Genomic DNA, 248060 nt, shown 5'->3' with positions numbered 1-248060 from the left:
CAACCGCGCTTGCTTGCCCCAAGGTCCACCATCTGGCACGCCAAGCCCGAGCTTGCTGGGCTGTTGCTGTTGAGAAGGGCCGTGGCAAAAGGGATGGGAGCTGGGGGAGGTGTTTGTCTTCAAAATAAGTCTCAAGCCATACTGGTCGTGAGTCTTGGGTTGCTGTGTGTGACCCTCCATCTCTGCCACTGCAACAGCGGAGGGTCACAGGGTGTCTGCTCCTATTCAGCACCCTAGTTTGCATTAAAGTCTGTAGGGTCTGGATTTTTTTGGGACCTTGCTGTGATTCGTGGTGTCCTTGTGCAAGGTGCTGTGGAAATAGGTAGTCCCTGTGAAAAGCTGTCCCTGTGGGAAAGAAGGGAGCAGGAGCTAACCCCCCTTTGGCAACTAAAGGGAAGAAAACATTGTCTCATAGTTCTTCCTATGAAAATCCCCCATATGCCCTGATATTGCAGAGTTCTGCCTTCTCCAAGCAGCTGGGCCATCCTGTGGAGCAGGATGAGGCTGACAGCTTTGCAGCAATCAAGAAACCAGAGAGAGAGAGGAGAAGACGGACAGTGTACATGGGGGAAAAAAAAAAAGTCGTGTCAAGTCACATTAAAGCAAGAAAATCAGTTGCTGCAGACCTGAAAGGAAAGCACTGTCTGAGGAGAGGTCTTGTGGGGTTTGAAACATGTCCAGCTGTGCTGGCAGAAGGGATTTATATTCTTCATGTGGCCTCGGGTGTGCTGGATGGTGTCACGCTCTGTGCATTTTGAGAGCCTGTGTGTTGAGGTGGGAAAGGAGCATCCCCCGCTGTGGGGTTCCTTATGGGGGAAGTGCAGGTTGGGGTACAGCAGAGAGCAGGAGGAGTTGGAGCACATAGTGGGGACTGGGGACATCCCTGGGGTGTCTGGTCCGTGGAGCAGGAGGTGTTGGAGCACGTGGAGGGGAACTGGAGACATCCCTGGGGTGCCTGGTCCATCAGCAGAGTTAATAACTTAATTCTCACCAGCAGCAGTGCTGCACTGGGAGGACTGGGCATTACTGGGGTTCCCCATTGAGGTTTACCTTCATCTACCATAAATTTTCCCCTAGGCTCCATTTTTAATTGATTTCTGGATTTTAGTGTTTACCATCACCTGTCCTCCCAGCCTCTCCCTGCTGTGATCCAAATACCAGCACCTCTGCTCTTTGTCGTGTTTTTTTAATGCTTGGTTGTTTTCTGAATCCAAACATGGTGCCACAAAACTGCGTTTACCAGAGATTATCTGAGCTAATCCCATAAATGTGGTTTTACTTGGTTATCAGAGGTAGGTCAGTGTTTAGGGCTTTCTCCTTTGCTGTACTGGGTCTGCCAAGGGTTTGTGGGACCCCCCCAAATGAAAGGATGGGCTGCTGGGGAGACAAGTGTTTTCTTGTTTTTAGGATTATTTTTATGAGGATAAGGAAAACAGTGGAGGTCCCTGCCTGGGCTTCCAGGTTCAATATCCCTTTTTCTTACTTTCCTGTCTCCACAACCCCAAATCACTGCATATTTAGTAGAAGAACTATTATTAAAAATAAACACAACCATGCTTACCAGAACAGGGTTAACCGCCACTGGGCTGAAGTCCCTGTTGACAGGATTTTTAAGTTTCCTGAAACAACATGTGCTGCTGCTCTAACACTGTGGGTTTATTGTCCGCTTAGTTTTGCTTCTGCGTTAATAAACCTCCCAAATGCCAGAAGACAAATAACTCCTGGCCAGGAGGGAGCTCAGCACAATGTGTCTTCTCATGGCAGGGCTGGTGGGGCACAAACCTCCCCTCTCTGAGTTCAGCTGCGTGTCCAGGTGGGGAAGTTGGTGGGGTGGGTAGAAAGAAAAACAGAGCTGCTGGAAATCGGGACGGGAGCAGCGAACTCAGAGCTGGGCACCGAGTTCTGCGAGCGGGTTTGGGTGGTGGTCTCCAGGTGGCCAAGTAGAAGTGGTTGAAGATCTAGGTGATGTCGTCCGTGCTTGTTGCAGGGGGCTTGGAGTAGATGAGCTTTACAAGTCCCTTCCAGCCCAAACTATTCTATGATTTTAAGATGCTGTCATCGGGCACCAGTGACACCAAGGGGTGATGGAGGTTTGTATGCTACTGGGAATTTGGTTCTCTCACCCCTGAGAAATCATGATGGGATGGGACAGTTGCTTTCTCCATAGCCTGGTGATGACTCAGGTTGAAAGTGTGAGCGTTGTTCCCGTTGCACAGCGGAACGTGTGACTGCACTGTGGTGGGGTGGCTGTCTCCACCTTCTCCCTGATGCTGCGTTCACACCGCTGCAGATTTGGAAAAAGCAAAACACCTCTCCAGCCGTCACACAGCAGCACCTTAAAATAGAGGCGTGCTGGTGCGTCACACACAGTTGGTGAGGTGATGCTGGCCAGGCGCTTGGGGTGGGAATAGATCCTGCTGCAGTGTGAGCACTGGAAACGGGGAGAATTCAGCCGTTTTTGTGCAAATGCAACCGAAAGGAGCTGCTGTTCCGCTCCCCCAGCAGCTGTGTGTGCCTTGCTGGGCAAAGAGGTGCACGTGGTTTGGTGGCCCGGACGCTGAGGTCAGATGCGAGATATCTGCTTGTGGTTCCTGATGTGAGGCTGCTGGAGGAAACCTTGTGCCTCAGTTTCCTCTCTCAAGCAAGTTTAACGTTTTCAACTGCAGCTTTTAGGAACGAAAGTGGTCTTTCAGTAGTTGTGTAGGGTTTGGGTGGAAGTTCTGCCACAGCCAGGCTGCCCAATACTGTGTGACTGTCATAGACATCCCATCGATGTGGGGGCCAAATCTAAGGTTTGGCCCCAGGTTTCTGTGTTGGGGCAATTCAGCTGCATTGCAGAACTTTGCAGAAAGGGTTTTTCTCAAAGATCTCTCAGGCTTTTGGGAGTGTCGGTTTGAGGCAAGCAGGGCTGGCAACGGTGCTTCGGTTTGTCTCGACTTGCTTAATGGAATTTATAATCAATTTTCTTAACAGCCTTGAGTCTGAATGGCCTCCTAAGGGCTTGAATTCTGGAAGTGCCAATTCTCCGAGCACCCTAGGAAGAACAAAGGCTTGTCATTCTCCTAGCAGCTTCCTTTGCAAAACAGAAAAAACAAACCTCCTTCTCCCAGCTGTGCCTATAAAATGAGCAAAAACCCAAGGTGCAAAACATTTTGTCCCAAATCTTCTCGTTAACGATGTTGGTAGAAATGACAGGCTTTGAAAAGATCTCAAAGTGGGCTGTTAGGGCCTGGAAGGATGCAGCTGGTGCCTTATACAATGGAAAATGAGCCGGCTGGCAGCAGGCGAGCCGTGGGGTTACTGATGAGAAATGAAAGATGGTATCGGCTTCCTTCAGTGTTTCCCTATCAGCTGCTGCAGATGGACATATGGAGTTTCACCACCTCCAGATAACGATGAGGTTAAATAGACATTTCTCTTAGAGGAGAGCATTCTTCAAATTGCAATTATGCCTGGGAGGGAACAAAGGCTTGTATCCATTAGATATTTCTGCAGTGGGGAGATTTGCATCTGATTTTAATGCACGCGGCTCTGTAAGGGTCTGATTGGGAGCTGAAGGTGTCTGGAGGAAGACTCAGGGAAATCGGTGAGGTTTTCTGCTTTCTGGAAAACATCTCCGCGCTCGTCACACACACACACATGCTCGCAGGCACACGAGCAGAATTTGAGAAGCATTGGGGCTCTGCATGTGTGTAGGGAGGTGTCTAAATGTGCAGGTGAAGGGACCAGGTGGGATGTCTGTGTGTCTTCACAGCCTCCCCAAGGACAGACATCCTGGCTAATGAAGCAGAGAGCTGTGTCCTGTGGCATCTGTATTAAAGCAGTGCTGATAACCAGGGGCAGCAGGTTTTCTGGATGAACTCGTTACGCTCGGATGAGCTCCAGTCCCTGGGCCTGCAATGGTTGGTCTTTGAGCCTCAGAAGTGAACCTTCCCATCCACCTAGTGATGGTTAAAAATAGCCTTTTTTTTCCTCTTACATATTTATGGTTGGGTCAGTGTGAGATGAGGCATGAAAAGGCCACCCAGGGGATCCCCAGCTCTTTGTCCTTGGCATTGCTCCTGGGTGACAAGCGTTGCAGATGGGGCTGGGAGCTGCTGGGGCGGTTTTGTCCCCCAAACCCCACACCATTTCCAGTCTCCAGAAACAGGAGAGGGAAAAAAAAAAAATCAAAGGGAACAGATGAGATTGTGAATGTGAAGCCAGGATTTTTAACATATCACCTGGGTATATGCCTGCATGACTGAAAAATTCACTAGCCTAATCCCTGGCTTTCCTAGACGGGGAGCCTGTGTAGCTGGAGGTCAGCAGAGCAGTCTAAATAGAGCAACACAGAGATTATTAGGTAAAATGGAAAGAGTGGGGATTAATGCAAGAACCAGAAAGGATTTGGTCACTGCTGAGCTTGCTCTGGTTGGATAATGCACAGAAGCGCTTCCCAAGAAGAGCAGGGCAGCATCTTCGTGGGATGTATTGAAAGTAATAGCTTCAGCATCAAAAAAAAATTGAAGGAGACAAATTAAATCAGCAGCTTTGACTGGCTGCACTTGTTCTGTCTTTCCACCACCTGGACCCAGTTGGTGTTAAAATAGGATAAGAAACAAGCTCCTTGACCTCGGATGGCTGTGATTGCTGTGTTTGCTGCGGGATAGTGCTGAGGGCTGTGGCACATAAAGTGGACATAAAGCTTTCTTCCAAAGCAAAATTGCTTTTTTCATTCAAAAATCTGCATCTCAAAAAAAAAAAAAATTAATGAGAAGGTGGGCTAAGCTGTGTGTCTGGATCCAGTAGGATCGAGTGCTAAAATACTGGGCAGGTAGACGCTCCTTCTCTTCTCTCCTTTTAAATGGTGGCTCCATTTCCATCATGTTTTGAGTGAAACTCTATGATTTGAGTTCAATGACCATCTTCGGCAGCAGCGGAGGGGCTCTGTGTGGGAGTGTCTGCAGGATGTAGCTAAACAAAGAGGGAATGGAAAAAGTAGGGGAAATTTTGCCCTGAGATGAGGTGTGATGTTAAAGATCTCCAGTTCTCCTGCAAACTAGTGGAATTGCTGTGGAATTACAGGGCAAAAAGTTGTTTTATGTTAAACACAACAGAAAACCTTCCTGCCAGCCTTTAGAGCTGTGTTTTGTACTAACATTGGACTAGATGTGGAGAAGCCCAGATCATTTTCTTAAACTTGGTCAAACAAGAATGAATTTAGGCTGTGCTTTGGGGACACTCTGGGGGACATTTCCCAAGAAATGGCTAAGCTTGGGCTTTTGGTATTTCAGAGCAGTCTTTTACCAGGGGCAAGAATTCTTAGTAGCGTGAAGCTCCTTTTGGGTGCTTTAATAGTAAGTCAGCTTTTAGAAGAGCTCATTGCCGAAAATTTCACCCTTCCTAGTTTAGAGCATCTTGCAGGATGCTCTAATGAAGTGCAAGGCACCGGCTCGTCTGCTGCAAGGCACAGCTGGATCTCCAGACTCTGTCACCTTCCCGTGTTGCGCGGGAGGGGACAGCTGGAAATAAGGTCATCTACTCTCCACAGCAAGGGGCCATCGATTTGTGAGGGGGTGGAAGGGGCAGCTTCTCCTTAGGAAAGGGTTTATAATCATTTGTGCTTCTAGGCTGAGCACATGCAGCTGGGACTTGGCTCCTCTCAAGGTCTGGGATTTGGGGAGGATTCAGGATAAATGCTCAGTACAACAAGCAGGAGCTGAAATCTATCTTGACCCATCCTTTAACTTAAAAAAACCCACCCACATGCTGGGGAACTGATGAATGTCCCCCCTTCATCCTTTTCCTTCTGCCTGGGGTGGGGACATGCTCCTTGTCACGTTGAGAGGGATATCCCCACCATCCCTGTGCTGTGTGCGGGGACAGCTTGCTGAGGACACATGGGACATTGTGCCAGTAGCTGCACACAGACCCCAGGGTCACACCGCCCGTGTCACTTGGCAGAATCAGAACACTCAATGAAGTCATAGAGAGATGTGTTGGGTATCCCCGAGTGCGGGATTTGGCCGAGATAATCCATCTGCCGACGAACATGTTGCAGCATAAACCGCAGCGATCAAGATGCTGTATCAGCGTTGGAGCCTCCCAGGGGGCTGCGTGTCCTACATAAGCCACCGAATGGCAGGAGGAGGTTATGTGACAACCTACAAACCTGCTCTTGTTCAGGGTGACATTTGGGGACTTGCTGGAACCACGGAGGATGCCCCGATCATGTGCTGTCCGGGCATTGTGACTTCGAAACCAGCTGTGCACATCGACAGAGGACCTGGCTCCTTGGACCTGGATACAGCTTGCAAAGTACTAACGAACCACCACCACTGGAGCACATTAATTTCTATGAAACACACCATCCATACTTCCTGGTGTCCCACTTATCCTCTGTGAACCCATGTGTCTGTGCACACAGGTGCTCCCTCGCTGGCTGATGCAACCAAGTTCACCATTTTCCATCCAAAGACCTCTCTAATATCACTCAAGATGCTCTAAATCCCTTGTTTTCACTGGAGAAGGACTCTCTGTTTGCAGCACATCCCTTAGAGCTGGATGTGAACCAAGTTTTCCGTTTCTTGTTATTTCCCCTTTTTTTTTTTTCCCTGATCTTTTCTGAGGATTTCTAAATAAATTGATAAGGACGGACAAACTTGGATGAAATCAGAATATTTCATTCTGGTTTTCATTCCTAGGAAGTATTTTATGTAGCATTAGAGTTCACAGCCCTCCCAGCTCTGCCCACGTCCATCTGGGTGAATTTTCAGGACCCTTTCAGAGGAACAGGAGGAACCAGGTGCTCCCAGCCCAGCAAACTCATCTTTTACCCGTGATACTAGAGCAAAGCAGCCTGTTTGGAGTGTCAGAAGGAAGAGAGGCTGTAAAGTGGGAGCAGCGGTACCCCCGAAACCTCAGCTGCCCTGCGTTCTGGGTGCAGCAGGATTTATCAGCCAGAGTCTGCGTCCTGGCAAGAGTCTTTTCTGCGCTTTCCCTCAGTACATCCTATTAGTCATCCTTAATTATTCAGCTCTAGTTGAGCAAAGCCTTGTCTCTGTCTTTTTTTTTTTTTTTTTTTTGTTAGCCTGAAAACCTATATTTAAATATGAAGGAGTGGGAGGTATTTTTAATCCCAGCTGGATAATTCCTAAAATGCACAGAGGTAAAGCCTTAGCAGGCAGCTGCTATGAGAATGTGCTGTTATGTTTCTCTGCTACATTGGGTGCGTAAAGCCGGACTTGAGCGCAGCTTAGGCCAGGCTTTGCCCTGCTCCGTGCCTCCTGGACAGCAGCTAGGTCCTTTCTGCGAAGTTTTGCCACTGTGTGCTGGATTTGTTGCATGTGTAGGGATGTTGGCGAAGCCTTTCTGGATTTATATGCTTCATTTCCACGTCGCTGCTGCTCTGGGTGCCCGGTCTTGCCCACACGACTCATCTGATGCCTCTTCCCCATCTCACCACTTTAAGCTCGTTAAACTGTGCGATGTTTGGGAGGCCGGGAAGTGTTGTGGCTCAGCAAAGAGGGATGACAGAGCTGCAGTCACTTCCTATGTCGTGGTGGCAAAGGGGCTTTTGTGGGGTAAATTCAGGAGAAGAAACGTGTTCGTTTTGAAGCTGTTTCTTGAATAGCAAGAGAGAAGATGTGACACAGCTGGGGACACCCAGCAGTGACCGCAGACCAGCCCTTGCCTCTCTCCTTTGTGAAAGGAGCCAGACATGAAATACTCTCTGAGACTGAAGTACCACATGTGCCACTTTGATACAAGGGTCCCGAGCTCCGGGAGGGTTAAATGACTGAACCAAGGCCAGGCGGGAGGCGGTGGCAGAGGCTCGAGCCTTCCTCAGCCTCCTCCCCGCCCTCATCTTCATCACCGGCTGCCTCCCCATCCCATCCCTTTGAGCTGGGGAGGCTTAGTCTTGCCTTGTAATCTTGATTTGGAGTTTCATTATGAATTACTTGAGTCTCATGTGCCGTTTTAAATTGATTCGTTATGCTAAGTACTTGCCAAATGCATAATGAGGGTCTAAATCGGGCCGTATGTAACAAGGCAGCGATTCAATTATTCCAACACTCACGCTCTGACAAAAGCCTCAATTATTGCTGTCACTTGCATTTTGGGACCTTCTCGCACACGTACATACAAACACACACACAAAATCCGTTGGAGGCACTTCATGGTTTCTGGCACCCGCCTCATTATTTATTATTATTATCATAAATGTTGCTATTTTCGGCTTCCTTGCACACGAGCGCGGGGCTGGGAGTTCGCCCTGCGGGGATTTGTATTAATGAGAATTGGAGCAGCTTTCGGGGGGGATTGCTGCTCTGTCTCTTCCAATCCATTCACAAAGTCTGTGTGGCAGCTCTTAAAGACCGATGGCAGAAATGAAAATTAATCAAATGAAAGGGCTATTAGCCACAGCACATCAAAGAGAGCCTGAAAGCCTTCAGACCATCCAGCGAAAAAAGCTTTTATCTCTTTCTAACAAATGTTAGAAATCCAGCCACAACCGTGATGGGCTCTAAGACGCCATTAGGGTGGTGTAAGTAATTATAATTGCCATGCTAATCGTGTCTTCCCCAGATTTCAGGGCACTCCATGAAGGAAGGTCAATACCTGCAACCTATTTTACAGATGGGGAGACTGAGGCACCATCACCTGAGGACATTTCAGAGCCTCAGCAACAGGGATGAGACCCTTTTTCCCCAAAATTTTGAGCATCACCTTGGGAAATAGTCCCCAAATCATCTGTTTAATGAAATAATGAATGATGGGCTGAACCAGACCCAGATGTGGGCGCTGAGTTGAGCCTCCCGGCTTTTCCATGACCCTGATTTGCAGGGCCGAACATGGGGGCGCGTGCTGCAGAAATGGGAGGATTTAGCAGGATTTCCCTGCTGAATTCTGGCAGGTGGTAACTGCTGCACAAGGAGGCGTCTTTGGGGTTGATTTTTCTCTAACAGGCTCGTGTGTTTCCCAGCCGTGTGTCAGATCTTATCCTCTGCTCTTCCCCTTCCCCAAAATCATCAGGCACCTCAGGAGGTTTTTGAAAGATAATAATAATAATACCTTGTATGGGGTTTTTGCAATTAAAAAAATTGCCAGAATCCCTGTTTCTTAGGAGAGGTGTCCCATAGCTTTGTTCCCAAGCGGGAGCTGCAGAATTGTGTCCCCAGGCTCCGTCCCCAGGACGCTGGAACCTGCCCCTGGGTCCCGTTCCCACCAGCATCTCCTGGTGTTCCCGTCGCTCCCCGGCCAAAATGACCTTACCAGGAGGAAAAGCTGCGAGAAAAAGGCAAAGTCAACTGATTTCCTCTCTCTCTCGGCTGTTCTGGATCTCATTTTGTGCTTCCCCAAGAGAAGAAGGGGAACAAAGTGGAGAAAGCACAAGATTTGCTTTAAAGAAAAAAAAAAGCAAATGGCAGACAAAGAAACAAGGTCAAAGGAGACAAGGGACTTTCAGTCATTTTTAGGGAGAATTCTTCTTTTAAGGAGGTCTTTTCAAGTTTTCTCCCCTTTCTTGCTATCTCCAGGCTATTAATAATTCAGTGATTTATATTTGCAGCACAACCTTCCATCTCGGGAGTCATTTCTGTTTGTAATGATTTCAGTGAATTAATGCTGGGCGCTGCCTTTTGAACCGAAATTAATTCCTTCGTGGAATTAAACTTTTCCTTGATATTCGCTGATATATTTTTTTTTTAATTGTGCTCATTTATAATTGAGGTTTCTTAATTTGTTTTATTTTTTTTTTAGGGGAGGGTCAGAGGAAAGGAATAGCGAGACTCTTGCAGCGCTGCTTTTTCTGCAGGGCGAGCTGTGGAAGCGAAGCAGCCGTGAGTCAGCATCCTCCTGCTCTGCCACAGCCGAGCTGTTGCTGGGGTTACTGTCACAGGTGACAGCGCGGATCAGCCTTCCTCGTGTCCCCAGCCTGAGCTAAGACCTGTTCTTCCTGATATATAAAAGAAACAAACCCGCCAGGCTTCAGGAAGCCTCCCCCTCTCCAAATAAAATATCCCCAAGTGGGTTATATTATCATTTTAGGCTCAGAGAAATGGAAAAGAGGAACGTGGCAGCTTTTACTTTTGAGGTTGCGTAAGGAGAGGCGTTTGAGAGAATCTTGCGTTAATTGGTAGCAGATCTCGTTGGTTATTAGTAGCTCTTGCCAAAATTATGTCAGTCAGCAGAACGAACGTGTTCGCTGTGGCACCCAGGGGTGATGTCCTGGCAGGACCGTGTCACCCATCGCCCAGCATTGCACCCCTTGCTCCCCATGGAAGGGCTTAAAAAGACACAAAAGTGACTCATCCGCCACCCCTCACCCCGTTTTCACTGTGTTCCTCTTGCAAACACCCTGTGACAGGCGGGGATTTCTGAGCGGGTGTCCAGGGTTTCTCAGAAACGCGCTGTGCAAGGAGGGAGATCCCAGAGAAGAGATGCTGTAGCTGAAAAAAGCAGGAAATCTGCGTAAAAATATATCAGAGGGTTGAGCTGCTGAGCTGGGGGCCTTGGCCTCTCCTGCAGACTCCCTGTGGTGCTGCACAAATTCCTTGGCTGCAAATTGGGGCTGGTTTGGGTTTCCCAGCTGGAAATTCTTCCCTTTGCCCAATGGCGGGGAAGCACCAAGATGCTCCTGTGCAAATGCATCTCCCTGCAGAAAATGACCCTCCTGTAATAACGTTACGGGTGAGGGAGGACTTGTCATAACAAACCAGTTCCCAGCACCGGTGATTGAGAATTAAACTCATGGTGAAGATGGGGAGGACAGACAGACGAATTCCCCCTGGATTGCTAGCAAGAAGTGAATGATGACAATATTAGCACTTAATGCACTTTTTTTTCCTGTCAAAGCATTATACAAACATTAACTTAATTAACTTAAGCCCGGAAGCCAGGGCTGCTGTGATGTGTTTTGCCTGGTGACCTGTGCAAGTTTTAATTTTCTATTGAACCATTTCCTTTCAGACCGAAAGCCTGAGGCCCGTGTTAAGGAGCATCCTTGTCTTTGTACCGTGGCTCCCTCCTTTTCTTTCCATGACTTTAGCCAACTCTAATGGAAATTTGATTGTTTCAGAATAATTATACCACAGAGAGTTTGCTTCTGTTTGATAGAAGGCATAAAGTGATGTCTGCATCATCAGTTTTCTGCAGAGGCAGCTTGAAAATAGTTATTTAAAAAAGAGAATTTATGGTAAGAAGAAATTCTGGATTGCCAGCTAGATGAGAATGTCATTCTTTATGAAGTAAAGTTTCTGATCATCACCATGCAGGTACCATGGGAGTTAGGAAAAAAAATCCCAGTTAAGCTTCTTATAGAATCACGGAAACCTTTAGGTTGGAAAAGACCTTTAAGATCATCAAGTCCAACTGTTACTGCCAAGTGCAACACCAAACCATGTTCCTAAGAACATGTTTTTTAAAAACAGAAAATAACATATTTTTTAAAAACAAAAACCTACAAAAGGCTTTTTTTGTCCCTTCTCGGCTGTCCCCTACCCATCATCTTCCCCATTTTAACCACCAGCAGTTTCACCTCTGGCAAAACCTTTCGTGTGATTTTGGTGAAAACCAGAGCGCTTCTTCACTTTGGTTTTTTGGGGTTCACGTAGTCGCACGGGGGCTGTGGGTCCCCAGAGCTGAGTCAGGCTCCCCCAGCCCCGCTGTCCCTTTGGGGACTGGGATGCTCTGGGGGACAGGCCTGGCTTTCCAAGACCTGGCTTTCTGAGACCTGGCTTGTCCCCCCCAGCTGAATGTACCACTGTTTGTGTTCCTTGTGCTAACTCCTTCCTGACACCAAATCTGCCAAATGATGGCTCTTCCCCAACGATGCCGAACACGGGTGGGTGATGGAAGTCGTGTCCCACTCGAATACAACATGACGGCAACATGTCATCCCTCGTTATTTGCTCGTGGGCTGTGTCAATCAGGCTCCTGCAAGCTCAGATTTCACCTCTCTCCTCTCTAACGCGATGTTCACTGAACTAGCAAATGAAAAGTCACGGAAAAATTGGAAGGATTGGGGAAAGGCAGAGAAATCCAAGAGACAAAACAGGGTTTGAAGGTCCTTGCCTGCTTTCCAGGCGGCACGGCGGCTGTCACGGGGCTCCCGTGCTCGGCTCAGACAGCTCCGTGCCCTCGGGAAACCTCCTCCTTGCCCATTTCCCACCGATCTCATTGCTGGAGGCCGCGGGGCTGGTGCCAGGGCAGAGGAGGGTCCTGGCCCAGCTCCCCAACACAGGAAAAATATTTCGGTGGTGCCATTTGTTTTTCTGAATTTAACTGGCTAAAGAGTGGGGGAAAAGGTGAAAAGCACATGCTCTAAAAATAAAGGTTTTAGCCTGTACAAGGGATCTTTGTGGCACAGCGGCGACTTAGAGGTTCTCCGGTGTTTCTATGCAAAGCAAAATCCTGTTAGTTAAGGACAGAATTGTGCAGCCAAGTGGAGTTAGGCACCGATTCACCTTGAATGTCTTGAACATCCTCTGAAAATTCAACTTAGAATGCTATTGTGAAGAGACCAATCCTGTGTTTTAAGGCAAGCCGCCCCAACCACGTTCATTGAGACAGAAAGTGGTTGCTGGGTTTGGTGCAGGGGCGGATATCAAGAGTTTTCTGTGCCGCGGGCTGACGTTGCGGCTCGCTGGGCTGCAGGAGGCTGCGCCTGGCCTCGTGCCGCCTCACTGGTGACTGTCACCAGCCCCAAACTGAAGTGACATCCGTGGCGTAAATTACTCGGGGGGTGAGCAGGCACCCCTCACCTGCGCGATGCTTTTTGCTGCCAGAAATTGGGGCTTTCACATCTTCACACCGAGGCCGCGTCTGACTCAGCTCCCCCGGCATCCCCTCGAGTCCCCTGGCTTTCCTGCTCCCCGGCACTGAAACATGGGGCGTCTCCGCTCCTGCGGACATTTTTACCTTCGTAATGAAAACATAGTAACGTTGCCCCCTTGTCTCCCTGGATTTGAGGTTAAATTGCTTTGTCAATGTAATCTTATATCTTAATGAGCAAATAATGGGGTGCAACAGGAGCTGCGTCAGAGGTCCCGGCGTATCATTTCGCTGTCATTATGAAGGCCTTGGAACATGATCCCCATTACAGTGGAATCTACATTAACGTTGTTTGGCCACCATAATCCCACCTGGTTAATCACATTTTTAGGACATTAAAATAGGTCTAACTCTGTCCTGAGTTGTAACCCCTACATTCCCAAAGGTCTGGATGGGATTTAGCCCAGGCAGCTCCGTTAAAGACGACAAGAAGTCACCGAGTCAAGTGACCGAGTGATGCAGAATAATTTGGCTGATCTTTTTCAGCCACAACTCTTGTTCTTTTTTGGCCAAGCAATACTCTTGCTAAATCCACAGCATCGTGGAAAAAAAAATATGAAAAATAGCTCCTGTCCATGCTCAGTTATTTTGGGTTCGCGGTTCAATTTTCACTTCCCCTCATCTGTTAACAGTAATGACTGTTCTCTAAAAAGTTGTTCTGCCTTCGGTAGCTGGAGTGCAGTGGTTGGGGGGATCCCGGGGTGTTTGGGGTCCTGTTGTGCTTGGTGCTAAATACCCTGTTAAAGGGAAATATCGTGAGTTCTGTGGAGCTCACAGCGATGCTCTTCACTTGAGCTGAGCGCTGAGCAGCCGCAGTATTCCGACAGCATTGAATTTTCCTCCCTCTTCCATATTTCAGCCTCTTTCTCATTTTTTGCAGCCGTGAGCACAGCAAAAGGCTTCTGGTGTAGGATTTAAATAGACTTGAGGTGGGAGGCGAGAAATATTCTCTTAATGTACAGATGAGAAACTGAGGCACAGAGAGATGGGAGGATTCACCACACGACTGAGTTACACCCAGAGGCTGGCGAAGGCGAGGACGGGAATAGGAACCGTGTGCTCCAGACTTAGAGCACTAAATTCATCCTGGGAAATCCAGATTCAGTTCCCATCCCTCTTTCTGCCTCCCTGGGTGGCATTGGTTGAGAATTTGTCTTACTGCAGCTGTTACCCAGAGATGTCGCCTTCAGCTGGTGCTTCTGTGGCTTGATGAGATGAGATGGGATGCCCGATTTCTGGGTGTATGTTAGGATAGCAGATCTGCTCTCCTGGACCGGTGTGAGCCTCGGGGACTGCGGGGATGCTTCTGCAAGGGAGAGGGTGAGGATGGCGGGACTGCTCAGTCTGGAGCCACAGGTCACATTGTTCAACTTAGTCCCCAACTGCCAAGCAAATAATCATAATTAAATCGGGGATTATCTGGAGGGGAAGACCAGTAGAAGGCTATAGGGAGGGCAAGCAGCCGAACCTGGCTGGAGGAAGAAAAGCAGAGTGGGGTTAGAGCATCTGTTCATCTGTTTTAGCTGTATAATATATATTTTAGCTGTATAATGTATGGATTGCTTCAACCTAATCTTGAAAAGTTGGGTTGATGCTGCACTGTTGGATGCCAACAATCCTCTGCAGTCCTGTCTGCAAAGGTTTCAGGCCATGATTAGTGACCCAAGTGACAACCTTGAGCCTTCATCTGTGATTTTGTCCCCATTATTTGCAGCAGCAGTAGAGCTCCCATTTCCGAGATGACACGAGAAACCTCGCCAGGGAGTTAACGCTGCCTCGACGGAGCGGTTGGGGCTTCGTGTGTTCCCCACCGCGGGAGCAGAGACAATACATTCCCAGTGCGTTAAGGTATTATTGGAACAGCCTTGGAGCTGGAAGGTTTCTGATCCTCCGAGCTAAAGAAGAGCGGATTTGTCCCAGATTTATCAATGGAGGCAGGGTTGCCATTCACCCGCCAGGGTGGGCACCGTACCGCTCTACCCGGCTGCCTGGTGCCAATGGGGGACAAAGAGGGGGATTGGTAGGAGAAGGACAACCCCAAAAAGCTGCTTGAGAGGCAATGGGGTTCAGCAAGAAGGAGGCAAGATTTGCAGGGTGCTAAGGCTGCCCCATGCCTGGGGATAGCTGAGGGTTGGGGGAAAGGTCCTGAGCTGGTTTTTGCAGCCCTTGTCCCCTGGGGAGGGATGCTGGGGGGTTCCCCTCGTGATTCGGGTCTGGTTGTGAGAGGAGAGAAGCTGTGTGTCCCCTCTGCTTGGAAATCTGCCCTGAGAAGGCCATTAAAGGAGGAAAAGAGGGATGCTCACTTTGCTTCTTCATAGGAACTGCATCTGACGTTATAGATCAGCCCGTAGATCATTGCACAGGGGGATTTCTTAAATGACCGTTAAGAAGAAAATTAAATTTGTTGAGAGCAGATGCATCAGAAGAGCTGGATGAAAAAGCAGAGGAAAACTTGCGGAGGGAGGACTGGAACATCTTGCATTAGACAGAAAAGCTGCAGCCTGGAGGAGGAGGTTTGATGCTGCACCTCACCCAGAGATGTCCCTTCCCCTGGGCTTTTACTCGCTTGAGCTCAGACCTCCTGGTCTGGGGACAGGACCCAGGCCACCTCTGTTGCCGCTTGGCAAATCTGAGGCTCGGAGCGGTGTCTGTCTGCAAACCCCTCCGGGAAACACGTGTGGGGCCAGCGGTGGCTGGTGCCGAGCAGGTGATGCTGTTGCTGTATCCGTGATGCTGAGCCAAACCTCGGCTCTGGGGACCTCAGCAGAAGGACAGAGCTGAGGGGACATGGCCGGGGAGGAGGTGACCAGCCCCTCCGGCTGCTCGCTCTCTGCCTGCAGCGACGCTGCTCGTCTGGCACAGCTTAATTGTCTTTGATGGGATTACGGGGAAGCAGTGCAGGAGCAAACGGGGCCAGGAGGCCACACGGTGCCTGGGGCCACCGGGCTGTAGCCGGAGAAATCCTTGGAGCCAGCGCGATGTGGGACCAAAGCTGCCCGGAGCCCAAGGGTTAATATCTGCTGCTGGGCTGGCTGCAGCTGATGGGGGGTAAGAGCTTAATCCTTCTCCTGGTTTTAAGGGAAAGGCTTTTCCTAGCAGCATCCCAAAGGGCTGTGACTCTCTCGATAATTTCCAAAGAGTTTGCCCCTGACTGAGATCTGGATTAAACTGTTGCAATTATAGAAGTTCTGCCTTGTTGCCTCAAGCCTTTTGTCATCAATAAATGTTGATGGTTTAAAGCAGCCTTGTTTGTTTGCCTTAGACCAGATGACAGTGATTTATTGGCAGAAATCCTAGCAGAGAAAAGAGATGAGCCAGACAAGTCTTTAAGTGCTACACACATGTGTGTAGTGAGCAGATGATGGTTATTTCATGATCATGAAACCTGTGGAAAACAGATCCTCAAACTTGGATGTGAACTGTTGTTTCCAGGGTTTTTTCTCAACCTACAAGCAACATGTGCAGCTCAAGGGTTAATGATGCTCCAGGGCTTTGCTTCCTGCTTGATGTGGGACTTGGGGTGGCTGGAGATGCTGCATGGTGGGAAGGAGCAGGGGATGCTCTCCTGGGACCACGCTGCTGATTAGCGCTGTTAATTGCTGTAGGATGATGGGGGAGCAAAACTGGGGACCCATTGCACCAACTCCCTCCTCCCAGGAGATCGCAAACAAAACTGGACTTGAAAGTGAGGCTGAAAGCCAAGGGTGGAGGTGGCAGCAGGAGACATGTGTCCGAGTCTGGGGGAAGGTGACACGGCCCAGAGATGAGCGTCCCTGTGTGTGATCGTGAACGTCTTTTAACGGCCACGCTGAGCTGCTGCCTATTGCTGGTGTGGTCGTGCCAGGAAGGTGGGTTTGGCTCGCTCAGACCTCGTCTGTGCTGTTAATTTGCCGTTTACAGTCCAGAGTCAGCTCTTATGCCGATATTTATTATTGTTTAGCCCCCTAGGTTTTTATATTTTGTACAGTTTGTTTCTAATTTAAAGTATAAATAAGTTTGATCTTTTCATCTGTTTTTCTCCCTACCTTCTGGAGGCTGATGCTGGTTAAAAATAACCATGGGGATGAGCTAAAGCGGGGCTGGGGAGGGGTTTAAACCTGCGTGGTGCTGGGACCACCCGGCCACTATGGGAATGGCAGCACCGTCACCCTTCTCACTCCCCCCAACCCTCACGGTCGGGATCTTTCCCGAGCCAGGAACTCCCTGAAATGCCCAAAACCCACTTGGCACATGGCTGGGGAGTAAAGTGCTTCTGCTGTCAGGGGGGTGGGAAAATGGAGACCCATTGCGGGGGCACAGATGGGTGCAGAGATCAGAGGTTGTCCCCGGTGCATATCTCCTGGGGACGGAGCGTTTTCCAGCACCGGGTGCCTGCAGGGGAGACTTTCGCCTTAAAAAAAATCCCTTTTGACCAAAATGGAACTATTTGCATAAGAAGATCAATTGAAGGCAGAAAGAAAAAAAAAATTGGAAGCCTTTTGGCTTTCTTGCAGGAAAGTCTGAAATGCAGATTTGGGTTCAGACAGAAACTGCCTTGATCGAGGGCTGGCTCAGCTTCGCTTCTCCAGTTATTTTGCTGTGGGGATGCACATACACACATGTGTGCAAACACACACACGCGCGTGTGCACACAGACACACACACACGCTTTCTCTTCTATACAGACAGAAAAAACATTCCCCAGCACTTTAGCCGAAACGCTGATTCAAAACAACTGTTGGCGGCTCCGTCGCCGCCGTCTGCTTTCCATTACCCACAGCCCCGCCGCGCCTCGGAACGGTGACTCGAAACAAACAGGCAAACCCCCAAATTAATAATAAAAATTATATTTTGCTTTCCCGGGGGAAGGGCAGAAAAACTCTTTCTAAGGCAGCGGTTCTGCCGGGGAAAAAAAAAACCTCCCTGCGTGTGACCGTCAGAGGATGCTCCCGGGAGAGCAGCGAAGCTCCTCGGTGGGTGGGGGGACAGATCGGGGTCCCCCCCGGGCTGGGGTTGTGGGGGGATGGCCGGTGGGTGCTGGGGGCTGTGGGGCAGGGCTGGGGGTGCTGGTGGGTGTCTCCGGGAGCGGTGACTGAGCGAGGCGGTGCCAGGGCTGGGGGCGGATTTTTTGAGAAAAAGCCTCAGCTCTTCAGAGCAGCGGCAGCCGCTGGAGGAGTTGGGCGGCTGTTTCTCCCTCTCCGCCCGGAGGAGGAGGAAGAAGAGGGAGAAGAGGAGGAAGAAGAGGGAGAAGAGGAAGAAGAGACTTCAGCTGCCGCCTCTCCGATCCTCCCCCCCCCTTCCCCTTCCGCCCCACACCTTTATGGACGAGCGCCGGAGCTTGCTCTACTCTCCGGCCGCCTCCTCCGCCAGCCGGCATCCGCGGGGCGACTCCACCAGCAGCCACCACAACCTGGGCTACAGCGAGCAGCTGCCCCCCGCCGCCCCCCAGCCCGTCCCCGAGCAAGAGGAGGAAGAGGGGGAAGAAGGGGAGGAAGGCAGCATGACCGTGGTGGGGGGCGGAGGCGGTGGAGACCCTTTGCTGGAAGAACCGCAGCATCCTCATCCCCTGCTCGGGGGGGACCGCTACGATCACCCCCCGACCCCGGCCGCCGTCCCCGCCGGGCAGCCTGCGGGCGCCGGGGAGCACGAGTGCTGCGAGCGGGTGGTGATCAACATCTCGGGGCTGCGATTCGAGACCCAGCTGAAGACGCTGGCGCAGTTCCCCGAAACGCTGCTGGGGGACCCACGGAAGAGGATGCGCTACTTCGACCCCCTCCGCAACGAGTATTTTTTCGACCGTAACCGCCCCAGCTTTGACGCCATCCTCTACTACTACCAGTCTGGTGGGCGCATCCGGCGACCTGTCAACGTCCCCATCGATATCTTCTCCGAGGAGATCCGCTTCTACCAGCTGGGCGAGGAGGCCATGGAGAAGTTTCGGGAGGACGAGGGTTTCATTCGGGAGGAGCAGCGGCCGCTTCCCGACAAGGAGTTTCAACGCCAGGTGTGGCTCCTCTTTGAGTACCCCGAGAGCTCTGGGCCGGCCCGAGGCATTGCCATCGTCTCTGTCCTGGTCATCCTCATCTCCATCGTCATCTTCTGTCTGGAGACCCTGCCTGAATTCAGGGATGACCACGACTATGAGGGAACTGGTGGGACCTTCGGGACGGGTGGTGCTCCTCTCCCACCTGACGTCTTCACCAATTCCTCATCCTCGGCCACTTCCATGGTGTCGTCCTTCACCGATCCTTTCTTTGTAGTGGAGACTTTGTGCATCATCTGGTTCTCCTTCGAGCTGCTGGTCCGTTTCTTCGCCTGCCCCAGCAAGGCCACCTTCTCCAAGAACATCATGAACATCATTGACATTGTGGCCATCATCCCCTACTTCATCACGCTGGGCACCGAGCTGGCGGAGCGGCAGGGCAACGGCCAGCAAGCCATGTCCTTGGCCATCCTCAGAGTCATCCGCCTGGTCAGGGTCTTCCGGATCTTCAAGCTCTCCCGGCACTCCAAGGGGCTGCAGATCCTGGGGCAGACCCTCAAGGCCAGCATGCGGGAGCTGGGATTGCTCATCTTCTTCCTCTTCATCGGTGTCATCCTCTTCTCCAGCGCCGTCTACTTCGCCGAAGCCGATGACCCCAGTTCAGGTTTCAGTAGCATCCCCGATGCCTTCTGGTGGGCGGTGGTGACCATGACCACCGTGGGCTACGGGGACATGCACCCCATCACCATCGGGGGCAAGATCGTGGGGTCCCTCTGTGCCATCGCGGGGGTGCTGACCATCGCTCTCCCCGTGCCCGTCATAGTCTCCAATTTCAACTATTTCTACCACCGGGAGACAGAAGGTGAGGAGCAAGCCCAGTACATGCACGTCGGGAGCTGCCAGCACCTCTCGTCCAGCGAGGAGATGAGGAAGGCTCGCAGCAATTCCACCCTCAGCAAGTCTGAGTACATGGTGATCGAAGAAGGGGGAATCAACCACAGTGCATTCAAACAGGCTGCCTTTAAAACAGGCAACTGCACAACCACAAACAATCCCAACTGTGTGAACATCAAAAAAATCTTTACGGATGTTTAAAAAAAGCCCCCAAACAACAACAAACCAAAACCAACCAAACAGCAACAAAACCTGAGGATGCGGTAAAAATAATAATAATAATAATAACAATAATAATGCAAAGTGACTGTGTACTCGGTGTTGTGTGGAACATGCACCATCGTCGGTCTGTGTGTGCCCTCGTTTTTATACGTTTATTTTTTTAGATCCTTCCTTTCTAAAGATCCAAAAAAAAAAAAAAAAAAAAAGGATTTAAAATTCTCCTAAGAAGAGGACGGCTAAAGGGTAAAGAGAAGGAAGATGAAGACAAAACACACTCACCGTCGAAACAGGTGTTTGTTCTGCAACGTGTTGCGGGGCTGCTTTTGTTTTCTTGTTTTTTGGGGACATGTCGCTTTGCTCCTGAATTCCCCCCCATCCCCAAAGGCAGCGCGGAGCCGATTTCTCTGCCATCACATAAGCTCACTTGTTGGATTAACAACCCCGGATTGGGTGGGGAGACGAGGAAAACATGTTGCAGAGCGTACTGGAAGGGGGCCGGGAGGAAATAACCGTTTAATTTTGCAGAGAGTCTCTGTTACCACATTGTTAAATGATGCTTAATATCGAAACCTGTGGTGTGCCATTACGGGCACATCACAGATTCCCTTTTCTGCCCTGTTAGATCGTTTCTGAAATTCTAATCTGGTCAGAGACGGAGTGCAATCAATGCTGATTTTAACAGAAAGAAAACCCAAAAGCAACTTGTTTTCTGTTCTTAATTCCCTCCCGCTGCAACCCTGTGGCATTATTTCATCCAACGGCAAATTTGTGGCCGTGCAGCGGGTCTGTGTGCGGGAGGAGGGAGGCGAAAGGCAAAAAATGGATGTCAGGAGGCGCCGGTGTGCGGGGAGCGATGCTGGCGGGGATGCAGGATCTGTGACGGGCTCCTCGCCGTGGCCGCGCAGCTCGAACCCACCCAGCTGGAGACAAAAGGGATATCTCCTCCTTTTTTGGGGTTTTTTTTTGGTTTTTTTTTGCAATGCATTTGGGAGCGATGCAGCCGCTTATCGCCAGAAGATTAAAGTGGCGAACACGCCTTCCAGCGGAAGTCACTAATTCGGAGCGGAGTGATGCAGTTGCCATGGCGACCCTGGTTTCCTGGGAAACCCCCAAAGGTTGTCATGGCATCCCTGCTCCCATCCCCCCCGCTCCTCGCTCTTCCCGCAAAAAACCTTTCCAGATGGTTCCATCCCGACGGACACCGTGGATCTGCCCCGCTGCATCACCCCACCCCGGCACGCCCTTCCCGCGCCACGTGCCCCCCGTGCCGAGTAAAGCGCCCGTAGGCAATAAGCACCCCCCGAATCCGCCTGTCCCTGGCAGAGGAGCTCACACCTTGGCAGGGAAATTTGGGGATGGAGCCTCATCCTGCAAACGCCAGCGCCCGAGAACCACCCCGCGCTCCCCCTGCGCCGCACCAAACCCGGCGGTTTTTGCCCCAAAACCCGGTGTGAAATGGCACCGAGCGGCTCGGCTGAGAAACCTCGGCGGCTTTTTTGAAACGAGGGGGGCACGTCTCTAAAGAGTGCGATCGAAAAGTAACCAAAACCCCGCCGGGGAAAATCCACCGGCTTCGTCTTTACATGTGCACCAGGGGCCACAGGACATCTGATGGGATCAGGTGAGCTCTGCACGGGGTCGAGTTTAATAGCATCATAAAGTAATGTTGCTTTTTTAGGGACAAACCTCATGTTTTCACTGCTTAGTTTTATTTTTCAGCTTATCCTGTTGTTCTCGGGTATTTTTGTGCACATTAGGTAAAGTGGGATAACATCCTGTCGCTCCACTGCTTCTGTTTGCTTTTCACTTTGATTTTCAGTTCTATGCGAGGAGGAAGACCTTGCTGCTTTTTTTTTTTTTTTTGCAGCTGGATTTCTCCAGTTCTGTGCTAAAAGGGTTATTTGCAGTGGTTTAACGCTTCAGCCTGAGCTTTGCCATTGAAGCAGGGCCTGGCCGCTCGGCCTCGAGTGCCCCGGCTCCCGCTCTGCTCCGCTTTGCTGGGGTTTGGGTTAAATCAAACCAGATTCCTTCGAGACAGTGAACCGTCCGGGAATGCTGTTAAAAACCTCTTGTGACAAAGAGAGATTTGACCCCGGCCTGTGCGCATCTCACCTTTCCCAAGCGCGTGGAAAAGGGGGATTTGTCCCAAGAGATGCCGGCCATGCTGAAATCGGAGTTTAGCTGGGATTTTACCCAGACTTAAAAGGATTGGGACAGTTTGTGACGCTCTCCCTCAGCCTTGCCTTAGCCCCAGGTACTAAAAACCTTAGAAGCAGGAAAACATCAGAGCAGCGTCTTAGCTCACGGTACATGGCAGCTTTATTGGAGCTACTGCAGTTTGCAGCAGCTGACGGTCTAACACGTGATCTTTTTTAGGAAGATGCTCTGGAGCATCGCGGGGGTAACAAACCCTGGATCCGTTCTCTGGGAGAACTGGGATCCCTTGTCTGGGAGAACTGGAACACCGCAGCGTGCCTTTCCCCCAGGCTGCCAGCGGGCTGAAATGTCATTTCTGACCAAGAGCTCTTAACTTTTTTATTGTTATTAAAGCTTTTTTTCCGCACGCCTATTACTAAAGGAGGATTTGGGTTTAAAAACAGTGGAAACAGTCCCACGCGGGAGAGTTTGCAGATGAGTTTTGTGTCTGTGTTCTCCCCGTGGCAGCTGCACAGGGTACGGAAACCACATGTTCTCCTGGAAATGGCACAGCGCAATTTTCAGTTTCTGTGTCATCTAAAATAAGCAGAAACCTTGCAGGTTGCTAGTTTGCTTTCCTGGCAACTCCCTGCCTTATTTCATAGGGGTAGAATAATTTCAAATTGATTTTATTGTCAGTAAAAGATGCTGCGTGGGAGAGGTGGCAAGAAAACCACTTCATCCACTGGAGTAAAAGGAAGTTTTGCCCCAGTATCAAGTGGTATCTCTGAAAAATACGAAAGCACTGCTGCTCTGTCTTTAAGATACACCCAACATTTGGAAGAGGAAAAACGGGGATATCCTTTTGATGCTCTGCCCCATTCCTGTCGCCTCTTCCCTCTGCGCTGTCTCGTTAGAGACCATTGAGCGAGATAAATACTTTCTGTTGTTGCACGGTCTGGCGGCTTCTCGTGCACTGAGCGCTGCGTGTGTTGTGCCAGGAATCGGAGCAATCGCTGCGAGATTGCTCTCTTTGCAGCCAGCTGCTTATTTAACTTACTTTTCTCTCTTGCAATGTGGCTCCTATTAGGACTTCAGCCTGTTCTAACAGTCGCTGGGGAGTTAAAGCTGAGCCTCAGCCTTTGCAGCGTGTTGGACCCAACTGGTTCTAATGTGCTTAGAGAGGGCAGCAGCAGGAGATGAGAATTAGCGGAGCTGCTGCAGAGCCTTCCCCAGGCGGGGTGAAGGGCTTGCCTAGACTCAGCTTATTACATTAACCAGAGGAAAGTGCATTACTGAAAGCTGCTGGCTGACATTTAAGATCACACGGAAAGCAAGCAGGGGAAAGGCTACGTCCCGAGGTCGTCCCTGGCCTGGATTCCCCAGCTGGTTGTCTGGGTGTGCGGCGTGGCAGGGATGCTCTCTGAAATGTCCTTGTCCTCCTCCCCTGTCCTTCGTGCCTGTCACCTGAGGGACAAAGCGACACTGCTGGCACCAAAGGAGGGGAGCAGGCAGCTCCTGCCCCAGGGATGCAGCCCTGGGAGGCTGTAGCTGCCTCCCTGATGCTTTACATATTTGGTTTCTATAGGGGCACTGATGATATAGAACCTTGTACAGGCTCCTGCCTCCTTTCCCAGGCTCCTTTCCCCTCCCTCTGTGTGTTTTCCAGGACCTGTTCCCTTCCCCGTTTTCAGCCCTGGATGCCATCTCGAAGCGCATCCTTGGTACAGAGGGATGCAGGGGACACGCAGCAGCCCTGACCCCGGCCCCCCGCTTGGTACTTTGACACTGTCACCTTTTCCTCCTGCTTGTTTGCTCTTTTTGTGTGTGTTTCCAGGCCTGAACTCTTCTCAAAAGGTTCTGTTGTTCTCCCGCACAATAGATGCCCTTCAGGTGCTCGGGGTGGCCGGAGGAGCAGAGCAGCGTCCATCCCACCCCGCATGTGGCCACAAACAAGGGCTGCAGATATCTCTTTCCTCCCGGAGGGTTAAATTTCTTTCCAGGCAATTGTTCCTGCTCCGTCGCTTGACAAAGGAAATCGGGTTTTGTTTTTAATCCTGAGTCTATGGACGGTTAAGTGAAGGCAAAGGGCGGGCAAGCGGCTTCCCCAGGAGAAGGGAAGGAGCCACCCGGAGCTCAGGGGATGCGAAGAGCTCTGTCCTGGCAGGGCTGCCGCTTGCAGCGGTTGGTGTGTACCCAGAGCGTTTTGCGTCAAATCTCTTTAATTGTGTAGTTTGGAGCCCTCTTCCTGCCAAGCTTTTAAAATATGCATATCTTGATGAGAGCACATGGAGGCTTCCATCGCAGCCTGCTGGAAGGCAGGGCCTTTTTTTTCCCCTGTTTTTAAATGCTTTAACAAGTGATCTCTGGGTGGGCTGCAAACCTGCAAGTGCAGACAGACAAACAGGATTTAAACACGCCTCGTTTTGCCCCTCGGTCTCAACTGCTGCAGGTTCTGGGAAGGAGAGCTCAGGTGCAAAGGCAATCGTATGGGTGACGGGTGCAGGGAAATAGAGACTTTCTGGACATCATAGGGTGCTGTGGGCAGGATAATATCCTATACATTGTTTCCTATACATTGTTTTCCTGCAGAGCAGCCGCAGCCTCATCCCCGCAGCATCTGGCTCTTGCCCCAGCTGAAGCTCTGCCGGCCCCATCGCGGCCGAGCCTGGGACACAACTGAGACCTTTTACTCCCGAGCTTGGCTTCCCAAACAGGAAAAGGAGTAACGGTGTCTCCGTCAAAGCGGTATTCATCCCACCTGATGGGACGCGTGTTTGCTGCTTTACGCTGGGAAGACGTCAGGGCTCCTGCTTTTTGTCACCTGGCAAATCCCATGTTTTGCTCATGAGAACCATCCTCTGCGTGGCAGGGATGCGTGCAGGGTCCCACGCTGCCCTTGTTGCTGAAGCCCTTTTGTCCCCTCTGCTGGCAAAACTCAGCCACAAATGCTCTGAGAAAATCCCCCGTGTGCTTTTCCTTCCACGAACAAGGCTCTGCTTTATGAGACCCCCAAGTTTCAGGCTCCGTCTGTGTCTCGTCACCTGAATTTCCAGTGCTGAGGATGCTCTGCAGCCAGGCAGGGAAACCTTCCCGCATCAGCCTCCCCGCAGGGCACCGTCACTTCTCTCCCTCTTATGAACCAGGACATGCTCAAGTAAATTAAAACCCGTCTCCTATCTCATTCATCTTGTCACTCGAGTTAGGAGTAGCTAAAATACTCCCTGATGCCTGGTCTTCCCTTACTCATAACGGGAATAGTTTTTACCTAAATACACTGCACGCTCATATTGAGACCCCGGCTCAGCGCTGCTGCGTTTGTGTAGGAATGATTCATTTCTTTCAGCCTCGTAATTCAGATGCTTTTCTGAGCGTGTTTAGGCTCTGTCATGTCTGTGGCTTTTCTACAGTTGTTGCACTCCATTTTTAGCATCTTTCACACATTCTAGGTGGGAAGACTCGGTTTGGACGGGCGGCTCGCGCGACTGGATTAGCCAGCGGCTGTCTCTGCGCTCGCTGGCACGGCTGCAGGGTGCAGGCCCATTGATTTTGATGCTGACCAGCACCAGCTGCTTTGCTTTGCTTCCTCCCAACATACAGAAGATCCTTTGGGGTTGCGTCATGGTTCAATCAGCGTCGGAAACGCCGAAGGTTCAGCCTTGGTGGGGGGAGCGGAGCTGCTGGCAGCGGGGTCCGTGCTCGGGGTGCACATCTCCTTTCTTTCTCCAAGCAATTTGTAACCAGGATGGGAGAGATCTCGCTGCAAGGTGTCCAGCCCTAGGAGAGAACAGCCCAGGCTTGTTTCAGAAGAAGCAGGAGATGAACGTGACTCAGGTTCAACTGGTTTTCTGGCTTCTGATACCTCTTGGGAATTGGCTTTATTGCTCTTTTTTCTTAACCAAGCTGTCATGAGCATCACACAAGCATTTACCTTTATCAGCCGAACGTGGAACTCAGTAAGAAGAGATATCAAGTTAATATGATCTGTTTTCCTTAACCCTGTGTTGATTGGCATCAATTATATCTTCCTTTTTAATTCTGTATTAAGACTCTCAGCCGTTCCAGCGTATTGTTTGGGATCAGCGACAGATGGCCAGACCCATCATTTTTGCAGGTCGCTTTGTTTATCCCTTAAAATAATTGGCCCAACAGGAGCTATTTTCCAGTCCTCTGGATTTTCACCAGGTCCAGCCCCAAGAGATGCTCAGTCCTTGCAGTCTCACGAGCTGCTTCGCCAGCTCTGAGTGCTTGGATGCAAGTTATTTGGCTCAGCTGACTTAAAAAACATCTAATTTGGGGGGCTGCTGTTTAATATCCTCTGTTTCTCACGGAGTGGAGAGGATTTCATCACCCCCGGATGATGGGAATGCATCTGGATCCCTTCAGGGAGCAGCAATATCTCCTAAACGCTCCCGGCTCCTCACTCCCACTGCTGTTCCTGCTGAATTTAGTGCAATAACGTCATCGTTAGGCTGAGGATTTGGGGTTTCGTTCTCCAAGGGCGAGGATACAGCCTAAAAAGGCACCAGGTTGCCCCAAACCACTGGATTGTTTGCCCAGCTTGAGAAAATTGTTATTTACCACTTAACCTGCAGAGCCTCAGCTCTGCCGTCCCCGTCTCAGCCAAACCAACTGTATTTCCCACACTGCGCGAGGCTGAAGGTGCTATTTGGGTTTTATTTGTGTAATACCCCAGCAATGCTTGAGGATCCCAGCAGTTTGACCATTGCTTTGCAAAAAGGAGCAGGAGCCCTTCCCTGCTGGCAGGTGGGAGGGGGGTGTAATCCCCCCAGCAAGGCCAGTCCAATAAAGCATAAACCCCAGTTGGCTTTAAGCCCGTGAATAGTCCTGCTGGCACCTCAAGATAAGCTGGTACTTGAATAACCAGCTCCTTGCAAGGAACACTAAGCCCTTCTGGTAGCTTATTTGTCCAAGCACCGCACTGCCTTGCGAGGGGATCTTTGCTTCTTGTGGGAAATTCTTTCTCTGCCTGTTTTTAGCATCCCTGCAACATCATCCCCCCAACATCATCCCTCCAACATCATCCCTCCAACATCATCCCCCCAACATCATCCCTCCAACATCATCCCTCCAACATCATCCCCCCAACATCATCCCTCCAACATCATCCCCGCAACATCATCCCCGCAACATCATCCCCCCAGCATCATCCCCCCAACATCATCCCCCCAACATCATCCCCCCAACATCATCCCCCCAACATCACCCCCCCAACATCATCCCCCCAACATCATCCCTCCAACATCATCCCCCCAACATCATCCCCCCAGCATCATCCCTCCAACATCATCCCCCCAACATCATCCCTCCAACATCATCCCTCCAACATCATCCCCGCAACATCATCCCCCCAACATCATCCCCCCAACATCATCCCCCCAACATCATCCCCCCAACATCATCCCTGCAACATCATCCCCGCAACATCATCCCCACAACATCATCCCTCCAACATCATCCCTGCAACATCATCCCCGCAACATCATCCCCACAACATCTCTGCAACATCCAGAGTTGCGCCTCCCCCTCCTCAGTGTAAGAATCCTATCCCCTCCATCCTGACTCTCTTTTTGGGGAAAATAGGCTCATTTTGGGGGATGAGCCAGGATCAGGCAGGTCCTGCCGCCTTAGGCTGGGCTCTGAACTGCGGCTGCAGATCCTTCCTACCCTCGGCTCATCACCGGCTGCTAATGAAGCATCCGGCTCACATAATCTGATTTGGCGGTAGCGCCCATCTTATTAGCGTGCACCACACACTGGTTTTAATATAGTTAATGAACCTCGCTATAGGAAGCTTTACTAATTCCCTCTTGAAAAATCACCGCGAAAGGGCTAGAATTGGGGTGTGTGACTCCTGCTGACTTGTCCAGGGCTTAAACCCGCAGGAAATTTGGCCGGGAGGTGGGATGCTCCGGTTGCCGTGCTGTGCATTAAAGGCAGAGCACATGTTTTTCGGAAAAATGAGAACGATATGAGCAGTTGCCTGAAATTTCTCGGAATTTCGGTGCCTTAAAGACAGAGCTCTGTGGTCCGAGCGCTGGCTGTGGGATCAGCCCCAGCTCCTCCCGTCCCCCGGATCAGATCTGTAAGATCAAGCAATTGCTTAATATTATGTGAATCATATTGAATCGGAACAAACCCAGCTTGATTAAGATAGAAACATGATGAGGAAAACCCACTTTCCACTAATTATTCTGGATTTGGAACTTGCTATTAATGTGAGATAATAGTTAATAACCAGAATATATTTAATGATTCTTTTTTCTATCTTTAGCTTGCTTTAGACTGTGTTGCGTTTAGTCTGTTAAACAATTTTAATTAGCAAATTTTCCCTTTTTTATTTGTGGGGAATGGGGATGTGAAGTTGTCAAAGGGGACCAATGTGCAACATTTATTCTACTTTGCCTTGAAAAAAAATAACAACTTGTTGCTTGTTTTCCAAACCAGGCTGCGCATAAAAGTGGTTCTTTGCTCTGCCCCACAGATAACAGAAGTCTCAAAACTAAGACCTTCAGGACTGTGTTGAGAAATAAAATGTCTCCAAGGAAATGGCAAAACATCACGGACACCATGACCGATGCTGCTGTGGACCCGACCGATGGAGGGTCTGTCTTCCCCAGTTAAACCCATTTCGTATTTCATATATATATGAAATATTTGCCATGTTATCTGTGTTTTCTACCAAGTGCATTATGTAGTAGGGAATATCTTTGCAGCCGGAAGTTTATTTTCATATCACGTGCAATATAACGAGACTGAACAAAGCCAGGAGAAAGGAGGAGGGGAGGTGGAAATCATTTGGACATAATTTCAGTCTTTTTTTTTTTTTAAATTAGAAAAATCTCTTGAAAGATGAAGCAACCAGAAAGGAAACGTTAACCAGAGCTACTAATAACCATCCAAGTGTTTCGTTACGGGTGGGAGGGAGATGGGAAAAATTCGCTTGCTCTCGCTGTTCCCTGTCCAAAGCCATGGGCTGTTTTCAGCACTGGGTGGTGAATAATTTCTGTTCCATTTTTCTGACTTTCCTGTAAATGCTTTTTATAAGCAGATGTGTGCTGTACCAAAGGCTGTGATTTATTTTAAGACGTTATTAAGAAAGTAACATCTCCACTGACGCTGAGGAAAACGGTGTCCAACAGTCCACGAGTTGTGCCTTGCTTTCAGGATCGCTTCAGGATAAACTGAGGAAAAATCGAATTTCCAGGTGTGGAAAAGGTATAAAACCCAATCCTGGCTGGTCGTGCCCCTGCTGCATTTCACGAGAGCCCGGGCGCCTTTCTCCGCTGTTCCACAGCGCTTCAGTCCCGAGGGAATATTGAGTATTGTGTTGCTAGCACTACAATAAACGGGACGTCCATCGCTCCTTTGCCCACTGCTGTTTCATTTTGCAGGCTGAGGGGTTTTTTTGTGGCAGGTTAAGAGCTGGGGGTTGCCCATGCTGTTGTAAAGCTGTGAAAATGGGGTTTCTATAACCTCACTGCACTTCCTAGGAAGGTATAGGTAAATAATTTTAGCCTCGTGCAATGGGATCGATGGTCTGCAACGGCATAAATGCAAATGGCAAAGGAGTTGGTGGTCTCTTCTGCTGCTGGTTCCCTCTCTCACCTCGGCTCATCCAACTCCACACACTGTCTCCATCCCAGCTTGGAGGCTAAACCCACCCGGCACACACTCCATCCCGTGACAGCGTTGAATTTCTGGCTGAAAATAATGTCGTCGGGACTCTGGCGAGCGCGGGAACCTGTGTCTGCATCGCAGTAATTCCCCGGGGGTGGTCTGGGGAACGTTCCTTTGGGCTGGAGCAAGCGAAGTGAGCCGGGCTTCGCTGAGGATGCTCAAGGGGACATCACAGAGGACAAAATCATTCAGCACATGAAGCAGACTCTGAATTCATGTCGCTCGTCGCTTTAGGTCCGTGTCCAAGGACGAGCCTTGAAGTCCACACTGGGTACCTGGAAAAGGAAGCGAGGAGCAGCACCAAAACCTGGATCCATCACCGAGCGGAGCTAATTACCCACATTTCAAACCAGATCCCGGGCAGGAGATGGGAAACATCCGCAGGAGACACACATGAGATGCTTTGGGGCGCAACCCAAGTGAGGATGCACTTAAAAATAAACATCCTACCCGGAAGAAAGGCTCTGAAATGGGAAAACTTGGGGGAATATTCGTGGCAAAGCAACCGGCTGCCTGCACCAGCCCTCTCTCCTTGCAGAAGAGCTTTGAAGGGAAATGAAACCCAAGTGGGTTTCTGAGCCGTCGTTTGGGGCTGGGATGGCTCCGGATCTGTCTGTGGGTGAACTCATCTTCCTTCCTGGCTGCCCGAGCCCCGCGTGCAAACTTCAGCTGAAATTAGGGCTGAGAAATTCCCTGAATGGCGGGGATGTGATGTGGTTTTTAAAGGAATGCGTCGACTTCGGTGAGGGCGCGTTGATTTTGTTTGGTTTTTAAACAGGGGTCATTCCTTGGCTTGAAATCCTCCTCCTGTCTTGGCTTACACATTGTTGGTGGTGAGACCATGGTCATGGGGTCCCAATGACAGAAATCTCTGGGGCTGGGGAGAACAGGCTGAAATAACAGTGGAAAAAACAGCAGTTTCAGTTGAAGCTGCGTTGCTCACCTCGGGGAACAAAGAGCACACGTGGATCTGGCCCTTAGTGGGGTGTTACTCCTTGGGCTCGTTTGCATTTATTCCCGGCGTGGCAGAAACCCCGTGGATAAATGAATTAGGAAGGGTTGTTGCTGGTACGGTGCTGCTGGCACCTGGTGTTATTGCAGGTTTTGCAGCACAAGGTGCAGGGGGAGGTGGGTTGGGGAAGAGCTCAAGGAGCGGGTCCCCGAGCCCCCGCGGCGTGAAATCCACCCGTGTGAAAGCTGTCCGCGCCAATTAAAGCTAATTAGAGTGGTGGCTCATTAACTTCGCATTTGGCTGTGCCCCAAATAACCGAGCAGTAGTCCCTCCCCTGGGGGCGATGGGGCTGGGCTTTTTTTTGGGGGGGAGATCTCACCTCCAAAAGCACTAAGAAGCTGCAAAATCGCTTTGTTTTCAGCTTTCCCCACAGCGTGGTGGGTTTGTAGCGTTCTCTCGAGGCTGCAAAGGAGAGTGAACAACAGCTTTAGCAACCGAAATCTCGAGGGACTGACCCAGAAAATACTTTTCTAGCGCGCTGCGGGGGTTTGAGGATGCAAACAGCCAAACAAGCCGCGGAAGGCCGGACCCAGCACCCCCTGCAGACACCCCCGCGTCGCCCACGGGGGTAACGGGACATTAACAGGAGGAGAATTAATTTTCTGGATGGCAACACAGACCTGGATCTTGGGAAGCTCTGGTCCCAAAGGTGTTAAATTTAGTTTCTTTTGGAACATGATCTAGTAGCCCTTAAAATGGGGGATAGAATGTATCAGTACTAAAGTTATTTTTATTTTTCACCAGTGTTACAGAGAGCTTTTTTATGGCATGTGTGTATGTAACGTAATTATACCTTGTCTGTTTCCAATAGCCTCTTTGTTAAAGCATCTCTGTGTTACAGTTCAAAAGGTGTATTTTGATGAGCAAAGGGATGGGAAAAACCCAGATTCTTTCACCCATTTGGGTTTGGGGGAAGAAATGCAGCCGAAATGCCCCGTTCCCGGAGCTCCCCCCACCCCACCAACATCTCCCACCCCGACAATCCTGCCAAATTTCCACCTCTTCTCGATGTTGTACATACTGACGCCGTTGCTCTGTTGCTCCATGCTGTTGGGTTTCTTTTGCTTGGTCGCCAAGCCAGCTAATTGTTAATGTGCTTTTTCGAAATAATCGAGAGTTTGATAGTCTTTAACTGTCAGTCCGGTATATTAATCTGTGTTGCCATGTCTGACTCGAGCCTTGTGCATTTTAAAGGTTGGTAACTGTCGTATCAGGACGGCCGTGCTGAAATGTCATTGAGAGCGGAGGGCCGGGTTTGGCAAGGGAAGGCAAATTCAAAATGTATCCAGTCAATTAAAAAAAAACACAACCAAAAGGGAGCGATTTAATGATGGCTGACATCAAGAGAAGATGCAAACCGCAGCGTGCGTTGATTCCCGTAATCATCCGAACGCAGGCTGCTCATCTTTATTCATAGCCCTTCGAAGCCCGGCTCTGATGCTGAGCATCTCGGGGATGTTGTGCGTTCGTCGTGCTCTTCAGCCGCTGCAAACGTGGTTGTTTCTCCTCTGCCGCCGTCCCCGGCAAACGCCGTACGCCATCCCGCCCCCCTTTTAATTTCAGGGCGCAATTAAAGTGATGAGAGCTCTGTCCTTGGGTCCGGCCTGGTGAGCGGGCAGGAAGATCAGCTGTGGGGAGCCAGGCTGGGGTAGGGGCAGGTAAACCACTTGTTTTAAGAACAGATTTTAAGGCATTTTAAGGAGGTGGCAAAATCAGACGGCGAAATATCTGCTGGAGGATCTAGAGGTGCCGAGGAAGGCTCAGTGGGCACCGCGGCCGGGACGAGGTGTCGCAGGCGGCTGCAGAAGAGACAGCGGCCGGCAGGCTGCTCTGCTGGCCCTGCTGGGTTTGGGGAGAAGCCGGGATTCCTGCTCTCCGGCCTCTTCCCGCAAGTGCTGGCAAAGCCCTGAATATTTTCGCCTCCAAAACCAGGCTCTGAGCACCCCAGAGGCTTGAATTACTCACACACTTGGATGTTTTCTGAGACAGATGTTTTCTGAGACGGATGTTTGTGTGCTGTTATTGCTACTGAATCCTTTTAAAATTAAGGAATTTGTGGGATAACACTTTTCTCCCTGAAAACCTTTGGGAGCCGGCGTGTTCCCCAGTCTTTTCTTTCCATTACACAGAGTCAGCTCCAAGTTGTCCCTTGAGCTGAGACTAAACCCGAGGAGCAGCCTTGGCTGAATTAAATTACCCAGCTCTATAATCCCCGTATTTTCATCCGCCAGCCTCTGATACAGGTAAATTCTGTTTCTTTTTTACATTTTTTCTGCCTTCTCCAAGATGACATCACTCTGAGGTGCTGCTGTCACCACCCGCTGTTTTTGTGACACTGATGCTGTGTTTTAAATGCATCGCTCCTGTTCCCGAGGATGATTTTGGGGCAGGACAATTTATCTGGCAATGCACAAGTCACTGATAGAGCTGGACTTGCACATTGAATGGTATTAAGGGGAGACGTAGCGGGGAAATTGTAAACCAGTGCCTGAAATTGGGCAGTTTTAACACAAAACAATGTATTTGCTGACACGTCCCATGTGTTGCCGTTAGTATATTGGACGTGGGAGTTGGTTATTCAAATTGCTCAGGTCTTGTAGGAAAATCACCTTCATTGCTGAAGGTCAGATATCCCCACGGCTGAATTTAGTGTTTTTCAAGGAGAACAGGATCTTAATTTGTCACCTGAGGTCCCAAAACATTGCAGATGGGGAATGTCGTGTTGACCATCGACCTCCAGCACAGGAGCAGCTGCTGGTTCTTAATTTCCCATCATTTACTATGCAACTTATTTTCTCCCTATCTCCCTGGGGCTGGGACAGCTGGACATCACTTTGACTTTGCTTTCCCTCCTTCGTGTGCACGGCCAGGTGATGTTCCCATGGCCTGGAACACGCGGCGGGTCGGTCTGAACGGTGAAATTTTGCCTTGTGAAATTCAGCGTATCTGGCTGAAGAAGTAAAGCCTTCTCTACAAGAAGGAAAAATCCTGAATAATGAGGTGCCACAGGAATGATGCAGTTTTGAACTGGGGATGTGAAGTGCAGTCTTGTTACTCTGAGTTCGTTTTAAACTCTGGTTTTGCCATTGAGCTGTGTTGCAATTGTTAAAACTTGTTCTTTTGACACTAGTCTGATGCTAAAACACGCGGCTGCATCCCGTCGTCCTGGTGCCCTCCACCGCCCTGTGGGCCTTGTGTCCTGTTACCGGTTAAAAAAAGTGATTTTGTTTGGTTTGGGTTTTTTTTTTCGGTTGCGTGATTTTTTTACCTGATGTTGAATTTATTTTTTTAATGGTTTTTTTTCATTAGAACTTGAAACTGTTATTTCATACGCGAAGTTCAATAAAATGGCTGAAACGCGTCGTGGTTCGAAACTGAAACGGGGCAGAGGGGAGATGGGGATGCACAGGGTGGTGCAAGGAGGAGGTTTGAGATGCATCCCCTGGATGGGAGCTTGAGGTTGGATCTGGGGAACAATTTCTTCCCCAAAGGGCTGTGGGGCATTGGAACAGGCTGCCCAGGGCAGTGCTGGAGTCACCGTCCCTGGAGGGGCTGGACAGACCAGAGATGAAGGATTTTGGGTGCTCCCAGCACCTTCCTGCAGAACAGCAGCAATTCCTTTATACACCAACATTTCCGCAGCCCCGGGGGAATTAAGCAGAAATTACGGGAACCTCCGGGATCTGGACTGTGGACCTGAGCAGGGACTGAGGCCCCGTGGGTGACGCTGTGGCTCCCAGGGGCGCTCGACGGTGACACCCCGGTGGGTGCTGCTCGTCTGGGAAAGCGTGAGCTGAGAGCCAGGGGTGAGGAGGGGGAGAAGGGAAAGCCGGAGCTAAAAATAGCTATTTTTGAAAGAAACGTCTGAAAACCTCTTTGAAGAAGTGAGGGGAGAGGGGGAGGGTTTCCATGGAAACGGGGAAGTCTGTCTCTTCCCAAAAGAGGGGGTGGGAGATGAAGAAATAGTAAATACGGCAGAGGGATGACAGGGATGAGGATGCTGCGGGTCGGGGATGTCCCCGTGGATGGAGGGGGGCGGAGTGGGCTCTGACACTGCCTGCCCGGGTGGCCTGGGGCATGTCACCTCCTGTCCTCCCTGTGTCACCTCTCAGGGTCACCTGCCCGAGTCGCCAGTGAGAACAGCGAGCCCAGAACCGCTGGGGACACACTTGCAGTGCCAGGTTGGTGTCACCACCACGGGGCATCTCCGGCCCCTCTCGGCACCCGGGCAGCAGCAATAAAATAATTGATTTCCACCCAAATGTTTGAGAAAGTGCACAGAATCTTATTTGGGTTTTTTTTGTTTGTTTTCTTCTAGGAATTTTTCAATGTGTTTCCAGGAGAGACCCCGCAGGGAAGGGAGACACAGGGATCTGGGACCAAACCCACCGCCAGCAGGATACAGGGGGCAGAACAAGGGGAAAAAAGCACATTTTTGCTTTTGGTTTATACGGTTGGCTGCAAGGCCACGAGCAGAGGGTCTGAACAGCCTTAGGGGGTTCCCTGGGAATAAAGGCAATAAAGCAAAGGGATCTGGTCACCGGATCGGCTGGTCCCCGGGACATCCTCACGCCAAGTGACATTCCCAGGGCCACACACAGCTGGGGTAAGATTTCCAGTTTGGGCGACTATGAAGTCCATTTAGATAAAATAAATAATCCAGAAGGGAGTGTTTTTTAAATTTTAATATTGATGCAAAGATGTTGGCTGGTTAAATCCGTGTAAAACAGACAAGCGGGTGCAATTCCTCAGCTCCTGTAGCTCTGAGCAAGGCTGGGTTACGCCTGGAGATGTCGGCGCGGCTGGGGGGGCGGGTGCCGACACACACGCCGCAATAATAGCTCCGCAATTAGGATAGTAAATCAGGAGAGCGTCACTCAATTCAGAGAAATTCCCCTGATTTGCTAGAGACGTTTTTTTGCCTCTGTGTAAGGAGCCGGTGCTGTGTATGTGGAAAAAAAAAAAAAGAAAAAAACAAACCTGTTTTTTCAAAACCTTCGCAAGGCGGCAGCAGGAATAACAAGTTAGAAATTCAGCTTCACTCGAGTTGTTCTCTCCCCGGCCTCAGTTTCTGCATATTGCATAAGGATGAGCCTTGGGCAAATTGTTTTCTGGATTCAACCTGCCCTGTTATGGCAGATCTGCCTTCAGAAAAAGCCAAAATGATGCAGATGGCATTAAACCCTGAGCAGAGGAGCCTCCTGTCCGGTCAGATGTGCCCACTAAGGAACCCCGGACACGCAGGGGCTGTTTGCGGCAGGAGCGAAGGATTCCCAGTTTTGCCGTAGGTTTAGAAATTCCTTTTCAATATTGGGAAAAGGGGCCCGGGGCTTGGGGAAATAGATTTTTGTGGTGCCGGGAGGAGCAGTGGGTGAAAGCATCCCCCTCAAGCCCCAGTGCTGCACCTGCTCGGTGCCACCCGCTGCTCCTGGCAGCTTGGGGAGCTAAAATGACATTATTTAGCCCTCCCATGTCCCCACATCCCCCGTCTGATGGGCAATTACACTTAGCACTGAGTTTCTTGGGTATCGAGGGTGGGCCATGCCCTCCCAGCCCACCTTGTTGACCCTGGGTGGACAAGGAGTTACTGGAGAGTCCAGCAGAGGGACACAGAGATGCTGAGCGGTCCAGAGCATCTCTCTGCTGAGGAAAGGCTGGGAGAGCTGGGGCTGCTCAGCTGGAGAAGAGAAGCCAAGAGGGATCTGATCAATGGGAGTCTCCTTCTCTGGAGACATTCAAACCCGCCTGGACCGACCTGTGTGATCTGCTCTGGTGACCCTGCGTGAGCAGGGCTGGGGGATCTACCCAGGTCCCTGCAACCCCAACCGTTCCATGATTCTGGGATTCTGTGGGCGATCACTGTTGGCACCAGCAGCTCCTTGCAAGTTTGCCAGCTGTGTATGGGAATAGAAATATTTCCCATTGCTTTCCACGGTTCGCTGGGTGGCAGGTGCTTTGCAGGACTTGTTGCTGCGGGACGACACAGAGCGGTCCAGGTGGAGGCATCTCCCCCCTGCCCCAGGGCAGGGCTGCGTCCATGGGGTTTATACACCAAGCCTGTAGGAGCTTGGCCATCTGCATCCTTCAGGGCTAGGAGATGCCTCCTTGGGAAGGGAGCTCTGGAAATGCCAAGTGAGAGAAAATCGCTGCTTTTTCCATTCTCACCCCATCGCTGCGAGTCCAATCCTGCCCCATCTCCTTGTCCAAAGCTGCAGGGGGCTGGTGGTTCTCCAGCCCCAGCCAGGTCCCCCCCAGCAGATCCAGGCTGTTCTCAAGAACACACTGTGGACCGGAGCCTCCCGGGAAATCCGCATCCCGTATCCAGGGATATGATTATTTCCCAGCAGTTGAAATCTAGGTCTCTTGCTTGGGAGGAGGGAGGCAGCGGGGCGGGGGGGAGGAAAGATGCTCATATTAATCTTATGAATATTCATGGCAAAGCTCTGCTGCCTTTGGAGGCTGATTCCCGGGGTCGAGGCTGGGGGGGCCGGAGGTGAGAGGTGCCGGTGGCGGCGGAGCCGAGCGGCTGCTTGTGCATTCGCCGCATGCCCGACTGCAGAGCCGAGTGTGAGTTGGTGCTTTTTTCTCTTCCCCCCCCGCACCTTTTGCATCCTTCTCCCCCCCCACCCCTCCCTGCCCTTGCCCTGCTTAAATCCAGCAACTCCGCAAATGGAGGGATTTGTGTTTTAGCCGCAAACACGACTTTGTCCTCTCACCCCTTGGAAACGCAGGCATGGCTCCTGCCTGCAGCAGAGAGAAAAGTGAGGGGGTTTGGGCAAATCTTCGCCTCCTCCATCCTCCCCCCCACCTCCTCCAACCCCCAAATTTGCATGAATTAACCCCAAAGATGCTCGGGGAGGGGGGGTGTTTGCCAGCAAAGCGTGCGATGGGGAGAAAGTCGGAGATGCGGAGTGTTGGGATGTGTGATGTCAACTCAGATGATGCCGGAACCGTCTCCGTTAAGCGCCGAGCGTCACTGCTTGGTGTGGACGCGGAGGAAGGAGCCAGGACCTCACGCCGAATGAAAATCAACATGTCAAAAACCAAAACAAACCAAAACAAGTAAATCTCTGTGCTGTTAAACAAACCTGGGGTGTTTTGAGAAGGGAGAAAGGGGAGGAGAGAGTTTTCAAGCAGGAGAAAAACTGTATTTAGAAAAAAAATAATCAAGATTGGTTGATTTTTGGTGAAATGGGGGTTTGTGGCTGCCAGATTTTGGTTTTTAGCAGCAGAAAGAGGGTGTTTGCGGTGTTTGAGCGCGATGCTCGGAGGAGCCGGGGAAGGTCAGAGCCGGCCGAACTCCTGAGCGAGTCGCTGGGGAGAAAATGCAGGAAAAGGAGAAAAACTGGGACAAATTCAAGCTCCTCTCCTCCGAGCCTGGCAGAAAAGGGTTAAGCAAAGCGGTTGAATGCTGCAAGCCTGCTCAGGGTTGTACTATTTTTTCTAGTGCATAAGGAGAAGGGAGAGGAAGGTTGCACAGAAAGGGGAAATTTCCAAGAAAAGAGGGATCTGCGGCAATCTCTGCACCTGGGGTGATGGGGAGAGGAACCAACAGGCACCCGTGGCCTGGGGCCGCCTGAAATCTTTGCCCATGAGATCGGAACCACGGGGTTATTTTGCACCTGCCTCCCCTCCCCGGTTCTGTAATCCTGGCTCAAAGTAGACAAGTCGAGTTGGAGCTGAAGAAGGGAGGTTAGAGGGTTTGGGGTTTTTTTTCATATGTATTGGGAGGGGAAAAAAAATAAAGGAAAAATGAGGGGTTGGTTGGACCCCTCTGGGTTGAGCATCTCCGCAGTGCGAGGTGGTGCGGGATGATCTAAGTGAGGGCTCGTTAGGAGCAGGAATTGCTAATGACCCGGCACCCAACGGGGACCAAATCCTCAACACCCCCATGCGAAATTTTCCCCACCGGAGTCGAATCCCCACGGGGGGTGTGTTGGACGGGGGGGGCGGGGTTGGCTTTTTGGAGGACGGGGATGGTGGATACAGGTCGTGTGGCTCAGGACCGCGATGCTGGCGGCTCCTTGGAACCATTTACGGGGGCAAGTGGCCTTGTGGGGGGGGTGCACAGAGAGGGACCGGTGGGGGGTTCCATCTCACGGGTGAAGCCGGAGCCTCCAGAGAACGCGCCGCGATGGCCGCAGCACCCCGTGGGTACCCCCAGCTCTGCGGGGCTGGGAACCCACCGCGGCTTTGCGGAGCATCACCCGCCGGGGGGGCTGCGTCGGTCCAACCCCCCCTCGCCTGGCAGCGGCTCCCCGGGCAGCCCGGCCCTGGCGCTGAGCGGGAGCGGAGGGAGATGATGGGGAGACGGATTTTTCCGCCTGGCCGCTAGCGCGCTCTCGCCCCGCGCTCGCGGTGCAGTGCAGGTTGGCCGGGCAGCGGGCGAGCAGCTCGCGGGGAGGAAAACAAAAAAAGGGGGTGTCCGGAGGAGCCGGGGCTTTGCAGACGCTCCTTTTAAACCCCCAGCAGCTTGTTACCTCCTGGGTGTTTTTTGCAGGCGATGCCGCACCTCCCGAGGACACTGGGGACATCGGGTTTTGCTGAGCTTAGCAGCTTCTCGCCGTCGGACCGAAGGCATCAGCCAGACGCTCATCGGCCCTGAAGTGCAGATCTGCAACCGCCGCCGAGAAGACTCTGTCTTTCTGTCTCTGTCTCTCTCTCTCTCTCCAGCCCAAACCATTACAAGACCCGACTTCCACCATCTGGGAATCTCACCCCTTTTATGTCCCTTCTCCTTTTTCTACGATGACTCACCATTATTTTTAACTTTGAAGCGAGAGGAAATTATGGGGATCTTGGAAGCCTGTGTTTCTCTCTAGGATTTTCCCCAGGGGTCAGATAATCGGTGTTACTAAGAGACACTAAGATTTGGCTTCTCCAGGTAACGTGCTTTTGTTTTCTGTGTGCCATGGCGGTTTGCAGAGAATGGCAGGAGCCGGGACCCCAGCGCTCGAGGAGGGGACTGCGGTGATTTGGGGGCCGGCGAGCCGGGGCAGCCGCAGAGCTGCGGGCAGGGAGGGCAGCGTGCGCGCTGTGGCCAGGGCGAGAGCGGCGTGGAAATTAGGAGGGTAGATCGCCCGGGATTTGCACGGTTAAATATTAACCCCTTGCTGCATGCCTGGAAATGAGCCGAGCCTGGTTTGCCACCCCCCAGCACCCCGTGAGGTCCCCTCCCCACTTCAGGGCTGGATGGGGTTATTTTTCTTCCCTCCTTTCTCTTCCCTTCCCCCCCACAAACTTTTTTTTTTTTTTTTAATTTGAATTTTTATTTTTAACAACAACAACAAAAAGTTCTGCTTTGCTAGTGCCAGTTTTTCCCAGGCTGGTTCTGAATAGGTGACAGTTCCTCAGGTGTTTTCTCTCTTCCCTCTAATGGGTTTAGACGGGAGTTTTTGAACTCTGTCCCAAAGTCGGCAAATTAACCCCCCCAAGGAAGGGGATAGACGAGCTAGTGAAGGGAGCTGCTCTCCTCCCCCCAACTTTATGTCATCTCTCTCTTTCTCAGCAGGGGCGATTTTCTTTCCTTTTTTATTTTTTTCCTTTCTTTATTTTTTTAAAATTTATTTTCTCTCTCTCTCTTTTTTTTTTTTTTAAATCATCCCTTCGCCTTTTCATGAGACTCTTCCAAACCTCCGTACCTGTCCTTCTGCAGGATCGTAGCCCTGCCCTGAATCCGCTCCCACCACCGGGAAGAGTTTAGCATAAGGATTTCTTTTTTCAACCCCAATATGACAGTTGCTACCGGAGATCCTGCAGATGAAGCTGCAGCTCTTCCCGGTCACCCGCAGGACACGTACAACCCCGAGACCGACCACGAATGCTGCGAGAGGGTGGTCATTAATATTTCGGGTCTGCGTTTTGAGACACAGCTCAAGACATTAGCCCAGTTTCCAGAGACCTTACTGGGGGATCCTAAAAAGAGAATGAGATATTTCGACCCGCTCCGGAATGAGTATTTCTTTGACCGGAACAGACCCAGTTTCGATGCGATTTTGTACTATTACCAGTCCGGTGGGAGGTTGCGGAGGCCGGTTAACGTGCCCTTAGATATCTTCTCGGAAGAGATTCGTTTCTATGAACTGGGGGAAGAGGCGATGGAGATGTTTCGGGAGGATGAAGGCTACATCAAAGAAGAGGAAAGACCGTTGCCTGAGAACGAGTTCCAGAGACAAGTCTGGTTGCTCTTTGAGTACCCCGAGAGCTCGGGCCCTGCCAGGATTATAGCTATTGTCTCCGTCATGGTGATTTTAATCTCCATCGTCAGTTTTTGCCTGGAAACGTTGCCCATTTTTCGGGATGAGAACGAAGACATGCACGGCAGTGGGCTGAGCCACCCCCCCTACTCCAACAGCAGCATGGGGTACCAGCAATCCACCTCCTTCACAGACCCCTTCTTCATCGTGGAGACCCTTTGCATCATCTGGTTCTCCTTCGAGTTCTTGGTGAGGTTTTTCGCCTGCCCCAGCAAGGCTGGGTTTTTTACCAACATCATGAACATCATAGACATCGTAGCCATCATTCCCTATTTCATCACCTTAGGGACGGAGCTGGCCGAGAAGCCGGAGGACGGTCAGCAGGGCCAGCAAGCCATGTCCTTGGCCATCCTCCGAGTCATCCGCTTGGTGCGGGTCTTCAGGATCTTCAAGCTCTCCCGGCACTCCAAGGGGCTGCAGATCCTGGGGCAGACTCTCAAGGCCAGCATGCGGGAGCTTGGCCTCTTGATATTTTTCCTCTTCATCGGCGTCATCCTCTTCTCCAGCGCCGTCTACTTCGCCGAGGCCGACGAGAGCGAGTCCCAGTTCCCGAGCATCCCCGATGCCTTCTGGTGGGCCGTGGTTTCCATGACGACTGTTGGCTACGGAGACATGGTCCCCACCACCATCGGGGGGAAAATCGTGGGTTCCTTGTGTGCCATCGCTGGCGTATTAACGATTGCCTTACCGGTGCCCGTCATAGTGTCTAACTTCAATTACTTCTACCACCGGGAGACGGAGGGAGAGGAGCAGGCTCAATATTTGCAAGTAACCAGCTGCCCAAAGATCCCCTCTTCCCCTGACCTAAAGAAAAGCAGAAGTGCCTCTACTATTAGTAAGTCTGATTATATGGAGATTCAGGAAGGCGTAAACAATAGCAATGAGGATTTTAGGGAGGAGAACTTGAAGACAGCCAATTGCACGCTAGCTAACACAAACTATGTGAATATCACCAAAATGCTAACCGATGTCTAGTCGCTAAAATCTAGTACCGTATTTAAAGCTGAAGTGGAACAACTGCAGGTATTGAGTGCTGCTCTGCATTGTAGTTAATACAGTATTTTCTACGGTGTATATTTGGTTCTGCATGGGAAGCAATAGCCGTGTAAGTGACTTTTAACCTTTGATTTCCACACTGAATAAGCGTTTGTGCAAAAAAAAAAAAAAAAAGGAAAAAAAAAAAAGCAAACACAACCAACAAAAAGCAACAACCATTTTGTTTCCCTTCTCCCATCCCAGGCTTGTGGGTTTCCAAAGATACGGAGAAATTGGGCATTTCCAGCAACGGGATGGGGATGCAGGGGGGGCAGCTCCGGGGCCGCCCCAGGGTACCACAGACACTGGTCCCTGTCCCCTGGGGTGACAAACCAGCTCCCAGGCGTGGGGACCGGCTGGGCAAGGTCAGGCAGGGCTTTAGGGAAGGGAAGATGCGGCCGCGTGTCCGAATGGCTGGAAGGCTCAGGTTTGCGCCCCGGGAACGCCGAGCACATCGCCCAGGCTCGTGTTTCGTAACCGCGAGTGCTGCATGCTGCAATAGTTTCAGCCACTGCAGTGTGCCAGCGTGAGGCCCAGGGGAGGGATAATTAGCGTGACGGCACATTATTTGTTAAGTCTTAAATTTTCTATGCTAGGCATCGGGAGGGACAAGTAAATAAATCAAGCACTTAGATGTTATTTATTTATTTAGATGACACTTCCATCACCGGTGTTTCCAGGATCACCAAAGACACCTCCACTGACACATTGAAAATGAGTTGGGAAAAGCATCTTTTTTTACATCTGTATATGAAACTGGAGCAACTATGCTGTGGCCTATAATATATTTATACTGCAGTGAAATGTAACCAGTAATACAGTACAGCTGCATGGATATTTGTTGCATGAATCTGAATATTTAATACACACACAAATATATATTTTCTTAGTAGACTATACAGTATTCATGTTTATAGTGTTTATAGATTCTCCGGTGGCTCGAAGGAGATTCAGGCAAGTTAAAAAACTCTCCGTTGTGTTTAAAACCTGGGTTGGGAAGGCATGTGCTGACACCGGTTTGATAGATAACAAGGCAAAGCCCAAGTGTCTGAGCATCCAGACGCAAGAGCCGACTGACACAAGTGAGGGAAGGTGAGCTGAAAGTTAAACACCTGCACTCATTATGGGCCGAGTAATTAGTCATTAATCTGGGTGTCAGGAGCAGAAACCACGGTGGATCGCAGAGGGCAGGAGGAATAGCAGGTACTGGCTCTCCTGATGTGTCTGTTCAGCGGTTTTCAGCCGTTTCCCATACAATTATAGTGTGTGTGTGTATATAGATATTTAGAGAGCGACTACAGGGCCGAAACCTCAGCAAATGTGAACGCTCCGGGGTGTCAGGATGGTGGGATACAGGTTGGAGCAGGACGACCGGCCCCATGGCACCCATGGGCTCACCAGGGCAGGGTGCGTTTGGGGCTGGAAAACTCCTTTTCAACCACGTAGAGCCTGAGAGCTGGTGGTTCATCCCTTTCTGGTGGAGAGGGAATGCGCTGAGGCTGGGCTGGGCGCCTCTGCGCCTTTGCTGAGCCTTTTTCCGGGGTTTTTCGGAGGGCTGAGTCGAGGTGCAGAGACCCTGAGGTTGTCCCTGCTGCTTCCGCATCCCGGGTGTTGTTTGGGGACCAGCAGGAGCCGTCGGCCCAGGGGGGTCTCACCCGCTTCCCCCACCCCCGCCTGGGTTTCCTTGTGTTTTCCGCCCATTGCCGCCCACCCCTGGGGACGGGCGTCCCGCTCCTCTGCCAGCTCAGGGGAGAGGGACGGAGACCCGCGCTGAGGTTGTGGCGCAGGACGGGGTTCAGCAGCCCGTCGAGTTGGGGTGAATTTGGGCAGAACTGGGGCACGCTCGGTGCCGTACAGCTGCGGTGAAGTGTGGGTGTGAGGTGAGAACCCCATTGCAGAGCGTGCGAGCGAGGTCGGTCAGACCCTTCCTGAGCTCACCAGAGAGGAAAACCATTCTAATAACAATAAAACAAACGGTGCTAGCGTATTCTACAGCAATGGTTCAAAATGCTGCTTTCGGGCCGGATCCATCTCTCGTGCTGATGTGGCTCCACTCAGCCAGGTGGAATCACTCCTCGTTTTTACTGTATTGATTGATCGATTCAGGCCTGGCTATAATTAATACCAAGTGTCCATAATTAGTGCATGAGAGTCCTGGCTTCTGCTTCATGTAGAGGACCAGCAGCATCGATGCATTGGGTCTCAAAGGTGCTCAGCATCATGCAGCATGGGACCCTTGGCCTGTCTTTAATTACATCTTGTTATATTATGAGCCCTTTCCTCCCTCTCTGCAGCTGCAGCTCTGAAACGGGAGCCCCCGAAGCCCGTTAACATCGTAAAAGACACATAAAAAGAAGCAACGCAACCAAAAGCAATAAATCTCTGCTTCTGAAGCTCATCCCGTCGGCTGGGACGGGGCTGGCGCGAGTCACCAGCGCGGGCAGGATTCCCAGAGCGCTTTTCCAGCTTCCATCGATCCGGCTCGTGGTGGGTCCGTGGGGATGTGAGTTTGCGTGGGGACGCTGCCCACCCACCCGTGGGTGCTCCTGGCACCGGGCGATCCCGTCCCTGTGTGCGGGAAAGCACCGAGGCCAGGCTGCTGCAGGGCTCGGGGAGGACGCGGGGGGCTCAGCAAGGCTTTGCAAAGTGCCCGGGTTTGTTCAATGCCCGTGGGCTTTGGGTGTTTTGTAGGGGAGCGTGTGCCGAAGTGCTGGGTGCATCTTGGGAGCACGAGTGCTGCCATGGCTTGGTGAGGAGGAAGGTCAAGTTTTTTGGGGGGGATGTATTGTTTTGGGCACAGTGTCTCCGTGGGCTTTCTGAGGTCGGACAGGAGGGGAGAGAAGGTCCACAAGCAGGATCAGGCACATCCAAACCCCCGCACCCAACTGGGGGGTCCCGGCTTCCTTGGGAAGCCCCAGAGCCACATCGTGGGGACGAACGAGGCTGAAGAGCAAGAGGCCACGTTCCTCCTGTTGTCAGCGATGTGTGCTGGCACCTGTCCCCACGGCAGGAGCCAGCACGGCCGGTCCCTTCCGTAGGATGGACCTTGCGCCTCTTGCTCTGATGTTCCCGGTCTAACCAAACGCCGGTGGGATGTCGCTCCGGGCTGCCCTTGGCACCGTGGTTGGGAAACGGGGAACGTACCCGGGTAAGCGCTTGGACGGTTGGTTTGGGGTAAAGACCCACAGGGCTGCGGCTGGATGTGACCCGTCGGGCTGCACCAAGCAAAAGGGTCCAGGTTTCTCCCCCGCACAGAGAAACCGTTCCCCTCCGGCTTTTAATGGGATTTGTGCCTGCAGGTCGGAGCTCTAGTGCTATTTCTAGCTTTGCTTCTGACTCACTGATATGATCTTGAACCAGTTTTTCAGCAGGAGACTGTGATTTTCTTCTTTTTCTATTTTTTTTTTTTTCTTGAGGAATTTGGTTTGAGAGACTCTGGGCCTATTTCTGTGGAGGTGCTGAGCATCCAAAACTCCCCTTGACTCTGAAAAGGTGCAAAAATGAGCTGCAAAGTGGCTCAGACGCTAAATCAGGGACCGGGGAGGGGGAGAGTCCCACTGTCTGTGTTAGATTCTGTCGGGCCACCTCGTATAGGTGATCTGGCTCCTTCCCTCCTCCCGTGGAGGTGTTTGTGTCTCCTGGGCTGGGCTGGAGGTCTGGAGGTGCCCCTGGGTGGGCACCCACAGAAGACAGCACCCCTATTTTAGTTTTACCCTTTGTGCCGTGGCTGCGGAGAGATGGAAAGTGGTGATTACAGTGTGGGTTGTCTTCTAACGCCCAACCACGTGCCCGAACCTGCAAGCAACCCCTCGGCCCTTCAGTATCTTCCAAAATCTCTGCGAAGGGCCACGGGGTGAGGCCGGGCACCACCAAGTGACTGGGGCTGCTAGGAAAAAAAGTATCTGTATGGGGCAAGGTGTTTTATTGGGAAAACTAATCTCTGCAATGATGTTTTGTGCAGAAGTCCTACAGATTTGAATACTGAGCTATATGAAGAAAAGAATCTCTAGGTTGGTGTTATGAGAGTGCAGCACGTGGGTGTATAAATATGGGCATATTTGTGCATAAATACACAGAAGGAGAGAAAAAGACAGAGGAGGAGGAGGTATTTCAGGAAGGGCCTTGCTTTGTTATCAGATAATTCCTGGGTCAGCCCTTGAAATTGCTGCCAAAGTCTTCTTGTAGCTTTTCCAGAGCTCGCAATACACTTGGGGATGGGCTGAGCGAAGGAGGAGATCAGGATCTGGCCTTGGAAGTGGGGGGACCCTGCGGGGTTGGGGCCACGTTCCCCGTGCATCCCTCTGCAAACCAGCAGCTTTGCAGCATCTCTGCTCTGGATCCCGAATCCCCAGCTTGGGCCCGTCATGGTAATTTCTGTGACTTTGGAGGGAAAACGAAGCAGAAGGTGGCTAAACATTGACCCAGGTCACCCAGAGAGCTGGTGGCTGAACCATCCCTGGAGACATCCCAGGCCAGGCTGGATGGGGCTCTGAGCAACCTGAGCTGGTGCAGATGTCCCTGCCCGTGGCAGGGGGGCACTGGGTGAAGGTCCCTCCAACCCAAACCATCTGTGATTCTAAGTCGAAGGGATCCGTTTGCGATGCAAGTGCTGTGCTGCGCCGGGTGGGTTATTTTTTGGAAGGGATGGGTTTTAACTCCCTCAGACTGTGCTGGTGTTGGGTCCCAGGGTGCTGGCAAGAACCTCATCTGGGTGTTCCTGCTCCGGCGGGGGGATTGGACTGCATGATCTCTCAAGGCCCCTTCCAATCCCGGACATTCTGTGATTCTGTGGTTTTGGAGCTGGGGTGGGTTTATCTTGGGCTCTACATCCGCGGGGAGGGTCTCAGGGGTTTCCTCTGTCAGTGGGAGCTGGGGGTGAAAGGGGCTGAGGAGAGGAGGAGTCAGCCCCAAACCATTCTATTTTACACCCAAAAAAAAAGGCTGTGGCTCCTTCCTCACACCCCGGCAACATTCAGCGTCCTCTGTGTCCAGCACATCCCTTGGTCCCTCCCGTTGGGGACCCGCTGCTGCCCCCCGCCAGGAGCCCCAAGGGGGGGACAAGGTGCCCCCCATACACCAGCCAAAGCTCTGCCCTCCCCCAGCCCCGTGGGGACCCCGTGGCCTCAGTTTCCCCGTGATGTTACTGCATTTGGGTGCCCGAATTCCATCCCTCCTTCTCAGAAACGGGTGCTGGTCTTTTGGGGTTTGATTGGGGTTTTTCGTTAGTTTTGATTTTTTTTTCAATTATTATTTTTTCTGCTGCCTATAAGACTGTAATTATCCATCTGCACTTGCTCCCTCATTGCTTGAGACCGTGCTCTTGTCCTCCAATGTCACATGTCGAAGCACAAGGGGAAAAAACCAAATGGGTGTTGGATCAGCCCCGTGTGTGGTGCCTAATTTGAGCAAATCGATAGGAAGAGGAAATCCAAGAAGGACTCATCCCAAGGATGCTGGAGCTGAACCTTCTGTTTCCATGGTTACGGGAGAAATGGGCCCGGGAATGGAGAGAGGCCGAGAAACTGTTCCAGGAGAACTCGTGGGAATTTCAAGTCATTTAACCATGCGTTTGCTAGACAAAACTTTAGACACCAGCTGTATCCGAATTGCACAGTGTGTATAGACGTTACCGCTCTTATTGACCATGTGGGGGTGTCCGGGGGGGTCGGGTGGTTCGATGGGCTGAGAGGCGCCCGAGTCAATAAGGCTGACCGTTGTATATAGGTATATACAGATCTGTGTACATACATATTCCAAATGAGCATTTGCTGTCTGGTTTATCATGACTATATATAATTTATTCTTCACAGAGTACCACCATTTTTGTAAATATCGGCACTAATTAAGAGAAAATAAATATGTATATTATTGAGGAGCTATTTTGATATCAGTTCTCTGGAGGGCGGGGAAGACAAGCAACAGTATTTTCTGTAGGCTGGGTGGGTTTTTTTTCCTGTATGCCTAAACTTTGTGTGAGAGAAGAACGAAATGGTGGAAAAATCAGTTTATTCTCCACCATCAGCTGGTCTGCAGGGGCTGTTGGAGGGGGAAACCCCCTGGGAGGAGCTGGTGGGTCCCGGCGATGGGCACGGGTGAGGATGGACGTGCTTGCGGTGGGATTTGCTCCAAACCAGCCCCAGCAGCAGCGCGGGCGGAGGGGAAGGGGCTGCGCCCGGGGTCGAGCCCCCGTTCCCATCGTTCCACCAGCCGCGATGTCGGCAGGTAACGGGCGATGGACCTGGCGGGCTGAAATGTGCGGCTGAGCCCGCGGTGGGTGTTGTTGGGAGAGGTGTCGAAGAGCAGCCGATTCGGAACCCTTAGGCATGGAAAACCATTTGGGTGCCCAAAAGGTAACATCAGTATTTATGAGTGAGATGTCGCAGTATTTTCTAAAACGCTGAGTGGAAGCAATCCCCAAACTGGGCTGGTTTGTGTTCCTCAGTTCCATTTCCAAGCCCAGGAGAAGCTTCAGCTTCGGCAGATGCAAACCCTCCCGTACCTGTGTCCTGTTGGCTTGTGGGCTCATAAATATCTAAACACCAAGTGGTACAAGGAATTTGCAGAACGCACAGCTCTGCACAGGCTCTCCGAAGAGACAGCAGGAGCAGGCTGCAAGGCAGATACAGTAATTATTTTAAATTGCCGGTTTATCAGCGTGCTGCACCATCCCGGCCGCGCTCGGAGGATGCGGGAGATGCCATCAGGGGTGCTGCATCCTCCTGCTTGTGCTTTTACACCATTCGAAGAGACAAGGGGAGGGATGGGGGAATTACACCATCCAACGCGGAGCCCCCCCGTGCCAGGGCAGCCCTTTCGCCCCGCGATCGGCAGCTCCCAGCCTGTGATCCCGACTGCGGCGAGCGGCCGAGCCCCGCTGAGCACAGCCCGGCTGCTTTCGCCTCTGCTAAGTGACCTACTTTCCTCCACTTTCTTTGCCGAGTGTTGCTTCTCTGCCAGGCAAAGCCCCGTGAAACCCCTCACAAATCCGCTCCGGAGCTCATTGATGAAAGAGACCTCCAAGGTGGCGCAGTGGGTGCTCTTCGTCGCGAGGAAGACTGCGCCGCACACCTTCGCAGAAGCTCCTCTCTCTGCTGAGGGGCTCGAGCCCTCAAAATCCTCCTCATTTACATGGAGGAAGGAAAAGATTGAAGTGCCAAGAAAGCACTACCTCTGTTGCACGTCCTGGAAAGCTCAGGATGCTCAAACCCCATTACAGCGCATCACCTGCGCCCTGGGGACAAGCGGGAATTTTTAGCCCTCCTGGCTAAAAGGCAAGTCCGCTTCCATTTGGCAGAGTGGGCACTTGGATCCCGACAGCACCTCCTGGACCGGAGCTGCGAAGGGGCCATTAAGATGCTGAGAGCGAGGGAGGGAAAATGATCCCGCGCTCGGGATCTGCTGCCCTCCCGGTGATGCAGAGTCGAACCATGGCTGCTGTGCATTCAGGGAAGCCTTAACCCAGCACCCTGGTGCAAAAAACATTGGCGAGGGTGGGTGTGTGAAGCGGGGCCCCCGCAGCCTATCTTTAGGTAACCTCCAGGCAAAGGTTTGGTGCTTGCAGAGCTCTCGCTGAGCCGCACATTTATCCCGCAGCTCTGGAAATCAGGCCAGGTCCCTCTTTCTCCTTCCCACTTTCTCCTTACTCCTTTTTCTCCCTCCTTTGCATTTGTGCTGGGTGTTGAAAAACCTATTCGTGGGAGCAGCGCTCTCACCCGCACCCCGGCGTGATGTACGGGGCGGGAGAAGGGGAGCTTTAGGCAAATGGGAGCAGTATCTGGGTGTATTAAACATAAATCTATGGTTTTACAGATGCAGAGTTGAGTCTGCTGAGGTCCTGGATCTTCGAAGCATTAGGGCAGACAAAATAATCAAGTGTGATGCAGGGATTAAAGCCAGCTATACCCAAATATTTAGAGCTGCCCCAATATTTATGTCTCTTGCTCCAATATTTCAGGGGCAACACAAGCATCCAGCTGCCTTTCCCAGCTGAGGTCCTGCTTGGATGTCACGTTACCCTGTGGCGGAGAAATGCAGAAAAAGAGCTTTTTTTTATCCTTAAAAACAATGGGAGAAGCTGGGTCTGGGGTGCCTGGGAGATTTCTGGAAGGCTCAGCAGAAGGTTTGTCACTGCCCTCGCTGTCACTGGGGCAAAGCTTGCTCAGGAGATGGGGGTGTTGATCCGAGCCCAAGCACCACGATGCTCCACAGATGAGTCTTTGGGAGATCGCTGGTTTGAAGGATGGTTTGCTGAGTTTGTAGGGACCCAAGGGGATCGGGCTCCACAGCCTCAGGCTTTGCAGAGAAACCCCAGGGCTGGCGAGAACCCGGGGAGCTTGTTTTGCTGGTGCTTTAACGTGGCCAAAAATGCCCGCCCGGCAAGAGCAGCACCGGGGTTTGGGGAGCAGGAGATGCCAAGGTCATCCTGCTCCGGGCACGGACGTCAGCTGGAGACAACCCACCCGCTGCCCCGCGCCCTCCTGCGGCCCCGGTCCGTGGGCACCGGGATGGATCGGACCCCAAGGACACGGATTTTACCCAGCGAGGGGGAAGCGGGGGGCGAGCGAGGGAAGCAGAACAAATCTGTTCTGCCAGGCACCTGCTCCCCGCCTTGCAAAAAACCGCCAAGGGCGCAGCGCTGCAGAGCGCAGCCTTTTCCGCTACGGCGCGGGGTTGTCTTGCACTGTCCTTTTCTCCTTGGCTAATTAAAGGCAAATCTCTGCCGAAGGAACACAGTTCTTCAGAGTGGAGCCTTAATAAGTAGAAAGCGGCTGCAAAAGCTGGGAGGCAGCTGCAGAAATCCTGGGCAGAAATAGCATGTTTTTATGTCGCGGTTTACCAGCTTCGGCTCCGGGGATAATTTCTGCGTTGCAGGAGGCGGCAGCAGGGGATACAGCCCCGTCTTGTCTGAGTTTACTAAAGGATCAGTTGGATGGACCAACTAAAGTCCCAAATCATCCCTGGGGAGGATCTTGGAGATGACCTGGCCATGGTGAGGTCCTGCTGATCCCCGGGGATGCTGCGGGAACAGTTTGGGTGAATTGTGTCTGAGCAAACAAAGGTGTTCGCTGGTCTCCAGGTGTCCTGGGCCAGGCTCTCACCACCCTCAGGGGCAACAATTCCTTCCTCATGTCCAGCCTGAATCTCCTCTCCTTCAGTTTAAAACCATCACCCCTTGTCCTATCGTAACAGACCCTGCTAAAAAGTCTGTCTACGATTCTTTGCTCCAAACCTCGTGTTTTATCCTCATGGGAAGGCTGGGCAGGCCCAGGGGAAGGGAGTGGAGCTGGAAGCTGTTTTTGCAGGTTCGGCTTTCTAAAACCAGCAGCCTGGTCTGCCGGGGTCACCTGAGGCTTGATGTGCTCAATGGAGAGACTGGCACCTCGAGGGATGGAGGGATGCAGGGATGGAGGGATGCAGGGATGAAGGATGGAGGGATGCAGGGATGAAGGATGGAGGGATGCAGGGATGGAGGGATGCAGGGATGCAGGGATGGAGGAATGCAGGGATGCAGGGATGCAGGGATGCAGGGATGGAGGAATGCAGGGATGCAGGGATGCAGGGATGGAGGGATGCAGGGATGCAGGGATGGAGGAATGCAGGGATGCAGGGATGCAGGGATGCAGGGATGGAGGGATGCAGGGATGCAGGGATGGAGGGATGGAGGGATGCAGGGATGACGGATGCAGAGATGAGGGATGGAGGGATGCAGGGATGCAGGGATGCAGGGATGGAGGGATGCAGGGATGGAGGGATGCAGGGATGAGGGATGCAGGGATGCAGGGATGAAGGATACATCTCCCCTCAGCTGTTGACCGCCCTCCAGCAGCTGCACAGGGGGTCCAGATGGCTGCAACGTCTTCCACTTCCAGACTAGTCTGATCCACGCTCTTGAGCATTCACATGCTGGTTATTTCCACTCTTTAAAAGGCAGAAGGACAATTTAACCCTGAAGGGCGCCCGTCAAGAAGAACGCTCTGCACTTGTATAACATCTCCCAGCCAGGCAGCCCAAAGCACTTTACTCACAAATGTTTTTAAAGGTTTTGGGTTACTGTAATTCCCTAAAACCCTTAAGGATGAAATAAAACCCAAACAGCAGAGCAGAATTTCATGAAGACAGACACAATGAAAAAAAAACAAAGAAAAAAAAGTTGTGGCATCCAATATGGCTGGCAAGAAGCAGGCACTGATAGTAACTATTATTATTCTGATGATGACGTTCCATGACTCTTACTCAGTGCTTTTCATTAGTAGCTCTAAAGTGCTTTAGGAGAGAAGAGACTCAGCTGTCTGGACCATCCGCGGTGGTTTCGGTGGAGGAGCGCAGGCAATGGGCTCCTGCAGAAGCTCTTACTGCAGTTTTACCGGTTGCGGGGCAAGGGCTCTGCTCCCAGCCGCCCTAATGGCATTTGATTTATTATTCAGCTTCTAGAAATCTCCCTGTGCCGCACAGCCCAGGGCTGTGGTCCTGACAAACCGGTGCAGAGCCGGGCAGACCCCTCGCTCCATGCACAACCTCCTCCCTTACAACCCCCACAGCCTTCCCGTTCCACCTGCAATAAGAGCAGTAGGTCAATGTGAAAAACTCGCAGCATTTTTGCCCGTTTGCACCTCTATGCGAGCACTACCCTCCCCACAATGGGAAGGGCTGGGAGGTCCCTGGGAGCAGGGACACCCCCGGGGCTTCCATCCGACACCCCGCGCAGTTTTGCCCTGCACAGGCTGCGCAAGGACAGAGGGAAGGGACATCGCAAGGGCTCCCTGGGACGGCTCTGCGGTACACATTCCCTCTGATCTTCCTCCCCGCCCTGGCTGGGGGCCAGGCAGGTAACATCATCCACCCTCCTCATCGCCCTGCGGTGCCGGCTCGGGCTGCGGGCGCCCGGGACCGTCCCCGAAGCCGCAGCAGCTCCATCCTCGCGGCGCTGAGTTATACCGCGAATCCTGCGGTCAGTTTTGGGCCCCTCGCAACAAGAAATCCCTTGAGGTGCTGGAGCAAGTTCAGAGAAGGGAACGGAGCTGGGGAAGGAGGAGAGGAGGTTTAGACTGGATATTGGGGAAAAATTCTCCCCGAAAAAGGCTGTGGGGCATTGGAACAGGCTGCCCAGGGCAGTGCTGGAGTCACCATCCCTGGAGGGGCTGGACGGACGGAGATGAGGTTCTCAGGGACATGGGGCAGTGCCAGGGCTGGGGGAACAGCTGGACTCCATGATCTTGAGGGGCTTTTCCAACCAAACCAATTCTACGATTCTATGATGCTGCAAGGGAAAACAGCCTATGGGTTTAGCTCAAGCGGTTCCCAAGTGGGCTGGTGGCACCTTGACCATGGTGGGAGTTGTCACTGGATGAAAACAGCCTGGAAAGAGAAGCAAAAGGTGCTTTCGAATTGCTGTGGTGCTGTGCAGGGTAGATGGGATGGCACTGGGGTGCTCTGCCAGAGGGACAGGGTTTGCTCAGGTGGCTTCTCCCCGGCAGGGGCTTGGGGACATCTCGACCGGCCCTGCTGAGCTTTGCGGCTCCCGCGAGCTCGTCCCCTCCCTCCCCACCAGCATCAGCAGAACTGCCGGTGCAGCACAAAGCTGCAACATCGCGGCTCAAGGATTCGACATTCATTTGCCATAAATAGAAAATTGGGGGAAATGTGTTTTAGTGTATTAAATATATTCCGAGAGGCTGCTGATGCGCAGGGAGACGAGCGTCCTATCAATCCCCACCTCCCTCCGGGCAGAGATGACCCTCTCGCTCTGCACCGACCCCAGGGCCTGACCCTGTGGCCAGGAGCGGAGGATTTGCCACCGTGACAGTGTCCTTTGGGAGCAAAGAGCCCTGGAGCTGAGCTCCCGGTCGGGCTGGTCCCCTGAGGGATGTCTCATGCCTGCGGAGGCGTCCCCAGGAGGAACCTCTCCATTCGGTCTCAGCATTTCGAGCCCGGTCAGCGGAGAGAAACTCCTCCGAATGATTCATCCAGCTTAATTTAGCCATTTGCCTCAGAGCCAGAAGAGGCATGCCTCAAAAGAGCCCGTTTTTCTGCATTTGTGGTGAAAGGAGCCAGGGACACAAGCTCGGATGGACCGTAGGTGCCCACTGTTGGTGCCACTTGGGTTTCTGGGGCACTGACGCCTGAAAGACCCTTCGTAAAACCTTTGTGAGGAGTTGCGTGGGACGGGATGTCTCTGATACGTGCTCAGGCGGAGCAGGCAGTGCCGAGATGTGGGATTCGCGTGTCTGTAATTTCTCCCTGCTGCACGCTGCACGCCTGGATCCATATTTTCACCGTGGAGCCAGAAGGACCGGCCCCCAGCTCTCGCAGGTGGTGCCTCTGGTGCCCACGGAGACGAGAGGAGACCCCTCTGGTTGCTCTTTTCCGGGCCGCGTGCCTTTGCTGAGCCGGGCCCACGCTGGCCTGGCCGCCCGCGCTCCCGCCGTCTGCCGCGGTGGCGCGATGCCCGCGCCCGCCCGCGCCGCCTGGTTTCCCAAGGCGAGATCTTGCCAAGTGAAGATGGGTTGAACGGGCAGCCAGCACCACGCTGCGGGTGCCACCAGCCTCGGCGACAGCATGGGGAAGGGGTTCTGGGGACACTAAGGTCCTCATGTGGCTCCCAGACTGGTTGGGGTTGCAGGGACCTCTGGAGATCCCCCAGCCCTGCTCACGCAGGGTCCCCAGAGCAGATCACACAGGTCGGTCCAGGCGGGTTTGAATGTCTCCAGAGAAGGAGACTCCACACCCGCTCTGGGCAGCCTGGGCCAGGCTCTGGCACCTCAAAGCTCCGCTGAGCGACATCCCTTGCACCAACCATGGGCATCTCTGGTCCGTCTGAGCTTCCTCCCCTGACTCCTTTCACCACGAATACGGAGAAATGGGTCCTTGCGAGGCATTCATCTTCTGGCCTGCAGACAGATCTCTAAATTAAGCTGGATAATTGAGGTGGAGAAGGGCTTCTTTGTGTCTGCTGACCGTGACGGTGCTCTTGGTGACATGACCCCATGATGTCCTCCTGGGGATGCCTCCGCATGCGTGAGAGACGAGGACACGAGTCAATAGGGCTCCAGGTTCCCGTAGGTGCCGTCTTGCACCACACCAAATACAAGTCATCTTCTTGCATCCTCAAGTCATCGCTGCTCATAGCAGTGGTTTCTGGGGATGCAAGACAAACCATGTTCCTGGATTTACTCCAATTTTATGCCTGATAAGTCTCAGGAATTACACTGCCAGTTAATGGACCTTAAAATGTCTAGAGATCCCGGTCTTGCTTCCCTGGCTTCATCAACGGTGACGTTTTGCTGCAGGGGGGTGATGGTGAAGGTTTAGGTGCCCAGGTCTCATGGGAACAGGGAGACTCATCCCTCCGGGCCCCATGGGAGAGCCCAGACTCTGTCTAGAGATGAATATTTTGCATGTGTGTCCATGGAATAGGAGCTACAAGATGTTCTTTCCACGGGTATCCTGTTCCTTGCTCTCTTAATACTGGGTGAAGGCTGTGCCCACGGGAACTGCCTCATGGCTACACATTCCCAAGCCAAGCAGATGTGTCCTCTCCAGCAGTTCTGTCTACAAGAACATTTCCATCCCCAACGAAGGAGCAAAAGAAACTCCAAGGCACCCGACGAGGCGTCTGCAGAGAGATGGGGCTGAAGCCAAGTGTCCCCGGAGTGAAGAACGTCCTTCTCAGCATGTCCTGGTGATGGTTCCACCCTGGAGCAAAGCCACTGCTTTTTAGTGGCTTCCTGCTTATTTCATAAAAGTATTGGGAGGGATGGGGAGATTTTCAGTGGCCTGGGGAGAGACAAGAAGTCTCATATGGTTTTTCTCCCTATTGATCGGACCCTCCAGATAAGACCTTCCTCTGAAAGCTATTGCCTCAGTTGTCCATTTTTCCTCCCAAATCCTCCTGCAATGACTGTAGCTGCTGTCTTCAGCGGTTCAGCTCATGCTTGCATCTGCTGCTTTTATAAATAAATGATGAGTGGATTGATTAGTCACTTCCCTCCGACTCCAGGCCTCTCACCCCCGACCGTTTGGTGGCTTAAATGGAAACTTCTCCAAACTCTTCTGGATGGTACCAGGGTGGAATTTGCCTTGGGTCTAGGTGGGAGTGTTTAAGCATCAGAAAAATCTCTCCTTTACCTTTTCCTCCCACCTTGCTTAGACATAGGGCTGGTTTTATCCTGGATACCCACCTGCCCATGGGGTCCCCATGTGATAATAGGCAGATCCCTGGAGCGGTATGAAGAGAAGGTTGTTACTGGGGTAGTTGCACCCACTCTGGGGTCCTCACTGCTGGGACGTGGCCAAGAGGGGGGGTACATTAAGGCAGGATCGTGCCCACAAGCCAGCCCGGCCCCGTGCATCTCAGGGCAGGATGCTCTGCCTCTTTTCTCCCTCCCTTGAGCACAAACCCTCATCAAAAAAAAAGGGCTTGGTGTCCTGTGGGTGCTTTAAAAATCCCATCGCTGTCTGTGGTTGTGCACAAGGTGGTTTTATGCCGGGTGGGAAGGAGCATTTGCTGCGGTGTCTCCCCCCATTAACCCTTCTGCTGCTGCTAAACGTGCTCACCGGGGGAGCAGGGAGGAAGGGGCCAAGGCAGCAGCCCCTGCCACTGTCCCCCGGCGGGGTTGTGCCCTCCTCACTCTGATGCGCGGGCAGCTGCAGCCTCCTATTTAGAGCAAATCTATAAACCACTTAGTACAGAGCGAACCCGCCAGCTTTCCAGTGGCCTTCTGTGGAAAATTGATCAGCCAAGGGTTGGTTTAATCTTGGCGTTTTCTTTTTCCCCCTTGCTCTCTCTTTCTCTGTTTTTCTGAAGCCGCCTCAGTGCCCTTGCCATCAACCTCAGAGGAAGGAGTGAACCCTGCCCAGCTCACCTGAACCTGCACCTACACCCAGCAAACGCCACATCTGGCCAGGACCCAGCACAACGGCTCTGCCTGCAGGGGCTGGTACAGAGACTAGAGCCATTCCTGAGCCATTCCCGAGCCATTCCCGAGCCATTCCTGCGCCATTCCTGAGCCATTCCCGAGCCATTCCTGAGCCATTCCTGAGCCATTCCCGAGCCATTCCCGAGCCATTCCTGAGCCATTCCTGAGCAGGGAGCTGGGGAAATGTCTTTTTTTTTTTCACAGAAAAAATGACGACTCATTGACTGAATGCCTTTTGTTGTTGTTGTTGTTGTTGTGGGAAACATACTGTTTTGATTAATATCTTGGCTTGGGAATGTAGATGAGGAAAAAGATTTGAAATTTTCAAAGCATCCCATTGGGAAAATGAAATACCTTTTGCTTCAAACATTCAGTTGGTGGGGAAAAGGCCTTTAAAAGGTTAAAACTGAGCGAGATGCTTGTCTTAAGACCAACACTCTCAAATATTCAACGGCAAAATTTTTTTGGTGTCCCGAACTCATTTACTCTAATTCTCTGGGAGGAAACCAACCAACGTACACACAGCCAAAGCAACGTCCCATCCTGTCCCCACGGCACCTGCCACCATCCCCGTGCGCTGTCCCCAGCTCGTCCCCCTCCGCGGGGCTGCCCCCCAAACCAGAGGCTCCGCTCAGGTTCATCCTCCTGAAGTTCAGCTCCAGACATCTTGGTGCTATTTAAATATTTACAACAGACGGTGGTAAAAAAGATTGAACCATGAATTATTCACAGCTTCGCTTTTATCTTGGCAAGAGCCGTTGTGTTTAGCAGGGAGGATTCCTCCGGTGGAGGGATGGGCAAGGTGGTAGAGAAAGTGGGGAGGGAGGGGGGGTCTCAGGATGGGCGATCGGGGACCGAGAGGGGATTTTTTCCTCCTTGTGCATCTTTCTGAGTGTCATGGGGCTGGTGCATCGGGAGGATGTGTTGGGTCTCCGGGTACCGGCCGTGCTCCCCCTGAGCACGGGGGGAGATTTCCACGGGGTCTGCGTCCCGCTGCCATCACTTCGGGCTCCCCTGGCACCAGGCGCTCCTGTCACCCAGCCTGTGCGGGTGGAAAGGGAGCGATTTCCCACGGGTGACACTGGTCACGCAAGTGGTTTCCCATGCCTGAGGAATACCCCATATTCCTGTCCATCCCCCAGCAATTTACCCCAAGGATTCTCGCAGAAAGCACAACGCAACCCCCTGCAAGACAGCTTTGCTGGGGCCTCGAGGGCGTCCACCACCCCCTCGAGGCAAAAAATCGGTGTTCAAAACCTCAGCTACAAAAGGGGGATGGAAAATCCTCTTTGCCTTTCTGTCGCTGGCATCAGGGACTCCCACCAGCCTGTGGATTTTGACACTGTTTTGGGCATAAAGGGGAGCAGGTGAGGTAAAGGAATTTTTGATACTGAGGGTGGCAAAACACTGGCCGGGGTTGTCCATCGGGGTGCTGGGGAACAGGGAGGATCCGGGGTCAAACAAGGTGCCGAAGACCATGGGTGCCACTCACCACCAAAACCCTTTTCCTTCCTATTCCCTGCCCGGTTCCCAGATTTTCACCCAGATATTCAGCCCAACCAGCACACCTGGTTCTGACCAGCAGGAAAACCTGCTCATTAGAGGAGCTGCAGCTCCCAAAGCTGGGCGCTGATGATCTGGTGAGCAGCTCCACCTGCCTGAGGTCAGAGAAGGACCTTTGGCAAAGCCGAACCAGTCTGAGACCGTTCCTGGGGCTGCTGGTTGTGCAGGTGTGTTCTGCTCTTGGGTCAAAGCAGGTGAGCAGGGGTGTGTTTGCATCAGCAGACAGCAAGAAAAACCCAAAGTGTGAATATTTGAGCGTGCGGAGCTGTATCTCACGCGTGGCAGCGCTGGGGATGTTGTGACAGGTTTCTGGCAGCTCCTGTCTCCATTGTCCTCCCCTGCGGGATGCGGGGGCGAAGAGGGTTTGTGAAGGGAAAGGGTGGGGAGAGGCGGTTTCTGTGGGTTGTTTTGTTTTACACTGGTGAATCTTGCTGACTTGTTTCAGGGAACGATGTGGTGCCACCTGCAGAGCTGGGAGGATGGAGGGGGCTTTTTTGGGGCAGCAGTGAGAAGCCAGCCCCCCAGGAGCCACCTGGAGGGTTTTTTGTCTTGGTTTTTTAATCTCTTATTTTTAATATATTGCCCCAGGAAGGCTGTGGGGTGCAAAGGCCAGTGGGCTGATGAATGTGTCGGTGTCTAAGAGCTCCTGATGAGGGTGTCCATGTATAAGAGTGCCTTAGTGTCACCTCTCCCTGCTCATATATATTTACATAAATATGTATGTGCATGCACACACTTTACCTCCTTCCCTAGAGAGCAATGGCACCAGCTGAAGCAGCTTCCCCTACACCTTTCTCATCCACCCAGTAAATCCCATTTTCAGTTGAGGTGAAAATTTTGCCCCAAAAAAGACCAATTGCTTTTGCCTCCAGGCTCAGCCTTTTTTGCAGCGCATCTCTGCTCCATCCCCAGCGGCCTGAGAGGCTGTTGGAGCTGAGACCCACTGCAGCCGATGTCCAATTAAACATTTTTTAATGCAACAGCTTCATTTGTACCCACAGCCGGATGGTTTTCATCACTGGGAATGACCTTGACCCCTGTCGTACCCTGCTGTGTGTGTTCAAATCGGTGGTTTTAATAGTGAGGAGGCGAACTAGAGCCCTTAAAATCTGCTTTGGTGCATATGTGCCCATAGGCAGCACATCCTGAAATAAAACATATGCACCACTGTCCTCTTCTGGCTAGAGCTGTAATATCACAGCCACTTGCCGAGCCCTGCAGGACCCTTTTTTTTGGATAAATTCGCCCCCCCCGCTGCAGAGGATGGGGTGCGGGGGGGCAATTTCAGCAGCAGCACAGCCCTGGGTGTGGGGGGGGGTCTGGGTGTAACCACCAGATCCTGAGGATCACAGGGTGCTAGGGAGGGTCCCCCCCTCCATCCTGATGAGATCTAAGTAAATGCTGTGGCATGCTGTAAAAATACAGTGTCTCGGATTAAGCTGCTGTATTTCCGTCCCCCAGACAGGGGCACTGTTGGATTTAATTCCTGATCTAAGACATTTTGATCTTTTTTTTTTCTTTTTTTTCTTTTTTTTTTCGGTTTACGGTCCACTGAAGCTTCTCCAGGAGTGGCGCAAATTCCCCTGCGAGGTGAATTTAAGAATACTGAGAGTAACTTCAATTTTCTTGGGCGTTTGTGTTTTTGGGTTTTTTTTTTTCAGAGCCACCCTAAGCCAGCAAGACCCAGTAACCACCGAGCAGACAGAAACTGCTGCTTTGGAGACACCAGCAAGAAATTTCTGCTGTTACCAGGCATCAGCTGCTGCAGGGACTCGGTTTGGAGGCTCGGACAGAATAACCTGAAGAGGCAGAGCTGCTCCTCAAGCTGCTGCCCGTGTATCGAAGGAGGAACGAAGGGAGCAGGTCTGCAGGGGGTTAAATAAGGACTTGAGATGGGTGCTTTGGTGTCATCCTTCATGGGTGCTGGGGGGAGACGCTGCTCTCCCCAGGGAGAAGTGACGGTGCGAGCAGATCCGTGCTCTGGTCAGAGGTGGGGAGAGTTTCTTATTACTGATACAGAATAGCCCGATTTCGGTGACCAGGAGCTGCCGTGACGTGGGTTTGGGTTATGCAAACCCGCCGAGGAGGTGCCAGGCGTGGAACAGGAGCCTGCCCGTTGATGGGACAGCATCGAGTTGGGCAATGAAGACCCGCAGGGTGGAACTTTATCAGGGTCAGTGTGGGCTGCAGGGTGATTAGTGACAGTGTTTATAGCCAGCCCGATGAGGGGGGGGATCAGATTGCCCAACACCACCCAGGCATGAGGAATAGCATAGCACAACCTGGTGAAATCAGAGTGGGCTGAGAAAGTGTCATGGAAGATCAGAGAAGGGGGAAATGCTGGCGAAAGGGGCCTTGGGGCCCAGGGACAGCGATGGTGGAACCGTCATTCTCCAGTCAAAGAGCTGGTCCAGGGACTGGGATTCTGCTCTTCACCTCCTCTGTGTATTGGGGACGGGGTTGTACCGCGGACCTCCCTGGGATCCCCGACTCAAAGCAACAGCAGAGGGTCAACCTGTCTGAGCATCCCTTATCTTCCGCGCTCCTCTTGCTGACGGCAGCCAGCCCCAAAGCACAGGGCTGGCGCGATGGGCTCCGAGATGCTGAATAAAACACATTGCTGTGCCCCACAGGAGTTCAGAGCAGGCTGAGCATGCCGTGCCAGCGGATTGTGACCTCTAAAAGCGTTGCACGGGGGCTCACTAGCAGCATTTCAGGCTTGGGGAAGGAGCAGCTGATGGGAAGGACCTACTGGCTGCAGATACCGGCGTGTTGCCCAGAAACCAGCTGGGAAACAGGACAGGGGGAGGCGAGAGGGGACATTGCTGCCCCTGGAGTGGTGGCAGCTCCATCACACCTGCGACCCGAACCTTCCGCCTTGTTATCCTGGGTGGGGACGCGCTGACGAGGCAGATCCGTGCCCTGCCCGGGTTTTGCATACCTGGGGCCAACGAGACCTCCAAACCTCCTTTTCCTAAGTTAGTCCCAGCTTTTCCTGCTGGGTCTGGGTTTTTCGGGGTGCTGGGAACCCCAGCTCCCACGTGCATGGAGCGGTCCCCCCCGTGCCGTTGCCCAGCCTTGCCCTTCCCTCCCCGTCTGCCAGGGACCCGCCGGAGCGTGGCCGGCGCTTGGCCGGTCCTGCCGGGCTGGGCAGATGGCAGGCAGGGCAGGTCGCATCCCGCAAAGGGACCCAGAGAAAGCCAAGGCGAGAAGCTTTTGTTTTGCTGCCTGGAGCTTCTTTTTCAGGTTTCCAGGGCATCGGTGGGTCTCTGGGAGCAGGAGCAGATCTGGTGTGCTGCGGGAGGTGTCCGATCCTCAGCTGGTGGTCCCTTGTCCTGCTCGGGATGGACGTGGGCAGCCAAGACCCTGGAGGGAGGCTGGGTTCAGCACCAGAGCTTCGAAGCTTCCGAAGCACGCGTGAGTCCTGCGAAGCAGGAAGATAAAGCAGGAGAAAGAACCAAGTGGGACAGAAACCAGAGGGAAAGGAGGCGATGGAGATGGCAGGCGCAGCGAGGAGGGAGAAACACAATCCACCCTAGTGGGTACATAATTTATTTGCCCATTAGGTATTAATAAGCCGGCCTTTTGTATCAAGTCTCCCGACGTCCTTGTAACAACTTCAGGCCTTTCTGCGGAGCATCACCCTCTCTGGGTGTTCTTGTGCCACTTGCCATGCTAACATGATTCTTGATATGTCCCGTGCCTTCGTTACCACCATTCAGCTGAATGGTGGTAATTAATGACATTCCCCATCACTGCAGTGTAACCATAACCTCTGGGAAATACCTGCGAGGCTGAACCATCTCCCGGGGATCCTGGCCATGCGGGGCTTTGGGTGGTGCTTACAGGACAAGGTGAGTCTGGGGCTTCCTTGTCAGTTGGGTTAAAGCAGAATGGCCAAGCCAATGACTTGGACAAGCCATGGACCTTTCCTTCCACCACCTGCTGTTCACGGTTACTGCGGGATTGGATGTGGTACCTGATACCAAGATGCAGATCAGCTCAACATAGCAAGTAGAGGTGGAGAAGACCTACCGATTGTGGTCACCAAGCTCGTGGCTACCCCACAGCCTCCATCAGGTGCATTCCTCCCATCTTCCTCACCAAGCAGAAGATAGATGGGCTTAACCCATCCCATGTATTCTTGGGATAACAATGACCAGGACACCATACCATAGGCTTGGAAGAACCCATCAGAGCAGCCAAAGTCTCGAGCAAGCTGGTCCTTGGTGGCTCAGGGAATGAGGTGGGTCTTTGCTAATGGGAAGACCCTTCTGCAACCCTAACCTCTTCCCCGGCAATGCCTGGTGCTGCTGCTCAGGGCTGATTTTGAATTTACCCACAGTATGGGATGCTCGGTGTCTCCTGGCAAACTCCCTGCAAGGCTCCCAGGGCCTCTCCGAGACGTGGAAGGGCCACAAGTCAACCGGTCCCCAAAGTAATGTCCTTGTGTCCCTCAGGCATTGCGCAGGGAAGGGCGGTGAGGCCAGGACCCACACCTGAAGCCATGCAGCTCCTGTTCAGGACATCAGTGTGCCTTGGTGGGGCCGAGAGCCTGGACTACAGCCCACATCTGGGCAGGTAAGAGCTGCTGGGCTCTGTGGTGCCTTTTAGTCTTAAAATGTGAATGTTGCTCCTTAAAACAGGCGCTGCTGCCAGGTGAGAAACTCTTAATGTCAAGGGGAATCCCTCACCTTGTGTGCATGTTGTCCATGGAGCAATGATGGGGACAAATCTGCTCCCACATAATGAAGGTATCACCTGGAGGGGATTCAGCTCAGGAGCTGAGCTCTTGGGGGTACAACGCTCTCCTGGGGCCGGTTGCTGACGAGTTTGGGGTGGTTGGGGCAGGTGGTACCCCCGTGTGTGAAGATGCACCGCAGCCCTGCTTGCAGCACCGTGGTTCTTCCCCGTGTTTCCTTTAACGCCAAGGACAGCCCCACAAGGTAGGGTTTCACCAGGGGATAGGATTTCCGAATCTGAGTCTTTCCTGAGACAAACTCTTTCTAATCCTTACGTGCGTGTCAGAGACGCGCAGGCACCGGCCACGTCCGTAACCACCCCCAATACTTCTATTGCTTGAGGAAAGGCTGTAATTTAGCCTGGCTGCAACGGGCTGCAGGTGAGTGACTGGTTTTAATTCTATTTACAGTGCTTACAAAAGTCTGTACAGTATTGATGATATAATGAAAATGTAGCTGAGCCCAATGCCCATGGAAAGGTTCCACCTATATTAAGCAACACCTTTTATTTTACTTTTTTATCCCTAAGATGTGGAAGGATCACCTGGTTGAAAAGGTTTCCATTTATCTCCAGCTAAAATGGTGTTTGGCTCATGGTTGTGCTGATACAGGATTTTTGGATGCTCTTGGGTTTGTGCCTGAACCCAGACAGATCCGCTCTGTGCTTTGAGCATTTACAGCCTTTGTTTCTCATCCAAGACTTAAATAAAGTAGTTACTCTTGGCTGTGATCTTTTTAATGGGCTTGAATGCTTTGCAAGTTTTCCATTAGAAAATCATCAGCCGTTGCAATCTGCTTTATTGGAGCATATGCAAGAAACTTTGACGACATCAAAACACATGCGAGGAAATATTAGTTGCCTTCAGTCTGCTCAAATTAAACCGTAAGGAGCTGGGGTGAAATAATTCAACAGTATTTCTGACAGGCTGAAATCTGTGGCTGCCAAGGAGTCACTTAAAACCTGAAACAGTGGCAGAAGGATCTGTTCTATCGGGATGAACTAAATGGGGAGGGGATGAGGTGCAGAGGCAGAAGACACCAGATTCAGGCTGCAATAATTAGAGTTAATGGGATCTTTCTTTTTAGGTTGGCTTGGTCTCACCTGGCAATAAAAGGGATGTTTTAGGATGATCGCGGGGGACTGAGAGCAGGAATCCCCACCGCACTTATCCCGGTGACGCAGAGCAAGGTGTGGGGAGGGCTAATGGGAATATCGCGTCAAAATTGCTTCTGCTTCCAGTGGGTTCAGTGCAGCTTGCATTTAGCGGTGAAGGGTAGCATGTGGTTCTCAGAGAGTTTGGTTTAGGTCTTCCTGGTCTGAGCACAGACAGAGCCGGTCCCGGCGCTGGCTTGATGCTCGCTCGCACTAAGGAACGCTTCCATCCTCCCAGCACTAATGGAAAAACCCAAAGAATAACCGGTCACTGTGGGTAAGGGCTGGGTGGAAGGAGTCGGGAGATGACCCCAAGGGGCAGCTTTTTCCTCTCTCTGAGCTTTGGGATCTCCTTTTCCCCACAGCTGGATTTTCCAGGATGCAAAAAGATGACCGTTTTAGTTTATTTTTGTTTCCTTGGAGTTTATTTTTGAGCAGCACCTCTGGGAGACCCCAGCTTTACCCATCCCACTGCCGGGATGCTGCTGCAATGGCTCAGCGCAGCCTGATCTCGATATTTTTTCCTTTCCCGATTCAACGGCACAGCGTGGAAACCTGCCCCAATTAACACAGACTGGAACGAAGCTCGAGGGAAAGGCTCAGCATCCCGAGCTGCTGGCAGGAGGAGCTGGGATGCAGGCGAGGGCTGGGGGTGGTTTTTGGAGGTCAGTCGGGAACTACCCCGGGCTGGCACTCGCCCCGTTCACTTGTGCTAGGTCCCTTTCCAGGGTGGTGCTCTCATTTTTGCCTTTGCTTGTGAAGCTTTGGGGCAGGGAAGCATGGTAGTGCACTCCGCAGGGGCTGGGGGGAGAACTGGGAAGGGAAATAGCTGCAGTTTCATCAAATCCTGCCAGCAAACTGAGCAGGGGCTTGAAACGGCAGCTCAGATGCCATCACTGAAGGCAATAGGTGATGCTCACGGCCCTTCGGGCTAAATGAGGGGTTATGGCCGCATCCAACAACCGCTGCTCTGCACCTTGGGGGGGGCTGTTCTTGGCTGTGTCCAGGCGAGGGGTGACCCCCCTGCGGATGTTCACGGAGGAACAGGCACCCCTGGCCACAGCGATACAAAAACGGGGTGGAAAAAGCACCCAGGGCTGCGGTTCCTGCTCCCAAAGCTGCAGCAGTTTGGGAGCTACTGGCAATTCCACTCCCAGGAACAGAGGATTTTTCAGTCCATCGGGGTGCAAACAAACCGGGGGGTCCTTGTGAAATCAGCACCTTCCCAGCAAGCAGCCCTGGCTGGGGGGGATGCAAAAAGGGCCACATTTCAATTTCAGCATCACCTCCTCTTCCTCCGCTCCAGGCTTCTCCTTCCTCGCCCTCCCTCGGAAAGCAAAGGCCACTTGCGCATTTGCGGACACAAAAAGGGTGGTTTGGGGTCCTGGCTGCTGCTGGTGGGCAGGACCCAGCGAGGGAGGAAAAACTCATTTTTAGGCACAAGGAGAATGAGGGCAAGGAGTCCCACCGGGCTCACGTGGGCACCGGCATCGCCTTCCCGCCCCGCGCGGAGCGGTCCGAGCATCCCCGCGCCCGCGGGAGGCGAAGGGGCAGCCGGGCTGCAGGAGGAGGAGGATGGAGACGGGAGGACCAGGCACCCCAGGCGCCGGGGGAGGATGAGGATGATGCCAACGCTGGGTTTGTTGCTCCCTTCTTTGCGATGGGGTGAAGTTGGGGAGTGGAGGAGAAGGAGGGTTTGGCAGGTGGGTTTGGGGCAGTTGGGTGCTGAACCCCTTGGGTGTTGGGTGGGTTTTTTTCAGTCATGGTGACCAGGGGAGAAATTTAGTTTGTCCTCAGCGTAAAACAGAGTGAATGGCTCCCGATCGCTGGGGCTGTGCTGCGAGTAACCCCGACTTTGCTGCGAGCTGGAGGGTCCCACTGACATCATCCCCATCACTTTAATCTTAATTATTTTTTGCTGCTGGGTCCAAATTATAAATGTCCTGACTTGGACAGGACCGTGGGCTCAGGGGCTGCTGTGATGTGGTCTCTGCAGCGGCTCTGGCTCGGCACAGAGTGCCGCAAACCCCGAGCGACGCCAGGACCCCAAAACCAACTGCTGTTGTTGCAAAAATCGGGATCAATGCAGGTATCACTCTGACCCAATTAGCAGCTTACTATTGCTTTCCCTTTATACTGTTTTTGGCTCTGGTCGACAACCACCTATCAGGGTTTGCTGCCACTGCGGATTTTTCGGGGGGGGACAAAGTCCTTTATTTGTCCCCAGGAGCAGACTGAGGTGACGGTGCTGAGCTCGGGCCGTTGGGTTGGGGCGGGCGGGGGGGGGGCGCTGCCTCTATCCCAGCACTTTTGGACAGACTGGGAAAGTTTCCCATCGATTTGGGATCGAATTGTCTTCATCGCGTTACAGCCGCGGTAAGCAGGAGGTGGGGGGGTGGCCGTGTCCCCCCCGGCCCCATCCAGGCGCCCCGATGGAGCCGGGATGCTCGGGCGGGGGAAGAGGATCAGTCCCTGCATCTCTTGCATCTCTTCTGGTGCGTGCTAAAAGCACTTTAAAAACGCTTTGTATCCCTCTGTCTGTCTACCAGCCAGTTCATAAAGGGTCTGAAAACCACTTTTTGCAGCAATAGCTTTGTGAACCCCAGTGAAGAGCAAACCACCAGCCTCCAAAACCATCCCCAAAAGCCACCACAGCCCCCTCCAGGTCAAAAACCCGTTTAAATATTTTCCTGAATGAGGCTAAAACCCTGAGTCCAAGCACGGGAAGGATGAGGAGGGCTCAGCAAAGCTTGGCCCGGACCCAGGCCATCGCCAGCTCCTTCGGCATCCCCGCAGAGCTCATTTCACCCCATCTGGCTTTTCCTGCCTTGTTCTGCGGCAGTTTTTATGGGGCACCCGGTGCGGGACCACATCGGCTCCCTCCTAGCAGGGGCTCACCCTCGCTTGTTATTAAATTACATCCTGACCTGGTTAATCCATAGCTGATTAATTTTGGACTCTATGGCTGGGTATCAGAAAGGTTTCATCTGTCTCGTGTCGTGTACTGTATGTACCAGGCTCTCTGTTAATCTGATTTTTTTTTTTCTTAAATATATAAAAATATGGGTGGAAAAATCAGAATGATGTATGTAAACTGGGGAGGATTAAAGGGGTCTGGCTGAGAACCCTCTGCCTGCGAGGGCAGATCCCTCCATCCCAGCACCAGGAATCCTGTTTGGGATCTTCCTCCTGTGCATCTTTTCCTGTAACGCTCCTACTTGGCTATAAAGCACATCACCAGCTCTGGGGAAACTGAGGCACAGAGGGGGAATTAGCCCGTAGAAGTCGGTGGCTCCTGGTTCAGCCCGATCATTTCTTTGCAAACATCTCTCCCCAGGAGAAGGATGAGCCGTAAACTTCTGCAAGACCTTCCCCAGCAGCAAACCTGGGAGCTCCTCGGTTTCCTCCAAGGATGCTCCATGCCTGATCCAGAGCTCAAATACTCCCTTAATTATCATCATCCCTTTATTCATTAGCCTCAGCGCCAGGGCAGCCTGTCCAGCTGGAGTCAGTCCATAAACCCAGCACTAAATCAAGGGGCTTGAAGGGTTTGGGTTGTGCTTTTGCATATTGCAATGCTTGCATTTCCTCCCCCCAAAATCCAGCCTTCCCTAATGCTGGGAGGTTTTGCTAATTTAAGGGTATTTCATGCAGGGCTGAGAAATAAGAAAAATTCACCCCAGTATCTCGAGGGGCTGTGGAGCCAACCCAGCTCCATCCAAGAGCCGTGTAGCTGGAGTACGCGTGCTGAACCCCAGCTAATTAGTTCTGCTAAGAAAGAGGAAAACGAGCAGGGGCTCATTACGACAGTAAATTGCTCTGCGGACCGAGGCGCGTGCCTGGCGCGGAGCGGAGCCCGGCAGACGCGCTGCTCTGCAGGAGTCTCTGCGGGCTTCATTTTGCTTGGGAATTAGGGGAAGAATCGAATTAAGTGCCATTGTCTCATTACGTGGGAGCGGTGATGGGGTCTGCAGGACCTCTCCTGTCTTCTCCTCCTCGTTCCCACCCTGCCCCGCTCATCCCACAGCAGATGACAGGGGAAATGGGTGTGATGAACTGCTCAGTCCTCTGCCCTTTTCACCACAGGGAGAATGAAGCTCCCTGTGCAAACGTGGGTCCAAGCAATAATTTAGGGACCTGCTGCAAAAAAAACCCCTTTTTTTGCCAACTAATCTCTCCTGCAGCAGGACAGGCTTGGGCTGTGTTTTAGCTCCCCTCCAGCGGCAGAGCTGATCCTGTCCCAGCGCTTGCTGGATGCGTGTCCATCCCCGACGCGCGACACCCTCGGGGGCAAAATTTGCCCCTGGGATCAATCCAGCGATGCCAGGAGTGTGGAGCAGAGGATGAGAGGGAAAGAAGTACAAGAGGAGGATGGGGCACCCAAGGCAGCCTGGCTTGGGGGTATTCAAATCCTAAGGGCCAAAAGAGTGTTTAAAGTCACCTTGGCTGAATGCAAGGGCAGAACTTTCCCAAAGGTGGCCAGGGAAATCTCCAGAGGTGAGTTGTATAACCGGCCTGTTTCTTGGAGATGGTGATGTTATTCTGGGCATCTACCCCTGTACCCGCCTCCCCTGGACTGTAACGCTGCTTTGACTTCAGGGATGTTCCTATTAACAGCTGGTATTTAGAATCACAGAATCATTTTGGTTGGAAAAGCCCCTCAGGATCACAGAGCCCACCCGTTCCCCACCCCAGCACTGCCCCATGTCCCATGAACCTCATGTCCGTCTGTCCGACCCCTCCAGGGACGGTGACTCCAGCACTGCCCTGGGCAGCCTGTGCCAATGCCCCACAGCCCTTTGGGGAAGAAATTGTTCCCCAGATCCAGCCTCAGGGTAAATATAAGCGCTGTAGCCTATAGGGTGCAGAAAGGGGTATATAACGTGATAACCTGACCATGAAGGACCTGACCGAAGGTCCGGATGATGTCGTGTCCTGTTCCCATCGCAGGTGGACGGACATGAGTATACGACGCTCCAAGCCAGTGGGCCCCAGACTCTCCTCCGGGATGGGGTGGTTAAATGTGCTTACTAACGCCATGGGAGGAGAAATAGCTCAGAGGACAGAAAAGGCAGCAGGAGGGAGGGAAATTGAGGTGACCGGGTCCCTCAAGAGCGAAGGAGCGTCACCGCGGAGGAATTGAGGCTGAAGGACGCGGGTGGGAATGTGTCACCCCCTCCTCTGCTTTCCCCCAGTGTGGAGTCCTGGGAGGAGACGGAGGAGGAGGAGGAGGGTGGGAAAGTCACCTGGGTGAAGGTGGAGATGGGAGCCAACCCCATGTGGGGCCACCCAGCAGGGCTGAGACCACCCTGGGGCACCCCTGGTGAGGATGCTCGTGAGTGCAACAAGGAAAGGAAAAATGGGCAAATATGTATGTGTGTATATATATAAAAATCTGGGTTATTTCAACCTGCCTGGGTCATGTATTTATTAATTACCAGAGGTTATAAGCCCAGCGGTGCTGGGGTCTGAGCCAGAGGCCGGCTGGCAGCCAGGCGAGAGGAAGGGACACGTCCCCGCTGTCCCCTGTCCCCCGCCGATGCCCTCCGGGGGCTATGCCGGCTGTACCTGCCGCTGCCACCTGTCCCGGCCACCCCTGGGAGGGCACAGAGATGTCCCACGTGGTGGTGGCCCCGTGGCCGTCCCCTCCTGGACAGGAACCCGCCGCACCCACAGCCACCAGCAAGAGGTAGGTGGGCAATGGGGGATGCTCCATCCCTTGGGCTTTCCCCTCCCTCCTCTTTTTAAAATCCTTATTATACGTTAATCGTAACAAGAGCCCTACCACCTGCTGTAAGTCTCTCTCCCGGTGTCATCGCCATGCGGGTCCCTGTCCCCCCTCTCTGCCTCCCTCCCGGGGAGCAGCTCGGACTTCACCACGTCATGGCCAAGACTTGTCCCGGGCTGGACCATCCGGAGCATTATTGGGGATTAAAGGTGACATCGGGCAGAAGGACACGTCCTCCCCCGTCTCGCTCATCCCAACGAGCGGGTGGGGGCAGGAGGTGGGTGGCCGGGTCCCCCCTCCCCGGGTGAGCGGGGCATGGGGTGTCCCCTGCACCCCCCAGCCCCCTTTCCCCATGGACCGCCGGCTTTTTTTAGGGCGATGGCAGAACCGAGGCTCCAAATCGCGCCGGATCCTGCCAAAGCCCGTCCCTGGCTGTCAATTATACACTGAACCAAATACAGACGAGCCTTTTAAATGACATTGTCTGTGTTATCCCAAAGGGACCTTGCAAGGGTATGGCTGGAATATTTTTTTTTTTTTTTCCCCTCCCTACACATCCCTATGTGTGGTTAATAACTCTCTTCCCAGATGCGGAGAGCGTTGGCACATCCATGCCCTGTGCGGGTAAGTCCCCGTAGGTGATGGTGTCGGGGGAGGATACGGGAGGAATCACCTTCCTCATCCCAGCACTGGGGTGGGATGGGGGGGAGAGATGCTCAGATCTCCGGTTTTCCAGAAAAACCTTGGAAACGGCTGTTTTTCCCCCCAAGAGTGCGAGGGGGATGGAAGGACAATGGGTGGGAAGCAGAAGGGAATTGCAGACCGGGGCGTCTGGGTGGTCGCGGAGGGGCTGGCAGAAACCTCGGCCCCAATTTGTTTGTGATGGGCAAAACACAAACCCTCTCCCTCAAAAATGACCTTTCTCTTTCGCCATCTCTCTCCCTCGCTTACTTTATTATTATTATTATTATTATTTTCCCCAGCCAGGGATTTCAGCTGAAGGGTATTAGTTAATCAGATTCTGAGAAGCAGATGTTAGGTGATTTAGGAGGAAAAAAAGGCAACTTTCTAGTTCAGACCTCCACTGGAGCCCGGAGGATGCGTTGCAAAGCTTTGGGAGGATGTTCTGTGGCTTCGGGCAGCACCATTAATTTTAGTCTAAATTGAAAATGAGGCAGACGGGGTGGTCTGGGGGTCTGGGGAGCAGCGAGGCAGCTGCCTCCAGTGACAGGCAGAGAGCAGCACATCTTGGGGCTTTGAAGGCAAGAAAAGCCAGAGCCCCGCACCGCTTGGGCAGCTGCCCGAGGGCTTGAAACAGCACAGAAAAGCACCTTTTCCATGTCCTAACGGGGAGGATGAGCACAATGTTCCACTTTGAATGGTGACCATGACATGCAAACTGTCCCTTCGCAGCTCCGTGCCTCAGTTTCCCCAGGAGGGACAATGCCGGGGGGCTCAGCTGGATGTGCACGGAGGCTCTGGAGCAAAGCTGGATTGCAGGACAACGCCATTTCTTCTGTGGCCAGAAGTCTCAGGTTGAAGCCGTCCTACCGAGGAAGGGCTGGGGGATCTTCTTGCCCGCAGTGTCAGCTGCGCGGTATTAAGAGTTAGGCTTGATGCTTCAAATACCAAGATCATCTCACGGCGCTGACTTGGGACGCGATTTCACGCTCAGCTTTAGCTGCTGGAAGTTCGTGGCGCTGGCGAGAGAAGGTCCTGGGCACGTGGTCCCGCTGGTCCCCCCCGGGATGGAGATGTGCTGGGGCAGGTCAGCTCCCCCGCCACAGAGCAATGAACACTCCTGCCCTCCTGAGTCGAAATGGGGTTCTTAAATTCTTTTTTTTCTGATTTAAAAATAATGTCCGGTGGTTTGTATTAAGAAAAAAATGTGGAAAATAGGGAAAAGATATGTGCTGCTTTTCCGTTTTTTCCATAATGCTTTTCTTTTTTCTTTTCTTCTTTTTACTTTTTATTTCTTCTTTTTCCTTTTTAATTTTTCCTTTTTATCCTCCTTTCTCCTTTCTTTCTCCTTTCTCCTTTCTCCTTTCAATTTTTTTCTTTTTTCTCTTTTCCTTCTTTTTTTCTCCTCAATGCTTTTTCTTTTTTTTTTTTTTTTCTTTAATGCTTATTTTTTTCCTCAAAAGACTCAAGAGAGCTTTGTTACAGCTGGGCTTACCTCAGCATCCCTTTCCCTACCTCCTGATGCTCCACAGGCACCAAACCGCGGGTTGTCTGCAGCTCACCCAAATGTTAAATAGGGAAATTGAGGCACCGGCTGCAGCTCAGTCCCCGCGGATGGATCCTTTCCCAGCACCCGGTTGCACAAAGCAAAGGCTGCGGTGATCACCCCACGGCAGGACCGCTCCCAAATAAATACCGCTGCTGCTCCGGGCAGACGTGGCCTAAATTGCGTTGCTATTCCTGGCAGCCGAGGGCATTTGGGTTTTTTCTCTCTCTGAACTTGGCTGGGTGAGGAAGCCAGCGTGCCCTTGGTGAGCGGCAGCTCTGCGTGTCTCTCCGTGGTTTCTCGTGTCCAGAAAATTTATTTATGGTGTGAAGAGGGGAAATAAATCAGGGGGTTGAATTCACTTGTAAGGTACATTTTTGGGCAAATCCCCCCAGAACCTTTCCCTGTTAACCTCTAATTTCTGTTCGTGATTCTCCCTGAGGCAGAACAGGTAATTTCCCAGCTCTGTAACTTGGCCGGGTCCCTGGGCTCCTCTTTGACTTTGCCTTCAGGTTCGGTACAAAAGCAGCGGCGTGCTGGGGAGACGTGTGCCCAGGGGGATTTTGGGGACATGGCGTCCATTGCTGAGCACCTGACAGAGCTGGTCTGGGAAAAAAAATCCACCCGTGGCCTGAACGATGCTCTCCAAGAGGTCTGAGGGTTTAGTCCTTGTCTTCTCCTTATGGCTGGGAACGTCAGGTTTGCCATGAAGGAGGCCTAGGAGGTCCTGGAGGACATCACCTCGCCTGCTGGCACCCCGAAGCCTGGATCGAGACAAGGGGTCCCCATTCGTACCCTCTTCACGAAGAGCACGGGAGTTCTCCAAGGCTGGTGGACACCTCCTTCTCCTCCTGACTTGCCTTCTTATGGACTGGGCTCCGCAAGTCCCAGCATGGCCCCTACTTTGGGAATTGCTTTCCAAAGGCCGGTTGACCCAGCTGCAACGTGCCCAGGACCTCCTGGGGTTTGACCCAATGGCTGTCCCAGCTGCTCAGCAGGACCCCCGTGTTTCATACCTCCAAATCCTGCTCCAAACTCTGGACCCGCAAATATCTGACATGACCCTTTGCTCTGCAGGGCTGGGATTGCTGGGGACAAGCTGAGTGGGATACCCAGGGTCACCCCCATCCTCTGCTGCTGCCTGACCTTTTATCCTTGGTGCTGTCGATGGTATTGGGCGGTTTAACGATGATGATGAAGCCATGCCAAAAGGGCTTGCAGGATCCGGAGATGAATGACTTGCTGGAAGTATAAGGCTTTTGCCAGTCAATGAAATTAATGTTTCCATTTAAAAAACGCAAGGTTTTCTGACCTTGGGTTTGTTTTATTCTTTTTGGTTGAAAAAGGCATACATGTGCACAGTTCAGCTCTGTCTCCCTGTCCGTTCCCTTGCAGATCCTCATAGCGTGGGAAAGACACAAGCTGCCGGCATCCGACCCGGGGATTTATGCTGCTAATCTGATTAGTGTATGATGGACGTGTCCAGTTGGAAGGAGATGGAGGTGGCACTAGTCAGTTTTGACAATGCTGATCAGATCGTGGAGGATCCCTGTTATTCAAACGACCTCAGCCCCGCTGGGCAGTCACGGAAAGGCCATCCCAGCTGCGCCAACCTCCTCTCCAACTTGAGGATCCTCATCAACAGCGAAAACGCCAACAATGAGACCATTTTCTCCAGGTTCTCCGCCGAGTTCAGTGAGCACCTCATGGGGGAGAGGGTGGGCATGGATGAGGGCGACCAACGAGTCATCATCAACATCGCTGGGCTGAGGTTTGAGACGCGGCTCAAGACCCTCAACCAGTTCCCTGAGACCTTGCTTGGGGACCCGGAAAAGAGGATGCGTTACTTCGACTCCATGAGGAATGAATATTTCTTCGATAGGAACAGGCCCAGTTTTGATGGGATCTTGTACTATTACCAGTCCGGTGGGAAAATACGGCGCCCGGCCAATGTCCCCATCGATGTCTTTGCTGATGAAATCACCTTCTACGAGCTGGGTGACGAAGCCATGGACCAGTTCAGGGAGGATGAAGGGTTCATCAAGGACCCTGAGACCCTCTTACCAACCAATGACTTTCACAGGCAATTTTGGCTGCTCTTCGAGTACCCTGAAAGCTCCAGTGCGGCCAGGGGTGTGGCTTTGGTCTCCGTCTTGGTCATTGTCATCTCCATCATCATCTTCTGCATGGAGACCTTGCCGGAGTTCAGGGAGGAAAGGGAGTTTAAATCCACCCAGGAGCTTTCTAAGAATCTAACAGACACCTTGCTGGCCCACAGCACCTTCACGGACCCTTTCTTCGTCATAGAGACAGCCTGCATCATCTGGTTCTCCTTCGAGCTGTTCGTTCGTTTCATCGTGTGCCCCAGCAAGACTGAGTTCTTCAGGAACATCATGAACATTATCGACATCGTGTCCATCATCCCCTACTTCGTGACGCTCACCACCGAGCTGATCCAGCAGAGCGAACTCAACGGGCAGCAGAACATGTCCTTGGCCATCCTGCGGATCATCCGCCTGGTCAGGGTCTTCCGGATCTTCAAGCTCTCCCGGCACTCCAAGGGGCTGCAGATCCTGGGGCAGACCCTCAAGGCCAGCATGCGGGAGCTGGGGTTGCTCATCTTCTTCCTCTTCATCGGCGTCATCCTCTTCTCCAGCGCCGTCTACTTCGCCGAAGTGGATGAGCCGCAGTCCCATTTCTCCAGCATCCCCGATGGCTTCTGGTGGGCCGTGGTCACGATGACGACTGTTGGCTACGGAGACATGTGTCCCACCACGTTGGGTGGCAAGATCGTGGGGACTCTGTGCGCCATCGCCGGGGTGTTGACCATCGCCCTGCCCGTCCCCGTCATCGTCTCGAACTTCAACTATTTCTACCACCGGGAGACGGAGAATGAAGAGAAGCAAATTCTGCCTGGGGAGGTGGAGCGGATCCTCACCAGCGTGGTGACGGGAGCCGGCAGCATGGAGTCGCTCAATAAGACCAATGGGGGTTACCCTCGAGACAAGGCCAAAAAATGATGCTCGAGGCCATGACGGGACTGGGCCCTGTCGGGTGGGATTGGCTGGATAAGGTATAAAACATCTGCACGCTGTGATTTTTATTTATTTTTTTTTTTTTAAACCAAATGTGCTGCTGCTTTTTTTTTTTTTTTCCTAGACATTTTTCAATCTCTGATTTCCTGTGGCTGTTCAAATAAATACCATCTTTCTTATCTCTCTTCCTTGCCCATCAGTCTGGTTTTTATTATTTGACACTCATCTGCTTGACATTTTTCTTCTTTGTCCGTGGCATCAGAACAGAGTTTCCCATAGACAGAGATTTCCCCCATTTACCAGAGGAGATAAAAGGGCAAAATGACATGAAATACTTTGCTTGGTGGTACCCGGCTGTCCAGGGGTGAAGATGGGTCCAGCCCCCTGCTTTTCTTAATCCATTTAAAATAATTCCTTCGCGCTACCCAGGATCTGGGGGTCCTAACAACACCCAGGTCTGGAACTGAAAAAAAAAAATTAAAATAGCTGAAAAAGAACTTGTAAATATTTTGCCAGCTTATCTTTTCAGCTGGATCTGCCTAAATAATTTTGTTGTCACAGCAGGGTGAGCAGTGGTGGGTGGGATGAAGCCACAATGGGGGTTTTAGGAGAGGGATGGTGACCGGTCACGGTGACACCAATAAAGGACCAGAGCGCGGTGGTTTCTGATGGAAAACTGAGCTCGGAGAGAGGAAAAGGGAATTTCTTGTGCAACAAATGCTCAGCTCGAGGTTTCCCTGGTGAACAAATGCCCACAGGGATGAACCACCCTCACCTTGCAGCTTTTATTGTCCCGTGTTGCTGCAAACGGGGCACAGATCAATGAGAATAACGAGCGCGGGCGGTTCCGACAGCTCGGCTCGTCTTTGCATCGTAGAACGGCACTTCTGGTTTGCTAAAAAATGCAAATTTGACGGCAGAAACCAGCAACAGATCATTTTGCCGTTCTCTCTAATGCCAGCAGGCTTTCTTCTGAGAAAAACGTTTTGTTCCAACTTCACTGTTTCACTTGGCTTTTTTTTTTTAATGTTTCTGCCTACATTAAAATCACAGTTTCTCCTGCAGTGTCTACACATCCACTTTTATATCCCACATCTGTTACACTCAGTGTCTCATCTCCTAAAGGTTCGACACGATCATTAGACAACGTGCCAGCATCCCCGGCTTGCAATTCCATTCAGAAAGGAGCTGTGATTTTTTTTTTTTTTAGTTGTTATTATGGGATAGCTGGGATAACCAGACCCATGAGCTGAGGACGAGAGGCACGAAAGCTCTCCAGACACAAAAACCCATTTCCGATTGATCCTAAAGCGGAGGAAAACCAGGTTGGGAAGACCTAGTGTCAGCGCTCAGCTGGCGCTGGCTAAAAACCTGCCACAAAACCGCTTTTCCCCCCAGATTTGCCGCTCAGGACCCTCCCAAATAAAGGGCCAAAGCTCGGTGCAGAGCAGGCGGCGGTTGGCACGGCAGCCACGAGGTGGCGGCGCAGGGCAGCCGGGCCCGGGACGCGCTCCCCGCTCTGCTTCGTGCTCCCAAGCTCTTGGCTGCTTTTTTTTTTTTTTTAATTTTTTTTTTTTTTTTTTTTTTGATTTGTGTGTGAACGCAGGTGCGGGAAGGGCCGCGCTGCCCACGGGGAGGCTCTCGTGGAGGAAGCCCATTGCAGGTCGGAAATACAAAAAAAAAAAAATTTAAAATACAATAAAATTTAAAATACAATAAAATTTAAAATAAAATAAAATAAATAACGTAACATCACAAAATAAAATAAAATAAAATATAAAATTTTTTAAAAATAGAAAATAAACAGAAAATAAAATTATAAAACAAATAAAATAAAATAAAATAAAATATAAAATTTTTTAAAAATAGAAAATAAACAGTAAATAAAATTATATAACAAATAAAATGAAAATAACAAAATAAAATGAAACAAAATAAAATGAAACAAAATAAAACAAATAAAAGAAAAAATAAAATTAAATTTAAAAAAATAAAATAAAACAAATTTAAAAACCAAAACAAAATAAAACCGAACTAAACGAAACAAATAAAATAATTTTTAAAAATAAATAAAAAATCAATTAAATTAACTTTAAAAAAATAAAATAAAATAATATAATATAGCATAACAAGTAAAATAAAACAAAATAAAATGAAGCAAAATAAAACAAATTAAAAAAAACCAAAAAAGAATAAACCAAAACAAAACAAAATCAAACAAATAAAAAACAAAACTAAACTAAACTAAATTTAAAATAAAATAAAATAAAATATAAAAAAAATAGAATAAAATAAAATAGAAAATAAAATAGAAAATAAAATAAATTTGCTGGGGTTTGCTCCCCTAAAGGCACTTTGGAAGCTGAGTACAAGTGCTTTTTCCGCTCGCCGGCAGGTAGAGCCCTGCGGGGCCCCGCGGGGAGCGGGTCAGGGCCCCGCGCAGGCTGCGCGTCCCCAGTCCGGCCAAGTCCTGACTCCTTCCAGTCACAATTTTAACTCCAGCAGGAGCGCCTTCCCTCGCCATGGGGGATCCCTTTCTCGATTTATGCCAAACCCAAGTGATTTTGCACTAAATTGTCAACTCCTGCAGTTCAAAGCCACCGGGACATTGTGATGTGTAAAAAATAAAAAAAATAAAAAATAAAAAGAAAGAAATAAAATCAACCCGGTTATTGCAGTGTTTTATTTTCACCAAATTTACAATATTTTTGTTGGGGGAGAAGCTTTCGCTCAACACCACCTGCCAAATCTGAATTACGTTGCTCTCCGTGCTAACACAGCATCTGCCACAGCCGTAGAAATAGCAACTCTTGCTGCTATAGCACCAAAATCCACCAAAAAGCACGAAAATCCCCCAAATGGGGAGAGCTCAGAGCACAGGAGGTACCGCTGCTGCCAGCAATGAACCCCCAGGGTCACTGAACCACCCGCATGCAAACCCCAAAAATACGCTTTAAGTGCTGCTTCTGCTCAAAAGGAAATTGGGCCTTTATTTGCTGTAAATGCTGGTATTTTTTTAATTTTTAACTTTTTTATTTTATGTATTTATTATTGCTGGGGCTTGCTGTAGGAAGCAGTAGGGAAGCTCAAGTGATACGGGATTTTTCCACGATTTTTTTTTTTTTTTAAAGCGGAATTAAAAGCACGTGTCCGCGCCAATTTTTAGCACAGTTAATTAACTTGGATACCCCGTTCTCCTCTCGGCTTCGACTGACATCGAGAGAGGCTCCCAACGCTCAGGCGGTGCCTGGACCCCAGGCAGATGCTCAAGCTGGAAAACATTTTCCTGCATCCCAAAAACCCACATCTGGCCCCAGCCTCTGCCAAACACATTGCGGTGCTTGAACTTGGGGGAAAACCATTCCTCAATTCCGCCCCCCCAGCTACTCAATATCAATTTATTTTAGTTGCAGGAGAGATTAGATCATCCGTCATCAGCTTGAATTAAAAAAAAAAAAATATATACACTGATAAGACATGATGGGGCAATATCATGATGGGAATTAAGGAAATGGTTTCTCCAGTAGGAATTGCAGGAAAACTGCTAAAACTCCCTGTAAAAGGAAGTTTCTGCCTCTCTGATTTTTGTCTTTCCTGCTGCACAAGTAAAATTAATTGAAGTCAAATCTCCGCCATCACCCTCACAAGTGGGCTCAGCCTTGGGGATGCTTCGGCAGATGAAATGATGCTGCTCATCTTCACGTCCCACATTTTATCGTGTGCCAGGCTAAAAAGCATGTTCGCTCTTCCCGGATTGCATCGCACTTGATTTTTACTGTACAAAATAAAGGAGGGAGGTGACAGGTGGCTGACGGCAGCCGCGACATGCAGACCCCACCTTGGGAAAGGGATTTTTGAGGCCACGGACATTTGGCACGCACACTCTCCTTCACTCCCTTCCTCTGCTGGAGCCAGGTCCTGCTCGGGGCTGGGGCAGAGCTTTGCTAAGCCAGACCTTGGAGCAGCTTGGCCTGAGCGTGCCTCAGTTTCCCCATATAATATAGAGCTTATCACAACACTTAGAAAAGCACTTTTAAGGTGCTATGTGGGCACCTGGTAGCTCTGGGAGAGGGGAAGAAATGGGTGCTGGGGGCTCAGGGTCGGGCAGCCGGGAGCATCACCCTAAAAATCAATGTTCTTGAAGTCGAGGGAGCAGCGGTAGCGGCCGTCGAGGAACCTGGAGCAGATGAAGTTGGGCAGACACGGGCAGGTGTGGTGCTGGCGCTTCCCGAAGAACGGGACCTGGGGAGAGACAAGAGCGTCAGAGCTCTGCCGCGGGCAGCAAAGCATCAAACGGCATTGGAGCCTTGAGAAAATCCCTGGCTCTTCTCAGAGGTTTAATAGGGATATGCCTGAAATTAATTTTTGATCCCTCCGAAGCCCTTCGCACCTTCCTTGTGTGAGCAGAAGCTGCGGCGCCACTAAATCTTGCAAAATCGATACGGGAGCAGGGAGCGGGACGCTCCCCCGTGGCTGGGATGCTGCTGCTAAATCCTCGTGGAGGAGGGATTGCAGGAAAATCGCGCTTCGGGCTGATCCCAGTGCGCTGGGGTTGCTTATCAGACAGCGAACGCGGCGCCTGGGCATTAACTCGGCTTCTCCTCGCTCGGCAGAGCACTGACGGCTCAATTTGGAGCAGCGCAGGGGCGCTTTTCTTTAAATGAGCCGGCTGGCTGGCTCGGTCGTGGTCAGCAGCGCCCACGGGACATCCGAGCATCCCAAGAACAGGAGCTGAGGGGAGACCTTCTGATCTCTGACCTGCCTGAAAGGAGCTTGGAGCCAGGGGGGGTCGGGCTCTGCTCCCCAGGAACAAGCGCCAGGAGCAGAGGAAACGGCCTCGAGTTGCGCCAGGGGAGGTTGAGGTTGGATCTGGGGAACAATTTCTTCCCCAAAGGGCTGTGGGGCATTGGAACAGGCTGCCCAGGGCAGTGCTGGAGTCACCATCCCTGGAGGGGCTGGACAGACGGAGATGAGGTTCTCAGGACATGGGGCAGTGCTGGGGTGGGGGAACGGGTGGACTCTGTGATCTTGAGGGGCTTTTCCAACCAAGACGATTCTGTGATTCTCTGATTTTAGGTGGCACAAGCAGGCAGGAGGTTGCTCAAGACATTCAGAGGCTGGAACCAGCCGCACCGCACCAGCTCGGGGACCCCCACGCTGCTGCCGGAGCCTCATCCCAAACCCACCCCAGCCCCCCGACGCTGACCCCCATGCCCATCCCAAAGCTCGGTTCCCTTTGCCCGGTCCTCGTCCCCCCTCCCCGTCCCCCCAGGTACCTTGTGGCTGAAGGGGTGGCACTCGTCCCCCTCCTGTCCCAGGGGGGTGCACATCCGCAGCCCCCGCAGCCAGAGGCTGACGGCGCAGCAGGTCCCGCTGCCGCACTGCGGGTCCCGCTCGCACGCCTGGGGACAGGGACAACATCAGCGGGACCCGTCCGGGAACACATTGCTACCCGTCCTGGGGGGCAGTGGAGAAATCAGCCCACGCCAAACTGCTGGGGCAACCTCTTAATGGGGGGCTAAGGGGCTCTCACATTTAGGGGTAAGCTGGGGAGGTTTGGGGCAGAGCAGATGTTGGATGGGGGTGATGGGGTTTGCACCCCGTGTCCCAGTTGGGAACGTGTCCTGGGGGATGCCCATAGAGAGATTTGATTTTTTTCCCTTCTGGAAAACTTCCTAAAATCCCCCGTTTCCCTGCGTGCCGGGTCTGACACGGTGCTGGGGGAAGAAGCAGAACGAGCAGCTCACAGGAGTGACTTTCCCCGCAGGTGGGCTGGGTGTGGGAACACCATCCACGTGTTGGAAAAATTAGTAATAAAGTGGGTAAAAAAAAAAAAATATATATATGTATATATATAAAACATGAAATATAAAATACAAAATAAAATAACTAAATTAAATTACATTTAAAAAGCAAACAGCAAAAGCCACCGATTCCTGCCTTATTTTGAAAAAAAAAAAAATAATAAAAATAGATAAACCTCCCGTGTTGGGGATGGGATCAGCACTTACCCCGGTGATGACGGCGCCGGGCCCGGGGGTGACGAGCAGGAGCAGGAGGAGGGTTTGCAGGAACCAGCCCATGGTCTCTGCTGCTCTGCAGCAGCCCCGCACCTCCCGCCCTATATAACCCCCCAGCTCCGCCACCCCGGGCTCCGTGTCTTCCCCCTGGTGATCTCAGAATACGCAGATGAGACCTGAATTTCTAATGGTATTAAAAAAAAAAAAATACCAATAAACCACCGAGGAAGGGAAAAAAATCCCACCTCTCCCACCCACACTCATGTCCCAGGGTTGTTTTTCAGCTAAGCCAACACAGCTGGATTTTCCAACTACAGCTCTATGTCTGTATTTATCCCTGACAGGTGCACTTAAGAAATTAATTAAGAATTTGTGATTATTTAGCTAAAAGAAAACACACAAATAAAGTTACCCTGCTACTTCTCAGCTCGTAAGAGCACAATGTGTAATAATGCGGCTCTGTGATAAATATCCTGTAGAAATAAAGACTCAGCTGCATCTGTTTATGAGAATCAAAGAAGGCAGAGAGGGAATAATATCTTTTTCAGTAATGACGGTGTGTTTGTATTTGCATTTAATGTGTAAAGATGCTGATTTATGGCTCGATGTATATCCGCTATACCTCAAATTGCATTTGGTGCATCTGCTGCAAGCACAAGGGAATAAGACCAGGGATTGCTAAAGTGGCTAAAAAGGCAGGAAAAGCTGGAATTATCGGCTTCTTTTTTTAATTTTTACATCCTGAGAGGATGCAAGGGACAACACCTCAATGTGCTCGGGGGGAAAAAGGAGCAAGGAATCTCTGCAGCCTCTGCCATGCGACGTCCCCATGGAGCCGGGGCTGCTTGTCACCCGTCACCTCATGCCATGCGGCCCCTTTGGGAATCCAGCCATTAAAAAATAGGTATATAATAAAAATTTAAATACCTATCCACGGCCAACACATAGTCCTGGATCCAGCTGGGACCCCCAGGATGACGCTGGGGTACCAGAGCTCCCCACCGGCGCTTTGAATTTAGTCTCTTCTGGCTTTTCTCACTGAGGAATAAACATCCTTGAGTCTGATTTGGGGGATTTTCCCGGCCAGGAGGAGCCCCAGCCCCAAAACCCTCTGTCAAGGGGATGGAGCATGCTCAGCAGATCTGGTCCATGGGGACAAATTAGGGACCGGGAGCAGCTGGGGGGCTCAGCCCCAGGGGGAAAACACGGCCCGAAGTGACGGTTTGAAATCAGGGTTTGATCAGAGCCACGTGGCTTAATGGGCCTTTTCTGTTGAACTTCTTTTGTAGAGTATCAGTCCAGTGCTAAATCATCTATTTAATTAGTTAAAAATAGCCCAGGCATTTCCCTGCCCGGAGAGCAGCACTTCTTTTGATGTGGCAGCTGTTCTGCTGCTTCTCTCAAGTCTCCTCCACCTGGGCTTGAATTAATGAATCCCAACTCCTCCAAAAATCTTCCCCGCCAGAAACCCTGCAGCTGGGAATGGCCCAGGAGCGGTTGTTTGAGAAGTTTCCTTGAGAAGATGCTGATGGGGTGGCGGGGATGTGGACCCAGCCTTGCTGGGGCATATTTGTACTTTTGTCCTGCGTTGCTTCTTAGGGTGGGGGGGCAAAAAAAATCATTAAAACCATATAAGTAAATCCAAGTCACCCAGCAAGGTGGGAGGCAGCGGGGAGCCCCTGGGCAGGTGGGATCGGGGTGCTGCCCGAGAGAGGTCCCAGCTTGACTGAGGAGGAAGAAAAATAAATAAAATACGAAAAATAAAATAAAAAATTAAAAAATCCTGCTGCACTTCACTTCCCCCATCAATAACATTTTAATTTTCTGACCTGACAAGCCAAGATCTATCGCCAGGCGCAGCCGGGAACGGATTTAACCGGCACCTTATTAGCATCGCCGAGCTCCGCGATGCGCCCGCCATAAATTACCTCCCACTCTCGGCTGGCGGCGGGGCTCGTTTTTTTGGAGGGCTCCTTGCAGCAGAGCCAGGTTGAGCATCACTTTTAGCACCTCTCTGCACCGTGGGAATGGGGTGGGCGTCCTGACCCCCCCAGCACCGCACGCACCACTCCAGCGTGGCCCTTCTTGCTGCGGATATCGGGCTCCAGCCCGTGGTCCCCATGTCGCTGCATCCCCGTGTCCCTGCATCCCTCGCTGTGGTCCAGCTATGAGAGGATGCTCTGGCTGGGGAGGGTGTGCGGGGCCCCCCCATTAAATGACCACTTGAATTTCATTTTGCAAATCCTGAACGGGAAGGGAGGGAAACCGCTAATAAACCACGCTCAGGATGGTAAATGCGGAGAAAAGAGAGGAAAAATAACCCAGGAATGGCAACTGTGTCACCCGCTCTGTGGGAAAAGGGCCGCCCGGGGAGGCAGGTTTAGGGGGCAGGGGGGGTGTGCGGTCGGCATTTGCAGCAACCCCCCCAAATGAGGGCATACGTGAGCCCGCGGTGGGTGCTGCACTACACGGAGCCCCGGGAGCTCCCAGAGACGGGGGCTTTTTTGGGGTGCACTCGGGACACTCCCAATGAGGCCGCGCAGGCGCCTTCGCGCCGCGAAACCTTTTGGCCCCGCGCAGGCGCCGTCCCCGCGCGTCACGTGGGTGACGCCGCTGCCAGGAGCGGCCGGGTAGGGCGGAAGTGAAGGGCGGGCCGGCAGCATGGAGGGGACGCTGGAGCAGCACCTGGAGGACACGTACGGGCCGGGGGGGGCGCGGGGGACACGGACAGGGCTGGCCGTGCCACACCGGGGCCGCGGGGTTTGGGGGGAGCGGGGAGCGGGGCCTAGGCCGGCCCAGGCCTGGCGGGGCTGCGGGCCGGCGCTCATGGCCGCCGTCTCCCCCCGCAGCATGAAGAGCCCGGCCGTGGTGGGTGTTCTCTGCACCGACTCGCAGGGGCTCAACCTGGGCTGTAAGTAACCGAGCACCGCGGGGTGGGGGCAGCGGGGCCTGCCCGCGCCCTCTGAGGGCTCCGGGGGGCGGGGGGAGTCAGCGGGGGCCTGCAGCAAAATCCTGCAGGAAAGGAGGAGAACTGACGTGGGGCTGAGTGTTCTGGGCGAGTGAGGGCACGAGGAAGGAATTTGTGCCCCTGGGGGCGGTGAGAGCCTGGCCCAGGTACCCAGAGAGGTGGTGGCTGAACCATCCCTGGAGACATCCCAGGCCAGGCTGGACGGGGCTCTGAGCAACCTGAGCTGGTGCAGATGTCCCTGCTCATGGCAGGGGGGGCACTGGATGAGTTTTGAAGGTCCCTCCAACCCAAACCATTCTGTGAGCCTATGGTACTCTGCTTCCTACGCGCATACTGGAGGAAACTGGAGCCAGCTCTTCCTGCCACTTAAATTCAGGGTTTTTGGTGTTTTGAAGGCAATTATGGGAGAAGGTGCTTCAGCCCTCAGGGGAGGTGAATGGGCTGGGGCAGGAGCAGCCGCTTTGGCCCTGGGGGGGCTGCTGCTCACAAAGCACTGTCATGGCACATGCGGCAACATCTCCTACCTCTCACAGGCCGGGGAACCCTCTCGGATGAGCACGCCGGCATCATCTCCGTCCTCGCCCAGCAAGCGGCCAAGCTCACTTCCGACCCGACCGACACGCCCGTGGTGTGCCTGGAGTCAGACAGCGGGTGAGTGTCCATCCTGAGAGAGGGGAGACCCTGAGGGTGGTGAGAGCCTGGCCCGGGTTCCCAGAGAGGTGGTGGATGAACCATCCCTGGAGACATCCCAGGCCAGGCTGGACAGGGCTCTGAGCAACCTGAGCTGGTGCAGATGTCCCTGCTCATGGCAGTGGGGGCACTGGGTGAAGGTCCCTTCAACCCAAACCATCCTGTCATTCTATGGTTCTCATCTGGCTTCTCAGCTGCCTCAGCACTTTTTGTGTTCTAGGAATATCATGATCCAGAAGCACGACAGCATCACTGTAGCAGTGCACAAGTTGGCATCCTGACTCTGGGGAACCTGCACCACGCTGCACTCCCCGCTCCGGCCCAGCTCCTCCTCACCTGACAACCACTCTCCTCTGCTGCTCCAGCGCAGAACGTGCTTATAGTAACCAAACTTGGACTGAAGGCTCCTGCTCTCCACTTTACAGCTCCTGTGCAGCTACCGGGGTCTCCAACTCACATTGTAGCACTTGTGCTGCCGAGGCTGAAACGTGGGTCACTCACCAACCTCGTGTAATGATCACATGCTGTGAAGTGTATGTGTGTGGTCTGATTTGTCGGAGAAATCAATAAATGACCTGTAAAAACAAGCCTTGGCTTCTCTTTGCTCCTGCTGGGAAAACTGTTGCCCGATGCTTTGCCTTGTTGCTAAACAAAGTGAGGTGACTTCTCCCGATCCCTTCTTCATTAGCGTTTCTCTAGAGAAAAAGAATAATGCACCAAGACTTGAATATATGGAGGCTCCTCTAGTAGAAAAGGTACAAAGACTTTCCAAGGAATTTCTCCTAGGAAATGTTTAGCCTCCCTCTAGTTAAACGTTCTGTGCAGGAGTTACTTGCTTCCTGCGCCTTGGATTGAAGTTCAAACCTGAACGTGCCTGTGCAGCCTGCTCGCTGTTGGGCAGAGATTTTCCTGTGCACGATGAGTAAAAGCAGCTCATTTAATGTTATAAACCAAGCAGCTCCTTTCATAGTAAAGCATCCCCAGTTCCTTTGAGATGTTGTGTCTTGTGCTCCAGCCCCTTCACGAGTTCCGTTGCCGTTCTCTGAACTCCAATAACTAAAGTAACTAAAACAACACAGTTTTCTGGGCCAAGGGCAACGCAGCAGAGGCAGGACAGGCAGGGACGGGGCTCCGCTGCCCTGCAGCCACCAGCAGCCCCAGGCTTGGCTTAAGTCCCCTGTTGCCACATACTGCTCTGCTCCACGTCTGGCAACACCCAGGGCTTTGCCTGGAGCTAAAACCCTCGCAGGCTTCCCCTCCTCTTTCCTCCCAACAGGATTTCTGCTCCGAAAGCCGCAGGTTTCCTGCTGGGGAAGGGGAGGGACTCCTGGCCTTGGGGCCCTGCAAGCTGGGCTCTGCGTCCGGGGAGGAGGAGGAAAAGGAGGAGGAGGAGGATGGGCTCCAACCACCCAGCCCCAGCGCTCCCCGGCTCCATGTCCCGCTTGGGGGCTGGTCAGGAAGGACAGACACCATCGTCATCACCGGAGGCAAATGAAGGACCAGAGTTCGGGGTGTCAAGTCAGGGAGGGGGGATTTAGTCTCTGGAGCAAATGAAGAGACGATTCCTCTTTGCAAGCAGCTGTTTTGGGGAGGATTTTCCAGCATGCGGCAGCAAGGCGGTAAGGAAAAGGAAAAGTTTCAGGTTCATCGGCCCCGATAAGGTCCAGCTGCTCCCTTGGGCAGGATCCCGAGGTGCGGGATGGGTGAGAGGAGGGAGATGAGCAGAGAGGTATGGATGGGGATGGGGGCGCTTCCCATGGGAGCTCCAAGGTGGACAGAGAGATGGTGAACCCACGACGTCTGGCACAAAGCAACCAAGCTGTCGCTCTGAAGTCAGCAAAGTGCTTGTCACGTAAAATCCCTTAATGCTTAAGTGGTTACAGTGATTTGGTGGGAAAGAGAAAGGTCATTAAAGTGTTTGCAGGCAGTGATAATGTGCAACTTAACATCTGTTGGCAAAGAGGTCGATAAAAGCTTCACTCACCCTCAAAAGTTGAATGCGAGATACTGCTGACTACCTCGTTAACAGCAAAGCTAATGGGTTCCAAGGCAGCTGGTGCTTCCACAGGAGCCGCTTTTGCAGGTAAATTGAAACAGCAATAGAGCAAGGTGTTAATGTGTCCCGAAATTCTCATTTCCAGGGGAAAAGAAGGAGGAAGAGCCGGCGGCGCCGGCAGCCGGGAAGAGCCCAGGCACCGCGGCCGGAGGGTGGGCATGGGGAGTCGTGTTCCACTTCTTCCTGGTGAGCACAAAAATCCACCCGAACCTGCCCGGAGCTGACAGAAAGTCTGGAGCCTCGCTCAGATGGGGCAGGGGCCGGGACAGGCTGAACACCCCCACGTCCTGCTGGCTGAGCACAGACACAGCCCGTGCCCCCGAAATACCACCTGGAAACGGCCCAACCTGCAGCCCAAAGGCAGTTTGCGATGATGAAATGACTTTTCCCTACTCACACACAGCACCCCTGGGGGGGTCAAACCCCAAAGGGCGTCTTGTACCTTCATTAAGGGCGAGATGCCATCGCGGGGGATCCGAGTGGGTGCCCAGGAGCAGCAGGGGGTGCGGGCAGCACCCACCGCTCCGTTGGGCTCTCCCGGGAGGTCCGGGCACCCGCACACCCCTGCAAGGCGCTAATTCTCCATGCTACAGGTTTTAATGCCACACACCATCCTCCCACTGGGGATGCCGCCGCCACCCCCGGGTGGGAAAGCTGGGAAGGGCAGGAAACCTTTCCCCTCTTCCACGCCGTCCAGATTAACTCGCTGCCGATCATTAACCGCCTGCGGCTGGGGAGGTGGGAGGGAGAGAGGGAGTTAAAATTAAGGCCATAAACCGTCCTTTGTCCCCGCGGCAGGGCCAGCCTGGGAACCGCTCAGCACCTCATCTCTGCCAGTGAACTTCATGGCCCTGAGACCCATTTAGATTATTTTCCAGTATTAAAAAGCAACTTAGAGAGGAAAAAAAAAACACCCTGGAAGCGTCAGGCTCTAGTGTTATTTTGTTCCTTTGCCCCGACACACACCACATCAGCGAACGTCCCACTTTCTTTCTCCCCCAACACAACAAATCACCCACACGCGGAAAGCAGAAGGAAAAGCTTTTCCTCCCGCCTGACCCCCGTGGCCTCTCACCTCCGTCTGCTCCCACCGCAGGTCAACGTCCTTGTGATGGGGATGCTCAAGACGTTCGGGATTTTCTTCGTGGCTTTCCAAGAGGAGGTGGGAGGCTCCTCCGAGCAGATCAGCTGGATCGGCTCCGTCATGTCCTCCCTGCGCTTCCTCGGAGGTGAGCGGCAGCCGCGGGGATGGGGGCAGCTCTGCAACCTAAAGCTTTGATATAAGGGGCTCCCCAGTTTCAGGACAAGGAATTACTGGGGAGTCCAGCAGAGGGACACAAAGATGCTGAGCGGTCCAGAGCATCTCTCTGCTGAGGAAAGGCTGGGAGAGCTGGGGCTGCTCAGCTGGAGAAGAGAAGCCAAGAGGGATCTGATCAATGGGATCAATATCTCAGGGTGGGTGGCAGAGGATGGAGCAGACTCTGTCCAGTGGTGCCCAGCGCCAGGGTGAGGGGCAATGGGTGGCTGGTACCCGCACAGGCCCAAGGACGGGGGTCGCGTGTGTCGCGCTGCCTCGCCGTAGCGGGTTTATTATCTATATTCAGAGCAAAGCCTCATCTTAACACCAATATTATGGCCTCCAAACAAGCCAGTAGCTGAATAATTCACGGCTGCTGAGCATGGAATGCGTCAGCAAGCAGGTTCAGGACATCTGAACCTTTGGGCTTTGACTCCTTCCCCTGCCCCGTCCCTCGGGTTCCCAGGGTACCAGACAAGGTCTCTTGGCCCCTCTCCTGCACATGAACCCACCCCGAACGTCTCGTGTCACTCCGTCCCTCCCAGGGCGGCACCTGGACTGGGACACCAGATGCAGCGACCCCAACACAAGTCCCCAAGCCCTGCAAAGCACCGTTTGGCACCTTCAGCCACAGATTCCTCCCTCTCCTTTCCGTTCCAGCCCCGCTCGTGGCCGTGGTCTGCAGGAGGCTGGGCGAGCGCCCAACATCCATCATCGGGGCCGGCTTGGTCAGCGGGGGCTGCCTGCTGAGCACCCAGGCCACCGGCGTCCCCTTCCTCTGCATCTCCATGGGGCTTCTGCTGGGTGAGTGAGACCCACGGTCGGGCAGAGATTTTCCTGTGCACGATGAGCAAAAGCAGCTCCTTTGATGTTAAACCAAGCGGGTCCTTCCATAGGAGAGCACCCCCAGCTCCCTTCTACGAGATGTTGTGTGGAACCCCAAAGCTTCAGGCTCAGGAGCATAAAATACCGGTTTCGACACACTGGACCCAACTAACATAAAATCAGAAAATCATTTCGGTTGGAAGAGATCATTGAGATCTCAAGCTCATCGAGTCCAACCGTTCCCCACCCCAGCACTGCCCCATGTCCTGAGAACCTCATGTCCGTCTGTCCAGCCCCTCCAGGGACGGTGACTCCAGCACTGCCCTGGGCAGCCTGTTCCAACGCCCCACAGCCCTTTCTCTTGCTTTTTTTCCAGACCCAAGATGAATCCTGGCTTTTAAAACCCCTTACTAAAAATGCACAACCCCAGATACTAAATACCACACACAGAATCTTGTTCTCCACTGACCACAACAGCTAAAGCCCCCCCACAGAGCAGCTCTGCTACGGGGACTACGAGCTTGGGATGGCGCGACTTTGAGTCTCCAAAGCTCACAATGCGAACAAATCACTTTTCGGGCAGGAACATGTTATTTTCTGCCCTTTCCCGCAGGTATGGGGTTCTCCTGCCTCTACCAGGCGGCCGCGGTGATGACGGCCAAGCGCTGCAGGACGCGGTTGGGTTTCTCCAACGCCATCGCCCGCGCCGGGATGGGGCTGACGTTTCTCATTGCGCCGTTCACTCAATTTCTCATCGATTTTTATGGCTGGCAGGGTGAGCACATCATCTCCCGTTTATCCAAATTCATCAGCATTTAGAGGGTGTTTGAGAATATCCGGGTGGGATAAGAGGATCTTTTTAAAAACTAAGACTGGATGCACCGAGGAACAACTTGGCGTCTTCTAGGACAGTTTGGAAACATCTTGTTAATGATTAAACACTTAATCAGTCATTAAAGTTGTCAGAGGCAAAACAGAGACCTCAGAAACCAAAACCAAAACTGAAAATCCCTATTTTTACTGCACCATCTCAGGCCATCTTGAAGGTCCATCATGTATAACAGGCTTCTAACGAGGGAAAACAAAACAAACCTTGAATTTGTTGTGCACATCACAGCAAATGGGACTTCTAGCTAGAAAAATAGGAATAAAAGCTCCCGTACGATACCTGCTCCTTATGGTAGAGCTCTATCCATGTTTAATACAAATTACACCCTGTTCTAGAACGATCATTTCCCATGCTGAGGAAAAAACATCTTCTCTCTTCCTACAGGTACCCTCCTGATTTTTGGAGGCATCACGCTGAACCTGGTGCCGTCCAGCCTGCTGCTGCGACCCGCCAGCAGCCACCGGCCCTCCGCAAAAAACCCAAACCAGGGGTGTTTAACGGCAAAAAAGGATCCAGAAGCCCTGGCTGGAGGCTCAGATGAAACCGCTCGCAGGGAAACACACCAGGACCGTCCCACCACGGAGGGACTCGTCATGTCCCACCACAGAGATGTCTCTGCTCCGGTAAATCCATCCCTCCCGCCGGCCGAAAAAGAGAAATCCCAGCCCCTCCTGGACTTCTCCCCGCTGCGGGATCCCGTCTTCGGCATTTTCACCTGGTCCTTTGTGTTCAGCCACTTGGCCTATTTCGTGCCCACCTTCCACCTGGTGGCACGAGCCCGGACGCTGGGCATCGGCAGCATGGACGCGTCCTACCTCATCGCAGCAGCCGGTACGTCAAACGGGCTTTTATACCCATTTATCATGAAAATTATACCAAACAGGCAAGAAAAGCAACACAAATCTTGCCAAGAAATAGCCCCAAACGTGTCTTAGAATAAACCTGCACGGAAGAGGTTGAGCTCGCAGCCTTTACCCCGCTTCTGCATATAAATGTACAGAGTCTTTCTCACATGGTGGGTGGTTCTGGATGTTTCCCCATCCTCACTGCACCGAAAAAACACGAATTTCCAATTCCATAGGTGCTATTTATCCTCCTAGAGCCTTCCCACCACAGCTCCGGCTTTGCATAAGCCCACAAGCCGCAGAAATCCGGAGTCACTTGGTGTTTAAAGACCTTCAGTTTGACCCAGAAATGTGTGCAGGGAGAGGACAATTCAATATTGGAAGGAAAATCCCCCCACATTAACTTGGATCTAGCCATTTGGATTGGGCACATTCACCTCCACAGGGAAAATAATAATAATAATCATCATCATCATCATCATCATCAACCAGCTACACACAAACTACAACCACCCCCAGCCCCAAAAAAGAGCAACGAGCCTGATGATAAACCAGGATTAACACTAAAGTCACACCGGGTTAAGAAAGCATCTGCAACCTCAGTCATCGTAAAATATTTTATTGTAAAAAAAATAAATTTTACTTCTACACCGCCATGTCATACCTACAAATGCCAGACGCTGTCAAGGAATCTGAAAGGAGAGCACAGAAATTAATCTGACATGTTAAATTCAGAAGAGAAGGGACACATGGTCAGTACGATACCAGCTGACAGCCAGCGTTAGTTCATAAAAACATTGAGAAATGTAAAATCCAAGTATCAAAAGCTGGCTGAGCCTTTAAACAAATGCTGGTCTTCTACCCTTCTTTATAGAAATTAAAGTCTCATAAGTGTATTTCCCAATATTCTGCTTTTTCTGTGTCTTGAAAAAAGAGATCAAACAGCAAGCTTATCTTCCCTATTTTTACCAAAGGGCATTTCAGACTTTTCTGCCAAGTGCAGAGCCCTTAATTGAATTTTTACAGCCCACTTTGGTGCATCCACAGGCACTTGGCAATAGCAGGCACCAAGGTAAAGGAAAAAAGTATTTCAAAAATAAAGGCATTAATTTTACAACAGCCTAAAAACACCTTCCTGTAACTCCCTGGCATTTCAGCCCTCGGGGGTCACATTCTTACAGCAAGTGGTGGGTGGAATGGGGACGAATTTCAGAGCAAAACAGCAAAAAGGAAATTAGAAATAAAGTAATTTTTGAGGTGCTGGTGAACTCCTCCTCCCACAGGCATCACGGAGACGCTCAGCCAGCTGCTCTCGGGCTGGCTCGCCGACCAGAACTGGACCAAGAAATACCATTATCATGTGGTTTACCTGCTCCTGGCCGGCATCACCAACCTGCTGGGCGCCCTGGCCACCTCCTTCCCGCTGCTCCTTGCCTACGGCGTCGCCTTCGCCGGCTTCTGCGGTGGCTTCATGGCTCTGGTCCTCCCCGTGCTGGTGAGTAGGATATTGCATTAAAAAAAAAATCATAATAAACGTGGCATTTCCGACAGCGTTCCAAAATTCTTTGAAAACCCTGTTGCAGACCTGCACGCACGGGGAGTTTCATGCTGATTTTTAAATGACCTCGCCCTGCTAATTGCCTTCCACGTCCTCCTTTCTAAAGGAGATTGCTCCCTGAGAATAGTAAATGGAAATAAACTGGAAATAAATGGATTTGGCCTGGTCCCCATCTCCCTAATGCTAAGACAGAGGGTTGTGCACATCTCCTCCCAATCCCAAAATTACTGTAACGCCAGAATTACCTATAACAGACCAGTTACAACAGGATAGGGAGGCACCATTATTTTTTGAATTTTGACCATTTTCTGACTTTTGGGGTGGGACTAGCTGACCCTTGAAGGTCCCTTCCAACCCGAACTATTCTCTGCTTATAATTTGGCATTTCTTTCTGGGCAGGAATTCAGAGTTTAACAGGTTTTCCTCAAAGTCTCAGCAGCGTTACTGGTTTTGGGAGATGCAGAAAAGCATCTCAGATCCTCATCACCTCCATGCTGGACTTGGGGAGGTGAGCAAATTCCAGGCTGGATCAGACCTAAAGGTGCAAAATCTTTTCGAAACTGCAGCTGAGGAGGAAACTCCTCAGAAAAAAAAAAAAAATAAAATAAAATAATAAATCTCTTGTGCTTGCATGTTTACGTGAACTCAAGCAATAACTCCCCGTTTGGTTTTACACACAGGTGGATCTTGTGGGTGTGGAAAAGCTCCACAGCTACTTGGGGTTTGCTGCTTTCTTTGCCGGGATCGCGGCGGCGGGTGGGCCCCCGCTTGCAGGTAACGTATACACGGGCTATCCATCACGTACACACGGGCTATCCATCACGTACACACGGGCTATCCATCACGTACACACGGGCTATCGACCCACCGCGGACACCCAGGGATGGAACAGCTGGTGCTCACCCTCCTGCCCACACGCACCTGTCCAAGTGGGAAAACAAAGAAAACAAAATCAAACGTATTTCAGAAACTTATCTTTACACACGGGGAATATTTTGCTCGTGAATTTGCAAAACCCAACCGGCAGTTTGATGGCTGCGTGTGGAAAAAAGAAGGCGAAAGCCCACGTGGACATTTTAAGCCTGAGCACGGCTGGGTTTTTTTACCGTGGATTTTCCCCCCGTGGGTTATAACCCTGAACTCGGAGGGGAGGAGAGAAGGTAACACAAGGACGGGCTCGGCGCTGGGACATGAGGAAAAGCCTCAATAATCTTTGCTTTTGAAGATGACACAGCTCAGCCGTAAGAACTCCTGGGCCTAAAGATAAGGAGGATGAAAAGCCTTTCCCTCTTCTCCCTCTGCCACAAAACCAAGGTGGTTTGGACTATGTGGCAGATTTAAGCACTTACAAGTGAGTCTCTAGTCTCAGCTTACGAGCAGGGGACTTGTTCTCCAACCCCCCGGCCAGGACAAAGCTTTTCCTTTCCCCGACGCCCCTTTAGCCAAACCTCACAGCTGGAACCAGGATCTGAGCTCTTCCCAGGTCCTCACGGTGCAAACAAACTTAAAAAAGCTCCAAAGTCAAATATCAGCGTGAACAACATCCCATCTCTCACCCAGCAAATGTGTCCTGAACACAGAATAAACCCAGCAGCTGCTTCTTCATTTATTGCCTCCTGCCCTCCAAGGGTTCTGTAAATCCCAACTCCCTGCAAAGCTCCGGCAACGCCGCATGTTAAAAAAAAATTGATTTCTCTAATCAGTTATTTCTAGGCTGGCAAAACTCTGTATGTGGATGCAATTTTGAGCGTGCTTTACCCTGTCACGGTGATACACAACCTACAGCACACGCCAGCCCTTCTGCTGCTACAAGATATACGGCCAGCAATCCCTACCCAACCATCGCAGTAAATTCCCCGACACAGTTACGTACGGTATGAAAAACGCTAAATAATCTGGCTCGCTCTTACCCATGCATCATACGTGCTAAGATAGCGGCTACGCTTTCAGCCGCTTCCAATATATTTTCGCTAATGGGAAACCTTTTGGTTTCTGAAAGCGCTAATAAGTCACCGTGCGAACTCTTCGGGATTTTGTAAAGCAAGCAGGTTTCCCGCAAAAAGCCTCCCACAGAAATCAGTCTTTTTAACGCTGGTGGGGTAAATAAAGGCCAAATAAAGCCAAGCAGCAAAACTCGCGCTGATCCGTCTCGCTGGAGGTAAAGGGAGAGGAAACAAATTCAGAGTTCAGGATCTCGATTAGTGATCCAAGATAAATTCTGCAATTCTCTCTCCCAAGACGGCTGTATTAGGCATAAAAACTGAATATGCACAAGAGTGACTGATTAAGTGTCCAAAAGCATCTGCTCCTTGCAGAATACAGAACGGGATTTAAATGCCACGTGAGACCTTGGGGTTTGGTGCCTCCAATTGCCGCTGCCTCCCCAAAACCTGGACTTTAGAACTACAATTTTAATAAACTCCAGTATTTTTAATGCAGTGAAACACAAGGCGTAAAGAGAATAGGTTAAAAATGCTTATCTGGCACTCTAGAACAAAGCCTAATTGCAATGCAATGGAAAAAGTGATTTACCTGCAAATCTGTTTAATTAAAAGCCCTTAATTCCGGAGGCAGCGAGCCCGACCGAAAGCCCAGGGTGAGAAGTTTGAAGGCTCCTTCATGGCTCCTTGTCCACCAGCACTGCTGGAAAAACAAAACCAAAACAACCCAACCAACCAACCAACCCACCCCAAACCCAGAAAAATTAAATATCCTGAAGGATATTTAAAAAACAATTTAAATACATCAGAGCTTAACTGGGGCTCTCTGTCCTGTACATCTTACAAAAGACTACCTGAGCATCCTTCCTCCTGTCCACATCCCAGAGATTTTCAGATGGCAAAACCAGATCCCGCCTCGGATAATAAACCGCCCCACAAACCACCGGCAGAGCCGCCCACGTCACCGCGTCCAGCACCGCGGGATCTGCCGAGGCTCACACCACGGCCCCGGAACAGAAACAGCCCAAATCCCCCCTGGGAAAGGCACAAACCAACAAAAAGTGCCTGGAAAAATTTTTTTAAAAAAGGAAAAAAATAAAAGGAAAAAAAAAGGGAAAATAATAGAAAGCAAAGCAGCCCTATCGCTTTGTATATTTTCCAAGGAATTATCCACCTTTAAAATGATTGTCTAGACACAAGACGCTGTAACTAAACAAAACACTCTGAGGTCATTTTAAAAGGCGACCTGCCCCCTCGCAGATTCCTGCATCTTGATGGAATTTCGGTTTTGCTTTCAAGTGCTTGCAAAGCTCCTTTTAAGCGAGTTCGCTCCGAGCCCCCGGCCCCGGATCTCTCCCGTTGGACAGGCTGTGTTAAACCGGGTCTGCTCCGAGCAGCGAGGCGCGAGGATCCGGAGTTTGCAGCCCAGATGTTGCAAACGCCAACACGTGCAAGTCATCTCGTGAGTCCAACGGGACCTTCCATCTGCTGCTGCAGCTGCTTTGGGCCCATTTATTTAAATAGGAAAAAGAAATCAGGGATTAAATTTGATCAAATTAAAATCCGCATCCACTAAAAGGATCAGGAGAAGTTAGTTCTGGGAAGAAAAACCTACAAGTTTTCCTGTTATACCAACAGGAATAGCCCTGAGCGTCCATGTAAACGCTGCCCAGCAGCAGGCACGCAAAGAGTTAGAACTTAAAATATCTGAGGAATTCTTAAATGAGAACACACATCCTTTGCTTGCCGCCCACCTCCCAAAATGTTGGTTTTTTTTTTTTCAGGGAGAAAAATCCAAGAGGTTTAATCAGAATCTTTTCTCCCGCAGGGTGGCTGTATGACTACACCCAGACATACGTCTGCTCCTTCCTCTTCGCTGGAGCCTGCGCCCTCATCTCACCCGTCTCGTTCTTCTTTGAGCCTTCGGCCCAAAAATGGAAACTAAAAAAAGCCAACCTGAGCGCCGGGCTTTGATCGCATGGCGATGGGAGAGCGATCGCCAGCACAGACCTTCCGCACCGGGAAAACAAACAGCAGCAAAAACAAAAACGGGAGGTTTTAGGTGACGGATCCACAGTTTGTATATCTCGTTATTTCTCATGCATGTGTGATTAAAGCCACCTGAGAAATACGTTGTGTAAAGCATTATTTGATGGGGAAAAATAATGCCGGCGGCCCAGACAGACCCAGGCTTCGCTCTGACTTTATCCCCGGTTCAGCAGCCCGTGTTGGGGACCAGCCGCACGGCAGAGCTGACTCACCTCCTGGGATGAGGCAGCCAAGCAGCTGCCCAGTGCCAAAGCACAGCAAGACACTGCAGCTTATTCCATTTAAATATGAATAACTAGCCCCGGGGAGGGATGCGAGGACAGAGACGGTGCGGAGAGATAAGGATTAGACTTCCAGGACGATGTGTAGAACAGCCGTTCCGCAAAAATCCTCTTTTTCATCGAGGATGCTGCACCGTGGCCGCTCGTTCTCCCAGGCACGGTGTTATTTGCCACAGCACAGGGGACCTGCAAGAAAAACCAACTCTAATTAAAGCCAGTACCGCAATCAGCACATTTAAAGACCAGCCCTCTCCCCATCACCCAGCAGCGCCCTGGGATGCACAGAACACTCGAAGGCAGCGATGCTGAGTCTACAGTCAACCAGCACCCTACAGATTTAATTTGGACGGGCAAGACGTAACGCAGCTGCTTCGACTTCCTTTCCGGTAGTGAGGTTGCAATTTTTTTGCATTATCATCAGATATTTGAAATTATTACATGGATCTGGGGTATTGCAAGGGTTCTACATGCAACCATCCCAGCCATTCGCATTATCCTTCCCCATTCTTTTTTTTTTAATATTAAACCAACAAGAGAGTTGTTTCCCCTAAAGAAACACTCCTTTAAACTGTCAAATGGGTTATTTCAAGCATGAAATTAAGCGGCCTGTATTTAATAAAAAGCTACAGAACATTACAGCGGTATTAAGGAGCTAAAACTCTGCCGTGGGTAAGAAAGTTCCCTCACAGATAATGGGGCGAATTCAGCAGTTACACAACTACACAACACCAAAGAAACTGGGCTCAAACGAGGGAAAAAATGAGCCTTGAATTTGCAGTGGATGGAGAATATCTGCATTACAAAGTGGTTAATTTTTCATACGCTGATTCACGGCTTCTCCGAACTCCTGCAGGAACCCGCAGGCAGCAAGTGCTTCAAAAATTGTCCTTTTACACCTTTTACACCACTGCATCCAACAGGGTGCGTGACTCGGTCGTACCAGTTAATGTCCTGCAACAGGATCTCTAGTGGGCCATTTTCCAAAAAAAAAAAAGGGAGTTAAGGATAAGATGACTATTTAAGAAGCAATTAAAGCTCTGGGAGGTGAAGAGGGGTGAGCAGGTACCGTGGGATTTGGCTCAAGCCAGCCCTGCGCTAAACCTTCAGCCGAGCCCTTCAGCACGGCTGGAGCTCTCCTGGGCAAAATCCGAGTTTTCACCTCTCAAAACATTAAAGTTCATCACTCTCCTACCGAACAAATTAAAAACTACCAGCAGCACCCAGTTGCTAATAGAGGGAACTACTGGGAAAACTTGGCTTCACGTTTTCCAATCCAAAAGCTTAAAAAACTCATCTTATTCTGCATTTCTAAGACATATTTGAGCTCGGGAGTGCTTTTTGTTACCTAACGTCACCCTAATTTAGAAAAAGGCCTCTCCCAAGTGCTGGTACCCTCTCTGCAAAGGAGCAAATAGCTCAGCAGCTCCCGTTCCCCACAGACAGGCACCACCAGCCTTTCTTGGCCCTAAAAAGAATTTTACACAGGCAAAGTACCTTTCTCTAGCCCCGAACAGCTCTTATCTATTTAAAGAGGTTGAGGAAACCAGTCCCCGTAATGGGAATCTCCTCCCAGCATCCCTGCGCGGTCCCACCGTCGGGCTGGGAGGTGGAGAAGAGTCTTCAAGCCTTTGTCTTTGCCCAGGATCACGTCTGGTGCTCGAGACGCTTCTCTCCGCTCACACCTTTTGCTGAGAAGGCAAGAACAGAACAGATGTTTTAGCTCCCCTCGCAGCTCTGAACGCTAAAGGCATTTATTTCCTCGCAAAATACACATGCATTAGAGAAACAAACAGCAACGGCGACGGGAACATCTGCCCCGAGGAAGATTTTTCCATCCCATTGAAGTCATCTTGCAAATAACTTCACGAAGCCAGTTTTGCATAGTAAAGGGCATCATGTGCCGTTCGGATAAATGCAAATCGCGGGGTTTGCTGGGGCACAAACGAGTTTAAAAGCTGTAATATAAATCCCCTTCATGCCTGGTCCCTCACCCGGCCACACAACACAGGTTGGAGAAGCCTAAAACCCCCGGTTGGAAGAGACCACAAGGATCACCTGGTCCGACTTTCTGGGGTGAATTTACAACTGCTCAGGCAGTAACTTCACCAGTCGGCAGCTATTGCCCTTCAATGATGAGAAACAGCAGCTTCAGCATTTACAGAAGAAAAAAACCGAAGAAAACTGTGACAAGGCAATAGCTGAAATTGCTGAGCATCCTGGTAGACAAAAGGCTGCCGAGGAGAAGGTCCTAAATGGCCTTTTTTATCAGATATAGCTTGAGCAGGAGATACTTGAAAGAACCTGCTAACAACCTACCAGAGATCTTTCTGAGAAAACAGTTTAACTTGTAATAAATAACGAAAAAAAACCTAAACGAACCTGTAAAACTAACGACAACCTCAGCACCCTCTCGAGGACCCAAGTGACAAAAGGCTTCTACCAGAAACCCAAGGAACCAGCCTCAGATTTTCACTGTATCCCAATGCAAACCCGGCGCAACAGCCCCGAATGCCTTCGGAACAAACCCCTGCTGTCTTTAGATAAAATTCTCTAAGCACCAATGGCCAGGGGACTGTTAGTCCAATTCCTGATTAATTTTAGCCCTGCAAGATTAAGAAAGCGAAAAGAAAACCTGGACTTGGCTGCTCCAACAAGACATCGCAGTTCGGAGTTAATTATTCCTGGGTTTGCTTGATCCCAACAACTTGGCTGCAAGGCCCCTGTCCTTCCCGGGGTGGGGAAATGCTTTTCCATCATTATTCAGCGATTTAGTCGCAGGTATAACCCCGCAAGGCAGCTCCGGGAGCTGGAGCTCCAGCCAAAACGGGAGCGCCCAGTAACACAAGAGCACTGGGACTTGGCTGCCCTGCCCAGAAGAGCCCGGTCACCCTCTTGTCACCTTCCGTCCCCCCTTGGGACCCGTTTCCAGCACCCATGCCCGGTATTCCAGCAGGACTGGTTTACGGGGTGGGCACCTGCTGCACCTTAATCCCCACTTGCACCGATTTTACATGTGCCAGGGTAAAAACCTGCTAAGTCTTAGCTCAGGTCTATCGAAGCTACGGAAGCCGGTGCCATCGGAGATCACGCTGCGCGAGTCCTTAGCTCACACTGGAATTATTTTATATTCATATTTTACACAGCCATCGTGGCCTCCGAGGGCCCTGGGCTGCCGGCTGTGGGTTCCCCTTCTTTCTCCTGCATTTGCGAAAGCTGCCCGGGGTCACTGAAAGTCAGGGTAGAGATTTTAAAACACGGATTTAGCCATTCTTCAGTACACAAGATAAGCCTCCCCGCCTCGCGCTCTCCATGGCCGACCTCTATTCTCGATTAAAAATAAAATCATGTACCAACAACCGAGGCTGGGACTTTCCCACCACTCCTCAGATGCTGGCGACTGATAAACCCGGCGCTAAACACAGAGAAAGGCGACCCTGACGTTTATTGCACAATAAGCGACGATCTTTATCTCTCAATAACATCCCTGCCAAGGGCTGGAACCGTTTCAGCCGTGTCCCCGACGTGCACGAGCGCCGGGAGAAGCCGAACGGGAATCACGGAGCGCTCGGGGGTCCGAGACCGGGGAGGGAGCGACAAATTTGGGGTTAAACCCATCACCCTGGACCTCAGATTGACCCTTTTTGGCACAAAAAACACGGCGAGACTCTCGCCTACAGTGATATTGTGAGAAACACCAGCTTTGCAGGACGCAGAGGGGGAAAAAAAAAAAAAAGAAAGAAAAAAACAATCGACATAATTCAGATTTATAGGTGAATTAGGTTTTTCGTGGCTGCGGCAGCACAGGTCTGGTTTTTGGGTGGCTGCACACAGAATCGCGCACAACACACCCCAAACGCTGCTCCCCCTCCCGAGGCTGCCGGTTTTCCCTTCGGCCGCAGGAAGAAAGCAAAAAGCCATTTAAAACAGCTGCGTGAGGATGTGACACCACGGCCTTCCAGCCGCAGGAAACGCGGCGGCTCTTCCCTCGCCCGCGGTTTCGCTGTTTACTCGCCCTTAGGCTGATAACAGGAACGCTCTGCTTCTTTTTTTCATTTTATTTTTTTTTTTTAATTTATTTTGTTTTGGTGCTTGTTTCCCTCCCTGAACACCCGTCCTGCAGCCGGGTCGGGCGGATCAGCCGCGCTGGTGCTGCGGAGCGTTATTAAGCTGAAATTCAGCAAAGCCTCGATTCGAAAGTTGCGTGTCCAGGGAGATAAAAGCCACCCCGGGGGAAGAGTTTAAAAAAAAATAAATTAAAAAAATCTTTAAAGGTGGCGTAACAATTTTCATTGAAGTCAATGAGAATTTATAAGCTACGCCAATGAAAAAAAAAAAAATAAAACAGATGTTTGAAATACCCGAAATTTTAGCTTTAGCCAAGAGATCCTCAGGGAACAGCTCTCCAGCCTGTGATAACCACAAAGGAGACGGGAGGTCCTGCTCATGGCCATGGACAATTTCAGAAGGAATTCCTGGGGCAAAGTCTCCGTTTCCAAAGCCACACAGACTTTGCCTCCTCAGTCACCCCCGAGCTTTGCAAAACTTTCCCTGACCGATATTCCTAATGTGGGCAAGAGAGGGCAAGGATCGCGCTCGGGCTCGGGAGAGGCAACGGGTGTCTTTACAACACCTCAGTGACTAATAAACTGCCAATAAATTGATTTTCAACCCTTAAGGCCCTTGTCAAGCAGGAAAAGGGAGCTATGGCCAAGCTGGCTGAGATAAGAGATAAGAGAAGTACCACCATCCTCTTCCTCGCTGTGCCCACCCCGTGAGGCTCAATGGCAGCAGCTCGGGGTTGGAGCTGGGGTGATGGTTTTAAACTAAAGGAGGGACATTCAGGCTGGACACAAGGCAGAAATTGTTGCCCCGAGGGTGGTGAGAGCCTGGCCCAGGTTCCCAGAGAGGTGGTGGCTGAACCATCCCTGGAGACATCCCAGGCCAGGCTGGACGGGGCTCTGAGCAACCTGAGCTGGTGCAGATGTCCCTGCCCATGGCAGGGGGGCACTGGGGGGGCTGGGGAGGGCCCTCCAACCCAAACCATTCTATGATTCCACAAGAGCTCATCCTGCACCAAACCTCTACCACGGCACTGGGTTCAAGGCTGAAGCACCCAAGGCCGGACTCCCCACACCGCGGGCAATGACCAAGAGCAACCCCTTGGCCACCGCCGTGGTCCACAGGCCAGCTCCCCTCGAACGGCGACAAGAGCTTAACAACAACCTCGAGAGACCTCGTTGCCTTCCCTTAACTCAAATCCCTCTGCACACTACGTGTGTCCTCAGGCACACCTAAAATATCTAATTTTACAGGCTTGAAACACAGCACTTGCATACGAAACGGATCTAAGTGCTCACTTGCTACAAATGGCAGAAATTACAGGGAGAAGTGCCAGCTTGGAGCAGGACGCTGGGTTAAGTTGTACGTGTTGCTAAAAGTCGGCCTGACCTATCGCTGGATCTGGGGACAGGAAATACTGCAGATAGCTAAAAAATCTCCAGCCCGATCTTCAGATCCAATTGCAGAACTAGGTATGAAGGTCAAGGCAGGGGGACAAGCGGATGAAATATCCCTTACCCACGGTGAAGCCACGGCTCATCGTGGATGCCACCACAGGCACGCAAAACCCGGCTCAATCCCGGGACAACACGCGTGAGCTCGAATCAAAAGCTGGGACGCGGGAGCTGGGCTGGCGGGGGGCAACTCAGGAGCATCACATTTGACAGCGTCTGTACCTTGATTCTCCTTAATTAGCGCATCCCTGGAGCGGGATACAAAGGATTGACAAAACACAGGGTGTTTCAAAAAGACAGACCCAATTTCAAACGGTAACCGATGTGAAATGGCTCCGTCTTTTCGAAACGCCCCGTAGGAGACCTCTGTGTCACCACGGACACGTTCTCCGCTCCTTCCAGCAGCACCTCAGCTCCATCAGCACGTGAGCAAAGAGGATGAACACCAGGTTAATCAGCCCCGAACAAGCCATCCCAGCGCTGAGCGAGCCCTTCGGCCGCTTATTCTGCTCCACCCGCTCCTCCAGGCAGCTGTAATTAAACCCGGGCACGCAGCTCCGAGACAATAACCGACCGAGACACAATAGGAATCACCAGCCAGCCCAAGCCACTTCCCAGCCCTCTCGCTGGCCTTTCTGCAGACGCTTTGCCCGACGGACTCGCACCCAAAACCAGGACACGTGGCGCGAGCGTCTCCTCAAAGAGCATTTGCCATTTGATAGTAAACCAGCAGCACGAGGCAAACATAAGCTTGTTATTAGCGAGGAGCGGAATCTGGGCCATCTGATGCTTTAAACTTACTTATTAATTCAGCTGCGGCTGGTAAAAGCACAACTCTAAAAAAAAAAAAGTGTGAATTCAAATAACCGGTTCCCCATCTAATCCACTTGCATCACTTTCTACTGCAGAGCAGTTAATTAAACAGTTCTCTTTATAAATCCACTTTCCCCAGAAGTCTCATTAGCCAAATTAATATGATGCATATAGAGCACTTAACCCTTCCAAGAGACTAGTTTTAACAAAAGCCTGGCTTTAGCTGGCAGCTGCAGCATCCCTCTGACCGATTCAGACCCAGCACACGAAAAACAACTCGCTATTGCAGAGCAACCATCGCGGAATCATCCCACACCACATCCCACGATACCTCCAAGTCTTGGAATAAATAAAGGAGACAGGGAACAACCTCCTGGTTAAATACACAGTAAAATCCGAGTCAGATCCCTTCTGGAACAGCCACCGATGGCCCCGTTTGCTGTAAGACAACAAGTCCAAGCAGACCCAAAAAGCGGGAGAGCGCCCAACCCCTAAAACACGCGCCCGGTTACCCGAGCGCCGGTCAGCTCATCAAAAATACCTCCTGTGTTTGGGTGACACCAACGCATCGCTCATGTCCCACCGGCATCCGCCGCCCAGCCCCGTTAAAGAGGTTCCAACGCACCTCCCGTCACGACTCCCAGCCCCAAACCTTTCGTACAACGCTTCAAATTACACCAGATTCAGAGGTTGTACCCCAACACAACATGAAATACATTGCGAAAATACTAATTTTAACCACAAACACCAGCTTCTGGAAAAAAGGCATCTCAAGAGTCTCCCCTGCCCTTGTTGCCATCAATATCTACAATTGCTCCCATTTACAAAAAACAGCTTAAGTGCTCAGACCAGCATCCCATAAACACAGACGTAGCTTTGCCTAATCATTAGTTGGCTTTCCGCATTAACACATACAAATTATAAATAGTGCTCTGGGTTAAAAGCAGGGTTAATTCAAGTGGTTCACAAAGTCCAAATAACAGCTCTAGCTTGCCAAGCCGAAAACCTGCAGTTTTACACCCGCGCAGCACCTTGTCCCAGGTTGGCAGAAAAAAAACCTCCCGTTCGTCAACGGGAACCCCCAAAATCAAATACAGAAGACACAGCGACGAGTTCGCTCCTTCGCTCCCATCTCCAGAGCGGACAAGGACCAAAGAAAACACATTAGTAAAAGTTAGTAGGCTAGAAAAATGATACAAAAAGAGGTGAACAATAAGATAATCTTTTACATCACAATTCAGCTCAAGCTCACAAACCCCCTTACCTGTCAGAGGGATTTCCTGAGCTCTTTGCCCCGGGAACAGCAGCATCCTTGGGTTGAGGGCACCCAGCAAGGACCCTGTGCTGGGTTCGGCATCCGCGGGAGGTTAAGAGTTACGCCAAGGCAATCAGAGCAAGCTTGAGTTTCGAGGCGTCTTCATCTGCAACGTCACATTAACTCTAACAAAACGCACAACACCAGAGGGTTCCGAAGCCAACGACGACGGCGGGTCAGCTCCTCCTCGAGGTCTGCGGTTGTCAAACGTGCAGCAAACGTGGAGCCGTGCACCGGAACCTTCCAAAGCTCAGGAGCCCCCAAAACACAGGAGAACGTAGCAACTACAGCATACAACATTTTTCCGGACGCCTCCATAATTTTTTTTTTTTTTTTCTCTCCTCATCTCACCATCTGTACTACACCGGGAGGTGGCTGCAAGCGAACGTGCAGCCGGACCGGGGGCGCGATCAGGGTGCATGCACATCCGAGGCGTGTGGAACCGTTTGCTTCGTAAACCGGTCAGAATAAGGCACTGAGACACCAACGCAAACGTTTGGTAAAATTACCAACTCTAGCTCTCAGGAACTCTTCATCCATTCAGCACTAAACCCGTAATTGCTGAAAAGCCCCCGGAGATGGAGCAGCGCCTCGGGTATGTCAGGAAAGGCTTTATTAACATCATTTTAACACTTCTAAGGACTCATTTCTCTTTTTTTCTTTTGGCAATTTGGTGCAAAGGTTTACGTGCAAAGATTCAAAGCAATCTCAAACTCTTTTTTTTTTTTCTTCAAAATTAAAAAAAAAAGAAAAATAATCAAAACTAAAGCCAAACGCGGTGGGTGAACAAAATAAATCGGAAACTTAAAATTCAGGAACTCCAGCTCTTCGAACCAGCGAAGCCCCAGCCTTGGACGGGGTCCTGAGACGCAGGGCGACGCTCCCCTGCTTCTTGCACGGCAGCATCGGCACCGCTTCCTCGCCAAGATGAGGAGTTAGAGCAGCCGGCGACCCCCGTTTTTCACTGCAAACCGAGGGGGTGCCACAGCCAATCAACCAGATTCCTTCCGGATTCGGTACACGAGGTCGGTCAACGCGAAAAGTGTCGCTTCTCCCTGCGTCTTGCTCAAAGACCCACAAACTATCAGAGCTCAAACATGGAGCGGCAGCGGCAAATAACCCCTCGGGCTGCAAACCAAGGGGTCAAACGTTTGTCGTCAATTCACTTCCAGGCAGAAAAACCATTTTCCTCAAAAGAAACAATTTATTTAGAATGAAACAAAATCAGCTCAACTGTGAGCGCATGTTTGTGACAGCTACTTTTAAGCTGTGTGAGCCATAAAAAGGGTATTCCTTTACTTTTTCCAGCAATCTTGTGTACACAGCACAAAGCAAAGAGGTCATTTTTTTTTTCCACTTAAAACACGGGCATTGGCATCACAATAGCAGATACACAACTTTTTTTAAAGCTGCCATTTTAGTAAAATGCACAAATACTAAACAGATAAGCTTTCTTCCATCAAGAGGCCCATGGAAATTCCACATTAAGCTGCAGCTTCTCTTCCCAAAGGTCCATTAGAGCTCGGTATCCATGCGCTTGCCTTCTGCAGTCCACCAGCTTTGCTTGCAGGAGGAAAGAAAATGTTATTTCAATACGAATGTATACAACGGATTTCTTTTTTTCCCCTTCCTACATTATACAGATGAACATAAAGAGCTACAAGGCCTTTCTGAATATTCTACTTGGATTTCAAAAAGCACCAATTCCACCCACGGGCACGAAACCTTGAAATTAAGCCACTTGCTCTGTATAGATGCATAACGAGTAGTGCAGGGCTTCTTTCTGGACCATGGTTAAACCAGGCTTACAGTACTGATGATTATTCAACTTGCGGTAAGTTAATGGGACACATCAAAATAATTAACCATGAGAAAAACCAACGGAATTATCGATAATTCCATTGACTTTCCTCAAAGAATAGCTCCTGAAGGCAACTTATCAACAAAAACAGGAAATGTAGTGTTACACGTTTCTCTTTTGTTCTCATTTTGCTGCGTAATTCTAACAGCAGACAACTCCAATATTAAAGAAAGTCAAATCAAAGACACACCTAATGGAATTTAAAATTGTTACCATTCAAGTAATATTTCTCATCCATCATTTTCACACAATCAAAACTGCACAAAGTTGAATATTCAATGAACCATTCTCGGAACCATACGTTCTGCTTTAAGCCCAATACAAAATTCATTTCATCATTCCATTTATAAATCATTGAAATATCTGTGCTTGGGTGCTATCTGCAGAAAACACTTTTTTTAAAAAAAAAGGGGAGACAAAGGGGAAAGAACCCCAAAAGCTCTACAGTCACACGGCAAGAATTTCTTCCCTCTGGTTTCTGTCCATGCAGACTCTGCCGAGCTCTGCCCTCAACACTGGTTTTCTTAGAGCCAGGAATCCCGATTTTCCCGGCCGTTTTCCCTGAGTCCCCAGAGTTTTTGAACCCGCTTTCACAATTTCCCTTCCCGCATCTGCTCCATTAATACTCGAAGCCTTTCGCCTCCGTTCCCATCAACCAGATGGTTCCTCAACCCATGTGAGAAATCCAAAGCTCTTCTCCGCCCTCCCAGGGCGCCGAGCAATTCATCACCAAAACATTTCAATCTTTTAACATCCTTGTAAAATTTTAAAAAAAAAAGAGAGGGGAAAATGTCTCTGCCTGGCACATAACACCCTCCTCTCTGTAGGATGCTCACAAGGATGTGTTGGTATTTGTAATCAAAAACCCTGGAATTTCTGGAGTTGGGGGTAAGGTCGGTGCTCGCGCCGCAGCCGCAGCGAACAGCAGACCGGTCAGAGCGCAAACACACCCCCGGCCGGCAGCCAAGGAAGTTGCGTAAAGTTTCCAATTTAAAAATAAAAAAATAAAATCTTAAACAAAAGTATGAGTCATTCGAGGTTCTTTCCCCAAAGCATAGAGCCCAGCTATTAAACGATTCAGGAAAAGGACATCCTTTTTCCACACTAATTCAACAAAATAATGAAATATCGGAACACCGGCTGCGCACGACGATCGAAGGAATACTGAGCAACGTAATGCCAAAGACCTGCAGTCTGCTACATCTGCTTTGCTCTATACACAAGTGGTATTGGTACAACGCGGGCTTTTATCCGCCCCCAGCCCTGGCCAAGACAACTTTTCGTGGACTCCAATGGTGCAAACTTGGGAGCGAAGAGAAAAGTTGCGCCAGCCTCCACGGCAGCACGTGAACCTTTCTGAAGCGCCGGCAAAAAAAACCTTGCCAGTCAACCATGTTTTGACATTAAGAACCCTCAAAGGGTGTTAAAATCTTTGCTTACAAAACAGAGCAGCAACCACAAATAAACCAGATTTAAAGAAGCAGGTACTCGGTTAAATAAGGAACCAGAAAACCTGGAGTCAAATGCGGCCTCGCCTGCTCCTGATCGCCCTCCAGCGCAGCTCGGTTTTGACTCCTAAAGCCCGAGGCAGGTACAACCACCGCTATTTTGTAAGGGAAAAACGGAAGCGCACCTCAGATGCTCTTTCCAAAAAGGTTCCCACACCGAGTTGGCCTCAACAAACTACGTTGACCCCAAGTTTTACGGGTTTTAAAAACAGGTGCCTGCTGCGTATCGGTGGAACGAACGCTGTTCTCAGCAAGTTTAAGTGTTGAACACAAATGACACTAGTGCTTTTTTTTTTTTCCTCTCTCTTTTGGTTTTGGGTAGATTTAAATTCCCGGCGGTTCAAGTTGCCTTCAGAACTCTGCGCTCGCAGGCGACTCGTGTCACAAAAGGCGCTGGGGACGCCAGCAGCGGCGGCTGCAACAGCGCTGGTCACCGGCCGACACGCAACAGACACCCGCTCAATTAAAACATTCTCTGCAATAAGTGGTAAACACGCCGTATCTTCTAAAACACAGTTCTTGGAGTTATCGGTGCCATTTCAAATAAAATCTCATTGTTAATAGTAAGACGAACAGCTGAATTCTGCCATCTATTACATTCACGCTGAAGGACGACAACCCAGAGATCCTGGATTTTACCCTCAAATATTTAAGAGCATTAAATGAGGCTTTTATGTTTCCCTTGAGAAAGAAAAGTAGCTATAAAACCAAAAATCTGTTTTCAAGATACGCTGCCACATTCAAATTCTCGCTTCACCGCAATTTTGGGATGCTACGTCTACTCATTGCAGCCAGATAAAGGGAATCAAATCCCCCGTAAACCAAAGCACAAGTGGTTCGGTAAAGCGGTATTACAGAAATTCCTATTTTTGTGACAGCAAATCTCAGGCAGGTACAGTCACACTTGCGAACTGTTGGGCCCATAAAATACATTCAAGACATTTCCTCCTTCATGTAGTATTCTGCATTTTGAACTGGATTTTTGTTGAAATGGAAATCAACTCGTCCCTGGTATCAACTGCCCAAGGAATAAATCAGAGGATCGACCAAGCAAAGCAGCATCGCTTTCCCATTGCCCAGGTCGCTGAAAACATTGCTAAGTGCAAGACTACATTCTGGGTTTAAGTGCGAGGTTCCAATTTTGGGGCCTGTAGGTAGATACGGTCAGATTGACGCTTCGGTTTCGAAGTTTGCTGCAACATCCCTTGGGTCGTTCAAGAAAACGACAGGGATTTAGATCCCTCTTCCCTCCTCAATGCCCGTGTTAGAGACAGCTGGAGAAAAGTGCCCAATGAGTGGGGAAAAAAAGAAAAAATAAACTAAGTTCTTTAAAGAAAAAAAAGGCAAACTGTTTCCTCCTAGAATCACAGGAACCAGAGCTCAAACCTCAGCATCTCAGAGCACATTTAATACTTCTCCAAGATGCTAAAAACACTTTACTCCAGATGCCTGTGAAATGATAAACCTCATGTAATGCCCACTGTGCTGTACCTGAAAAGTCCCAAGCAGACAGCAGTTTCTTGCTATTAACAAAGAGGTAAAATGTTAATGAGAACTTTTATGTAATTAAATCATCACAGAATTAAAACCATCTCTGGAGAGAAGCACACTTGCTCAGAGTTTGCACTGTGGAACCAGACCCCACTGTACCTGCAACTCTTTGGAGAAAAAAAAAAGGCAGTAAAAACAAAACCCCACAATATAACTAAAGTTATTCTCAAAGCACCTCCTTGTTTCTTGCATACCAGAGTAAGCACAAGACATTCATGGTTTGTAACAAAGTCCTCAGCTATTTACCAAACGTTGTCACTTCTACAAACCCAAAGTGCATATATGGGATACAACAGAACTCAGAGGAAGAGGAGAAATACACCTGTTAAAAAAGCATCCTTTCAGTGCATGCATTCAGAGGGGCTGGACAAATATTCTCAAACACCCAAGGAAGGGAATGAAAAGTTGTGCAGTGCACCCGGGAGCAGGAGCCGCTCACCTGAAAACACCGACCTTGAGCTGCGCAATTCGGGGGGTCCCGGGGGGCTCCCCAGGAGAGGGGCTGCGCCGCCCGAGGGGCCGCTGCCGAATTGGGAGGGCTGGGAAAACAACGAGCTGACAGCAGTTCTGCTGGGAGGTGTGTGGTTTGCCATTTAAACTACTGAGTGCTTTAAATCTGGTCTTTTAGGCTTGTAGCTCTATCGAGGATGAGCTATCGAACTCGCTTTAAAATACATGAAATGAAAAAAGGACACGAATCAAAATTAAGAAGACGGGAGTTTGTTCTTTCCCCCCTCCCCCAGTTTTTTTCCTCCTTTTTTTTTTTTTCTTTTTTTTTCTTTTTTCTCTTTTTTTTTTTGTTGTAAATCAAAGCAGGTCTAGCCTCCCTGCTATCCCCACTGACAGGGGCTTCTCAAAATACCCTATTCACGCTAACAGCTAACCAACCTTTCTGGCTTCTAACTTTTTTTTTTTTATAGAAAAATGTAGTAACAGAAAAACGGGCAGGGAAAGTCACCTACAAACAAAGATCTAATTTAAAATAACGTCGGGGCTGGCTAAGGCTGTATCCCATAGCACCTGGCACACGCTGGAAGGGCTGCGTGGAGGAGTCGGCAGGGTTGGGTACAGAGAACACGAGGGCCTTAGGATGCCCCCCGGACAATGATCATGACCAGATAGTCGTCCTCTGATTTGGCCAATGCCTTGGCCGTGGAGTCCAGGAACTGCTGGGAGAAATCGCAGGGTGGGAAAGCGTGCAGGACCCCGCTGTTCTCCTTGTCTTTGTTCCCCCCCACGGGGAGGCTGATCACCCCGGCAGCCTGCTTTTGCTTTAGGTAGGACACCAGATTCCTGAGGGGCCTCTGCGTGGAGGTGGTGGCTGCCGCGGGCTCGGCGGCCCCGGCTGCGGAGCGGTTGTCTGACGACGCCCCAGGTACAGCCAAAAGGATGGCATAGCCGTTGGGACCCGCCACTTTGATGCGCCGATTGACCTCGTCCAGCTTGGGCTGGTCCAACCGAAGCCGTTGGGTGATCTTGAGCTGAGCTACTTTCCCACCAGTCGCTCCCTCCACCAGGAGGCTGCTGGCGACACCCAGGTCCCCCTGCAGCAGGTGCATGTTGGAGGGGAAGTTGCTGTTTTTCAGCAGGAGCATCCCCTGCCAAGCCAAACACAGCTTGGGGGCTCCCCCGGCCTGCAACACCCCGTCCTGCTGCTGTTTCTGAGGAGGGGGTTTGAGGCGGGAGCCTCCACCACCTCCTTCCGCACCACGTTCGTCTTTTTTGGCCGGACTTTTGCACTCCTGCACGGTGGCTGCCGCAGAAGCGCGATGCTTCCGCTCCCGTTCAGCGGAATTCTTACGGTCGCGCTTTTCGTTCTGCCCTCGCTCCAGGCTGCCCCGGCGAGATTCCCGGACGGGTGAGGGCCGCTCCAAGAGGAGCAAACGGGAGGACGAGCGCTCGGGGTCACTACTGTAACGCTCCCTCCCTCCAAGGAGCTCGGGGCTGCGGTCCGGTGGAGAGGTTGTGGTTAAACAGTGACGTTTACGGGAGGAAGAAGAGCGTTCGCTGTCTGGAGAGCGGTCCAAGTGCCGGCCTCCATCCTCCGCCAGCCTGCGTTTCCTCGGCTGATCCCTGCTACTGCTGCCCAACTCCCTCTCCCCTCGGTCCCGCTCCAAGGACCAACCATCCCGGCGGCGTTCTAAGCTTTCCAGCGGGTCGTAGGCAGCTGCCCGATTACTCCTGTCCCGCACAGGGGGTGGGGGCGGCACCCACTCTGTCTCAGGATAAAGGTCTCTGTCGCGGTCTCTATAGAGCAACGGTGGCGTCCTGTCCCGGGCCCCCCGAAGAGGATCAGGTGGGGCTCCCCGGTGAGCCCCAAAAGCAGCCGCCTCCGCCACAAGCTCGTAATGAGCAGGGGGTGGCAGAGGCAGAGGCTGCAGGTAGGGCTGCTGGTACCGATGCTCGGTGTCGGCAAAGTCTACGCGGAGGCGGCGATCTGGCCCACCCAAGGGAAACCCACGCATGTGGGTGCAGGCTGCCTGCGCCGCGTCCAAGCTCTCGTATTGGATATAAGCCCACGAATCCCCTTTACGGTAATCGATAGTGCGAATGGTGCCAAACCGATCAAACTCCCTGGCCAGGGCGGCAAGGGGCACCCAGGGCCCGAGGCCGCCCACCCAGAGCCGGGTAGTCGGAGTGGCTTTACCATACCCGATCTTGATGGGGTTGCGCAGAAGCACCTTTCCTGACATGGCCAATTTGGCCCGGTGCGCCATGTCCAGATTTTCGAATTTAAGAAAACCATACGTGCTGGTCTGCCCACGCCCCGGCCTTTTGATGTCCACCTCGGTGATGACCCCGAAACGGTCAAAAGCTCGGCGTAAATCTGACTCGCTCACGGTGATGTCCAGGTTGCCCAGGAACAGCGTGCGGTTGGCCCTCTGGTCGTCCTCGGGGCTGATCTCCTCCTCGCTGGCGGCTCCGGCACCCCCTCCTCCTCCACGAAAGCCCCCAGCGGCCACCACACCGGCCACCCGCTCCGGCCCGTAGGCCGGCCGCACTCGCGCTTCGTAGAAACCCCCGTATTCCCTCTCCCTCTCCAGCTCCCGGGGCAGAGGGGGCGGAGGCGGCAAGCGGCCCAGGGCGAGCTGCTGCAGCCGGTAGTCTCGGTAACCCAGGGCCCCGCCGCTGCCGGCAGGCGACAGCGCCCGCTGCGTGGCCCCGGCCGGGGGGTGCCGGACAGCCGCCGCCACCGCCGCTGCCACCCCGACGGCCGCCGCGCCGTAGGGCGACTCCTTGTCCAGCAACGCCGGGGAATGGCTGCTGCGCCGCCGGCTGCTCCCTCCGCCGCCCCCGACGTAGACGGCCTCGATTTTCAGCGGGCGGTCGTAGAGCACCAGGCGGCCGCGGGCGTGCTTGGCGGCGCGGGCGTCCTCGGGCCGGCGGAAGTTGACGAAGGCCACGCGCTCGTCGGCGGCACCGGTGCCGGGCGGGAGGCGGCTGATTTTGACGCTCACGTCGCCGAAGCGCTTGAACTCGTGGAACAGCCCGTCCTCCACCGCCTCGTCGCTCAGCGCCGAGCCCAGCTCGCTGATCTTCAGCGTCTTGTACTCCGCGCCGCCCGACTCGGAGGAGGAGGAGGACGGGGCCCCCGCCGCCGTCCGGGACTCACCCCCGCGGCCGCTGCTGCTCCGCGACGCCTCCGCGGTTTTCCCGCTGCCGTAGCTGTGCCGGCTGCCGCCCGCCGCCGCCGCCCCGGCCTCGTACTCGCGGCTCCCGGCCCGGCCGGCCTTGTCCGGGTGCGGGCCGCGCCGGCTGCTGCCGCTGTTGCTCTCGTTGGAAGCCGCCGCCGCTTTCCCGCCGCTGCCGTTGGAGCCGCCGGAGCCGCTCGGCTTCTTGCTGCTCCGCTCGCCCCGCGCCGACGAGGAGGAGGACGCCGAGTCCTCGCCGCCGCCGCCGCCCCGCGAACGCTTGGCTTTGGCCGGCGAGCGCTCCTTGCCCTTCATGGCGGCGGGCGGCGGGGGCCCCTCCCGGCCCCGGCCCTGCTCCCGCCGGCGGCCTCACCGACTGACTGACCGCCGCGCTCACGCACCCGCCGCCATCTTGGAAGCCGCGGCGGCAGCGAGCCCCGCCCCCTCGGCGCCCATTGGCCGCCCGGCGCCGGCCCGCCGCCCTCGTTGGCCGCCTGGAGCGTCACCACCACCCCGTCGCCGCCGCCGAGCGGAAGGCCCGCCCGCTCCTCCTCTTCGCCCTTTGCGATTGGCTCAGCGGGTTGTCCTTCCGCCGGGCGGCCTCGCGCGCCTGCGAGAAGGGGGCGGGAAGAGCCTCTTCCCCGCTCCTCCATGCCCCGCTCGCTCATTGGATGATTAGAAAGAGCGCGGCCTTCTGATTGGGTTTCTTCCCCTGTCAATCGTAGTAGTCAACCGTGAGAGGCCTTTCCCTGCTCATTGGCGAACATATAGCCTCCTTCTGATTGGCTTTCTTACCTGCCAATTACAATTGTCCTTCTGCGGCCCCGCCCCGCCCTTCCCCATTGGCCGCTCGCTTAGAAGAGGGTTCCCATCGTCCCTTTCAAAGTCTCGCGATATGTTCTTTCCCCGCCCCCTTTCCTCATCGATCCGCGCTAACCTTTCCTGCGCTGCTCTGATTGGCTAAAGCTCACGCCGCTCCCGAAGGAGCGCGGGCTGCCGCTCAAGCTCCCCTCTTCGTTTACCATTGGGCGAGAAAAATCTCCCCAGGCATATGATTGGGTGCAGTCAGATAAACTGCGGATTGGCTAAAGCGGAGATCAGTCGTGCTCGCTCTGACTCTGATTGGTCTTAGCGGTGAAGAGGGCGGTTCCCCGGCAGAGCTCGCCGTGCGCCCGCGGCTGGGGGCTCAGAGCGCGTCGGGCTGCGGCGCCGAGCGGGCCGGCGGTGGTGTTTCCGTCATCTCCGCGTTGTTCAGCCCCCTCCAGGGCTGGTGACTCCAGCACTGCCCTGGGCAGCCTGTTCCAATGCCCCACAGCCCTTTGGGGAAGAAATTGTTCCCCAGATCCAACCTCAACCTCCCCTGGCGCAACTTGAGGCCGTTTCCTCTGGTCCTGGCGCTTGTTCCTGGGGAGCAGAGCCCGACCCCCCTGGCTCCAAGCTCCTTTCAGACAGGTCAGAGACCAGAAGGTCTCCCCTCAGCTCCTGTTCTCCAGCTGAACCCCCCACCAGGTCCCTCAGCCAATGGGCAAGATCAGGGACGGGAAAGAAACGCTTTGATTTGGGTTTTCCTCTGAGGCCATTGAAATGCGTCGAAATCTAGCAGTACCTGATTAAAAAAAAATAAAAAAACCTGCAACCACACTGCAGCAGGAAGAACTTCACCGAAGCCAGTGATGCTCCAGCCCCCCTCCGCCAAACCGCGTTTTATCATCACAGCTTAAGTGGTTTGAAAGGAGAGCAGAAAGCACCGTGTTCCTCGCCGTGCCCCTGGGTGAAATGTCCCCGCGTCTCTGTGTCACCCCGCGGAAACCAGATCGCTCCCCAGGAACGTCTTCATCCAACAGAGAGAGGATTGAATCAGATTTTTTTAATAGCGGTCCATTACGCTGCATTTCTCCCTGTCGTGTCGTCTCCTCCTGACAGAGATGATGCTTCTGAAATTGTGGGCGGGTTTTCATTGGTGGGTAAACAGCTGGTGTCTAAATATAGACCGAGGAGCGATAGAAATTGTGTTTGAAATACATGTTGAGCTGCTGAAAAATGAGATCCTCCTATTTAACAACACAGAGTTAACCTAACGGGTGTATCGGAGGCAGACCCGCGATGATACAGGAGCCGGGCTCGCGTGGACGTAATTATCGTTAAGTGTATGGGAGGCAGATACGAGTAGGGGGATGTGGATGGTCCAGATGAAGCGACACACAGGTGTGTGCGGAGGGGCGGCCGAGCAAGACACCGAGTCTGCCAGATGGGCTTATCGCAGCCGCGGCTCTTGCCTGGGTCGAGCCGCTTTCCTGGGGAGGCACCACTGAAGGATCAAGCTCAGGCTTGGTTTTTTTGTCGGGTTTTTTTTTTCCCCCTAAAAAAAAATTGCTATTTTTTCATCTTACGGAAATATCACACTGCTGTGGTTGTGAGAAAGGTTTCTGGAGACTGGGAGGGCCAGCCCGCTGTGTGCTTTGGGGAGCAGAATAGCCCGGTTTACAATTTAAAGCATCATTTTAGTCTGGCTTAGATGCGCCCACGTCCCACGCAGATCCTCCCCCTGCCAGCTCCCCTCCTGTCAGAGCATCGCAGAGGACAGGAGCTAAAACTGTGGGGGGAAAAAGCTTATTTTGCCCTATTTCAGCTTCATTTTCAAGGTTACACCTGGTAAAACCTGGCACAGCTCCACTGATTGGAGAGTTCTATCTGCCAGGGGTCTGACCGCTCCCTTGCGGTGCCTCGGGTTGGGAGCAAAAAAAACAGAAATTAGAGTTATTCAACTGATGAGCGAGGGCGTAAAAGACACCTTGGGGGAGCGCTGGGCCGCATCACCGCGGGGACATTTCATCTGATTTCAGCCCCTCCTTCCACGAGATGATTCCTCTCCTGGATTTTTCCACCTCCACATCAGTCACTGTGGGTCTCTGCAGCGCCCAGTTCAGTGGCACTGGTGTGTTTTAAAGCAGGTTTTGCACCGGGAAAAGGGAACACAGCACCTAAAACCAGCCCTGGTGAAGACCCAGCTTTGTCAGGCCATGAGCAAGGACTAGCCTAAGCAGGAATCTCCCCCCAGGCCCAGGCTCGATAAGGAACGCTCTGTCTGCACTTATATATACGTGTATGAATAATTAAGGTGCCAGATGGCCCTTGAGCCCCTGGCCTAGATACAAACATCTAATTACATTTGGTGCCCATGAGAGTTGCGCATCCAGGTCCCTCTGCTGAGCTGGGCTCATCCCGGGGGATACCTGCGTGTCGCAGAACAAATGAAACTCATCGGCTCCCTGCAAAAACCTTTTCTCTAGGGGTTTAACTGTGCATCTTCTTTTCAAAACCCGTCTGGAGACGATCGCAGAGGGATGACGGAGGAGAATCGAAGAGGAGAAGCTCCCCGGTGAGAGCCCGCAGCCCCGCTGAGCGACACGGGCAGAAGCCTCGCGAGCATCTCGGCTGGGGAGACATTCACTTATTTGCAATTGCGTGTTCAGCCGAGCTGCTTTTCTTCCCGGCAATGCGGTTGCGTCCCAGCTGGTCGTTACCGACGTCCAAACCCATCGGCTTCGCTGAGGCGAGGCCACGCGAGCCCCCCCGCGAGCGGAGCCGCCAGCACTAAGCGAACTGACCCAGAGAGGTGGCAACAGCTTCCCCCGAACCGTCCCTGCGATTCTCATGCCGATCTCCGCAGCAGCCCAGCCCTCGCCAGCAGAAAAAAAAAATAATAATAATAGAGAATATCCACCCTGCGGGATGCCGGGGAGGTTTGGCAGTGAAGAGCGAGGCAGCTCGAGGAAAGTGGGGGAGAGCAGATTTCTTCCCGCGGCCGGGAAGGCCAAGTCCAGCGCTCGCTGGGAGACGATGCGGCAATGGGGTCAAGTTCAAGACTCCTCAACCTGCTCCAGCCCCTCTCAGCACCATCCCCGAGGGCTCTGGGGACACATTTTGTGGCCGTTTCCCAAGCAGGGTCGGTCCTCACACCCCGCCCTCCTCGGAGCATCTTTGTGAGGTGTCCCCGGTGTCCCCAGCCCTGTCCCCCCGCAGGCAGCCCCTGCCCGTCCCGCTGCCGGCAGATGGCAACGGCTGCCCGTGAATTTACCGGGGCCCGATGCCCGGGAGCTGGCCCCTCTGCCCCGTGCAGCCCCTCCTGACCCCCCTCCACTCCCTTTGCTTCTCCATTTCATCTCTTTTTTCCCCCCCTGTGCTGAGCGGGCAAGCACTCGAGTTTAATAAGTAATGAAGGAATTTATGGAGCCATTAGCGCGGTAATTGTTCGCTTTCCACCTAATATTCAGAAATTAATGGAGAGGGGAAAATAAACCCCCCCAAAGTACAGAGAGGATTAAAGCAGGATGGGGGATCCAGGGTCACGTTCCTTCACTGGAACCTCGTGTCCTGAGGACAGCTCGTGCTTGGGTATGGATTTAGAATTAGAAAGATCTGAGCACCCTGGGACCCTCCACGCTCTCTCCAGGCCCCGGTTCCCCTCCATGATGCTGAGGATGCTCCTGCTCAGGACGGCGATGTCCGTACGGGATGGACCAAGTCCTCCCAACATCTTCCCTCCTTTCTGACACCTTCCCAAACGAGAAAGGTGTCGAGCTGTGCCAGATCCCGTGGGTCTTCATCAAAAAACCTCTCTGTACATTCGGTGCCTGGAGCTCCCTCAGCCGTGGACTATGAATATATATGTAAGAGAGTTGTGGGGATATTTTTAAATGACCCCTGGAGCTATTTCTGCTTAATTTCCTTCAATTTTCCTCCATGTCTCTCCCTGATCTTCCCCTCCACAGAGGACGAGAGCTCATTTTCATCTCTCCTGTCTGGGAGATGGGGTGCCTGGCTGGCTGGAGACAAAAAAAAACCAGCCCAAAAAAAGAGCAGACGGCTGAGCAAGAATAGCAAGCGGGGCTGGCCCGGGGCAGAGCGCGGCGTGTCCGTCCCCCCTCCTGCTAATCGCAGAATCACGGAACGGTTTGGGTTGAAGGGACCTTCAAAGCTCAGCCCCTGTGCACATCAATCCATCTCGGTTATGCAGAGGGTTTTCATAACAGGTTGCATGGCCGTAGGTGATGGTTTTAAAAAGCTCCCCACCCATGGAGCTGCGCTTTCCCTGCCTGTTCCCTCCGCGGTAATGAACGCTAATAATATGGATTTAGTACCACGCAGCATTTTATGGCCTGTCTAATGCGGGAAGGCAAAGTTCTTGAACACAATGGTCTCTCCTAGCCACCAAAAAAAAGCATGATCCAAGGAAAAAAAGACAAAGCAGCCTTTTGGAAGAGGCAGCAAATGCCGGCAGCCTTGATTTGGGGTGTCAAAGCTGCGGCTGGGAGTTCAGCACTGTGCCTCAACACAAGTGCATCGGCGGCAGAACCCACGCCGGGGATTTGCTCCTCTCCACCCGTGTCCATGAGCCCGCCCTGGGCGCGATGGGCTTATCCCAAGCACGGCTGGGTTGTTCCCATCTCCCCCCGGCAATTTTCTGCCCCATTAGCCTAATTAGCGCATTACCCTTGTTCCCAGCCTGATTGCGTGGCTCTGCTGTGGTTGGGGGAACGTGGGGAGCTGCTCGGTGCTGTATCAAAGAATCACAGAATAGTTTGGGTTGGAGGGCCCTTCCCAGCCCCCCCAGTGCCCCCCCTGCCATGGGCAGGGACATCTGCACCAGCTCAGGTTGCTCAGAGCCCCGTCCAGCCTGGCCTGGGATGTCTCCAGGGATGGTTCATCCACCACCTCTCTGGCCAACCTGGGCCAGGCTCTCACCAACCGCAGGGGCAACAATTCCTTCCTTGTGTCCAGCCTGAATCTCCCTCCTTTAGTTTAAAACCATCACCCCATGTCCTACCACAACAGACCCTGCTAAAAAAAAAAAAATCTGTCCCCATTTTTTTCCTTCCTCCCGGTGATGCTCTGAGAAGGACCACGGCCACGAGATGCAGGACACCATCCCGCAAATGCACGGGCAGCTCCTTGCAGCTGAGGATCCCCTGTCTTTTCAGATCACAATGCGGGGACCCAAATGCCCCAGGGACACACGAGCCACCCTGATTTCCAGCGTCGCTCCAGCTCCCTCCTGCACCCCCGGCTCTGCCCAGCCCATCGCCCTGGGCGCGCTGGGACGACGCATCTCGGCAGCACAGACAACGGGATTAGCATCGATCTGCCAAGAGCAGCATCCTCAGTGCGGGCTCCGCACGCTTCCGCGAGCACTCAAGAGCACCCACCGCCCCCTCAGCCCCCGCATCGTTCCCCCCAGCAGATCCTTTTGCAGTGTCCTGGCCCAGTGTTACCCCCAGAGGGTAGAAAAGGGCGTCCTGACCCAAATATACCAAATATACCACGTGGGTTTAAGGTCCGAGCCCTGACAAGTGCATCACCTCCCTCCTGCTCGCCTGGCTTTTTGGGTACAGCTGTTGCAGGACAAAACTGTTTCCTTATACAAGAGAGATAAAAGCATCCCTGGGACCAAAGAGGGCTGGTTTATCCCCAAAAAGCTCACTGGCTCCAGTGACAGCTCTGCCACTCCAGAGAGAAACAGGGAAAGGTGCAAACCAGACAGCTCCCAGTGCACGTGCTGAGTTTCGGGATGGGGAGATGCTGCAGCCCCGAGAGCTCCAGCATTTAAATCGCTTTTCTTAGAAGCCTTGTCCTTGTTGTGGCCCGATGCGGCTCTGCCGTGTGACCAGCGAGTTCAAAGAGGTGCTGGGGAACGGAGGCACGTGAACATATTTAATGATGCACGTTCCCCGTCGGCTCCGCACAGAGCGGGAAGCCTTTAAAGTCAGTTTCCCTTTGATTAGACAATGGACCTGGAGGGAGAAACGCTTCCTCTCCTCCTTCCCCACCATCCACCTTCCTGCCCCAAAAGGGCTAAATTTAGAGGCAGAAATATATGAATTTAAGTAAGGGACAGCGGATGCTGCCCAAGAGCAGAGCAGCGGCCCCACGACCAGGCACGTTCAGCCCACGATGTGTCCTGACGGGTCTTAGCAAAGGATGGAGGACGCCAAGGGGACTCCTCGCCGTCCACCCCCAATTTATCCCCCTCGTTTCCTGGGATGCAGGAGCCCTCGTTCCGCCAGCGCCTTTCCCCCCATCACCACAACCGAGGCCAGAGGGGACAACCCGCAGCTCTCCCAGCTTCTCCCCCGGTGCTGCTCCGGGGAGGTTGTTTCAGTTCAGCCCCAGCCTCTCGCAAGCCCATTTCTCCCCACAAATCCCAGCCCTGCCAAGCTCAGCAGCTCACCCCGGCTTTCAACGCGCCCGTCACCACCGAGGACACGTTTAAACCAGTTACAGGAATGCCGTGTCCTTCTCCGAGAGGGACAAGCGCTTGGGAAGCACAAAGAACCCCCAGCTCCAGCTGACTCCCAATTATTCCGCTCAGAAATTGCTCTGTGATTTTTTTAAATTATTTTTTTCAGTCATTAATGTCTCATTAAAAGACACCGCTAAGTAGAGCTGTCGGAGCTGGGCAGATGCAAGGCTGGAAGGAACCACGGCTCTCCCTCCCATTATGGTAAGTTTTCCAAAACCCACTAGTGGTGTCCCTAAATAGTTTCCTTCCACAAACAGTGAGATGGTGTCAGCTGCTTTATTTAAATGAACAGCAGAAAATAACAAAAGAGCTGCAAATGGCAGCTATAAATGCAAAGCAGAGACTGGAGCCGGGGGGTCCCATGTGGGGGGACCATGGGGTTTGCAGGGAGAAGGGGACACGTTCCAAGGGGACGATGCTCTGTGAGGTGTCACTAGGGCCTGGCAAAGCTGCTCGGACAAGGTTGACCTTCCCTTTTTTTTTTTTCCCTTCTTTTTTAAAAATTTTTTTGCTAACCAGGAAGAAATGGTATTTACTGCAGCTGGAAGCTGCCAGAGCATCCTCACTTCTCCCTTCTTGCCCCGGCCGAGCCTCCCGCAGTCCCTGAGCAAGAGGGGAACACGATGCTCTGCTGCAAACACAGCGGCATTTCCACCAGGGCTTAAACGCAACCCGCGACCAACCCGCGACCAACCCGCGACCAACCCGCGACCAACCCGCTCTGCATCTCCCCCCGTGTCCCATCAGCGCTGGGGACAAGGCTGCACGAGTCGTCCTCTCCCAAAAGAACAGCCGCAGCATCCCATGGAGAATTGAGCCAGGTTACCCAAATAGAGTCAATAAATATCTGGAATGCTGCAATTTCTTTTTTTGTGGTTGTTTTTTTTTTTTTTTTTTTCTTTTTTTCCCCTGCAGGCTGTTCCCCCAGTACCATATTCAGGGAGCAGAAAGCAAAGACGCAGGCTGGCTCGTCCCAGGAAAAAGCAAGAATAAAACAAACAAAAAAACCTCAAAACGTTGATGATGGAGCAGCCGATACGAGGGAATTTGTTTGCGCGCGTTTCACGCAGCCCCCAAGACACACGTGGGAAAAAAGCTCCTTGTTACCATGAGGCACCTGGTAGAGGTGGCCTCAGCACGTGGTCCCCAAGGCCGGGGACACGAGGACTCGCTGGGACACTCCTGCCCTGGTGTGACACCAAAAGCAGGTACCCACAGGTCACAGCTCCCGTCCCAGGTGTTCCCAAATCCAGCAGCATCGCGGGCGCTGGGGGGTCAGCCCCCTACTGCCCCACATCAAGTGTTGGCCAACACCAAGACCCAAGGGCAGGACCACGAACCCCCAACACCAAACCCCTCCAGTTGCTCCCCCCAGACTCCACGGGGAGAGGGACGATTTCCAAGACTATGTGAAAACGAGAACAAGGACGACAGAGCATTTTCTGAACACAGCCCGAACAGGAGCAAGTCCGCCCAAATTCCCCGTGAACACAGATAAAAGCCGATCGGATCGACTGTTTCCAATCCTGGAAAATAACCCGCAGGATCGGGGCTGTTTTGGGCATGCTGAGCACAGGCTGGGGCTGGGAGAACAGCTATTAAGGAAAGCGGAAGCGGTTTTCAATTTTAAAAAGCCGATGACAACAAGTTTTTAGATCAAAAGAAGCCTTTTCACAGAAAGTATTCTGCTTGGGCAAAGATATTAATCAATCGGGCTGGAAAATGCTGCAGTAAAAATCATTTTGTTTGGGACAAGTTCCCAACTTGGAATTTGCTCGGAGGACGTGGGGGTTTAAACATCCATTTCTCTTTTAATGAAAAAAGCCGCTGGGAAACCGAAGAAGTTTTGCTGCAGATGAGATTTCATTATTATTTTTTTTTTTTTTTCTGAGCTGAAGGGTGGGCAAGCACAAACTCCGCTTTGAAAACTGAGTAGATTTGTTCAACCGTGGCTGCTCTCGACTGCTTTGGAAAAAAAAAAAAACAAACATCAAAATACCAAAGGACACGGCAGAGAACGTGGCCTCGAGGTACCCGATCGCATCGGGGCTTGGGGGGGTCATCCGCGGCCTCGCGAAATCTCCGCTCCATAGAGTCACAGTTTGGGTTGAAGGGACCTTCCCAGCTCATCCAGTCCACGAGCAGGGACATCTTCACCCAGACCAGGCTCAGAGCCCTGTCCAGCCCAGCCCGGGATGTCATCAGGTCCAACCATGACCTAAATCCAGCACTGCCCCATGTCCCTGAGAACCTCATGTCCGTCTGTCCAACCCCTCCAGGGACGGTGACTCCAGCACTGCCCTGGGCAGCCTGTTCCAATGCCCCACAGCCCTTTGGGGAAGAAATTGTTCCCCAGATCCAACCTCAGCCTCCCCTGGCGCAACTTGAGGCCGTTCCATCTTCATGCCCACGTCCTCGGAGAGGTTTTGCTCCCGTGCTCTGGGCAGCCCAGCCCTGGCCCAGCCCCTTCCCAGGTGCCTCAGGGCAGAAGACGACACAGAGCAGACATGGGCAAGAGGATCTGCTGATTCGAATCCTTTAATTCCTGGAGGTCGGGGGACGAATTCCTGGTTCCACCATTTCAGGAGAGCAAACCCAACCTCGTCGCCCCCTCAGCATCACTTCACTCCCTTTCCCCACAGCAAAACCCCACGATCTCCCTCCAACCTCCACCACCAGCTTTGCAAACCCGCCACCCAAAAACCACATCGAACATCCCCCAAAAACCCCACCAAAGGGCTAAGGAATGGGCCGAGCAACCCAGCTCACACTTCTTAACGGCGTTTCAAACCTAAAGCCCCAATTTCTGCATCCCAGGCGAGAAAGGACCGAGATTTATGAGCATCATTCTCCTCCTGGCCGCGGAGCTTGGCCATCCCTTGCACCAGCTCCCTACCTGCTGCTTGCCTTTTTTTTTTTTTTTTTTTTTTTGCTTTTTCTTTTTTGCAAAGAAAACGAGTTGCCCTGGAGCTGAGTCTCCATGGAAACGTGGGTTTTTCAGACACTCAATGAAAAACGCTGGCACGGAGAGGCTGGTGCAGGAATACTGATTCAGCCCCAGCGTCTGTAACACTGACTGCATTTTAATCCCGCTCCGCTACCCGGCGAGCTAAAAATACCCCGTGCCCCGTCGCCTCCTGAACTCGCGTAAACAGCTTAAAGCAACACAGCGACGCTGGAGCAGAAATTCCATGAATCAGCTAAAAGAAAAAAAATTATATATATATATATATAAAAAGGGATGGGGGAGGTAATGGTGGGGTCTAAGTCCCTGTTGTAGCTTGGGGAGCACCAGCTTGGTGGCAAAGGGACAACCGGGTTTTTGCACCACCTTGGGGGTTTGTTTTACCTCGCCGAGATGCCCTTTTCCAGGTGAAAAAGCAAGAAGACACGTTCTCCAGCCAGCTGGGAGGAACGGCATGTTCATTGGCATGCCGAGCTCAACACATAGCGCTGGGGGAAGGAGCCGACTGTCCCCAGCGAGGGGTTTGGGGACAGCCTGGGGTGACCTTGGCTGCCCGCTGGCAGCCGCGACCCGGCGCGGTGCTTCCCCTCCCCGCATCGCTTTGAGCGCAACACGTCAGGGTCCAGCAAACGGTGGGGACATGGGGGCTGCCAGGTCACCCCAGTGTTACTGGGACTGTAATAGGCAAATAAGATCATTTTCTCCTCCTCACAAATAGCCGGGACTGTCCTCAGCTGACTCCCAGAGCTGCTTTTTGCAGAATACACAAACACCTCCTTTTTTTAAAAAAAAAAAAATTGTTAGTTGTTTTTTGGGGTTTTTTTTAATTATTAAAGGCTTTCTCCCAGCAGCACACTGGGAAGGAACACCTGGATGGGGAAACTGAGGTACAAACCTGCTTGCTCAAGACCTGCCTACAAACTGGGAGTGAATCTGGGTTTCCCAGCTCCCCCAGCCATCGCCCGTCACCCCCAAAGCATCGCAGGAACCCCCCTACCCCCGGGACGGGGCGGGATGTCCCCAGGGACGGGGCATCCACCACCTCTTTGGGCAACCTGGGCCAGGCTCTCACCACCCTCATAAATAAGGATGGTGGGAGCAAAGCTGCAGAGAGATGAGGCTGCAAAGGGCTTCTCAACTGACCACCCTGAGCTTGGGGAGGGGGTTTCCACCCAATACGGACCCAGCACACGAGGTGGGGGCTCTGCAGGATGAAAGGACTTCACGGGGTCACACCGATCCCAAACAGAACCAGGCAGCAACTTGTGTTGCTTCTCTTACCTTCACCATCCCCACTCCAATACCACAACCAGCAATATTCCACATACCAACAGCCCCAGAGCTGCTCTGGGGGGTTATAAACTCCCCGGTGCTCCCAGCTCCACCTCCCGCAGCCCCCAGGCTCCAGGTGTCCTCAATTAAAAGCCAAGATTAGGGCAGGGGAGCAGCCGCCTGCTCTTTGCCCAGGTGTTCAGGAGACACACCTGCCATGGAGCCTCCCGCTGCCACCCCCCGGGGTTGCCGCAGCTCCCCGTGTGCTGTTCTATCCCCCCCCAGCAGCCACTTTCCTAGATTAAAAATCATGCGCTCATCACCTTGGCGTGGAGCCTCTCGCCTGTTTTTATTGACAGCACCATCTTTTGCTGATTAAAATTCCTTTAAGTGCACCCGATGGCCAATCCCAGCCCCAAGACCAGGGATGTTGTCACTGTCACCTCCCCCCCTATATCAGGTTTTTCTGCCCATGTTCCCTCTCCACTACGTGTCCCCGGGTGCTGCGTGTCCCTCCCTCCCTGCTTGGTCTTGGCTTCAAAAATAAAGGAAAAGTGTCAAAATTACTCCTGGAGATGGAGAAAAGGGTGATTGTTTTTTTTTTCATTTGGGAAAAGCAATCAGGGGGTGTAAGGGTGTGCCAGGCTCCATCCCTGGACGTGCCAGGCTGTCCCGTCCCCTTGAGGTCCCTCCAGCAGCCTGGCAGGTCCTGAGTGTCACCGAGACACTCTGAGCGCTCCTGGTGCCCAAACACTGCGCGAGCAGCGCCCCGGAGGGATGCAGGTGCTCAGCATCCCTGGACCGAGCATCCCCGGTCAGCCACCCCCGCACTCGGCATCGCTCCGGTGATCGATCCGTGACCGGGGACGGGCCCCGGCGCATTCGGCAGCACGTGGGGCTCTCACGAGGGCTCTGCCGCCGCAGTGGGACGCGGAGCAGCTCGCTCCCAACCTCCCAGCATCTCGCTTTAATTGCTCTTTGGCCCCCGGCCACCGACTGCTCACATTTGTGCCTGCTCGCTTTTCAGTTTTGTGGCAGCCTTTCAGTTCCCCCCTCCTCGTTTTAACCATTCCGGCCTCTCCCTGCATTGCTGGTCTCAAATAAATAAAAGACCTTGTGATCGTGGAGTGGGTTGTCAACAGGGAGAGCCACAGAATCTCCATCCTGGAGGTGTCGGCTGAGGCCCGGCCAGCTCGCTGCAGCAGTGATGGGGGTCGTGCCAGGTCTCTTTGACTCACACTGCACCCTGGGGAGGTGCGGGGGGTTTAAATCTCCTCTGGAGTCAGTCGAGACGCGACATCGGGAGCCCCCAGCCCCAAAATCACATGGAATATCAACCCTGGACCCGTGAATCAGCTCAGTGCCACCTGCTCAACACTGGGCCAGGCTGGCCAGGCAGCTCAGGGAGAACCGGCCCACTCACCCCAATGCACTGTTCACTCTGAAACCTAAGGGTGGCACCAGTGTGGCCATAATGCTGATTATTTCATCTTTGATAGAGCAGGCAGAGCCAATGCATTTGTCAGCTCTGCAGTTCCTTTTCCTTCAACAAATGAATATTGCGTGGATATTGAAACCCGTCTGCCATGGGCTTTCCAGCAGGCTCAGCTCCAAGCCATGCGAGAAAGCAAGGAGTGCGGCCACAACATCCAGGCAACGCTGCTGCTGAGCTCCCCATCCTGGGGAGACCTTCTGGTCTCTGACCTGCCTGAAAGGAGCTTGGAGCCAGGGGGGTCGGGCTCTGCTCCCCAGGAACAAGCGCCAGGACCAGAGGAAACGGCCTCAAGTTGCGCCAGGGGAGGTTGAGGTTGGATCTGGGGAACAATTTCTTCCCCAAAGGGCTGTGGGGCATTGGAACAGGCTGCCCAGGGCAGTGCTGGAGTCACCATCCCTGGAGGGGTTGGGCAGACCGAGATGAGGTTCTCAGGACACGGGGCAGTGCCAGGGCTGGGGAACGGTTGGACTCGATGAGCTTGAGGGGCTTTTCAACCAAAACAATCCTCTGATTCTCTGATCCATGCTGCCAGGGCCAGCTGGGGTGGGGACGGGGCTTTGGGGACACACAGGGAGCCGGTGGCGAGGACACGCGGAGGCAGGAGGGTCCGGGAGCTGCCTCAGCTCATGAGGGTCTTTATTGGAACTCCAGTAGGGCAGGACAGACGGAGGCATGCGAACAGGACAGACGGACAGGGGAGGAGTATTGCCTTGGTCACAGAGATACGGAGCAGCGTTAGAAAGACACTGACCCTTCCAGGCCAGCCGGCTTCGCCCCCCTCACCCACCTATTGCTTCCCGTCCCCGAACCGACCCGTTTGTCCCCCCCCATCCGCTCAGGTCTGCACCCCGGGGTGAGCACCCGTGGCAGGGGGGTGACGGTGCAGCCACCCACGCCGGCACCTCGAGCGGAGCCTCCAAATCCCTGGCGGCCGTGAGACGATGGAGGGGTCAGAGCGGGGCTGCAGCCGCGGGCAGCGATGTCTCAGGGAGCAGCTGGCTAGGCTCTGGAGGCGGGGGGGCGAGGAGCACCCGAAAGCGTGGGCCAGGGGAGGGGGCAGCCTGGGGGCGCGCGGGGGAGCTGGGCTGGCAGCAGGCAGGGGAGCGGGGCCACCCCCGGCACCGCAACATCCCCTCCCGGCCCCGCTGCCCTGCGGCACCTCTTTGGGGGGAACCCGGCTCACAAACCCCCCCAGGCCACGGAGCTGGTGGCCGGAGCTTTGGGCTGCTGTGGTGGGCAAGGAAAGCTCCTTGGGGAGAGAATCCTTCAGCCTTGGGGTGAGCATCCCTGGGGGAATGTGCAGCCCAGCCTGGGGGAGAGCATCCCTGGGCTTTGGGAGAGCATCTCCCTCGGGAAATGCATCCCTTGGCCTTAGGGAGAGCATCCGTGGGGGACTGCACATCCCAGCCTTGGGGAGAGCATCACTGAGCCTTGGGGAGAGCGTCTCTCAGCATCGGGGAACACATCCCTTGGCCTTGAGGGAGCCTCCCTGGGCTTTGGGAAGAGCATCCCTTGGGGAATGCATCCCTCAGCCTTAGGGAGAGCATCCCTTGGCCTCAGGGAGAGTATCCCTGGCATCAGGGAACACATCCCTTGGGGAAAGGTTCCCTTAGCCTCAGGGAGAGCATCCCTTCCCCGTGCGGAACGCATCCCTCGGGGTACACATCCCTCCGCCTCGGAGAAGGCATCCCTCAGGGAGAGCATCCTTCGGGAAGAGCATCCCTCGGGAGAGCATCCTTCGGGAAGAGCATCCCTCGGGAGAGCATCCTTCGGGAAGAGCATCCCTCGGGGAGAGCATCCTTCAGGAACAGCATCCTTTGGGAAGAGCATCCCTCGGGGAGAGCATCCCTCGCCAAGGCGCCGCCTGCATCCAGCCGGGGCTCAGGAGAAGGTGACCACCTCACCCTGGGGGTAATTGGAAGAGAGGACGTCTTGGCAGGTGTCTGCAATTAAAGACACAAGCATTAAACACGGCATTAGACACCGGTTTCGTCTGCTGTTTGTGGAGAAACAGGAGAGGGAGAGAAAGACTGAGCTTCCAGGGGATCCAAACTTTGCAAGGTGCATAAAATAGAGTAGCTACAAAGTGAAATGGAGCAATAAAATGCTGCTATTTCATCAGTAAATCACGCAAAAATGTTTTTTCAGATAGACCCAGAGATGGACACCTGGGAAAAGATTCTCCAAGAGAAACCAGATGTGGAGTCAGGGCAATTTTGAGGGTGAAAATGAAGAGCAGAGGGAAGAAGCCATCCCCACTGCAGCCCCGTCCTCCCAGCAAGCTGCTCTTGACCAAATCTTCCCAAACCAACCCCAAGCCAGATGTCCCAACGCCAAGCCTGGCACATTAATATCCTGCAGTGTTTTTCCTTGTCTCTCTCTCTCTCTCCCTCTCAGTCGTTATCATTGAATTAATTAACATTGATTGGAGCTCTGAGTCACGGCACCGCCTCTCTCCGTGTGCCAGGACCCGGGTTCCAGGCGAGATGGGGAGACAGCGCCTGATCCACCCGATAAACCATGGAGCTGCCCTTTCCACTCAGGGATTTTGCTGCAAAAACCCAACACCAGCTCCCGGCCGCAGGCTTGACCTGACTTTCCCCTCCTGCAGACCAAACACAGCTCCCAAAGCACCTCATTTTCCCCAAAATAAAGGTCTCATCCTCCATCAAGCATCACAGCTCAGTGCCTGGACGCGGAGGCTTTTCAAAGCCCCGCATCCCCAAAAATCCCCTTGACATTAAAGTCCCTAAATCACAGGGCTTGCAGGAGAGGCTCCCACCTCCCGACCTGCCACAATGGACCAGTTTGGGGTCCCAGCATCATCCCCCAGCAGCAATTTGGGGACCGGCACCGGCCACGCACAAAGCAACCGCTCCAAAAACGTGACCTCTCCTGGTTCAATCGCGCCTGCGAGCAGCTAAAAGCTCTCGGCAGAGCTCGTGGCCTGCTGGAAACATTCCCCGTCAGGTCGATTGATTTACCAGGGACACGACTCGGCTTTTAACTCCCTTCTCCTCCTCCCCGTTCAAAGCCATTTGGTGTGCGAGCTGGAGACCCGCCGCCTGCATCCCCCGGGGACCTGCTTCGAAAAGCAGCTTCCCAGCCTCGGGAAAAAAATTAGCACGACTAAAAATAAATAACAACAGCCAAGATTTTTGTTGTCATTGTTGTCGTTTAATCGCTGTCCCCCAGACAAAGCCACCAGGAGAAAACCACCCTCCTGTCTCGGTTTATCGTTACTGGCCCCATTCTGCCCCACTGGCCGGTTCCAGCCCTCTCCCTTTGGGGCCACCTTCCCAGCCCCAAATTTTCAAGGATTTTTGAGCTCACACAGCCCCAGTTTTCCCCGACAAGCATCTCCCCAAACACCCTTAAACGCTCCCGCCAGGGCTGCCAACCTCCAGCCGCTCTAGCGCAATGTTTGGGTAGGCCCTACACTAACCCTGCTTGGTCTGCCAGTGCACTTGCTGCTCTTTTTTCCTGCCTTTTTGAGGTTGTTTTGCTTTGTTTCGTTTTTTTTTTTTTTCCCCCATTGAAAGATCTGTTTGCAGACAAGAGGCTCAGGAGATGCTGGAAAAGAAATCACCAAAAGCCAAACGGCTCCCGCAGGGCTGGGCATCGCAGCCCCCCAGGACAATTTGCAGGTCCCTTCTCTTTTCCCCGCTGCAGCAAGAGGGGGTTGAAGAGCCGGCAGAGCCCCCACCGCGCTCCCCAGATGTCGGAGCTCAACATCTGCATCTCCCACAGCGCCCATCGCCACGGGCCACCTAAAAATGGGGAATTTTGTGGCGACTGAGCAAAATCCAGCAGCTGCAAGGACCAGAGGCACTTCCCTGGGGGGGGTCAAGGGGAGGAGCATGACCCACCCCCCAGCAGTCTGTTAGATAATTTTGGAGCCTCCATTTACCTTTTCATGGGTGAAAAGCATAAGGATGGATTGCCTGGGGCGGAGGTAACGAAATAACAGACGTGGAGCTGGGAGGCACCTATTTATAAGCTCAACTGCATCTTATTTTGCATCTGCCTCTGCTCTCCACATTCCTCGTCAGCACGGGCAAGGGATGGGGTTGCTATTTATTCGAATTTCTTTTTTTTTTTTTTTTTTTTGCCATCAAATAAGCGCTGAGGATTTTTCCTGGCAGCGCTGGGGAAGCCAGAAACAGGCTGCTTCTGGGTAGAGCAATTACTCTCTTGACATCTTCACCTCCCGCCCGGTTGCCTGACAGGCCTTTCTATTTTCTCAGCTCTTTCAGGCATCTCCCGAGAAACAGAGCGGTTGTTGCAATGATAACAATTAATACTTTGCACGCAACCCGGGATGGCAGCGCAGCGTCCACCGAGTGTCCCGGGAGAGGGGAGAAGGAAAAAGCTGCCGCTGGATGATGGAGATGGGGGATCTGTGGACATGGAGCTGCTGGAGAGGGGCCAGAGGAGCCGTGGAGATGATCCGAGGCTGGAGCAGCTCTGCTGTGGGACAGGCTGCGAGAGCCGGGCTGTTCGGCTGGAGAAAAGAAGCTCCGGGGAGACCTTAGTGCGGCCTTTCTGGGCTTAAAAGGGGCAGATAAGAAAGATGGGACAGACTTTTCAGCAGGGGTTGTTGCGATAGGACAAGGGGTGATGGTTTTAAACTAAAGGAGGGAGATGCAGGCTGGATATAAAGAAGAAATTTGTCACGCTGAGGGTGGTGAGAGCCTGGCCCAGGTTGGCCAGATTGGTGGTGGATGAACCATCCCTGGAGACATCCCAGGCCAGGCTGGACGGGGCTCTGAGCAACCTGAGCTGGTGCAGATGTCCCTGCCCATGGCAGGGGGGCACTGGGGGGGCTGGGAAGGTCCTTCCCACCTGTCCTGACAGCCGCTGCACACCAGTTGATTTTTTGGGGATTTTTTTTTTTTTTTGCAAATGCCGTTTTAGGACTCGAGCAGGGGCCGCCAGCCTCCTATTGATTTATTCAGCTCAACAAGAATAAATCAAACAACCTTGCTTTCTCCCGCTGCTTTTCGCCTTCGCGGGAACGTGCGCTCCTCGCCAGATCCCTAAACATAGATAAGTGGCTGGGAGGATATTCGGGGGAAGTATCGTATATTCTTGCTCTATTCTTATCCTATTCTCTAGGCAGCCAATTTTGGCCACTGTTTGAGATAAAACCCTGGCTGCAGAGATATTTAGCGTTCTGCTCTTCTGATCCACTACAGTTCCCCTTATAACCTCATCCAGGGGATTAACCCCTGCTAACTCACCCCAAAACCAGCCCAGACCCTACCTGAAAATAACAAGGTGCTGTTTTCCCTCTCCCGCATCCCCCAAATCACTTGTTCAGAAGGAGGCGGGGAGGAAGAGGGAGAAGATGCGATGGGTTTTTCAACAGTTTGGTGCCTCCCACTGAAATCCCTCCGTCTCCCATTTGGGGCCGGGTGGTTTTAGAGGAGCTTTTTTGCACATTAGTCATCCCTTCAGCCCGAGTTGCATAACGCCACTGCTAAAAATTGCATCCTACCGGCTCCGTGTCAGCTCCCAAACTCAACCCTCCTTGCTCTGATGGGGATGAGATTTTTTTTTTTTGGGGGGGGGGGCGGTCCACCGAGGGTTTTCCACATCAGACACATTGGGATGAGCTGATGTGGGAGCCTTGGGGGTAGAAAGGAGAAGATGGGATCTCTAGGGATCTGTGGCTGCATCTGCTCCAGGGTTAATCCTCTACTTCCAAGACAGTCAAACCCCAAAGTTTTGAGTTGATCTGCTGCCTTCTGTAAGAGACAAGGCAGCAGAGCTGGTTTTTCATGCCTGGCTCATCCCCAAAGTCAGCGCCTGACCTTGGTTAAATCATTTATGATTCAGAGGCCACTGAAATCACGGAGGGTGACCTTCCCTCTCGCACGGGCTGGGGATGTTCCAGCTCCTCCTGCTTCCAGAGGAGCCGCTCGAAGGGGAGGATGCTCCAGAAAAGCACCGGGACGGTGCTGCCTTCAGTGATTCACGAACCTGCTGAGTTACCCCAACGGTTTCGTGCGGGAATACACTTTAATTACAGAAATTCAAGGGATGCAGCTACACCAATGACATGCAATAAACTGGTGAATCGCCATCACGGCACAGGGGGAGGAAACCACTACAGGACACCCTGGGCAGAGGGGGGATGCGGCTCAGCCTGATTTTACCCCAAATCCAGAGAAATTCCCGCTCCGGCACCAGGGACCCACATTCTCCTCCCCACCACCTCCCAGCTCTTCATGGAGCATCCACACATCACTTTTGCCAAATCCTTTATCCCACCCCTGCATCCTGCAGCCTCCACGGGGCCTTGGGGCTGTTTTCAAAGTGCCAAAGTCACCTCCAGCCCCAGGCACCTCTGAGGTTGGATGGAGCAGACACAAACCAGGAGGAAATGACTGTGATTTAAGCAGAAAAAGGCACAAACCAAGAGGGGAACCACTGCTGGGCAGGGAATAGAGGTTTATTCATCTGTTGCCTCCAGAAACTTGAGGCTGATATTTAAAAAAAAAAAAAAAAAAAACCACCACACATAAAAAAAACCCAACTAAAATTATGTGAACTCAGCCACTTCCAGCACAATGATATATAATTTTATGAGTCAACATGTCCTTGTTTCCACCACCCTTTGCCCAAGTGCAAACAGCCCACGGGAAGGAGGGCTCGACACCAGCTGGGATCGCATGAGTTGGGCCAATTTATTTAGGATGAATAACGTTTCAAGGGCGAAAAAAAAAAATAAATAAACAAACACTGAGCAAACCCTCAACCCAGGCCAGGGATGGTCCCAACCACACGGACACGAGACAAGTTCGATGGAGACATCACACGTCCTGCAAAGCGGGCAGGGGGACACGGCGGCAGCCGGAGAAGATCAGAACCTGTTCCTCAGTGGTGGGGACGTCCCAGCTCGGTCCCCTCTGGTCACAGCCACGGGGACACGGGAAAAGGACGGGACAGAGCGACAACGACACGAGAAAAGCAGGATCCGGGCAGCGTTTTTATAGGATGGAGGGGACGGGAGAGCAGGGACGTCGCAGAGGACAGGGAGAGCTGCAGCGGGACGCCAGGGGAGCCAAGGCCACCGCGGATCCTGCCACACCATCTATGCTGCTCAGGCTTCGGGATTTTCCATAGCCTTGGTGGAGAAAACGGACAGGTTAGAGCCGAGCAACTTCTTTCCCAAGGCTCGGAATGCAAAGAGCACCGGGGGTGAGCATCGCCCGGCCCCACGCACCCCAATTCTACCCGCTAAAAAGAATTCAGAAAGGGTTTTTTGACGGCAACCAAGCTTCTGCAGGTCCAGACCTCCCCTCCCCTCGGCTCCCAAGGACTCAAGAGTCGTCGATGTTGGGAGATCAAATCGTTGGCTTTTGTTTCCTAAATTGCTCAGAATGAGGAATGAGTCTGGGGATTTTGTGGGCTGAAGCAAACAGGGAAAAGCAGCAGAACTCAAAGAAATATGGGATTTGGAAGGAGTTATTCCACCAGCTCTGGTTTTTAAGCAGCAAGCTGCTGCTGCTGACACCTTTCTGTAAGGAAAGGAGCAGGTTGACGTGCTCATTATTTTCCATAAGAAATCACGTTAAAGAGCAAATATTTCTATTGCTTTAAGCATGGGAGCCCTTCACACTCCCCTAAAGCGCCAGAAGTTGCTCCAGCTTTTATTGAAAAGCAACAGCCAGAATGCTCTTGCAGGTCAAAAGCCACTTTTCTTTCCGGGAGTAAGCTATGTATTTGCACTGAAAATCGGATTTTTAGGTCCAAACAGCAGCCCTGTGCAAAGGTGAGCCCCAAGATCTGCTCTCCAGATTGCTACCGGTCTGCTGCCAAAATATGGAAAATTAAGGATGCTCCTGGCCGTGCCGCGCTCACTGCATCTTCCCCGAGAGCGCCCGAGCGAGCAAATCCAGCAAATCCAGCACCAGCGAGCTGCGGAAAAGCGAACGCGTGCGAGCGAGCGTGTGTGCGTCCGCAGGGGGGGCGGGGGAGGCGGCTCCTGACAGCAGAAAAACAAGGTGATGGATGGTCCCTTCGGCAGCGCCAGGCTCGGAAAGCGGCCCCGACAGGGGGTTAATGGTGCATTTGGGGTTCTGCTTCGATGCGAAGGCTCTGCCGGTGGGTGCTGGCCCGGCCAGGCTGCTTTGGGCTGGGGTCAGGGATTAACGTTCACGCCGGAGCGACCACGGCATCACCCCCGAGGAGGATGCTGAGGCACGAGCATCGTCTGGAAAAGGCTCTGCAACGCTACCTCTTTAAATCTGATTTTTATATCCTCTCTTTATACCTTTTTCCCCACTCATTTCCCAACCATGGGAGGCTTGAGATTCTTCAACCCCTTCCCAGAACTCAGCCCCCAGGAGACACGGCTCCCCCAGCTCCCGGGGGACTGAGGCCCATCTGCCTAAACCTGTTGCTGATTCAGCAAAGCTTTTCCAATCCCTGCAGTGGCAGCGAGAGCGGAATCAGGCCCCTTTATTTATCTCTTGGCACAAATCCATGCAGCGAGCGAGGAGGGAAGCGAGCACACCCAGAGCCTGGGAGCCCCATCCCGAGCTGGGGATTTTTCCCTCCTACAGCAGCTAATGCAAAGACCCCTTGCTCCCCCTCAAAATACCCCCAAAACCCGCATCGGGCTCATCCTTCAGCAAACCTCGCTCTTTTCCTGGGAGCTCTTTGAAGAGCTCACGCATTTCCCTGCCACCCCGAGCCATGCACGTGGGAAGCAATCGTGCTGAAATGCAACCAGTTCCTGAAAACCTGGGGTCACTGTTGGGTGCAGCACCCAAAGACATTAATTTGGCAGAGAGAGTTTATGGAGTTGGGACTTGCTGGAAGCCGCTCTGGTGACGCAAGGACCTGCTGATGTGGTTGAGCACTTTACAGGGATGCTCTTTGCCCTCTCGCTCAGCTCACGGAATAGAAAAGGATGGAAATGGGCACAGGAACAGAGCCAAAAAATTGTGCTGCTGGTTTCGATTAAGTCTCAAGCATCACAGTTTGGGGCAGCACTTTATAAAGGCTCTGGGTTGCTCCAGGGCCCCTCTGCAATAGGACTCTGAGGACAAACCTGCCCCAAGCCCAACACTTCGTTTTCTCCATCAATTTAATCCCAAGCCCCGCTCACAGCAGCGCCTGGGCAGGAGCTCAGGGCTCCATCCCTCGAGGCCACCGCGGTTTTCCACCAAATTCATGGCCAGGTGCCACCACACAGTCAAGCTGCAAAGCGCTGGAGGGTTGTACTCTGCTAATTACCGCCGATGCCGCTCATTAACGGAGCCAGTATCCCAGCAACTCGCATAGGTGCTAACCGAGGTCACCGGGATTGCTTTAGAAATGGGTTTGTTGCCAAGAAGCCGTATAGAAGCATCTTATAAAGTGGGCAGCGAGGCAGCAGGTGACCCCAGGGGGCTCTTCCCCAGGCGCTGGCAATGCCGCACGCCCCACGAGCAGACGCTGCGGCTCCCGGCACACGTGCACGGTGACACACGCTCGGAGCCAGCAGCAGATGGGGACGGGGTAACGCGAGCAGGCGGCATCGCCCGGGAACGCCTGTGCTTGTTTACAACGGTGGCCGGGGGCTCATCTGCGCGTTGCGTGTCCCCGTGCAAACGTGGGCTCATCCTTGCTCCCTGCCACAGCCAGTGCCACCAGTGGGTGCTTGCGTGTGCGTCCCCACGCTCGATCCCACCCCGACCTTTGAGCCGCCCCAAGGAGAACGACCGCTGGAATGGGGCTCGAACCGTGACAGGTGCCGAGATCCGCAGCGTATTCCTGAACCAGCTCCATCTCCTGATTCCCACAGCTTGTACACACACCAGTACCTGTCCCAGAATCTGACAGATGGCCATCAGCAAGTCGGGCTCAGAACCAAGCTCATCTCAATTTGCAGAGCTGCCAGCATCCCAGTACCAGAACAAACAGCCTCAGCAGGAGATAAATCAGGGCCGAGGGAAGAGGTGCCGCTGCGGCTCCCCACAGCTTTTGGCTGGAGCACAGGAGGCTGCTTTGTCCCCCCGATCATCTCTGGTCACCACTAACCCTGACCACACTGGGGTGTTTCTCCAGGGAAGACACCACCCCTGGGCAGCATCCACCGGTCCATCCCCAACAGCCCCAGCGAGATGCAGATATTGAGATTTTCTTCCCCAAAGGCCACTCAAGCCCCCCTGGACACCAGCTCCACCTTTCTCCAGCTGCAAGCTCATTTCAGCAAGGTGGGGGTAAGTGACCCACATGTACACATCTATTTTTAATCGTAAAAAACACTCTGACATTTGCAAGAAAGGCACCAGAACAAACCAAGAAAGATCACCAAAGTGCCCTTTCGAATAGCTGCTGCTGTCACCGTGCATGAAATAAATCTCCTGGTCTCCTGCAACCAAGTAATGCAATTTGGGAGCCCAGCGAAAACATCGCTGGATCCTCAGCCCTCAGATCTACTCTGATTCTTCTGGCTTCAGTGGGACCAAGCTCAAATGCTTCAGTTGAAGAGATGCCTGACTTGAGCATCTTGTAAGGATGAAGATCAGCACTGCCTTTCATCCCTCTCCTTCATCCCTCCCAGCTCAGCATCCCCCCCAGTCTGGAGCAGGGTTAGAGCCCACACACCTCTTCACATTAGCAGATGTTAAGAAAAGAGACCAACTTCACAGACCAACTTCAGAGACCAGCTTCACTTCCAGAGCTACATCATCCCGCACCACCCTGGACACACAAGAAAAACTGCAGAACTATCAAAACTGAGCCTTGTCCTAAGAGTTAACCCAGCAATCGAGGGGTTTGTGGCTCAAGGTGGGTGCTGGAGGGACTGGGGTGCTGGGAGGTGGGCACAGGTGGAGCAGAGGAGGCAGGTGCCAAGGGACCAGGCTGAAGAGGAATGTTGTTTTGCCTTGGGAAGAAGAGTTTTGTGTTTTCCTGACTCGTCTCCCCCACAGTTTCCCATAGAAAACCTCAACATTTAGCACAGCTCCCTTTCCAAACACCGAGGAGACAGCCTTCCTGGCAGCCCGGTGCTTTTGGCAAGACAGAACTTGACACATCGCGGCTCCCCACGCTCGAACCCACCAGAAGACATCAGAGGGGGAGAGGAAAGGAAACACCTGTGGACTTTTTTCCCCCACTGAAAACCTTTCAACCGCCTTCAGTCACAACTTCACCACCTCCCCAGGAGAGGTGTCCTCCTGACTCCACCCTCAGATGGGTGACAGAGGCCCAGGAGATGCTGGGGCACTGAGGAGCAAAGGGACGGACCTGTCCCCAGGGAGACCATGGGGTCACAGACCCCAAATGGTGGCAATCGAGGGAGGAGAACTTGGGGGAGGAGAAAACAAAAAGGGTTGAGCTCGCATGGAGAGACATGGTGGATGGAGATGGAGCAGATGGAGAGGCAGGAGGACAAGTGGATTTGAGCAGAGGACAACAGCCAGGCAGGATGGAGATGACCCACAGTCTCAGATCGATGCAACAAACCTCCACCTCACCCCTCCCAGAGCTGCAGCATCGGCCGTACCTTTCTGGATGCCTCCGTCCGCTGTGCAGGAGAAGTCACCCGTGGTCAGCAGGAAGCACGTGGAGGATTTCTTGTTCTTATCACGGGTGCTGGAGCGTCGCATGGGCCGCTTCTCCTCATCGGTGGGCGACAGCGGCTGCTCCTCATCTGACAGCACCACGTTGGCCTCACCGTTCTGCTTGGAGTCTGCAAGAAGGTGGCAGAGACCCATCAGCAGATGATAAACCCAGAGGACTAGGTGCTTAGGGTGGCCAGAAGGGTTTGCTTTGACCATGCAAGGAAGCAGAAGACCAGACTGCAGATGGCCCCAAACAACACCCACAAATTCAGGTGCTGATCCCAGCCTGGACATGCTAAATTAGAGTGACCAGGGAGCAGGACCACTCCAAATTTTAACCCCAAACAGCAAGTCTTACTCCTACTGAGGGTTATATACCCTGCGTGAAGCCAAGGAGGGTTTGCCACCCTGGTCTTTGAGACCCACCTACCCACCCACCTAATTGGTGGGAATTAGCTCTCCAAAATCCACACAGGCTGCTCAGGTCAGTGGTGAAGTGTTAATTGATGTCATCTGACTCTGGTTCATTAGCTGAGAGGATGCTCTGGCAGGTGAGGGGCTGGAGCTCCTGGAGCAGTGCTGGGGTTGACCTGCTCTTCCAGGACAGCGACCCTGCCCCACTCCACCAGGGCTCCTGGGGTGCATAGGCACATGGAAAAGGGAGATTTATAAAGAAAAACACCTCTCTGGGGCGTGTGGAGCTCCCTGTGTCCCCACGGGTGAAGGACCATCTCTGCTAAACATGTGGCCAGATGTGCAGCTGCTCAGGGCTGACCCAGGGCATGGCCTTTCCCCCAATGCCTGGAGGGGGGATCTTGATCTGCAGCATCCTGGTCCACCAATACAGCACCCAATGCCCAGACACCCAAGGGCCCTTTCTGCACCAAGTTATCTTTTTATATTTGTTATATTTCCAAGTATTTTCTCCTGACTGCTGTGCTTTGAAGAACATGGTCTTCAAACATGGGATTAACCGATGAAATGTTTCGTGTAGATGAGGTTCTTAGGGACATGCTTTAGTGGTGGACTTGGCAGTGTTGGGTTAATGGTTGCACTTGATGGTCTTAAGTGTCTTTTCCATCCAAAAAGATTCTACAATTCTATGAAGTTCTCGCCAACCCAAGAGCTGGGAGCCACGTCCTGCAGCAGGACAGTCTGCCGAGCCCCTGGGACATGGGGAACCCAAAGCACCACCCCTGGGGGCTCCCGGAGATCCCCCCCTCCCTCTGCCCCACCGTTGGGGTCTCACCTGACCGCTTCCGCTCGGCCGCCCCCTCCTCTACCGCCAATGGGCAAGTGTCACTCTGGGTGCTGTTCCGGGGGGAGTTCTCCTCGGATTTGCAGTAGGTAGGAGAGTCCAGCGGGGCCGGACGGGGTATATGCTTTTTCTTCTTCTTTGGCAGCTTCTGCTTGGCCATGGCCAAGGAATAGTACATCCCAAAGTTATTGACAATGACGGGCACGGGCATGGCGATGGTGAGCACCCCGGCCAACGCGCAGAGAGCCCCCACCACCATGCCCGACCAGGTTTTGGGGTACATGTCGCCGTAGCCCAGGGTCGTCATCGTGACCACGGCCCACCAGAACCCAATGGGGATGTTCTTAAAGTGAGTGTGGTCGCTTCCACGGGGGTCTGACGTCTTGGCTCCGATCCGCTCGGCGTAATAGATCATAGTGGCAAAAATCAAGACCCCCAAGGCGAGGAAGATGATGAGGAGCAGGAATTCGTTGGTGCTGGCCCGGAGTGTGTGGCCCAGCACCCGCAGACCCACAAAGTGCCGTGTCAGCTTGAAGATCCGGAGGATCCGGACGAAACGGACCACTCGTAGGAAGCCCAGTACATCCCGGGCAGCTTTGGAGGACAGGCCACTGAGACCTACCTCCAGGTAGAAGGGCAAGATGGCCACAAAGTCAATGATGTTGAGCAGGTTTTTAACAAAGAGAAGCTTATCTGGACAGCAGATGATGCGAACCAGGAACTCGAGGGTGAACCACAGGACGCAGACGCCTTCGATGTAGGTGAGGATGGGCTCCGTCTCCACTTTGCGCGTCAGCAGGATCGTCGTGGTGTTGCCAACTACGAGGGTCTCTGTCACGTTGACGTCGATGTTGAAGGCCTCATGCGTCTCCAGGCAGAAGGTTGTGATGGAGACCAGGATGAAGAAAAGCGAGGCAAAAGCAACTACCTGCGAAAGTGGAAATTACACGGGCCATGAGCTGGTTTGGGTCAAACACTCCTGATTAGTTGATTTGGGTCAACTTTTCCTCTTTGGAGGAGAGCAGCAATTTTACGAATCACTGTGACAACAACTTTGGAGCAGCCTGAGATACACTTTTAGTATCACCTGCCCTTGGTACATCCCTTCTATACCCTTACTAGTGAGTAGTGATAGCAGGGATGGGAGAAGTCCTCATTCGACACCTCAGGAGCTTCACTGCCACCACCCACTTCCCCAGGACCAAGGATGGAGAACAGGGAGGGTTCCCTGGACCTGTCCCATGGGTTGGCAGTGAACCTCAGTGTCTGGGGCCATCAGGCCAGGAACTTTCTTCAAGTCCTACGATATGTACAGAGGAAGGCGTGCTGGGGTCCAGCTGGAGATGTCCCAGAGATTACAGTGATGAGGATGGAGAGAGACCTGCAGCAGCCTGGCTTTGGATCAAACCTCCGCTGGGAACACCTGCGAAAAGGGACCTTTGAAAGGACTGAGTCAAAGAGTTTTCCCCCACATTCATCCCAAACCCCGCCAGATGAGATGTTTGCATCATTCACAACTGTGAGGTTTGGGGTCTGGAGGTATCAGAGATGTCTCCTCCCTGCTCAGTGGTGGATGATGTCCCCATGAATGGTGGGACCAGGAGGAGAGGAGCAGGCAGAGCTCAGCATCCTGCTGAAGCCTGGACCTGGTGACATCCAGATGTCCCCATTTCTCCCCAACTGGTGAGACGCTGCTGCTTGGCTTTGGCTGTGAGCGAGAAGGGGATGGCAGCACATGGTGGAAATTGCCAGCTGTGTCAGAAAAAAAAAACGCAACAACACTTTGTCGTCCCCCCATCAATCCTGCTCAGCCTTCCTCCCCGCCAGGATGAGCTCATGATGAGTCCATTACCCAGAGCATCTGTTTCCAAGAGCCCCCGAAAAAAAAAAAAAAAGGTTTCTGAGCAGAAAAGCTTTTCTTCTACTGTCTTCCAGCACAAAATCCAAGCGGGTTTGGCCTCCTGGGAGCTACAGCACCCTGTGCTGCTCACACCCCAAGCGGGATACGACCTTTTGCTGTCGAATCCACTCGACCAGCACCCTGAGCCTGCTGGAGACAACAGCCCAGGTTCCTCGGCCGGAGTGAATCAGCAGCAGAGAATCAGCCTGAGTCACGCTGGAGAAAACGCTCGTCCCCAGACACGGGTGGTGACGTGCTGGCAGCCCTGAGCCTGCCCAGAGCATCCTTGAGGGGCGTCCCCAAGGGCAAACCCCAGCTGGGTCCAGCACAGAGAGCATCAGCCCTCCAAAAGTTAGGCGTGAAGTTTAAGCCAGGCTTTAACTGATGGAGAAACCTCTGGAAGATGATTCTTCCCCCGGTCCTGCTCGGGGACGGGCTGGGATGCTCGGCTCCCCTCTGGACCACGCGCTGTGATGCTGCTCTGCAGCTCTCGCCCATCAGCCATGTGGAATTCAGGAAGCAAACCCAACAAAAAAAAAGCAGGATCTCAAAACAAGGCTGGTTTAACCAGACAAATATGTCTACACAGCGGTGGCTTAGCCAAAATAATTAACTTTTCAGTTGAGGGCTGAGTAGCATTCCCAAGTTTCCCCATATGGGGCATCTCAGGGAAACATGAAGAATAAAAGCTTCGACTCAAAGCAAAGCAGGAAGAAAAAAATTACCACGGAAGAGGGTGAGAGCCGGCAAACACTCAGCCCTGCTGGATGAGCCGCGGAGGTGAGAGCTGATTTAGCCCCAGGAGCAAAAACAACCTCTAAAAATAGGAGAGTCAGGTTCACAGCCAGTGCCAACCACCGTCCCCCCCAAAGTCAATAGTGCTGCTCCGGTTTTGTGTCAGCTGAAGATGTGACCTGAGATGTCTCAGCTCAGCTTCGGCCTCTGCTCTGAGCTCAAGCTTTTTGCTTTCCAAAACTGTCTCAAAAATAAAATCAAAATCTATGCATACACCCAGTGGCCACCAACACAGCACCAAAATCCCCACCAAACAAGTTCTCCAGAACTCCGACACCCTCCTCCTGCTTCTGGTTAGCAAACAAACACCTTCCCGAGAGCAGCTCAGCCCATGCGAAAAGCAGAACTAAATAATAACGTGAAAAATCTCAGCTGAATTCTTCTGCTTGGGTTTCTTTTTTAATTCAGAGCTTTGCACCACTCGGTGCATCCCTCGGAGACAACAAGCCCTCAGAGGTGGGCAAAGGATCGAGTACTCTGTTCAAAATGGGTAAAGCTCCTGCTGCCCCAACATCCTCTGTGTGTGTTGCTCATACATTTGCTGCAAAACCATCGCTTCGCCAAACCGACCCCCTGCCCCGCGTGCTGCGGGTGGGTGTGAAATGCCGGCAGGATTTCTTACCATGGATAGGGTTTTTTTACACCTCTAAATACATCCAGAGCTCATTTAGATCCCAAATGCCTCTACGTGTGCGTGTGCAGCAGGTTTATAAACTGGGCAGGATGGGGATTGGGGGGGTGAGCTAAGAGTAGCTGGGAGAGGAGGCACCAGCACAGAATAGTGCCCGAGCCAGGGTGGGAGCCCAAAAACGCGCCCGGTTTTGGGGAAAACGCTCCAGGAATGTCGGTGTCTGTGGGTCGGGATTGTCCGTGTGTGCAAGGGGCGTTGGGGGGGAGGTCAACATGCGTATGTGCTCGTGTGTGCGTACGTGGTGTACCGGGTCCCCGGGGATGTGCGCGGGTGAGGGAGGTTGGGTTTGTGTGTTTGTGTCACCGGCAGCCAGGCGCCTGCGCTGGCACGTGCTGGCGGGGACCGTGCGCTGCGTGTGGGCAGCATCGACGCGGCGACGGTGGGGACGGGGCACGAGGACATGGCGGGGCCCGCGCGGACACACGGGGTGTCCTTTGGGGCTGCTGGAGAAGAGCACGAGACCCTCAGGGACAACGACCAGGATCCTGTTTGCTTCAGGACCTGGTTTGGGTGCCAGCGGGCACCAGCCCTGTTCCCCCATCCCACGTCTGGGCCGTTAAACGTGGGGTTTGGCGTTGGCCACGCACACAACCCCGCGAGAGGAACCCGAGCGGTCCTCCTGTCCTAGAGCACCCTGAAACTCTGCCAGGGCTCAGCCTCCTCCTGACAACCCCTCATCTCCGTGTGCCCGGGAGGTGCCCGGGCAGCACCCAAGGGTGCGAAGGGGGCAGGGAGTGGCCTCACCCCCCCATTTCAGTCCAGCTCCCCCAGACACGATACGTTGGGAGGGGAAATGATGGAAGAGATCTCCCCTAGGGTGGGAGATGGCCAAGGCGCCCCATGGGAGGAGGGGGATGGCTATGGGGGGCCCGCGTAACCCACCAGGAGAGTCCACCCCACCCACAGGGATGGGGAGACGAAGACACAACCCCAGCACCCATCCCACCTCCCCGCGGGCGCGTTTCGGGAGCTTACCCTTGCCGCCTTGGACGAGTAGGGATCCTCAAAGAGCGCCCACATCTTGGGCTGCCAATTGCGACAGCAGCCACCCCCTCCGGCAGCGCCCGCCGCCCCCGCTGGCCGGTCATCCATGCCCAGGCGTTGAAGGGCCGTCTCTCTGCCCCCTTCTTCTTCAGGCTCCTCTCCACCGCCCCCTCCACCGGGCTCGGGACTCTCGAAGATGTCCAGGGCCTCTTCGGCATCGCGATGCTGGCGGTAGGTCATCCAGCAACAGGGCTCCACGTCCGTCTCATCGATGCCCCAGTAGGTGAGCTCCTCCTCGAAGAGCGGCCCGCAGATGTCCGCGGGGCAGTGCAGCTTCCCGGTCCGGTAGTAGTTGAGCACGTAGGAGAAGATCCCGGGGTGCCGATCGAAGAAGAACTCGTTGCTTTTCCCGTCGAAGTCAAAGTTGCTCTGGGCGTCGGGGTCGGCCAGCCAGGCCAGGCGGGTGCCCGGCAAAGTCCGTAGGGTGCTTTTGTAGGTCTCATGCCGGGTGCCACCTACGTTGATGGTGATCTTGTCCGACTCTTCCCCTTTGCCCATCTCTTCCTTCAGGCATGTTTTGGAGGGTGGTTTGTTCCCAGACTTGCGTCCACGGTAGGAGGAGACACACACGGAGCTGATCATAGATTTCGGTGGCGGGGAGATGCACGCGACGCGCACCCTTCCTCCGGGCGAGGAGCTGGGGGTCGGCGGAGGCGGCAGAGGGGGCGCAGAGATGGGGCTGGGGAGGGGAAAAGGGGGTTCAGGCTTGGCTCTGGCCTCGGGGGGCGCGCAGGCTGGAGCCGAGCCGGACACCTCTGGCTGCAGGGGGACGGCAGGGGAGGCTGCAACCTCCACCCCCTCCAAAACCACCCCCCCGAAATAAAACCGCCCTAAAGCAGGAGCCAGCCCAGCCCTGCCGGGCAGCAACAAGTGCAGGCGGGAGGGGGCAGCGGGCAGGGCGGGGGGGTCCGGCAGCCCCGGCTCCGCCGCGGGGGGATGCGGGGAGGAGGAGGAGGATGAGGATGGTGCCGCCGACAAGGAGGGAGTAGCGGGGGGGGCCGAGCCCTGAGCCCCGCCGGGCTGCGGGTCCCCCCCGCCCCGGTACCTGCAGCGCCAGGCGCGGGGGGGCCCCGCCGCCCGCCCCTCCCGCTCCGCCGGCTCCGCGCTCCCGCCGCCCCCCCGGGGCCGGGTTCGGGGACTGGGGGGGGGGGCGGCGGCCGGGGGCCGCCTCTCCGCTTCCCGGCGGGGAGGGGGGATGGATGCGCCCCCCCCGCCTCCCTTCCCGCTCCCCCGCCAGGCGGGCCCTGCCCTCCCCGGGGGGCTGCGGCGCCTTGGGGGCCCCGCTCACTCGCGGCCGGGCCGGGGGGGGCCTGTTGCGCCCCGGCGGGGGCGGGGGGAGGCGGCGGGGGCAGCTCCGGGGCTCAGCGGGGGAAGCGCGGCCGCTTCCCGGGGCTTTTCTAAGGGCTGGGAGCGAGCGGCGGGGTTAGAGGAAGCGGCACCGCCCCGCCGGGGGGGCCAGAGACCCCCCCCGCCCCAGCGCCCAGCCCCACAGCCCCTCGCTTCTGCCATCCCTCCCATCCCCGCATCCCTCCCTGCATCCTCCCATCCCTCCATCCATCCTCCCATCCCTCCATCCCCTCCGCCCCCAGCCCCGCCGCCCCCCCAGGCACCGGCTCACCTCCCCGGGCAGGTGATGCTCTGGGGGGGTGCGGGTGTCAGCGCGGAGTGCACCCCGGCCACCCCAGCTCCGCTCGGTGCCGGAGGGGAAATGCAGCCCGGAGCTGCCTGCGGAGCTGGAACCAGCTCTTGGCAGAGGCTCCAGCAGATCCCATCCCTCCCTGGCTCGCAATCCCTCGCTCACCGAGAGGTCAGGAGAGACCGACCCTGAGTGTGGGGGGGCCGTGGCCGGGGGGGGAACTGGGTGCCTGAAGGCAAAGCTGACCCTCCTGCCCTCCCACCCCGCTCCCCGAGCATCTCACTGCCCTGTTTCTGCTCCTGCGGGAAAGATGTCCCTTCCCCGGAGCTGCACCTGCGGATGCCAAGGCCACCAACCCCAGCCAGGGGTCCTTCCCCTAAATCCCCCTCCTTGGGGGGCTCTGACACCCCCGGGTGCTGGTGACGCTCAGCCCCATCTCCTGGGGCTGGGGAGGAGGCGAGGAGCTGCCCTGCCCCTGGGGACAAGCCTGTCACCAAGGCAAAGACCAGAGGGACCCAGTCCTGCCAGCGCTGTTTATTCCTGCGTTAGCACTGCAGGTGCTGGGGGGGGAGATGCAGGTGGGTGCCTTGGGGTCGTAGGTGCGATCCAAGCCCAGCACAGGCCTGCTTTTGGGGTGCGGGGGCTGAGCTGGGGGTACAGCTCTCGGATAAGGGTTTTTTTGGTGCAGGGCCAGGGGTTGGTGAGTGGGGGATGCTGCCCCGCTCCAGCATCCCTGGGCTCTGTGGAGGGTCCCCCCCAGGTCCCCTCCTCACCCCCTGCCCAGGTTTGTCCCCTCAGTGACATTCTCCTCTCCTTACTGAGGGGGTGTTGGGGGTGGATGGGGCAAACGCTCCACCCAAAAAGCCACGAGGCGTGAGAGCCACGCTTAAAAAAAAACCAATCTTACCACCAAGCAAGCCCCGTTCCGACTGTAACTGCAACTCGACAGCTTCCAGGGCCGGATCCTGTGCGGGGGGAGGCTGGCGGAGCTCCGCACCCAAACCCCCCCGGGGCTGCACCAGCGGGAGAGCCTGAAGCCGGAGGGAAAACCGTGCTGGAAAAATCGAGCCTTGCATCACCGGCCAGGCATCCTCATCATCGGTAATGCGAGTTCGGCCAGGAGGAAGGAATGCTGCGACCTGATGCTAATATTTTATCCGGCGACTTTCATCCTGGGGAAGATCTTCGTGCACTCGAGTGCGGCCGTTCCTGGGGTGGGAGGAGGTGGCCAGGCAGACAAATGGGTTGTTTCTGGGGAAGGAAGAGATCTTTTAGCCAGCAACACCCGCCCAAAGCTGTCTGCTCTCTAAATATGCCTTCAGATTTTTAATGTCCATGAAAAAAAAAAAAGAAGAAAAAAAAAAAGAGAGAGAGAAAATAGAAGGAGCTTGATGAATAAGGGCCTTTTTGGAGCAAGAGGGAGTCACTTCTGCAGGGACCTCCTGCGAGGCTGAAGGCATCTCAGATAACATCCAGGTGAAGGATGGAAGGAAGAGCAGGACCTGGAAGATCTCAAGGAGGATCAGCTCCAACCTGGGAAGCCACCGCCCTTGGGTGGGCCCTGAGGGTGCGGTACGGGGTCTCTGGGTCCCCCCCTGCCCCAGCACAGCGCCCTGAGCCCTGCCCGTGGCCCGGGACATCTTGGCACACCAAGACCAGTACAACGAGCCATGGGATGCTGGGAGGGCTGGGTGGCCTAAAGGAGAGGTTGGGGACATGCTGGGATCATGTCCCCATCTGTGCAGGGATGGATGAGGAATGGGGACCGCAGGGAGAGATGATCGTGCTTTGGGGCGGAGATGGACAAATCAACCTCTCCAGGTCTTTCCAGCCCAGGATTCTGTTGTTAAAAACATGACATTGACCTCAGCAACCCCCTAGACGCTCCAAGCAAGGTCTCTGCCCCTCTTCCCTCCGTGCTTTTGGTGGGACGGGTCCGCCTCCGCTCTGTGGGTGGTGGCACCCACAGCGTGCTGGTGCCGTGGAGCCCCCGGCCATGAGCCCCAGGGAACTTCTCTCTTGGAGGTGACTCTTCCCAAAGAAACTGTCGGAAGCCGTGGCAAGGTTCATCTCTGCCTCTGCCAGGTGAATTTTTCAACTAAAATCGCTCATTGCCAGCCAAGCACGGACATTTGGGCTGCACAGGTCGCAGGGACAGAGTTTGCAGCTCCACCCCCTCGCAACCTCTGTCTAGGCAGGGGGGTCGCTCAGCCCCCATCCCCATGTGGGGCCTGCACCCCACATTTCTCCCGTGGCAGCGAGTGGCGGAGGCGCTGTGTCCCCGTGCTGCTGTCACACAGTGCCATCTTGTGGGTCCTGCCACCCAGGCTGGAGCCCAGGCGAGGAAAAATAAAAAACGCCGGCGACGGAGGCTGTCTCGGGTCTGGCAGCGAATCTGGCTCCATTCACGGCATCACTGATGTAATTTATCTCCATCAAAGCAATTAGGGAGCAGGAGGAGGCCGGGCTGGAGTGGGGGTGGTGGTGGCAATCGGCTGCCTTTGGAATGGGCAGGAGCTGGTGCTGTGCCTCAGTTTCCCCGTCTTTAAGAGTCAGGATAACTGTCTCAGGTTCTCTTTCCAAGCTGGTAGCAGCTCCACCGTGTGTCCATACGCTGGTCCAGAGCTGGTGTGAGCTGGGACACTCAAAAACTACCCCCGATCCAACAGCATCAGCCGCTGCCTCCCACCAGGCTCTGTCTCACTGTCGCGGGAAATTCAGTATTTTTTTTAAAAAAAGTATGTATTTCTCTTACGTTTTACATTTTCTCTATTTCTCTGTATCTTTTTTCCAGCCCCACAAGGGTCAGAACCCCCTTTTCAGTTTGCTTCGTTCATCTGTTTTGCGGGGAGCCCCTGGCACTGGGAGCTGGTGGTTTCTGTACCCCCCAGACCCACTCTCAGCCCTTTGCGGGGGGGATGGAGCCGACTCCTGCCCCGTTCACACCCCCCTCACTCGGGGCTTTCCCACGGCAGCCGCTCACCCAGCAAACCCCAGAGAGGCATCAGAGCTGCTGGGGGGGGTGGTTCTGTGTTTGCTTTTGCAGGCAGCCGCCCCATCTTCCCACCTGGGAAAAGAAAAGGGGATGAAACAAAACCCCGCAGTGCTGGGGGGTGGCCTGGGGACAAGCTGGCACGGCAGCAGCCTGGAGCGCCTTGTCCTGCAACGGGGACACGTGTGCCCTCCCTGGGGTGGGGGTCTGAGCCTCTTGCCAAGCGCGGAGCAGCGCGGGAGTGCAGGGCTGGGCTGAGGCCACGCAGCTCATCACAGCCATGAGCGGCACAAGCGGGTACCACAGAGCCCCCTTTTCCTCCCCGCTTCCTCATGCTCCCTGGGGCTGGGTCAGCCCTGGAGAAGCCAAATGAGCTACAAAAGCTGGGAGGGGAGGGAAGCAGTAGCCCCGCTCCCAACCAGGCCTGGGACCAAGCTCATACCCTGCAGCTGAAGTCATAAATCAGAGAACAATTTTGGTCGGAAAAGCCCCTCAAGATCACAGAGTCCACCCGTTCCCCCACCCCAGCACTGCCCCATGTCCTGAGAACCTCATGTCCGTCTGTCCAACCCCTCCAGGGATGGTGACTCCAGCACTGCCCTGGGCAGCCTGTTCCAATGCCCCACAGCCCTTTGGGGAAGAAATTGTTCCCCAGATCCAACCTCAACCTCCCCTGGCGCAACTTGAGGCCGTTTCCTCTGGTCCTGGCGCTTGTTCCTGGGGAGCAGAGCCCGACCCCCCCTGGCTCCCAGCTCCTTTCAGGCAGGTCAGAGATCAGAAGGTCTCCCCTCAGCTCCTGTTCTCCAGACTAAGTCGAAATACCTGGTCCTTCTTCAGGGAGGGACTCCAGACTCCCAGTGCCCCCCAGTACTGGCCTCCAGACTCCCAGTACCCCTCAGGACAAGCCATCAGCAATGCTAGCAGGGCATCGTGCAGAAGAGCAAATGCCACATCTTACCAGTTGGTGTGCCCCATAATGCCAATGTGTACTGGTTGAACTGGTCCGGGATGGGAGGTCACATCCAGGATGCTCCTGAAGCAGCCGTGCCCCGAGCGAGCCCCTTGCAGGGGCTGGTGCTGGATGGAGGAAGGGAATCAGAGGATGAGGGGACACAGAAGGACAATGGTGGTGACAGGACAGACATCGATGGCCATGGGTGTCGACAGCCCCAGTGCCCATTCGCTCTGCGCCCCCAAACCTCAGAGAGACCCCAAACCCACCCCAAGAAAGGAAACAGAGGCAGAGAAGAGACCCGGTGAGAAGAGACTTGGTAAGAAGAGACTTTTAATCGGACTCCGGTACAGCTCTTACAGGGTTGCTCTCGCCTGCCAGGAGTCCGGCCGGCACGGCACGCGTGGTAAATACACCGGCTACAAGGATACACGGGATGAGTTACTACGAGATCTGTGCTTTTACCTGTACAGGACGGTTTCGCCAGCTTTGTGCTTGCCCACGGGGGAAGCGGCTCATTGTGTGCTGCCACGGGCTGTGCCGTGTCCCCCCCGGCCACCGAGGCCACCCGGCTCTGCCCCCTGCCCCTGCCAGAGAGACCCAGGCTTGGGGACGGGGGAAACAGGAGGGAGGCAGCGGGAGATGCTCCGGGGAGGTGCTGGGGTTTAATGTCACCTGCCGGTGTCTGGGTGGGGGCCAGGAGGTGACACAGGGGCTGTTGTGGAGGGATCGAGGGGAAAGGGACAAGGGACACACGGGGAAGGTACAGCCGGCTCCAGCTGTCCCTTCTGCTTTGCACCAAGGTCAAGGGCAGATCCAGCCCCACAGAGCCCTGTGCTCAGGGACCGAGCATCCCCGCTGCACCCTGGGACCCGCAGCACCGCTGCCAAGGGCTCAGCACCCTCCTGTGACCCCCCCGAGCCCTCCCCAGCTCTGTCCCCAGAGAGGGGACATGGTTCTGACCCCAGCTAGGGACACCATCCTGCTCCGAGCAGCAGGATCGGGGCTGGGAACCGAGCAGGGAGCTGATGGGGGGGACAGGAATATCGGCAGCGGGTCCCCCCTCCTTCTCCCACCGCCCGGAGGAAAACTGAAAAGTGCCTGTGCTCACAACTAGCAGCTATTCCCTGTGCCTCCGTGGAGAGAAAAGAGGGAAGAAAAGTGATTTTTTAGGGCTGAGAGCCACTGGGGGTCAGCCCGATCAGCAGCCTGGGACCCCGAGAAGGTGCATGGGGGGAGAACCTGCCCCGGCGAGGCGGGGGAACCCCCAGCACAGGCTCCAAAAGTGATCGAGGACAGCGAGAAGTGGATCCTAACTCCAAACCAGATCCACGCACACATCCACGCGCGCACACCCACGCACGGCATCGACGGACGAACACGCACACGCTCACACAGCGACGACACGGGTCACTTCAAATTTAACAACCCCCCCCACAAACACCCTGCGTCTAACACCGAGCAAATGCCACGAAGAAATAACAGTATTTCCACAGATAAAAATAAAGGTGTTGTCCCTCCTCCTCCTCTCTGCTGGATCCCCAGGGCAGCTGGACCCCCTGGGGCTGAAGTCGGAATGGGGGGACAGTCACCCACCACACACAAGAAATAAAAAGTTAAAAATATGCCCCGATATACAATGAGAATTGATCTGTACAAGCACTGGGAATGAAAATAGGTCATGGCCCACTTTGGAATATGGTTTTGTCATTTAACAGCATTTACAGGGACATTTACAGAATAAATATACAATAGAATCTCTAGGTTATTATTCCATCTCCTCTCTCTGTATAGATTTTATATATATATAATATAGCTTCTTTTTTTTTGTTTGTTACCTTCTTATTGACTTTGCCTCTTACTGACGCTGCAAGAAGGGGAGGAAAGCGAACGCCTCCCCGGCTGGTTTGGGGCCGGGGGAGCCGGGGGGGCCGGATCCTTCCCCCGGGGGTTCAAGGAGCATCACATCACGGGAGCGGATGGGACTAAGGACGTTGGTGTCCTGCTCCGTTTACTCCATGGGAGCTACAGTGGGAATCCGGCCCCCAGGCTCGGGGACATCGGGAAGGTGACGTTGGGCCCATCTTCTGTTTTGCTGGTTGGGTGGAAGAAACTGGGGAGAGAGGGTGAAATAAGAGATGGGAAGGAACGTCTTGATTAACAGTGGAGAAATTCCACTGGTTTTGTGCTTCTCTCATTCAGAGATGATGCAGTGGGGACATTTCTATGTCCCTCTGCATGGGCAGGGGGAGGATGGTGGAGAAAGAGCCACTGGAGGAGAGACAAGAGCGTGGATGATGGTCCTCAGAGCCATCAAAGCCTGAGCTCCTTTGGTTCAGTCCCTGGCTCTGTTTTCACCCTGGAAAAATGAGCTAATTGTCCAGGAAGAGTCTCCAGGTCACCGGTCAAGCCCATGGAGAAGGACTATAAATAAAGGATCACAACCCACAAGAAAAACGTCATTGTGGGGACCTCCTGACGCCAGGGATGCTAAGAGAAGGCAAGGAGGTGGTGAAAGGACCAGGGACCTTCTGCCTTTGCCTCCCAGCCAAAAGGAGAATCGAGGTGGACGAAAACCCAGTGTCAGGAAAGCGGAGTAGAGTAGAGCTCACGGACAAGAACCTACAAACTTGGCCTTCGAACTGGCTTGAAATACCATCATGTGTGATCTAAGGTCAGTAGGACCAAGGATGAGGAGCTCCTTGGGATTTTGGAGGTCCCGACCTTTCCTAGACAGCCTGGGGAGAAATAACATCAGGTCACGATAATCACGATAACATGGATGGGCACAATAGAGGCCCCTGGGCTCTGACAAGGGCTCGCCAGTCTAGGCCAAGGGCTACTGGGGACACTGGGACCTGGCACTGACTCAGCAGGTGTCTGCTGTCCCCAGGGGCTGGGCACCCCCATCCAAAGGCTGGTGACCCTCTGTGGAGGTGCAATGGGGGGCAATGCAGACCCCCCCAGCTCAAAGCTGGAGAAATGAGGACACGTGTCCACAGAGGATCACAGCCCAGCTCACCTCTGCTGGTGGGGGCAAGGGAGGAAAGTCAGGGGGTGGGTTCCTGAGAGCTCAACCAGGACTGTGGTAGGACTGGATGTCCCACAGCTTCTCTGCTTGTCCCTCTGGGACAGCTCAGAGAGAGCGGCAAGAGGAGACGATCGCCGTATGGCAGGGGTTTTGGTTCAGCAGAGCATCCCACGTGTCAGGAGTAATTCCAGGAGAGCAGGGCGACCCCATCCACACCCCACACACGCTCCCACATCCAAATCATCAGAGGTCCTTCTGCCACCCAGCACGGTCACTGTCCCGCCACGGAGCACGCTGACCCCACCGTCCCACGGACGTGACGTCTCTGTGTCTCAGAACGACCCACGGACGCTGTCCCCGTGCTGGTGGTGACAAACCAGACCCCAAGGATCTACCATCCGCAGTCTCAGCCAGCCCCACGCTGCTCCCTGCCGACCCTGCTCACAAATTTGGGGGTTATTTGGGTGTGTCCACAGCTGGAAAAACTACAGGAGATACAACAACGACGACGGTGACAACAGCAGCACCTTTTTGTGCTATGAACATCAATGGTTAATTGTGCTCGTTGGAATAAGGCCATGACTCCTCCCGGCTAAAGGACAACAGACGGGGAGGGAAGAGGTCACGGGAGGGAGCCTGGTTGATTTTCCACCTGACACCAGGTCCTTTTTTCCAAACATCAGCTGCTTAGAAAAGAAAAAAAAAAAAAAAAAAGAGATTTTCTTCAGATTCGAGCTGTGTGAGAACAACTCTCGGAAAGATATTGCAGCGTCTCTTGTCCCTCCTCCCTTCCCCGAAGGGCTCCTGGAGGAGTCCTGCCCCTCCTGCAGTCCCTTCTTCCCGATGGCACCTTGGAAACAGCTGCTTTTGGTTACGATTTTCAGAGGGGTTTCTTTCTTCGTCTTCCTTACTCATGAATTTTCCTGTTGCCTGGACAGCCAGGATCCACTCCCCGGCGAGCTCCTCGCCCGGTGGGGGTGGTCGGCAGGCGACCGTCACAGTTCGGATTCGGGGGTGCTGGCCAGGAGGTACCCGCTGCCGTAGCGTCCGTTGGGGGCACTGCTCATCTCCATCGGGGAGCTGCTCCCGGGCCCCAGGTAGGAGCGGTGGGTGGGCATGGGGGACGGCGTCTCGCTGGGGACTTTGCTCAGGATGAAGCGGGTCTCGTCGTTGTCTTCCAGATTGGAGATGTCCTTCATCATCCGGCCCTTCTTGTAGGTGACGGAGAGGGCGTTGGAGCCATCCGAGACGAGGTGGAACTGGCGGAGGATGAAGACCAGAGGCAGAGGGAGGGACGCCAGGATGATCAGAGAGATGAGGATCGCCATGGCCCACGTTGGGTAGAAGAGGAACTTTTCTGCAGCCTGGAAGAGACAGATATTAGTGCCAAAGGGCTGTTCCAGCAGAGGTGACCCGCACCAGGGACAACGTCTCCTAAACGCCGGGAAATGCTTGCGGCCCCCTGCCAGACCTCACCCTCAGGGGCACCGCGTGAAGCTTCCAGAAGGTGGATTCAAACCAAGAGAACAAACATGGGCCTGCACACAGCGTGTAACTGTGGAAGCAACCCAAAATCCAGGCTCAGCCTTCGTAGAACGGTCTGGGTTGGAGGGCCCTCCCCAGCCCCCCCAGTGCCCCCCCTGCCATGAGCAGGGACATCTGCACCAGCTCAGGTTGCTCAGAGCCCCGTCCAGCCTGGCCTGGGATGTCTCCAGGGATGGTTCAGCCACCACCTCTCTGGCCAACCTGGGCCAGGCTCTCACCACCCTCAGGGCCAACAATTCCTTCCTCATGTCCGGCCTGAATCTCCCTCCTTTAGTTTAAAACCGTCACCCCTTGTCCTATCGCAACAACCCCTGCTGAACAGTCTGTCCCCATCTTCCTTATCAGCCCCTTCTAAGTACAGAAAGGCCGCAATAAGGTCTCTCCGGAGCTTCTCTTCTCCAGCCGAACAGCCCGGCTCTCTCAGCCTGTCCCACAGCAGAGCTGCTCCAGCCTCGGATCATCTCCCAGCAGGAGGAGAGAGGAGAAAGGAGAAGAGCAGGGGGTGTGCAGCGCTCAGCCTGGCGCCGGGCTGCGGGAAGGGCCCTGCGCTCACCTCCTCCCTGATCCACGCGCTGTAGCCCGGGGGGCTGACACCCAGCTGGATGATGCTGGCGGTCATGAGCACGGCCATGCAGATGGGAGAGACGTACTTCCAGGTGTAGTAGTAGAACTGGTAGGGCCGGAAACCCAGCATTTCCGTCAGCTCCTGCATGAACCTGCCCAGGAGAAGAGATGGAACCACGCTGCTCCTCACCTTCAAGTGAGAAACCCCCTCCCAGGAGCCCCCGTTGTAAATTACGCTCAAGGTAGAGCCTGAAGAAGAACCCAGCTGATCCAGGCAAGCGTCTCAGTGCCCCCGTAGAACTAGTTGGGAACCTCCTAAGGAAAAGGCCATTTGAGCATCAGCAAGAGCCTCATTTGCTCTGGTCAACTTATGAACAAGAACAGGCACCGAGGGGGACAAGGTTCCCTTCCAGGTACATGGAAACCTCAGACAAAAGGGTTATCACAAGTAACAGAGCACCACAACCAACAGCAGATACCCACGAGAAGGACCTGCTCCTGGGGCTGGGTTACACCAAGGAGACCAAGGTGAACTGAGTTCCTGACTCTATAAATGCCCCTGGGGCATTTGCTCCACCAGAGCTGGCCTCCTGGGGAAAACGTCATCTGGAAAAGAGCTGGAAGGAGGGGTTTATTTACCCAGGAGATACAGCACAGTTATCCTCTTTGTTGTACAAATGTCTTACTTTTTGGTGCCGTAAATCCAGGCCACGGCGATGTTCTCCAGTATGACCACGACGGTGAGCGGCAGCGTGGCCGAATAATCATCAAACATGGTGACAAAGTAATTCCCAGAGCGCTGCACAAAGATCAGTCCCACCACGAAGGCGAAGATGCAGCAACCAACTGTGGGGAGCAAACGGGCACGGTCAGCAGAGCAACCCAAGGAGAACCAAGGCTTCCACCAGTCCCGGCTTTAGCAGGACCTGGTACACATCCACCATGTCCATATTCTGCTGGAGTGACTCCCCAGGGCAATGAGGACTCTCCACCCCTTCCCCAGGAGGTTGCAGGAGAAAAGCCCTCACCTGTGAACACTTCCTTCCGCACCTTGAAGGTGTCGATGATGGGCGTCGTGATGCCCGACATGGTCCCGATCATGCTGCCCAGCCCCAGGTTGATCAGCATCAGGAAGAACATGACGGACCAAAACGGTGAGGCTGGGAAATGGGTCATGGCTTCTGTGAAGGCAATGAAGGCCAGGCCAGTTCCTTGCACCGACTGTTCAGAGGGAGAGAGGACCGAAAGATGAGAAGAAACATCTCAGGGACACAACCTGCAAGCCCCTGCATGCCTAATGTCTCTCCTGTCACCCTGAACCACTCTTCAAGGAAAGAAAAATCCAGCCTGGTAGCCCAGCCTGGACGTGGTGAGGACCCTGCTAGACTGGCTATGGGCAGATCTTTCCCCCAGCCCAGGAAGGACCGCTGTGTGCTGGGGAAAACCACAGGGAATCCCCATCCCTGCAGAGTCTCTAAAACCAGTTTTTTTCAGATCCACATGCCAGGAGTGACACAAGTAGAGCAGCTCCTACCAGGGATAGGCAACGGGGTAGGTGACCTCCTGGTCCTATTAGGAATGCCACCAGGTACCTTGTTGAGTTCATCCTCCAACAGGCAGGCGTCCAAGCCCAGTTCTTTGAAGTGTCCCTCCTTCACTGTCATGATCACCCTGTACATCTCATTGTAGTCCTTGGCGGTGAGGTGGGAGAAGTTCACGTGGGGCGGGATGAGGTCGTGGCTCAGCACGTTGGTGTTCAGGTAGCCCAAGATCTTCTCGGCATTCCTAAGGAAGAGCAGAGCCTGGTCACCCTGAGATGTCCCCTTCCAAGAGGGTGGAGGATGGGGCCTGACCATGGAAGCCCTTTGCACCACCAGGATGAAGCTCCCTGGGTCACATCACCCACGTCCCAACCACGGGACCTCTTTGCAGTTTCCCAAAGGGTAACATTTTCTTAAATGTTGTGTTAGGCCACACAGCAGAGGATGCAGATAGGGACCCACCAGGGCTCTCTGCACCTCCTCAACAGGTTTATCTCCTGCTCTGGGACTCCACACTGCACGGCCAGGATTTTTATGGATGCGTCTCACCATCTAAAGGTAACACTAGGTGCACAAATTCACCTTCCTCCAGCTGCTTCTGGGGCACAGCACAGCAGCTCCTCTAAGCTTGCAGCCAAGCGGACCTGAGGATCAGTGGAAACTGGAGGAAACCCAGGTGCCGTGACCAAACATGTCGGGTTTAGCCTCAATTTGCGAACTAAGAGCCCATCTTAGGGCTGGATTTTAGGCTGGAGGAGCTGAACTCCCGACTGCCTCAGCTACAATGGGACATCTCTGGAGATTCAGCTCTTGACCATCAGGAACTTGGGTCTACCAAAGCACAGCATCACCCAGCTCCAGAGCACTGATTCTGCCGCCTCCAGACCCGCCACGACCAGCAGCAGCAAAATCCTGCCCAACCCAAGCAGAGAAAAAGGCAAATCCTCTTACTCCACCACACATTTCTCGTTCATGATGTTGGCCTTGAAGCCCAGCACAGCGAACACAACCAGGGTGGCCAGGACAGACGTGAAGAAGTTGATGAAGGAGACGAGCGTGGCGTCAAAGTGGCAGTTGTTGTCCTGCTTGTTGTAGCTGGAGAAGGCGATGACCCCCCCAAAGCCCAGGCCCAAGGCAAAGAAAACCTGCGTAGCTGCCTCCCGCCACACCTGGGGGTCCAGCATCTTGTCCAGCTTGGAGGGGAGACAGAAGAAGTAGTTATGGGGTTTGGTGGCCCCACAATTCATCCCAGCAGAGCCAGAGCTGAATTAAAAGGCTGCGGTGCCCACAACCTGGGACATCATGGTTGTGGACATGATCTACCACGATCAGGTCTTGCATGACCCAGCACTCATAGGTCCTCCTTCTCTTTCCCACAGAGGGGGAAACTGAGGCACGAAGAAGGGGAAGGGGAAGGTTTGGCCTGGCCGTGTCTCTGGGTGCTCCATCCGCCCCAGAGCCCAGGCTGGGTGCTGGATCTCCCAGTTCAAAGCTCTGCAGCTTCCCAGCAGACCACCCAGCTGCTCTGGGGAGCTCGTGTCCCCGTCCCCCTGCCCAAGGGAGCCACATGCCACCCCATGATGGATCCCCGTCCTCCCCCGGCCATCTCCAGAGCACCTGGACCACTTGAAATCAAACACCTCAGCTGACGGGTTTGTTCAACCTCCTGTCCCCCTGCAGCCACATCCCCCTCCCCTGCGAGCCAGAGCTGCAGGCTGGAGGCCTCTGAGCATCATTCATCAAGAGATCATAATTAATATCTTCTAACATCCTCGCCGGCTGAGCTGATTCATCTACGTCTCTGCTTAACTAATTGATTAGCTGTTTAATTAATGAATGCATACCACCAGCAGAGGTTTTTCTGCCAGCCAGCATCTTCCCGTGAAGTCTTTAAATATATCACCTTGGGCACCCCCACTCCAGCACCTGGGCTCCTAAAGGCAACAGGAGCGATGCCAAGGCTCAAAGCTGCTGCAGGGTGGTACGTTTTTGAGGCTCTTGGCTCTCCTGGCCCATACTCCATATTTTGGGGTGCTGCTGGCACATCCTGATGATTTATTAGGGTCTCCGAGGTAGCTTGGGTTGGTACTCTGGTTTTTGAAGTGGGGAGCATAAAGGAAAATAAGGTGTGAGCAGCCAGGAGGAGAATGTGGAGTCTGCTGGACTTGGAGCCCCTCACCTTGGGTGTGAACATGTGCATGATCCCATCCACCGCCCCGCGCAGCAGGAGGCCCCGCACCAAGAAGCAAACCAGCACCACGTAGGGGAAGAGCGAGCTGAAGTACATCACCTGGGGCAAGAGGGATGTGAGGAGGGGACAATTTCATTTACGGCAGGATGGGACAAGAGCTGAAGCTCAGGTGGATTTCATAGAATCACAGAATCGTTTTGGTTGGAAAAGACCCTCAAGGTCATTGAGTCCAACCATTCACCCACCCCAGCACTGCCCCCTGTCCCTGAGAACCTCATGTCCGTCTGTCCAGCCCCTCCAGGGACGGTGACTCCAGCACTGCCCTGGGCAGCCTGTTCCAATGCCCCACAGCCCTTTGGGGAAGAAATTGTTCCCCAGATCCAACCTCAACCTCCCCTGGCGCAACTTGAGGCCATTTCCTCTGCTCCTGGTGCTTGTTCCTGGGGAGCAGAGCCCGACCCCCCCTGGCTCCAAGCTCCTTTCAGGCAGTTCAGAGATCAGAAGGTCTCCCCTCAGCTCCTGTTCTCCAGCTGAACCCCCAGCTCCCTCAGCCGCTCCCATCACACTTGTGCTCCAGCCCCTTCCCCAGCTCCGTTCCCTTCTCTGAACTCACTCCAGCACCTCAAGGTCTTTCTTGGCGTGGGTGTCAGCATCCCCCAGGGGACACAGCATCCTCCATCACCCCAGAGCACATCATGGTCCAGGCAGGAGGTTTCTGCCTCAAGGACAGACCCCAGGGTGCCACCGATACCCACCTTCCCCGAGGACTGGATGCCTTTGATCATGGCCAAGCCAACAAGGCTCCAGGCCACCAGCAGACACAGGGTCATCTTCCAGTTGAGGCCTCCGCTCTCCGAGATGGAGTTGGAGATGTCCAGGGTCTCCCGGTACCAGAAGTAGGTGGTGGCCGAGCTCCTCTCACATTCAGTCTCCACAACTGCAACGGAGCGGAGGCAGGAGAGCATGAGGAGGCTGGGGGAGAGTCACCCACCATCTCTTAGGGGATGAACCTCAATTAAGGGGTGACTTGCCCAACCCAATGGAAACACCACCATATGATCAACGCAGCTGGGCTGGAGAGCACCGAGCATCCCAGGAGACACCCCATCCCGTGTCCCCAGCCTGGGACAGATACAGATGTTGGGGGTCCCTGGTGTCCCACAGACCCTTCCCTGGGAACTGCCGTCCATTACCAGCCACTGAGCCATTTTTCACGAGGGGGCACTCGCTCCAGGGCAGAGGGTACTGGAAGGACTTGAAGAAGTAAAAGATGCTCCAGCCGATGATGACATTGTAATAGAGACCCACAAAAAAACAGACCTGGGGGGAGGAAGGAGGACACAGCATTAAATCACAGGGCAGTGACACTGTCCCCAACACACATCCTGCTGGGCAGGGACCGGGGGGAGTGGGACTGCTGGGATCAGGGGATGGGACCAGTGCCACCCAGCCCTAGATCCACACGTGGAACTGGGAAAACTCCCCTTGACCTCTCAAACCCCCGCGCGGGGTCCCTCAGGATTTGCTTCCAAGTCACCCTCCCCACTCTGCAGCTTGCGAAGCGTCCCCAAGGGGGGACACAAAGGGACCCGCGGGGGCACTCACCAGGCAGCTGGCGTAGCCGATGCCCCCCAGGCGAGGGCAGATGTAATTCCAGACGCCGATGCTGCCCCGGCGGATCCGCTGCCCCACCGCCAGCTCCAGGAAGAAGAGAGGGAGCCCGATGATGATGAGCAGGACCAGGTACGGGACCAGGTAGGCACCTGGAGGAGAGAATATGTACATGTCCCTGGCTGTCTCAGACACCTGGGTCCCATTCTGGGCTCCCCATTTTCAGAAGGAAAAGGAATTACTGGCGAGAGCCCAGCAGAGGGACACAAAGAAGCTGAGGGGTCTGGAGCATCTTTCTGCCAAGGAAAGACTGAAAGAGCTGGGGCTGTTCAGCTGGAGAAGAGAAGGGCCCACAGACACCCTACAGACACCCCACATCAGCATTCACCACATCACATGCATGGGCCCAGGTCCTCTGGTAAGGGTAAAACCAGCTCAAATTAGAATCTTGGTTATTCTTTGCCTAATTGAGAAGTCCGGAGAGAAATGAGCAGTTCCCGAAGCAAAACCAACTGACCGTAAAGGATGCGATGACTCAGGCTGATGAATTAATTACTCCAACCACCTGCCAGGGCTGAGGAACAGCCTGGGGAGCATGTGGCTCACTCCCGGGGGGTGGCAGGCGATCCGAAGGGACACATTGGGCAAATTCCCGGCTGGATTTACACCCCGGTGACGGTCCCCGTCCCCTGGCCTCGGGCAGGACCGGTGGCAGCTGATGCTGCTCTGAGCAGCGACGCTGCAAAGCGCTTCAGCCCACAATACGGGGTGTTCTGAAAAGATGCACCCAGTTTCAAAGATATAGCGATTTCAAACGGGATCTGGCTTTTTGTCTAAAAACAGTCGCCCCAGCCACAGTGAATTCAGCCCTGGATTTTCCAGGGAATACACCAGGATGAATCCCAGCCTGGGGACATAAATTGCTCCTCCTGTTCCCCAGCACCTGAGACAGCCGAGGCTAAAGCCCCACAAACGTACAGGCCAGCAGAGACCTCAGCATAAACTGAGAATATTTCATTCATTACAATAATTACAGTTAGTTATTAACCGCCGTGCCAATGGGGAAACTGAGGCGCGGCTGGGTTAAGTGACCACAGAGAAGCAGGACTCTGGATCTCAAACCTCCAGCTCTGAGCTGGTTCCTGAGCTCATGGAATCAGAAAACCCACCTGGAAGTCGCAGTCTGTGCTGTGCTGCACCAAAACCGAGCCTGGAGCCAAACTGGGGCAACTGGGAGCTATGTGTGCCAGCAACTGGGGAGATGCTGGGATGCAGGAGCTGCTGCAGGTCCATCCCAGCCGGGAAGGGCCGGCGATGGGGTGGGAAGTGCTGACTGCACAGGTTTTCGGTTGGGAGAATGACTCATCGGGAAGATGACACCGGAGATGTTTGAATTATTGAGAGCAGCTCCGGGGCCGGGGGCACGGCGAGCAACACAGTGCTGGGAACAAGGCGAGGGGGAGAGGGGAAAACCGCTGTGGGGGAGAGGCCTCAAGAGCGTGGTTTGGATTAACGATGAGGAATCCACCCTCTCATCAGTGTCATGAGGGGTGTTGGGTCTCAGCACAGCTGGAAGAGACCAGACCCTCTGGGCTGCTCCTGGGTGCCCAGGGAGGGGACACGGGGTGGGATGGGATGTTTGGAAGGAGGGTTTGGGAAGGGCCTGGAGCTGACACAACGCGGCTTCAGGATCCAGGGAAATGAAAGGACATTCTCTGCTTTTTTAACTTCCCGGTATCCAAATTGCCTCAACAGGAGTTGGGAGCTGCAGCCAGACATCCCAGCTCCCAGCCTGGGATTCGCCTTGACTTTGGAGCAGGCAGGTGGACGCTCTTTAGGAAGAGAATCATAGAACAGAATCACAGGTGGTTTGGGTTGGAGGGACCTTCCCAGCCCCCCCAGTGCCCCCCCTGCCATGAGCAGGGACATCTGCACCAGCTCAGGCTGCTCAGAGCCCCGTCCAGCCTGGCCTGGGATGTCTCCAGGGATGGTTCAGCCACCACCTCTCTGGGAACCTGGGCCAGGCTCTCACCACCCTCAGGGCCAACAATTTCTGCCTCGTGTCTAAGATCCTGTCCTGGAGGTTCCCGCACCTCTGCACAGATGCTCGCACCGTGGTGAGCAGCTCCTGGCTGCCCCTTCCCACCTCCAGAGCCCAAAAAACCCCCGTCCTGCCCCAGGATCAGGCCGTACCCCCTTCCCAAGGGCTGAGCCCCATCCCTCACCTCCTCCGTTCTTCTGGCAGAGGTAGGGGAAGCGCCAGACGTTGCCCAGCCCCACGGAGTAGCCGATCTGTGCCAGGATGTACTGCAGCTTGCTGTTCCACGCTGGCCGGTTCTCCGCATCCAGCTCCTCATCTCCATCCTTCTGCTTGTCCCAGGTCTCTCCCGTCACGTTGAGGACGCTGCGTTTGTAGTCCACGGGTTCTTCGTGGGCCAGTAAGTCGGCCACCGACTCGGTGACATGCTCGCTGCTGTGCTCCCGCTGGGTCACTTTGCTGTTTTTCGGCATTGGGATGGCTCCGCGCGGCCCCGGGGGGCGGGATGGGACGAGGGGTGAAGACGAACGTCCCGCAGGGAACGGGACACGTGTGAGCTAGAGCTCAGACCTCACCTCCTCTTCATCAGCAGGACCTGGGCGAAAAGCGCTCGGGGACAGTGACAAACGCCCAGGCTGTCTCTCCATCCCTGGACATTATCAGGAGTGACTTAAAAGCCCAGGAGCCTGCAGCTAAATCTTCCCAGGCAGCTTTACAACAGATAACGGCTGTAAAACAGGCAAAGCCATCAATCGTCCCGGCCCCACCACCTTCCCAGCCCTCGTCATGGCCCAGGAGAGCTGTACCAGTCCCGCAGCATCCATGTGGTTACACCAGTTTGCCCCTACTGTCTCATTCCCAAAACTGACGGCGCCAGCTCCCAGGGGTGCTGGGTCAGGAGAAGCGCAAGCAGGGAGAATCTGGACCCAAAAAAGGGTCCAAATATTCCCCTTTTTGGAACATTGGTTCACTTTGGCGCATCAGGGAAATCCACTCTGCTGGGCTGGGGCTCCCCAATGCAGGAAAGCACCACATCCCTCCTCTCCATACTGGGAGAGCTGGGGTTTGATTGGCAGCTCCCACCCCAACTGTGACCACGGAGCTTTACCAGCTGGGGACAAGGCACAGAAACCCCAGAAGAAACCCCACATCACGGTAAAATGACTCTCCCAAAGGTTTCTCTCGCCTCCATCCCTGCATCCCAGGGGACATCAGGTTGGTCACCAGCCCCTGGAAGAGCAATGGTGACATTCCTGGGGACCTGTCCCCCCTGCCTGGACACGGCATCATCTCATCCTCACCCTGGGGCTTTTCTCCTTCAGTTCAAACTCGTACAAGACCCAGGTGGCATCTGACAGGTGACACTGCACAAATAACCCATCGGTGCCGTCCTTGGGGCAGCCGACCCTCTGCCAGAGTGGGTGACGTGGGATGGACCTCCCGTTGTCCCCAAGGAAAACTCACCCATGAATCTCCAGAGCCACCCCTAGCTCTTCTTTCTTATTTGGACAAACACCTTTTTGACCCAGTTCAGCTCACAATCCCAAACCTTTCACAGCAGCTGGTTCAGCCCAGGCAGCAAAACTCAACCCCAACCAGCGCTCTGAGGTCCCGACCCAGCGCGGGAGGGAAGCAAAGCATCGGCAGGATCAATCCTCACCCTCACCTTGGTGTTTCTTCACCCCTGAAGAAAGTTCCCCCTCTGCCAGGCCCCGTTCCTATTAGAAAAGCTATTTTTGGCTGTCGGCTGCATCCGTTGCCAGGCAACCCTGTCGGCTTCACATCTTTCCCGGATCCGGCTCCTCCAGAGAAACCGTTTGAATTATTCTTTAAAGCCTGGCCTGGCAATGTTTAATTTCCTAACGAGGGCTCATTCACGTAAACCGCTCACGGCTCCATCGTGGCAATTACCAACACGTGGCTGGAGCATCTTCAGCTGGGATGGGGATGGGCACAGAGGGGAGGGAAGAACCTCATCCAGCAGCCAGAAGATCATCGATTTTTGCATCAGGCTCTGTATAGATTAGTGCAGACCTGGGTGAACCACCCGGGAGATATTTGCTGTTCCGCAGCCACTTCAGCTCCTTCTGAGCAAGGGTGACTCAGACCCTCAGTAGGACTCCACCTCGGGGGCTAAAGTTGCTCTTTATATTAGAGCTGGAGCCTTGAAGAGCCAGGATCTGCTGGCCAAGCCCCCAGAGCTCAATGAGCCATGGGGAGGGCACCCAAACTGCTCTTCTGGGACATCTCAGCCCCTGGGAGCAAAGCCTGGGAGATGCCCAGCCCCAGGGAAGGTGCTGCTCCTACGCATTTCCCCAGCATTTCGCAAGGTCTGCACCCCTCGAATTGGAAAGCACAGTCCAAATCCATCTGAGAAGGGTATTTCCACTCATTTCTTTGATTGAAAAGGGAATTTAATCAAAAGTTCATCTGTCAAAAAACAATAACCACCCTGTGAGAAAGACAAGGCACATCAGCTGACAACCAGGAGTTTTCTGGGCCGGAGAGAGATAGAAAACCCTTGTCACTGACAGATGGAGATTCGGTTTGTTTACTCAGCCCTCATGACCTTAATTTTCTTAAATGTGCATTTTTTTCTTTCTCTTTAGAAGACAGATTAGGGCCTTTCGGAGCCCACGGTTTGTAATATCTCCCCTGGTGCTGCCGGACCGGGGATGCCTTTGCACAAACCGCTTTGCCCAGGTAAAACCTGGGTTGGTACCTCCCGCAGAATCACGGAATCGTTTTGGCTGGGAGAGACCTTCAAGATCATCGAGTCCAACGAGCAGCTGGGATGCTCCGAGCGCGTGTCCTGCCTCGACCCAGCCTTGCTTTCTCAGGAGCAATAAAGGAGGCTGGAAACGTGTCCGCAAAGCTTTCAGCTGGGGCTGGGAGCGCAGAGGCAGGCGGGGAGGAGATGGGGATTTACAGCAGCCACCGGCAGCAAACGCGCTCCGGGTCTGAAAGACCCAGCAATTCTACACTCACACACCGTTTGGGTCCACAAAGAGGAAACTGAGACAGGAAAAAAAACACAGCCTGAGATTGGGTGAACTCAAAATGAACATTTAAAGCATGGGGACTCTCTGCTGGTCCCCGTCTGCCCCACCACTGCTCCTCCTCCTGCTGCGCGCCCGCTGTGCTCGGCTTCCAGACAAATCTAAAGCAGAGGGGAAAGACGCTCCCAGCGAAGCATCCAGCTCACCGGGACTGGGAAGGTCCAGCTCAGCCCATCAAGGTCACAGAGCAGGGCAGAGCAAAGCGGCCAGAGGCACAGAGGGATTCCAGGAGGTGGAAAGGCTCCTCTCGGCTTCGGGCTGGGAGATCTGAGCATCAACCTGCAGCTGCGCATCCTCCTCGACACGCAGGGCCAGGGAAGCTTTGCACCCAGCGCCAGCCTGTTTGGTGCAGATGGGGAGACTGAAGCAGGAGGGGAAGAGATGGATCCAAGGTCACCCAGGAACCAGAGAGCCCGGGGAGGGGGGAAGGAATGAGTATCCCTCCCGTCGTTCCTCTGTCCGCTGCAAAAGGAAGGAGCCCTGGATGCACGGCTTGGTTTTGAGACTAAATTATGAGAAAAATGCTCTGGGCACATACATGCTGCTCCCCACGGTCAGGAGTGGCCCTGCGACGGGAGAGGGATCATCCTTGGGAGGTGACCCCATCCCACACCTGGGAGGTGTCCCCGTCCCACACCTGGGAGGTGTCCCCGTCCCACACCTGGGAGGTGTCCCCGTCCCACACCTGGGAGGTGTCCCCATCCCACGCCTGGGAGGTGTCTCCATCCCACGCCTGGGAGGTGTCCCCATCCCACGCCTGGGAGGTGTCTCCATCCCACACCTGGGAGGTGTCCCCGTCCCACGCCTGGGAGGTGTCCCTGTCCCACACCTGGGAGGTGTCCCCATCCCACACCTGGGAGGTGTCCCACCCTTACAAGCCACCAGAAACCACGGGCAGGACCCTCCCAGCAGCACCCAAACTCCAAAGCCCTGAGAAGAGGTTTTTGCCCAACGCAGAAGGCTCGCAGCTCTGACCCCCCCAGCCCTGCTCCCAGGAACCTTCCCACAGCCCCTCTCATGCAAATCTTCATTCCACCAGCCAAGACCAGTCTAAGCCGCCTCCATCTTAAGTCTCTTTGGAGCTGGGGTTTGCTCCTCCCTGCTTGTCCTCTCTGGCTCCACAGGGAAGGATTTTGCCATCTTGGCTCATTAGGGCTGCTCCCTCTCTCTCCCCTTCTTTAAACGATCCCTGTTAATTAGCACCAGGCTCTCACCGCCCTGCGGAGATGCCACCTGGTGACTCAGTCCCACCAGCCAAGCTGCACCCCGGGGTGCTCCCCGCATTACACCCACATGGGGAGAGCCACAAGCTTTGGGAAGGGTCAGCGTGAGCAGATGGGAGAGCCCAGGGGCACCCACACGAAGCTTTACTGGAAACCAGTTTCCCAGCCCCAGCGTGGGCTTGGGAGCAGCTCGGTGGCACGGACCCGGTGCCGGAGGAGCCGAGATGCTCCGCGTCCTTCTCACTTTAGCATCATGACACAGGAGCCGTTCACGTTCGCTGATGAATCAGAGCTGCCTCCGCTTCTGTCTTACACCTACCCAAGTGGCTTTCGCCAGCAAAAGCGCCCAGATGTTATAAATAACCCCCAGCTCCTATCAAGGCAAACAGAGGTGGGGCTGCCCCAGCCACCCCCCCGCTCCACCCCGGAGGTGAGTGCGTTCCCCACCACCCCCAGCTCGGGTTTTTTACGCCTTGCTGCAGGTTGTGGCTTTACAGTGATTATTTTTCTTCCGTAGGTGCCAAAAAACCTTGAGAAAGGGCAGTTTTGCTGCTGGGTCATGAGACAGACACAACAGCCCCGGAGGAGGGGACACCTTGGCACTCGGCTTTGTCATCAAGTGTAGGAGCCCATTGATTCATCGCATTTGGTCTCCTTCCATCTTTCATTTAGTATCATGAAAACATACATCAGCAGCAATAGCGTGACACCGTATCAAAGCCGATTGTCATATGATTCCTTCAGGGCTCGGTTTGATTCACCAGATGACCTTTTTCCAGCTAGATCTCAATGATCCCTCTTAACCCACTCATTCCGGCTGAAGGTGAAGTGACTGAACCCCAAACCAGGCCAGGTTTATCCTAAAAGGCAGCGGATGGGCAGCATCCAAGCCCCTCGGCAAGCTCGGCTTTTCCCTGTTGTCATTCATGAAGCTGCTGCTACGTTTGTAAACAAACCAGTCCAAATGCCGCCTGGGATGGGGTAAAATCAGAGCCTCTCCTCCCAGGGCGATGGTTTCGTCTGGATGTGCGTAGGGCAGCATCTGATTTAGGATAAATTTGATCCTCGTGACTCCAGCTCGGCTTTGGTATAACTCCAGATTCTGTGCAAGTCTGAAGCAGCAGTGGAGTCACTCCAGATTTAAACCAAACCCTTTTGTTCCTATTGATTTTAGCGGAGCCACCTCGAATTTATCCCAGAGGACAGCTCAGACCCACATTTTATTTCCTTGCCAAACTGCTGAGCTGCAGTCAAACCACCATCCAGGTTCCTTGACCTAGTCCCGACACCTCTAGAGAAATATTCGCAAGAAACTCTGCGCCCTGCCGAGAATAGCTCAGCTGCCGTGGCATTTCGGGTTTTTTCCTACCAAGACCAGAAATAGTTGCATCAGCCCCTGACGGATTCAAAGCTCAGGTGCCTCAGACACACAGCGTGATCCGAGAAGCAGAATCCTGGATTTCACCTTCTGGGTCCTTTACAAAGAGCTGGGGCCAGATTTCTCAGCTGGTCTAAGCCCCACGTTCCCAGAGCGATGCAAATCTGCACCTGGCCGATATGCCAGCCCAAAACATGCACCTTCGGGCACATCCAGCTTTGCGATAGATGCACTGAAGGGAATAAGGGCTTCCCACGCCCAATACTGAGACTTGCACAAAGCCAGGACCCCAAGCCCCATTTTTCTTCCTCAAACGCAGCCATCCACATTGGGGCAACAGCGCAAAAAAAAAAAAAAAAAAAAAAAAAAAAAAAAAGAAAATAAACCCCCAGCACTTCGGGCGCCAGGAAGACAATATTCAAGGCAGCCAAACGCTTTCTCCTCTCCCAATGTTATTGTCAAGGTCAGTCTGGAAGCTGCATTTCTACCCATCCTCAGGCAGGGGCTCGGAGGGGATGAGCCCCCCAAAAACCTGAGCCGGGTGGCCAGTGCCACCCCCCCGCGGCTCCCCCAGCCTCTCCGCGGGGTCTGAAGCCATTTACTGCCTCTAAATGTCCCCTCCAGCCCTCGATGCCACCACCCTTCGGGCCACGCCTGATGCCTCCAGACTTCAGTGTCTTTCCCCCCAGCTTAGCCCTGAGCACCTTCTCCCCAAAAGCCCCGAGAGCAGCGATGGGGAGGGGGGCAAACAAAGCGGGCAGCACCCGGTGAGGCGGGGAGACCCCCCCGGGGACCCCGGAGGAGGAGCGGGGGGACCGGCCTTACCTCGCTCTGCGGCGGCTCCCGGGGATGCTGAGACCGACCCGTGCGCGGGAAAAATGGACCCGTTGGCGGGAGAAATTGACCAGATCCCGGGAGAAACTGACCAGGTTTCCCCCGCCCCTGGTAACGGCGCGGGGACGGGCGGCGAGAACGGGCGCAGCGGGGCCGGGAACGCGGATTTACCGGGAACGCGGATCTGCCGGTGCCGCACGGAACCTGGAGAGCAGCAGCCGCCGCCGCCGCCTCCGCACCCGCGGAGAAGCTGCGCGGGTACCGGTGACTTTCCGCGCCCCCCCCCGCGCCCGTCGGCGGATGCGCGCTGGGTTCAAGCCCGGCCCCGCTCCCCTTCGCCGGAGGGAGGTAACTCCGCTCAGCTCCGAAAATTTAAAAAAAAAAATGAATTAAAAAAATAACTAAGAAGGGACACGCAGCCCCTGACGCAGGCTTGAGTCACCAGGACTGCACGTCAAAGCTGGGGCGCCGGGCCGCCCCCCCTCTCCACCTCTCCGAGGGGATCTTGCATTAAAAAAAAATACCAGGGAGACCACTGAGTCCTGGCAGAAGGGGCGGGTTCAGCTTTGCCCACCCGGGTGCTGTGGGGAAAAGCAAAACCCCCTTTATAATGCCCCACACACCCCCAAAAAGAGCAGCCCCAGAGGTGCCCCCCAGCCCCTGCTGCGGTTCTGCCTTGGGGAAGGGGAGATTGGGTCACCCCTTTCCTCCAAGGATGATTTGATAAATGTATTTGATTAGTCACTTTGTCCCAGCCCACACAGGGACAAAGGGAGGCAGGAGGAGCGGTCAAGACCCAAATTCTGCTCCCTCAAACTCAGGTGCAAACCTGGGGCCTGCCCGGCAAAGCAGCGATGCCCAGGGCTGGCCCAGAGCCCGGTGACACTCAGGGACCCCAGAGCCAGCACTGGGCTCAGACACCACATCTCCAGCCACACCAATTCCCCTTTGTGCCAAAATCGAGCCCAGGAGCAGCACAGGCTGGAGCCAGGCTGAGCTGAGGGTGTAAACCAGCTTTGGAGAGAGGTATTTGCACTTACTAACCCACCTTTAATGCCAACAGTGAAATCCTGCAGGCAAAACTGTCCCACTCCCCATCCCAACAGGCCACGGTGGGAATTTTATCAGCAGAAAGACAGAAATACGCGTGCACAAACGGCTCTTCAGGACAAGCAAACCCAGCTTCTTAGGTTTAATTTATCACAGCCACTCCAGCTGCTTGGGTAAGGGTAGGGTGGGTAGCAGAGAGCCCAGGCACACCTGGAGACATCAGCCCTCCCCTTTGATTCCCTGAGTCCTGCCCTCAGAAAACATCCAACTGGGTTAATTGGGAAAGCCAGAGGGCTCTCAGGTTGGTTTACTGGTGGGGAAAAGGAGTTTTCAAAGGACTTCAGTTCCTGATGGAAATGATTGAGGTCACTGGGTCCTGAAAACCCCAAAATCAGTCCACCCAAACCCCAGCCTGGGCACATTTCCCCAACCAGTGTGTTATTGGTGCTGGGAATGCTGGTACCAGTATCCAGCTCCTGGGCCTCAGAGAAACCCTGGCAGGAGGAGAAAACACATTTAGAAGCAACAAATTTCAGAGGATTCAGCCCTCCAGCCCCAAACCATGCTCCTTGCAGCTCCCGGATCGCAACGTTTATGCACACTTCTGGCGTTTGGACTCGTTTCCCTTTCCAGCCTATTAGGCACAAAATGATCAATTCTCCCAGGTACTTGGGAGCTCGGCCAGATCCAGTGACAGTCATAACTCTCCTTCCTGCCCCCTCGGGGTGAGAAATGAGGCCACACTCCATTAAACCTGCACCATTACAGAATCACAGAATTACCCATCCCGGGCTGGGGTAACGCAGCTCGACACGGCGTTGGAAGGGGAGGAGGCGCGTCGTGCTCGTGATTTATTGTACCACTGTGCAAAATCCCCGGCGGCTGCTCGGCTTATTGCAATGTCTCCACATATCTCAAAGGAGAAGAGAAGCTCTGGAGAGACCTTATTGTGGCCTTTCACTGCTTAAAAGGGGCTGATAAGAAAGATGGGACAGACTTTTCAGCAGGGGCTGTTGCAATAGGACAAGGGGTGATGGTTTTAAACTAAAGAAGAGGAGATTCAGGCTGGACATGAGGAAGGAATTGTTGGCCCTGAGGGTGGTGAGAGCCTGGCCCGGGTTCCCAGAGAGGTGGTGGATGAACCATCCCTGGAGACATCCCAGGCCAGGCTGGACGGGGCTCTGAGCAACCTGAGCTGGTGCAGATGTCCCTGCTCGTGGGGACACGGGTACGAGCTCGGGAGACCGAGGAGCCACAGAGCCCGCGGCTGCAAATGCCAGCGGCACAAAGCTCTCCGCACGCCCAGAGATTAAACAAAAGAAGATCGAGTGACCTTATTAGGGGGGTCTTAAGCAAAGGGAAATCAAGGAACCTTATTAAGAGGGACTGAAGCAGCCATTCAGCTCCCCGGCTCCTGCACATCCCAGCAGGGATGAGCCAGCTCGAGCTGGGAAAGGGCAACTCCTGGGTCACGGGTGACTCGATGACACCCTGAGGTGTCATAAATCCTCCCCTGAGGATTTAAAGATCTCCCTTTAGCTGGCTGCACGTCACCAAAGGGTGTTGCTGGTTGGTAAACTGAGGCAGGGAAAGATCCCCAGCTGTATCAGAGCTTAAAAAAAATATATATTGAAAACAAAACAAAACAAACCTGGTACTTTTCCGACACCAACCTGAGCAGCGGGAACAGTCTGGATTAAAGCAGAGCATGAGTAATGTCTCTCCTGGAAGAGCAGTGCCCCGGAGAGCCAGCGAAGAGCTGATACCACGCTCCAAGACAGACGCATTTCCATAAACGCTGGAGCAGCAGCCTATAAATAACCGCCTGAATTTACCGCTGCTCTCATGTGACCCTGATCCCCGCATTTTCGGCTGCCATCTGTCACCATGGAAATGGCATCACGGGGCCACCAACCATTCATTCATAGTTATGGTCCAGGGGAGGGGGCTCGGTGTGGGGGGAGGCATCACCATCACCGAGGCTTTTTAAAGGGTGAAAGTTGCAATTTGGGGAGGAAAAAAATAGAGGAGGTGGTTTAGAGGGAGCAGGTGAGGACGGAGCATCCCAGGAGGGATGCGGCAGCGTCTGCGTCTCCAAACACACCGCAGCCCGGCAGAGCTGTGGGAAGGGAGGGACAGACAGACAAGGCCGGATGGACAGAGAGCAGTGATGGACAGACATCTGCAGGGAACAGAGGGATGAATTAACCCCTCCCTGGTCAGCCCCGGCAGTTTGGAGCATCACGAGGGTGCTGCCAGCGTGGGGAGAAGCATTTACCACCCCATCTCCCCGCCAAGCCTCACCTGGCCACAGGGACCAGGTGTCTTTGGGAGGAGGTGGCTGCCTTAATAATTTACCTTATTGTCTCCTCTGCTGATGAAATAGCTCCTAAACCCGACTTTTCCCCCCAAAACAGGGTGCGAAGAGGGCAGGATTAACAGGAGAGCAGGCGCGGAGCCGTTGGTACGCTCGGAAGATCATTTTCCACCTAAGCTGTCAAGCCGACCTACATCCAAGTGATAATAATCAAAGGGGATAATGCCCTCCAGTTTCTAAATATGCATTTGTCTGCAAAGCCAGGGCCTGTCGCGGCTCGTTCGAGGCAGGACGCGGCTAACGCGGAGGGAAAGGAGCAGAGCCTGGGAAAGGAGAGCCCGGCCTGACTCAGAGCGGAGGAATTTCTGGCTCTTACGGAGCATTTTCCAGCCAAAGATCCCGACTCGCTGTGCCAAGCTGCTGCCCCGTCCCGTGGGGCAAAGGGATGTGACCAAGACTAAAGGGGAGGCAGTGGCAGAGCCGCGGTCCCAAGCAGGACGTTCCCCTTGGATTTGCCCTGCCTGTCCCCGAGATGCCCCATCCTCATCCTCACAAGGGGGCACAGGGATGCCTTGGGACAGTGACCATCGAGCCCACACAGACGTGGTGGCACTTCCAAACCTCCTGGGTCACCCAAGAGCAGGATGACAAACCCACAGCGTACAGTGTCCCCAAAAGGGGGACAAATGCCAGACAGCCCCAGCTGGAAACGTCAGAAAACACAGAGAAAATGACCTTTAAATGAAACATTTACCATTTATTCTTGATCTAAATGAAACCAGCCCAGTGCCCCCCCATGCACTCACCTGTTGGCTGTTTTTCTCCAGGTTTGCAAGCACAGAGACCATCTATTTTTGGCCTGGGGATCACGTCTGAAAAACAAAAGGGTGAGTGGGAGGAGGCAATAAGCCATGTCTGAGCGCAAGAAGAAACCACGCTGCTCCATTCAGCCCCGGGGGACAAGCATGCAGGGAAGAAAGGGGACTTTGCACAATAGAAAGAAAAATAATAAACTCCAGCGCAGGCGGAGGAATGAGAACCATGTCCCGTCGCCCTTGGGCAAGGGCTCCTAGCAGCGGGACAACACGCTTTTAAAGAGCTGCTGCTCCTGAGATCTGGTCTTAATTTTCTTCACATGCCGAGCTGCCAGCGGATCAGACGCGGCCGAGCCCGCGTTGTGCAACGGGGAGAATTGCGAATCCATCAGCGCCGGGGCCGGGGGGCACCACGCTGGCTCGGCTGCTGTGGCCGATCCGCCTCCGTTTTCAGGTGGTTTTGGTGGCCTGGATGGGGGTTTTTTGTTTGTTTGGGGTTTTTTGGGGGGGTTTTTGGAGGGCCTTTGAGTGAGCTCGGAGGGCGTTTTTTGAAGGCTTCACCTGTATTTCGGCTGATATCGGTTCCCCCCTCGCTCCTCGCTGCTGGTGCTCCCCATCCAAGCCACCTCCATCTCCCCGGAGGGTTTTTGGTGGGACAGACCCCCAAATCCCCCATCCCAGCCGGATCCAGCCCTCTCTGCCCAGCACAGAGCCCTGAATTGGGGAATCTGGGACAGTCTCTGGACCCGCTGTAGGGATGCGCCAGGTCCTGGGACATTTTGTCCTTGGAAATGAAAACAAAAACCCTTCAAAGAGCTGCTCAGCCTCAGATCTCCTCGCAGGGCTGCTGCCGGCTGTGCCGTTTCTTCCTGGAGGAATAAAGAGAGATGTCAGCCCGCCTTCAGGCCAGCTCCTTCAAGAGGGGACGTGTCCCCTTTCCGTGTCCCACGGGGAGGACACAGCCCAGCGGGGATGGCGTTTGCTATGGCCACATCTCATGCTGCCCAAACCAGCGCACGGCTCCTCCCTCCAACACCCATCCCGACTGTGCAACCTGCCCGGAAAACACGACGGTGCCAAAAACAGAGGGTTTTTACCCCAACTTGCATGCTTTGGTGGGAAAAAAGCGTGTCCTGAGCACAGCCCTTGAGCTAACCCCGCTGAGATGCTCATCAGCCCCTGCCCTCCCCAGGGCCATAACCCTCAGCAACTTGGCACCCAGCATCGTTCTCTCCCCAGCTAACGAGAAGCAGCCGAACGCCATCCAGGGGGTCCCCACCAGTAGCTGCTTTCAACAGGAAAGTCACCCAAGAACGTCACCGGGGCCGTGCAGCCGCAGCCCCGGCTGGCGGGGAGCAGATGGGAACCAGCCCTTGCCACCTGCATCCCCCCCGGGCCACCTGGCAGCCGTCCCCGCCGTCCCCAGCCTGGCAACGCAGCGCCGGCTCACGGCAAGGGCCGGGCAGCTGCTGGAGTGAGGGAACGGAGAAAGCGAAGCCGCCGGCTCGGGTCGGGGATGTTTCCCACCAGGTCCCCAAAGCTCCCGTGGGACTCGGTGCGCGGAGCCCGTCGGCTCCTGTTTCACCAGCTGCCATGTGATTTTTGCCCTGGGTGTATTTTAAGCGTTTGACGTCACACCTTCTTCCCCAGGATGCTGCTTTCTGTAGGTTTCCAGGCAAAAATGGTCTCCAGATCTCCCCCCTTTCAGCTTCCCCACTCTGGGCACTGAGCTCGCCTGGCCCACATCTCCCCCATCTCTGCACAGCCAGGTCACCCCTCAGCAGCTGAACAGAGCTGGGGATGAGGGAGGTGATGGTTAATAATCCCCTAAAACAAGGAAAAGGTGGAAAAACCCACAGGCTGCGAGATGCCCAGCTCAGCCGGCGATCAGAGTCGGGCAGGACCGCTCCGTCAGCCCCGAAGTGCAGATGTGGGAAGCAAAAGCATCCGGAGATGAAGCCACCGAAGTGGGGGGTTCCCCCCGCTCCCTCCTGCCTTTCGGAATGAAAAAATCCTCCCCATGCCCCATCCCACCACCCTGACAAACCCCATGGGGCCCGGCTGGGTGAGCGTCAAACTGGGAACCAGATCCCATCCCAGCTGCTCTCCTGGATTAATCCCAGCCCCAAATGAGTTAGCGCATCCAGGAGCAGAGCGTTTCCTTATTATATCTGGGCATTTCCATGGGCTCTCCAGCACCTCACTTGCCGGTGGGATGTCTCCGGCTACGGTTCAGCCCCCATTGTAGTGGGAAAACGCAGGAGGTCTCAGGGCTGGGAGAGGTCACTCAGATGACTAAAGCAGCTGATAACAAAAAAAAAAAAATATATGCCAACCCGGCGGTTCAGCTGGAAACCATCATCTTGGCGAAGACAAGCGGGTTGGGATGAGTCACCCCCCCCGGCGCCCCCCAGCCCTCCCGGCTCCCCCTGTGCCGGCTTTCCCTGCGCTGCGAGGACAGAGCGAGCCCCAGGGTGTGTGAAACGCTGCTGGAGAGAGGAGCTTGGCTGCCGTCCCTCGGCCTCCCCGCCGAGCTCCCACCACCCGCCCGCCCCCGGTTGTCCCCCCCTGGGCGCGCAGCGGCCGCCGATGCTCTGTCCCGGCGGGAAGAGCCGGGCTGCCCCGCTGTAGCTGCCACAAATAAAGGCATCTCCCCTCAATGGATCCCCGGGGCTGACTCTTCTTCTCTCCCATCCCACAGCACCGACCCAGCACAGCTGCAACGGGGCTGGGAGGAGGAATCGGGCTCGGGGGAGCTTTGAGGAGCATTTCGGTGGGTTTCTGCCACATCCCGCACACATCGGGGATACGGGCTCCTGCCTTCGGCATCCTGCACTGAGGCAGGGTTTGCTGCGGCTTTGTAAAAAGGCTGGGAAAGGAGAAGTTTTCAGCCAAGGGGAGGTTTGCTGCAGCTTTGCAAAGGGAGAGGGATTTTTTGCTCCTCGAGTCTCTTTACCTGGCTGGGAGCGACAGCAGGAGGTGGCTCTGCCTGGGGAGATGTGGTGGCCACGCAGCGCGATGGGGCTGGCCGTGGTTTGGGGTTTGGCTTCGTATCTGTTCAGCCGTCCTGCACTCCTGGTTTCTGCTCCTTTCCTGCAGCGCCCAGAGGTTTCGATGCCGGCTGCGAACTGGGGGCTCCCCGAGCCATCCCGACCCCCCAGTCTCCAGCGCTGCCTGGAGCCAAGTGAAGCCGAAGAGACGTTTGATGGGATTAGGGAAGGATTTACTCAAACGGGACTTTCCTCCCCGTTAACAGTGCGCAGACATTCAGCAAAAGCACAGCAGGGTCCCAGCTGGGAGCCCCCAGAGCATCCTGCCCACAAGAGCACCTCAAAACCCAGCATTTCGGGGACCTCCCGGGCCATCTTCCAGTGGAAACACCCCCCCAGCTCGCCCTTCATGTGGGAAACCATCCAGGCACCACTGGCCTGTGGGTCCATCCCATCCCCATCCCGTCCCCCCCCCAGCATCCCCCCGGTTGCCAGCACACGGAGCCGCTGCCAAGACAGCAGCACATCTCCATTGTCCGGGTCAGGCTTCAGCTGCTGCCACCCCAGAGGAGCTTTGGACACCCAACAAAAGTGGCAAAGCCAAAGAGACCCCAGAGGAGGTGAAGAGACAAACAACGGGTGAAATCAACCCCCCCAAAAAACCCACAATGAGCTTTTTTTCTCTTTTTTTGAGGCTGGGATAAAGCCCATCGCCCCCGCCGCAGGGCTCGGGCTCGGCTGAATGACACGGCCGCTGCCGCGGAGGAATGCGGCCACGCAGGGGTTCCCCAGGAAGGGGGGACACGGGGGATGTTCGTGTTTGGGAGAGGGGATGGGTGCTGGTGGCCCCATTTCGGCTGCACCACCTGGAAACACAACCCCTGGCGGGGTTTGAGACAAGCCAGGAGCTCGGGAAGGGGCTGCAAATCAAGGGCAGGCTTGGAGGATGCAGAAGGAGCCTGGATAAAACAGGAACCATTCAACCAGGCTGATTTTACAGCCGTTCTAACCTTCCCTTCTCTTTGTCACCTGGAATTTCCAGTCCCTTCAAGAAGATGCTCAAAGCTGGAGCCCAGGGCACAAAACACTCAGCACCTTCTCTCTGCACCTGGGGATGGGGAAGATGGGATGGAACCAGCAGGTCCCAGCCCCCATTGTGCCTCAGTTTCCCCACATATGAAGATGTGTCCTCCCCTAAACACCTCAGCTCAGCAGATGAAGCTTTGGGCTTGTGCTGTGCGCCTGCGTTTGGGGTGGAATTAGGAGCTGGGGATGCAGGGGAAGACGAGGGTCGTGCTTTGGGAAGGGTTGGGAAGTCCTGGGGGGGATAAAGCAGCAAAAACAAGAATAAGAGGAGTCGGGAGAAAGGATGAGGAAAGGGAAGAGCGAGGAGGCGGCGGTGGCGGGGAGACAGACTGCACCGACCATCTGCTGCGGGTGCTTTTAATTGCTTGGGCTCGTTTCAGCTCCGCTGCCTCGGCTTTGCTGCGGGAGCTGCCAGCGATGGGAGCTGGTCCCCAGCGCCAGCCTGGGGACACTCAGGGATGGGGCTGGATGAGACCCGGCCCCGGAGCAACCCAGGTGTGATGAGGGGAAAGAAATGAGCTGGATTTTGCAGGGCTGAGCTGGGGAAAGCAGCAGCTGTGCCAAGGCTGGGACCAGCCAGGGCTCTGTCACCAAACCACCCGTTGGGGACAGGGACCTTTGGCAACTGGCTCCGGCAGGGCCACATGGGGAAGGAAAAGCTTCTCTGAGCAGCCGCAGATGCTTCGCACAACGAGGCAGATGCCCCGATCCCTCGTGGCTTTTTAAAGATACTGCAATTTGAGCACTCGAGCTTGCGAAGGGGACGTGCACCTGGGGCTGCTGAGCTCTGCTCCAGACCAGAATTATCCCGCCTCATCCCCCAGCAGCTCCTTCTGCACCCCCTGACACCTCCCTCGCACATCCCATCACTGTCTCCCCAAAAAACCCCCTCAACCAGGCATCCCCATTCCCACACACCTCCAAATCACTCATGCCAACCGGCAAAATTGGGAAGAGACATCCAAAGTGACCACTCACCAAGTGGCTTAATGCAATCAGCTTAGAAAAAGCCACGGCTGAAAGAAATCAGTTTCTTAATCTTGGAATGAATCCCCCCCACCCCCAGCCCTCCCATCCATCCCCCTAGGACTTCACCTTCTTTTTTTTCCAGCGTCCCAGGAGGGTTTATCCATGGGGACCACGGGGAGCAGGACCAGGCTGGGGCTGGAGACATCGATCTGCATATGGGAGGAGAGGGGGGAAAGGGAACGTGGGGGATGCTTGGTGACCCTGACATGGGCAAGGCGGCAGCTGGCACGCGTGGGGTCAGGGAGAGAGGCTGATATTCGGGGGGAGACAGCCCCACTGGGGTAAACCCTGAGGGTCAGGAGATTGAGCATTAACAGGGGAAAAAAGGGCCTTTGCATGAGCAGGATGCGGCCGAGGCACTAAAACATGGGGGTCCCCTCCCCGCGGGGGACAGGGACCTGCTCCTGATGTACCCCAGGAGCTGCCGTGCTGGGAGAGCGAACCAGCCCCTCTTCCCACCTCGTCTCACCAGGTAATTGCCTCTCCCCAATTACACAATTAGCGTAAGCAAAGGTAATTACAGAACGGAGGCGTATATAATCATGCAGCGACTGCCGGGTGGCAAACTAAGGAGCGAGACATGTTTTGGGAGACGATGCTGGGAGGGAAATCACCTCCAAAAACCGGGGGCGTGGGGACAACACGGCAGCCTCGCGCGCTTTTGCACACGCGTGTGCATTAACAACCCCCGTGGGCACATTAACAGCTGGGGGGAGGATGAATTACGGAGCCAGGCAGCCGCCAGGCAATTTAGGATCACGGTGCGTTAATTACATTAACGCACACAGGTCCTCTGCCCCGTTTCTTCCTTTTCCTCCAGCGCATGGCTCGGGTTTGCAGCATTTTTCTGCTTTATGATTGCCCGGAGGGAGGCATTAATGGCTGCCTAGAAGGATAAATTGCAAGGACCGGGCAGCTGCTGGCAGTTTAGGGTTGCAACGTGTTAATTATGTTAAAGGCATTAAATAATTTCACTGCCTTGATGAGAGAAGGAGATGGTGGAGACATGCTCCAGGAGGCTGTGGCACGTCCAGTGTACCCACGGCCAAAGAACAGGCACCAGCTGTCCCTCTCCCCGGTCCCCTTGTCACTAGATGGCAGTGGAGCATCTCTGTGAGGCCGGGGGGACCCTCGGGTGACCCCCCCAGCCTGGGCCATCCCCTGCGGGCAGACCCTGGAGCGATGCCCGCAGTCATCCTCCCGCTGTGCTGCTCCCAAGGGATCCCAGATGGGATCCCAGCAAAGCTGAGCTGCGAGGCATCGCCGTTGCCTTGGCTACAGCCCGATTTGCTGGCCGAGACTTTATTTGGGTGGGAAAAAATGAAGATCTTGGCTGCTTAGCAGGAATTTCTTCTGCATAGGGCTCGGTTCTGGATTCACGTGCACTGCCCACGTTTCTGCCCAAATTCCCGGCTTGGTCCCGGTGCTGCAAATAAACCCCCAGCCCCTTCGCGGCGCCCAGCTGTCCCCTTGCCATGGGGACAGGGCCACGCACAAGGTCCCCATGTTCTACAAGCTATAAACAGGGGAAGCAAGACAAACCCCGGAGCTGCCATCCCTGTCCCGGGCTACCGTCTCTCTGGGGTAGAAAACGACTTTTTAACCCAGACACAACTCTGTGGGAACAAGGAATTAAACTGGCAGCAGAGCAGCCGATGCCAGCGCTCCCAAACGAGGAATCCCTCCAGAAAATCAGGTTAGTTCAATCACTGCGGCCCTTGGCACGTGGCTACAAACCAATCTAGAAACCAGCTCCGCTAAATCAGGCTAATTTCTGGGCTTGCATCGGCTCTGGGTTTATAGTCCTTCACGCAGGGTGCTCCATCCACAGCAGAGTGGAATTTGGGAGATATCTGGTTTTCCATCGCACTTTCCCCTGCCCTCCAGGACCTGCGGCCAGGATGCATCACCCAAGAACCTCTTACACAAGTTGCACGCGCCAGCTCGGTTCCTCAGCAGGGTTAAAAACCACCCGGTGCTCTTCAGTTGAGCTTTTTTCTGGGTGTCTAAGAGGCTTTCTGGGGGATGAAATTGCTCAAAAGTTCAACGGCACGGGTTTTGTTTCCTATCACAGAACCTTTGAGATACAGAACAGCTCCTCGTGGGGAGATTTGCAGTTGAAAGGTCAAAGCTGTTTCTGGTTCTCCTTATCAGCGCTGCCGAGCAAGAAGGAAACCTTTCAGCACGTGGGTCGGGGTGGGGAGGTCACACCGGGGACAGAGCACCGGGGAGCCGGAGATGAGGTGCCGATGGCAGAAGGTGGGAAGAAACCCAGGAGACAGGAATTCCACCCCATCCCCAGGCCACAGAGGGGAAGGTGACCCTTCCCACCGCCCGGGCCGGCTCCGCGGTCCCATCTGCTGGAGAGCAAGAGGGTCTCCCCTCAGCTCCTGTTCTCCAGCTGAACCCCCAGCTCCCTCAGCCGCTCCCGTCACACTTGCGCTCCAGCCCCTTCCCCAGCTCGGTTGCCCTTCAGTTGCTCCAAACATCCATCCATCCATCCTGGACCACGGTGACCATCCAACCAACACCCCAAGCCACTGAACACTTTGATTTTCGCCATTCCCCCCCATTCCCCACACAAGCTGTTCCTCACAAACCTCGAATCAGCCGCCGCAGCCGGGCTGGGGGCAGGTGAATCCAATCGCTGGGAAGCCAGAAACCTTGACAGCCCATCTGGTTCTCGCCCGACCCCCCGGCGCTGTCGGCGTTGTCACCTTTCATTCATCCTGACAGGTACAGACATCGCCACCAGCCCGCGCTCTTGAAGTCTTGACACGTACAAACCCCGTGATGGAAATACAAGAGCTCCTGTTGATGTGCCTGTGGGGAAAGCAAAACTCCCTGCAAAGCCCTTGGAGAAGTGGAAAACACATGGTGAGGAGGGGAAAACCCGCCCCGAGATGCTGGAAGGTGGGTCCTTGGGGTCAACCTCACCTCCCTTGGCTCTCTCCAGTTGTAAAGTTAGCTGAGGATCACCAAGCCAGCAGCAAACCCCCCCCAGGAAGAGCTGGTGGGGTATTTGCAACCCTTAATACCTACATGAGTGCCCCGTGCCTCAGTTTCCCCAGCTGAGAGAGGAGCGCTTTGCCCCTCTGGTGGTGTCTCCTTGGTGGGACCATGAGGGCAAGGACACAACCAGCACCTTAAACACCGATGAGCCAGAGCATCCCATGTACATACAACGCTCCCGGACAGTGTCCATCTGTCCGAGGGGGTCAAAGACGGACAGACGGACGCGGTACAGGAACAACAGCAATGAGAAAACCCAGCTCTGCTCCCCGCAGAGCCCCTGGGGACAGCTCCTTCCCCCCAGCCACCAAAAAAAGAAGCCAATTACTTTCAGGTGTCGGCCAGTTAATAAAATAAATCTTCCCCTTAAGGAAAGAGGAGGTTTGCAAGGGGTGATTTCTTTTTTTTTTTTTTTTTCTCCGAAGGCTAAACACAAACCAGAAGGCAACAGACTCCAGCACGTTGGCTCCACTATCCATTCAGGACACAGTTGGAGATACTTGGGTTTATTTTCTTTTTCCTCTTGTTTCACCCTAAAAAAAAAAAATAAGTTTTCCCTAATTTTTAGGGGTTGCTACAAATTTACCCCAGTAATCCCAAGGCGATGCCATCCCGCCCGGTGAGCTCCTCGCATCGCTGTTTGTTATGGGCTCTCCGGAGAAAACTTTTCCTTTCCCTGCAATAAATTTTCCACTTACATTTTAAGGGAAGAAAATGTTTTCCGGTGCTTTTTCTGGCTCTCTGTCGGGAATGATTACTCCCAGATTTATTGGGATTTTGCAAAGGAGGGCGGCAATACCTGGGATCTCCGAAATTCGCTGGGATAATGACGCCGGCAACACTTGTCAGCCTCAGATCTGATTTATGGAGCAAGATTTCATCCATCCCGGTGCGTATAATTTACTGGGATCTGGAAATGGCTCATTAGGGGATGAGATGAATAAATCCATCAATCCCCCGGGGCGGGGGACGCTTTGTCCAGTTCTGTGTTGGACTCAAAAATCCCAAGAATTTGGATTTTGGGGGGTTTTTCTCGGTAGGAGCTGGACGGGGAGCAGGGACCTCACTGGGGGCACTGGGCACCGGGACCCCCAGCCGGGGGGGCGGATGAGCCGGGACCCGCTCTGGGGTTGCTGAACAAACCGAGGAAGCTGGAGCCAAACATGTTTGCTCTTAAAAAAATTCATTTCTGGAAGAATTTGGATTTATTCCCGGGATCAGAGAGGCTGTTCAGCCCTTTCTCACTGTTAACCACCCCCCCTCCCCCAAAACAAGCCCATCACCTCCTTTTTGCCTTTTTTTTTTTTTCCCCTCATTTCCACCATTTTTCAGCCAGATAAAGACCAAACTCTCCCCCGTGCAAATCCAAAATAATTCAACCAAAAGGCTCAGCCCCCACAGCGACGGGGAATAAACCCCCCCCGGGGAATTAATTCCCCCCGGCCAGGCTGTTGTACGTCCCACGAGCAGCACAAATCTGCAATAACACCCAGCACCGATTCGTTCTGATTTATACCCATTTAACCAGCTGCTGCGTTAATCCGGGGGCCTGATCCTGCTCCCGGTTACACACGAATTAAATCCAAAGTCACCCCATTTATTTACTGCCCTTATTTCAGATTTACACCACGTAATGGTGTTACTGTAAAACGAGAAACTCAGATCGGCTCGACTCCAACCCCGTCCCGGCAAAGCAAATCTGGAATAAATTCCCTTTAATCCCTAGATGTGTTCCCCGGGTTTGCAATCGCTATCAGATTTTTTTTTTAGGAATCAAAAAGTCCCGTTTGGCTCCCAGTTACACATCTTTTTATTGAGATTAACGCCATAAACACGCGTCCAGCCCAGCATCTCCCCCAAATTCCATCTGCCGCGTTGCCGCTTCCAGCCCCCTTTTTTTTTTTTTAATAATATATATATTTAGAGCAGCTGGAGGGAAAAATACGCCTGAACTTGGCATCCTGAAGCCTTTTACCAAACAAGCCTGAAAATCCCCCACACGGACGACGGACAAAATCTTTCCTTATTAAAGAAAAAAAGGCACGCGGGCATAACGGCATCGGGCAGGCGAGAGGGATCCGACCTCCGCCTCCCAGCGTAAAATTGGGTTTATAGAGACCAAATTAACCGGGGCTGGAAATCCAGCCCGTGGCCCTGACTGCAAGGACGGGGTCGGATCCTCATTTGAAGCAGCCTGAGGGAATTAAACTGATTTATTCCTGCAGCTCAAAGGCCACTGCGTCTCCCAAGCACTTTATAAACACTTGGCTTTTCACTCAGGAGCTGCAAAAAGCTGCTAGTTTTTACGTTGATTTGAATCAAGCCAAAATAACGTTGATTTTTTTTTTTTTTTAATTTTTTTTTTTTTTCTTTTCCACCGAATTTATCTCCGTGAAACGCAAAGGAAAAACAAAAGCGATGGGGCTGCCGAGTTTCACCCCGTGCGCGGTTTGTTTTCACGGGTTTCTGATTCCTCGCTCGTTATTGCCATCGTTAATTTACGGCACGCTCCGGCACCCAGCGCAGAGCCAGGGTGAAAACAGGAACTTAGAGATTTCAATCACCAAAAAAAAAAAAATTTAAAAAATGCCAACAAATTTCAACAAATTTACCATCTTCCAGAAAAACATCCCCCCCGTTGCCAGCGCTGGGGGTGTCCGGGAGTTATTGCAGCACATGTGGATCCTCCTTCCTACACCCAGCTACGCAGGGTTGTATGTATAGACAATACGATCGCAATATATTTGTACAAATTTAAGTAGTTATACAATTATGCAAGTGCGATTTCCACACGCTGATCTGTAGCGCTCTGCAATTGAAACACCGATTTATGTTATTTTAATGTCTGTGTGTTGGTAACACGAACCGATACAGAAATACACTGTGCTCATGTGCAAAATTATAATTTGCATGGGATTAAATTATCCGTGCATATAACTGGATAGCTATAAATATGCATGCATATATAAGCGTGTGTGTGTACATAAATATGCACATATAAATAAATATGCATGCATATATAAAAATATATATAAATATACGTTGCGTGTAAAGCATGTGTGCAACGTGGAGGCTGTCGCCTGCCTTTGTGCATCATTGTTACACGCGGTGGATATTTCTGGTTGTGCTTTGCTTTTGTGAGACCTGGAAACGGGTCCGTTTTCTCCGTCATCAGCCTCATTAATTAACAAACGTGGAACGATGGGTTTCCGGCGGGGTCAGACCCGGGGGCTCCGTCTCCCACTAACGCAAAACAGGGTTGTGAGCAGCAAAGGAGATTTCCCCAGGTGAATTAATAAAGTCATTTTTCCTGCCATCAGCATGCACATTCCTGAGCGAGATCGAACTGTAGATTGGGACGAAGCCCTGCAATTAATTGGACATCGGGATTGGGGGGATTTCCTGGGATATCTGGGCGGCGGAGAGGACAGCAAGGGCTGGGGATTGAACCCTGCAGCTTCAGCAAAAAGAATTAACGTAAAGAAGGACACGAGTTCCCTTTGCAGCTCAGGGCAAGGGAAGAATCTCCCCAAAATGCACGTCCTGCAAAGGACAGAAGGAATGGTCTTGGGTTTATTGTCCCCAACTCCTTTTGTCCCCCTGGGGGTTGCTCCAGGCTGAGGAGCAGCAGAGCTGAAGAACAACCCGCAAGCCCTGGTCCCAGCTCGGCTGCCCAACACAACCGGGGATGCCACATGCTGGAGGGGGACCTGGTGTCTAACAGTGTCATCGGGAGAACATTTGCCCCCAGACTCTGTCCCTTCTGCCTCGACGCTGAAGCCACACTGAGCTGAGCTGCCTCCCCACTTTCCCCGCCCCCCCAAAAAAACGGAGCTTTTTCTCAGCAGGCTCCCAGGAACGGGCTTTCTTCCCAAACTGCAGATCGCAGAGCTGAAAAACAAGAAAAATCCACTCCCTTGAGCAAAAGCCCAGGGGCTGGACCGCCACGGCCGCTCATCCTTCGGACAACAAGAAGGAGGAGCCCATTCCCGTTCCATCCCTTCGGCATTGCTCCGTGGCCCTCCAGCATTTCCAGGGCTTTCGGTAAAGTTGCAAAGCCTCGGTTGTGCAGGGACGCTGGTACAAACCACAGAGCTCTGCAAAACGACCCCCCCGGCCTCCTGCCAAGCTCTTCAGTGACATCTCGTGATCCCAGGGGGGGTGAGGCAGCTCTGGGATGGCTGGAAAAGCCAATGGGATGCGGAGAGAGGGGGGAAAAAACATCCCTCCTCCCAGCAAGCAAGAGAGAAACCGAAACCAGAAAACGTTTGTCCGCAGAGCATCCCGCCAGAGTCCCCTCGCTGCACTTGGTGGTTCTCCTGCCACGGCTCATTTGGTGGTGGATGCAATTAAAACGAGGCCACAAAAGGTCATTTCAGTCCAAGAGCCGACCCAACGGTGCTTTCCCTGGCAGAGAAATTGGAGTCGGACCCTGGGACACGGTGAAAAGTTCTTGAGTCTTTTCAGCCAAAGGGTTTGTTGGGATCATCCTTTGCTCACAAATAATCGTGTTTGTGGCAAATGGAACTACCAGCAAGCACCATGCATGGGGCCCTAAGAAGAGGCACCTTCCTCTGTCCCCCCCAGCACCCAACACACGCGCCCCCCCAAGCCGGGAGGATGAGACACCCTGGTCTGGCTCCGCATACAAGAAACCCCAGGGCAGAGGGCTGGCGGCAGGTTCAGGAGACCCCCAGGAGTCCTGGTCCTCAGCCCCGCTCGCTGGAAGGACCAAACCCCTCCGCAGCTGCACAACCCAACCCCACAAATATCCGAAATATCTCCCAAACCTCTCCTGACGCTGCCTTCAGCTCCCGAACACCCCAAGTCCCACCTTCCCCAGACCTCTCCCATCGGCCCAGGGGGGTCAAAACCAGCACATCCCAAACCAGCCGTCCTGTCCCCCTCCTCCCCACCAACACAGGGGGACAGACTCATCCCTCCGCTGCTAAAATCCTTTAAACGCCAGCAGTAAAGCTGGGAGAAGTACATTGAAACTAATAAGCCTTTACAGGAGTTATGCTATGTTTAATAATATTTCATGGCTTGTTGCGTGCCAAAGGACTTCTAGTCCCTATTTAGCAATGATTTACAACACGCAGCGAGCTGTGGACAGTCAAACAGGGAAAATATTGGCAGCTCCAGCTGCTGCAAAGGGAAAGCATCGGGGAATGATGCAGAGGGAGCCGGCGTGGGCATTTACAGGGTGGGCAATTCACACTCAGGGCCCCGTTTGCAGAGCCAGGCAGAATAAGTTTGAGCCCAGGATCACAACCCAGCAGCTATTTTCCTTGCAAACACTGTTTCCCTGCTCAGGGAGCAGGAAGATCCAGCGGTGATTTATAGCACACGCCACGACGCCGGCGCTCCCGCGATAACACCGGTTTTTGCAGCGACCCAACAACGTCGTATCAATCCTGCAAGCGCTGCCAAGACATAGGGTTCACATTATATTTCTATCATAAGCTCTTTGAAACAAGATTGTCTTGTAATTCCACATTTGCACTGTGCCCGAGATAACAAAGTACTGCCTCAGCACCGCCAATAGAAGCGATCACACGCTGCATAATGTTATTTAATGGTCAGTGTTATCCTGTTATTCTGCTATTTAACATCACGCATCTGTGTGTCCTTCTCCACCTCTTTTTGCTGCTCTCCTGCAGTTCATCCCCTGCCCTGCAGCCCTGATACCTGTAGGTTATTTTTTCCTAGACCGAGAGCAAGGAGTGATACCGTAGGATTAATTAAAAGCCGCGGTCTGCGTTGCGCATACTGGAAAACAGCAAATGGAGGCATAAAACATCACCTCGCAGCCCAGATATTTGCTCTTTTCTCCTTGCCTGTTATTTAAGCCCCTCTCTTTGATACGGAGCTCTTGAATCGCCAAACCTGCCCCCATCATTTTGCACTCAAACATCCTCAAAGCTGTAGAACCCCCCGCTCTGCGAAGCCAAACGCCGGCCCTGGGGAAAAGCCAAAGCGGCTCCAAAGTGGATGGATGCAAAGGAGCAAAAAGGGAGGAGAGAGGGTAAAATAGAAATAAAACAATCCAGGCGAGCTCGGATCCAACACCGGCGCCTGCTGCAAAAGCCAAAGCCAGGCTGGTGGGATGGGGGGGACCCAAATCCTGGGGTGTGGGACGGGCGACAGGGACACGTGGGGAGCAGGATGGGACCCAGCAGAGCCAGCGCCCGCTCCAAGGACGGACACGGCACCGTGGGATCCCGGATCCCGTGTCCCGGAGTCGTGATCACCCCTGAACCGACCTGCCCAGGCCTCAGCCCCAGCCCTGGGGAGAGAAACGCTACAAATGGGTTCAGAGCTGCTGGGGAAGGGGAAAAAAAATGAGTGTCTGAAAAATGGAAGTTTTTCCCCTTGTCTGGGATTTTGAGCTGCTCGTTGCAGTTGGGGATGAAGTTTTAAACGAAGGAAGGGCCCTGGGCATTTCCTGTGGCCGGGAGACACTGGGAGCACTGGGAGGGGAGGAGCAGGGCCCCCCCACGGCCCCTGCCCAGAGGATGGGGGGGGAACTGGTCAGACCCACCGAGGAAAGGGACCTTGGGGCTGGGGGGGTGGAAATTGGGATTAGAGGGTTAACGAAGGGGATGGGAGGACGCACGTGACTGGCTGTGGAGTGGGGAGAGTGGGCTGGGGTGTGCAGTGGGTGGGGGTGTGTATGGGGGGGTCCTTGGCGATCCCTCCCTTCCCATCCCCCTTCTCCCCGGCCCCCCGCACAAAATCCGCTCCCCACCGGCCTCCCCCCGTTCCCTCCAACCTGCGCTATGGAGCCACCGGGCTGCCCGGCTCTGCCCCCACCTCTCCGGGCTGGACCCCCCCCGGGGCTCCCCCGGGCTCCCACCGCCTTCGCCATCGGGCCACCGGGACCCCCCCGGCACCCGCCGCCGCTCAGCCCCCGCCCGGCCCGCTGCCCCCCGGACAAGCCCCGCTACCTGGGGGTCGCCAGCCCGGGCCCCCCCGCCGTACCCGTCAACGCGAAGCCCTTCGAGCCGCCCGGGGCTGCAGGTACCGGGGAGAGCGGCGGGGGGGACGGGGGGAACCGGGGCCGCCTCTTTACCCTCCCCCGGGGGCCTGATCCTGCCGGGGGCTGCTGGGACCCCCAGCCCTGAGCCCGCTCAGAGCGTCCTATCGCCGACACGCTCCCTCCCCGACCTCGCCGGTACGTCGCGATACGGCCCCGTCGGAGCGGAGATCGCCGGGGTATCCCTCGACGGGAGCCGGTGCTCCCGGGTGTCGGGCAGCCGCGACTGTGTCGCGACAGAGACCGAGGTGTCCGGTCTCGTTCCCCACATCCAGAAACGGGGCGGGTGGGAAAGAGGGAAAAGACACGATGGGAGAGACGAGGGGACCGGCCTGGAGAGGAGCGTTCCCGGGGTCGGAGCCCGTTCCCGGGAATGGAGCCCGTTAGCAGGAATAGAACCCGTTCCCGGGGTCGGAGCCCGTTCCCGGGGTCGGAGCCCGTTCCCGTCCCTCGGAGGCGGCTGGAAAGTCCCTCCCGGCCGCCGCCTCCCGTCCCGGGCCTCGCTGGGCAGCACCGGCGGCAGCAACCGGCGCTCCGGCCGCACGGACGGGCCGGGGGCTGCGGGACCGGGCAGCACCGACAGCTCCCGGCCCGGGAGGCGGCCCCGCGGGGCTCCCCGGCTCCGGGGCTCCGCACCCCTGTCCGGGCAGGACCCGGCGCATCCCGGCCCCCTTCCCATCGGTCGAGCACCCACCTCTCCTTTGCACGTTCCCTCCCGGCCGGGACCGTCGAGGGTGACCGGGCTCACCCCTCCAGGGCTCCCCTGTCCCACGGGCCTTTTATTCCCCCCCTCCCGGGTTTGCTTTAATCTCAGAAGAAAAAGGCAGCGCCGCGGGTGTAATGGGAACCAGGTGGGGCCCAGCAAAGCCGCCCTGCTCCCAGCGGGGGGAGAACAGGTAGAAAACCCCCCCGGGGACACCGGGCTGGTCCCCTCCACTGCACTTACCTGCTCCGGTGCGGTGGGGGATGCTGATGGCCCCGGGGGGGCCACTGGGCGGCTGCGACGTCTCCCCCAGGTCCCGGGAGGCCTTTCTGTGCCCCCATCCCTTCGCTAATGATCCCTTTTGAGTTCTCCTTTCCCCTCCCGGTTAACCCAAGCATCGTACAGCTGTTCCCCAGCTGCTGACTTCCCCAGCCCCGCCAAATCTTTCAGGGGGTGTCAGTTTAGGAAAGAAAGGCGGCGGGGGGGGAAATATCTATATGTTCCTTTTTTCCCATCCTCTTTGTCCCCCTGCAACGCCGTGTTTATTTAGCTACGCGCCCGTATCCTGCTCCCTTCCTGCCTTCTCCTTCTTTCTGGCCATTTATTTATTTCTCTCCAATGCCAAAACCCATGGGTCGCTCGGAAATGCGGCGCGTTGCCTTTGGAAAAGGGCAAAAAAACTCAAACCCAATGCATTTATCTGACCGCTTTGTGCAGTGCAATTTTTAAATTTTGGTCGTTTTTCCTTACTTTCAGTCACATGAGGTTTTTTCGCCTTCACTCCGCTCCTTAGTGGGGCTTGTTTTTTATCATTAAAATCCCCCGGCCTGGAGGCCGAGCCCTTCGGAGGACAAAGCGGGGAGAAAAATGGCAATTTGGCTTCATCCCTTTGCCGTTACCCACCATAGACAGAACGGTACCAAGAGTGACGGGGAGCAATCGTCCCCCCAAACCCCCCCAGACAACATTTTCCCCTTAATTCAAAGCAGCTGGATCTCAGCTCTCGGCTGCGCGCTGTAACCCCCAAATTACCTTAATTAGGAAACAACCAAAAATCAAAAGCGAAAGTCCGGAAAAGGCCGTGGCAGGGGCTGGTTTCGGGGGGCGCAGAGCCGCGGGTGGCTCCGCAGGGACGGGGACCCCGTTCCCTGGGATGTGACGGGAAGGGGCCGGGAAGGAGGATCCGTCCCGGAGGAAACGATTTCCCCCCTCGCGGCCCCGAGCATGGCCATGGGCCCGATCCTGCCCCTCCGAGGGGGCCGGGGGTCTCCATCTGCAGCAAATCTGAGTCTCTGGAGATGGTGGAGGTGAAATTAAGGCAAAAACCCCGCCATTTTCAGGTTGTCTCCTTCCTGGGTGAAGCCCAGGCTTGGGGTCCCCAAGCTGTCCCCCCCATCCACTAAGTCCCCCCCTTGGTTCTCCCTTCACTGGTTCAGCTCCTCGGGGTCCCAACGGCACCCGGAGCTGCTGAGCTCCGTGTGTCCCTGCATGGGGACAATCCCCCTCCCAGGGGACAAGGGCGACCTCCAAAACATGTAGCAGTGACTTATCACCTCGAACCCATTTCGTCAGACACCCCAGAGATGCAGCAGCGAGGGGAATGGGGGGAATCCCCGTATTTCTTGTGTGCCCCCCCTGAGAGGGTGGGGAAGCAGAGCTTTTCTCGAGCAAAAAGGTGGGTTTTTTGGGTTTTTTTTCCTCTCCTTTCCAAACGGTTTCCTGAGAGTTACGGCTCCAGGGAAACGCTGGCCCGGGGGCTGCAGGGGCTTCCCTTGAACCGAGCTCGAGCACTGGGGTCTGGATATGGCCCAGTTCATGGGGCGGACTGGGGTTACTGGTGGATCCGATGTCCCTGCCCCGCGTGCAGCCGAGCAGGGTGACGGTGTCAGCCCGTGCTGGGAGGGAGCGGGAGGAGGAGGATGAGGAGAGGGACGGCGAGAAGGACGAGGAGGGACGGGGACAGCTGAGCTGCAAGACGCGCCCCCGCTCATCTCCTCTGTCCCCCTCGCACCCCCTGATCCAGCGTCCCAGACGGTCCCCGAGCACCCGCTGCTCTGGCCGGGCTTCCCCCACCCCCTGCCCACAGCTCCCTCCCCGGTGCTGGATTGGACCCGCTGTGTGGCTGTGCCGAGCCCCTTTCTCCTGAGACTGCACCCCAGCATCCCCCCAGGATGACGGGGACCACACAGGGATGGGGGGGCTGTGGGCGCAGAGAGTTCTTGGCTTCATTAACACCATTAATGTCATTAACACCACCCTGTCTTATGTGTCCCCCTGCCAGGCAGGGAGAAGGGATGCAAAGGCGGGTACCAGGCGATGCCCACAGCCTGCCGGGCCGCCCCGAAAACCCCGGGGGAGTTGGGGTGTCCCCTGGCAGCGCCCCTGGGCGGCCTCCGGGAACACGGGGTCCCCCAGCTCCCCGAGCCCCTGGGCAAGAGCAAGAAGCGGAGGAACAGGACGACGTTCAGCACGTTCCAGCTGGAGGAGCTGGAGAAGGTTTTCCAGAAGACGCATTATCCCGACGTCTATGCCCGGGAGCAGCTGGCGCTACGGACCGACCTGACGGAAGCCAGGGTGCAGGTACGGCCACGGGGACCCGCGGGGACGGCCACCCCGGTGGTGGCACCAGGGCTGGGGGATGCTGAGTTAGGAGCCGTTTCCCCTGGGTTTTGCTAAACCTCAGCACTGGGGCCGGGGGTGACACATCCCAGGACATGGGGCGAGGTGGCATCAGGCCCACGAGCTCCTTCCAGAGGTGTCTCCATGTGGTTTGGGGCTCCCAGTGGGAAGAGGGGGCTGGAGGGGGCACCTGGCAGGGAGAAAAGAGAAGGTGAGGGGGTAATGAAGTGAGAAGTGAGCATCCATGGGGTGCTGCCCTCCCCATGGGGACAAGGCACAGGCCGGGGACACTCAGCCCGAGCCTGCGACCAGCCAGCCAGGCAGCACCCGAGACCTGATTTGGGGTGGATTTAGATGAAATTACCTGTAACCGTGTTTGCCCCACGGCGAACAGCCCGGTACCGGCTCCTCCTCTCCGGGAGATGCTGCTGGAGCCGCCAGCAGCACCGGAGGGGACATATGGGTCATCGTGACCACATGAGACCCAAAGAGCCTCGTTCTGCACCCAAACCTGCAGTAAAAAAAGCCCAAGGGAGAGAAATGGACGGTGCACGGAGCAGAACTGTGTATTTTCCAGGAGGGAAAAGAGATTTCTGCTCTCGGTAGAGAAAAACGCGGGTGAGCTCAAGCCGGGCTGGGCACGGGAGCGGTTTTCTCGGCTCGTCCCATTTACCGGGATGGTATTTGGGCTCCTCTCCCACCCGGGTCGGGCAGGGGTCCCTGCGCCTCAGCCCCCTCCTCCCCCCAGGTCTGGTTCCAGAACCGCCGGGCCAAGTGGCGGAAACGGGAACGTTACGGGAAAATCCAGGAGGTGAGAGATGCAGCGGGGGCTGCCCCTCCAGCCCTGCCCCCCCGGCAAGGGGTCCCAGCCCCTTGCACCCCCAGGGGGACCCATTTTTACCCCTTTACCCACCCCGGTCCCTGCGGTTCCTTGGAAAAGGCTCGTGGCCCCGGACGGAAAAGATCCAGCATCACGTTTCATCAAAGATGCTGCTTCATGTCCCCCCCGCTCCGCCTCCCGTGGGAACACACCCTTTGGGGCAGGTTTCAGAGTGTCCCCCCCACATCCATCAGTGCTTTCTGTCCCCCCCTTTTCTGCAAAACCACCTTTCCACATTGAAAAGTGTAAAAATAATTCAGGACTCAGCTTCACACCCCGATGCTTCTTTCTCCTCCACGTGGCAGGGGACGATTTCAACCAGGATTCACGCCCCCCCAATCACTTAAATTAAAGCACCCTGTGGGTGGGGGAGATACAAGGGAGGGACGTGGTCGCCACCCCCATCTGCCCCCCCCCGCCCCCGCATGCTTCACTTTGGGGTTTTTTTTTGTTTGTTTTTCCAGCTGCAGAACAACCTGTGGCCAAACTCTGGCCCTGGGACCCCCCCAGGGCTCCTGCCCCCCGAGAGCATCCCGTCCCCCTGCATGTCCCCGTACCCCCCTCCCCACAGCAACATCGGCGGCTTCATGGGCATCCCCGCTTCTCCCGGCCCCCACCCCGCCATCAACAGCCTTTACTCCCTGCACGGGCTGCCCCCCCCGGCCCTGGGGACCCCCCCCCACTTCGAACCGGCCCCCGAACACGAGTACAAGTCGCCCACGCTGGTGCCGCTGAGGATGAAGAGCAAAGAGGCGACCAGCACCCTGCTGAACTGGGCGACGTGATTCCCAACCCGGGGGGGGACAGGGACCAGTCACCCCCCACCCCGGAGTGTGTGTCAACCCCCCCAGCACCAGGGGTTTGGAGCACCCTGCCCCCCACTCTGAGCACCCTCTGCATCCATCATGCTGCTGGCAGCCCCCCCGGCTGTGGGGGGGTCACAGCAGAGCTGCTGGGGGGGGAAAAAGGGTCACCCCCAAACCCAGTCGCCCCCTAAAAGTAGCTCCCAAAAAATCCTGAGCCCCCCCAAGCACCGTCAGAGAAAGGGATTTGATGGAGATACCAGGGAGTTTGCAGGGGGGGCGCAGCCTCTTCGGGGGTCCCTCCAAGCGCCAGGTCATGATGACACGTCCCATCCCGTCCTCCAGCCACTGTGACCCCCCCACCGCGGGCAAAGGTCCCACCGCTGGGCCCCCCCTTGCTCCCCCCACCGACAGGAGATGCTGGCAGGCCCCCTCATACCAAAAAACACCCCAAAATTGCAATGCCGCCCTGCCCCCAGCTCCTGGTCTCCTGATGTTGGGGGGGGAACCTCAGTTGGGCACCACAGACCCGCCTGGGAGGGACCCAACCTGCCGCTCCAGCCCAATTTGAGTCAAAACCCCAAGTTTTCCAACCAAACACTCCCAGCCGCGTGTGGGTGTTGCTGGGGCGCTGTGGGTGCCCCCCCTCTCCTGGGACATCTCACACGCTGGTTCTCGCAGCCCTCCCCACGGGGAATTTTTGTTATTCATTTATAAACAATAAAAGCCATTTTTAATAAGTTATTTATGGCTCGGGCAGCGCTATCAAAGCCGCAGCCTGTGATGGCAGCTGGGGAAGGTTGGAGCGGGGTGGGGGGGCCGGGCTCCACTCACACCCCATCTGCACCGGCACCCCGGTGTTAGGGAAGCAGCCGGGGGGGCTCAGCTGGGAACAGTGGCTGAAGAAAATCCCAGTGACACCCCCAACCAGTGTGACAAACCCCAGGAGGGTTTGGGGAAGGAGACAAGCTCCTGCCCACCCCCCCGACCCCGAGGCCACCAGCTCCCCCAGGCCAAGGGATTGGGTTGTAAAATAAATAAATATGAAATAGTTCGGTGACAATAATCCACCCCAAATGGGACGTGAGGAGAGAGTGGGGACAAGGACAGGAGATGACAAACGTCGTGCGCCTGCTGCTGCTTCCCGGGGGGACAGACTGGGGGGGATGGGGACAGAGAGCCCAGATGTACTCGGGTCAGAGATACCACGAAATATATATTTATCTATATATATATGTACAGCTCATCCACCCCCCCAAGCGGGGCGAGGGCACACTGCAGCCTCCACCCCCAGCCCCCATCACCCCCACAGTGTCCCCAACCCTGTCACCGTGTCCCCAGGCAGGGTCTGGGGGGACACACAGACTCTTTTCCTGCCCCAGCAGCACCAAAGGGCCCCTCGTCCTGCCTTGCCCCGCGCCCCAGCTGCTCCCCCTTCTCTGGTGGGGGGCAGGAGGGGAGTGACTGGGCTGCTGCCTCCCAAAGCATCAACCGGGGGTGCACACAGGCCCCCCCCACCCAACGGGACCCCCCCCAGCTGTCACCCTCGGCTTGGGGTTCAGCCAGGAAGGATCAGAGGAGCAAGACAGTGTCTCGATGAGCTCCAGCCTCTTCCCAAGCCCATCCAGGGGGTCCAAACACCCAAAGAGCCCCCCAAAAACCTCATCCCCCTGCCCCTCGGCAGCAGCTTGGCCTCAAGATGTCCCCAAAAACCCCCTGTCCTGTGTCCACGTTATCTGTCACTGCAGCAGCTCCTCCCAGGAGATGGGGCGAGAGAAAACCTCCCGCTCCAGCCACAGGTCGTAGTTGACCTGGAAATCCTCGGGCAGGTCCACGCGCTGGCCCAGCACGCTCTGCAGGCAGTTGTCCACTGGCAGGAAATCGGGGTTGCTGTGAGCCCGGTCGTAGCGCCGGGAGTTGAAACGCTCGATGCTGGCGCGCAGGGCACATTCCTCTGCTTGGAAGTCCCAGGGACGGGCATCCAGGTCTGGGTAAGAGGGAAAAGGGGGTGTCAGAGGGGAGCTGGAGGCCCTTCAGCCAACCCAAATCCCTCGGAAAGGTCAGACACATGGTGTGAACTGTGGGCTTGTCATGTGCAGGGACAGGAGTTGGACTTGATGATCCTTGTGGGTCCCTTCCAACTCAGGACATTCTCTGATTCTGTATTTTACAAAGAGCAACACACAGGGTACGGAGTAGGAAGCCACCAACGGCTCCTCCTCCCCGCCCCAAACCCCTCCCCGCACTCCCGACCTGGGGGCTGTACAAGCCCAAAGCAGCACAGGGACAGATTTAGAATCACAGAATCATTTTGGTGGAAAAGACCCTCAAGGTCATCAAGTCCAACCATTCCCCCAGCCCTGGCACTGCCCCCTGTCCCTGAGAACCTCATCTGCATCTGTCCAGCCCCTCCAGGAATGGTGACTCCACCGCTGCCCTGGGCAGCCTGTTCCAATGCCCCACAGCCCTTGGGGGAAGAAATTGTTCCCCACATCCAACCTCAACCTCCCCTGGTGCAACTTGAGGCCATTTCCTCTGGTCCTGGCGCTTGTTCCTGGGGAGCAGAGCCCGACCCCCCCTGGCTCCAAGCTCCTTTCAGGCAGTTCAGAGATCAGAAGGTTTCCCCTCAGCTCCTGTTCTCCAGGCTGAACCTCCCTACTTTGGGCACAGACGTGTCACTGTGGGGAGCAAGAAGGACACGACGGGTGACGGGATGCTCTGGAGCTGTGCAAGGGACATACCGTTGCCGTACGCCCAGTCGTCATTGAGGCGGTGCCGCACTTTCTGGTAAATGGCTGACATGGTCTTCATATTGCTCTTCCTCCACTGCCGGCCCAGGTACTTGGTCTGGACCTTGAGCAGCTTCAGCACGTAGAGCTGCATCATGGCCTGTTTCACCTTCAGCGCCCGCTTCAGGATGGGCGCTGACTTGAACACCACCAGCATCTGCGGGGACAGCGGGGTGACCCACGCGTCCCTCCCATCACACGCGTGCCAACCCCCTCCTCCAGCACGCAAACCCATCCCTGCAGCTCCCCCTCCCCGCCACCCACCCTCCTTCGCCTCCCACTCCCCAGCAAGGTCTGGGGTGCAGCACAAGGGACACCCCGCAGTCCCCAGACCCTGCCTTGTGACACCCCAGCGGGTCCCCGGCCCTCACCATGGTGCGGGAGTGCTTCCACTTGGTCAGCTTGTTCAGGATGCGCAGGAGGTTGATGCAGGAGAAGAGGTTCCTCCAGCAGAACTGGTTGTTGTCTCCGGCTTCCTGTGGGACAGCAGAGCCAGGTGAGGGGGATGCGTGAGGAAGAGTGTGGTCAGGGGCCCCCCCGCACCCCGTGATCCCCCCGGCGAGCATCCCAGGGTGCCAGGAGCTGGCCGGGAAGGGAGGGACTCACCAGGCTCTCTGCCGTCAGCTCTGGCAGCTCGTGCACCACGCAGTACGGGTAGTCCAGGACAGAAATGCTGTGGGAAGGACAGGGGGAGTCACAGTGTTTGCAGCCCCCACCCACCGGAGGGCACAGGGAGGGATCGTGGAGAGGCAAAGCAAGCAGGGACGCCCCCCAAACACCCATTTGGGACACGTGCGGGCAGCAGGTAATGGGGGGACATTACCTGTTCTTGGCAGTGATGTAGGACATGATGTTCTGGTTGAAGAATTTCAGGATGAGTGGGATGCAGTTGGCGAAGACCAGATGCTGGGCCATGTACTCAAACTGGGGAGAAAGGCAGATGAATTGGGACAAACCCTGGGGTCCTGCACATCCCCAAAGCCCCATGGCGGGGGCCAGACCCCAGCCCGCCTCACCTGGTAGATGTGATTGAGCTTGAAGTGCTTGAGCAGAAGGAGCAGCACGGCAGAAATGGCTTTGACGATGATCTCCTTGTGCCGATTGACGTCCACCCCCAGCTTCATGCTCTGCAGCACCGTGGTCCTGAGGGACACAGAGGGACCCTTGGCCCGGGGCACTGTCACCACCCGGGGGTGTCAGGGGACAGTCCTGCCCTCCCCTGGGCTCTCAGGAGCCACCTGCAACCAGCTCCTGGCACAATTCCTGGCACACCACTGCGCAGGAGATGGTCAGATCAACCAGGAAGTCTCAGCCCAAACCCCAGATCCCCCCTGGCTCCCTCCCGTGCCCCCTTCCTGTCCCCACCGCCCCCCAGCACCTCCGCTCGCTCCTCACGGTCACTCACGGCATCTCCTCCGGCAAGACGTCGGCCAGGATGTTGATGGAGTCGGTCTTGGCTTTGGAGGTGGGGGCTGCGGCCAGGAGGATCTTCAGCAGAGCGATCTGGGGAGAAAGAGATGGAAAAGGGGATGGGAATGGGGGGAGCAGCCACAGGACCCCGTCCCCACCACAGAGGGAGTAACAGGGATGTGTATGTGGAGGGAAGAAAACCTGGGGGGCATCATCGGAAAGGGACAGAGAGTGGACGGAGGCCCCAGGGTGAGGCACCCCCAGATCAGCCCCAGGAGGACAAAGCGGAGCCCGTGCCCCCCCAGCGCCCCCCAGCTCACCATGTACTGGGGCAGGCTGGGCAGGAGGCCCTGGTACAGGATCTCGGCAGGGACTTGCTCCACTTCTTCTTCCCCCTGGTGCCAGGAGAGACCAGAAAACCTCAGACCAGGAGCTGCCACCAGCGCCAGGGGCTCAGCCCCAGGGTCTCAATCCAAAGGGCAGGATCCCTCCCCACAGCCCCCACCCTCCCTCCCCAGCACAGCAAACCCCCGGCCCTGCCAAGAGGCCTGGTGGGACCGAATGCCCCCAGCTCAGGATTTTTATCGCATCCTTGTCCCCACACTCACTCCAGAGAGTGGCGAGCGCAGGTACTCGTCCTCCATGTGCACTTGCACCTCCGCAATCGACGTGTACTTGTGCTGCACAGAGATAGAGCGGGCGGGGTCACACCACAATTTCCCCCCCACATCGATGCCATCAGCCCCAGCCTGGTCCCATCATCTTTTTAAGCCCCTCCCTGTTATTCCTGTCCCCGATGTTGATGGGCAGAGTGGTGGCTGCTGGTCTCCCCTCTGGGACAAGCCCAGTAAGAAAGGGATGAAACCAGTGAGGAAAGGGGCTCAGCCAGGCTGGGAGACCAGGGAGGGGATGAAAATTTAAGGCCAGTCCCATCACAGGTCTGAACAAGTGGGAGAGGGGTGAGGAAGACAACAAAACAGCACCGGGCCTGACACTTGACTGTGCAGGGGGTGGGGAAGGGGCACCCACACAATGGCAGGGGCTGGAGGGATTCATCAAGGACTTATCACAGAATCACGTTGGTTGGAAGAGACGCTCAAGACCATTGAGTCCACCCGTTCCCCCAGCCCTGGCACTGCCCCCTGTCCCTGAGAACCTCATCTCCGTCTGTCCAACCCCTCCAGGGATGGTGACTCCAGCACTGCCCTGGGCAGCCTGTTCCAATGCCCCACAGCCCTTTGGGGAAGAAATTGTTCCCCAGATCCAACCTCAACCTCCCCTGGCGCAACTTGAGGCCGTTTCCTCTGGTCCTGGCGCTTGTTCCTGGGGAGCAGAGCCCGACCCCCCCTGGCTCCAAGCTCCTTTCAGGCAGTTCAGAGATCAGAAGGTCTCCCCTCAGCTCCTGTTCTCCAGCTGAACCCCCAGCTCCCTCAGCCACTCCCATCACACTTGTGCTCCAGCCCCTTCCCCAGCTCCGTTCCCTTCTCTGAACTCTCTTGACCTGACCATCTTAAAGGTCTTTTCCAACCTGAACAATTCGATGATAATGTACTCACCTGCTTCAGGGTGCGGATGCTCTCATGGATGGGCCTGGGCAACCCCACCACGGTGTTGGTGTCACTAGAGAGGAGGGAAAGAGCCGGGCTGGGCGCAGATAGGAGCAAAGCAGAGCCACCCACACCCCAAGAAGGAGTCAGTGAGCTCAGGACTTCGCTGCCAAGCACGGGGCAATGGCAGCCCCCCATAAGCAGCCTCGGCCCCTCCCCAAAATTGGCAGCCCCCCAGGCCGGCTCTGCGGGAACCCACCTGCCCAGCGTGTAGCCGATGAACTTGCTGCGGCTGGACTCCAGGAACATCTCAATGTCCTTCTCCCTGCAACAAAGGGACAAAGTCACATCTTCCCACCCGCCTGGGGACACCATGGGCACATGGTGACAGGAAAAGCCTCGCGGTCAGGTAAAGATGGTGCTGAACCAGCCCCCACCAAGAGAACAGCCACGAAGGTGACCACCCCATCCCCAACATCACCCCACACCCTCTGCTGACAAGTTCCTGACATGTAACAGCCCCAGTTTTCCAGCTCTCGCTGTGGGGCAGCCCCACGGACTCACCGGACCTTGGGGGCCCAGGGCAACCCCTTGGGGCAGGTGATGCGGTCGCTGGGAGGGTGCTGGGTGGGGGGTGGCATCACTTCATCCCGTTCAAGGGGGAAGGTCTCTCCCTCCAGGCTGTTGTCATCATCGTTCTCCTCCTCTTCCTCGCGGGAGTCGTCAGCTTTGTAAGGGTCCCGCTCATTAAAGGCATCAAGGTTATCCTGCTTAATTAGGGCCTGGAAACAGAAGAGCAGCGAGCTGATTATCCCAGGGACAAGCCGCTCTGAGGTCACTCCCTACGCCCCAGCTGTCCCCTCCGTAATGTCACCGTCCCCGGCCTCACCTTGTGCTCCCGACGGCCTCGTTTCTGCTGCTGCTCGATGAGGTCGGAGGCGGAGGCGGGCGGGGAGGCCGCCCGCATGTTGCGGATCACCTTGATGCTGTCCTCGGGCAGCGGCGGCAGCCCCAGCACCTCCCGCTTCTCCGCCTTCATGCTCTGGAGCTCCTCAAAGCCGCCCAGGGTGCCCTGCAAGGGAGACCGGGGCACCCTGAGCACGGGGGACGCCTCTCCCAGTGCTCTGGGCACCCTCCAAGTAAATCATTTTCTCCTCGTATTCAAAAGGAACCTCCTGTGTTTCAGTCTGTGCCTGTTGCCCCTCACCCTGTCGCTAGGCACCACTGGACAGAGTCTTGTTCATCCTCTGACACCCACCCTGAGATATTGATCACATCACTAAGATCCCTCTTGGCTTCTCTTCTCCAGGCTGAACAGCCCCAGTGCTCTAAAATTCATTTTACGTTATCAGTTATACAAATAAAGAACACTAATAGTAACACACGCATCAAGGAAAAAAAACCCCACAACATTTCAATTAACTGGAAAGCTTAAAAGGAAGCATTTAAATATTTCAAATTTAAACAAACTGTGAAATAACAGGGTTTTCTGCAAAACCAACTTAATTTCCCAGTAGGCTGATTGGCCAACCTTCAGGGACTTTTCATTTTAGATTTCTCCAGCCAAAACTCAGAAATCTGTAGATAGTGATGCCCTGACTTTATTCCCCTGATGATCAAGAACTACTTATTTAATAAGACCGTATTAAACACAATCACAGACTCATAGAATCATAGATATATAGATATCCAGAAGCAGCCCCGGGCCTCTCCTTACCAGCACGGTTTTCCAGAGCAAGAGCAGCACTTTCTTCATGGGGAAGTGGGGAGCGTGGCCGCTGCAGAATTTGGTCACCATCCCGAAGAGCATGACGGAGAAGGGCTCGTTGTTGTACAGGGGGGCTCCTGGAAGCACACGGCAGCAATAGCCAGGAATTCATCTCCCCCCATTCTCCAAGATCCTCCTCTCTCTCCAGACAGCTCCTTTTCCTGTCCAAGACCTTTCACCCTCCATCATTTCTTACCTGTGCACCAATATGCAGACTTTTTTCCCCAGGGGAAAGCACCCAGGCAGCAGAAAGGGCTGGCTGGCTTCCTCTGCTCAGCCCTCTTTGCCCCACCAGCAAGGCTCGTCCTAGCAAAACCCAGCCCAGTGCTGCCAGCCCCCATTAACTGAGGCCTAGAGCCAAAACCCATCTCACTCTCTCTTCAGCCCTGGAAACTGCTGTCCCGTCAACCCCCAAGCGCCTGGTGCTCACCCAGCTCTGCTCGGAAGGTTTGTCTCATGCTCTTCCACTCTGGCTTGTCCCCCTCAGCCTCCTGCCGAACTGTCTCCACGATCAGGTACATGATGTTCAGCAGCACCCTGCAAAAAAACCCAGAAGTCTGGGTGAATCACCAGAGGTTGGGATGAGTTTTGGAGGCACCAGCAGCACCCAGAGCTCCGGGGTGAGGCTGGACCAGCCCAGCCCGCAGCCTGTTTCCATGCACCCACTGCACACCAGTGGATCAGTGCTCAGGCACTGTGGGGGGAAAAGCCTCTGCAAATCAAAGCAGGAAAAAAGTTGCTGTTCTGTACTTCACTGGTTTCCTGTCCCTGAGCAGCCCCAGGGCGCTGTGCAGGCTGGGGACAAGGGACAGTGTGGGTCAGGGAGGTTGTTCTCCCCCTCTGTTCTGCCCTGGGGAGGCCCCATCTGGGTCCCGTTCTGGGCTCCCCAGTTTCAGAAGGACAAGGAATTACTGGAGAGTCCAGCAGAGGGACACAAAGATGCTGAGCGGTCCAGAGCATCTCTCTGCTGAGGAAAGGCTGGGAGAGCTGGGGCTGCTCAGCTGGAGAAGAGAAGCCAAGAGGGATCTGATCAATGGGATCAATATCTCAGGGTGGGTGTCAGAGGATGGAGCAGACTCTGTTCAGTGGTGCCCAGCGCCAGGGTGAGGGGCAACGGGCACAGACTGAAACACAGGAGGGTCCCTCTGAACGTGAGGAGAAACTTCTTTGCTGGGAGGTGCCAGAGCCTGGACCAGGCTGCCCAGAGCGGGTGTGGAGTCTCCTTCTCTGGAGACATTCAAACCCGCCTGGACCAACCTGTGTGATCTGCTCTGGTGACCCTGCGTGAGCAGGGCTGGGGGATCTCCAGAGGTCCCTGCAACCCCAACCAGGTTGGGACTTGGTGCTGTTTACTGGCAGAGCAGACCCGAGCGCACCTGATGACGCTCCCGGAACCGGGATGGCCCTGGGCCACCCCCGGTGTCCCCTGGTCTGAGCCCAGCAATGAATCCAGCAAACGCGGGGTTCCCCTCGCACCCCCCAGCACCCCCTTCCCACCTGAGGTCCGTGCTGTCAGCCAGGGAGATGGCCGGCTTCCTCACCGCACTGCTGCACGCCGCGCTGTTACTGCCGAGACAAAACGGCCTCACAGGAACCCCACTTCGAACATTTTGAACATCTGAACCCTCCCACAAGCAACCCAAAGGCCGGAGCGAAACCCCAGGACAGATATTGCTGTGAGGAGTCCCCTGCTCACAGTGCAACTGAGGGAATCAGGAGAAGAGGTTATTTTTGGTTGAAAAGGTTATTTTGAGTTGAAAAGGGTCAAAAGACTCTGGGAGATTCCTGGCAGAAATCTCAGGTGGATCCTGGAGAAGAGAGTTTCCTCCAAAAGAGGATAATCAAGGCAAGTCCCTCCCTTTGGAGGAGCCTGGGGCTCCTACCCAGGATCTCAGATCCCTCAAAGGTAAAGATGACCCTGGGAGATGCCTGCGAGGAGTCGCAGGTTAATCCCAGAGAAAAGAGCTCCTAACAATAGAGAAATATCATCTCTATTTGCTGCCCGCAGTGAATTTCTGTATAAATCAGGTCTAATTCTACATTATATATCCACCCAGAACCACAGGAGTCACTCTGTTGGCTACAGGCATCAGATTAAAGAGAGACAGACCAGCAATGGGACTGCCACGAACTGGAAGAACTCCCACCGAGGAGCTCCAGAGCCATTTCTGAAGCATTTTCCCCCAGAACTCACTCGATCTCCATGTTCAGCAGCTCCACCAGAGCGTTGAACGTCCCCACTTCCAGCAAGAGGAAGATGTTGTACCTCATCCATGCCTGCACCTCGGCCTCAGAGCTGCACTCCCCGAACGTGCCTGCAACGAAACCCTCGCTGGATCCCACCGTGCAGGGATCCCCAGGCCCTCCCAGAGCACTTCGCGGGGGAAAGAAAAACACAGCCTTGATTTTAAGGCAAAAAGTCAGACGTAGAGGATGCAACCGCCCTCCTGGGGGGAACACAGAGCTGGGAAAGCATGGGGAAGTTGGCCAAATTTTGAACCAAACTCCTATAAACTGTCTGGCTCCCATGAGAATTAACTTCGTTCCAAATATCCCAAGTGAAAAGTGGTGGCACCTTGGGCAACGTAAAGGATGGCTCGGGCCACCCGCAGCCTCTTCTCCCGCGCAGTGACCTCCAGCCCGTCGAGGAGCCGCATGGCGTGGGTGCGGTGCTGGTTCTTGTCCAGTTCCGTCCATTTTTTGTCCCGCACTGAAAGAGCAGGCAGGGTAAGGGCAGGGGGTACAAACAGCACTGGAAAAGCTCAAAAGGATTCAGCGTGACGGAAAACGGGGCTGTGCTGGGGGACACGGGGGTGCCTCCTGCCTTGTGTCAGACAACTGGATGATGGAGCGTTAATGTCTCCTTTGGGACATCCTTGTTCCTCCCCAGAGGTGCCAAATATCCAAGAGAAATTGTTGTCCCTGAGGGTGGTGAGAGCCTGGCCCAGGTTGGCCAGAGAGGTGGTGGATGAACCATCCCTGGAGACATCCCAGGCCAGGCTGGACGGGGCTCTGAGCAACCTGAGCTGGTGCAGATGTCCCTGCTCATGGCAGGGGGGCACTGGGGGGGCTGGGGAGGGCCCTCCAACCCAAACCATCTGTGATTGTATGATAAGGATCTTACCGTGGATCCTGAAATCCTCCTCGAAGCACTTGCGGTTGAGCAGGAACTCCGGCCCTTCCGTGTAGCTGTACAGTTCTGCCAAACAAAAAAAAAAGGAAAATCTCCAAAAACCTGCACTGAGGCACCAGAAAAACTGCAACCCAGCACTGTTAATTGCGGTTTTAGCCAAGATGAAGGAAATGCAAAAAATACACCCCACAAAAGGCTAAAAAAATTAATTGCACGATATAATTTCTCTTTTAATATGAATGAGATGTTTAAAGACAACAACACAGCAACACCGGATTTGAAAGAGCTCCTCTAATCACTACCAGGAAATTGTGGCTGATTAATTGACCCACGGGGACAAGTCCCTCACCAGAGAGCTCTGCTGCCCATTTGTCAGTATCTGCGTATTCAAACTCCAGGTCTGGGGACTCCGAATAACCCTGAAAGCAGAATAAAAAAAAAATGGGTTCAATGACAGCATTTTTCAGGAAAACCAAAATTCCCAACACATTCACAATTCACCTCATCCTCCCATGAATCCAGGATTGTATATTCTGCTTAAGAGACCTAAGATGTACCTGCAGCAGCATCACCGTTACCAAGGCAACTCCTACATCTCCAGCCACTGCACCACCTCCGAAACACTCCAGGAGCCCCAAAAAGCCAAAAAATAAAGCAGGAGACGGAGTGTGTTTAACCTCAGGGTGGGTTACATGGGGCCAAGGAGCTCTCACCCATTTTGTGTAAATGTGCGACAATTTGGGCTGTCCCCCCAGTGCCGAGCGGAGGGACAACAGTAGTTGTGAAGAGTGAGAATGAAACGACTCCAAGCAGCTTTGGTGAGGCTGGAAAAACATCCAGGAGAAACCTCAGAGCACAAAACATCTGCTCCCTCCAAGTCGCCAACATGGACCCACAGCAAAAAATACACCCCTCCTAGAGCTCAAAACTCAGGTGGATCAAACCCACGGGCTCCTGGGTGGGTTTGGGGGGCTGGGAGCCGTTCCCCAGCACCCAAGGTTGACACAGAGCTCCTCAGGACCCTCTCCTGTCATTTCAGGGAGTGTCCGCAGCCCGGTGGGACACCCATGAAAACAGATGGCTCTGGAGCCACCCAGGAATGAAACCAGATTTGGGGGATGCAACAGAAAAGCCGCGGGATAAAGCAGAACTCCACGGCTCAGGGGTCCCTACGGGGACCTCGGTGTCCCCTTGGAGAGGTCGATCAGTCACCTCTCGTCAGAGCCACCCCTAGAGCCAGCAGGGACCCGACATACGGAACCAACAACCACTGCACCGGCTGGCACTGACCGGCAAAGCTGGGGACAATCTTTTGGGTTGGAAAAGCGCCTCAAGCTCATCGAGTCCACCCGTTCCCCCAGCCCAGCACTGCCTCGTGTCCCTGAGAACCTCATGTCCGTCTGTCCAGCCCCTCCAGGGACGGTGACTCCAGCACTGCCCTGGGCAGCCTGTTCCAATGCCCCACAGCCCTTTGGGGAAGAAATTGTTCCCCAGATCCAACCTCAGCCTCCCCTGGCGCAACTTGAGGCCGGTTCCTCTGGTCCTGCAGCCCGGGAAGGCGGGTGGCGGGTTCGGGGCCCATCTGAGGCCCCAAGACCGAGCCGCCCCCACAGCCCAGACAGGCCAAACCGGCCCAGCCCGGGGGAGGAGCCGGATGAACGGGAACCTGGCACCGAGCCGAGCCCGGTACTGCCCCAGCAGAGCCGGTACCAACGCGGCCTGGCAGATCCCCGGGACCGGGCCGCACAGCCCCGAGCTGCCGGGCCGAGGCTTGTCCCGGGGAACCGGCACGGAAGCACCAGCTCTGCGGAAAGCGGCTGCACCGGGCCCGGCCCGGGGGAAGGCGGAGCCCAGGCAGAGCAAGAAGCACCGCCCGGGTCAGGGCTGAACCGGACGGCGGAGCCCGCGGACACCGGCACGTCCCGGGCAGGTCCCGGCCCTCGGCCCCGGGAGAGCCGCCCCCCCGCCCCGCCCCGGAGCCGGGCCCGACGGCAGCGGCGCTGACCTCGGAGTCCTTGCGCGGCGGGCGGCCCAGTTCGCGGGCCTTGCCGGGCGGCCCCGCTCCGCCACGGGCCTTGTTGTTGCCCGGGAGCGGCCCCGGGGCCCCGAGGCCGCCGCCCGGCTCCATGTCGGCCGCCTGCACCGCGCCGAGCTCTCGCGAGGACTCACCCCTCCCTCTCGCGGGAGCGGCAGGGAGAGCCGGGGCAGCGCCGCCGCCATGTTGGGAGTGGCACCGGGGGAGCGGGTGTTGCTCCGGTTGCTCGGGCGGCTGTGATGTGGCTCCGCCCGCCGGTCCCGCCGCCGCGGCCGCGTCACCGCCCGGCGCCGCGCGCCTCCGGTGGCATCAGCCGGCGCGGCGCCCGCTCGGGCGGGGAAGCTCCGCCCCGCGCGGCCATCTTAGGTGTGGCACAGCGCTGGCCGCAGCCATGTTGGGAGTGGCACTTCCGCCCTCCCGTGGCCCGCCGAGGCGGGACCCGGCCGCTCGAGGCCGCCATGTTGGGAGTGGCAGGAAGGGCCAGCGCTGCTCGGGTTGGGGCCAGACCCCAAACTGAGGGAACCAAGAACAAGTGAACCCTCAAATTAAGGGGCTCAGACCCCAAAGAGAAGGGCCCTGATGGGGCTCAGAGGGCAGCCAGACCCTGACAGAGGGACCAGATGGAGTTTAAACCCCAAGTCAAAGGGCCCAAAGAGGCGTGGAGGGGGCCGTGGAGATGCTCAGGGGGTGCTGGGGGGGCCCAAAGCCCAATTCGGGGTGTCCACAGGCAGATCCCAGCCCTGGGCTCGGACACAACTCAGGGTCCCCAAGGGATTGCATTCACTCACTCGCTCAAATAAACCACCCACAAGCGAAAGCGCTTCGTCTTTCCTAACAGGTTAATTAGATTTTTAATGATTTATTGCTCAATCTGCAAGGATTAATATTGCATTCATTAAAAATCATTCATATACAAAATAAACCTCTCCCTCCTGGCCCGACGCTGCCACCGCCAACCCACCCCCCCCCCAGGCTCCCCCCGCCCCTGACATGGCTTGTACAGAGATGGAGCCCTTAACGGGGACGGGAAAGGGGGGACCGTGGCCCCCAGTCGGGAAACGGGGGGATCGTGGCCCCCGCAAAGCGCAAGGGTCCCCCCATGGAGAAGGGGGGACGTGGTCTCGCTCCCTCCCCACGGATGCCCATCCCGGCTCGCGGAACCCGGCACGAGCCCCTGTGTAGCTTTGGGGGTCCTGGGGAGGCAGGTGACCCCCAAAATCTGTGGGGAGGCCAAGCGAGCCAGCACCGGTCCAGGAGGGGACCGGGCAGGGCGAGAAAGAGGGAGAAGGAGAAGGAGAAGGAGCAGAAAACAGGGTGATCAAAGCCACGAGTGTCCCTCGTCACATCATCCTGTTCTCATGAAGGTGCTTTGCAGCCCCCGGGGGCAGCGGCACCCCCAAACCTGCCCGGGAGGGACCCGGCCAGGCGGCACAAGAAAAGGATCCACGGGTCGGGGGGCGAAGGAGCAGCCCCCGGTCACGGGTACCGCGGCAGCCCAGTTATCCGCATACTGAGAGCCGCTCCGGGCTGGGGGAAGAAAAAGGTGATTTGGGGAAGATAAAATAAGCCAAGAGAAACCTCGTTGGGTTGCAAGGAGCTTCCCCCACCCTGGGGACAAGCTGCAAGAGATGAAAAAGAGATACACGTCACGGGCGAGGATGAGGAAGGGGATGAAGGAGGCGATGAGAGCGGCTGAAACGGCGGGGAAAGGGGGGGAGCGATGTGGAGCCGAGGGACTGTGGTGCAGAGGGGTACGGGGAAGGCTCATCTCTGCATCCATCTCAAAGAAAAAACAAAAATGAAATACCCTCAAAAAATAAACCCCAGACACCCCTAAATCCACCCCAATGGGAAATGGGGCGGCTGGGACGCAGCGAGCACCCACACTCGGCAGCCACGTCCCAGACGCTTCCCCTGCTTCAAAACATCTCTTAAAGGAAACAAACATCTTGAAAAGGAAAAGAGGAAAAACAATCAAACAAACAAAATGGTTTTAACTCAATTAAGGTGCAGTTTGGCTAAAAAAAAATTTTAAAAAAAATTTAAAAAAAACACAACTAGGAGAGATGAGGATAATGCTGGGTAAGCGACCCCCCGTCCCAATTCAGATTAGCACCCTGAAACTGTGAACTTCCCCGTCGGACCTGGCTGGGCCACCAAACCTGGACCAGCGGCCACCAAACCTGGGCGACCTCAGCACAGGGAACACTGGCCGGGCTTGGGGACAGTCACCGATTCGCGAGGTGGCCAGTAGGTGCCACTCTGCTCCCAACGCTGGGAGCGGTGATCTAGCAGCTAAAACTGGGCTCTTTAAGGCAATTTAGAAGTTGCAGATAATCCACACAAAGAAATAAAATTTTTTTTAAAAAAAGGTAAAACAGCATCTCCGGATCTGCAGGGATCCCGGCCGAGACTAACGCGGGCTGGAAAGGTGGGAAAAATAAAAAATTGCTGCAGGAATGAAGCGCCCTTGGCATGTGAGGAGCCAGGGCTGGGCTTCAGCCACATGAAAGCAAGAAGCGAATCCCAGGTTGTCTGCCAAGATCAGAGACATGATCATGTAAAAGGGTAAAATTGAGAGGGGAGAAAGAAAAAAAAAAGTGACCTTAAAATCACACCGATAAATCTAAAAACAGGTTCCTCTGCTGGTCTGAAAATAAAAAGGTAAACCAAAATAAACATGATCTTTAAAAATAATCTCTCTAATGTTGCCTTGTGTGGTCTGGTCCTTCATGGGTATGGTCCATCAGTATCTAGGAGAGAAGGGAGGGGACAGTGAGGCGCTTGGGGACACAGCATGAGATGTCCCCAGGGCACCCACTGGGTGGGAGACAGCGGCTCCCGGCCCCCCCGGCACTCACCTGTAGTAATTGGGTTTGAAAGGCCCGTTTTTGTTGAGTCCCAGGTATTTGGCCTGATCGTCCGTCAGCTCCGTCAGGTGGGCGTCGAACGAGGGCAGGTGCAGGCTGGCGACGTACTCGTCTGGGGGGGCAAAGAGGGGATCTGGGGGCTATAACGGTTGCACTCGATGATCCTGAGGGTCTTTTCCAATCAGAATGATTCTATTCTATGATTGTATGGCACAAAAAGTGCCGGGGCACCGCGCTGGGTCTGGCCAGGCTGTCCTTGTCCCCACCCCATGGATTCACACCCAGGTAAAGCCAAAAGCAGAGCTGAGCCCAACCCGGGTGCTGAGCGGGGCTGGGTGTGCAAAGGGCTGCATGAAAACCCACGGAGCAGGAAAGCTGCAGGATAAGGGACACCAGCCACGCTGCAGGAAAATAAATCTGCACATATTTTAAAAGCTGCCGCCTCTGCCGGCTTCCCTGAACTCCTCCTCTCCCTGGAGGTTTTGTCCAGCCCAGATTTGGGGTCCTCCTTATGTTCAAAACCGCTGTGCCTCGCCCCAGCAGCGCGGGGGTCAAGTGGCTCTGGGTTCCTGTCACTCACCCATCTTCTTGGGCAGCAGGTACACGTCCTGCTTGTACCGGCCCTCGGGAGCGTTGTAGAGCTCGATCAGAGCCAGCGCCTGCAGAGAGCACAGGGGACAGTGGGGACAGTCAGGGATGGCCACCGCCACCCACGGCCACAAAGCTCTGGCAGCAAAGAGTTTAGGAGCCTGAGGGAGGGGGCAACCTTTTCCAAAATGCCTGGAAGGAAAGGCTTCCACCCCTGGACATGTCCCTCTCTGGGTCTCCAGCACCCCCCGCCACAGAGGGAGGACCAGAGCGATGGGGATGAGCACATCTGCAGCATCTGGGCTTAACAACCCAGGGAAAACCAGGGTGTGAGGATGGAGGAGAGGGGAGCAGCTCTAATTCCATTAAACCATCCAGCTGCCGCCTCACGCGGAAACGAAGGGATTGCTCGTTTTAAGCTGGCGGCATTGCTCCGAAAGCCATGGCAGAAATAAAACTGCGTCACCCCCGAGTGTTGGTTCACGCAACGGAAACCCAGGTCCAAAACACAGCCCCGATCCCCAGCAGCGTGGACCCACAAGTGTGGGGATAAAGAATTCCCCAGCCATCCGTCCCACCGTGTTTCCAGCTCAGTGTGCTTCTCCCGCCGCTCACGGACCCAAATCCGTGCAGCCAGCACCGACTGCAGAGCGAAGAGCTGAGCCACATCTAATCATCGTTTGCTTTGGAAAAGGCAGAGTCATAAGACAGAACGCAGGACATGAGCCGTGTCCCCCCAGCTGAGCCGGCACTGGGGAGCATTTTAACCTCCAGGTACCCAAAACCCGCCCCAGGGTTCGTTTTTTTTTTAGTGATGTAGAAATTAAGAGTCCAAAAACAAAGCAAAGCCTTGCTCTGAGATAAGCTTAAACCTGCGCTAGGGGAGCTCTCCAGTGGCTTACAGGAAGGAGTCCTGCCACAAAGCCCGGCTTGTTTTAAACTCTCTCCCAGCTGTAACCAGAGCGGTAAGTTCACACCATCATCAAGTCCATCCCCGCCAAGAGCAGGTGGCTATGGTGTCTCTGGCACTGGTGTCACCCCGAGCACCCAACCAACTGCGTGTCCCCAGCTTTATTCCAAACCGCGCGAGCCCCGGGGTGCGGACGAGGCCCCGGAGCATCCTCCAGCCCCCACGCCCCGCGCCGTACGGACCTGCGTGGTGGCTGTGATGGAGAGAACAAAGGTGGGAACCGTGGAGCAGCTCAGGTTGAGCAGGCGGCCCTAGAAGACAGCAGGAGGAGTTTGCCGAGAGCTGGACTTGACGCCGACGCCAAACCGAATCACGTCTCGAGACAGGAGACACCTCTACCCACTCCCTGGGACAGGGACAACCCCAGCGCAGTGACTCAAGGGCCACCTGTGTGACCAGAGGGTTCCAACTCTGCCTCAGTTCCCCCACTATTTAAGGCCGGGGGATTCTGTGGTCCCCAGAAAGAGCCAGGAGAGCTGGGGTGGGACGAGGGGACACCCAGCTGTCCCTACCAGCCAAATGCCATCTCCTGGCTTGAAAGAATGCAGCCAGATGGCACCTCTGTGGCTGCCTGTGGTACGTGACACCTCCCCTGCCTCAAGAAAAGGAAAATAAAAAAAAAATAAACCAAGAAACCCTTTTCCTGAGCTCTGAACCTCCTCCTAGTGCCTTTCCACCCGGGGAAATCTCTGTTACAAACTCTGGCCCGCAGTGTTTTCCCGATAGCGGCCCGCAGCACCGCGGTGGCACAGCTCCCAGCGCACCTCGGCCAGCAGCACCACCCGCTTCCCGTCCGGCCAGATGACGTGGTCCACTTGGGAACGGACCCGCTCCCAGGTCAGCTCCGGGGTCCGGAGGCTGGTCTGCAAGAGCAAGAGGAAGAGGAGGAAGAGGATGGAGTGACGGTGGGAGGATGGTGGGGCAGGCGCAGCCGTCGAGGCCGCAGGAGGACTCACCACATCGATCTCGGTGTTGGAGTGGCCCATGTTGCAGACAATGCAGCTGTTCTTCATCCGGTCCAGGTGTTCTCTGGTCACCACGTTCTTGTTTCCTGCAGAGAGGGCAGAGATGAAGCCAGGGCAGTGACCGCCCCCTGTGCTGGGCACTGGGGAGGCCAAACCTCGAATCCTGGGGGCAGTTTTGGGCCCCTCACGACAAGAAAGCCCTTGAGGTGCTGGAACGAGTTGAGAGAAGGGAATGGAGCTGGAGAAGGGGCTGGAGCACAAGTGTGATGGGAGCGGCTGAGGGAGCTGGGGGTTCAGCCTGGAGAACAGGAGCTGAGGGGAGACCACCTGATCTCTGAACTGCCTGAAAGGAGCTTGGAGCCAGGGGGGGTCGGGCTCTGCTCCCCAGGAACAAGCGCCAGGACCAGAGGAAACGGCCTCAAGTTGCGCCAGGGGAGGTTGAGGTTGGATCTGGGGAACAATTTCTTCCCCAAAGGGCTGTGGGGCATTGGAACAGGCTGCCCAGGGCAGTGCTGGAGTCACCGTCCCTGGAGGGGTTGGACAGACGGAGATGAGGTTCTCAGGGACAGGGGGCAGTGCCAGGGCTGGGGGAACGGGTGGACTCGATCTTGAGGGGCTTTTCCAACTAAAATGATTCTCTGCAATATAAACCCTCTGATTTCTCCTCCCCCGCACTCGGGTCAGAAAAACTCAGCTTGGGGCAATATCAGATGAACATCCACCAGAGCAAGAGCTGCCCAGGCTGTAGACAACAGAGATACATATGAGATTAGTGCTGATCTTCAGTCCCACAAATTACCCAGGCTCCAGGAGACTCCAAAATACCTCTGGGGACACATGGCTGTGAGGTCCCTGCCCCTAGGAGCTGAGCAGGACTGTGACCAAAGACCAGACTAGGTGTGGGCAGGAGGAAAAGCCCTTGCCATAGCACAGCTATTGCTCTTGTAAAATCAGCAGCATGTGGCAGCAAAGTGTCCCCAGCTCCCCCAGAGCCCTGGAGACACCCACTTGGTCACAGCTGTTCCTTCTTATCCCACTGCAAGGCTCCCCCACGACCTTCTCCGTCCCTACCTGTGCAGGTGATGACGACATCCACCTGACGGATGACTTCACTCAGCTTCACCACCCGAAATCCGTCCATGCTGGCAAAAAAAGGGGAGAGGGACCACAATGAGGAGGAGAAACCCATTCCCTTCTCTGCCCCAGGCCAGAATCACCCACACACAGTCAGACGATCCCTCCACACCCCCAGGGACACCAGATGCAAGAGGAAGAGCTGTGCAAAGGATGTGGCATCAAACCTGCTCTCACAAATGTTGGAGGAGCTGAGAAATGTGTGGAACATCCTGAGAGCCCTGAATAAACCCTCAAGCATCCTCCCCCAGCCAGCTGGTGCAGGTACCCAGTGCCTCGTACCCCACAAGCTGCCCCAGCCCTTCCCCATCACAGCCCAACATAATAAACGATCCCCAAGATGAGTCCCAGGTCCCCCTGGCTCTGTTTCAGCCTCTGGCAGGGTTTAAAAGAGGCTGGAGAGCAGGTTAAGAGATGCTCGCAAGCAGCATGGAACATCTTACCAAGCTTGCAGAGCGCAGATGGGGTCGATCTCTGTGACGTAGACGATGGCTCCCAGGGCTTTCAGAGCGGCACAGCAGCCCTTGCCGACCTGCCGAGGCAAAGCGTCAGCATGAAGCTGAGCACAGGACATGCCGAGCGCTACAATCCCTTCCCAAAACAGGCCAAGCACGTCCCAGGCTGGGAGACGCTGGTCCCAGCCATCTGCCCGATGCCAGGAGCAGCTCAGCAACGTACCAGGCGAGTGGCACTTCTGCCACAAGCCCAGGTCCCCCTCAAAGCCACCAGACCCCCAGCATGGCCACCAGCTGGCAGGAGCTTCCCAAAACCACCATGCTCACAGCATCGCAGCCCCCAGCATCACAGGAGCCCTTCTGAGCTCTCCTCCCCAAGATTAAAGCCAATCTGGATGAGCACGCACTTCCCCCACTTGCTCTTTAAACCAAAGGGTTTCTTTGGCATTCAGAGCTGTCCTGCACAGATCGGGGACGGATCCTCCATCCCACGCCCCCAACGTCAGCAGAGCTCCTGTAGCAGCATCTCTGATCCCATCCCTCTCCTCACCACACGATTAAACTCGAGCTCAGCTCTCCACACCACTTCCCCACAATAACACTCGCCTCATCTGCACGCTCCCACGCTCAGCCCCATTTTCTGAACAGCAAGATGTTGCCAGGCAAGAAACACTTCCAGAGACACCCTCACTTATCACCCAGCTCCAGGCTCAGGTCTACTGAAAACAGCCAAGCAGGGCAAACCAGGACTCCCACCCAATCCAAAGGGGAAACCAGTGCAGGTGGAAGGACTCCCAGGTTTTGAACAAGTCCAGTAAAACTCGGGACAGACCCAGGAGACTCCAGCTCCCAGCACAACTCCTGGCTGGAGAAGCAGACGCCAGCCCAGAGCGCTTGGGTGAGAGCAGAGCTGGGCTCCACCGCTGGCTTCAATAAATTCGCAAGCGTGTTCCTGCCAGGAAGAGCATTTGCAGCTCCTGCCAGGCCCTTCGCCGCGCGGGAAGATAAACACCCACGCAGCCAGCGCACAGATGGAGGGAAGTTGTCAGCTCCCGGCTCTGCGCTCTCCCAGGGCAGAGTCAGTTACAAGTTCGTGATGCGATTCCCCTCTGCCAGAACACGATCCACCAGCGAGATGCAGCCTGTCCCTCCGCCTCCCCTGTCACAGGCTCGGTGACAGCCGGGCTGGCTGCTGAACTCGCTCCAGGGGCAGCAGATGGGAGAACCCATGGGTAGTTAGAATTCAGGCCAGCGTTCCCAACAACTGCCGTGTTTGCAGCCCAGCTAATCTGCAGGCAAACTGGGGAATCTGGTGCTTGCTCTCCAGCCTCTCAGCAGCAAAAATTCCCTGGAGATCGCTCACCAGGTTTGATCTACTCCTACATCAAGGGTCTTTGCGCAGGGAAGAAGTGGGACTCACCTCCCCATAACCACAAACCACCACTTGCTTCCCTCCAAACATCACATCCGTGGTCCTCTTCAGGCTGGGGGACAGAGAGAGACCTGTGTTGGGATTAGTCAAGCGCACGCCGCTGACGGCACAGGTCCTGCGAGCACACAGCGAGGGCAACGCCGCAAAGAGCCCGGGTTCTGCTCAAGAGGAGCCGGGGCCAAAGCCACCAGTGTGAGAGTGACAGCGGGGACAGGCAGGAGGGGACTCACCCGTCCAGGATGGATTCCCGGCAGCAATACAGGTTATCGAATTTCTGTTTGGTGACGGAGTCGTTCACGTTCATGGCTGGGACACACAGCTTCCCGGCCTTGGAGAGCTGGTACAGCCTGGAAGGGGACAGGGGTGGGTCAGAGCACAGAACAGCAACCCCATCAGGGATCTCCAGATCATCTTCCCAAACCTGCCTGTGCACACCGGTCACGCTCTCCTCCACAATCCCTCGGATCTTCTTGAATACGTTGGGGTATTTCTTATAAACCCAGTGGGTCAGGTCCCCACCGTCATCCAGGATCTAGAGGAGAGGCAAGGAAGAGCATGGAGCAGTCAGGGTTCCGCTGGAAAAAGCACTCACTGGGGACAGGAATGGGAAAAAAGAGATGAAAAGCATCTGCAGGCACCGAGGAGGGGCTGGTCGGGCAGAGGAATGGGGGCAAAGGCTCCTGGAGCCCTTTGCAACACCAGCAGACACGCAGGAGCAGCCCCCGGGAGGGAAGGGTGAGGAGCAGCCGTGAGCACTGCACACAGGAGGAGGAAGGGCTGGAGGAAGGCTCGTTACCATGTTGGCCTGCCAGCCGTCGATGTTAACACAGCGGTCAATGCACCACCAGAAGTCATCCTCCGACTCCCCCTTCCAGGCAAACACGGCAACACCTACAAGAAGAGAAGCATCCTTGGCATGTGCTGAGGTTGGCAGAGCTCCCTCCTGCTTGGCCAACTCCGGAAAACCACAGACAGGAGGAACAAGGGGCCGTGCGGAGATCAAACCGCAGCCCACAACAGCATCAGACCTGTTTATCCCTCCCTAAAAGATATTTGGTCCAAACCATCCCTCAAACCAACCGTCTGGGACGAGGCTGCAGAGCCAGGAGGGGCTGCAAGGGCTCTGCGGCCCCAGGCTCAGCCAAACCAGGGGAGTTGAGGTTGGATCTGGGGAACAATTTCTTCCCGGAAAGGGCTGTGGGGCATTGGAACAGGCTGCCCAGGGCAGTGGTGGAGTCACCACCCCTGGAGGGGTTGGACAGACGGAGATGAGGTTCTCAGGACATGGGGCAGTGCCAGGGCTGGGTTATGGTTGGACTCGATGATCTTGGGGGTCTCTTCCAACCAAAACGATTCTGTGATTCTACACTCACCGGCTTCTGCCAGGGCGGCCGCCACCTCGTTCTGGGTGGAGTAGATGTTGCAGGCAGACCAGCGGCACTGCGCTCCCAGCGCACACAGCGTCTCGATCAGCACCTGCGAGAGCCGGGGCAGCGGTGACGGGCATGGCAAGGAACCCACCAGCCACCGGCTCCAGCAAACTACAAAATCTGTACCCAAAACTGTAGAAAAACTAGGAAGTGAACATGAGGTGGCTCTTTGCATCCATAAAAATGTTACGCTGAGATTAGACGCATCAGCAGCCGTTCAACCACATGATTGCCTGTTACGTGTGCCATTTTCTGCAAGTTTTGATACTTAAGAGAAATATCATCTTAGTCCATGGCCATCACTCTGCATAAATCAGCATCTTTTAAGAAGCCACCTACCTGACTGGCCGTCTCATCTGAATAATGAGATGTCTGAATGGCATCATGGTTCCTACGGGAACTTTCTGGACCAAAACTGAATTGCAGTTTTCAAATTTCTTGGCCATGTGCTTTTACAGAGGGCTTATAATTTAAGACTTTACACTAATAATTCTAACATGATTCTGCATGGCTTTTCATTAAAAGTCAAGTATACAGAAGTATACAAAGTATCTGTTTCTCTAATATTTCTTTCAAAACTTTTTTTTTTTTAAATAAAGGTAGCAGCATGGTCATTTATGCCGATAGCACTAAAATCCAGTTTAACATCCACACCTTCTCATTTTCCCTGGGGCAGCAGAACCTTTCAAGATGTTTTTGCAACAGTGAAGGTGCCTCCTGCAATTGCCCAAGGCTGGGAAATTTAAGAAACTTCCTTTCCCTGGGGTAAAATGGGTCTGTCCCAGCCCAGACACCCCAAAAATGCAGCTACTCACCGCGGTCTGTGCTGTAATGTGGGTACAACCCACGATTTTAGCTCCAGCCAAAGGCTTCTCCCCTTGAGCTCGTTTCCTGAGGGAAATCAGAGCAGACATGTCTGCAAAAAAAGGGACAGAGAGAAAGGTTTTAACGATGGCTCAGTCCAAGAGGCCCCTCTCTGCCAGAGCTGGGGTCTCACAAGCTACATCCAGCCCCACAGTTTTTGCTACGACAGTCGGGGAGAAAACTCATCTTTGGCCTGGTAGGGCTGTCCAAAGTGGGATCAAAACACCAGTGTCATTTGTCGCTTGACAAAGCCACTTAGGGTCACAGCACAAGACCAGAGAGGTCTGGGACATGATGGGGACAGTCACCAGCCCCACAGAACAGTGCTGAGAAGAAGCACCTAAAAAAGATGCGAACGGCGCTGCTGCTTCTCCAGAGCTGCTCGGAATGTCCCTGGACTATCTTCCCCTTCGGAGGCTTTGGCAGCGTGTGTGTAAAAAGGAGCCTGAAAGCAAAATTACCCAATCCCCCCCTGGAAACGGTAACTCAGCTGCCCGCGAGCCCCTGGGGAAGGGGTTGGGACCGACAGTTTTCATGTCCCTGAAGGCATCGCGAGATAATTTTGCCCATTGAGGTTTCTCATCCGAAGTCACCAGAACATGAAACCCTGCAAGAGCTCTGCTGCTGGTAGATGGATGCCACGTGCCGTTAACGTTTGCTGTCACATCCAGCAATTCCCCGTGTCATCTGCTGATTCAGGGGGATGGAGACGGGGTGTCCCAGGCTGCAGGATGAGCTGTGGGAATCGCCAGCCCCAGCTCCTGGTCTCCGGAGAACACGGCACAAGCCCCACGCTCCGCTTTTACCTTGCTCAGCGATCTCGATCTCCCGGCGCCCAAACTCCGCCTGCTTGATGTTCTTCACGCAGAAATTGCTGCTGCCTTTGGAGTTGGTTTGCTGCTTCTCGCGAGGGGACACCTCGTCATCGGAGCTGTCTGTGTAGGATGCAGCTACGGCCAGGAGAGGAACACACGTCACACATGTCACCCCCAGACCGGGGACCTCCTGCCCTTCAGCTTCCACACACACACTCATGGTTCAAACCACGAACCTCCCAAGAAAAGCCAGAAGGAATTTTGCACTCTTGTTCTCTAACCCTGTTATCTCTGGGATGTTTTAGCAACTGATAATCAACACCTGGGCTTCAGGAACTCCTGGAATTATCCCCTCCATGGCCTTGTGCAACGCAGCAGCACAGAGCATCCTGATGAGCGGTGGCACCAACGCCGGATTTGGGAAAGAACTGTGCATGGAGAAGGAGCCTGGCACCTACCGGAGCTGTAGCTGTCGGTGGAAGACTGCGAGATGGAGCGGGACAGGGACCGGCGGCCCGTCTTGGTCGGGAACTTGGTGAACTCCTGCATGTCATCTGCAAACTGGATTTGCTGAGCAATGCAAAGAGAAATGCTAAATTAGCAGGTAAATGTCATCCTTCCAGGTTATTTGGGCCCATGGATCCCTTCAGTCAACCTCAGCCACTGTAGTCGCAGAAATGGGAATCGGCAAATGCACCAAAGAACAGATTTGTGGCGACAAAAATTAAACCCCCTTCTCTGCCTGACCATCTCTGTCACCAGCTTAAAGCAGATTGGACACTTAACACCTGAAGATAAAAAAAGCACCCAGCAAGGCTCAAAACATCCTCCTCAACCCATCTCTGGCTCCCTGAGGCTCCTCCAGGAAAATCAGACGCTTGTACAACACAAATACCGTGCAGCCCTCCCAACAAGCTCCAATAGACCCTGTCCCAACCGATTTCTACCCAAAAATGCAGCAGCGAGAGAGCCGGGGTGGTCCCGGCAAAAATTCTGGTGCTTCCAGGCTCTTCCCCAGGAGCGGAGCATCCCGCAGGTTAAAAACACGGCACAGCCTTCCAAAACCAACACTAAAAGCAAGGGGAAAAAAACTCAGCGAGAGAGAACGTTTCAACAAAAGTAGTTGACATTGCGCTGGCTTTCAGTCTCCTCGGCGTTACAGATGTTTCCATTGTAAGAGAAGCCCTAAAACAGCCGCCCCTCCTTCTTCTCTCGGCCAGAGGCAACTCAAGCCTCTGGCACCTACCGCCAGCTCATCACATTCAAGCGCGTTGGGCTGAAACGAGGGGGAAAACAGCCCCAAACTGCTCAGCTGCTGCACTCAGCCCCAGCAAAAAGCTTTTATTGGTGCTTCTGCAAGAGAAAGACAATGGAGATGAAAGGGAATTAGGAAAAGCAGCAGCAAATCCAGGCGGCCGCCCCCTCCCCGGCACGATGACCCCAACAAGGAGCCCCCGCGCAGCCTCTTCCCTCTGATCGCGTCGCTGCGGGATTTAATTCTGCCACTTAACAGGGGCGAGACGTCATGGCAGGGAGTGGGATTAACAAAGCATCCCCACAGACCCAGGAGACCTCCAGAAGTGCCCTGAAGAAATGGAGCTGATGGGAAGAGACGGGCCACGGTGGCCTCGGGGAGGGTTTTCCACGCCACAAGGAGCCCCGAAGCTCCCAGAAGCTTTGATGAGGGAAATAGTCTTCATGGGGAGAAGAATGAAACTATTTAGTTGAGATGAGCCGTCCCAGAAAAGAGGAATGTGCATAGTCTGGGGCCACCAGCATCCTGGCTGGTACCAGCACCGGTGTGGCCAGCAGGACCAGGGCAGTGACTCAAATCCTGGGGTCAGTTTTGGGCCACCCAACTCATCAAACCAGAGGGTGTGAACACGCCCCTGGCATTAAAACAGCTTAAAGTGTTAGCGGAGGAATTTTCTCCATCTCAGGGAAAAGTTTCCAGGGAAGAGGCAAACCCAGGAGGGAAAACAAACAAACAGATAAGCCAGGCTTTGCTGCCCCAGCCCGGGGTGCGGGGAGGTTATGGGGACCCCAGACCGGGGCACTTCCCTGCCTGGACGGTCTCGGGGAGCAAAGCTGGTTTGGGATGCGATGGGAAGGAGGTGGTGGGGCTGCTGTGCCCCACGCCAGCCCCACGCTGTCCCCACGTTGTCCCCAAGCCAGCCCCAGGCCGTCCCCACGCCACCAGCACAACCGAGACCTACCAGACACCACCACCCCTTGGGGTGACTGGCCGCGGGGGCTGAGCCAGCTCCGGGCACAGTCCCAATTTTAGGAGCAACAGCAGCTCTAGAAATGCTAGGTTTGAATCCAAGAGGTAATAAATAAATAAATAAATAAATAAATAAATAAATTTTTTAAAAATCACCACTAAAGAAACCCAAGTGCTGAATTACCCACAGTAATCCCTGCCGTGGCTTTACCAGAGCTCAGTCGAACTCGGCAGCTTAGCAAAATCTGCCCCGGCTAAAATTATCATCAAACGTTACAGGCAGCTTCTGAATCGAATGAACCGTTCGCGCATCAAACCCCCCCCGAGCCCGGCAAATTAACGCAGCGTCCGGCAACCAGCCGGGAGGAAGATGAAGGAGGACGGTGTGTGCCGCGGGCCGGCACAGTGACCGGTGACGTGCGTGACCGCCGGCCGCGTTACCTGCCACGTGCCAGGCGCTCCAGCTGCATTAAGGCAACGGGGAAAATCTCGTAATCCCTCAGCTTGTCACGAGAACCTGAATGAACAGCATCCCCGGCGAGAAGGGACCGCGATGGGGATCGTCCGGCTGCAGAGCACGATCGCAAATCCCAGCCCAAACACCAACCCTGCTGGAAGTGGCTTTTCCAACCGGGTGGAGCGCAAGGGTGTAAGAGCAAGGGAAAATATTTTTTCATCCCAGCAATTGGTGACCGAGGAGGCAAAACAACCCAGCACTGATTTCCCCACACAGAAACAGAGCCGGGGGGGTTTCCAGTATCGCTGCCTCCTTACAGGAGATGGGGCCGGGTCTCGTTGCTGTGCAATGAGCAGCTCCCTGCTGGGTACAGAGGGTTTTTTTGGGAGATGTCCTGTAGGAAAACACCAGGATCCGACATCTCCTGCCAAGTTTTCACACAGCAACGCTGGATGCTGCTCCCAGTCGCACCTACCAAGCCAGAAGTACATTTTCTCCCCTTGTGAAACCTGCCACGGCCGTGTCCGTTCCCACGCGGATCCGACTCTTCCCAACAACGGCCGCTCCTTTGCAGCTCCAACCACCCCAAAAAGGGTCAAATATGGTGCCCGGGCCCTTCCAAAGCAAACACCGGCCACCTTGTTGGGCTGCACCGCCCGGTGCATCCCAGAACCACCATGAAGCTAAAAAATCAGCTTCACCAAGCGTTTCCCTATGTTATAAGGCGCCTGCCCATGTGTGGGCACATTGGCCAGGCAGCCCCAAATCCACACATCCCCCAGCGCATCCAACCTCATTTGTTTAATTATTACAACATGGGAAGGGCAAGCAGAGCCCAGAGCTGGGCTGCCACCACCTGAAGGAACCAGCAGCTCGTGACTGCGGGGGGGTGACCCCCAACAATTTATCCTGCATTTTTCCCCAGCAGTCAGGCTGAGATTAGCTTTTTGAGCTTATGAAGTTCCCCGCTCCCGTCTCCGACCTGCAGAGGACTCTGTAAATCCAGCTGGATTTACCTCAGGCACAGACAAGCCAGGCACGTCCCTCTCACACAAGACAACCTCACTTTTCATTTTAAAACTCTTTCTACCCGCGGAACGGTTCTGGAGGGGATGCTCAAGCTCCTTCGCCATGCTGTGCATCCCCAATTGCATCCCATGCAGAATCGGGGGACAGCAACGGAGCGGGGTACAGGAGGAGGAAGAAGAGGAGGATCTGGAAAGCATCCACAGCTCACAGCCATCCCAGGGGCCACACACCAACCCCTTTCACCAAGGGGAAAGGACACATGCTGGGAGCAGCTCCAGGCACCTTACACCCCCAGGTTTGCTTTAGCAACCCTTTTAAAATTATTATTATTTTTCACCAGGGACAACGTGAGCGGTGGCACATGCAGGTTAGTGTGAAGGAAGTGCCCTTACAGCCACTCGTGTCCCGGGGCGACGCGGTGGGGACAGGAGCAGCTCCCGAGACCAGCGGGAAGCAGCGAAGCCCCTGAGCCCTCCGGAGATTCCCCCTCCACGTCCGCGGATGCGACAACACGATCGCCCAGGGAGAAACAGCAAAACGGGAGCAGAGCACGTTCTCCCAGCAACACAACCGCCCGGAAAGCAAAAAAAAAAATCTCTCTGCAACCCACTTCTGCCCTCCCAGGAGAAAGCCTGGAAGGATCAAGGGTCCTCTCCTCTGACTGCAGAAAGCCAGCAGCAGAGACCAAGATTATTCAGGGCAGCCAATTCCCCTTATTTCACCTCCTCTCCCCAACAAAAACTCTCTGGCAGAGGCTGGGAGGGCACTGCCGGTTGCCCATGCTGCTCAGGCAGCCCTGACGTGACCTGTCTTCTAAGTTCATCATTTCTTTGTCATTCCTGGAAATTCAGCCAGACTAGAAACGCTTTACAGCCCAAAGCAGCGCTCGTCCTCTTCGCCAGCCCCACTCGCACACGAGGCACCACCAGCAGCTCACACCAGGGGTGAGTTTTGCAGACCCGACGATGGAAACCTTCCCGCACTCCAGCTTCAAACCCCGAGGATCGGGCATCTGCAGAAACACTGTTTCCTCCGGGGAGCTGCGACTGGTTGCTCAGGAGGATCCGGGTCCAGATGAGTTTGGGCGTTTCTAAAGGACAAGTTGCTTTAATCAACTTATTTGCAGAAGCGAGTCATCGCGTCCAGGCCACGCAGCAGCGAGGGAGGGAGGAGGCACCCCAGGGGCTGAGGTCTCAGCCACGCACCAGCGGAGTTAAAAACAAAATAAAGTAACCAGCGTGAGGCTCGTTGCGATAGGACAAGGGGTGATGGTTTTAAACTAAAGGAGGGACATTCAGGCTGGACACAAGGAAGGAATTGTTGGCCCTGAGGGTGGTGAGAGCCTGGCCCAGGTTGGCCAGAGAGGTGGTGGCTGAACCATCCCTGGAGACATCCCAGGCCAGGCTGGACGGGGCTCTGAGCAACCTGAGCTGGTGCAGATGTCCCTGCTCATGGCAGGGGGGGCACTGGGGGGGCTGGGAAGGTCCCTCCAACCCAAACCATCTGTGATTGTATGATAAGGATTGAAGGAAAAAAAATCAGTGCTGAATTCTGTACCCGCAGCTCGCAGAGGGTTCACAGGGCAGGTTTTTTTCCGCGCAGAGACCTGCCCGGCACTCTCCCCGAGCAGGAACCGCAGCCAAATCTCTGCCTGGAAACCTTTACACCGTTCCTGACAAGGAAATAAAGGGCACTGAGGTCCTGGCAAAGTAAACTGGCCAAACCCTGATACCAGCTGCCCTCCTGCACCGGCTGGGGTGGGTAAAGCATTGGGGAAAATAAATAAAAAGAAAAAATTCCTGTGAGTACAAGAGAAGAATTGAGGATTTTCCACACAAATCCCAAAGCTCAGCAGAGAAGAAACACCAGAAAGGAAACGGGCCCATTCCAAGGGTTAATAAACCACCGCAAGATTTCAGTCATCACGGGAATCACTGTAAATGCTAGTTAAAGGGAAAATAAACACAAGGCAGGATTAAATAAAATAAATGTGATTTTGAGTGCCCAGCTGTTAAATAGTAACTGGGAATAACTCCTGCCTTATAAACACCTTGAGGCCAAAGGTGCATCCAGCAATAGCATCAGGAAAGCTCCGCGGGAGCAGACACGGTGTCGAGTCCTTGGACTCCAGGGTCGCAGGCAAAGGCTGTTTTATCATCTTTTTTAACATCCGCAGTGCCCACCAGTGCACCAGTGGCACACCAAGTGTTCGGGCAATAGGATAATTGGGATTAATTGGTGTTACCCTGCTGCCATTGCACGGACAGGACTACGGGTTAAGTTATTTGCAGCAGCTTGTGGGACGAACCGAGGACTAACGGCCTCAAAAAGGCACGTGGAAATGTATATGTGTGTCGTAGCTGATAGGGAATCAGCTTTAATTAGCATCGATTTTTAAATTAATTAGAAAACTCCTCTACAATCGCAGCTGTACGAGACCAAAGGAGCGCAAGGAAGCGCTGTCGGAGGGATCATTCAGCCACACCACGTGGGTCTGAAGCGAGTGTTAGCCACAAAAAAAATCAAATTGAGAACCCCAAACCTTTCCTGTGTAACAGTAAAGCAGCCCCTGGGTGTTTTGGGGGAGGAATCGGTCTGCCCAGCACCTGCCTCCTTTTCTCCCCCAGAACCAACCTGCAGAAGAATTGCAGCATTTCAAGACCTCTTTTGGTCTTTCAAGAGATCAATACAGCAAATGCCATCCAGTTACACCCACCTACACTTGAACGACTCTCCATCCCCGCGCCGCAGCTCTGAGGGAAATACCCGGCAGGATCGGCATCCAGCAGGAGCTGCCAGTTTGTATAATAACATATTATGTCAGGGGGTACAGCTGTGCAACTGGAAAACTGGAATGACATCCTCCCCACGCTTCCAGCCCTGGCTGACCCCCCCAGGCCCCTCGCAGTGGTATTTCCACAAATGCATCACCAAGAGCTGCCCATTTCTCATTTACCAGCATCCCCTATTTTCAGGCTTGGAAAATGCTTCCATTTTGATGCATTTAGTTAAAGACAAGGCAGGAGAGAAAGCCCAGGCTTCAGCTGCTCAGAGGAATCGTTATCCGGATGGACAAACATCACCCTCCCGGACACCGACTCCTCGTGTTGGAGCAAAGCCAACCCTTCCTGCAAACAGGGTTAACTCAATTAAGCCCCTTTCTTTTAACTGGGGCAGGAGGGATGAGAAGCAACATCTTCATGGGGATGGCGAGCTCAGAGAACATTTGGAGAAGGGGCTGGTTAAAGGAGGGAGTCGCGGGCTACTCCAAGGTCAACAGGGATCAGCCAGATGTTCACGCTCCAAAACATGCCCAGGTTGGATGCAAAACTTCTTCCCGTGGTGCAAGAACGTGCGAAATTCGGGGCGCCCTGCGGGGAGGCGAAAGGAGGAGAGACTGAAAACAGCAGACGCAGGTTGAACCTCACCCCGGGTTATCTGGGAGGAGGAAACCAAAACATGAATTCCAGCGAGGCAAAGCCCTGAGGAGGCTCCTTTGTGGGCTGCCCACCTCCTCTGTCCCGGCAGGAGCTGTTCCCTGCGCCCACACCTCGCAGATAAACCCGGCTCCCACCCAAAATCGCGGCTCCTTCGCCAGGTCCTGCCAGCAAACTCCGGCTCGGCAGCCAAGGGGAGGCTGAACGCACCTCCGAGGACAGCGGCAGCCTCACCCGAATTACAATGCAGCCTGTTTGACGAGCTGGAACATCATGTCCTCGGCCACCTAAGTTCTTTGGCTGTCACCAACCTGAAGCAAACAGATTCTGCAGCAGCAATAAGCTCGTTACCAAGGCCACCGTATTGATCTCCAAGTGTAATTAAAATTCACAGTTCAAGCAGCCCAATGCGACAGGGGCGGCTTCCTAAAGGCGTAAATAGCCCCGGCTCCTGCGTTCCCAGGGCAGGGAGCCCACGGGGTGAGGCTCAAATAACACCCCAAGTGGCAGCTTCTCTTTGGAGCATCAACCAAGACGCCCCAGAGCACCCACTCCCCATAAAATCACAGAATCATTTTGGTAGGAAGAACCCCTCAAGACCATCGAGTCCAACCATTCACGCACCCCTGGCACTGCCCCATGTCCCTGAGAACCTCATCTCCGTCTGTCCAACCTCTCCAGGGATGGTGACTCCACCACTGCCCTGGGCAGCCTGTTCCAATGCCCCACAGCCCTTTGGGGAAGAAATTGTTCCCCAGATCCAACCTCAACCTCCCCTGGTGCAACTTGAGGCCATTTCCTCTCGTTCTGGTGCTCTCCTCGAGATCATCGATAAAGACATCAGACCTGGCCCCATGCTCTGCCGAGGGTTAACCAGCCAGGGCAGCGGGTTGAGATGCTGCTCAGCCCAAGGTTCTGGTGCAGACCAGGTTCAGGTGCTGCTGAGGGTGGCCAAGTCCCCAGGGCTTTGCCGAGGGGCTCCAGCGTACCCCGCTGAGATGGTGACAAGATGCTCCTCCTCGGTGGGACTCCCCGACCCTCCACAGCAGCCCCCAGCCCCACACAGATCTGACCCAAGGCCCCATGGAGAAGGAGAGGGGTCAGGCACTGCGCAAGTGTTGGCACAGGGTCCTTGGCCCTGGGACGGTCACCTCAAGTGCCGCCACCATCTTCCGAGTGAAGGTGAGTCAGAGTCCCCCAGATAAGCAGCTCTGATCAAAGGGCTCAGCGGGAAACGCCACAAGCCCTCAGCAAACGGAGAACGTCGCCCGCAGGAAACTCCTGATGATAAGAGACATGAGCGTATCTCTTGAACTGAGCCCCACACCTCCCCCTGCACAAACAGCCGGGACCGGGCGCTCAGCGGCTCCGCGGAGCAACGATGAGGACGGGATCCTCACCGGCAAAGCCCTGCGTGCAAACAGCAGGTTGATCCAAAAGGATCAACTTCAGCTTGGCCTTGAAAAGCTGGTTTCCTGAGAAATAATAAAAAAACCCACCAACAAAACAGCCATAACCTCGAGCAGGGAGCACAGGAATAGGCTCCAACATTTACACGGGCTGGGAAGCGCGGTGAAAACTGTCCAGGTCCCAAAGAAAGTATTGTGGTAGGCTGGTCCTCAGCAGAAAATAATACCACATTTTGGGAAAGGCCTAAAGAAAACATGGTAGTTCTGCCACCAGCGGCCTGCCCACGCTGCAGACCTGCTGTCACGGGAAGGAGGTTCTGCCGAGGAGAACCAGCGCTGCTCGGATGGGTGGTCCTGACACCCACACCATCAAAAGACAACAAGAGGTGCTTGTGAAGGCAGCGGAGAATGAATATCCAGCTCCTTTCCCATCTCCATTGGGGTGGAAATCCAGCCTACCTCGTGGGGTTGCAGGAGAAGAGAGAAGCAAAACGCACTCACCCTGGGACACCAATTTGAAGATGGTTGTGTCAGACACACCTCAAAAATCTCCGTTCTTCCTGCTCTCCACTTCAATAACTTCATTAAGCATCTTCTGGCCTTGCGGTGGTGCTGGGTGACAAGGACAGGCCTCCCTTCTGGACAGCAATGAGACCCTCCCAAAAGCCCAAGTGATGAGAAGGACCCAAGAACAACTTATTAGAGAAATAATTACCTTTCTGTCTTTTAATATAGCACCACCAGTGACTTGTCTGCTCCCTGCCCCCAGTAAATCATTTCTGTTGAAAACACCCTCATGATTTGCTCTCTCCATGGGTCGGGGTACAACCAGCTCAGCTTTTCACCATCTCACCACAGCAACATGTTCACTTATTCGAGTTTCCCCGCACCCCAACAAGGCCAGACCCCGTCCCAGGTGCTCCAAACGGTGAAGGACGAGTTGTTCAACTCACCCCAGCCTGGACATCTCATTATGAGAAGGAAAAACTGCAGCAAGAGGAAAGAGAGAGAGCAAAATAAGAGAGGATTTGGGCAAAGAAGCGAAGGGCGGCGAGCGCTCGGCGTCTGGCTGAACAACCGGGAGAGGAGATGGTGGCTGGTGCCCCAGACAAGCTCACAAAGGCAGAGAGGATTTATGAGCAGCCAGCCTAAGGGATGGAATTAAGCAGGAAAAACGAGCGACTCCAGGAGCTCAAGCAGTACAAACAAGGACAGTCTGGTCCCACTGACAGGCTGAAGGGGAAGGGGGCTTATCAGCACCCAGCTGGGCAAAGCTGCAGGGACGCAGGATGACTCGGGACTGAGAAAAACGGGGCAGAAAACGCGGATCTGGGAAGGGGCCACACGCGAGGCCGGGGGGCAGCAGACTGCAGCAAGGTCAGACAGCACGGCAGGACGGCGGCTCCGCAGGCACCTGCGAGAACCAGCAGTGGAGACGATGCTCCGGAGAAGGTGCCCAGCCCTCCCTGGGGACAGCAGCTCCCTATGGGCTCCGTCCCCCCATCCCCAGGGACAGCAGCTCCCTATGGGCTCCGTACCCCACTCCCCGGGGACAGCAGCTCCCTATGGGCTCCGTCCTCCCCTCCCCAGGGACAGCAGCTCCCTATGGGCTCCGTCCTCCCCTCCCCAGGGACAGCAGCTCCCTATGGGCTCCATACCCTCCTCCCCGGGGACGGCAGCTCCCTATGGGCTCTGTCGTCCCTCCCCAGGTCCCCTCCCCAGCCACCCCCGTGCCAGGCAGCGCAGAGCTCCGCTCGCTGCCACCGCAGAGCCGCACTGCTCTGCATCAGCATCCCCCGCTGGGATTCCTCCGGCACCCGCAGGGCCACAGCACCCACCAAACACACCGGCCACGGCCGCGTCGGCTCCCTGGGGCATGGAGGTGCCGCATAGCTCACCCCCCACCGGGAGCAAATTGAAGGTTTTAAGCCCATTTCGCGCTCCCATCCTGCTGCATGAGTAAGCAGATCTGTCTGCAGCATCTGTCTGTCTGTCTGCCGGCACCCGGGTGTGAAGGAGCCTGCGGAGGGCGATCCCCACGCGACAAGGACGCAAGAGGGACCGGGTGAAGTGACAGACGGGGACTGCGCTTGCCAAGCGCCCCCTGCATTGCCACCCATCTCCAAGCACGGCGGCGTGTCCTGCCCGCTCAATGCCACCCGTGGCTCAGCTGGGAGTTTAAGGCTTCACCAACCGGCCAACGGGGATTCGGAAAAGCAGCCGCGGCAAAGGGCACCGACGGGCTCCAGGGAGGCAGCGGAGCAGATGCCCAGACACAACGGTGACGGTACAGGGGATCTGGAAGGGCACAACCTGCCCTTGAGCTCTCCCTTCATCCCCACACCTGTAATTCGCTTAATTTGAGCAAAACACAAACCTCGGTGCTTCCAGCCCCCCCAGCAACATCAAGGCACGCACTGGAGAAAGACTGAGGCTCAGCACCGCTCACCTCTGCCTGGAAAGCTCCCACAGCCAAAGAACCGCCTCGCTCTGACCAAAGCTGGTGTTATTTTGCTGTCAGCCCGATTTCCCAGAAACTGCAGTGAAAAAGGAGCTTCAGCAGAGCCAGGCAACCCCAGCTCTTGGGGGAAAACCACCACATTTCTGCAGAAAGGCTACAGCTCCGTTCACCTTGACTGTGCCGGCTCCTGCTTAAATCCAGAGTTGATCATATTTAATCTCTTAATCTCTTACCTCCTGCTGTTTCACTTTTTCACCTTAAACAAGTGACTGACAAGAGAGGAGACACAAACATCAGCAATCCCCAGGGCTGGCTGCGCAGCTGGGGCTCGCTCGGCTGCCCCCGACGCAGCGGCGAGGACACCGATGTCTTCACAGCACCCACGGGGCCGATGTGCCCCCAGCTACACCCGAGATGCTCCCCCGGGTCCGAGCTGGGCTCACGGCCCTTCCCCTGCACTCTGGCACCTTCCCCGAGCAGCAGCACTAGTTAAGGCTCCTCTCTGAAAAGCCATTCGGCGGCAGGTCACACGGAGGAGACGGAGCCTGCGCTAAGCTTGGCCGCGTTCCCACCCTCCCCATCGCCAAATGCCTTCTGCAAACTGCATCGGCAAAGTTCAAGGAGCCTAAAAATGCAGGGAGGAAGCTGCTCCGGCAGCACGCCATGATTTTTTCCCTACCTCAGTGCTGGGAAATCATTTCTGCTGGCCTCTGACCACGCTGAGAGCTCCTGGGGCAGTGAGCGCAAAAGTCGCTTCAAGTTGCATCGGAACAGAAAAGCGTTTTAATGGTTTAATTGCGATCCTGCTTCGAAGGCTGAGCTGGAGGCACTCAACGTCTTATCTCAGGAGGGCAATTCTCCCTTCCCTGTCCTTTTATCCTTCTGCCAATGCCTCTGCTATTACTGAGCTCTATTTGCAGTAACTAGCCAGGCAAGGAAAACAGTAGCCTGAAGCATTTTGTTCCTTGACCTCAGCCACATCATACGCTCCCCATGATCTTGCTGGCGTTATCAGCCTCAAATGTCGTGTGCATGTCGTTCTGGGCACCTTTAATACCGCCACCCAGCCAGGACCGGCTGCAACAGCCGCGAGTCTGCCTGTGGCTCCTCATGCTGTGTGCGTACAGCAGCAAATTCAAGGTGATAACACACCCCACACACACCCCCTGAGACACGAGCAAACTTTGTCTCTGAGGATGCTGGATCAATTGCTCCCTCCACGTACACTGCACTTCTTTTCATGACATGTTTTGGCCCCGTAGGATACCTCAGGATTAGTGGTTTGCTCCCCACTCTCAGATCAACCAGCCGCAGCCTCGCACTGTCAGCTCCCCAGCCCTGAGAAACACGACGGTAACGAAAAGGTAAAAAGCAATCCCTGAGTTTGAGCTGCGCTGAGCCACAAGAGGCAGATCCCAGCTCCGCATTCCTCTGCTCCTTCCTCCAGGCTACGTGAACAGCCCAGAAAAACAGAGTCGGGGCGCAGGGAGAACCTCCAGACCCTGCTCCCCGGCAGCAGCGACGAGCCTGGCCGAGATGTCTGGAACACAGTCACCCACTGGCAGCCCCTCCACAGGGGTCGGGCGCTCCCCTAATCCCACCACCAGCCAGGGGAGGCAAGAGACACGCTCCCCCCGAGCAGGAGAACATTCACATTCACTGCGATTGCTCTGCCTTTGTGGCTGCAGCCCCGGGGAAACACGATGTTCAGCACAGCGGGGACCTCCGGCCGCAGCTGCGCGGATCCGTGCGGCGCCGGGAGCACAAAATCGGCCTCGCTGGCAGGAACGGGACTTCAGTGGCACGTTACTGAGCCCGGCAGGTCTGCAGCGAGCCAGGAGCACAGGTCTCCATGTGCTCCGCCATCTAAAAGACAGTTACCCGAGTTAGCGGGTGACACGAGCATGGCAGGGAGTAGCACAGGGACATCTCGGGAGGTCCTGTGAGAAGGTCTTCAAGGATGAAAGGGTAAAGAGGTGACTGGAGCTCAGCGCCGGGGCTGCTCCAGCAGCCTCTTCCCCAAGCCCAAACGCACTCCCACCCACATCTCCAGCAGAACCCCCACCCCAAAAATAGTTCGACACGCCAAATTTCCTCCTGCTGCCCTTCAGGGTGACCTACAGTAGCATCTCCAGGTTGCTGCTGCCGGCTCGTCCCATTTAATGGGTCCCCCTCCTCTGTCCCCACCACAGAGCACTGTCACCTCCACACACACACCGCCCATCATGGTCCCCAAACACGGGGTCCCCAGACCCGCTCCCCCCACCTTACCTGCCCGTCCCCTTGCCTGGGGTCACCCTGTCCCCAGACAGCCCCATGCCAGAGCCAAGCCCCTACTCTGCTCCCTGGCTTCCCTGCCCCCAAAAGCTGGACCAGGCCTGGCCCCAGCCCCCACATTGGGCCATGTCTCTCCCGTACTGGTACCAGTCCATCAGCACCAGCCCGGGGCCGTGTCCCAGTACAGATCCCTCTCTCCCCAGTACCCAATCCCTCCCCATCCCACCCCAAAATGGGCCAACATCCCCTTTCGGCCACCTCTGCCCCCGACGTTTGGTACCAGCCCCGTACCGATTTCCCTCTTCTCCCCGGAATGGGGACAGCCCCCCCCTTTCCCAGTCACCCCCAAACTGGACCAGCTCCTGCTTTCCCAGCATCTCCCCCCGACCCGTGGGGCTATACCTCCCACAGCCGGGGCTGCTCCCCCCGACCCGGGCCGGTCCCCGCCGGTACCGGTACCTTCTTGGGGGCCTTGGTGACGGTGGCCATGAAGGAATATTTCTCGGCGTCCTCCACCTCCTTGGCCTGTTTCACCCCCTCGCCGCCGGCGGGCTCCGGCACCGACATCCTGAGGAGAAGGAGGAGGAGGAGGAGGCGGCGGGGCGGGCCGCGGCCGCCCGCGGTGCCGGGCGGGGCGGGGCACGGTGGGCAGGCAGGAGCGCTACCGGTTGGGCTCGGTTTAACCCGGCTCGGCTCGGCTGGGCCCGGCCGGTGCCACGGCCGACGCTCCGCTGCCGCCGGCTCTGCGGCGGGGACTGCGGCCGCGGCGCACGGCGCCAGGGGCGGCCCCGCCGTGACGTCAGCGCGTACTGACGTCAGCGCGCAGCCGCCGGGCAAGTGAGGCCGGATGGCGGCGGCGGGCGGAAAGGGCGCGGCGCCCCCTGGCGGCAAGAGGCGGGGATGGCGCGGGTGGGCGGGGAAGGGGCGTGGCTGATGGGCGGGGCCGAGGGGGCGGGGCAAGGGAGAGCAATGACGGAACAAATTAAGGTAAATTGCAAAAGATAAACCAAAACACCCCAGGGTTTTTCTGGAAAAAAAAAAAAAAGAAAAAAGTATGTTTGTTCGGGGGAAAGTTAAAATGGGGAAATACAAAAAGAAATCTGTCGCGATTGAGAGACGGAGACGCAGCTTGATGCAAGCAAGATGTCCGATTTATTGAGCTAACACACATACATTTATACGTTCTAAGTTAAGCGTGTCTTAAGTTGATTGGCTCATCACTCTAGCACATGCGCAAGACTAGCAAGACTATTTAAACAAAGTTTGTTGATTAGGCGATGTTCACTCGGCTATCAGTCGGCCACCTGTGGTCACGGGGTTTCTTTGTCCTAGGGCATAGGCGTTTGCTGATAACCACAAGTTCCTCGTTCCTGGGCCTTGTCTGTGCACGCTGTGCTCCGTGTCTATTGCAACACCCGATTTTGGAACAAGCTAGCATACAGGCCTCAGGCCCAGGCAACAGCTCTCGCTAACCCACATCTCCCCCTTTCTGTTTTAATTGAACATTTTGGCTATCCCAAGGTCGATGACCAACTAACTCAAGAACATCTTCTCTAACTAACATTTCCATACTAGGGGTTTTCAGGGTTCCCTTCAAATCTTGCGTTGATTCCTGATTTACAACAAAAATGTTGTTTACTGAAGCGGTAATCAGGTCGCGGTACTCCCTCAGGAGGGGTCTGTCGCAGTGTAAATTCTGTTTCCCTTTCTATTGTCAATAATGTATCTAATAATATATCTACTTTTTGCCACTCTTTTTCAAGACAATCACGACACCAACGTCCCACCGTGTGGCGGTTCAGCCACTGTGATTTACCACAGTTAGCACAAATCCTGCAGATCCATGGGTAACAATTTGTACACTGGGGGCATTTAAGCTCCCATTTAGTAGCTTCTAAAACAGAGTTCATTCGAGGGCGGTGTCCTCTTCACCGGGCGTAGGATCTGGATTCAAGATGTCGTCAGAGGGCTGCTGCTGTAGTGTCTCTCGAAAGGGCCTCACATTTTTCGCTGGGATCCAACGGGGGCCTCTTTCTGTGGAGACACAGGCATAGCCTCTACCCCATGTAACGAGGGAATAGGGTCCCATTACTTTACCTGTTTCAGGGTCCCGAATTAGCACTGGTGGCTTGATTCTGGGTTCCAAGAGGGTGTTTGTACTAAAATGTCGAACTATGGGAGGATTACTGTCCAACAGAGAACAATTCAAAAAATTAAAGACATATAAGGCTTTCTGTAATCGCTCTTCTGGAGTAGCAGTCCCTACTACTCCCCCTTTTTGTTTTTGTAACAAACACTTGAGGGATTGGTGCGAGCGCTCTATTAGGGATTGGCCTGTGGGGGAGTGAGGAATGCCGGTGGTGTGTGAGATTCCCCAAGAATTTAAAAAGGAATTTATTGATGAAGAGACATAGGCAGGGCCATTGTCAGTTTTAATCTGTGAGGGTATTCCCAAAGTGGCAAAGGCTCGCGTCAGGTGCCTTTGAACCTCTCGCGCTCTTTCTCCTGTATGACAAGAGGCAAACAATGCACCCGAAAAGGTGTCGATAGAAGAATGTATATACTTCAAACGACCAAATTCAGGAAAATGCGTAACGTCTGTTTGCCAAAGCTGCAGACTCTGTAACCCTCTTGGGTTAACTCCTCCGGCAACGGATATAAAAGAGTGTCGTTGACAATCAGGGCACACGGCAACAATATTTTTTGCCTGCTGCGTGGTGAGGTTAAATTGTCGTTTTAAACCTCCAGCATTTTGATGAAAAAAGGAATGGCTAAGTCGAGCTTGCGCCACACGATCGGGTAATACCTGCACGGGTAGCGTAAGCATATCAGCCTGTCGGTTTCCCTCTGCCATAAACCCAGGTAAAGAGGTATGGGATCTAATATGCATAATAAAATAGGAATGATGGCGAGAATCTAAGAGAAAGACAAGTTCCTGTAGCAAGGTAAACAAGGCTGCATGAGAAACATCACGGAGCACTGAGGCTTCTGCTCGTTGAACAATTCCTGCAACATAAGCAGAATCAGTAATTACATTGAGAGGGATAGACCATTTCCGGAAGGCGCGAACCACGGCTGACAATTCTGCTATTTGAGGGGAGCCCTGTACAGTTTCTACATTGGAGTCCCAATGTCCAGACTTATCGTCCCACCAAAGGATAACGGACTTGTGGGTTCTACCCGATCCATCTGTGAAAACAGTAAAGGCCTGTAGAGGCTGATCGCTTCTTTTTGGCATCGGCAGAAGGTGAAAATCAGCGTGTAACAGTTTATGAGAAGGTGGATGCGAAGTAAGTTGGCCCGTATAATTGACTAGAGCTGTCCCTAATGCGTCCGATTGTTGTAATAGCCATTGCAAATAAACAGCTGTTACTGGTAGACAGATAAGGGTAAAGTCTGTTCCTGCTAAAGTCAACAGTCTTTGTCGAGCTTTGACGACAAGGGATGCAAACATTTCATGCTGTGTCGAAATAGTTTTTGTGGCTTGGTTGGGTAAAAAAATCCATTCAATAATCAGCAAAGGGTCCAGTTTCTGGCTATCCCACTGAAAGATCAGCGCATGAGGTTGCCGTGAAGGATTCAAAATGATGAGTTGAAAAGGTAACTCAGGTGCCCATCGATGCGCTTGTCTGTTGGTAATTGCTATGGCAACTTTCTGTAGGGCGTTAACAGCCTCAGGATTAAGATTCCGTGGGGCACAGAGATCTGAGCCCCCTTTGAGCATTTCAAATAATGGGCTTAGGTCTGCATTAGTAATGCCAAGCAAGGGTCTGACCCAATTGATTGTTCCTAGCAGTTTTTGTACATCATGTAAGTTTTTTACCTCTGTGGCTATTTGTAAAGGCTGAGGAACAACAGTTTGGGCTCGTATGCGCCACCCTAGGTACTTCCATGGTGGCATCCGTTGTACTTTTTCTGGGGCAATACAGAGGTTTGCCGATTTAATGGCAACCATGACAAGGGCTACGGCTTCCTCCATGACTTCATGGTGTTCTGCTGCCACTAGAACGTCGTCCATATAATGGTACAGTAAGACATGGCGCATCATGGTTCTAATTGGACTAAGTATCTTAGCTACATACCACTGACATATCGTGGGACTGTTTTTCATTCCTTGTGGCAGCACAACCCAGTGGTACCTTTGTAATGGGGCTTGTATGTTGACGCTTGGTACAGAAAAGGCAAATTTAGGGGCATCATCTGGATGCAAGGGAATATTAAAAAAGCAATCTCTAAGGTCAATGACCGTTAAATGCCAATCACGAGGAATCATAGTAGGTGATGGGAGTCCTGGTTGTAGGGCTCCCATGCTTTCCATAGCGTCATTAATTTTCCGGAGGTCATGGAGCAGGCGCCACTTGCCAGTGTGTTTTTTGATAACAAAAACCGGCAAATTCCAGGGGCTGTTAGAAGACACAATATGTCCCTTCGATAGTTGTTCTGCAACTAGTTCTTGGAGGGCGTGAAGTTTTTCCGTAGGTAGGGGCCATTGATCGACCCAAACAGGGGTTTCAGTTTTCCAGATTAATTTTAGGGTCTCACGCCCCTCAATGGCCCCACCTAAAAATGTGCCTGGGTAGTTTGAAGAGACATACCCCATTGGGATAACACGTCACGCCCCCACAAAACCATAGGGACAGGTAAAACAAACGGTTTGACAGATGCTGTCTGGCCGCTTGCATCCTGTATCTGAATTAGTTCTAAGCTCTGTCGACTAGCTCCATATCCCCCTATCCCAGCTAACGCTTGGGAGACATCTGCTAGGGGCCATTGGGGGGGCCATTTGGCTTGAGAAATGACAGTAACATCTGCACTCGTGTCAATAATTCCGCTCAGTACAACCCGTTGATTCCCACGAATAAGAGTACATCGACATGTGGGGCGTTTCTGCGTGATAGATTGGACCCATAAAATCTGCGGTTCTCCTGTGGAGCCAAAAGCTCCTTGCCTCTGTGGCATTAACTGGTCACTAGGCGGAGAATTATCAACTTTGGGCATTAAAACTAGTTGAGCAATCCGACTTCCCTTTGGTATAATACAAGGAGGAAACGGAGTCCAAGCCATGATTTTAATCTCTTGAGAACTGTCAGCATCTATTACCCCAGGTAATACAAAAAGCCCTGATAGCGTCGTAGACTACCTTCCCAACAACAATGCCTGCGTTGCGGGTGGTAAAGGGCCGACAATACCAGTGGGCAACAGATGGACTGAGGAAGCAAGTAGCGTTACTGCATAGGAGGTCGCCAGGTCCAAGCCGGCACTTCCTGCTGTCGCTGGGTAGAGGTTGGCAACGCTGCTGCCCCCCCCTGCGCCCGCGGGGGTGCCATCCGCGGAACTTGTGTCTGCACGCGCCGCGGCCCCGCGCTCTGCGACCGGTTTCCCTGTATCGGACGTCCCTGAGAATCATACTTAGACCGGCATTGATTAGCATAATGCCGTCCTTTCCGGCATTTAGGGCAGACCCCGGGTATCTGGGGACGTTTCCAAGCATTTATGGCAAGGCAATCTTTCTTAAGGTGGCCCGGCTTCCCACAGCCGTAACAGTTTTGGGGCGGTGGAGTGGGGTTAACTGGCCCACGCATGGCCGCGAACGCGGCAGCCATAACCTCAAATTTATGGTCCATGGTGCCGATCCTGTTACAGGCTTCCACCATCTCGATTAGGGTAGGATTCTGATTCGGGAGAGACTTTAAGAGTTTTTTGCAGTCAGCGTTAGCATTTTCTACGGCTAACTTAAGGAGTAGAATTTCTCGGGCTTCCGTATTATCAATCTGTCTTTCTAGGGCTTGTTTTAATCTATCTATAAACTGCATATACGGTTCACGAGGTTCTTGGGTTATAGTAGTAAATGCTTTCTGGGGTCTGCCTGAATCAGGAACTTTCAGCAGGGCCCTTTTCGCTTCCTCTCGGAGTGCTTCTAGAGCTTCTCGAGGGATATCCCTAGCTTGAGCGACAGGGTCCGAGAACCGTCCCGTCCCTGTAAGATGTTCTATGGTCAACGCAGCTAAAGCAGCATTAGCATGTCCCGCATACCCCAGCAAAATTGTTTGCAATCCTGTTCTCCATTGAGATTCCCACATCGTATACTGAGTCGGAGTCAATAACAACCGCGCAAGAGACTTCAGATCGTGTGGGGTCATAACATATGTGTCAAATACCGAAGACAAAAGGCTCGCAAAATAGGGAAAGGATAGCCCGTGCTCGGTAACGGTACGGCGTAACTCCTTGATAACCGAGAAGGAGAGTGCTTCCCATTGGGCCCCCCCCCGTCCCTCATATATTACAGGGGCGACTATAGTTCTTGCTATTTCCAGCTCCCCTTCCTTCAACGCCTGGCGCTTAATTTCTCCCCAAACATCATGAGGGTCAGGGGGAAATAAGTCAGGCTCCTTCTCGGGGTCGATAGGCCCCGGATCAAAGGGATCACCTTCAGGGGGATACCCTGCGGCGCAAGCTAATGGTGGCGCAGAAGGCCTCACCCCATTAGCAGCATCGGGAGAGGTTACGGGACAGGCAGGGGGTAACTGGGAAGGCGCTGATTCTTCCTCGCAGGAGCCCCGTTGCATTTGCTCCTGTGCTTTCACAGTCTCAAAAACAGTTCTCCATCTAGGGAGCATACGTTGCGCCTCTTCGTCCCCTGCCGTAGCCGCATCCCATAATTTTACCCCCACATCGTCCCAAAGCTCACGTGTAAAAATCGAAGAGGCAGTTACTGTGGGGATTTTCACCTGCACCCACTTGAGCATTAACTTAAGATCCTGCCCTGAGAGGGTCTTCTTCCCATGCTTTTCAAGCAACGCTTTCATTAGCTCATAAACGTCTCTCTCAGGGGAAGACGCTTGATTCCCCATTTCTTTAGTTTCCCGCAGCTCACCTCTCGTTCCAGACGGAGGGATTAAGTAGCCGGCCGGCTTATCCTGCTTCCTTTCAGCAGCTCATTCAACGTCCTGCGGGACTCGCGACCTGCCACCAGATAGGCGGTTCTTCGTTCCTCGGCGGTCTCACCGTCGGCGATCACGTCGGGGTCACCAATTTGTCGCGATTGAGAGACGGAGACGCAGCTTGATGCAAGCAAGATGTCCGATTTATTGAGCTAACACACATACATTTATACGTTCTAAGTTAAGCGTGTCTTAAGTTGATTGGCTAATCACTCTAGCACATGCGCAAGACTAGCAAGACTATTTAAACAAAGTTTGTTGATTAGGCGATGTTCACTCGGCTATCAGTGGTTTTCTTTGTCCTAGGGCATAGGCGTTTGCTGATAACCACAAGTTCCTCGTTCCTGGACCTTGTCTGTGCACGCTGTGCTCCGTGTCTATTGCAACACCCGATTTTGGAACAAGCTAGCATACAGGCCTCAGGCCCAGGCAACAGCTCTCGCTAACCCACAGAAATCAGGGAAAAGTATTAAATCAGGAGGGAAATAAATCAACCGAGGGGGGGAAATACATTGGGAGGAAAAAAAAAAAATCAAGAAAATGGAGAAATCATAGGAGAAAGTGAAATGACAGGGATGCTGGAGGAGCGGGACACAGCCAGGCAGCCCTTGGGAGAGGGGCCACGGGGGGTCCATCTGTCCTGCCCGTGCGTGTGGTGTCTGTCTGTCCTGCCAGGTGTCACCCCCCGTCCCGGCCCCACCCGTGGGTGCTCACCCACCCTGCCCGAGCATCCCCCCAGGTCTGCAGGGTCCCCAGAGGGGCTCTGGGGACAGGCAGGACAGCGGCAGCACTGCCCGTGGGGACACCCGGACCCCGTCCCTGCCCCCAGCCCCCCCAGACAGCCGGGGTCAGGGAGTCCGGGCCCCGCTCGGCCTTTGCCTTCCCAGAGGCATTCCCTTAAAAATAAAAGCAGGAAAAACATCAGCATTTGGGTTAAAACCCTGGGGGAGAGGACAGATAACATTTTTTAACCAAAATCGCTGAGTCTGGCCACAAAACAGCCTCTGGCCACCAAAATCCTCCAACATGTCCTTGGCCAAACCCCCGTCCCGGCCTCACTGTGCCCCAGAACCGCGGCCGGGGGCCCTTTCCGGGCGCCTCTGCCCCGTCAGCAGCTCTGCGGGTGCCCGCGGCGGCGCGGGGGGGGCGCCCGGGGGGCAGAGACCTCTTGGGGCACCTGGGGGGGGTCTTGGGGCACTTGGGGGGTCTTGGGGCAATTGGGAGGTGCTCAGAGCACTTGGGGGGTACTCAGGGTGCTTGGGGGACCTCAGAGGCAGCTTTTTAAGGTACAAACAGCCACTTTGCACCTTGGGGTGGAAAGATGCATTTTTGCTTTTTGGTTGTATTTTCCATGTGTTTTAACACGTTTAGGCTGCCTGAAGCAGGCAGGGGGGGTCAGGCATGAGGGCTTAAATTGGGAGGGGGCAGGTATTGGTGCTCCTCACACCCCCCCAGCAGCCAGGGACACTCACACCTCTGTTCCTCCGAGCTCTACATCAAACTGCCCGGCCATCATTCTGCTCCAGAGTTAACAGCCTCTCCTGTGCAGCCGGCTTCCGCCGGGAGCTCCCTGCAGGGCAGGGGCTCAGTGCCCCCCAGCACCCCCAAACCCGGGCAACCTGCCCGCCCCTCCGAGCAGCTCCTGACCTTAAATAACCCCCCAAAAATCCAACCATAATGACTGTGGCCTGAAGCCGGCGGGATATATATAGGTCCCACTTCCCTGGGAAGGGGATGTGGAGCTGGGAAACCCCCGGCTGCTGCTGGGGGGGCGGGGGGAAGGAAGGGCCGGGCTGAGTCAGCCCCCCCCGAAAAATCCTGGTTGTCAGCAAACCCGACACTCGCAAACGGCCCCATCCTGCCCTTCCCGTCCCCCCGGGTGAGCGATGGGGGGGTTAACCCTGCACCCCCCAACACGACACCCCCGTGAGCACACTGGGGGGGGCAGGGATGGCATGAAGCCTCCTCACACCCTGGGTACCCCCCGGGGATGCTGGAGACATACGAGGGGAGCGGATTCGGGGCTCCCCCGTTCCTGGAAGGCAAAGGGGAGGCGGGGGGGGGCCAGGGGGGAGGAAATGCCTCTTTGAGTGCTGCCTCTCCAAGTCAAGTGCTGCAGGAAGCTTCGCCTCCAGTGTGTTTGCTCTAACCAGCTGCTCCCCGACCCCCCACACAGATTTTGGGGGGCCCTGCTGCCAGGATGGGGAGCCCATGCCCAGAGCCCCTCACCCTGGTGGTGCTGGGGGGGCCGGGAGGCTGGATCTGTCCCTCTGCCCTGGTGCTGGTGACCAGGAACCTGTGTCCATCAACAGGAAAGTGGGTCAAGGCGTTGTGACCCACTGGGAGCTTGACCCTGAGTCCTCATCCGCACCCAGGCACCCCCGTGCCAAAGAGGGGCTCTGACCGCCCCCCCGGCTCTCCCCCACAGGCAGAGTCCCCATCGGCTCCCGGGGACCCCCCGTTGCAGGGGACAAGGAGGGGACACAGTGCTTGGTCCTGGATCCAGCCCAGAGCCTGGATGGGGGGGTTCCATCCCTCCCCAGGGCATAGGAAAGGGATGGCCCCAGGAGACCCCCCACCTGCCCCCCAGTACCCAGCCCCACACCCCCTAGGTGTCCCCTCACCCCCCTCTGCCACCCCCCCCATCAGGGACCCCAGGGCTGATCACCGGCTGCCTCCTCCCATCACCCCCCACACTTACACAGCGCTACACATCTCCATTTATTAATAATATTAAATATACAAGCTGGCTTTTTTATTATTTTCTTTAAATAGACTTCTTTAAATGACTTTGTATAAAATATTTCAACATTTCACTGTATAAAAAAAAAAAAAGAAGAAGAACATAGGCAAAATAAATCTGACACAGTTTAAAAGGCAAGTTTTCTCCCCCAGGAGCGGGGCCGGTGCGGGGTCAGTGTCTCCTTCATGGTGAAAAAAATCTGTTTTACACCAGTGAGTTTGGCCCTGGACACCCTGATTTACACCAGCCCCTTGCACTGGAACCCCCTCCTTTTGGCAGTCATAAATACACATATTAAAAACAAGAAAATTAATAGTAATGCTTTCTTTAAAAACAGTTTGGTTTGCCCACATTTTCTTCTATCGTATAAAAATAATAATACTTCAAAAACCCAAGAGCAGCGCAGGCCACGCTTCACATTCAGGACCGGTGGGGGGGGTAGGATGTGACCCCAGCCCACGGTTTGGGGTCTCGTGCATCCCAAACCTGGCTCTTCCCAAAGCCGGCAGGGGCTAAGCCGAAAAGTCCCCCCAGTGCCCAGCGGGGGCATCTCCATCTCTTACACCCGCATCATTCCCCGGCCCCGTTTCCCTTCTCTAAAGCGCAGTCACCCAAAAAGAAAAATAAAATCCAGTCGCAGGCGAGGCCAGCTCGCAGCAAAACCCTGCGAGGGGGTGGGACGGGCCCCTCCAGGAAATATTTCTGCAGGATAAAGACTTTCATCCACTATTTTAAAAATAAAACGCTAACGGCACGTCGGCGAGCCGAGGCCAGCTCGGGCGCAGGAGCGGAGCCAGGAGGATGGGGACAAGGACGGTGCCAGGTGTCACCCCCCAAGTCTGGTCCCACGCAGGGACTGGGGGGCTTTAAATATTCACAGTGTGAGGGTTGAAGTTGCAAGATGAGGCTGTTGGGGGTGGGAGTCCCAGCGAGTGACCCCCTGGCATCGGGGATGCTCCGGCTGAAGCCTGGGGAGATGCAGGGGGTGTGGGGGGCGACGGGTGCTGCTCCAAACCCCCCCATGCTGGGGTGGGAGAAGAGCCGGGGGGGTTGGGGAGCTGGTCCGTGTCCTGGTGGGATCCATCACCCCACATCCAGCGTCTCCATCATCCTGCTCGTCACCGCAGTGTCACCTCGGCCACCGTCCCGGCAAAGCCCTTTAGTGACAGCCCCACGCCGTCCAGCCCTTGGCTTCCCGGGGGTCCCACTCGGGGTGCATCCCCCCCATCCTCGGGATGGGTTTTTTTTTTGCAGTTTCTGGTCGCCGGCACGGGAAGGGGGAGCATCAGCGTCATGGCAGGACCGCGGGGGGGCCGGCGTGTGCCGACCCTCCATCCGACAGCGAGGAGCATCCGGATCCATCCCCCCCGAGCAGCTTCACATCCCGCCCGAGGCCCTGCGAAAAGGAGGAGAAGGATGAGCTGGAGCCAGGGAGGGTGGCGGGGGGGGAAGCAACACATCGAAACCACAGGAAAAAATATTATATATATTAAGAAAGTGCTGGTAATGGATTAACGAGCTGCAAAACCACATGCTGGCAGCACTGGGGTGCAGACCTGCCGCTCTCCGCGGCTCTCCCCCCACTCCCCCCGCAGCTGAATTTCCCTGCCCGTGGCTGAGGTCGGTGTCGGGGGGGACAATGCGGGGACTCGCCGCTGTCCCCGCGGCCTCGGACCGGAGCCCCACGAGGTCCCGGCCAGCCCCTGCTCACCTCAGAGGTCCTGAGTCTCCAGCTCTGGACACCCCCTTGCTCCCCGCAGCGCCCTGCAGGGAAAACCAGGCGGGTTTTAGGGCGGGGGGCCCAGGGTGGGCGTCCCCAAAGCCCCCCCAGGCAGGACGGTATCGCACCCACCTCCTCTCCGGCTCCTCGGGGTCACAGCCCCCGTCCTCCAGCGGCCGCTGCAGAACCTGTGCGGAGGGAGGGGGACAGGGAGGTGACCCCCAGGGAAGGGAGGGGGCTGCGGAAGGGGGGCTCTCCCAAACAACACCCACTCTGCTCAGCACCACTTGCCTCCCCCCACCCCATCTCAAAACGACGGGGAAAGTGGGGCTCAACCCACACAGACCAAGAGGCGAGCGGGGAAACTGAGGCAGGAGAGGATGCTTGCGCCTGGGGAGGGGGCAGTACAGGCTGGGGGGGGGCGCTTACCCTGGATTTATACTTGTAGAAGAGCAGCCCTCCCATGGCCAGCAAGACGGCCACCACGCTGGCCACCGTGATGTAAACCAGGGGCTCCCGGCGGCCCTCCCTGGCCGGCGGCTCCTTCCTGCGCTGCTCTGCGCCCAGAACAAAGCCAGAGTCAAAGCTGGGGCCGGCCCCCCCGTCCTGGGGCTCCCGCAGCCGGCTCAGCCCCCAGCCTCGTGCCCTCGCCCCGTTGTCCTCCCCGGGGCCACCCGCCGCTCGGTCCCATAGCCCCGGGGCCATCCTGGAGAAGCGGAGCTGCGTGACGGGCTGGGCTGCCTCGGCGGGACGGATCCTGGCTCCCCCGGCGCTGGGGGACGCTGCCGGCGCCGTGGTCCTGAGACCGCCGGGACGAGCCGGGAGGATGGAGGGTCCCCGCTGCTGGGCTGGCGGGCGGGCGGCCACCGTGTCGGTGTCCCCCTGCACCAGTTCTCCGTCCCCGCGCAGGATGGGGACGTCTGCCGCCGCCTGGTTTAGGGTCCCCGACGGATCCAGGAGGGTTTCGGCGCTGTCAGCCGGAGCTGTCTGCTGCATGGCGGGGGACAGCACCGACGTCACGTCACCTACCCCGGCCCTCGGGACCTCCCCGGTCCCCGAGCCGCCGTCCGTGCTACTGGGGGGCTGAGACGGGGCGTCTAAGTCAGCGAGGGTGGCATGGAGGCTGTAAGGGACCCGGGTGCTAGCAGGTGCCACCTCCCTGCCCGCGTGGGTGGCAGCGGGGAGGGAGGGCTGGGTGGCAGAAGGGAGGGCAGGGGACAGGCAATTGCAGTCAGGATCTGTCCCCACACCTGAAAGAAGCAGAAAGAAACGGCCATGGGGTCACCGAGGGGGACACAGCCAGCAGATTTGAGGTCGGGGGCAGCGTCCCCGTCCCTTCCCACAGCCCCGGGCAAGCAGGTCAAGCAGCCCCCCAAAAGAAGAGAGTGAAGGTGAGGCAGGGAGCAGGCAGGGACAGACGTGGCAGCACAGGGGTGAACAAGCGGTGGGCAGGATGAAGCACACCCGAGTCACCGGGTCCCCTGAGCCGATGGCAGCAGGTTATCCACGACTGGCAGGAGCTGGACAGTCACGTTTAATGTCCCCCCGCCATGGCACAGGGACACGGCACAGATCCGACACACAGACGGCAGCGAGACGTCTCCTCCACGGACATGCAGGCACGCAGCACGGGCGCTCGCAAAGCACAAACGGTAGCACGGGCTCTTCCACCCCGGCAGGTAACGCTCTCCCCAAAGACTTGGTCGGGGAAACTGAGGCGGAGGGGGCAGCTGAAGTGACACGGCCAAGGTCATGCAGCACGTCGGTGGCAGAGGGGTCCTGGCGCCTCGATTTCTCCGTGTTACACTCAACCCAGGCGCTGGGGTTTTGAGACGGAGCCGAGATTGATGCCTCCAGCTGGGCTGATGGAGACGCCTCCTTATTCCCCCTCAGCATCTCTATTCGGCCTTGTTTCCAGCAGGATTCAGCCCAAATCCCACCTCTGACAGGTGCCCAGCCCCTTCTCCCCACCCCGGCTCCCCCTAGACACGGACACACTGCCATGGCCACCCCAAGGGGACGGCCACCAGCCGAGCGACAGAGACGGGGACCAAGGCAGACACGTGCCGTGCCCACGGCGCCCACGTGTCCCCACGGTGGGGGACACGTGGCTCTCAAGCTGCTCCATGCAGGCGAGCCCAAGCACCCCCCACCCCGGCAAAGCCTCGGTGTCTCACCTGGGGAGGATCCGGCCCTGGGCCCCGGGCAGGAGCGGCGGTACACCTGGCTGCAGTCCTTCTCGAAGGTCTCCTGGTTCTGCAGTAGCTGGTTGATGTCCTGGAAGAATTGTTTCACCAGCACCAGCATCTCGTACGGGGAGGTGGTGAACTCCTCGAAGCACATTTGCGAGAGCTGGAGGAAAAGCCGGGCTCAGCAGCGGCTCCGTGACCGCGACGAGCACCCGGTGTCACCCCCAGGGCAGAGTCTGACCCCCCCACAGCTCCCTGTGCCATACACACCCCATCTCTGCTCCACATCAACGTCCTGCCCACGCACTCCCACCCCGGGATGCTCTGGACACCCCATTTCAGCCCAGGATGGGAACTCAGCCCCACAGCCCTGCAGATGTGGCACCCCAGGAGGAAGGAGACACCGGACCTTCCTCTCCTCGTCATCCTCCTCCCTGATGCAGGGGTCGACGTTCTCGTCGATGCGGCTGTACATCCTGCGCACCATCTGCATCTTCTTGGCGTTGGACGAGTTCTCCTTGAACTCCGTTCGCTCCAGGATCTTGCCCAGCAGAGGAAAAGCGGCTTTCACGTAGCAGACGGAGTCGTTCTGCAAGGACACGGATCCCCCCAAAAACTGGTTACTGGATGGGCAGAGGCAGCACCACCCATCCCACTCTGCCTGGGGGAAACTGAGGCACTGAGTCACAAAATGCCTTTCTACGGCCCAAGATGAGACTCAACAGCCACCCAGCCGTGCAAGATGGGTCCCTCCTGCAAAGGAGGACAGGAGAGGGGACACTGGGGACACGGGGAACCTCTCTGTGCACCAGCCAGCCCCGGTCCCTGTCCCCTCTGTCCCCTGGTGCCCAGGAAGGAGCTACTCACCAGCTGCATCTTATCGATGAACTTGAAGGAGACCCTGCCCGGGTGCTGCATCTGGGTGTCAGCCTGGAAGGAGAGCGCAGGACATCACCCCACGGCCCCGGAGGGGACAACACAGCGGAGCCACCACGAGGGGCCCACGCGGCTGGAGCGGAGCAGCCCCAAGATGTGCCCTGAGCACAAAGAGGTGCCTGACCCCCCCGAATCCACAGGGCTGAGGGGGCTCTGCTCCCGTCCTTACTTCATCCCACACCATCCTCCTCCTCACACAGATGCTGCCCTAAAGTCAAACCTCCAGCAGGGGCAAGCCCAGTATCCCCAGTCCCACCAGGACAGCGCGCTCCCCATACATCATCCCCCTTCCTGCTCCCACCCCACCTCTCTTCCTCCTCCTCCTCTTCCTCCCCACGCCGCGGCACAGGCCAGCCCTGCTTGATTCTCCCCGGCTCTGCTAAAGCCGGGCTGCAAACGAGCATCCCACCGCACAGGAGGTGGCTGTGACACCGAGGTCACATATCCCCCGGCATCACACAACGCTGGGGTCCCGCATGCCATGACCCTTTCCAATAGTGGGGAAAACCCACCCCAAACGAGACCCCCTGCCTCTGGGCCGGCATCCCAGGCTGGGAGGACGAGGGCTGCCAGAATTGCCGGCCGGCAATTCTGGCAGCCCTCATCCTCCCAGCCTGGGATGCCGGCCCGGAAACAATTGCTCCATTATCCCACAGGAGCTGGAGTGAGGGATGGCTCCTCCGCCAGCGGGAAGAGGAGAGGGGCTGCGATCCCCGGCAGGGAAACCACAGCTTCCATTCAAACCTGCTCCATCCCCCTTTTCCCCAAAACCACGCACCCACTTTTAATCCCCAGGGGTTGCAACGCAAAGGCTCCCGGGGGACACGGGGTGCTCGAGGAGGGGAAGTTGAGCTTGCAGACATGGTATCTGCCAGCTCCTGGCACCGCAGCTCGGTGCTCAAAGAGGAAGAGGTAAAGCGAGCCCGGACACGGCGGTTTTACGCTCTGCGAGCCGGAGAGCTCGGTGCAAAGCGAGCGGGGAATGGGGATTCGAAGGCACTGCTATCGCCTCTCGCCTACCGGCCTCGCTTGCCGCAACGGCAGAATTTAATCTGCAACAACCGCGCAAATCCCTGCGTGCCCCCGATTCCCGGTTCTTCCCCGAGCATCCGCGTGATTCCCCGCTCGGAGGTGAGCCAAGGGCCAGGGCGGGATACGGCGCCGGCAGCCAGGATGGGGCCAAGAGCTGTGTCCCTGTGGGGTGGGTGCGAGCACCCGGAGCTGCCCCACGGGCCACGTGGGACCGAGGCACCCGTCACGCCAGCCCGGCTGGCTCCAGCACTCACTAGCCTGGCCAGTGGCCCCCCTCGCTGCCTGCCACCCACCCACAGCCCCATTGCCAGCCCAGCTTCCAGGCAAGCAGCTGGACTCAGGAATGCAGCCGGATTCCTCAGCTTAACCCCTGCGCGGCCGCCCGGAAAACGCCACGGCCCCACAGCACCCGTCCCCTCCGCCGCTTCCCCATCGCTCCTGCGCCCATCTAGTCCCACTCATGTCCCCTTCCCGGCCACGCTCCTGCTGCTCCTTCTGTTCCTCCTGCACGCACTTTGCTGTGCCCACCCTTGCTAACGGCACCGCGGCGCATCACCCCCTGGTGCCCACTTGTCCCTCGTGCCCACGGATGCTCAGCTCCTGGGTACCATCACTTTGCTGGTGGAACTGAAAATAAGTTGATTTGCTGATTTTCAGTCCTAAATAAGGGCTGATTTGTGCGTGCCCAGCCCCAAACAAGCCCTCGTCCCACGGCAGAGCCCAGGGAGGGCACTCACCAGCTCTTCCAGCTCGGCCAGGTGCTTCTCCGTGATGATCTGCTGGCAGTAGCTGTTCTGCTCTGTCTCATGGATGCTGCAGAGCAGGAGGAGGAGGAGGGACGACAGCAGGGTGCAGCGGAGCAGGCACACCTGGGCATGGCACAGCAAAGGCTTAGAGCAGGGTAAACCCCCCGCGAGCCCCTGCCTTTTCCCACCACCCCTCCGAGGAGCCGCCTTTTGGTGGAGGGGGGATAACCCCACCACGGTCCTCCAACCCCTGCCTGTCCCCATCCCGCTATTTTTAGGAGCGCCAGGTCAGCAGGGAATGTCCCGGTGCCCGGTGCAGGGGCTGTGTGGCCGGAACCCGCCTGACACACAAGCTCTTGTCCCCCTCCACACTCCCAATCCAGCCCTTGTCCCCTCTCCCACACCATTTCTCCAGCTCTCCTGCAAGTTTTCTCCTCCACCCCAGCTCCAGGGAGCCGTTCTGACGTACTGACCCACCCATCCCCAAAAATCTGCTTCCCACCCTTCAGACCCCCCCAGCGTCCAGTCCCTGCACCCGCCGGGCTCTTTCCATGCAGCAGCTCTGGCATCGCCCCAAATTCCCCTCCCAATCCCCCTGCAAAGCAGCGGGAAGGCCCCAAACCGTGGCTGGACCCCGGTGGGCGATGGGGCTTGTCCTGGGACCAGAACCCCCGAGGCGGGGATGGGGCAGACCCCCGGGGAGGGGTGCGTGTGCCCCCGACCCCCGCTGCACTGGCACCGAGAGGGTGCCTGAGTGATTGGGGGGGGGGAATTTCCCTTGGAGGTTGTCCAGAAATCCTCCCCTCTTGTGAAACTGCAAGATGCCGCCCGGGCCACCGCCGAGACACGGCCACGGCTGGCCGGAGCCTCACCCCGCCGGGACGGGCTGGGGCCGGGGCTGGAATCTCTCCCCGCCAGCTCCGGGAACCGGGACGGGGCTGGAACCGAAAGCCGGGCGGGGGACGGGGCTTCACTCCGCGGGTCCCGGAGCCGCGACGCGGCTGGAGCCGAGAACCGGGATGGGGCTGGAGCCTCATCCCGCGGCTCCGGGAACCGGGACGGGGTTGGAGCATCACCCCGCCGGGAGCCGGGACCCCGGGAGAGGGGATCTGCCACGTCTCCCTGCATGACCGGGGAGGGGAGACGAGAAGAACCGGAGCTAACGGAGCGGCTGCTGCCCCCGGGGACCCCGCACAGGTGGCAGCGGGCACCGGGCTGGGGGGTGAAGTGGGGGTCCCCCCCCGGGACTGGGCGGTAGAGTGTGGGGCCGCCGTACCTTGGCTCCGAGGCGGGGCATGGGGGCTGCCGTGGGGCCGGGAGCTGCGGCGGGGCCGGGAGCTGCGGGCGAGGCGGCTGCGGGGCCGAGCGGGGCCGGGCTGAGCCGCCGCCGCCGCCGCGCTCCCCTTTATAGCGGCGGAGCAGCATGTGGTTTATGAGAAAGGGCTGGCGGGCGGCCAGCGCCCGCGGCACGATCGGCCGCGCTCGGCTCCCATCGGCCCCGCTCGGCTCGGCCCCTTCGGGTCGGCTCGGCCCCGCTCGGCTCGGCTCGGATCCGATCGGCCCCGCTCGGTTCGGATCGAATCGGCCACACTCGGTTCGACTCGGGAGACTCGCTGGGCTGTGTGCGCGACCCCCGCCGCCCCTGGCACCGTTCAGTGTGCACCCCTGGACACATGCACACGTGTGCACACGCCAGGGATGGACACACACCCCTGTATGTGCATAAACACCCCTTGGAACTGCTACAGACGTGCACACGCACGGCACTGGGGCTTGCACACGTATGTGTGCGTGCTCACCCCTGAACACATGTACCCATGAACACTCACACCGCAAACACACACACACACGCCTCGGGGCTTGCACACGCATGTATGTGCACACTTAACCCTGGATGCATGCACACATGCACGCAACACCACGTGTGCATGCCTGCACAGATGTCCCACCTGCATGCACACCTGTGCACACGTGTGTGCACACACCACCTGCATGCACACTGCAGGTGTGCGCGCAACACACAC

At 54.7% G+C, this 248060-nt stretch overlaps 14 protein-coding genes across 18 annotated transcripts; 7 read left to right on the top strand and 7 right to left on the bottom strand.

Moving 5' to 3' along the window:
* The first annotated feature begins 18115 nt into the window (after positions 1-18115).
* On the top strand, positions 18116-19920 carry LOC135997053 (potassium voltage-gated channel subfamily A member 3-like). The gene has a single exon (XM_065649452.1). The coding sequence runs from the start codon at positions 18116-18118 to the stop codon at positions 19871-19873; it is 1758 nt and encodes a 585-aa protein (XP_065505524.1). The 3' UTR covers positions 19874-19920.
* Positions 19921-40474: 20554 nt separating this feature from the next.
* Positions 40475-41974, top strand: LOC135997068 (potassium voltage-gated channel subfamily A member 2). The gene has a single exon (XM_065649474.1). The coding sequence runs from the start codon at positions 40475-40477 to the stop codon at positions 41972-41974; it is 1500 nt and encodes a 499-aa protein (XP_065505546.1).
* Positions 41975-73831: 31857 nt separating this feature from the next.
* On the top strand, positions 73832-75382 carry KCNA10 (potassium voltage-gated channel subfamily A member 10). The gene has a single exon (XM_065649490.1). The coding sequence runs from the start codon at positions 73832-73834 to the stop codon at positions 75380-75382; it is 1551 nt and encodes a 516-aa protein (XP_065505562.1).
* Positions 75383-79519: 4137 nt separating this feature from the next.
* PROK1 (prokineticin 1) lies at positions 79520-81480 on the bottom strand. Its single transcript, XM_065649664.1, has 3 exons — positions 81409-81480; positions 80674-80799; positions 79520-79639 (listed from the first exon to the last, which is right to left on the bottom strand). The coding sequence occupies exons 1-3, from the start codon at positions 81478-81480 to the stop codon at positions 79520-79522; spliced, it is 318 nt and encodes a 105-aa protein (XP_065505736.1).
* A 2542-nt stretch (positions 81481-84022) lies between these two features.
* LAMTOR5 (late endosomal/lysosomal adaptor, MAPK and MTOR activator 5) lies at positions 84023-85662 on the top strand. The gene is made up of 4 exons (XM_065649628.1): positions 84023-84113; positions 84267-84328; positions 84919-85036; positions 85296-85662. Exons 1-4 carry the CDS (start codon positions 84079-84081, stop codon positions 85354-85356), a joined length of 276 nt encoding a protein of 91 aa, XP_065505700.1. The 5' UTR covers positions 84023-84078; the 3' UTR covers positions 85357-85662.
* An 842-nt stretch (positions 85663-86504) lies between these two features.
* On the top strand, positions 86505-96665 carry SLC16A4 (solute carrier family 16 member 4). Its single transcript, XM_065649429.1, has 9 exons — positions 86505-86694; positions 87217-87317; positions 88228-88360; positions 89089-89232; positions 89867-90028; positions 90527-90973; positions 92271-92482; positions 93226-93319; positions 96314-96665. The coding sequence occupies exons 1-9, from the start codon at positions 86679-86681 to the stop codon at positions 96457-96459; spliced, it is 1455 nt and encodes a 484-aa protein (XP_065505501.1). The 5' UTR covers positions 86505-86678; the 3' UTR covers positions 96460-96665.
* An 8904-nt stretch (positions 96666-105569) lies between these two features.
* RBM15 (RNA binding motif protein 15) lies at positions 105570-113554 on the bottom strand. Its single transcript, XM_065649578.1, has one exon. It carries the CDS (start codon positions 113321-113323, stop codon positions 110462-110464), a length of 2862 nt encoding a protein of 953 aa, XP_065505650.1. The 5' UTR covers positions 113324-113554; the 3' UTR covers positions 105570-110461.
* A 13322-nt stretch (positions 113555-126876) lies between these two features.
* On the bottom strand, positions 126877-146013 carry KCNC4 (potassium voltage-gated channel subfamily C member 4). Of its 3 annotated transcripts, none has more exons than XM_065649227.1 (5): positions 145836-146013; positions 143224-143971; positions 138854-139790; positions 137547-137732; positions 133036-133172 (listed from the first exon to the last, which is right to left on the bottom strand). In XM_065649227.1, the coding sequence occupies exons 2-5, from the start codon at positions 143872-143874 to the stop codon at positions 133036-133038; spliced, it is 1911 nt and encodes a 636-aa protein (XP_065505299.1). In that variant the 5' UTR covers positions 143875-143971; positions 145836-146013. The 3 variants fall into 3 exon arrangements, with proteins under 3 accessions (XP_065505298.1, XP_065505299.1, XP_065505300.1); XM_065649228.1 differs by lacking the exon at positions 145836-146013 and adding an exon at positions 144911-144980; XM_065649226.1 differs by lacking the exons at positions 133036-133172; positions 145836-146013 and adding an exon at positions 126877-127983.
* A 6885-nt stretch (positions 146014-152898) lies between these two features.
* On the bottom strand, positions 152899-170673 carry SLC6A17 (solute carrier family 6 member 17). The gene is made up of 12 exons (XM_065649225.1): positions 170611-170673; positions 161581-161988; positions 159350-159507; positions 158938-159064; positions 158500-158681; positions 157733-157843; positions 156505-156746; positions 155605-155797; positions 155041-155233; positions 154699-154858; positions 154002-154164; positions 152899-153267 (listed from the first exon to the last, which is right to left on the bottom strand). The coding sequence occupies exons 2-12, from the start codon at positions 161864-161866 to the stop codon at positions 152899-152901; spliced, it is 2184 nt and encodes a 727-aa protein (XP_065505297.1). The 5' UTR covers positions 161867-161988; positions 170611-170673.
* LOC135997246 (basic salivary proline-rich protein 3-like) lies at positions 165929-173547 on the top strand. Its single transcript, XM_065649748.1, has 4 exons — positions 165929-166105; positions 167743-168235; positions 172082-172141; positions 173309-173547. Exons 1-4 carry the CDS (start codon positions 165929-165931, stop codon positions 173545-173547), a joined length of 969 nt encoding a protein of 322 aa, XP_065505820.1.
* Positions 173548-186953: 13406 nt separating this feature from the next.
* On the top strand, positions 186954-192212 carry ALX3 (ALX homeobox 3). Its single transcript, XM_065649265.1, has 4 exons — positions 186954-187209; positions 190210-190508; positions 191296-191358; positions 191892-192212. The coding sequence occupies exons 1-4, from the start codon at positions 186969-186971 to the stop codon at positions 192210-192212; spliced, it is 924 nt and encodes a 307-aa protein (XP_065505337.1). The 5' UTR covers positions 186954-186968.
* Positions 192213-193505: 1293 nt separating this feature from the next.
* On the bottom strand, positions 193506-205010 carry STRIP1 (striatin interacting protein 1). The gene is made up of 21 exons (XM_065649213.1): positions 204883-205010; positions 203227-203296; positions 202869-202943; positions 202320-202454; positions 201939-202059; positions 201242-201310; positions 200175-200281; positions 199694-199821; positions 198866-199048; positions 198541-198758; positions 198236-198301; positions 197986-198049; positions 197038-197109; positions 196750-196824; positions 196425-196522; positions 196036-196162; positions 195843-195943; positions 195626-195692; positions 195391-195495; positions 194972-195176; positions 193506-194217 (listed from the first exon to the last, which is right to left on the bottom strand). Exons 1-21 carry the CDS (start codon positions 205003-205005, stop codon positions 193970-193972), a joined length of 2457 nt encoding a protein of 818 aa, XP_065505285.1. The 5' UTR covers positions 205006-205010; the 3' UTR covers positions 193506-193969.
* An 888-nt stretch (positions 205011-205898) lies between these two features.
* Positions 205899-230487, bottom strand: AHCYL1 (adenosylhomocysteinase like 1). Of its 3 annotated transcripts, XM_065649238.1 has the most exons (17): positions 230189-230487; positions 216894-217005; positions 216427-216570; positions 215572-215672; positions 214700-214802; positions 214123-214217; positions 213752-213858; positions 213557-213673; positions 213315-213378; positions 211883-211971; positions 211377-211447; positions 210297-210391; positions 210105-210203; positions 209523-209591; positions 208363-208441; positions 207774-207894; positions 205899-207665 (listed from the first exon to the last, which is right to left on the bottom strand). In XM_065649238.1, exons 1-17 carry the CDS (start codon positions 230294-230296, stop codon positions 207659-207661), a joined length of 1581 nt encoding a protein of 526 aa, XP_065505310.1. In that variant the 5' UTR covers positions 230297-230487; the 3' UTR covers positions 205899-207658. The 3 variants fall into 3 exon arrangements, with proteins under 3 accessions (XP_065505310.1, XP_065505312.1, XP_065505311.1); XM_065649240.1 differs by lacking the exon at positions 209523-209591; XM_065649239.1 differs by lacking the exon at positions 205899-207665 and having other exon boundaries at positions 207770-207894.
* Positions 230488-239422: 8935 nt separating this feature from the next.
* Positions 239423-247399, bottom strand: CSF1 (colony stimulating factor 1). Its single transcript, XM_065649243.1, has 9 exons — positions 247313-247399; positions 246028-246159; positions 244190-244252; positions 243732-243911; positions 243311-243485; positions 241563-242383; positions 241266-241321; positions 241125-241177; positions 239423-240809 (listed from the first exon to the last, which is right to left on the bottom strand). The coding sequence occupies exons 1-8, from the start codon at positions 247331-247333 to the stop codon at positions 241126-241128; spliced, it is 1500 nt and encodes a 499-aa protein (XP_065505315.1). The 5' UTR covers positions 247334-247399; the 3' UTR covers positions 239423-240809; position 241125.
* Between the last annotated feature and the right edge of the window lie 661 nt (positions 247400-248060).

This window comes from Caloenas nicobarica, chromosome 21 (assembly GCF_036013445.1).
Source record: "Caloenas nicobarica isolate bCalNic1 chromosome 21, bCalNic1.hap1, whole genome shotgun sequence".
NCBI lineage: Eukaryota > Metazoa > Chordata > Aves > Columbiformes > Columbidae > Caloenas > Caloenas nicobarica.
This window is presented reverse-complemented; position numbering and strand designations above follow the sequence as displayed.

What these genes read in the sequence shown, in the direction of transcription:
- LOC135997053 (XM_065649452.1), top strand. Translation starts at nt 18,116, where the DNA reads ATGGACGAGCGCCGGAGCTTGCTCTACTCTCCGGCCGCCTCCTCCGCC.
- LOC135997068 (XM_065649474.1), top strand. Translation starts at nt 40,475, where the DNA reads ATGACAGTTGCTACCGGAGATCCTGCAGATGAAGCTGCAGCTCTTCCC.
- KCNA10 (XM_065649490.1), top strand. Translation starts at nt 73,832, where the DNA reads ATGATGGACGTGTCCAGTTGGAAGGAGATGGAGGTGGCACTAGTCAGT.
- PROK1 (XM_065649664.1), bottom strand. Translation starts at nt 81,480, where the DNA reads ATGGGCTGGTTCCTGCAAACCCTCCTCCTGCTCCTGCTCGTCACCCCC. An exon ending in CCGGCGCCGTCATCACCGGG is followed by an intron (nt 80,800 to 81,408) that starts GTAAGTGCTGAT and finishes CCCTGTCCCCAG; the next exon opens with GCGTGCGAGCGGGACCCGCA. An exon ending in GCCACCCCTTCAGCCACAAG is followed by an intron (nt 79,640 to 80,673) that starts GTACCTGGGGGG and finishes GTCTCTCCCCAG; the next exon opens with GTCCCGTTCTTCGGGAAGCG.
- LAMTOR5 (XM_065649628.1), top strand. Translation starts at nt 84,079, where the DNA reads ATGGAGGGGACGCTGGAGCAGCACCTGGAGGACAC. An exon ending in GCAGGGGCTCAACCTGGGCT is followed by an intron (nt 84,329 to 84,918) that starts GTAAGTAACCGA and finishes TACCTCTCACAG; the next exon opens with GCCGGGGAACCCTCTCGGAT. An exon ending in TGCCTGGAGTCAGACAGCGG is followed by an intron (nt 85,037 to 85,295) that starts GTGAGTGTCCAT and finishes TTTGTGTTCTAG; the next exon opens with GAATATCATGATCCAGAAGC.
- SLC16A4 (XM_065649429.1), top strand. An exon ending in CGATTTTTATGGCTGGCAGG is followed by an intron (nt 90,029 to 90,526) that starts GTGAGCACATCA and finishes CTCTTCCTACAG; the next exon opens with GTACCCTCCTGATTTTTGGA. An exon ending in GGGTGGGCCCCCGCTTGCAG is followed by an intron (nt 93,320 to 96,313) that starts GTAACGTATACA and finishes TTTCTCCCGCAG; the next exon opens with GGTGGCTGTATGACTACACC.
- RBM15 (XM_065649578.1), bottom strand. Translation starts at nt 113,323, where the DNA reads ATGAAGGGCAAGGAGCGCTCGCCGGCCAAAGCCAAGCGTTCGCGGGGC.
- KCNC4 (XM_065649227.1), bottom strand. Translation starts at nt 143,874, where the DNA reads ATGATCAGCTCCGTGTGTGTCTCCTCCTACCGTGGACGCAAGTCTGGG. An exon ending in ACTCGTCCAAGGCGGCAAGG is followed by an intron (nt 139,791 to 143,223) that starts GTAAGCTCCCGA and finishes CCACTTTCGCAG; the next exon opens with GTAGTTGCTTTTGCCTCGCT. An exon ending in GGACGGAGGCATCCAGAAAG is followed by an intron (nt 133,173 to 137,546) that starts GTACGGCCGATG and finishes TTCTCCACCAAG; the next exon opens with GCTATGGAAAATCCCGAAGC.
- SLC6A17 (XM_065649225.1), bottom strand. Translation starts at nt 161,866, where the DNA reads ATGCCGAAAAACAGCAAAGTGACCCAGCGGGAGCACAGCAGCGAGCAT. An exon ending in GAAAAATGGCTCAGTGGCTG is followed by an intron (nt 158,682 to 158,937) that starts GTAATGGACGGC and finishes GCTCCGTTGCAG; the next exon opens with TTGTGGAGACTGAATGTGAG. An exon ending in AACGAGAAATGTGTGGTGGA is followed by an intron (nt 155,798 to 156,504) that starts GTAAGAGGATTT and finishes GCTCTTCCTTAG; the next exon opens with GAATGCCGAGAAGATCTTGG.
- LOC135997246 (XM_065649748.1), top strand. Translation starts at nt 165,929, where the DNA reads ATGACACAGGAGCCGTTCACGTTCGCTGATGAATCAGAGCTGCCTCCG. An exon ending in CTCCCCTTCGCCGGAGGGAG is followed by an intron (nt 168,236 to 172,081) that starts GTAACTCCGCTC and finishes GTTTTTCTCCAG; the next exon opens with GTTTGCAAGCACAGAGACCA. An exon ending in CACGTCTGAAAAACAAAAGG is followed by an intron (nt 172,142 to 173,308) that starts GTGAGTGGGAGG and finishes TTCTCTCCCCAG; the next exon opens with CTAACGAGAAGCAGCCGAAC.
- ALX3 (XM_065649265.1), top strand. Translation starts at nt 186,969, where the DNA reads ATGGAGCCACCGGGCTGCCCGGCTCTGCCCCCACCTCTCCGGGCTGGA. An exon ending in CGAGCCGCCCGGGGCTGCAG is followed by an intron (nt 187,210 to 190,209) that starts GTACCGGGGAGA and finishes TCCCCCTGCCAG; the next exon opens with GCAGGGAGAAGGGATGCAAA. An exon ending in TGACGGAAGCCAGGGTGCAG is followed by an intron (nt 190,509 to 191,295) that starts GTACGGCCACGG and finishes TCCTCCCCCCAG; the next exon opens with GTCTGGTTCCAGAACCGCCG.
- STRIP1 (XM_065649213.1), bottom strand. Translation starts at nt 205,005, where the DNA reads ATGGAGCCGGGCGGCGGCCTCGGGGCCCCGGGGCCGCTCCCGGGCAAC. An exon ending in TGCTCTGGAAAACCGTGCTG is followed by an intron (nt 199,049 to 199,693) that starts GTAAGGAGAGGC and finishes TCTCCCTTGCAG; the next exon opens with GGCACCCTGGGCGGCTTTGA. An exon ending in AGCTCAATCACATCTACCAG is followed by an intron (nt 195,944 to 196,035) that starts GTGAGGCGGGCT and finishes CTTTCTCCCCAG; the next exon opens with TTTGAGTACATGGCCCAGCA.
- AHCYL1 (XM_065649238.1), bottom strand. Translation starts at nt 230,296, where the DNA reads ATGTCGGTGCCGGAGCCCGCCGGCGGCGAGGGGGTGAAACAGGCCAAG. An exon ending in AGCGTGACCGGTGTGCACAG is followed by an intron (nt 213,674 to 213,751) that starts GCAGGTTTGGGA and finishes GTCCCCTTCCAG; the next exon opens with GCTGTACCAGCTCTCCAAGG. An exon ending in TGTCGTCATCACCTGCACAG is followed by an intron (nt 210,392 to 211,376) that starts GTAGGGACGGAG and finishes CCCTCTCTGCAG; the next exon opens with GAAACAAGAACGTGGTGACC.
- CSF1 (XM_065649243.1), bottom strand. Translation starts at nt 247,333, where the DNA reads ATGCCCCGCCTCGGAGCCAAG. An exon ending in TGGCCGAGCTGGAAGAGCTG is followed by an intron (nt 244,253 to 246,027) that starts GTGAGTGCCCTC and finishes CTCTCCTTCCAG; the next exon opens with GCTGACACCCAGATGCAGCA. An exon ending in CAGGGCCGGATCCTCCCCAG is followed by an intron (nt 242,384 to 243,310) that starts GTGAGACACCGA and finishes TGCTTCTTTCAG; the next exon opens with GTGTGGGGACAGATCCTGAC.